This window comes from Abramis brama, assembly GCF_963993115.1.
Source record: "Abramis brama genome assembly, chromosome: 3".
Lineage (NCBI taxonomy): Eukaryota > Metazoa > Chordata > Actinopteri > Cypriniformes > Leuciscidae > Abramis > Abramis brama.
The window spans coordinates 13,441,520-13,670,621 of record NC_139965.1 but is presented as its reverse complement, the minus strand read 5'-3'; the positions used below and the strand labels follow the sequence as shown (position 1 = coordinate 13,670,621).

Here is a 229,102-nt window from a genome sequence, read left to right as displayed (position 1 = left end):
CAGAATGCCCTTTGTGAAATGCTGGTTCGAGAATATGTGAAACAAGCAGGTTATGGAGGATTGCTTTAATGAAGTTGCGAACCTTGTACATAAATACGTAGAAAAGATCAAATTTAAGAACGAAGAAGAAATTTAAAGGGAGTGTGGAGAAACTGAGTTAGCAAAGATTAATTTTGTGATATATACCCACAGCTAAGTTCATTCTTCGCTTAGGGGTAAAAAGAAGTTTGAAATGCCTTTGCAATGGTATACTTTTAACGAATATCCAGACGCCGTCCACTTTAATGAGAGCGCCGTTTAGATGAATATGCAATAGGCAAAAACATATTGCTTTAAAGCCACAAATATCATGTTATCTGTAGGTCTACTGTAATTGAGACAAACAAAATTGTCCTAATTAATTAGTTACATCATATGGCATTTACAACTCAAAACATGTTGTGTCCCATTAACTGTATGTTAATTAGCTAGTGTAGCTTTCTCCGGGTATCACAAACCTCCTTGCTCAACACAGCCCAAAAGCATTATTGGTAGAACTAATCAACTAGTCAACTGGCACAAGTCCTATTGCATTTTAGTACATCATTAAAATGATTTCAGATCTCATAAAGGCTTTAACCGGAAAACAATTTCATCTGATCCATCTGTGGTTTGATTAATGAAAGAGTGTTCATCACCTTCTGCAGATATTTTCTTCACACCCTCACACTCCAAAGCGTATGTCTTTTTTTTTTCCCCTGTGAAACAACTCTTTACCACAAAACAACATGGTGATCATTGGCTTTTTTTGACGTCTGTTTATCTATCTATCTCATCTATTTATTTTCAGGTCTTTTCTTTTCTATAGCCAGTTGTTTTTTTGTTGTTGTTTTTTTTCAGTACAAAAACGGTAACTTTATTCCTTGCATTTTGAGCTGTTACTTCAACGCCTGATGAACCTAAAGATGTATGATGGCTTTTGTGCTTTCGCTCTCAAGTTAATTATGTTGTTTGTGGGTCTCATATGGTCTTGTATTAATCCAGATGGTTTCTAAAACAAGACTGTTATGCTGTAGAAATGCTAAATGAATGTTGTCTTCGCACATTTCCTTTGATTAATAGTGTTGTTGCGATTTGAGTCTGGGGCTCAGAGACTCAGGTGGACGGGGTCGTGATCCTGTCTCCTACCTTCATCACCTGTCCGTCAAACACAAAGTAGGCTGGGACTGGCTGCGTGGGGCTGTCCATCAACCTTAGTGGGAGGGTCACGAATAATGATAGCGCCCCATCTGGCCACGAGGGCGACATCACGGTGAGCTGATTGGGGTGAAAGACCAAGTACGCCCACTTTTTCCTCCTCAGTCCAAGACATACGAGCGAAACTCCGGCACGTGCATGTGTATGTGTGGTATGACATGCCATTTGAGGGAGACAGATGGGATCCACTCACTTATACTCACGCTGACGCTCGCTCACGCCAGCCTCTGCCTCATTTCACCCTCGGCTCCCCGTGATGCTGGCAAGGTCGTGACCTCTCTAACCCTTGACTTTAACAGTCTGGACAAGCATATGGAGGTAACTTGGGGGGGGGGATAAAGTTTTATGCGCAAACTTCATTTTCCATTAAAGCCTCACTCCTGTCATGATTCGGTGTTGTCCGCTCTCATAAACGTCCCATCAGTTGGCAGAGATCAACAGCAGTTAAGTCCATCCTGATTTGCGGATCCGTAGCGGATCCGAGGCGAACCAATGCTACCCTCACCTGTGCGCATTAACATTCGAATGCCACCCGCATTGATGTCTGCATTCATTAAGACGAGAGCGCTCAGGGCTGCCATGTGCGCGCGATACAAGAACTCCAATCTGTCATACAGAGTAATATCTGTTGCTACTCTTGGCGAACACGCACAAATCCCAGACACACGTGTGGTGACTCCTGCGGTGTTCACTTCCATCTCGATCAAAGCGATAACGCTGCTTCTTAATGTCTCACCTCATTGAGATTCTATCAGTCTATCAGTCTCTGGCCTCTCACACACACACTCTTTCAACCTGAGGAATGGCATTCTCATTAAGATACATCAGATACGATGACTCCTGAACTGAGCGCGCAAACTCATTTCCACCGGCTCTCATAAACGTCTTATTAAAACAAATCTCTCCTTATTTTCCACGCGTGCGTACGAATGTCGAAATGATTTGTATTTGTACTGGTGTATGTATCGGTAAATATGCATAATGGAATCAGTGTGTGTGTGTGTGTGTGTGTGTGTGTAGCCGTGGCCCAAAGCCTCACCCGCCGTCAGTAATGACAGGCACAGCGTAATTAGCCTGGGGTAAACAATTAACACAGGAGATCCATTCTGATGCAAATGACCAAACCCCAGCAGAACCAGACACAATGCCGCCTCAATGCATTTAGAGTCATTATGATCACCTTCCAGGTTGGCGAAGCACACCGTTCGGTTTGTGTGTGCGTGCCGGTGCATTGTCTTTGTTATTTATTATTGTGTTTCTGCAGCTCTGTCCTCTGTTTGCCGTTCTCATTAAGGTTTAGGGTAAATGTTTTTTAATAATGGAGCATCAGGTAAGCCTTATGGAAATTTCCGTCAAATTGGGAGGCCAAAAAAAACATTAACTGGCGAAGACGGTGGCGCGCGGGTACAAAACTCAGCTTTCAATCACACGTATTGTATGTTTCTCTGTAATCACACCATCATTGTTCTTGCTCCTTCCTCTATCCTCCACCGTTGTCTCTCGTTCTCCATTCTGTCGCACCTCTAAATTAGCGCCACTACCCCTGCCGCCATTTACTGTCCGTTCTGCTTTTCAATTACCTCTGCATGTTTAATTTACTCCATGGATTTAATTTTGAAAATCACAGATTGATTGTCATAAATGGAGCTATTTATTTTTTTGTGATGAGATGTGGAAGTGCATTATGGGATTGATTTTAAGGCACACATTAATGTCTTCATTCACTGTGTCACTTAAACACTTATTTCTCTATTACGCTTTGCATTTGTGTTTCACACATAGAGCGTGCTGGATGTAAGTATAGATATATATTTCTATGCACTGTTGAGTCATTTGTAATGTTTTTTTGTGTTCATCCATTTTGAAAAGCTTTTAAGGTCATCTGTGCAAATGCACACGGGAATAGAGTTTCGCGTAATGGCAGCACTTATTCACTTAATCGAGATCATACGATATAGTTTTTTCCCTCCCGGAACAAAACTCTCCGTCTCTTCGAGAGGGGAAAAAAAGACTGTTCCCTTTCCTCTAAGAATAATTGAGGCGATAGTGAACACAGTTGCTAATTAATCATGCAGTAGATGAAAATTGAGGTGAAAGAGAAAAAGATGAGAGGAGAGGCAGAGAGATGAGAGGACCTGGATGAGAGATGAGAGACATTTAGAAATGAGAGGAGAGGGCAAGAGTGGATGAGTGCAGGTCACATGGGGAGGGAGAACGGGAAAAAAACAGGGTCATAAAGGAAACAATGGAACAAGATCGAGACATGGTTTGAGACAAAGATTGGCACATTATAGATTTATGATTGTAATAACAGACAAGATGTATGCATTTAAAACTCTGTTTTAAAACAGTGATGGGGGGGGGGGGGGTGAGATAGGAGGGGAAATAATATGTCAATGCTTTTACGTTCTCTTGCAAATGTTTTGCGTTCCCCAGAGAAACTTTGCATTCGCTTGCAAGATGTTTCTCAAGGGAACTCGAAAGTTTTTGCAAGACGCAAAGGTTTTGCGAGCAAACGCAAATAGGAACGTTTTATTAAAGGGTTCTTTAAAACTGAGACAAGAACCATTCTACTGTATATAGAAGCTCATTAAAAAATATATTTCTAAGAGTGATAGCATCACAATTTTTTTTAAATCATAGCTTTTTAGTAGCGAAGCTATTTTATTAAGTAGCGGGATATTAAAATGGCCATGCAAAAAAAAATCTTCACAACATTTACATATTAAAGACGTATGTACAGTATTCTCTGTCAGGACAAGGAATGTCCATTCCGGGAATGAATGACTCTTTTGAATCAGTTATTTTCTCTTCTGATTTATATGTACACACTGTTCAAATGTTTGGGTTTATTTAAAGGTTGAATTATCTAAGGCTGCATTTATTGATAAAAAATACGGTAATATTGTGAAATATTATTAAAAAAATTTTTTTAAAAAGTTGATTTTTTTTTACTCCACATGATCCTTCAGAAATCATTCGAATGCTGATTTGGTGTTCAAGAAACATTTCTTATTATTATCAATGTTGAAAACTGTTGTGCTGCTTAATATTTGTGTGAAAACTGATTTTTTTTTTCAGGAATCGTTGATGAATAGAAAGCAAGAACAGCTTTTATTTGAGATATAAATCTTTTGTAACATTATAAATGTCTTTATTGTAATAAATGATGCATCCTTGCTGAATAAAAGTATTCATTTCTTTAAAAAAAAAAAAAGTTTGAAAGGTTACTGTATGTCTAACACGGTTTGCTTATTTGTGCAGTCGGACATGTCAAGTTGAGGCACAAAGAAATCGGTGAGGTTTGGCTTGCACTACCTGTGTGTCCAACCATGGCAAATGGGGCGGGACAAAATGAGCTGTAAGAGGATTTGAGACCCTTTCAGACCTTTATTGACACATTGAGGTTTTCTGGGTGAAGGTGATGGCTTGTCATGTTCGGTCTCTCTCTCTTTCTTGCTCTCTCTCTCAGGAGAACATGTTTTATTTTATATTTGTGGGACAAAGGTCCATTCTCTTGGAGTTTTGCTAAAATTACCCTCTTAGCGTCCAACAGCCCCTCATTGCCTCTCCATCTATCATCCATCCCCCTTTCCATTTTCCCCATTCTATTCATCTATGCTGTCCTCAAATCCATCTAATTCTCTCCATTTATCCTTCTCTAGTTCTACCCTTCTCTCCATTATTCCTCCATCCTCTTCTGTTTCTGCTCAGTTCATCATCCCAGTACCTGTAATGCCCTTTTCCCTCTCATACGCCATCATTCCCAATCTCTGTGACCTCCTCTTTCCCTTTCTCCTCTCATCCTCATCCACTCTTCATCCCTGCCTGTTCAGCCCACTCCAAATTGGAGAGGGCTGGTTTCCTCTAATTAAAATCTTTAATCAGACTCCTAATTAGCCTAACCAGAGCCTTTAAATCATTTCCGCCTCTTGCCTCTCCTACAGACCCGGACCAAGATCCTTTTAGAAAGCGTTCGGCCCACTGTAATGCTGCTAAATGAAAGCGAGCTGCTGGATGTGACGGAGAAAGAGGAGCGTGCCCTCGCTCATTGCTCTGGGAGGGTTTCCTGCGACTGGCACACTGGTGTGATCTGGACGGTCTCTAATGTGGTTTAAAGCTTTAGCGAGTCATTCTGTATCGATGGCAAAGGCTGGAGATTTTTCATTGCTGTGGATTTGGGACGCTTATCTTAAATCTAGGACATCATATATATGAATGGTCACTGCATGTTTGCTGCACGTTCGAACCAGAAATGGAGAGTGCTCCTTGCAAAAAATATTCATTTTGGTGTGTACAGTATCTCCAGACCCACAGCACTATATCACAGGCTAATCACAGGTGCAGATTTGTGTTCTCTTCAATTAAAAAAGAAAGTGTCTATCTGTGTCTATATCTGCCTATCTGTCTGTCTGTGTCTATCTGTCTGTCTCTCTTTGTCGGTCTATCACTTTCTGTCTGTCTTTTGATCTCTGTTTGTTTGTTTGTCTGTCTATATCTCTGCCTGTCTGTCTGTCTGTCTCCCTTTGTCTGTCTGTGTCTATCTCTGTCTGTCTGTCTGTCTGTCTGTCTATTGTATGTCTATCTGTCTCTCTTTGTCTGCCCGCCTGTTTATCTATCGTGTCTATATATCCATCTGTCTGTGTCTATCTCTCGGCCTGTCTCTCTCTGTCTATCTGTCAATCAATTTCAATTCATATTGCTTTATTGGCATGACATACTTAGGTAATGGTAATGCCAAAGCATTGCACAAAGCAAAACAAAAACAAACATACAACATATGTATGTATACATATTTATATAACATACAAATGACTGAATAAATACATAAATTAAATGTATCATATAATATAAATATACCTTATATAATATAATTAGACTAGCACTAACAGTCATTAGTACCACATAAAAATGTATGGTGGACCAAGCAAAGATGGATGGATGAATGAATGTCCTTTACTGATCCCTAAGGGGAAATTAGGGAAGATGAGCTGTTGAATGCACTACATTCTTATATTACCTCTCCGCACTCAGTCCTGTCAGCTCCCTTTACTAATTAGGCTACACAGACCGAGTCTCCATAGCTAGCCTGCCTCGAGGCCAAAACTTTATATGACTAACCTCTGCTTCCACGCCATCTCGAGTCCGAGCCACGGGTCGTCCCTTAAATCCGCCCGTATCCAGTGAAAAATCGAACTCCCGTGTGACTGGGGCTAATGTACACAGTGGATGACCTTTGCCACCGTTAATGGTTTAATGTCGGGGTTTAGTTGTGGTGGATGTGGAACAAGAAACGTAATGAACTCCACAGCATTAGCCGAGGCTGATTACTCAGCACAGCTGGATGAGGACATGATGGAAAAGCAGCCTTGTTTTCCTCGCTCTCTCTTTTCGCTCTTGTTTTATGAGTTTCTGCCTAATGCCCCCAAAACGCACTTACAGTCTCATCTCCACGGTAGCTGAAGTCATTATTTGGATAAATGACATCACCTGTTGATTTTCTCCAGACCCTCGAAGGCTAATATCTTTTCTTCTGCTCCTTTCTTTTGTCTCTCGCACTCTTCTCCTTTCCCAAGCCGCAGGCCTGGTATTTTTAGGGCCGTGTGAAGGGGTGAAAGCATCGAGCACTTTTTCTCTCATCTCTCCATTTTAATCCTTGAGTGATGGCTGAAATGTGCGAGGCCCAGAAATGACTGTCTCTCCACGCCTGCGGGCATGAGCCATCAGTCACCTCGCTACAGACTAAAACAGCACAATTCCTCGCCAACCCGGCCCCCGGAGGTGTGTACGTGTGTGAGTGTTGTGTAGTTGTGTGTGTATGCGGGCTGCATTATGCTGAAAATTCAGAACACTTCCTTTGTGCCGCGCGCAAAACACCGCTGGGCTAAATGGCACATTATGCATCTTTCACTTTTTCACCTTCACTGTTCACGACGACAGTGTTGGTTGTACTTATTGAACTCCTTGAGCCAAAAAACAAACATGCTCCTATCACATCACACACACACACACACACACACAAAATGGGTTTTCATGTTTAATGGGGACTTAAAACATGCACGTCCATAGACATAATGATTTTTATACTGTAAACTGTATATTTTATCCCCTAACCCTAAACCTGCACATCACAGAAAACGTTCTGCATGTTTACTTTTTCAAAAACATAATTTATTATGATTTACAGTATAAATCCTCATGGGGATCAAAACATTTTCCCACAAGGACAAGGATTTCAGATATTGCTATCTTTGTGGAGACATTTTGTTCCCATAATTGTATGGTTTACTAGGACCACACACGCGCACACACACACGCAAACACGCACACACACTCACTCCTGTAATGTATAAGGTAAAAACAGCAATAATGTGAAATATTAGTACAATTTAAAATAACTGTTTTCTATTTGAATATATTTTAATCAATTATTATTGGTGCCCAATTGTTAATAATGATTCCTCAAAGTTGACAACAGTTTTTGCTGCTTAATTTTTTAGTGGAAACTGATGCATTATTTTCAGGATTCTTTGATGAACAGAAAGTTCAATGAACAGCTATTTGAAATAGAAATCTTTCGTAACATTATACAAGTCTTTACGGTCACTTACAATCAATTGAATGCATCCTTCCAGAATAAAAGTATTAGTTTCTTAATAAAAAGATCTTACTGACCCCAAAACTTTTGAATAGTGTTTCACGATTTCCACAAATATATGAACTAGCACAATTGTTTTCAACATTGATAATAATAAGAAATGTTTCCTGAGCACCAAATCACCATTCGCTTTTCACAACGACCATGTTGGTTGTACTTATTCACCTCTTTGAGCCAAAAACTAACGTGCTCCTATCGCATCACGGAAACACGACTGCACACACACTCCTGTAATGCATAATGCATTGTGCTGTAGCCGTTTCAGCATCGTCAAATCCCCCCCCCCCCACCCCACCCCACACGCCCAGTCTGTTCCAGGCTATCAGACATGACAGTGCCAGCTGGGCTCCTGGCAGCAGCCGAGCAGGGAGGAGGAGAAAGAGAGAGACTCCGAGAGAGAGAGAGAGAGATGGAAACACAGCAGGACAATGTGAAGAAAGGATGCAGGGGGGAAGGAGAGAAAGAGCGAGGGGGAGGCGCTCCGGCGTCTGTTCCGTTCCCCGCTGATCTAAGACACGTTGCAGAACCGTGCCGGTCGGGTTTTTTGGGATGGAAAGCCGCTCTGGGTTGAGCAGTGTTCAGTTTATATAAAGACAGCTGTCAGCACAGGAGTGTGTGCCACTTCCAAACACTCCACTCATCGCTGACTCACTCTGAGCAATTAACTGCTCCAGTTAACCTCGCTTCTGTTGATAGAGTGAGAGAGAGAGAGAGAGAGGAAAACAGTATCTGAGTGTATCTGTTTGAGCAAATCACCATGTGTGTTCAAGAAAGTGTGAGAGCTGAAGAAAGTCTGTGTGCGTGTCTGTCCATCTGTCTGGGAAGGTGTGCCTGTTTAAACCAGCATGTGTATGTGATCATGTCTGAGTTAGCTCAGACTGTTCAGAGACTTCGCAGCTTGTTTCTGTGCGCCCATGTTGGCTGAGGTCTTTAGCGTCCTTGTTAGCGTGTGCAGCTCACGCGCAAACCTTCAGAGACCCGGGTTTGAATCCCGCTGGGAGCAGGTCAAATAGGACCGGTTACATTTGGTGCCGTGACCCGGGTGGGAGTGAGGTGTAGGGGTGGGAATCACAGGGTACCTCACGATATGACACGATACATGGTTCACGATACCGATAATATCACGATACAGCAATTCTGCGATAATCAATATACTGCTAGACAATCCTATAATGATACGTCACGATATCTGTCTAACTATGAAAACAAAATGCCAGTGAAAAGGTTAAAGTGCAGGTTTTCTCTCTTTATTCAAGTCCAAACAGTTAGAAAACTGCACAGCAAGTTTTTCAGTCCGTAAATGAAATTAAACATTTTCAATGAGATCAGGGTGATGGCGTTGCATGTTTGTGGTATTATCCGTGCACTTCACCCGTGCACCCATCGATGGTATAAAAGCCGAAGTGGGTCCAGACTTTGGACTTAAACGTGGTTTGTGCATCTATTATTTTACTCACACTGCTGTCTGCCATCCCGTTAAAAACCTCTTTTTCAGTTAACTTATGTTCATGTTTCCATCATTCATGTGTTGAGCGCCACCTTGAGGAGCCATGAAGTAGCAATGCTGGGAGCAGGGAAATCTATTTAGAGCGCTTTATTTGATTAATTAATATATCGATATTTGGTGCCAGAATATCGATTCTCGTATCGCACGGAGAAGGACAACTACATATCATCCTATCGATATTTTGTCCCACCACTAGGGGTGAGTGTAACGCAGGTAGGCCAGTAAGAGTTGTGTGTGTAAACCTCACTCCCCTGGCCTCAAGAGGTGCAAGCGACTGACGCTAGAGGCTGCGGTCTTTAGCATCCTTATTAGCACACCCGCCTCCCACGCCGGAGACCCCTGTTCGCATCCCGCATGGAGCAGGTCGAGTAGGACCTTTTTTTAATTTATTTTACCTTTATTTTACCAGGAAGTCTCATTGAGATCTGGCCAAGGTAGCAGCCATACATAAACAACATATTAAAGTGCTACATACAAGGTAGCAACCATACATAAACACAACATAGTAAAAAAATACTACATACATACATACAATCATGCAAAAATCATTCAAATACAAGGACCTCTCAAGAAAAACAACTACATGTCTCCTTAACCACATTTTTTATGATGGTTTTTATGATGGCACGTTTCTAGTTTAAGATCTTTTTGCAAATTATTCCATGCCCATGGTGCATAGTATGAAAATGCAGTTCAAACCATCCAAACCCTGGGTACATTAAAAAGCAACCACTTGGAGGAGCATAGCTGATAACTAGCAGAATTGAGACAGAGGAGGGTACAGAGGTAAGCTGGAAGTTTACCTAGCATGGCTTTATATATAAAAATATACCAATGCTGTTTTCTTCGGGTGGTCAGTGCTGTCCAACCCACCAGATCATAAAGAATGCAATGGTGAGTGAGGGACTTTGCATTTGTAATAAAGCGTAGAGACGCATGATACACTGAATCAAGGTTACATATGCTAATAGCTGTGTGTCCCCATACACATCCTCCTCTATGAAAAAGCAGTATGTGAAGGTTGTGTGTAGTATTAATGAAACGCTTGATGGTTGACGAAGTGCATCTGCCAAGATTCATAAGTGTGCACCTAGTGGATGCTTTACTATCTCATTATGCGCTGGTCAGAGTAAAGGTCAAAGGTCAGTGCTAATAGGCCTGATGTAATTTGTCCAGGAATTTATTCAGCACACAGTTGCACACTTATGTTTCATTTTACTGTATTAACTTTTTTTTAAACTTTTTTCTAGAATTTGTCATTTTTTAAGATAATGTGAACATATGGAACATGAACCTCATTTGTAGGACTACTGGATCTTCAAAATGAGTCAATTACTTGTTTGATATTAAAGAAACCCTACCAAAAATGAAAATTCTGTCATTTTGTCTGACTCATCCTCAGTTCAATCAAACCCTGTATGCATTTTATTCCTCTGCTGAACACAAAAGATATTTTGAAGAATGCTGAGAACTAAAGAATTTTTGAATTCCCATGCACTGACTTCCACTGTATAAACAAATTGAAACTGTATAGTTAGCAACATTCTTCAAAATATATATATTTGTTATGTTCAGCAGAAGAGAGCAAGTCATACAGGTTTGGAACGATGTGGAAATGTGCAAAATTAGTAAACTTGTCCATAGTCAAGTCACCTTTATTTATTAGCGCTTTTTACAATACAGATTGTTTCAAAGCAGCTTTACAGTGATTACAGGAAAATAATGCAACAAAGTTTGTTTCTAGAAGAAAATGGCGTCACAGTCCAGCTTAAGTAAGTTCAGTGATTTTTTTGTTTTTGTTTTAAAAAAGTTATTAATTTAGTTCATTTATGTATATATATATAGCCGCTCTGGAGAAAACCGTGATGCCATCGTCCAGCTCAGTTCAGTTCTCATATAATAGTGTCAATGCAGGCAGATCAATAATATTGTTGAATATTAAATTAAATGTCCCCAACTAAGCAAGCAAACGCCAATGGCGGAAAAAAGGCGACAGTGGCGAGGAACCAAATTTCCATCAGGTAACCAGAATGGAGGAAAAACCTTGGGAGAAACCAGGCTCAGAGTCAGTTCTCCTCTGGCCAACCAAAGAACAGTGTATGATTATGATTCAGGCAGCATTACAGGTCAGAAGTCAGACTGGATCAGAACATTCAGAATACTAACCAGTTCCATCTGGTTAAAGATCGGAGTCATCAGGCAGGTATGGATAGATAATATATATAAGCTATGGTTTTGTTGTTTATTTGTTTGTATACCATTTTGTTTATGGTTACTGTATCAGGTGATGGATCACTATCTGCACTCCCGTTGGCTGCATCACATCACTGGTCAATAGCATAAAGTTGAATTGTGTTCAGCTTTGCCTTCACCAACCTTTCCCATCTCTTATTAAAAATGAATGATTTCAGGTCAGGTTAGTTGCTCTAAATCGCTGCACAATGGCCCTTAACCCTGTCAACCCACATGCATGTTTGATAGGTGCATGGGTTTCTGAGGCCTCTACATCATATAAAGTCAGAATTTGGAGGTATAAACTCGCTATTGTAAGAAAAAAATATTGCGAGTTATAAAGTCAGAATTGTGAGATATAAATCACAATTATGAGAAAAAAGTCAGAATTGTGAGATAAAAAAAATCGTAATTATCTTTTTAAAAAATTTATTCTGTGGCAGAAACAAACTTTTACTGTAGTATAGCGTTGTGCATCTTTGTGCAGGGAAATCTTTGCGGTTTTTGATTTTTGACTTATGCTTGCATAACATTATGGAAAAACCTTGTTGAAAATGTGTGCATTAAATATGATGAATATATGAAAATATATGCACCTTTTTATACATATTTTGTTTAAATGTTGAACCGTTTCAGTTGAATTAAAAAAAAAAAATATATATATATATATATATATATATATATATATATGTCAGGCATGGGTTATGTATATTTCTCTGCCTATGTGTGCTTTAACCAGACAGCGTTACAGAAAAACACCACCTCAGTCGTCTGCTCCCTTCACCCGACACCCTTGTTCTTGACTCGGGATCGCCCTGAGGGTCGGCCGCCCGGTTTGCTTCGTCTCGCAGGAAATCCTCGAGCCTCTGCCTGGAAACATCTGAGACAGAGAACAGATGGCGCTGTGATTTCTGACAATTGTGAACATGTTTTCCCCCCAACTGCGTCTGTGTGTGTTTGTGCTCTTTTAGCTATCCAGACCTCTGCTCCTGTATACACCCTTGGGTGAGTATTTGTATGAATGAGAGAGTGAGAAAGAAAGGGAGAGACGGAGGAAATACATGTGTTTATGTTCTTTTCAGGCCTACTTGCTGCTTCGGGTCAGACCCATAGAGTCATCATGGATTAAAAGCACTGGGAAACGCGCCATAGGTCCGTCACTCAACGCACTCGGATCCAAATTAGCACAACGGGGTGATGACAGATCTTCTCTTTTAACGCTGATCTCAGAGCGGTATTCCAGAAGCTCTCATTATGATGGGAATTTGAATGCATGTGAGAGCGACTGCTCTGAAACCAGCATATATGGGAGACTAAGCGTGAAACGGGACCGGCGGGGCCCACGGGTCAGGGATGATGATGATGATGAACTGGTGGAGCCCAACCCCACTGTTTGTCCTGAAATGGCTCCAACATATAAAAAGACCCTGCAGTAAAGGTGTGTATGTGTGTGTGTGGGAGAGAGCTTTACTGTCTACAGGCTCGTACGGAAAGTAAATCAGGGGCCTATTGTACCGTAAATGTCATTCGCCCTGCCTCTCGTCTCCTGTCGCTGGCAAAGCGTTTTGTGGGTTATGAGACTGGACGGACACCAATACTCTGGCTTAAAGGTGTCCAGAAGAGGCTGGAAGATGAACTGTGAATTTGGGTCTCTGTATGTTTTACAAGACAGCATCCATGAGGAAAATCAATTAAGCTGAATGGTAAACGTCAGATATTTCTGTATATTGTCTCTGGCACTATAAAGACGTCCAACATATTTGAAGCAGATTTGTGCCCTTTAGGGAGGCATATAATAAGGTAAATAGGTACATTTTTACACATTCTGAAGAAAGTGTTAGTGGTGCTTGCCTGTGGAAAACTCACTGCCACAATGCTAGGGTGATATAGATATAGGCACGATATGGGTACCGTATCAGTTATCTGCCAAAATTGAGTATTTTTTTATAATCTATAATATTAAAGAATATTAGCCAGTATTTGATATTTGTGTATGCTCATTTCCTCTAGTTTTACATTTAGAATACATTTGCCATCAAAAGTAAATCTTGAAAAACCTACTAATTAAATAACTGTTAAATGTAATGCAAATCTCAAAATGAATATTCTTTTCTCTTACTGGAAGTTCTGATCCCTAAATTTAATTGTGGCTTTGATTTTAGTTTGTAATGATTTATTTTTAAATGTACAAATCTGTTATCTATTGGTTATTGGCCATAACATGAAAATAATGATTGGCTTATTTGCCAAAATCTCCTTATTGGTGCATCCCTTAAGTCGAAGCTTTCTGTGATGTTTAGGTCACTCCTTGAGTGAACGTTTTCATTTCTGTATCATGCCTCAGAATATGAGATCTTCATAAACAAATCATCGTAAACAAGCTACACATTCCCTTTTAATTTTCTAATCCAGCGTAGTCATGCCCCGAGGCCAAACATTTAACCCACAAACCTACTTCGATGCTAATGTAGAAAATCTGTGTACGTGGATGACCTGCTAGTGGAAATAAGATCCTGCGATGCATTTGAAACATCAACGGAAAGCCACTCCTTGCTACAACTATAGGGGTGAAATGAACATTAAGTGTGTGAAGGAGCGTCTAGGAGGTCAAAGGCTGGATGTAAGAGTAGCAAAGGTGTCGCACCGGTGAAAGGTGACACCCCGGGAAGATGCAAATCTCCCACAAGGTGTACAGGGATTTGGGAAGTTTCCCCGGGGACTCGTTTATGTGCGAAGCATCCGCGGTAGATGGATCACCTGGGCCACTGTATCTGTGAAACCTGCTCATTATAGTCTCGCCTGACTGTGAGAACCTGATCTGTTTGACTGCGGCTCTTATAACCGCTAAGGTTTTGAAAATTTGAAAACAGGGAGGGGGTGATTGTAGACCAGTATGAGAGAGCAACTAATTACAGGCTCCAATGACCGTGATGTTCTGCCAGTGTCCTTAAGGCAGCAGCTCCCACAGAGATGCTTAAGACGTATCCAGTTACACCTATCCTCCACATAAAGCAAGCAGCCATGACCAGTCACACATTAGTCATCATTACCGCTAGTGCACGTGTGTGTGAAGGAGGGGCGTATTTCCATCAGCATGCGCACGTCGGGGGTGAATGCACTATGAGGCCTCTGACAGCTTTAGATTCAAATAGCATATGTATGTCTAATTAGCCATCACAACATATGAGTGCAAGCTACGGTGTGTGTGTGACAGCCACACAGAAGCACTGAGAGTGCACTTGTGTATTTGCTAGCGTGTGCTTTGTAGACAACTATCTGAGAGTGTGATGTGGATTAGAGGAGTAATTGGCAAAGTCTATGTACTGTCATGTCCCAGCAGGCTGTTTAGTGTTGCGGCGTGTTTGCCGTGATCTGAGAGTCTGTCCCCAGGCCTGATCCTCCTTTTCCACCGCCTCTGAGTATCTAAACATCAATTGATTCTGCCTGCTTGTGCTATCTATCTGCTCATTGATCAATTTGCAGTTCAACTTGACTAATCTTGAACTTTACCTCAGCTGTTTTTTTGTTTTGTTTTTAAATGAAGCTTCCTCTGAGGATGTTGGAAAATGTCACAGCTGAAATCCAAAAACTGGGAGCTCGAAATGTAAATCAGAAGGAAGAGGAGTGTGTTTAATGCTTTCGCGGGTGGATACATGACACACTATTATAGGACAAGTCGACCTTATGTTGGGCCGGGGCAGAGTAGTCCGCGCGCGCCTCCTTTCGGTCACTTTTGTAACTGCGTGCTTTCCTCGAGGTACAGTTGAGGGAACCAACCAGTTGCGTAAAAAAAACAGCTTTTGTCAATTTTGAAGGTCAAAACACACACAAAAAATAATGCGCTCTGACGCTTTTTATGGTGTGGTAAACAAGAATGCGGTAAAATGTCTCGGTAAACAAGAATGCCTTATTTAGGTATAGATCTGCTAGAAAAGGAGGCTTATGGAATGTACGATTTCTGGAAAGCTGAAAAATACCCGGATTGAGTCGAGAGAGCATAGTAGAAAAGTGAGCAAACTGTGAAAAGACCCTCCTCTGTCACGTCTGAACCTGCCCTGTCAGTTCCTTTCAGTTCAAAACCCACAGAAGAAGCCGGAGGAAAGAAGGAAGCTTTAATTAATTAACGGTACAAGCAAACAAGTAACTTTTTCACTTTGTGTTTTTGCCCCTCAGTTCTCCGAGCAGAAGGAACAGCTGCTCTCGCACAGCAAGCGCAAAAACCAACATCTACTGTTCCGCCTGTATAATATCCTCCGACGTCTGCTGTTATTTAACTGGTTTGTTTACTCGGTCTTTTCTGCGATCTCTCGGATATAAAGCGAAATTTCCGGAGGACTCTGTTCGGTGCATGGTTTTAAGAGGATTTTAACGTTGATTTTAGAGATGTATGGGTCGCAAGGATGCCTGGTTAATGCCCTGTCAGCAATGCAACTGTCTGGAAAACGAATTGGACGTCGGGATTAGAGGGACAGTCGTATAAAATCACCACAGAAACCACGTTTAGCAGTTGCTACTACTGCAAAACTATAATACATTTAAACGGAATCTCATTCAGAAGGTTTCAGAACGTATATGTCATATTAATTAATTTTTTTATTGTACTGTGGTCACTCACTATGGTATTTTGTAGTAAACTGTTAACCACATAATTTTTTAAGGCAACTGAGAATTATTCTATTTTTCCTTTAGAATATTGTTGTGCTATGGGGTGGGCCCCGGGCCCTTGAGCTGAGGTTTCTGAATCATCCAGAAGCAAGGCATTGCAAATGTAAATTGATATAGATAGTCAAACACTGTTTGAATGTTTGCCAATAATATAATTAAAATCAATGAATTTTGGGGGGTCTCCAAAAAACTGGTGCCGTGGGGCCTCACAGGACCACAATCCATCCTTGGGATTCAGGACTTTAATATAATCTTGCATTTGTGAAATGAGAGAGAGAGAGAGATTATTATTTTTTTGGACGGGGCTTGATATTGTCTATAGAAAATGTATTAGACTGAAAAGTGGGCGTTATACCAGAAAAAGGGTAAAGTGTTTTTAACAAAATCATTATAATCAAAAGAAATCTCAGAGGCGAAGCAAGGAGACAGACACTTTTATTCTTTTGAATTAAATGCACCAATTAATTATGCACAATGCAACATGTTTTAATGATGTAAATGAGATCAGTTTGAATTTCATGTTGAGCCATTCATACAGCATGCATTTTTGTTTTCGCAGAACTTGGGCATTGGATAGGGGGGAAAAAACTCTTTTTTTTTAAAAGTTGAATTTCTTATAACTTGAGCGCAGTGTTATGCACGAGACGCTGCTAAAGATGCAAGCGCAACGGTCAAATACGTCTGTATAGTGTATTACATTGAAAAACAATGGAAAAGTAGCGCTGTGGAATGGAAAATGCAATCTGTGTGAATGGCCCCTAAGATACTTAACATTTGTAGAATAATAATTTCATATTTTCTTCTCTTTCTCTTTCTCTCCAGACCTGCAATGCTGCCCATGTCTCCTGTTCCTCTCCTGTCTCTACTACTGTTGGCTCTACAGAGCGTCTGGTCATCTACTCCACAGGAACCCAAAGTTCAAGGCTCGCCTCAGCCAGAAATCTCCAGCTTACATCACCCCACCTGGAGCCTGGGACTGCAGCTGTACAGGTCGATCCGCATCGGCGCTTCCAAGACCAACACCATCATCTCCCCGCTTCTGTTGGCCAACTCTCTGCTGGCTCTAGGAGGTGGAGCTAATGGATCCACAGTAGCCCAGTTTCATGATCTCCTGAGGATCACCAAAAATGAGAAAGCGGTTGGAGAAGCTTTGACCAGGGCGCTGAAATCTGTCCGTGAAGCTAATGGAACCAGCTACACATTGCACAGTTCCTCCACACTGTTTTCCAAACAAGCCCCTGAACTGGAGAAGAGCTTTCTGGAGAAGCTCCAGACCCACTTTGGGTTGCAGCATATGGCCCTGGAGGATGTACAGAAAGAGACTGACATGGAGATGCTCCAGTCCTGGGCTAAAAGTGGGATGGATGGGGAAGAGGCAGCAGCTCTGGAACAAGCGCTCGAAACCAAACCTGGAGCCGTGATCCTAGCCAATGCACTGCGCTTTAAAGGTGAGAAGAAACAATAGCCTAAGTTGGAAACTAGTTTAGCTGGGTTAATATAATGGTAGAGCACAATTCTATTCTAATATAACATTGAGTCAAAGAGTTATTTTCATCACTGACTGCAAATGACATATCACAGGACATGGCATATGATGAAGAAGGACTAAAGCTTCTGTGAATAGCATGCTTTAGGAACAGGCATTACACAGAGTTTTACTGAAGGTGCGGCTTGTCTACTGTACTTAGAGGATCAGGATAGTTGTGTCTAATCTTCAAGCTTTATGATCCATTATGTGTTTGGACAGTGGCCAGACTGCACTGCAAAATTCATGGCCTCATCTTGCCTGATGCACTGGAAAACCTGGCTCTACTTAAATGGCCTGTGGGAAGTGAATACTGTTATTTTTTATCATTTGAGTTCTTAGCGATGCTTTGTTTGGGAACTAATCAGTGTTTTTGAATTAATTGTAGACATGAAAAATTTGTATGTATGCATATTTTAAATATAAATGAATAATAGTTTGTTAATAGTACGGCTCTGTGATCTGATTGGCAGAGCGGCTTTCCAGGAGCGCTGATGTACATTCTAACAGCACTGGGACTTGAACAATTAATTCATGTGGGATTTAAATCATTGATTAAACCAATTTGTTCAAAAACACTGATTCATTCAGCAACAAAAAAAAAGAAAGGGACTGGCTGCATCCGAAATCACATACTTCCCTACTATATAGTAGACAAAAAACAGTATGTGACAAAAGTAGTATGTCAGAATTCACAAAGGCAAAATGTACTAGAATGACCTACTACTTTCAGTGAGATTCTGAAGTGTGCATATGATGGACGATTTCGGTTGCAGCCACTGTTTTTAAAGGGTAACTAAACCCTAAACCAACTTTTTTTAGTTAATGATCTGTATGAATGGGGCTTTATTAGTTCTTGTTCATTGATTCGAGTAACTTTTTTGACATTTGGGTATAAAGTGTTTTAATTCTACAATATATGGTGTAAAAACGTCTTGAGTGCTGCCCTCTTCAGGTTGAACGGTGGCTACTGCAGTTGAATTTTCCTATTGGATGTTTGCGGTACTACGTGACGTAAGCGGTACTGCTTGACGTAAGCGGGTTCCAGCTCACCACGCCCTTGGTACGAGCTCACCACGCATAGTATTGACGCAATAGAGGTGGAAATGGGCTTCTCCACACAGCTCGTGCTGAAAAGCGATGCAATGCCAAACGCTGCTCCTCCTGCATGGACTCCACCACCGCAGCGGCGTCTTGATGTGAGTGGGTATATATTTTTAGTCACAATTTATGGTTAGGCTAAAATTAATCCTCTGGGGTCGACAAACACGCCGGCGCATTTTGCTGGATTTTTTCACATAGCGGCAAAATATGAATATGCCTACAGCAGTGGTCTCAAACTCAATTCCTGGAGGGCCACAGCTCTGCACAGTTTAGCTCCAACCAGCTCCAACTCACACCTGCAAGGAAGTTTCTAGTAATCCTGAAGACTTGATTAGCTGGATCAGGTGTGTTTGATTAGGGTTGGAGCAAAACTGTGCAGAGCTGTGGCCCTCCAGGAATTGAGTTTGAGATCACTGGCCTACAGAGAGCGCGCGCTATTGACATCAACTCGATAAAACTCATCAGATGCATGTACTTAACGTCATCTTGCGACCCTGTGAGTCACTCTCCATTTTAGAGTCTGACAGCAGCTGTCAAATTATCCGTCACTGCGGGTCTCAGGTGCACGCCCCCCCGCTCAGCCCCGCCCTCGGTTCGTCCCCTCTATCTCCACTTTTCCAGCATTTTTCAAATATTGCCAGTGGGTGGAGTCAGGCTCTGACCAGGGGTTTAGTTACTCCTTTTATAAGTGATTTATTGAATCATTTAAAGGGACAGTTCACCCAAAAATGTAAATTCTGTCATTAGTTACTTTCGGTCATCTTCGGAACACAAATTAAGATATTTTTAATGAAATCTGCGAGCTTTCTGTCCCTCCATTGACAGCTACACAACTACCACTTTGACGCTTCAAAAAGTTCATAAAGAGATCGTAAAACTAATCCATATGAATTGAGTGGTTTATTCCAAATTATCTGAAGACTTGCGATCGCTTTATGAACAGATTGAATTTAGGCTTTTATTCGCATATAAACATTCATCAACTCACACATCAGTCGTGGTAAACAGAAGCTCAAGCATGTTCACTTGACGTGCGAGAACCAATGAGGTTCATTCTCGTGTTACGCATCACGTTTGAGCTTCAGCAAGAACCAATGAGGTTCATTCTCGTGTTACGCATCACGTTTGAGCTTCAGCAAAAAAGTGAAAGAAATGAAGACTGCAGAAAGAAAGTCAATGGAGAGTATAGAACTGGCTCAGATTTTATTAAAAAGACCTTCATTTGTGTTCCGAAGATGAACGAAAGTCTTGCGGGTTTGGAACGACATGAGGGTGAGTAATTAATGACAGAATTAAACATTTTGAGTGAACTATTCCTTTAACACTGATTTATTCAGGAACGCCTCTGTTATGCTCTACATTTTTTTAACTGTTGTATAAAGATTACAAAGACATCCCCCCCAAAAAAAATACAAATCAGTGTACGAATCTTTTTGGTGTACTGATTCAAAAGAGTCATTGGGATTAATCGAAATCCTCACTAGTATGAGTTGCAACTCATAGTGCAACTCAAATAATTTCAGGCTACCATTAACTGTTTTAAGAATGTGAACGGTACAATTCCAGTTCTCTACCAATTCCAGGGTCATTGGGGAGTTAAAACACTTTTACACTCGCAGTTATCGGAAAAAAAAAGGGCAAGAACTGATATTTGAGCCAAACAGGATCAGACGGAGTAGTCGTAGCACCGCTGGGCTTCTGCTCACTTGCGTGCTGGAGAATAAGCTAGTACAGATTGTGTTGCTGCTTGATAAATGGAGTATAAGCAGTTGCATGACTGATGCTGAAGGTGAAAATTAGCTTGGAGGATAAGGAATCACACTTTAGGGGGTGTGCAAAACATACGTGTGTGTGATTATAGTGATTTATGTTGGTGTAGCAGATGCACCTGTGAGGCGCATGTGTTTACAACGTATGTGTTTGTATTTATTTTTGTACTGTATACACACCTGTTTGTGTTCACGCTGGGAAGTCTTGATTCATTTTGTTGAACGTTTGTTTTACAGTGAGTTGGTTGGAATAAATGATTCATATTTTTTACGACAGTTTATTACAGTTCCCAAACTACAATCAAACGCTTTGTGAATCGTTCTGAACAAATCGTCAAAGCATCGGTTCAAAAGAATGATTCTTTCACAAATGGGACAGTAGTTCACATGTTCAGGGTTGATGACACACCATCTCCAGTATATCAGGAAGAGCCTATTAATCTTCCCAGGAGAGGTGGTGTCATCTTAAATAATGTAGTAATGATCGTCTGCATCTCCTGGCCTCCAGTGATTGGCTATTGCCAGGGATAGTTCACCCAAAAAGTTGCTGTTAATTTAATTCACCCTCAGGCAATCCAAGATGTAGGTGACTTTTTTTCTTCAGTAGAACAGTAAAGATTTTTAGCTGAAACTGTGGGCCTTGGTGATTCATATAATGCAAGTCAATGGTTACCGTCACTTTGGGAGTCAAAAAAACATATACAGGCAAAACAAAACTAATACCCAGCTCTTGAAGATACATTGAGGTCTTATGAAGCGAAATGATTGACATGCCATTGACATGCAATACATTTTAATTTTTGGGTGAACTATCCCTTTAATACAATACTAGCCTTCTGTTAACTGCATACAGTGCAGTACTGTATACTGACTACTGTAGAAAAATATATTTGGACCTGTATTATGCAACAACGAACAGTTGTATACTGCATTACTGTCACATGACCTGTGAATGGCATTGTCTTTGTCATATCCGAAATAAATTGGTTATTCAAATCCATGCAATTGGGAACATTTGCATAATATGCACAGAGCATGTCTTCTGTATTTGTTGGTCCTTTTAGACAGTATTGCATCTAATATACATTATATCTTATATTCACATGCATTTAGCATGTACTTTATCCAAAGCAACTGATCAGTTCATGCATTATCCATGGGAATTGAACCCATGACATTGGTGTTGCTAGCACCATACTCTACTGTTTGAGCTAGGTTAAAATCCGCATGAACACTGTGGTTCAATGTGTAAGAGCGTGCATGTTAACCACTAAGCCAAGGCTCTGATTTAGTATCTTTAACCTTGAACCCAACAGAAAGGAACATTTTTTGACATATTCTAGAGATGGTGGTTTTCTTGTCTTGTTATTATTGAGCAGTAATAGTAGTAATATTGTATTCACACAAAAGCTGTGGAGTACATGTAGTGCCATGTTTAGTCAAATCAGAGACAGTTCAACAATACTTAAGTTTCTTGTCAGTTCCAAGAAGAGACGTTAAATATGCTTGAAGGTCTTAAAATGAGTTTTTAACATGCCGCTGTTCTACTTCACTGGAGATCTCTCTCTCTCTCTCTCTCTCTCTCTCTCTCTCTCTCTCTCTCTCTCTCTCTCTCTCTCTCTCTCTCTCTCTCTCTCTCTCTCTCTCTCTCTCTCTCTTTTTTGTGCATTGTCTCACCCACATGCTGGAGTCTTGTTCTACTCATCGATTTCTTTGTCTGAGTAATACTGGCAGGTGCTTTGATCCTATTTTAAACACAGAGCGATGGGAACGGAGCGGTGGGAGGAGAGCTTCTCTCTACTACCAAACGCAACAGGAAATAAAGTTTGGATTGATTTTAGGTTGATAAGCAATCTAATTAATTTCTTTTGTTTTATGTTTTGACTTAATTACGTATTTTTTTCCCATTCTCAAGCAAGAAGCGGGAGTCGGTGGAAGTTCATTAATTCAGCCGATGAAATATACAAATTAGATCAGACAATAGATTGGGCCCTGTGAATGAGATTATGAAAATTGAATTCATAGTTTGGATTTATAATTTAAAAGCAGTCAGTAGTCGCACCGCTTCAGGGTTCTATAGTAATTCATTTAGTCGCCTGTGCAATATTAACTTTGTCCGAAGCTTTTTCATTGCCTCTCTGATGGGGCGTTTGTGGACTTTTACTCTCGTTGTTAATCTGAGAGCAGTTTTCTCTGTTCTCCTGGACCGTTCAATCATGCGTGGGCCGCTTCAAGTGGATTTGAATTAATAGTTCGTTTTTTTAGGGAGTAAGTTACAAATGTTTTATTGGCCACATAAACAATGCAGTTAAATTTTCCCCTTTTAGTGCTTATTCCCATCCCATACACACACAGTAATTTACGGGAGTGACAACCGCATTCTACAACTGAATTCAATTCTATGCAGTGTGTACAGAACCGAACAACTTGTTAATGACATATTTTAACGTGCGTCAGAGATGTGTCCCTCTTCTGTTTGCATGCGGTGCAAGTCTTGACTCATTTGTGTTGCCAGATCTTCCTAGAAAAAAACAGCAAACAAGCCCATTATAAACCGAGATAAATCCAAATGCTTAATAATGAAAACAAGACCAAAAAATCATGACCCACAGCTACCTACTTTATTAACTCCATAAAGTATATCGCTTTATGACTCAAGCTCAAACAACAAGCCCAAAAACGCTTTTAATTAGTGGACATGGCAACACTTCAAGTGTGCGCTCTGTGAAGCAGCCTTCCACACATAAACAAAACTCTGTAGACAATGGTTCTGTTAAAATTGCAGAACATAATGAGTCTTTTGTTGCTGTAATATTAATAGTAGGGGTGTAACAATATGTCGTGTCACAATATATAGCAATACAAAAATGCAACAATATGTATCGTGGATCGTGACAATATGTATTGTGTATAGTTCACCCAAAATGAAAATTACTGTGCATGAAAAAAATCAAGTTTACTGAGTTTTAGTGTCAGCACTACATTAAACTACTATATATAATGTTGAATATAATGTATAATAATGCAATGAGGGAGTATTTGTGTGTCCTGAATCTGATAATGCCAAATGTCTGATGTTACCAGTAAAACGTGTCCTAGATTATTTTAAATATGTCTAGTCAGTGAAAGTGCAAGCAAATTCGTCTAAAATAATTCTGTATTTTCAGCTTCAGAATCATGAATATTTGTATTCTGGTGTCTCTATTGTCCTGTGCATTGGGTTTCCAGCACCAAGTCCAAGCCTATACATTTACACCTACAATGTAATATCAAATTTAGCATTTTAATCAACAGTTAATTTTTTTGATTACCTTTTACCATATGTCTTAGAGTATCGCAATAATATCGTATCGTGAGTTCAGTATCGTGATATATATTGAATCGTGACATCCCTAATTAATAGCTGATACCAAACCTGCGAGACGCCAGAACTTTGCTATGCCGTCAATCATCCCAATTTCAGGAGTGAATTGTGTTCCGTACACACATGGAACGAGAATTTAGGGGACTTACTCCCGTACAGGCTACATGTTTCCCGTGCATGTACAATTCATAATTCCAGGTACACTAAAACAAATAGGCAGACACCATGGAGAGCAGGATTGGAGATCATAGCAGGGGGCAAATGGAGAGCCACAGGTGTGAAGGGAAAAGAAAGACAGGGGTGAAAGATAAGACATTTTTTGGTTTAACGAGAAAGACAGAGGGAACTGTAGGCCCATTTGGGGTGTGTTGTGGTGGCAGACACAACACTCGCTCAGCTCATTACCTCAGTCTTTGTGCTCTGTACAGCAAACCCCAAAACAAGCACATACACTTCAGCAGAGCACCAAAGGATCTGGCGAGAGACGATGAACGTGCTTTAAATCAGAGCGCTTTAGCTTTATTGTTTGTGGCACGGTTATTAGTGAACATGGGCATGAGAGAGGTTTCAAGATGCAAAACCACACAATAGCCGCATTGTCTTTACGCTCTGTAATTAATGAAGAAGGTATGAGCGTCCCTCTCTTGTGAATGCTCGTCGGGTCACTGTTTCTCTCTTTCAGTCACAGAATCTCCCAGGATGTTTTTCTTTCTTTTGATTGCCAGCCAAGACCGCAGTGACAAGAATCCTTGTGTGGCATTTCAGAAACTCGCATGGCAGAATTCCCCTTTTAATGCTTGCAGTTCCAAGAGCTTTGCCACCCCATAATAACTGACAGATACCATGCCATGTGTTTTGAACTTTAGACTGATCAAATTTCATCCCCCTGTATAATTATTGAAATCCAACTGCTCTGGCTCTTGGCTTGTGTTCACAAGCTCAAAGGGAACTGCTAACATACCATTGAGGCGCATGCAAAGCTTGGCACGGGGCCGACCGGAGAGGTTTGCTTTCCTTACACTGGATCAGGTGTTTCTCATAATAAATGACAGTTGAACGTCTCGTCTCGGGTTTATAAAACTAGGCACTTTTCTTTAAAGAGGAATTCTAACCAAGTTTCTGTCTCTTTGTTTTGTTTATTTTCTGATTTTGTTAATGGTATTCCTAATTATCTGTAAGGGATATGTTTTGAATTCCTCCGGTTGAGGATGTTTAATGCTGAAAGCAGTGGTTTTGGGACCGGGAGTGTTTAAAGGTGATTATGGAAATTTCATCTTGGGTGGCACAACAAAACAGAGGCCTGGATAAACTGAAGCTATACATACAGACGTGCGATCAGGTGACTTTGTAATTTGGTGCTAGTTTCAAGAAACATTTCTTATTATTATCAATGTTGAAAACAGTTGTGTTGCTTAATATTTTTTTAGAAACTGTGATACATTTTGCCGGAATTTTTTAACAGTTCATAAGAACAGACATCATTTAAAGGAAATCTAAATATTTCGTAACATTATGAATGTCACTTTTGATCTATATTATGCATGCATGCTGAATAAAAGCGTTAATTTCTTTTCCTCCCGATGTTAGAGCACTTCATCATAGATCAGAAAGGTTTTTCCGTCTATCCAAGTACATAATCTGAAAGTATCTTTAGTGTCTATGTTCAAAGTTAAAGGGGTCATGAAATGAGACATCAAATGTCACACGGGCAAATATATTTGCATATGCCTGCCTCCAGAGCATGACATCGATGAATAGTTCTACATCATCACACCATAGGCTCCGCCCACTGGCGTTCAGTCGCTTAACGGCTGACATTTGACTACACTGGATGTGAGCGTCACGTCAAAAACATAAAACCCATTATAATCTGACGCTGTCTACACTGATACAGTTTACAGATGTGTGTTCAGTTTCTGACACTTGAGTCTGTCGACAACAGGACTAATGAAAGAGTGAAAGAACCTTCGCTGGAGATCTGTCTCTCTCTCTCTCTTTTTTGTGCATTGTCTCACCCACATGCTGGAGTCTTGTTCTAATCAGTGCTCAGTGTAATGGAGAGTTCACAAAGAAACTTTTGTTGAAAGATGAAGCAGCGACTGTATTGAATCTGACAGCAGCTGCAGCACAAACTGAAGTAAATGATTTTATAATGCTTTATCTGTAAATGACGGTTTTATATGGATAAAGTTTTCAAAACACTTACTCATGTTCAGTAGCGAGTGGGTGTTGATACGGTGCAGTGACGTTAGCCAATCATAACAGAGGCCGTTTACTGACAAGCCTTAAAGGAGCCGTGCCTTAAAAACTGATAGAGGCTCAGAATGAGGGTTGAAATTTATAGTTTTTCCAAATATGTATTTGTTTTATTAACATTATAATCAATGTCATGACAACTTTAATCTGATCAACTGGTGGTGTTTGCAAAAACAATTGCAAAAATGGCACAAAAAGTAAAGTTATTTCTGGAAAAATAAGCTTTAGCACACTTTTTTTTTATCTGACACAATGATATTTAGACATTTTAAGTGTCCAAATAGTTTCTGGGGCGACTGTAGGTCTAAATAACAAGTGTCAAGGTTCAAATTGAGTTGCAGAGGCCACTGACTGTCTTATCTTTTTGTCTCTTCTCTCTTCTTGAAGAGCAATATAGGGCTTCTGGTGCAGAGAAATACAATAACACGGCCTGGCTTAACCCCATAGTGTCTTGCAATCATCCTTAGTGTTTGATTTGACTCGATACTGCTTTTTTCGCTCTTTCTTTTTCTCTCATTCTTTATCTTTCCCTTGACTAATCCAATAAGGTGGAAATACTGTGAAAAAGAACATGTGACTGTAATACTGCTAATAGTCTCTTTATCGAATCTCATCTTTGTCAGTGAATTTAATGGGTGTAATGGGCTGTAATAATACGTCCTATGCCTCTGCCTCCCCTGCACCCCTCCTCTTGCCTTTTCTTTCTTTTATCTTTCGCTCTTTTTCTGGCATGGTGTCTGTGATTTGTTCTTTTGTATGATATGACTCATCAAGGTCTCAATGTATGTCAGATCCAAAGATGAGTTTGTCTGTAAGATTAGTAATGTAAGATGATGGTACTCAATGTTCTCTAATAGTTTGTGTCAGGATGTTAGAATGATTGCCCGGGTCATGACGTCCCAAGTCATGTTCATTTATTGATTCATTTATGTAGATTTTTCTGTTTGTAGGATTTTGGGATCGAGGCTTCTACCATGAAAGCCAAGAATTGCGCAACTTCCTGGGTACCAAATACACTAAAGTTCCCATGATGCACAGATCAGGTAAGTCCCAACAGTCATTTATCATCGCCATACACACACATCTAAGCGATCCAAACCACCAATTGTCTGTTTTCCCAGGCGTATACCGTCACTACGAGGACATGGAGAACATGGTACAGGTGTTGGAACTGGGCCTGTGGGAAGGGAAGGCCAGCATGGTGCTGCTTTTGCCCTTCCATGTGGAGGGTTTGGCTCGGCTGGACCGTCTGCTGACCCTGGATCAGGTGGAGAAGTGGTTGGGGAAACTAAACTCCACAAGTATGGCACTATCCCTCCCGAGAGCCAAGATGAGCAGCGCGATTAATCTACAGGTAATAGTCTAAATATTGTACGTATCACTTCCTACACGGTCGTTATGAGTGTGTGAAATGCAATTTCAAAACATTACGTTATAGATAAATATTCTTAACATACAATGTAGATAAGACTCATTTAGAAAGCTAATGGAAGATATCCAGAGATGACATTAGCATAATGAGAACAAACCATAGGTCATAGATTATTCTCATTCAGAGGGAAAGCTATTTTCCTTTTAATGGAAATCGTGTTTGCACTGAAATTGCAGTCATGGTTTGGAAGGCAGTTTTATGTGTCTTAGGACACTGAGCTATGGTTTTTATTCTTTAAAACATTCCTCAGTTGTGCATTTAAGCTCTTCCATTGCCTTCATTTTTGAACACCAGCAGGTTGAGCATGTTGCCCTGTGATCAGAGTGCAGATTACACAGGGGTTTGGGCAGTGTTCATTTTTAAAGGGTTTTTATTGTTAATAAAAAGGACAAATTTTGTCTTTTGATTAAAGTATCTAGTTCTTTCTTTCTTTCTTACTTACTGGTGCTTGCTAGGTGGAGGAACGTTTTCATAGTTCCTATAACTATTGGCGAAAGTACCCACTTTTTGGCATGTTTGCACCGCAGTAACTGGGAACTATTTTTATCATAGGAATGCAGTGTTTTCCACTGGATTTTGTGAGACTATGGTGGGTGGACCTTGGTCCATCTAGGGGGGTCAAATAAATGCTGTCTTGGTGAGCATAAGAGCCTTCTTTCAAAAACATCACACTGACCACAATCTAACTTTTGAATGGTGGTGTATATATTACAAAATACTTCGTGTTTTTTTTTAAGGTCTTAAATTCCCCTTGTGGTGAAAATCAAGCTTTTAATGTTGTTTATATGTCCATGTAGTGTTTTTAATATTTTTTAAGACAAACCATGTGCAATTTCATAAGTCAAAACCATTGCTGAGTATTTTCTCCTTAAAACTGCAGTAAAACAAAGACAGTCTCAAAAACACGGTTTGAAATCGCTGGTGTTTCTGACGGCACAAACTACCTTGTAACCAATCAGGTCAACGTGCTTTAGCATATCGGACGGGCTTTAGCATATCATTAACAGCGAACTAGCAGGGGAGTCTTGAGATATTTTTCTGTTGATATGAAAAATCTGTTAGATTTGTCATTAATGTTAATCAAAGAACCAAGGGAACAGAGAAAATTACTCGCTGCTCTTGACTAAAGAACTTTTGTAGCTTTAATAAGGATTAGTCTATATTTAATCTATAATTTATGCCATGCAGACTGTTTGATAACTTTATTCAATTTCTGTATATTTTTCTTGAAATGTTAGACAGGAAGGGCACAGGTAAATATGACATTATTATGGGTTTATGTGATGATTTATTTGAAGTTCACTTAAATTTAATTTGAAGCCTAATAAATTTTAAAAAAAATTATAGCTTTCAATTACACTGTAATGTTGAATGGCTATAATTAATACTTAAAATGGGGGGGGGGTCATTTTTATTCAGACATTAATAGCTGTGTTAGGGACTGTTCGTTATTTATTTAAGGGGCCACCGGAGGAGTTTTGAGATCTGTTGTCAAAAAAGACATGACCCTCCCTTCGCCAGCAATAAATTTTTCTATGACCCTCCAAAATGATTGTGAAAAAAGGCATGACCCTCCCCGATAATTTATTGATTAGCCTAATTCTACTGGTTTGCCGTGGCAACGATGTTCAGATAGCCATTGTTTGTTTGTTTTTTAAACCATAAACTCTTGCTTTCTCATCTTACTAGGGCTGTAACGATAGACCAAACCTACGATTCGGTTCGTATCACGATTTTTGATTTTAGATTTGAAAAAAAAATCATGTTTTCGGTGCTGATGCGGTGTGACTCGATCAACATGTGGCGCGCTGCCAACAAAGCATCTAAAAGCTGTCACAAAGAACCGGCAAAAGTAATGATTATTAATATGTCAAATATAGCTAGGAGACATTTTAATTGTTTATTAATAAACAAGTGTTTTCTGTGTCTACTGCAAAGATGAAGTTGACCATGCCTCGCGATCTTCTCAGAACGCGCCAGAGAGAAATGCACATTTCATAAGCAGAAAGCAGTCTGTTTTCTTTAGTTTTTGAATTGTTCTGTGTAAAAGTAGACATTTCAAGCTTTCTATATATTTCTCAGGTCTGTGAGGCAAGTAGCATAGCCTACCTTACGCTGAATTTCGGTTCATTTATGAGACAAGAGTCCAGTTCACTCGCCCACGCCTCCGTGTCATGATTATCTATTTTCTACTATATTTAGACTACTTCTTATTTATTAAATCCAGATGAAACATTGATTAAAATTAAGATAAAATTAATAAAAAAACGAAATTCACTTTAAAGAAAGGCTTTGTGCTTTCTGTTTAAGGTCTCTGTGGAAATTTTAAAGTCGCTTCAGAGCAGTCATGTCCGTAATGGACAACTGTCACATTCGTAACATTTTTTTTTTTTTTCACATAAATGCGAACACGAAAAATAAAATAAAAATAATATAATATTTTATGTTCTGTGGAGGCCGATCTTTATTCATCCAGTGGGTATATCTTTGGTTTGCACAGTGTAATTTATAGAATTACTAAAAAATATTTTGCCACATGTGTATTTCACTCATATTAAATATAAAACGCATGTGTAGTAGACTGATATTTTTCTAATGTCTTGACTCCTTTCAGACGTTTCAAAATATTGGTATTAAATGCATTTTCTGAGAATTTTTATTTTAAGTTTTGACTGCAAATGTCACGTCCATAACACTGGAATCGCCCAATTTTAACGAATTTATCCTCAACTAGTTTTTGTGGTGTAGGTCTATGTATTTTATGTTAACTTAAATAATACTAATAGTAATTTAAAGATGTAGTAGCCCTACATCTTACACATTGTGGAAACAAAATAAGAATGGAGACTAAAATATGGTAGTATCGCGCTACAGCGCACATTCTATCAGCTGCAGTTCTGGCGCCTCAGTCTCAATACTGTTAAATTCGACGTACGTTCACATCACATGTTAATGCAGCGGTAGAGTTACACTCACAGGACCCTGTGCACTTATTCGCAATCACAAAAGTTCATTATTTGCTCGTGCTTTAAAGCTTTGCCGGGTAAACATTTCTTTGGCATTCTGTTCTGACATGATGCACTTTTTCTAAGCACGAAATGAAGTGCACGCGCACTGTCAAACAGCGCCAAACTGGATTTTTGTTGGGTCAGACCCATCTGATATCGAAGGGGGGCTGATAACGCGAGATCAACATGGAATAAATGGAAAAAAAATAGCACCAAACAAGCCACTTTGAAATGTTGCTGTTTTCATGAATATAAAAGTTGGGTGACCCTCCCCCCTAGACTAAAAAAAGTTGGATGACCCTCCCCTCAACAAAGAATAAAAAGACATGACCCTCCCCTATTTTCCTCCGGTGGCCCCTTCCATAAATACCGAACGGTCCCTTAGTATCAGTGAGACTGACCTTCATTAATAAAAAAGATGCCATCAAACAAGTTTTTGAAATATACTGTCTTTATGTTGTTTCTACATTAATTTGGAGATTAACTGTGAAATTATTACATTATAAAATATATAAACTAGATATAAATCTACAAAAATGTAAGTATTTTTAATTGCAATTAATTACAATTAATCACAGATTTTTAAATCGATTGACAGCACATATATATAGATGGATGGATGGATAGAGGGATAGGTATGTATGAATATGTGTGTGTGTGTGTGTGTGTGGTTAGTCATAGATCATGTATGGCATTAAAAATTAAAAAATGGCATTAAAAAAGGCATTAAAAAGCAATTTAAATTACCTGCAGAAACCCTGGATATGAAAAATCTGTTAGATTTAGCAATATAGCGTGTATGATGTATATGTGTATGAACTACCTTTCTCCACTGACGTCCTGAGATGTTCAAAGCGTTTCTGATGATTGTTTGTATAACATTAGCAACACATTATTAGCTGTTTGATAACGTAGTCAAGCCAAAGGCTAATCATATTTAATTACCATTATGTGTCCGATTTTCTGCTTTGTGATACCACTGTGCAACATTTACCTCAGTAATTTGACAGTGTGAATCTCTGAGCTGGCGTGAGTGAGTGGAGGCGGAGCTAATTAGCATATTCATGGGTACGCGTATATGAATTTTATTTGACAGGAAAAAACTTTTAAATATTTAATTTTGGTGATCAAAGATGAGTTTTAAGGGATACAATTATTGACTACAGGGTGACTTTAAACATTGTTGACGGTCATGTTGTGCAATTCAGACATCAACAGAACCCCCCACCAGCACCACCGAAAGTCATCTTATAATTGTGTGTCTGTGATCCCTCTAAGTGTTTTTTCATACAGACTAAAGACTCTTTTGGCATCCCAAAAATTCACGCTCCATCAAGGCCTGGGCAAAGGCATAGTGTAGCGGCCCAGAGCCCCTCAGAGAGATGCCATGCTGGGTTAGAAGCTCAGCAAGAGTCTCTCCAGCAGCTCGGCCACAAGAAGCAGCCTGGACTCAGACATCAGAAAGTGACAGAGTTTTAGAATAGCACAGATGGTTCTGCCTGCACTGCTGAACAGATCTGGATTTGGACGACAGAGAGTGACAGTGACTGTGGCGAGCTTGTTTGGGCTGTTGAGTTCAGTAGATGAATCCGTGTCTGGTACGATTGGCTCGTGTGGTAAGCACATTGGATTCTTTGGTTTCTTGTGGTGGGTGGATATGTCAAGTACGCCTTCATAGTTCTCTTCTTGTGAATTGTGGAGGTGAAGTGTTTTGGAGCTTGATGAATGATTTTGTGACATCTGCTGGCTCTCCTCCTCTCTCCTCCCTCGCCTCTTTCCTGTCTCCCTGCCCGTTCTTCTTCTTCTTTTTTTTTTCTTTTTCCAGCTACCTCTCCGTCCTCCCTCTCTCAGTGTCTGACCTCAGCACATCTATCTCTTGCCCGGAGTCCACTGGTTCCTCCCACTCATCCTTCGTCTCTCTTTCTTTATTCATCACTTCATGCACCACCTCAATCTTTGTGTCTGCCCTCTCATTCTTTCTCATTTCTAGCTGGTCAGAGCCCCTGCAGCTCATCTTCTGTCTCGGCCCTTTTCTTCTCTCACACGCTTTCTTTTCTCTTTTTACCTTCTTCATATTCACTTGCACCTCTTTCTGCAGTCTTCATTTCTTTCACTTTTTTCTGTCCTCGAACATAAACAGAAGCTCAATCGAACATACTTGACACACGAGAATGAACCTCATTGGTTCTTGCTGAAGCTCAAACGTGATGCGTAACACGAGAATGAACCTCATTGGTTCTTGTTGAAGCTCAAACGTGATGCGTAACACGAGAATGAACCTCATTGGTTCTTGCTGAAGCTCAAACGTGATGCGTAACACGAGAATGAACCTCATTGGTTCTTGTTGAAGCTCAAACGTGATGCGTAACACGAGAATGAACCTCATTGGTTCTTGTTGAAGCTCAAACGTGATGCGTAACACGAGAATGAACCTCATTGGTTCTTGTTGAAGCTCAAACGTGATGCGTAACACGAGAATGAACCTCATTGGTTCTTGTTGAAACTCAAACGTGATGCGTAACACGAGAATGAACCAATTGGTTCTCTCCCAATCAATTGGTTCCCATTGGTTCTCTCACGTCAAGTGAACATTACGAGCTTCCGTTTTCCATGACTGATGTGTGAGTTGATTAATGTTTATATGTGAATAAAAGCCTAAATTCAATCTGTTCATCATATAAAGCGATCTAGTCTCTTCAGAAAATTTGGACTAAACCGCTCAATCCACATTGATTAGTTTTACGATCTCTTTATGAACTTTTTTAAGCGTCAAAGTGTCAGTTGCGTAGCTGTCAATGGAGGGACAGAAAGCTCGCAGATTTCATCAAAAATATCTTTATTTTTTCTGAAGATGAACGAAAGTCTTTTGGGTTTTGGAACGACATGAGGGTAATTAATGACAGAATTTCCCTTATTCTGAATTTCCCTGAATAAATCCCTTTAAGTTAAACATATTTCATTGATATCTCATAGTTAACTTTGACAGCCCAAAAATTACATTTTATAAAAAATATTAAAAAAAATCTCTTTGCTAACCCCCTTGCACATCCTTGTGGTCCCCAAAGGTCCCCAGAGTCCATTTTGAAAACCCCTGCTGTATAGGGTCACTGTCCCAGGGTAATGCTGCAGGCAGATTACCTACTCTCTAAACCACAAGGTTGGCTCTATCCTCATAGTAGACAGCAGATGCCAGGACAAATGTGTCAAGAGGAGTCCAGTGGCAGAAAAGGGTAGGAATTTAGAAAAGTAGAGGTTAAAAGAGACAGAGAGAGAGTAGAAAAAAGGTACAACAAAATTGACAGTTGTTAAACTAGACAGGTCAAACGGGGCACAACTCTTCCCAGGGAGCACAGAGAAGAGAACGGTCGCTGTAGTGAGGAACAGCGTTTTGTTAAAGTTTTGTAATGCTGGGTGAGAAATATAAGCGGCCACATGCCATGTCCGTGCACTCAGCCCTGCTCGGAAGAACAAGATTTTGACATTAAAATGAGCGGTAAGGATGCCCAAGAGAGACCTAGAAGCTTGCTTTAAAAGAAACCCACCGACAGCCCAGACATGACTCCATTTTTTTAAACTTGCTGTGTTCACATACAGTAAGTGATGCCCCAGCGTGCGGAAAGAGGCCGAAAAGTCATGACATGAATGGAGCTGTATTACTTCTCTGACAAGCTCTCCTGCTGCTCCCTCACTCGCCACATCATTCAGCTCTCTGTCTTTCTCTGCACTTTCATGCTCTTGTCTGGCTTTTTCTTTATTCTGCCACACACACGCTCTCTCTCTTGTAGTATCTGAGGAAATATCACACTAGGTCAGAGACACTTGATTCCTCTACTTTTATATGGGCAGTGACAGAAGATGCGTGCTGAGTGTTGCTTCCCTCTCCCTCTCCGATCGGGTCGAAAGTGAGCAAACACAGCCTCCATCTCGAGCGTAAAAAGCGTTTTCCACTTTTTATCTATCATCTCGCCTCAGAGCTTCAGCCTCCAACATGGCCGCCAAACGCTCTGTCGCTCTGAAGTCGCTCTAGGGTTCGGCGTGGACGTCTACGGTCTCAGGAGGAGCTGCTATTATCCTGATTTCCAATCCGTGCGCTTGCGTATGCACTAATGTAGCCGTGCTGCGTGGCTACGGAGCGCCCGGCTCGGGGCAGGATGACCCAAATTGGACTGACGTGCAGCTGGAGAGGTGAGTGGTTGTGAGGGAGGTGGAATAGGGTTGAGTGCTGGAGAGAGAAAGAGACGGGGAAAGGGCAGAGTGGATGAGCCGGATAAAAATATCCGCTCTGGTGCTGAGGCAGCGAGGCCAGAGCTCAGGAGCGGTTAGTGCCAGGCGATAGCGGCTAACAAGAGATTGAGTCTGGACTCCATAACGAGCACGAGGGGTCGAGGGGTCACCGTCTGCCTGATGCCTGGCAAACACACACAGCCAGACACACTGACCTTAAGAGTCTGACGCAGGGATACACAGAAAACACTCACACACACACTTACCGTGCCAAGGCCTGTGGATGCCAGTGTGGCCGTAATTGGATTGCACAGTTCTGTGTGTGTGCCAGAGAGACAGAGGGAGTCAAGCTAACATACACACACTCATTGATGAGGTCATGAAGTGGATGTGGTGTGTATGCCAGGACTTGGGAAAAGCCTGTTGTGTTTAGACAAGTGTTTTAGAGAGCAGTGTAAAATGCTAATTTATAATCTCATACAAATATTGACATATCCTTTTTATTATGTGTAAGACTCTATAGTATATTGAGGTCGAATGGCCTTGTTGTAAAGTTCTTTTGTGACGCTTGCCAATAGCAAATGAATTTCTATCATTATTTGTCATGAATAATTCTTGGCAGCAATGAAAATGTATTCTATTAATTCCATAAATGAATGTTTTAGTACTTCTTAGGAAGGGATATTTGGAAATAAAGAGAGACAGTTCTTTTTATACGATTATCATGAGCCTGTTATCAATTGATGAGATTATTTCAGATGTCACAAACAAAAAATTGGTTTTATTTTAAAAGACTTTGTAATGAGGCACAAAAGTGGCATAAATGAAGTCTAATAATTGGCCCTAACTATTGGCTTATATTAAATAAAAAATATTCATGTTCATTCATTCATTTAATTTAATTTAATTCATTATTTGTATAAAATGATATGGCGTTATCGAATCAATCTATAATTCACCTCAAAATGAAATTGTCAATTACTCATCCTCATGTCATTCCAAACCCATTTAAACATTCCGGGCCCTATCTTTCACCCAGCGCAATTGACTTTGTACACCGATGTATCATTCCTATTTTGCACCCGACGCACAGCGGACTTTTCCCTCCACAGACGCACATCGGTGAATTAGGGAATGAACTTGCGCTCAGCGAAAAGAGGAGGTGTGTTCCGGCGCAAATGTTCCCTGGTGCTATTTTGCAGTTTCAGAAAACAATTCCGCCATAGACCAGGAAAAACCTAGTCTAAAGTCAGTGGCGTGTTATTCAGATTATATTTTAAGGGCACATACTTGGCCATAATGTAGCGTTTGCACAACGCGCATACACTTTGCTTCTCTCATTTACACAGACACAGCAGTTGACATTTTTGCAAACCATACATAATTACAAGGAAAAATATTACCACACAAGGGAAATCATTGTGGTGTCCATGAAGATGTGAAAAAATAGGCATAAATCTAGCTTATACATTTACCCAAATTATTCAGGCTAATTGTAGTAATGAAGGATCAAACCTGTTTGACCTATAGTGGCAAGACATTTCGCCATTATAATAGCAAGCCGCCATGGAACAAGCGTGCCTGCTTTTAAAGGGAATGTGAGGTGTCGCTCTGATTGGTTTATTGCACGTTACGCCCAAACCACACCTATGAGTAATGAAGCTACTTACTTCAGACCAACCCATTTTAGATTTGCGTCGGGCGCAAGAGTCATTTATCACGCCAGTATAATAGCAACAGCGCCCGAGATCCGCCCACAAAGTTGCTTGCGTTTCACGTTTGATACTTGCGTTTCAGATCGTTAAAATAGGGCCCTTCATCTTTGAAACACAAATTTATATATTTTTAATGAAACCTCCATTGAAAGTCTATTGCACCAAAAAAAAAAGTTCATAAAGATATCCATATGAATCTAGTGGTTTGCCAAGACTTCTGAAGAGACATGATCGCTTTTTCAGATGGCAAATAGATTTACATCTGCACATACATCATACATCAAGCACATCAAAATAAACATCTCTCAGATTTCATTTAAATAACTTAATTTGTGTTTTGAAGATAAACGCAAAGCCTTATGGGTTTGAAACGACATGTGGGTGAATACAGTAATTCAGAATTTTAATTTTTTATGGTGAACTATCTGTTTGCAGAATACCACAGAAATCAATATTTTAGTCCTGCAAAATTGTGGGTTTTCTCTTATTACAGCAATATCTGTTAGCAGACTCACCTTGGCATTATGCCTCTTTTATCTAAAGTGGGAGGCTCCCCCTAGGGGAGGGGTTTTTGCAACTGCTTTGACTGATTCATAAGTGTTTTTTGATTCACTATACAACCTGCTCATAAGAGTCATTCATTTGGAAATTGGCTTGCACCACACTGTTGATTTTAGTTGAGGCTCAGTGGTTCCCCTGAGTAGTAGCGCAGAAAATATTGATGTATTGAGGGTTTAGTATTTTATACGGAAAATGTTTTGAAAATCAGTTGCTCCAAATTATAATTTTTTTAACCAATTTGGAACAAGAATCTGTTCTTGTTTTCCCAACCATTTGTAATTTAATATATGCATTTCATGTGTGAACACAGCTGTTTTGCACCAGCAGGTTTGTATTTCACTCTAATTTCTTGTGATTTTCCAGGAAGCTGATAAACGACGTGACGTTCTTTGTGGCAGAATGTGATGTAAAGGATAAACAAAAAGAAGAGTATTGAGCATGTAGGGGCAGAAAGTGAAGAGGAGAGAGATGGAGAATGTAAATTAGACCTAAGATAGTGATAAAGAACTCTGCCATTGAATAATGCCCAAGACGTATTCTGAAACTGACTGCCTTGATGCTGCGAGGCTGAATAAAACTGAAGGCTCAGTGTGCCACTGGTGAAGCCATCTCCACCCCTCAAGTTCCCATACATCATCATGTTGTATAGAAAATACAATATGGAGCCGACTCCAGGGCTGATTCTTGTGCGTTATTCATAAGCTGTATGTTTTTATAGTTGTGTTTATTGATGTAGGCGCTTGAATTATGCTACGGCATAATGCTGCAGTTTGCTAAAAAAAAAAAAAAAGGATGGAGAATAAGGATGGGCTGCAACAGACAGGAAGAGAGAGTGAGAAGAGAAGAAAATAGAGACGCTCCATTTCCACCCAATGAGCAGCATTAGAGCTGAACCATGTTTACACAGCCCTCCTCCTCGCTCCATCTCTCTCTCTCTCTTTTTCCTCCATCTGCCCATCACATTTACTGCATTAGTTGGGAGTCTGTGTGCCACATTACTACATGTTATTTATTAGCCTCCTTTCATCTGTTTCCAGGGCAAAAACTACTGTACTCATCTGCAGAGCCATCACTCAATCCCACTGCCTGCTGGGCACGTCTCCTCTCCGTAAACGTGTCATTAATTCATTTGGGGGCTCAGTGCACTCAGGGAGGGTTTACCTGTTCCTCCTCCAGGGCATCCTTTCAGCTGCGTTGGATTTTGTAGGAGTGAGGCCAAGCTTCACTAGCTTCAAATGACTCAAAGCTAAGCTGTGTGTCATCTTGGAGATCTGGACTCAGTTAATATGCGAAATTAGCATTTTTTTCGACCGCCGACCCCGGGAGGGTTTCTTGAATGAACCCTTGCACAACGACGGCCCGTACTGAATATTTAAACACTGATTGTTTTTAAAAATGAAGTGACCTCAGCATATCCGCACATCCCGAGAGGTGCCGCCATCCCAAGGAGAACGAGAGACAAGGAAACAGGCATGCTATTTATAGAGGCTGTCACAATGCAGGCTGGGAGATGCCTGCTAATGTTGCATGTGACTGTAATTGCCGGAGACAGGACTGTCGTAGTAACACGCGGTGCCATGTCACCGCAGAAGCAACAAGCTGCTTCAGGTCAAGGCTATGCGGCCCAGGAACGGATGTGCATCTATAGTGCCGGAAAACATCAAAGTTACATCGGGAAAGCTGGGGAGATGCAAGGAAAAACCCTTTGAGCCACACAGAGAATTAATTAAAGGGAAGTAAATGCACCCGATGCAGTGTCAGCCTGTATAGCAAGGACATACAGCCGTGAGAGAGGGCGAGAAAGCCTCAGGAGACAGAGAGGAAAGACTGTCACTCTCGGGAACATAAATACATGCTTAGATACAAGCCTGGACATTCGGATCAGAGCGGGAAAAAGACAGGGAGCGCGTGAGAGCAGGCGAGAGAGGAATTAAACAAGCGGCGGATGGTCAGATGAGGAATGAGGATGCCACAGAGGTGGCTGAGCCGTCGACAGGATCAGGCAGTGATGAAGTGATGGAGGAAAGAGGTAGGAGAAGGAGAATAATGGATGAGGACAATAGAAGTGCATTAGTGGAGGTGTGTGCCGAGACTGTTGAGAGAGAGAGAGAGAGAGAGAGAGAGAGAGAAAACCGCAGAGGGTCGAACTGTGTTAGTGAGGTGACAGCCTCCCCCACCTCTCTCCCTCATTATCAACCTCTCCGTCCATCTTTCTCTCGTTTTCCATCTCCCCTTTAACTACCTCTGTGCCAGCACCAGGGCTGTGTGCCCATTCAGAATTGAATTGAGAATACATTTTAATTGCAGAATTGGAATTGAAGTAGCGAACGGGATGCAAAGATACTTCAAAGTCCCCTTCGGAGAAAAGTCAGTTCATTCGGTGGCCATATTTGGAACGCCTCCGGGCAGCTATTTCAGGCATGTAAAACCAACTCCTGTCTACAGTGCTTGAATGGGGAAATAGCAAAATCTCAAAAACTTGTGCCAAACTCACATTTAAATAACATGTTTCACATAAGCAATAAAACCTTGACACAAACGGTCCCATAAATGTAGCTTATTATGCTCAAATAGCATAAAAAAGCACATATTTCAAGTTGGTCCATTGGAATGGGGAAAAAGAACAGATGGTTTCAAGACGTTGTTTTTTTAAAAGACACAATACGTGAGCACGTCTAATGCCTGCTACAGACTGTGCGATTTCTGCAATCCTGTAAGATCATTATAGATCATAGTGTACGACATGGATCTAATAAACTTGGTTACGACATGTATGTAGACTGTATGATGATGATGATGATGACACCTATTGAATCGTAGGCTACGACGCAAGTTAGTATAGAAGAATAAAACGTCATCATCAGCATGCGCTAGTGGTGAACAAATAGAGCAAGATGAATTGCACTTTGGCAATTGTGGTTTTTATGTGCGCTGAAAAAAGAGGAGGAAGCAAAAGAGGAGAATATGGACGTGGTCATGTCTAGGGAAAAGAGGCCAACTTAGCATGAAAATTTTGCAAATGGAGCTTGAGGTAAATAGTTTTAGTGCATGTCGCGTTGATCAATACGACATTTCATGTTGCATTTTTATTGGCTAGTCAGTAGACGTAAGTCGTAGCAAGCAAACACACGGTGAGACGATCATGCTAAATTACTGACAGAAAATTATCGTAGGCTATCTTTGGTCGCAAGACCGTGACAGCGGCCGTCTTTGAACCTCTCTCACTGTTCGACATAGAAGCACCGTTAAGGAGCCACGATTGGGTCAGCCCAAAATCGTACATTGTGTACCAGGCATAAGACATCTGTCTAGTGCATGTTTACATAGAAAAACAATGGAAAAGCAACAATGTAATACAAAAACGCGTTGTGTGTGAATGTCCCCTTTTCCCACCATATTGCACGTTGCACTTTCTTCCATTTGTTGTAATATGAGTGAACCATTTTGTATACACTCTTTGATTGCAATTCGAGGTTGACTGTAAAATCTAAGGAAGTAAAATCTAAGAAATTGTAATTTTTGACTAGGAAAGCAAAGTTGTCAAAGCCTTGTTTGAATAGTTTTATGGCTTTATAGGCCTATAAATAGATCTACTGAAGTATTTATATTTCATCATATTTAAGAAATTACCTTTTGCAGACCAGGGTAGAAGGACACTTCTTTTCCCAGAATGTACAAATGTGTTGACTTTATTAGAATTGCCATTCTGTCATTCCGATTCAAAATCCAATTCCGCTTTCTGTCAGGTGGGGACAGTTAAAATACAATTACAATTGATTCATGGAACCTTTTCTTTAATTCTGAATGTAGTGCAAACCTAACTAGCACACCAACCCAGCCATTGCCATGCCTTGAGCTCACATCATTTTTGCAACAAGATAGAGTATGCATGCGCTCTGCTTTAATTACAATAGTAATTTAGGCGAGAGTGCTTAATCATTCAGTTAAAGCACTTGCCATTCGCTCTCAGCTTTCACAAACAAGTTGGGTGTCTCTCAATCTTCCCACAGCAGTTCACTTATTATCTCCTCTTCCTCATTCCACCATCTCTCTCACAGCCTCTCTCTCTCTCTCCCAATGCGGGTAACTGTCGTTTATCCAGGATCTCATCCAGGGGGAATATAAACTACCTGTCAGCGAGCATCTTTCTGCCAAATTCATATCTGAAAGGAAAACAAAAGCAGGCCGAGGTCAGAGAGATCTTTTTTAAATTATTCATAAGCAGCTCTCCCTCGGCCACCGTCTTCAGCTCCTGTCGCATGCTTTGTACCGCCCGCACTGCCAACAAGGGCATCTGTCATGCCTTTAAAATAAAGGGGAGGCAATGAAGAGGGGAAACAACCAGATTTTTGAAACATTATTGATTTACAGTGACACTCTTTATGTTTTGCTTTCATTTATCCTTTCTACCTGTCTGAAGAAGACCGCTGTGTTTTTTTCTTTTTATTTCTACCATTGGGAGGCATAAAGGGCCATGAATGTTTAATTTTTCAAGGTCTCTATTGGCCCATATTTGTGCTTTTATTTATAGTCTGCATAATTGATTCACATCATCTTAATCATTTGGAGCGTGGCTTTTGGGGTCTAGTGTTCACCTGCCTTCTGAATCTGATCATTTAGAATCATAGACTGTAAAAAATATGGACGTAGTGTCCGTGACGTCACCCGTAGGTTTCTGAAGAGCATTTTTGAAGCCCCAAGTGGGCGGAGCCGGCCGTCGCCATCTTGGTAGCGCGTCACTCCCGGATAAACGAAAATGGGCAAAGAGGCGGGATTAGCTGAGGTGACATGACGCTAACAGACAGCAGACAAACAGCTAGTAGTGACAGCAGCCACGATCCACCTGTCACTCAAGTGGCCACGCCTTTAATTATGCAGAACTTTAAGGCTTAATATAATTTAAATGGATGAGTTATAAAAAAAAATTAACCCCCTTGTCATGAAGGACAAAATTAGCTATATAGACCAAAACCACTTTTTGCACCAGGCTGTAAACATATTTTTTTCTGCTGTAAAGTTGGGCATTTTAACATGGGGTTCTATGGGATTGACTCTCTTTTGGAGCCTGTCTCTAGCGGCCAGTCGATGAATTGCAGTATAAGTCACTTATGTGTTGGTTTCAAGAGAGAGACAGGAAGGTTGCTGCTTGTTTAGAATACAATTACATTAAATTCTCTCTGTTTCTTGCACTTTTTTCCCCCAAACTTCTCTCTTTTTCCTGTTACTCTCACTCAGAAGCAGCTGGCCACATTGGGTTTGGTAGACGCGTGGAACGAGACGTCAGCTGATTTCTCCACCGCATCAAGCATGGGACGGGGGAAGCTGCACTTGGGAGCCGTGCTGCACTGGACATCCCTTGAACTGGCCCCTGAATCTGGCAGCATCGACGGTATGCATGAGGATGAGGACGTGGAGAAGCCAAAAACCTTCTATGCGGATCATTCCTTCATTATACTAGTCAGGGACAACAGCACTGGTGCATTGCTCATGATAGGTGCTCTGGACCACACTGACAGCCCTGCAATTCACGACGAGCTGTAGAGCCAAAATACTTCACCTTCTGCCACTGCTGAAGAGCCAAAATGGCTGACCTACAGGTATTGACAATAAACTGACCCACTTATCCACTGCAAATCCGCTGTCTTTCATCTGTTGTTCTTGTGTTATGTGCTGACGTGTTACATTTGACTTGTTTTACAGATATGAAAGAGCTTAGAATAGGTTGTAATTAAACTGATGTGTATGAGAGCACAGAATCTGCGCCCACAGAATTATACCTTGGGTTTCTAAAGAATTTGAAAGTCTTTTATACAAGTTCTATGCATCTCTTCAACTTGTAGTTTTGCTTATTAAATATTTGGGCTTATTTGAGAAAGCTTTCAGCTGCCATTATGTGTCAAGGAGTCACAGATCTGTTAAAAGAGGGGCAAGAGATTTTAAATTGATCAAAATCTGGATTTTAATTGTGCATATGGATTTGTGTATATTTTTTTTAACCCTTGCTTTCATCTAGCATTCACTTATACTTTAATTTTATAATACTGTTGAATATATTTATATTTTTAATCAGAACGAAACTATACTTTTAATTATTAGTAATTGCCTAAAATATATATATTTTTTTGTATGTTTAATTAAAAATTTTTGCATACATTTGTTTTGATCTGAAATATCTTTTGTTTATCAGTTATCAGCTATAGTATTAAAATAATTATCAGCATCGGTCAAAATACCACGCATCCCTAGTTTGCAGCTTGGTATATAAAAACAAACAGTGCAATTGCACAAACTGAATGTTTGAAAAATGCATTTATTATTATGCAGTTTTTTTCTATATGTAGTCAAGGAATTATTCAAGCTCTCAAACAACAAAAAGACAGACTTGATTGTGAAAAATCAACTATAAACAAAGTATCTTCTAGCCTATTTTGTGTGTGTCTCTCAACAATGATGTTTGATTTCGGTTTTGGTCAAATTGAATGGAATTAAATTAAATTTAAAGTGCCCCTATTATGCTATTTTAAAGTTTCCTAATGTTGTTGTGTAGTCTCCTACAACAGGTTTACATGCATCAAAGGTAAAAAAAAAAAAACAGTTTAATTTCCTTGTAATATACATTTGCACATCACCACATTTTCATTGATTCTCAAACGACTCGTCAGATGAATCAATCTCTCTAAATCCCAGAGATACTCTGCTCTGATTGGCCAGACACCTCGTGTCGGGGAAAAAAACACCCATTGCCAAAACAACGTCAGCTCTGCTTGTCCTGAGGCTTCCTACACCGCAAACTAAACACAGTAACAAACAATGACGTTGATTTTACCATATCAATCCGAGCGCAAGTCCGATGATGGAAGAACTAGTTATTCAACCCGAACCTCCATCGCAAGGACGACTCGAGCAGGACGTTTCTCAGTGAAACGCTTATTAGTTTGAGGTACATTATGAGATGTTGCAACTGTAATTCCTCACCATCATCATTAACAAGTGAATGTCCATCAACAAACCGATTATTTTACTTGTACTAATTTATTTACAGAGTACTTTTCTAATTTATTGCGGTGAACACGTGGAAACTGTATCAATAACAGTGCATACATTAGCCGAGCTCTAGCGTGAATGACTGATGTAACATAAACATTGGTAAAACAAATCTTGCTCCATGCTTAATCTTTCCTCAAAGTAGTGAGAACGACAGACAATCTGCATTAATAGACACAGTTTTAGGTAATAGCGGCCCACAACTAATTAGCAGAAGTATTTCAGTAAGACAGTAATAACCTGAGTTAACCAGTTAGCAGGAGACCTACACAATATAAAACTCAAAACTAAATATTTTGAACACCATCTTTCAAGAGCAAGCGGTGTGTGAATCCTGCATTGAACTCTGAGATTTGAGAAGCAGTCGTCGTTAAAATAAAGGGAACACAGCAAAAGTTTAGGATTATACTGCTGTGATATCGTGGTAAAGATGAACTTTAACCACTGATTCTTCACATGTTCGTCCTTGGGCAGTGAAAAAAAACTGGCTTTACCTTCACATTGTAGAGCACAGCGTCTTCTCGACTAGCCTGGTAATACCAAACTCTGCTACTTCGCTTTGCTTCGTAGACAGAGTCTGGCATATCATAATTGAAAAGCGTTTTCTTTCTCGCGGGGGGGCGCTTGTCGGAAGTTTAAAATCATTGGTTACCCGTAAGCCAATCACATAACGTTTGGTTATGGTGTGTGTTATGCGCATGCTCAGCCGCATCTAACTTCCACTGTAAACACATGTATGATGCGAAAACAAAACCATCGAGCGAAATACCGGAGTGAACATGGCTGTGAACGACTTTTGCAGATTATGTGAAGTAAATCTACGCATCCACGGTACAATCAGCATCTACGTCACGGCTCTCAGCCCGCCCTCTGTTCGTTGATTGGCCGGCTGTTTTCAGGCCGGAGGAAAACGGAAAGCTATTATGCTTTCTCAGACTGAATACAGAAGCGAAATGAAATTGAGCGGAAGTAGGAAGTCTGACGTAGTCAGGCTACTTCTCGACATGATGCTGTCCAGTATCCAGGTGTCTGCGCGGGCAGTGGGCGGGCAATATGCTAATGTTTCGTCTTGACGTCACAACGAAACGGCTTATGACCCATTTGAAAAACGTTAAATTTCATTGACTCAGAGTCGACTCTTACTTTTGCAAGACAATAACTTTATATACGGTGCACTTTCAGATTTAAAACTTTGCAGGGTGTTTTCATTCACTTAGAGCTATGTTACACACTACATGAAAGGTCATTTTCAAAAATCCATAATAGGGGCCCTATTAAAAGCGACGCTGCGTATGTGCGTCGCTTCACTGCCATTCACAAATCCTCTCCTGTGGCCTCATGGGATAGTAAAGTGTCCATCGAATGCACACTTCAGAATCTCGCCAGAAGTAGTAGGCCATCCGGGTACTTTCTGAGTATTGTGAATGCGAACATAGCGAACATAGAGCAGTCTCTGTTTTTTTCTGCACTGTCACACTATTAGCCCTACCTAGTAAAATCTCACTGGTCCAAAATCCTGTTTGCAGATTCTGTGTGGGCATAATGATGTAGTTAGATTTAAAATACCCTGTTTGAAGTGTCAGTTTGTGCCCTTGTAGAGTGCATGCGTTCCTGTGTCTGCGAGCCATTCACTGCAGAGACACTGACTGACAGCAACACTCACAGTGATAGACGTGCACTGCGATGAGATCGTCAGTGGGAAGCTCTGGAGCCAGTGTGGTGGGTGTCAACTACACTCATATCGACACACTGACACAACTCATTCCCCACTGTAACTGTAAGGAAACCCACCATGGTGACAGCCGAGTGAACACATGCTGATGCTGAGATACTGGAAAAGACACACCACAGACTCTTACACTGCAACGCAAAATGACATGCAAACTCTTCTATGTCTAACAGAGTGTTTTTAAGTAAAAAACATATAAAACGATTTTAGGGCTGGGCAATAAGACCAACTGCTTATTTCAAGATACAAATATACATCACTAGATACTGAGTCTCTGAAACAAGAAGGTTGCTGTTTTCTCTGTCTCATCTCTTTCTTAATTTCTCCCAGTGTAGCTGACTCATCTTCCCGGACGAACTTACCCGAGCAGATCAGGGACTCCAGAAGAGCACAGGCTAAGCTGGCAGCGCCACCCCCCGCCCCGGGATCACTCTCTCAGGGAGCCAGATCACTCACCCGGGCTATTATTGATGGGATAGGCTTAATGCTAATGGCGCTAATGACTCGAGACTGCCGTCAACAACGCAAGACAGATGATAAACCTTTTAATCTTTTAATGCCTGCCCCAATCAATGGAGGCCACGGCCGTACCACTTCATGCCAGTTAAACGCTGTGACAAATCATGCCATAAATTAAGAATTTACATGTTGATTTTACAACACAGGACTTAGTATTTGTTGACTTTTTATTGCAACTACTATGGTAGAAAGCTGTGCATGACTGGGGAAAAATGTCTGTATTGTAAAGTAGTGCTTGTAATATGGCTTCGGGTTATAGTGCTGCATTCAATATACTGAGTGCACCCAAAAATTAAATAAATACATAAATAACCCAAGCAAGATAAAATGTAATATCTTAAGCCAATAAAGCTGTTTGCAAGGCGGGTTTACAAGGCTATAAGGCTTTTAATGTCTCAATGAGCGTATTAATCAGCTTCCATTTTACGCAGTGCTTTATTCATTTAAATTCTCCTGAGTGGAAACCGCTAAAAGAAACATAAAACGAAAACAGAATAACTATGTTATAAAAATGGCCAAAGTACTGTATCCTTATCCAACCCCTGTCCAATAATTACATGAGCGACTGGTCCACGAATATTAAAACTAGCTGTTATATTGGAACCGTCAGGCCTTTTAAGCGTGGACGCTAATTAAGGGCCACTGGAAAAAGTGGGATGTTCGGTGGCACGACGGATTTTTCATCCTCTCAGCCAATACCGCACATAAACACAAACCGTTCGTTTCGTCCCTCCGCAAATGAATTATTGAGGAATAAAAGAAACGAGTGGGAGAAAAAAGAATCCCTTTTGCCATTAATCTTAAAAAAAGAGTGTCCCTACACGACCATGTTTTATTAAAAGCTTTGAGGGCAGTTTTATTTGATTACCTCAGAATGCTTCGCTTCCCCGCACTGGAAACACATTTTTAGAGGGCTATTATTTTTACAGACCGACTGTGTTTGCGGATAAAAGGGGGTTATGGAAGGGCATAGATGGATTCTTTTAGATGGAAAAAAGTGTAAATGCATTGTACATTTGTCCACATAAGGAACATCAGATGTTTGTCCCTGTTGGTGATGAATGCATAATGTCGAAACGCGAGCTGCTACCGCTTCTACAAGGACCTCGGCGTGCCCTGTGAACACTGAACGCAATATGTGACGATGCTAAAAAATGAGTTGCGTTAATAATCCTTCTGAAAACCACCAGAAGAATGTCATTATTCAATTGAAACTTCCAAAACTTTTAGAGGGACCCAGATGTTGTGTTCTGGCGATGACATAAGGCTCTCGTAGCCCTCTTGACTTGTATAGGGCTAAGCGTGTGTGAGTGAAACAGAACACTGTGAGCACGTCCATTGGTCTTCATATATCATGTGCATTATGAACATAAAGCATGATGTGCTGCTGTCAGGGACTCTGAGGCCCGAAGCTGTGCAACAAGAGCACATTATTTTTGCTCAAGCTCGCATTAGCTTGGCTGATTCGTGCTCGCATCCTGTCAAATTCATTAAATGGCGTTTCTCCCTGCTGAGAACTACTCACCCATACATAGCCTATATGGTGCGTTCAAGTCCTGGGAAGTTTGTATTGACGAGCTGGGAAGTCGGGGTTTACATTTTTGTCGGAGCAAGATGGTGGTGTACCTTCTAAATGACACAAAAATATAGCAAGATTTTTAAAGTCTACTTATAGAAAATGACAAACAAAATATTTGCACACGGTGTGTTTTGCTTTTTTATGTTAAAGTCCCCCTGCAGTCAATAATTCTATCCTTTAAAACTCATCTTTGATCAACAAAATGACACATTTACACTTAAAATATTAATTTTATATATTTAAACCTTAAAATAGCTTGAATGTAACTCTACATCCTTGCCTCATTTAGTATACGCGGTTCTATGAATATGCAAATGAGCCCCGCCTCCACTCACTCACAGCAGCTCAGAGATACACTCGTTGACGATCACACGTTGACCTGATTGGTTAAAAGGTAGTTTGTGACGTCAGAAACACCAGCGATTTCAAACCGTGTTTTTGAGACTGTCTTTGGTTCACTGCAGTTTTAAGGAGAAAATACTCAGCAATGGTGTCGACTTATGAAATTACGCCTGATGACACGCCTAGAAGTCGTAATCTCGGGTCTTAAAGAAATTCTCGAGCTTCCCACTCATATTTAGGATTTGTGGTGGTGTCCATGTGCGTTCAACTCGTAAATACGATCTACCGACATGACTTAAATGCACGATAGATTTTGAGGCCTGAATATCACCAGAAGTAAAAACTACACCACAGTCTCATGACTTCAAACGTCACCACCATTACGCGTCCGACAATTCTTCAGTCTTCATTTAAAAACATTTTCCCTGAAAGTTTGAGTTAATTTGCCTTATAAACACAATGAGTCTGTGCAAGTGGACTAGTGAGTAGATGAGTTTACCTGTTCGGCTGATGACGTTTAATGTCCCCGACAAACTCTGTAGTCCCATTTAGCCACTTGTTAGCAACCGTTTTTTTTTTTTAAGACAAGTAAAATCTTTAAAAAACACACACACACACAAGGGGTATTCCTAATGTATTTAATGTCACAGAACCCATTCAAAAGCCCATTGACTTCAGAACAGTGGAACCCGAAGTGCTAAAACGCTGAATATATTCTTGGTTGTCCTTAATAGCGACCACTAAGAACTGTTGCTTTCAAAGTCATATTCAAAACCTTCTTTATCTCCCATTTATTATTTCAGGCATATTTTTCTCTCAAGAGGATTTTTTTGTTTATTTATTTTGTGTGTGTGTGTGTGTGTGCAAAAGGTGCATTAGCTCAATTTAATATACTGCAGAAGACAATCTGGAGAGCAATGCAAAGCATTACGGGAAGCATTTTAGGTCCCGGTAGGGACATTTAGTTTAACTTGCACTTAGATTTTCAGAGGGGCTCTGTCAAGCCACATATCTCAGTAGAGGTGTGAAAGAGAAACGCAGGGAGTGTGTGTCTATGTGTGTGTCTGTGTCTATAATCAAAATGTGAAATGCATTATGGGTGGAGGTGGACTGAGTGTGAGTGACGTTATCAGAGACTGAAAGTGCACCCTCTTCATCCAACGGGTTTAGAGGGTTTAATGTTTAATCTCCCATTTTTAAATAAAAGATTATAGACCTGAGCCATGCCTTTTGTCAAAGTCCTACTCCACACCATTTTGATGCAGAAAAAAGAGAATGTAAATGGCACCGGGGGATTTGTGTGCCATCTGAGTTGCTGTACTTAAAGAGAGTGAATGGAGGCTCACGGATCCCCAGGGTCAGATGCCTTGGGGGTCATTCCTGGGATTCGGTTATATTTCAGTCACTTGACTTTTTAAAGTGGTGGTTCACCAAAATGAAATGTTTAAAGCTTTTTGCAATACGTTGGTATGTCCATTATAATGAATATAAATGACTATTGAATTTGTGCTTGGAAAATATTTAACAAAATGTGCACAGGGTCTATTTTTGTAATATTGTAAGTATTAATTTGTGTTACTTTGTTGTGAAAAAATATTTTTCTAAAAAATGAAAGATATATATATATACTTTTTAATAAAAAAAAAAAACAGACTATAAAGTTATGAACTCAACCCCGTCACGCCAACCATTCTTTGCCTATAATAATTTAGACTCCACCCATATGTGACATAATTTACCAGAAATGACATCATTCAGGTCTCTTTAACAGCGGTGCAGAAGAAGGTAAGTAGTTTCATACTTTTTATTCATATTTTTGAGGCGTATTATGAGGATACTGTCAAGATTAACTCAACTCCATCACATAAAATTACTTATTATTTTTATTTTAACCCATAAGTATATGCAATGTACTTATTTCATCATTGCTGCCAGATTTGGTCTAGTCTTGTACACTACACGAGGCCATTTTGAGCAAAAAACCTCAACCCTGTCACACATGTGTGTATTTCTCATTGATGGTTACAAACTTGTGACAGGGTTGAGTTGTTCACTTCATTTAAGAATCATTTTAATTAAAACAAAATATAAAATAGTCATATACTTACCAAAATCATGACAACTCATTATTTTGTTTTAAATAGAATATTTGATGTTAATGTGTCCACTTAAACACTGACGAGCAAGAAATGGCAGCCACATCCGCAGCAGAAAGACTGTGTTGTGTTGCTCCAGAGGGCACAATATGACAGAGACAAAATTAAAAAGATAAAATTGTCTCCCTACAAACCTGTCTTCAACACCGTCACACTATTCTCAACCATGTCGCATTGATATTTTTGGGAAAGAATAGGGAAGACGATTAAAAATGAAGGCATTTCATGCTGATTATCACCTGACATAAGGACTTATTTAGTTAAACATCTAAAAAAATAAAATAAAGAGACCACAGACACAATTTGTCTATTTTTACCTTCCCATGAAAATGATCTCAAATGTTAGATTTGTAGTTATTATATTGTTATGAGGCAAATAAAGAAGTGTGAAGTCCGCACACTAAAAATTGAAAACTGCTCCAAAAGAATTTATTCAAGAATGTATTTTTGATTTTTATATTGTTATGAGGGCCACATGAGCAGTAGATGTTTGTTTTACAACAAGGTTTGCTTAAAATCCTTTTTAAACCAATTCCATTTAGTCCGTTACGGGGTTGAGAATAAAAGGTGTTTAAATCTGAAGAAAAAAACCCCCTGAAAACAATAAAATTTCTTTAATGCCAGAGGTGGGAAAATATGATTTGTTGGAGGTTTGATATGTGCCTAATGATGTGGGGTCTTCAGTAATTTAATCATCATTTATTTGAATTTGTTTTTAAAATCCAAGTTGAAATATTATCGAATCCCAGGAGTGAAATAATAATAATTCATTACATTTATATAGCGCTTTTCTCGGCACTCAAAGCGCTTTTACATATGGAAGGGGGAATCTCCTCAACCACCACCAATGTGCAGCATCCACTTGGATGATATATATATATATATATATATATATATATATGGGGATTATTAGGAGGCCATGATGAACAGAGGCAACTGGGATTTTTTTGTGACCACAGAGAGTCAGGACCTCAGTTTAATGTCTCATCCGAAGGACGGTGCTCTTTGACAGTATAGTGTCCCCATCACTATACTGGGGCGTTAGGACCCACACAGACCACAGGGTGAGCGCCCCCTACTGGCCTCACTAACACCTCTTCCAGCAGCAACCTGGTTTTCCCAGGAGGTCTGACCAGGCTCAGCCCTGCCTAGCTTCAGTGGGACACCAGTCTTGGGCTACAGGGTGATATGGCTGCTGGCCAATGAACCCCACGACAGCCTTGGTGGATTTATCAAAGTTCAAGCACTGCCCCACAAATCTTTCAACAAATCCTACAGCTTATCCATTTGTGCTCAGAGCCATTTTAAGAGTGGTAAGAGAAGTGATACAAACGACAAACAAATGTTAACAAATATGGGTTTTAAAAGATTTGTGGGTCAGTGCTTTGATAAACTTTGATAAATCCACCAAGGCTGTCGTGGGGTTTGTTCATGTCACTGCATTCAACCATTGATGAGTTCAAAGCGAATGCTGAGTTTGATTAAATAGACCTTAAAAAGTCCCTTTTATCTTTCTCTAAGTAAACAGTAGCTTCGATGAGCATGTCTCACCCATATGTTTCAGTGGTTTAATGCATCCTTGAGCTGTTTTGCATTCAGTAAGGCAATAGTGTGTCGGTGCTCCAGAAAGAAGATAATCATTTCTCTCTTGAGACAAGGCCATGTGTGCCATTGGAGTATTACGAGCAAACATAATATATAAGCATAATCCCGTTCCAGTAGTTTTTTATTTAACACATATTGTCTATTAATTTTTTACTATTATTCCAATAGTGATGTCTTTTTAAACATATTCATTAAATACTAGTACTTATTTATTAAATAAATACCATTACTTTTCATAGTAGGCTACCCATTTTTTAGACACTAGTACTTATTTATTAGACACTATCTTTTGTAATTGTTAGTAACAATTCTTCTCTTACTAGTCAGCTGCGTTTTTACTCATCTTATGTTAGGACTATAGTCAGCATGGCTACTGTAGAGATCAATTTAAAATCTTACTAGGAATAAATGCTAGTATCTAATAAATGTGTATAGTAGGCTAGCTAATCAATGGGCCTAGTACCACCAGTATCTAATGAATAAGTACTAGTATCTATTTAATAGGTATGAGTATTTAATGAATAAGAAATTTTAGCCTATCTAATCAATAAGAACTAGTATCTAATGAATAAATACTAATATGTTATTAAATAATTACGAATATCTAATAAATAAGTACTAGTATTTAATAATAACAACAACAAAAAAGTTAGTTCCTAACGAATAACTACTAGAATATAAAAAAATATGTACCAATCACAATTGGAATACATAGTCAAAACTGAATAGAATGACAGATCCCCATAGAAGTCAATGGCAAAAAAAAGTGTTGCTAACAATAGTTACTAGTCACTATTGAAATAAGTACTAAATGCTGGTATCCAATGAATATGTAGGCCTACTAGTATTTAATAAGTAGGCTACTATAGTATCTAAAAAAAGAAGTACTAGTAGCCTATCTATTTAACAGGTAACGTTACAAGGCTAGTAAGTTATCTAATAAACGAGTAACGTTAGCCTACCAGTATCTAACGTTACTAACTTACCTAAAGAATAAGCACTAGTACCTAATGGAATTTAAGGATTAAATGTTAAAACGGCTAGCCATACGTATTTCTTATTCCCCAAAATACAAGCATTACAATGTTTTTTATCATTATTTATGTATTTACAGTTGGTGTTTTGTGCCTTCATTTAAAGCTTCAATGACTTGAGAAAGCCAGCGTCATGCGCCGTTTCCATGGAGACGCGTCCACACTCCACAGAGTCCCCCCACGCGCAGCGGCGTCTGAATGGTGTTTACCGCTTGAAGCAGTTTGAAAACTTTGACTTTACGCTCTTTTAGTCATTTATATAGTTGGAAGACGCTGTCGGAAGCAATACTTCACAGGTAAGAGTGATATTTTGCTTGCTTATTTGAAACTTAACTGAGACTGTAGAAATGAAGACGGTTATTTTCAAAACAAACGGTTGCTATCTGCCTTTAGCACAAACCGTTAACGTAACTTACGTAAAGTTAACGTACTTTGATATTTGGTGACTTCTTTGAAGAACTAGTGCTTTACACAACACAACACATTTAACAGCTGATTTGTTATAAAATAACCCTGTCACTTGACACCAGTCAGTAAATGAACAACGAAGAGTGATATATATAACGTTATATATATATAATCTCACAGGTCTTTCTTCAGGCTTTTTAGATTACAGTTAACGTTAGATCTTTAAAATCATATGGTTTAGTTCCACAGAGAGCTGGATTCCCGAAGTCCTCTATAATCAGTCACAAACTTGGCCTTGTCATTTCATCTGATGCAGTGTCTCACAGACTTATTTTAACTGATCAAACCTGCTGCCTTCCAAATTTCATCTGATCTGACGCGATCTGCAGTTTTAAATGATTTCCATTACTCACAGACTCCCTGTCTTACCTTTTCCTTTTCATCCTTTTTGTATTGCCTCCAAAACTGTCTGCATTATTACATACAGCACTCAACAAAACTGACAAGTTGGGAGCTGAATCAAAGCTTCAATAAAGAAGGAGGGCCTGCTGGTGTTGACAACTAAATGTGGAAATGGAGGGAGAGACATCAGCTTGGAAAAGATAAATAGTTTATGAGCTAGATATTTTTTGCTCTCGCTTCCTGACTGAGGCAGATTTATCCATATCGTCTGTCTAAGAAGAGACTATGAGAGAAGGCAATACTGTGATACTGGGAAACTCATAGCAAGTCTGTGCTAAAAGGTTCTTCTCTGTTGTTCAAAATGTTTTTGTTTTTTTTCCCTGCCTCTTTCATGCTTTTATTTACTTGGACTAAGAATGTCTTGGAGAAATCACAGAGCTCTAGACAGCATCATTAGGATGTTGAGCAGCACATTTTGTAATTGACGCTTCCCTGCTGTTAAGTCTGTGTGTGCACATTTATATTGGTAAGGTTTTGTAATGTGATAAGCATATTACATTTTGTGAAGGATCATGTGACACTGAAGACTGGAGTAATGATGCTGAAATTTCAGCTTTGCCATCACAGGAATAAATTACACTTTAAAATGTTTGATTATGAATTTGGTTATGTTGATTTTGTAATAATATCTTTACTGTATTCTTTTATCAAATAAATTCGGCCCTGTTGAGCATTAGAGATTATATCAAAAACATACTAAAATCATATAGAACCCCCCAATATATAATTAGTGATGTTTTTGATTATTGTTTTTACTTTCCCGTCCTTAACAAGCCGTATTATTTGAGGTATAATTCACGTTCATAGCACAAAAATAGTATATGGCTCGAGTGATGTTTAATATTTCAAGGCACAACATGTAAGATTTTGGGGTTAAAATATATTTAAAAAAAAACACTATAAAAATGCTAGGCCTATATATTTTGTTGACTTGTGTACTTACGTTATCCCAAATGTTTCCAACAATGTTTAAATCCAGAGAAATCAGCTATTTTAATCAGGGTAACGTTTAACCCTCGATTATGGCTTTACTTCCATAGAATATATTATGCATTTTATTAGACAGGTGAGCAACTGTTTGGCTACCTTTATCGACAGAAAACTAATCGTTATATAGCCTAGCTCAAAACCGTTAGTCTTACTGATTGAATCTTTTGTTTTCTTGATTTACCGCGAGTAACATGTTTGTACCATGCCGTAGAAACACTATTTTGTCAAGTGGCAAACATAGCATAATCAGAAAAGGCTTTATTTGTAGTAACAGTAATACAGCATTTTCTCTCCCAGACAATGTATTTTACGTGTAGGCTAAAATTAATTGCATGCCGTTCAGCAACACACATCATCCAGCTTTTTTTAATATTATATTCAAATATCGATCTCAAATGTCTCATAGCAGCCACAGAACGAACGCACAGAGTAACGTTATAACATAACTTTCAACACACTCAAATCAAATGTAGGCTATTTTTAGTATGATCTGGCATTGTTCCACTCCCACGGCTCTCGGCCCCGCCCTGCTTCATACCACAGTAATGTTAAGAAAACTTTAATACATTAGCTCAACCATGAACATGTTTTCTAAGTCCCGACGGATTGCTTTCCATCGGTTGTGTGGAGGTGAAGACGACAACTCCCATGATTCCACGCTCATTCACCGCGTCATCAAGCTACGCATTTGTTATTGTTTTGAAGAAGTGACCTCTATTAGCGAAATTTACTGTGCCTTTAAAGTTAGGGACTTGATCAAATTGTGATGCTTATTTTAGAAAACACCACTGAAAATAGAGTTTGTGGTTATTGTATGACTCTATCTCTGCCTTACTCTTACTGAAAGGTAAACGAGCACACAGAGGTATCAGTCTCTCAGGATGGCTGACCCAGAGAGCCCCGATCCTGCCCGTTCATCTTCCAGCATGTCCAAGCAGTCTCTCTCATGGAAAGGTCACTCCAAGAGCAAACGCATATCCTCCACACCGGTCCCCGGTGATGTCTCTTTAGATGTGCCAGAGGTTGCAGGTATGAAAAAGAAACAATCTCCTTTATACAAGCAGCTCTCTGATCTGTCTGTTATTTACAATGTGCTGAAAACTGCATTGAATTTAACGTCATTATGTTTTTGCAATAGTGCCAAAAAATGTCAGCATAATGGTATAGTGATGCCAAAAACTGTGACAGAAACTCCTTTAATGCACTCATACTTATTTTAGTTCTTTTATGAATTAGAACCCCATTTTCACAAACACACCGACACTACTTTTATTTTTTTGTAAAGCCATAAAGTAGTGCAAGGGGGTTTCAGTAGTAAAGAAGCTGCAAATGGATTAGTTCTACCACAAGCTAAATCTAGGACCTCTGCATCTAAGACCATTGTGTTTATTTTCACACTTCTTATTGTATTCACATTAGAGCTGCATGATTAATCGTTAAAAGATCACAATCACGATTCAAACATCCACGTGATCTTATTCCTAAGAGACAACGATTCGGCTATGTCTAATAAACCTTTGACGAGTACGATCACAGCGAACACTCAAATCTGTATCATTATGTCGGTGTTACAATAATAATTATCACAGAAGTACTGGGATAAAAGTTTATAGTTCAGAAATAAACACTGATGTCTACAGTAGTGATCAAAATACAGTAACTTACCTTTTAAAAAGTAAACTGACGCTTCAAATAAAGATTGTATCTATTACACCAGTAGGTGGCGACATGTGACTGTTAAAAAATGTGTTTGTCATTAGGTGTGTTCGACTTGAAGTGGCGTTGCGCAGACTGATCGATGTATGACCACGAGAAAGAATCAAAAGCATACGGAGCCATCTGCTTTCTAATCAGTCTGTGCAGCACCACAGTATTGAATCATTCATTCAAGAGATTTGTTCAAAAACACTGATTCATTCAGTAATGAAACAAGTGAGGTCAAGTGAGTCATACAACCTGAAAAAATAAATACATTTAATTAATTTTTTTTTTATAGATTTTTAAATAGAATGCAGCAATTTACATTTTGTCCGAGACTCTGAACCTCTAGTAGATAAAATGTTTTTTGTTTTTTTTCTATTCAGAATCGTGGGAGGAATTGTGTTTCAAAAAATCGTGATTCTCAATTTATCTAGAATCGTGCAGCTCTGATTCACATTTTTGCAGATGAAAACAAAGTTATTGCAGATGAACCATCTTTTTATTACTCTGCTCTTTCCACAAAACTGTAAAGGTCATCTAGTTGTTTGAATTATTTTTCGCATGATGTGTTTATGTGTATGGGTTTTTTTTTTCCAGTTGAGAAAGAGAAGCCTGTCTCAGAGGAGGATGTTTCAGCAGAAGAAGTAGATTCCTACACGAAACGGCTGGTAATTCACTCATACATGCTAAATTACAAGCCTTTAGGCACAGACACTGATAAATCACCTCACAATGATTGGGATTCTTATCTGATTATAATCTGCAATTTATAATTTTCCCCTCGCGCCTGCGGTCCTGGTTTACTAATCAGTGCTTTCATATCTGCGTTATTGAGTTCTTCTAATGATGTGAGTGAATATTTCATCCGCTCTCCAAATGCTCCGTGGGCTTAAAGGTCTTGTTTGGGCCGCGCTCACGTATAAGACCTCTTCATCGATCACACAAATCTGGAGGATGGCAGCAAGCTAGTGCAAGAAACACTGTTAAATTCCACCCAGTGGTCTTTAAAACAGAAGAAGAAGAGAAGCATATTGTTGAACTGTAATTTCCGTTACAGGCTCATGCATACACATGACGAGGTCTTTGGCTTAAACGAGATAGATAACCCCTGGTCACAAATGATGGCTGATGCAAATAGCATGGGAGGAGGAGGGAAAGTGAGGGGCGAGTGGGCAGAGCCGGCCAGCGAACTTATAGCATCTCTGTCCTTTCATCAATGAGGTTAATAGAATTAATTACAGCCCTCTGGCTGGAAAAAGGCAATGGCATTTACATGCAGTGGCTGAGTGTGTCCGCCCCTGCTGGGAGACCCTGTAGAAAAAGCAGCTGGTGAGCCGGTTGTAATGACATTTGCTATAGTAATGCACATTCACTGACATTAGCCCTTTCGACAAATATCAATATGTTTATGGTAGTTATGTGATGCTTTTAGCATAGGGATATGCCTTATTATTAGTGTGTTGCGTCGTGTCACGCGACTTCTGAGAGGATGAGAGGAGTTTTTCACACAATTTGACATGCAAAATACTTCAATTCACATTTATTTGTATAGCGCTTTTCACAATACATATCGTTTCAAAGCAGCTTTACAGAAAATGCATGTCTCTACATTACAATTTAGAGTGATCTGTTATAAGAGGGGACTGTGTCCAGAAGTTTCAGAAATGTACATATACAAATCACACAGTTAGCTAACAATGTATTCATTTAAAGCCAGATAAGGCAGAAACAATGAGCTAAAACAATGAGTAATGAATGCATGTTGTTAACAAATGATTAGGATATATAGAAAATTTAGCATGTTGATTCAATTTAATGTAAGCCATATCATGTTTCATCCAGTTTGGCCAGTCTGTGGTCTAACTGAAATCAGCTCATATCCTCATCTCATATTTTGTGTATTTATAATATTACAGAAAGTGTTGGGGAAAGGTACTTTTAAAAGTAATGCATATAAGTAACTCATTTTGTTGCTGTTTATGGAAAATAATGCGCTTTTGTATGACTTTTTCTAACCTGGGCTGTGTCACATCCACCGTCTGTCTTCCTCATCTGTCTCTGCACTGCACTCCCCAGAATCCTCCTTGGCGCACACCTGCACTCACTCTCCTCTCTCTCCTCTAAGTAGTAATCACCGTCACCTGGATCCCATCACCAGCTCACCTTTATATTCAGCACTCAGTCACTCACTCTTGGTCTGGTCTCGTCAATACATGTCTATTCATGACACACATGCTGAGTCCCAATTCGCATACTATCCGTCCTAAATAGTATGCGAAACTAGAATTAGTACGTCCCAAATCGTAGTATGTTGAAATGAGTATTCCCAAGATACCCGGATGGTCTACTATTTCCGGTTAGAATTCGAAGTGCAGATCAATGCACACTCTAACGGCTAATATTGCCCACAACCCATTGCGTGCGGGAGGGAGGAGCTTTGTGGTGATGGTGGTGATGATGTAAACATGACAGGACGCAGCAGCGGAGATGCGCCCTCAGTTTTTAAGTGTAAGAATTCAAATGTTTAACCCTAATTAAAGCTATATTTAACCACACTGACTTATTTGTTGTAATACTGTGGCTGTACAAATGTTAACTTTATCAGTCCAACTAAAAGACACATGGTTACTACACTTTTACTATAGTAAAAGCATGGTTCATTTTCATCGGGGTATTTTTGAGTATTATACATAATGATGAAATTAAGTTTAAAATATGTTAAACAATAGTTATACTATAAACTTTAAATATTTTAACTCAGAAAATAAGTAGCTTTTGTTACACACATTGCACACGATTGCACATGAACGTCAGAACCAGCCGCCTCACAAACGACCTGCGTTTGGTTAATCTACGACGACGCCCTGCTTCACTCCTCAGTTTGGTAGAACACATTGTAAATGTATTGTGGAAAAAAACGATGAGGAAAAAAAGATAAAAAGATGGGAATAGTAAATAAAATTATATTGGATATGAATGAATGAAATGTAAAATGTTTTGTTAACAGTCGCGGTGTGCGTAACTAGGCAACCACGTTCAAGTTCACGTTGCATGACGTCATCGAAGTATGTCCCAGAACGTGCATACTCTTTTGCTACACACTCAAAAGTATGTACTTTTTCCTCACAAAAAAAGTACATACTTTTAGGTCGTAGTATAAGTAGGCGAATTGGGACTCAGCAACAGACCCTCTACTTCACCTGCCTGCATACTTACCGTCGATCCCGATCTTCTTCAGCCTGTCTTCAGTCCATCTTCAGAGAATCTTCATCATCTGCTTCTGCAAGAGAAAGAGAGACTTTATCATTCAGTTAAGCTTCATCCAATTATCTACTTCCTGTTTACTCACCTTTCACGCTGTGTCCGATCCATTCTGCTATTAAAATATCAAACTTACCATCTTGCCTGCTTCGTTTGTACGAAACCTGACAGAAGACCAGACCAAGATGCAGAATCCTTCGGATTCCATAACAAGTCAGCTTTCATTATTCTACGCAGCCCCGTTCATCATCCGGTTGTGTCCAGCCGAGCCGGCATTTCAGTTCGGGTCCGAAACGCAACTCAAGGAGGATGACTTCAGCGATCTTCCTCCTCTCATCGGCCCAGTTGAAACACAGCCACCAGTCATCTTCACTTCCTCACCCATCCTCATCCAGAACCATATCGAGCCTTCAAGTTTCTGCCAAGCTGAACCAGAGCCTGCAAGCGTCTGCCCAGTCGAACCAGAGCCTGCAAGCGTCTGCCTAGTCGAGCCAGAGCCAGCAAGGGTCTGCCCAGTCGATACTGCTCACAGCGACTGCCCAGCCGAGACTGCTCACAGCGACTGCCCAGCCGAGACTGCTCACAGCGACAGCACAAAGCCCTCTTCACCGCTGGTCCCATCCAGCCCAGAGCCTTCACCGCTGGTCCCGTCCAGCTCAGAGCCCTCTTCGCCGCTGGTCCTGTCCAGCTCAGAGCCCTCTTCGCCGCTGGTCCCGTCCAGCTCAGAGCCCTCTTCGCCGCTGGTCCCGTCCAGCTCAGAGCCGCCTTCGTTGCTCGTCCCGTCCAGCTCAGAGCCGCCTTCATCGCTGGTCCCGTCCAGCTCAGAGCCGCCTTCGCCGCTGGTCCCGTCCAGCCCAGAGCCGCCTTCGTCGCTGGTCCTGTCCAGCCCAGAGCTGCTTTCGCCCCCTGCCTCATTCAGCCCAGTGTCAAAGCCTGATAATTTCCCCAAGAAAATTTGGGGGGGGGGGGCTATAAGTCTCCGCCATGGCCACCCGAAGGGTCCTCTCCGCCATGGCCACTTCCTCAGCCTGCTTCACCATGGCCACCTCCTCAGCCTGCTCCGCCATGGCCGCCCGAAGGGAAGTCTCCGCCATGGCCACCCGAGGGGTCGTCTCCACCATGGCCGCCCGAGGGGTCATCTCCGCCAGGACCGCCCGAGGGGTGGTCTCCTACTCCGCCATGGCCCCCTGACCAGTCTGCTCCGCCATAGCCGTCTGGACCATCCTGGAGTCCGTCCATCTACACCCGGTCCAATTATCTACTTCCTGTTTACTCACCTTTCACGCTGTGTCCGATCCATTCTGCTATTAAAATATCAAACTTACCATCTTGCCTGCTTCGTTTGTACGAAACCTGACAGGCTGGGCTTGCTTGCTTGTTTTTTAAACAAAGGTCAGCAGCAAAGACATTGTTTAATAAAGTGAGATTAAATACATAAAGTATATTATTTAACATATTTAAAGGTGCATTGTGTAATATTTAGGAGGATCTGTTGACAGAAATGCAATATCATATACATAACTATGTTTTCAGTAGTGTATAAAGACCTTACTTAATGAACCGTTATGTTTTTATTACCTTAGAATGAGCCATTTCTATCTAAATACACCACGGGTCCCCTTACATTGACTACGTTTACATGCAGCCAATAACCCGTTCAAAACCGGGATATTAGCAATAACCCGGTCGCGCACGGCCATATAAACACCGGCAAAAACCCGAATATGCTCATATCCCGGTTTTTAAAAACCCGGATATGATCCCTGGGTTACCCCTTTTCTAACCCGAATATTTGGTCATGTAAACGCGTATCGGCATATCCCCATCAAAAGGAACATTGATTTGTGTTCTGCGCATGTTCTATTCACAAGGAATCTTGGTCTTTTGAGTAGAGACGGCGCATACAAAAACCCGCGTGTAGTATACCGGAAGTAAACAAGAAGTAGAGGTAAACATGGCGATACGCAGCACAGCACCACACTTTTGGAGCGAGGAGGAAAGCGCAAACAAAGGCGATCGCTATCTGCCCCGAACTATTCATTATCTGCGTGCTGCTGCTGTTGTTGTTGTCTTTGGATACAGGAAGAAGAATCGGAAATGACGCATATTGCGTCTTAAGGTTGTCCGTACGTCCAGACGCTAAACGTGCGTCGCCGTTTACATCGGGATATTGCCAATTGATTACAAATTCCATGTATACAGGAGTAACTCTCTCTGCTCACGCATGTAAACGGGTTATTCTGAATGTTTCAGAAACCCAAATAGTGACCTTAACCCGACCATAACCCGATATTTGACAGCTTGTAAACGTAGTCATTGATATGCGCCGTCATGTTTCTACACTATGTTGTTCTTCGTGCAAAGAAGCTAGCTTAAGTCAATGAATAAAACACTAACACAATCATATTCGCAATAACATCTCGTTTTACTGAATAAGTAAGTAAACCTAATTTCTTAATTTATCTTTGTAAAGAAACCTCATTGCAGAACTGGCTACTCTCTGTTGTCTGAGACTAAGACATATTTTCCTGTCGGCCACCATAAATTCTAATGGTTGCAATTCGCAACCTCACCAGTAGATGCCGCTAAAAATCACACACTGCACCTTTAAAATAGAAAACAGTTATTTTAAATTGTAATAATATTGCACAAGATTACTGTTTTTACTGTATTTTTTGATCAAATAAATGCATCCTTGGTGAGCATAAGAGAATTATTTCAAAAACATAAATCATACTGACCCTAAACTTTTGAATGGTTGTGTATTGTGTACGTTTTTCAAATCATTTTTATTTAAAAAATTCAGATTGCTATAATTCTCTAATTTTTCTTTCAGAGAGAAGCATTTAAACAGCATTTAGCATTGAGTGGAATATCAAAGGAGTCATGGACAGAGGAAAGTGAGCGAGCCTTGGATAAATTCATCTCAGACACTTCTGTCAGGCTTCTCGTTGTCTACCATGACCCTTTCACCGGCCTACGCGTGGACTACGCCATGCCAGCTCAGGTATGCGGCAGCTCTATTTCAAGAAGTGACATTTAACGTCCCAATCAGAGCCTTTTGTGTCACAATCTCATAAAGACTGAAGATTATTCAGGGCTTGAATGTGCTTGTTTTTTATAATAATATTTTGAGTTTAAATTTAATGAAGGGACATGCAGAGCTTTCATAATAAATGTGTTGTTCATGCGTTGTGTTCATTTCCAATGCATCTGGTGACTTGCCAGAATACCAAAGATCTCATTGTTTAACAGTGTGTGATGACCTCTGGTGATCCATTAGCACTCAACAACATGAATTACAAACAGTTTTCCACTTATCCATCTAACATCACTCTTTCTCTCTCTCTTTCTCTCACTGCCCTCAGGTGGTGGAGCAGATGTCCTTCTTAATCCGCGCGGAGGACAGTATAATCACAGAGGAAAGTTTTAGGAGCTCGGTGCAGTTTGGTTCTGTGAGGGGAGGGGCCATAGAGGGTCTCCTCAGGCTGATGAATGGCATTCACACACCTCAGGTCACCCTTAGCACTGCCTGGCCAGAGACCGCCAAGAACAACTACTCTGTAGAATTGCACCGCTTCATTACTAAACTTACAGGTAATGACAGATAGTCACAGCGCCATCTAGTGTGGGCGCTCCAAAGACGGTAGCATACCAGTAACCTCCTGTATACGATTGCATGTTATTTGCCATCACTTTACAGTTTGCACAGCATTAAATAATTGTATTGAAATGCATGAATAACACTTGAAAAGGGGGCCAGGAGGGTGCCAAGGCTGTTTTAAAATCGTCTACGCTGAATAAAACATTGCTGTAGGATTTACTTTGAAACAATTTTCACTCAGAAATTGCTTATCAGTTTCACACATACTTTCAGAGAAATGACACATTGAATTAAATGTGAAATGTTTAAGTAGAAAGACTGAAATTTGCAGTTTCCTATAAAACATATTCCGATAAGCTTTATTTACAACTATTCACATACAGTCTTTGATTAACATCTCAAACTCTTTCAAAAACACATTTTGCACAGAACTTTTCTTTTGCATTGAAAACCTGTTTGTTATTTTCATACCTGTTCATACCATTTTCTATTCACATATTACATATCACAGGTTATTGATCCTTCCTCTCATCCATATTGCAGCCGTCGGCTTGTTTCATATATGTTTCATTCACATTAGGTTGAGCCTAAGCACTACTGACCTGAGATCAGATTCCTATTTTGTATTTTGATTTACTCTCCATCAGCTTAACAGGCATATCTGATTCAGAATCAGTGCTTTTCTGGGGTTTTTTTGCACAATGACTGAGCTCCCCCCACCGTCAGCCATTCAGAGGTAATCACCTGGCACTGTGGAGCACCGTGATGGTTCAATTATTATGCTCATCAGTCCAATCAGCACACCCACATCACCCAGAGCAGCACAAGTCTGACTAAACAGAAATAACACAGCGACCAATCACAGGCTCTTTTTATACGGGGAAAGGCACTGCCGCAGTGCTCCTGGGTAATCAGAAAGACGTTCGGCAATTTTAACAATTGCCTTTTGGTTCTCTTCTTTTAGCACATCGTTCAGTAGATCTTGTTTAGGCCTAAGGCATTTGGCCTGGAGGCCAAGAAATACATTTCAAAGTCAATGGAGATGTATATATACAGATGACTCAAATACCATAATGCAAAGTTGCCTTGGATCCATTTTAATTAAGCTAACAAATAACAGTGAGGTCACAAAGTGCTCTTCAGCGATGTATTCAGCTGGTTAAGTGGTATATTTGAGAGAGAATTCAGGTTTGAAATGAAAGGATTGAGTAAAAGCCACAGGTATATTGATGTTAGCCATGCTTTTTCCAAACATAACGGCCTATGCTTGGTTCATTCTTACTCTGTGAGGTAAAGCCTTGGCAATTCATCTCTCTCACTTACCAAAGCGGAAGAATTTGGGCTAAAATTTGTGCTAAATAAATATAGACACTGTATTCCCACTGCTACACTTACAAAAAGACGCCATACACGCTGTAGGATTAGACACACAAATACACCCTCACACACAGTTTTCGCCTCCCAGTTAGCTGACTCATTCACTTGCCGCTTTTTTTTTTGATGTCTCATTATTTTCCTTCTGGTGTATTCCGTTTGCTTGTCTTTGTTCTCCCTGTAAAGTCCAATCGAATGCTGTCATTGTGTTCCTACACTCTCTTTATTTCTATGTCTCATTTCTGCCGTCACAGAACGAAGCAGCTCTTCTAACTTGCACACACTGGCCTTGTTCCTTTTATTCTTTTCATTTCTCAATAAGCTTTGCACTTTTTGTATCTCACTCTCTTCCTTCTGTCTCCCTCCATCATACTTTTTCTTCTTCCAGCAATTTCTTGTGACAGACCTCTATTATCTTTTTATCTGCCGTTTAAAGTGGTTGCAGCGAGCACCGTTTCAATGTCAAGTCAAGTCATCTTCATTTATATAGTGCTTTTAACAATATAGATTGTTTCAAAGCAGCTTTACAGTGATATCAGGAAATTACAGTAACAGAGATTGTTTTGGCTTTATAGCAGCTCTAGAATAAAGTTATTGTCCAGCTAAAGTTTAGTTTTGTTTGATTCACTTCCGTCACAACGATCATTAGTTATTAACTTAGGGGCCGCTAACACGACACCCTTCTAACAGAAAACCCTTAAGTTCTTTCTGCGCAAACTTTAAAAACGCGAACCTGTGAGAATGCTGATGCCGTGCACATGCGTATTACGCTAATATTAGCATAGACGGCATTTTTCTTATGATGTAACGAGTACATCAGGATTTATGGGGAGTGTTCCCGGTTCCGGCTGACCTAATCTATGCAGCCTAACATTGACTAATAGAAGTCTACAATGTGTTATGTGTATGCTAGGTCAAAGAGATGTGTTTTTAGTCTAGATTTGGACTGACAGAGTGTGTCTGCTTCCCGGACAATGTTAGGAAGACTGTTCCAAAGTTTTGGTGCTAAATAGGAAAAAGATCTACCGCCAGCAGTCCGGCATGGAAGGAGCAGCAGATACTGTAGAATGCCACAAAGAAAATGAACAGCAGTTGTGACCGCTGACATGTGCCACACAGGCATAAAAGCAGCAGTAAACATTTATCGTGTTTCCATTATATGCTCTTGTGTTGATTCATTTCACCAGCTTGCAGAGCACTGTAACGTGGGCCGGATTTGCTGTCTACAACAGTAAGAAATGAGGAATGACATGATGGATGTGATGATGTGCTGTGCTGTACGTGGTGTTGCTAGTATGGAGGACTTTCACTGATCAGATTACTGATGTCCAACTATTGTTCTTCTCCACAGACAGCAGATGTAGACATCTAGGCATCACAGTGCTCTACGTCCCTCTGGAGGCTCTGCAGCACCGCCCAGAGGAGGCCGTCGTGAACAAGAGTCTGGTGCGAAGGCTGGAGAGTAAGACCGCGGCCGTGTGTGTATGCATTGGTGCTTGTGTGTGTGTAAATGGGGGTGTGAGGGCTTGAATAATTTCTGACAGAGTGGACTGTGAGGAATGAACAGTGTGAATAGTACATAAGATGCAGGAAATTACATCTACCGTGACAGTCCGTGGCTAGAGCCTGTGAGTGTGATTTACACAGTAACCACGGCTGAAGGGCAAAAATAAAGGGCTAATTCAATTCAACACTGCCATGCTGCTCTAAGAGAGTTAAAGGAGTCTTTATTAAATTTGGTGGTCCTGAAGGGGTCCAGGGTTAAAAGGACATTCTGGGGGCACTTGGAGGTGTTGGAGGAAAAGGTATTTTAGAAGTTAACTTTAGAAAAAAATCGCAGGACACGGTATGACGGATACCGTCTTTTACAGCAGGCAGCAGAGCAGAGACTGTTTGTCCTCCAAGTGCTTTTATTTTACATTTCTCTACTATGTTAAAGTCCCTTTCTTAATACACGTTCAGTTTTACACCAGTTCCGTTCACACAAATGCACATTCTTGCATGATTCATCGGTGCTTGTTATTAAAATATGCCGTTGGTGGTCGGTACGATTTTTTGTGTGTATGTTTTTGAAAGTCTATTATGTTCACCAAGGTAAACGGTAAAACAGTGATATTATAAAAATGTATTACAATTTACAGTGGACTGTGAGTAAACTGACTGCAATTTCTCCTCTTAGTCTTTCATTCAAAATATTCACAAAAATCTAACCATTCATTGAAGTGAATATAAATATAATAAATTTACATTCAAAATATAAATTGGGAATAAATTAAATAAATATGGTTTTCTACAAGATATGTGTGCCAAAATGATTGGTGTTCTAAATTCTAATGAGTAAAAATTAGTATTAGTATAGTCTTATTCATATGGTATGTTTTTATGTTCACCTTAGTTATCAGGAACACTTAAGTGATAAGTCATGACTTCCTTTTTTACTGGGCTCTAAATATGAAGTGACACACAGGCCAAATTCATATAGTCATCCATCGCTATGGGAAAAATCTGAGAATACAGTAATGATTGTTGAGCAACACAAGTCATGAAATGGCTATAATATAATAATGGTTTAATTGCTGAAATACTTATTTCCATGATCTGAGCAATAATTAAGAAGTTTAAATAAACTTGGTAACAATCTATAAAAAGCATGTCTTAAACCAGACAGTAGTTTGTGCTGCTCTTAGTAATTTGCGTTTCATCAGTAGATCACGCGCAGAACTTTACACTATAATCAGCGATTTTATGGAATTGCGTTTGCATGTTAATTTGCCCTGTTTAGTAAATCTGGCCCTTAGACGTCATACATGCAGCATATTTTTCATATTACATATATTTTGCATCACATAAAACACAGAAATATTGATGACTTTGGCTTTTTTATATCATAATTGGCAACATATCCTGGGAGATACAACTCATAAATTTTTGCTGATCGTTTTCCACTCTTGCCTTTTAAGGGTTAATGAGTTGCTGAATAAAAGTATTAACTTCTTTCAAAAAACAACAAAGAATCTTACTGATCCCAAACTATATTATATTATTTCTGTTTTTGTTGTTTTGTTTGTTTTTGTATTTGTATTTTTTATTTTTTATTTTTTTATCCTTTGTCAAAATTGAATGACTTTTTAAAAATGTAATTCAGCATTACTAAATCTTGCCAGTAGTTAACAGTCTTTTAATGCTGGTTAATGTAAATCTTGCCAGTAGTTAACAGTCTTTTAATGCTGGTTAATGTAAATCTTACCAGTAGTTAACAGTCTTTTAATGCTGGTTAATGTAAATCTTGCCAGTAGTTAACAGTCTTTTAATGCTGGTTAATGTAAGTTAGTCACAACCAAAATGGCAAATAGCTGTAGATTTACCATAGAGACATGCTGCGATTCTCTCAAGGGTGAACTTGACCTAAAGTCAAATTCAGTGTAGTATTCAGTTGCATTCAGAACATAACTGAGGACAATACACACTTACTGGAAGCTAAAAGCATTCAAATTAGCCAAAATATGTAATGACAGATCACACAAGGGGTGCGCAGAATTTAAAATGATAGGCATTTAAATTCAACAGAATTCTTTTGCCAGAGATTCCATGCAAACCTAATTGCCTCATTTGATTAAATATAATGCAGCACCTTATAAACCAAAACTCTCTCTCTCTCTCTCTCTTTTCTCTCTCTCTCTCTCTCTCTCTCTCTCTCTCTCTCTCTCTTTTTCCCTTTCCCCAGTGGTGATGATCCACTGGACACGTCAGATAAAAGCAGTGCTCAGCGCTCAATCCGAGAGTGACATGGGAGACACCTCAGGCCTGCTGGAGGAGATCTCTTTCTGGAAGAGCCGCTGTGCTGATCTGGACAGCATTAGTAAGCAGCTGCAGAAACCTGGAGTCTGTCATATACAGGCCATTCTTCAGCTCTGCACATCAACCTACATCCCACCCTTCTGTGAGCTAGCCAAGCAGATCCAGGTACAGCCCAGTACCTACCTACTTGTGTGTGTGTCCATGAGTGTGTGAAAAACTGTGCCGGGCTACACGGCAGGAATTGAGCCGAGGGGTAATGGGCTGAACAAGAACATTCTCTGGCTGTTGATGATTTATATGCGCCTTCTGAGCGGCTTCTCCTCACCCCTCGGAAATGAGGCCGTCTCACATTCACTCTTCGCTATTAAGAGTTGGCCCGGCTTCTCATTTCAGCGAGAGACGGAGCCTGTCTGTCAGCTCTACTGCAGCGCTTAGTGTTGCGCCCTCATTGCCCTTTAACACTGATTTTAGATCAGTTTATGGTTGTTCTTATAATGACTCGGGATTGGGGTTTAGATAGAGGAAGCTGGTCCTGCATCAGTGTGGAGGACACGTGTCCCTTTTTCTGATTGTCATGCCTCCAGCTTCATTCTGCACAAAACTGCAAGGCTGCAGCAACTGCCATCCTTCATTTTAAACAATCTCCAAAGCCTCTGAAAAAAATCAATGTGACCAGTGTGAAATAATTAAACATCAGATCTATTTGACCTTCAGGGGCACCCATGGCTGCTTGTAATAGTGACGTTGTAGAGTCAGCTGTGTGCCTGATCACTGTCCCGTAACAGCCAATGTTGTGTGTCAATGGTGGCGCTCGCTTTACTTGGGTAAAACCCTTTAAACTTATTCAGATGTCGCTGAAGTTGACCTTAACTGTCCAAATTGACTTCAGGGGCCAGTTGCATAAACATAACCACTAAGTTAAGACTGTAGCTGTGTCCCAACTGACGCACTGTACACTTATACACAATATACTTATGCACTATGTACTCAACCGTGTAGTGTAAGAACTTTATAAGGTTATTTTGTCATTCAACAGCTCCCTCCCTATGAAGTGTCCAACATTCTACGCTTCGTTTTATCAGTTAATTAAGTGCATCATATGGGTATTTAAAGTGTACTTTTTCTTTTTTGAATTTTCAGTGTGAACACACTAATTGTACTAGAATAGTGCATTAGTACTCGAATTGTATCTTAAGAACTAGTTTAGGTAAAGTCCCGATTTTCTTGATAGATAAGTTTCCTGTGGTGTGATGTGTTTTAAGAGTGTTTGAATCTGCTCGGAATAATGTCGGGGCCGCACCGATCTCAAATCATAAATATCCAACATGTTAAATTTTTACGATCTGAAATCCTGTTGTGTGGGAGGAATCCCAAGGACAAACGTGCACACACTCTGTAGATTGTCACATGGAACAATACCAAATCAGAAAGTGAGCTGCCGGAAGACGAAAGCAAAACACGAGTTCATCCAAACCGTTTTTCTTTTTCCCCCCGCAAATTTCTGTAAAAAGCAGTCCAAATTCTATTATCGGCATTTCTTCTTGCCCATCGTCCGCCATGATTGTTTACTCTAAAGTCACGTTTGACCGCAAGAGATTTCTCTAGATTTCCCGTGTTTACAGTCGGGACTCTGGTTGTTTGTGAATGGAATCTGTTAGTGTATGTTTTGCTGTTGTGGTCACATCGCGGCACTCCACACACTATAGGAACAAAACTTTTAAAAAATCTTTTAGTGTTGGCCAGCCTTGAGCAGTTATTGCAACTGACCCAGACGAGTAAAATCGGTGCAATGTAAAAACTCAATTATTTGATTTGGTTTAGGCGGTGTTAAGCGGTGTCTGTCTGTTCATCTATTGTCTTTTGTCTATCTCTCTCACTCTCACTCTATCGTCTGTCTGTCTGTCCTCTCTCCTTATCTAACATCTGTTTGTCAGTGTGTCTAATGTAGTTTTGTATTTTTACTTGATGGGACCCCAGGAAGAGTAGGTAGTGGCTAATGGGGATCCGAATAACAAATCTATCCATCTAGCCAGCCATCCATCCATCCAGCCATCCATCCATCCATCCATCCATCCATCCATCCATCCATCCATTCCTGTTTGTCTGTCTGTCGGTCTGTCTGCCGGTCTATCTGTCTGTCTGTTGAAATAACATTGTTTTTTTGGTTTTGTTCTCCAGGACAGCACTTTGCAGGCTCAGTCGAACGTCTCCTTCCTGTCCTTACTGAAAGAGCCTTGTGAGGAGCTTGCTCAGCTTAAACCTTGTGAGATTGTACCCAAACTCGCTCACATCATCAACCTCATTCGTGTGATATGGGTCAACTCCAGCTACTACAACACCCGTGACAGGATCACAGCTCTATTATCCAAGGTACATCATTTTACCAAGAACCTGATTCATTCAGGAACACTACTACTGTGTGTTTGCTCAGAGATACACCGTGGTTAATTCTGCCGTGGCTTCGTTTTGAATCATTTTCAAAAACGTATGTTACTCTGACATTATCCTCTTGCCAATTGAACTGTTGTTTAAAAGCTCACAATTTCTCATGTGATATTGCTAAAATATCCTATTATATTATGGAATATGTAATCCTTTTATTTAGTATCATAACATCATATGCACATTCTACAAATGCAAGTCGCCTGTGCGAAATGATTGAGTACAGCAATACATTATATCAGTGTTTGGAGGCACACCAACACTAAACATATTTGAACTCTTCTTAATCAAACACACCTGATTCAACTCATCAGCTTGTTAGTAGAGACTCCAAAACAAGAAATAAATGGGTCAGATAAGGAAGACATCCAAAATGTGCTCTGCTGATGTGCCTCCAGGAACAGGGTTGGGAAACACTGCATTATATGTTAGGTTATCTCTTTATAATATCACATGAGTGAATTGATTTTTCAATGCTCTGACAATGAAGATTGATCCACTACACCTTTTTATTGTTATGCACAACCCTTTGTCTAGGAAATCAATCACTTCATGCATAATTTTGTATGAATCAGCTAATCTCTCATGCTCAGAGGTTTTCCCTCTATCCACTCACACAGACCTATACAGTCATATTAGTACCTGCTGTCTGGATCCCACACCCCCCTCCTCTGCTTCCTGCACATCAAAGTTCGGATTGCTTTGGGCTCCGCCACATAGATAAGCCATCAGCCGCAGTAGCGTAGCACATGTAACACGTGTTCTTCAGATCAGAGGAGCGGGGCCTTGCGTCTCTACGCCACCCGCTCGCATCGGTTCACTTGCTTTTCATTTCCATCCCGGGCTCCTTGAGAGCATCAGGGAAACCGTTTAACCTTCTGTAATTACGCTCTGACCCTTCCTCTGCAGGAATCACATGGTACTACTGCCACTTTGTTTTTCTCTTCTTTTTTTTTTTGTCCGTTTCATTTTTCTTTTTTTTCTCTTTTTCATTCTTTTCTTTGAAAACACATCAAGGCAAATCGGACTGCTACAAAAACATTTGGTCTAATTGTTTCCTGAGGGGTGAGACCATGCGCACATGCTGAAATGCCCGCATTAAATCAGCAGTAGTTTTCCAAAGGGCCACTTTTATTCTCTGAGGTCATATTTGCACCTTTGACCTGCATATGTTTAATGAGTTCAAGTCTGGACAATCTTTTTTTCCCCTTTTGTTTCCCTTTTGTTCAAACTTAAAGGGATAGTTCACCCAACAATGACATTTTGTCTTACCCTGATTTACTATGGTAAGCCTATTATTAGTGTTTATGTTTTAGACATGTCGGGATGGTTTTCGTGGGAAATTGCGTACATGCGTCACTCGCCCATACGTGTCTCGTCATATCCATAATGGTGTGGGAGTGGCAGAGGTTAGTTGTCACAATTAGCGAGAAAGGTTGACATGGAGCAGTTAAATCTCCAACCTCCGGGGAACCACCCGGTAAAAAAAAAGAAGAAAGTTGAACAGAGGAGAGTCTGCTGGCGAAAAGAGACCGCGACAGAGCTTGTAATAAAACAAGAATCAACATTGGCTTGGTTTTTCGGAGATGGAGAGAACTGAGGGATTTGAAATGTTGTAAAATCTGTTTTTTTAAACAGATAAATAGCCATATTTTTCGAACTGCAGCTTCTAGGTTTGGGCTCACTGCCAGTCTAAAGAAGACAGAAGTCATGCTTCAAGCGGTGAACAAGTTAAACTCCAATCCACCGGTAATTACTGCAGGTGAGACAGAGCTGACGGCCGTTGACAAATTCTGCTACCTCGGTAGCATTTTCGCAGCTGATACGACAGCGGACTCCGACATTAGTGCCCACATCGCAAAAGCTAGTTTTGCCTTCGGTCGACTGTCCAAGAGAATATGGGATGATCACGGCATTCGGCTGGACACATAAGTGGCAGTATATAAGGCAGTCATCCTCACGGTGCTGTTGTATGGATCTGAGTCCTGGACCATTTATCGCCGGCAGATTACCAAACTTGATTAGTTCCATATGCGCTGTCTCCTTCGTATTGCACATGTCAAATGGCAGGATAAAGCCCTAAATACTTGGGTACTTCAGACCTGTGGCATCACTGGTATTGAGGCCTTCCTTGCTGCGCAGTTTCGCTGGTCTGGACATGTTGTACGCATGGCAGATTCACGCCTGCCGAAGCAGGTTTTTAATGGCCAGCTCCAGAGCGGCATGCGCTCTCAAGGAGGCCAACTAAAACGCTACAAGGACGGCCTCAAAGCCAATTTGAAGGAGCTGTCAATCAAGAAGTAGTGGACTAATGGTGGTGCTTAAGCCTGCCCTAATTTACATGAAACTCAAACTGCAACATTTGGAAAAGAAGAGCGACGAGAAAAACAGCACAAGCGTTCAAAAGAATAAAATATGAGCAGAAAATGTAAGAGAGCACAAAGTACAGAGTAATAAAACCAAGGAAAACTTTTAAGAACACATAAACATGAGTCTAAGATTTGTGCGATATAATTTTTAATGTGTTTAAAGTTTTGATTAATTCTTTTTATTTATTTGAAATGCGCTTTTAATTTTTTGATTCACGCTTATTATATTTTGGTCCGTGACCACGTCGTTTGCTATTCTGATCATTTTGCATTATTTTTTTTCAGTTTGCGCAATATATTTTTTACATGTGTTCTTATTTTTTCATCTGTGACCGCAATACTTTTGGTGGGAATTTAATCCCATAGCCACCCAGAAATATCCAGAGCCTTTCTTTTAATCTGTCAGAAATGTACTTCAGTTCAGCCACAACGCTGTAATTTTTTATGCAGTCTTACCCAGGCTAAATGCCTGCGGTTCAGTCAAGTGAGCTCTCTGCACTTTGTTCTTACCTTGTCAAATACACAGAATATCTGATGTGAAAGTTCTATTGTGTTAGGTCAGTGCTTGTGCTATGAAAACGGCTTAGGTTATGCCATAATGATTTTTGAAGTGAAAGAAAGTTCTCTTCTCCCGCAATGGGGAAAAAAAGCCTTCATGAGTTTACATGCATTTTTTTCTACTGGAAAATTGAATTTCTATTTGCCTGAGTGAAAGATTCCAGCGACTGATATAGACCCACTCTGTGGAGATTTTTATGTTTTTATTGTTATTCTATGAAATAATGTTGCCATTTTTCTCATGGCTGTTCCACCATGCCATGAATTTACTGTGAGTTTAAATCACCCGCTAAGCTCCATTAATACTCAGTGACTTGGATCTTGTACCTGGTTCACAGATTTGGCCCACACTCCTATAGGACTGATGGGGGATCAACAGCCCCTGACCAAATTTTGACATGAAACATTTCAGAAGAAATTGAGGAAACTGTTCTAAAATCAGAGTGTAACGATGATTTCTATCAACGACCATATACAAATACATCTAAATGGACTGTGAAGTCCACCCAGTGCTCTGTTGTCATTGGCTGCGTGCAATGGCGTGTTAGCTGTGCTGTGTTTACTGAAGGTGAAATGGACCCTGGTATTTGCACTCTTTTTTAGACTTTAGAGGGTTTCTCCCCCTCCAAGATGTAAAATAACATGGGAAACCTGATTATTTCAGCAGGGAAACATTTTATTGCACTTGCAGTGAGGAAGGAAAGAAAGAAGGTGGTAGAGAGAAAAGACGTGGAGCAGAACTTGCTTTCTTGATTCAGTTTCCAGTCAGAGGTTTCCAGCTAATAATTTCCAATCAGAGGGCATTTGAGTCACGTTGTGTGTGTTTGTGTGTGTATTTGTATGTGTGCGTCACGACCGCCTTCCTTTGTCTCTCCCTCAGGGCTTCAGCATTTCTTTTATTTGTTTTTGGTTTGTTTTCCCCCCCGTCCTATTTCTCCGAGCTGGTAGAGCCTACATCGGATTTAATATCATTTTCCAATCAGCCAGCGCTAGGGGCCATAGACTTTGGACTCGCGTGTGCTGTTACATTTAATACCAAGAGAAAAATACAGAGGTAAAGAAAGAGTTCAAATACGTAAGGCCTTCAAAAGAATAATTTGTAATAATTATGCTGGCAGTCTGAGACTGATGTGCTCATTGTTATTTCGTACATGAGACTCACAGCTCTATGTGCCGTCTGCTTCCCACCGTCTATTTTCTGATATGAAACGCCATCTGCCAGGGTTTCTTAAAGCTCAACGCTTGTCATCTATTCTTACCTCTTACGTCCACCTAACCCTACTTTCAGCTCCGTCTAGTTTTTTTTTTTTCACCAAAGTTGAGATGCGCTTCTCTGCTGATTTTCAAGAGCCGCTGTGACAGAAATGGAAGAAACGTCTCTGATTGAACAAGGCCTTAGAAATCTCTTGAGACGCAGGCGTTGGGACATGTGTTGTCTTCATTTACAGAAGGTTCTTTTTTTCTTTCAGTAAAGAGAGGAATGAAAAAAAATATATGAACTCATAAGCTGTTTAATTCTGTGGCTCTCTTAACCTTTTGCTTAAATGAGAATTTTGAGTCATTTACATATCAATTTAATTTCCTCTTGTTTTGTGCCTCCTTCATTAAAACAGGAATTTGCCTGGCACTGTAATCAGTGTGTAGTACACATTACTGCAGCATGGTGTGTGTGTGTGTGTGTGTAACTATTTGTTTCCCACATGGCACATACACATATACACATTCTTTTTCCCCTTTTCCAATGATGCACTGTACACATGTAGAGCTTCTCTCTCTCTCTCTCTCTCTCTCTCTCTCTCTCTCGCTCTCTCACACATGTTCGTTTCAGTGCTCTATGGGGTTCCTCTGTCAAAAGAAACTAAAAATGAATGGAAATCTGTCGTTTCACATCCTCCATTATATACATCATCAGCCATAATTACACTTTCTTCTCCTCTCTTCCTCTCTCCTCTTTGTTGCCTTCTCTTCATTCTTTTTTTCTTTGCTCGCTTCTGTACAACGGTCTCTGTTTTTGTAAGGCGCATACGTCTGAGTGACACCAGGCACAAAAGCCAAGGTTTTAACAGGAGTAAATCCTGTCTGATTTGTATAAAAGTCTGTAGTCAAGGTTAATCTACACCTGAATGCAGAGCACATTACGGCACACACCTGTCTGTGCTTGCTTTGGTGCAGTCAATGTGGATCTCTCATCAAACATTCATGTGCAAATCCTCACTTATGAGGCATGCAGTAGATACAGACACAAAGACAGATTCATACTTGGATCACTGGGTGTTTAATTTGAATACAGTATCTGTACTATGAGCGTGTGTGTTTTTGTTGTTGCAGATGAGTAATGAGATCATCCGTCTGTGCTGTCGGCAGATCTCTCTGGACAGGATCTTTCAGGGTTACGTGATCTCCAGCAAGCAGATTCTGAATGACTGTATCCAGTGCTGCCTGACATGGAAAGAGCTCTACTTGCACACCTCCCAGCTCCACCACAAGTACAGTAGCCCTAAATCATCCTTTCTGTCTCTCTCTCTCTCTCTATCTGAGTTCTGCTCTGTTCTCTACAGCACAGGAACACGACACTTAGAACTGCACTGCGATTGCACTGTATTACAGCAGCACCCATTCGCTTTACACTCCATAACTGAGATTTTCTACGGTCAGCGGTGCCATGTGGAGTGCCGTATCTTTTTGGCTGCATGCGTACTATCACAGGATGTGTATACTTGAGTATTACTGTGAGTGAGCGTGTGTAACCATTTATAATATATTTGTTGCTCTAAACTCGCTATATTGTTATTTTGTTACGCTCATAAAGCTGCTTCGCCAATCGGCTCTTGCAGTGTTGCCATGTCCACTTATTAAAGGTATCTTTGGGCTTGTTATTTTTTACAATTTTGAAGTGACAACTTAGTTTGTATTATTATTTTAATATGTATGTGGCCACAGTTCTCTGAATGGAGAAAAGTCAGCTATGGCCACTATGTAGCTATGCCCATTCGAAACTTATTGACACCAAGTTTTTTTTTAATATTGTTCAAAGAGTGCATTTATTTGATCAAAATGCAGTACAAATATTAGCTCAGAATAAATCACTAAGAAAAGTAGTAACAATGACAAGCAAACTGTTGGGAATTAAGTTAACAAGTATTGAGAGTATATAAAGAGAGAGTGCTGAACATCGTGAATAGTAAGAGGAATCCCTTATCTTATGCTTTTGAATTAATGCCATCTGGCCGACGGTACTGTGTTCCCTAATGAATGAAAAACGGGTCCAAACTATCTTTCATCCACCAAGCAATTAGATTTTTGATTGATGGTCAACTGGTCTGGTTGTCCTAAATTAGATTTGTTTGATTTAAATTATTGTTTGTATATGCCAACTGTGATTTTTTTTAAATGTCTGTGTGAGCATGCTGCAAACTCCTTTTACTACTATATTTTTTTTTTGTGACAGCGTAAAAGTCTGTCACTTTTTGATCATTTTAATGCATCCTTGCAGAATACAAGTATTAATTTCTTTCTTTTTTACAATACTTGTTGACCTCAAACTTTTGAACAGTAGTGTGAAATCTTTTTATTTGTGATTGTGAATTAGCTTATGCATTTGTAGATCACATTTTATAAAAATGTGACTGATAGGGATTAATGCTAGTAATACTGCTATTAGCACTTTTTCTAATTTAACAATTACAGTTACTGCTAATGCTGCTGCGCTCATAATGTGGTTCTTTATATTAGGTTACTTATAACTAATAAGGCTAGCACTACTAACACAACCAATATGCTAAAACTGCTGCCACTGTTTGCACTGCTACTGCAATTCTCCTGTATTACTAGTGCTTCTAATACAACAAATTCTTTAACTGCTAATGTGTTGCTACATTAGCACTGTTAATATAGTTCTCTTCATTATTATCCCTGATAATACATTGCTGCCACGGTTTCTGCTGTTAAGCACAAACACGGTTAAGCAATTACCACCAATTTCATTGCTGTACTCATGCTACTATTGACATCTCGGCTCTCACCACAACCTTGGTTCTTACAGTATTTTGGTTGGCCACTCTAAATTCTGTTTCATGTTCAGCTAAGTGTCCTTCTGTCTGAGTCAACTGTACACAGATAGTGTTCGGTTTTCTTCCTTTCTATACAGCAGCTAATACAGAGCACACTCTCAGCCTATATTATTCACTGCACACCCTGCTCTCTATCTTTCAGCTTTATAGCCCTTCCTCTCCCTGTCATTTCCTCCATCAATGACTCTAACTAACCCACCCAGACATCTCAGCTCTCTCTCTCTCTCTCGTTTTCTCAGTGGAAATGATACTGCTGCTAAATGAGAGTGCCAAAGCCATGCAGTGATTGCAACCCTCCTGCCAAAAAGAACAGCATTTTACGGTGCGATGACAGAGTTTCTTCTTCAAAGTGATGGCAACTTACCGCCAAATGATGGAGGCTGAACACGACAGCATCCATTTGAAAGGAGCTCTCTCAGAGTCATCTCCTGTAGTTTTTTTTATTTTTATTATTGCACATAGGTTTTGGCTGGCATTTCTACTTTAGGTGTGGTGAAACTTTGCAATACGGTTTCATCATCTCGCAGCAGAATGCAGCGACTGCTTTGTAAACTATGGCACAATGCTGTGATTTTGAAAGATGTTAACAGTGTAGCAAGTGCTGTATTGTTTAGGATGAATGTAGCAGATTCAGTGGGAGGGATGCTCTGTTGTGTAGAGGAAACATTTATTTCATAAGAAAGTCTTCTCTACAGGATACAGCCATTCAGTTGTGGCTTTTTAAAACAGCAAGGGGCTCCAGAGGTTTTTCACGGAAAGTAATGTGTGGTCAACCAAAGACGGCACAATGTTCTTAGTGGGTTACACCCTAAGGTCTCTCACTTTCACTCAAACCCTGCAGTTTTTTGGATTGTATCAGATTTTTTGGTGTTGTGGGCCTGCTGGTTGTTTATGACTGTTGGCTTCATTTGTTGTGTTGGAAGAAAAGGGTTTGCTTTGCTCTGAATCCTCCAAATTACAGCACAACTGACACACAGTTCCACCTCTCTTACCAACACCGTACAATGGACCTCATTCATGAAACACGAGCAGAACTAATTTTTGTGTATACCGTTCGTAAAGCCGTTCTGATGTATATTTTCGGATTCATGAAAATGTTCGTATTTTCAAAATGATAGTTGGCATGAAAGAAATTTACGACTGCTCCCTACCACGTGTAAATGGTGCAGAAAACTTTTGGACATTCTGTATTCTTTTAGGTGAACTGATGACACTGCACTATGTAGCATAATAATATAATTAAACGAGTTCGCCCTCGTTTTTTTTTTTTTGTCTGAGAGTTGAAAGCTGTTAAACTTTGGGTAAAACACAGCCAAGTCACTGTCACTTTTTACCCAGCCATCCAATTAAAGTGGAGTAGGGGCGGGACAAATACCACACCGACCAACCATCGTCCTTGTACAATGACTGAGAACAACAATGGAGAAGTTGATATTGCTGGTGACTGTATTTTTATATTCAGATATATTCTTTAAAGTGAGATTCTAGTAACCAAAGCTAGATCTTAGCTGGTAAAACGAAGAGCAGAGCTCCTGGCACTTTTTCAGCTGGCTAAATTCGCTTTGGTGAACACACGTTAATTGACTATTTATTGTTAGACATGTGGCCTATTAGTCTCTTTTGCATTTATGCAATATACTGGAGCCAAACCTGAAAAGGGAGTCCGGAAGATTCCACATCGTTCCTGGACACACAACTTGTGTAGTTGTAATTCATAGGCAGGGATTATGCTAGATGTGAGCTATTTACGAATGATTGACAATTCATTAACGTACACGTTTACCTATCAAATCTGATGTTTACGAAGCGTTTGTGAATCTGGAGGAGAGTTTTCGGGAAGCTCTATTTTACGCGCAAATTACTCCGAATTGAAGTTTCATTAATGATGCCCAATGAAACTTAACCTACGTTCAGTAAATACTTTTAACAAATAACCTGATTTACTGGTTAATTATAGAATTATTATTGAATAGTTTTGTTTACTCACTATTTAAGTTTTAGCAACTTTAATAAAGTAATGTAATGCATCTCAGACAGTGCAGTTCCTCTTTTACAATGTACTATTAAGAATTCAAAAATTGGCACTAGTTCAATCCCACTTTTCTTTATTGGTAATTATGATTGCTTTGTTACATATTTTTTTGTGATGTCAAAGTATAATTTTTTTTTCTGATCATGTGACAGGATAACAAGCACCTCGCTTACCATGACATGTACATTACTCATATAAAACATGAGCTGCCATACTGAGCAATTTAAAACTACATTGAACAATTGTAAACCATGTAAATAAAAGGAACAAATTACACAGAACTTTAAAGTTGATACAAAGTTAAATTTGAAATTTACTTTAAATCTAAATATCTATTCTAATAATATTAAAAATAAGATGGGAAATTAAGTCATGGCAACTTGATATTTAAATTTGAATGATACATTTACTTAAAATAATTGAGTTAAAAAGCCATGCACATTCTTGTCTATGTGAAAATGAATAGATATCATAAAAGTCAATGGGATCCAAAACAACACTGGTCCCAACTGTCTTTCATTTTATGGACAAATGATGACAGATTTTTTATTTTTGCGTACAATTTTCCTTAAATGGTGTTGTTTTAATTACTTTATCATGCCTTTGACAATTGTTGATTGACTGAAAACAAGATGTCATTGTCATGACAACATTGGCAAAATTTCAAGAAGATCTGATCTTGGCGGCACGGAGGGTGTTTGTCAAAATGGAGGTATTTGTCAAAATAGGATACTCAGGTTTGCGCTTCTGTGCTATAGAGTCTGTTATTTAGCATACTGATACTTGGAAGAAAAAGACCCACTTCAGAGATAACGTCTGTAGTTTTTCTCCAGCAGAGGAACTATGTTTACTGATTTGACCAGAGCATCAGGAATCCTATACATTCGAGAGCTTGCGAATAGAATCGTCACAGAAGAGCATGCAAGCTTTGTTATTACGAGGTGTTTGTTGTTGCAGTACCATTAATGGCCTTCCAGCTGCAGCAATAATAGCCTCACTCCTGCGGCCTGGGCTGATGGCAGCACTTGAAGTGTATCGATTGCTGCACTAGTGAATTCAATACAGCGCTGCAACTAAAAACGTACGGCACGGCAGGCCTCAGAGGTAGGTTTTGATTGTCCCTGCTTTACGATGTATTGAGTGCGAGAGCGAATACCCTGTGTTAAAGCAGACAGCGTTATAAATGAGCAATGTTAAAGCTCGATCCAGATGCTTGAGGTTTTGTGTTAAGCAAACCAAGACCTGTTTCTGTTTTCAGTTTGAAGAGGGAGACCGTTACGCACACACTCGCAAATGTCTTAGTCCTTCAGAGTTCATTTTCTCGGGTGACGTCTTCGAGATGGGTGCTTTTAGATACCGTTTTATACTATTTGTAATAAACACATGTCAGTTTTGGATACTCGTGTTGTTCTTTGCACGGACAGGAGGAGAAGAAAAGCAGCAAGTGTCATTGGCACTTTTGCTGCTCACATCACGTCAGATACTTTCAGAGAAATGATTGATCAAAGCCAGCCGTCAGCTCTATCAGTCTGGACAGCCACGAGTCAAAGGTCACCTGTGTTTTTCTCCAGAGCTATTTTACTTGCATCGTATGTATAAGTAAGGATCACTTAAGTTGGTTTGCTCAACCTCATGGTGTATATGTTTATATATGTGTCTGTTGTGACACATGATTAATGTAGGGTTTGCTGTAGAATGCCCTTCATCCTCTGTCCTCCTGGTCCTCCTCTGTCCCCCTTTTTTTATTTTTCTCTTTTGCTTTTCACTCTCACTTTATCATTCAGTCTCTTTTTTTTCAATCTTTAATAATAAAAAATTCTTCACCTCTTTTTTTCCTTTTCACCCCATTTGAAAGACAAATCACAAATGAGATCTCTGTAATATATCTGTTGTTCTTGACAGTAATGGGATTTAATGGAGTCTTTACTCAAGTATTAATCTAACGTCTTTCCAATTTTCAGATGAGATCTCAACAATATCACAAACTGTGCTCAGATTTTCCAAGATACTAAAATCTGCAATCTAAAGTGAAAGGCTATGTTTTTTTGACCTCATAATTTTTAATCAAAATGTCATAACTCATCTTTTCCCGTGTGGTATGTCATTTTATCTGCTTAAGCAACCCAACACTTTCTTACAATTGACTGCAAGCTTGCATTCAGATCTGCCTCGATCCAATCAAAAACTGATGGCCCTTCATTTTTCTTTCTTTTCCGATAATCCTTTTCACTCGGATGTACGTCACAATACGGCAGAAAAGATCTGTCAGTACTTCCATTTTATAACCATTTTAACATTTGGCAATTCGATCGAATGAGTCAAGAGACGGAAGTCAAGTGCATTGCAGGATGTAGTACTCTATATCTTTCTCTCTTATTATACGGTTCATTTTTGGTAAATGTAGCAGGTCACTTTATTCTGTGAATAAAGAAAAGAAAACATTGAGACAACCTGAGGCAACGTTGATACTGAAATGAAACATAATTGAGAACTTCAGTTAAGTTTTGTCAAGTCAAGTCACCTTAATTTATATAGCGCTTTTAACAATATGGACTGTTTCAAAGAAGCTTTACAGTGAAAATAGGAAATTAAAGTATTCAAGCAGTTGATTATCGACTGGCCGGAATTTTGAGATCGCAATAGACGTGAAGGACTATAATGCGTTAAGAGCTCGCTCAAGTACTGCGGAGCTAAACCATTTAGTGCTCTGTAAGTAATCAGCAATATTTAAAAATGTATACGATGTTTAACAGCTGCGTTTTGGACCAGCTTAAGTTAATTTATTAAGCGTGCAGGGCAACCACCCATAAGAGCATTACAATAATCTAGCCTTGATGTCATGAACGCATGAACTAATTGTTCCGCATTTGTCAATGAGAGCATATGTCGTAATATAGATATATTTTTAAGATGGAAGAATGCGGTTTTACAGATTCTAGAAATGTGGCTTTCAAAAGAAAGATTATTATCAAAGAGCACACCCAGGTTCCTAACCGACGACGAGGACTTGACTGAGCAGCCATCAAGTGTTAGACAGTATTCTTGATTATTACGTGTCCAATAATTAGAATCTCTGTTTTTTCAGAGTTAAGTAGTAGGAAATTACTAGTCAGCTTACTAGTTTTGTGAGCTATGAAAGCATTAATATCTTCGCCTTGACTTTAAGTTTTCTTTTTCTCCACTTTTCCCTTCACTCCTATTCCCTCTTTTCTTTACCATTAGTTTTATTGAATTTTGAGTCAATCATGTCAGATTTTCCAGACAATGCCTTTAAAGGTTGCTCAGTAAGGAGCAGTGCACCCTGTCCCCATATGAATCGTAACCTTTGTGGTCAGCCTGGTTATTCTTCTGTATAATGACTGAGCTTGAATCCTTTCAGGCTTTCTGAAACACAGATGACCTCATAAAATATCTGTCATGGTTGGAATCATTGCCATGGCACCGCTAACTGTTCCAGGAGTCGTGCTTTGAACGAAAGTTTTGCAGATTTTGTTTGTGTGTTTGTGTTTAAGCGCGCACACGTTTATGTGTGTGTGTGTGTGTGTGCGGTCCTGGTATTCCCTACGTTATGGGGACCCAATGTCCCCACAAGGATAGTAATACCAGTAATCTTTGACCTTGTGGGACATTTTTTTAGTCCCCATCAGGAAAACAGCTTATAAATCATATGAAATGAAGATTTTTTGTAAAAATGTAAAAATGCAGAAAGTTTTCTGTGATGAGCAGATTTATAGTTAGGGGATAGAATACATACGTAGTTTGTACAGAATAAAAAATCATTATGTCTATGGAAAGTCCCCTTAAAACATGGAAACTGTATGTGTGTGTGTTTGTGTCATGACTAACACCAAATGTTCATTACACATTTCATTTTAACGATTGAATTCTTAATTCTGTCATTTAGTTTTGATGCTATAGTGTTTTATAGTGTTACATTTGCCACTGACATCTCAGCTATGATGAAATCATGTATGATAGCTACCAGTGAGAGTGTTTTCATCCATGTTCACTTAACCTAGAGATACTGTAGAACATACTGTAGATATTACTTTGAATTCATATTTGGCATAAAAAATTCAGACAGCAGTAGAAAAATACTGGACATCTAAAAATTATTTTATGCAACTCTAAAGTCAGTTTTCTTGAAAATTCACAGTGAATTTTTTTTTCTCAGGCTGAGAGCGAGCTTTACTAAGCATGGTCTGAATAACTGACATTTTATTGGTTAGCCTATTTAAATTAAATTGCCCCCTCTTACGGCTGCCGCCGATCCCCTACTGTTTTGTCTAGTTAGGACCAATAATGGCAAACACTTTTATGAAACACTGGTCTCATTTTAATTAATATTTTGTTTGTTTTGGTGAAAATGCTAGTTGTTTGCATTTCACTGATTACTTCATTTATTTTTCCGTAAGCACTTAGCTTCTTGATAAACTCACTCACATTTTCTGTTTAAGTCAACATCTCTAACCTTGCTAGATGTTTTAATAACATTTTATCATGGTTCATGGTATGCAGTTACTCGTTCAAAGGGATGTGACCCTGGAGCCAGAGAGCGTGTAAGAGAATAAACATAATGATATCTTATCGTCTATAATCTGTGTTACTGCCTATGTCTGACATTCACCTCTGTGTCCTCTTGTGTGTTTAGACAGTGCATTCATCACTATGGGCCCAATGACGACCTTCTCTGAGACCTATACCACTGGATCATGTCTATCTCATAATCACTTACTCTGTCTGTCTCTCTCTCTTTCTCTCTCTCTCTCTCTTTCCCAGAACAACCATGTTCATCGCTTTTTGTCTGTTATTCTTCCTCCCAATCCCTTTTAGTTGTACAAAAGTTGTCCTCCCTCACCCCTCTTCCTTTCTTTCTTTTGCATGACAGCCGTTTACTGGAGCATTATTACTCCCTGTATAAGCCCTTCTTTAATTAGACACCAATTTGAACGGATTTACGCTTTTTCACATACCAAAACATTCATATTGGCTGTTTATCCCTGTGGTTAAAGGGCATAGCTGTCAAACTGACCATAATTCATGGCGATATTAAGTGTTTTGCAGTGAACTGAGCAGCCCGGCGTAGCTCCGTTCCCTCCGAAATAACATGGGCTAACTGGTGATTAAGGATTTAGAAGACGAAGTGGAGATGCCTGTGTCGGGTGGTCCTGTAAATGATTCAGGAGAACTGATTGCTGGTGTGCGGCTCACCGTCATTTCAATGTGTTTTTGAATCTCAGTCATTAAAGCTCGGCCTGCATTTCAATTTAAGCTCTCATCCTCCGCTCTGATGACTATGATCTCCGTGCAAGGCGAAAATCGTAATTTAGCCGTTGCGCCAGACGGCAGTTATTTTTCTCTTTAATAATACATATTACACTTTTTTTTCTGGGATTTCTTTACATAAATCAAAGTAGTATGAAAGATGAAAAGGAAATTTGCGTTTCACGCGTGGAGACCTTCCTAGAACTTATGCGGCGGCTTGTTATTACCCCACTCACACTGTTATGGGGGCTGTAAATTAATGAAATCGCAAAACGCTGGCAAACGGATCGCTCCAAATGATCAACGTCCCAGTGTATCTTGACATCAGCTTTGAACTGAGGAAGAGTTGTAGTCAAGACCACCTTAACCGAGACCAAGTCAAGACCAAGACCCATTGTGTGCTGAGCCAAAACTTTGAGGGTTTGACAAAGACAAGACCAAAGAAGGGCGAGACCGAGTCAAGACTAAGACCAGACCAGCATTCCTTAAATTCATCTAAAAGATCCACGTTTACTGATTGAGAAATGTCTTATATTTAATCAATCAGTACTTTTAGAATAATAAGACACTATATAGAGCTGTTACCAATCAAATGAAATCACTAACAACAAAGTTCATCTTTGCACTGCAGAGGTGGGAATTTATTTATTTTTTAAATAAAATGTTTTTTTTTATTGAACATTTGTATAAAATCAGTATGTTTTCAATTGTGCTCATATTTGTGAAAACGGCTCTCTAGCTCTTGTGATATTGTTTAATTCTATCTTATGTAATATAAAAATCAAGTACTTTTTTGCAATATATCATATTTTGTAGCCATTTGTATTAATTTTGGTGACATTTTTTATTTTGATTTCTGACCCAGCACAACAGTAGCAAAAGAAATAAAATTAAAAATGAGTTATTGATTGCTTTGAAGCAGGAAGTTTTACATCCAATCCCATTAATGATGTTAACAAATAAAACTGACAATGAACCAGCAATTTAGTGATATTCCCGCAGTTGTGCCCTTGAAATGAAATCCCGAGTCCTCACAGTCTTAGGCCGAGATGAGACCGAGTACAAATGCGGCCAAGATTAAGACCTCAACACAACACTCCAGTCAAGTAAACTCAGTCATGTTTATTTATAGCACTTAAACAATAGAATGCTTTAAACCAAACAGATTTACAGTATTAAACATAAAAATTACAGCGAATTACAGTTCAATGTCTACTATAAAGCAGCTCTCCAGTGTTTGTTTTCACTCGCGGACTTCTGACCTCGACGGACTCAACAGAGGAAATGAACCGGATAAGATGAACCATGTCAAAGAAGGCGGAGCCTCAGAGCCATGGACCAATGGTAGTTCGAAGGTGTTGACCTGCCGGAGCAAACCTTTTGCTTTAAAAAGCTGTTTAGAACTCACAAAACAAACTCCAAACGATCTTCGTTTTGGCCTAAATTTTGTTCGAAATGACGTCACACCAGTTCGTTCTTTGATTTCGCTGGAAGTATATTGGGTGCTTCAGAACGAGGCCATGGGTCTGGTTTCTCCCTTTGACTAAATCTCTCACTTAACATGCACTATCACGCCTATCCGCTAACAAGAGTCATCCTGCTGAGGTCTCACTCTCTTTTCCTGTATATCTCTCACACGCTCCCTCTCTTTTCCCCTCCTCGTGACCCTGGCTTCCTCTCTGCCCCGCTAAAGGTGTTTGTCTGTGAGCGGCAGTGAGGATTACCTTTCCATCAGTAGAAGAATGAGGTGTGAAAAGCAATCTGAGGAACGCCAGGCCGGCTGATATGGAACTATGGCGGATGCAATTATGCCTATGACAGATCATTTCTGACCTGATCCCTCACTGCTCTGGATGGCAGCCAGCCACCGCCAGTGTTTTGTTTTGCTTGTGCGCCGTGTGAAATTTAAAAACCTTTAGCAAGGGAGTAGTGACATAGCCGACTTCTCCATTTTTCTCTGCTCTCCCTTACAGTCCTGCTCTTGAGGAACAAAAATGATGGTGAAGATGATGTATGAACTTTTCCTAAACACTCTCTCTTTTTCCTTTCTCTTTTCAGATGCTCTTCCCAAGGGTGGTCGCTCGACCAGATTAGCATATTTGCTCTGGTGAATGCCTTTGTGCAAAGATGCAAAGACCTAATAGAGGTGAGAATACAAAATGGTGCAAACAAACACACTCACAAACTACATTTTTTAAATGCATGCAGAATTTTTACACCCCTACTTTTTTCAAACACACATCCGATGAATAGGCTCTCAGATTTCTCAATAATTCACATCTCTGTGTTTTTTTTTGCTTTCGCTTCTCGTATTTTCCAGGACTACTGTCCTTGCTGAGATCTGTATTTTATATCACTTGTCATTTTTATATTTATTCATGCACTTTTTTTGCGGTGTGCTCCTATTAGTTCCACATGCTATTGGCACTTTCCACAAATAGGGCAGAAAATAGTGCATCCTATTCTCTTTCAAAAAGTGATTAGTGAAAATAAAAATTGTCGTCTATCAACCATTGGAGGTCAAACTGAATTTTGAGCTATTTACCGTTTCATTCATTTAAAAAAAAACAAAAAAACATCAAAATTAAATATGGACTCATTATGGGAAAAAACTATATTTTGAACATCTATTAAATTTGTAATGTTAGATTTTTTCATTTTTAATAAAAGACATTTAATTAATATGTTTCTTTCTCTTTCTTTCAGGTGTGTGAGTGTCAGCAGCATTTTGCTCGCTGCGAAGAGGGTGAGCGGGTGCCGTTGCCGTGCTTTGCAGGGCGTCAGGGGTCAGAGGTCACTCAGAGATTGCTGTTCATAGAGGCAACCTTTGACAACAGCCTGCAGGTCCTGAAGTCTGTTAAGGACATCCTGGATGTCGGAAGCCCCTCTTGGCACGAGAACTACTCCAGGTGCAGTGTGTTTGTAAATTGATCAGGGCACAGAGAGAAAGTGAGGTTCTGTGAAATAGCTGGCTTTGTTTGTTAAGAGCTACAGTTTGTCCATATGGCCAATATGATATCTACACTGGAAGCGACCGATGTTGCGTCTGCTGGAAGCTGCACATCACCTCTGAATGTTTCCTAATCGTGGACCAATCAGCTGTGAGCTTTGGGCTTCATCAAGATTAAATTGAAAATGCATTCCATTAATAATAAAATCTTACTTAAATTTTCAACAAATCAAACATTGATAACAAAATAATTTAATAACATAAATTGTATATGAATTATTTATTTATTAAAGTAAATTAATTAAATACAGTACCATTCAAAAGTTTTGAGTTGTAAGTTTCTTTTTTACTGTAGTAAAAAAAACTTTTTTGTACTTTTGAAAGTAGTCTCTTATGCTTTATTTATTTGAAAACTCTTGAAACTCTTCCAAGAAGCTGATTGGTTCTCTTAAAACCAAATGACAATCAATATGTTTGTTCTATCTACGTAACCTATTTATTTCCATCTCGAACCGGCTCATCTCAGTACATTGCGTGATGTACTGAGATAAGCCGATTCGGGGTGGAATAAATTTCCTAGCGCTGCACCTTCCCCACCACCACCCTCTTAGATTTGCTAGGGGGTTCTCCCTACTTTCCTTGCAGCAGCTTGCATTCTATTCACCATATTGATCTGCATGTTTCGGCAGTAGCCTTCACTCATGCATCGGCAGCAGTGTAGCAGATCTAGTCCGCCAAGACTATGTACATTCCATTCTTAAAGGGATAGTTCACCCAAAAATGAAAATTCTGTCATTAATTACTCACCCTCATATAGTTCCAAACCCGTAAGACTTTCATTCATCTTGGAACACAAATGATGATCTTTTTAATGAAATCTGAGAGGTTTCTGTCCCTCCATTGACAGCTACGCAACTGACACTTTGACTCTTTACTAAGTTCATAAAGAGATTGTAAAACTAATCCATATGAATTGAGCGGTTTAGTCCAAATTTTCTGAAGAGACTCGATCGCTTTATATGATGAACAGATTGAATTTAGGCTTTTATTCACATATAAACGTTGATCAGCGAACATAAACAAAAGGTCAACCGAACCTGCTTGATGCACGAGAATGTGCTGAAATGTGCTGCTTAACATGGGAATGAATCTCATTGGTTGATAAATGTTTATACAATAAATAAAAGTCTAAATTCAATCTGTTCATCATATTAAGCGATCGAGTCTCTTCAGAACATTTGGACTAAACCGCTCAATTCATATGGATTAGTTTTATGATCTCTTGATGAACTTTTTGAAGTGTCAAAGCAGTGTTAATTTCGTGTTAACGACATTTTTTCACAGACGAAAACGAGACGATAACTAAATAAAAACTAGTTTTGAATGACAAAAACTATGATGAAAATCTATTGACATTTTCGTCAACGAATAAAATCTAGACGAAAATGTTAGATAGTGACGATTTGGAAAGCGATCCAGTCTAATGTCCTGCATTTGTGGTAGATGCGCACATTTGTACTGTGACATGCTGATCTACCCAGCGGCACACGAGTTGGCATGCGCTGCATGTCTCATAAAACGTTAAAACATGTAAACGTCTGGGAGAATGAGTAGAGCAGACATGTAGATCTGAATAAGAGTGACGATGCAAAAAAGAGCTCTATTCGGTACGGTTTTCTGTGCGCACACACCCGACCCGAAGCGTGCAGCCATTCACATAGACACCTATACAGCGCGCGAGTACGGAATTGAGCTCTCTTTCGTGTCTGAATGGACAAATACACACAACATTATGTCTAAATGTCAGTTTTGGAGAGTATTCACCTAAATTATGTCGGTTATGTCCTAAACAGTTGTGAGTGTATTGCATGTGCATCAGTGCAATTGGATCCGCATGTCATTGGACATGATTCGATGTCTTAAAATGACAGTGAGTAATAAACCTGATGTGTCCCGTGTCCTTAATATTGATCAAGCAACAAAAGAAAAAGAGAAAAGCATTCATTGCTCATTAATAGCTTTAATAAGGATTAATTATATTTAATTCATACAAATAAATATGTCTGCTTGAAAGAATAGAGAATGATGTATGCAAGTAGTTATAAAGAATGCATATATCATTCATTGAAAAGAAGACTGTGTTCTACTTTAGGAAAAGTGGTTTTATTTAATTTTAAGATATTTTTTTAAGTTACAGTAGTTAAATCTGTATCTGTATTGCATGTTCAAACTTTAAAATCATTCATATTAGCAGGTTAATATATGTTTTCTCCGGGAGTATATGGGTTTGGGAATTTTAGAGAAATTCTAAATTAATGCATTTCAATTTAAACCCATTATATTTTAGTCGACTAAAATCTTATTTTATTTCGTCGACTAAAACTAGACTAAAACTAAAACAATTCAGATGACTAAAATATGACTAAAACTAAATGGCATTTTAGTCAAAAGACTATGACTAAAACTAAATCAAAATTTGCTGTCAAAATTAACACTGTGTCAAAGTGTCAGTTGTGTAGCTGTCAATGGAGGGACAGAAATCTCTCAGATTTCATCAAAAAGATTTTATTTGTGTTCTGAAGATGAACAAAAGTCTTACGGGTTTGGAACGACATGAGGGTGAGTAATTAATGCAAGAATTTAAGTTTTTGGTTGAACTATCGCTTTAACAATAAATGCTGTTTAAATCTATTCCAAGAGTCTCTTGATTGAATTATATTTAAACAATATACCCTATATAAAATGAAACTCATATTGGGCAGGAAAAATAAAGCAGCTTGAGTTACTGACAGGGCAACAATTTTAGAAAAAGGGGTTTTGTAAAATGAATGTGCCGCATTCTTGGTCCTTACAGTGTAGACAGCTTCATTGACTAGAATGGGAGTGATCTAGTTTTGTTGTGTAGTGACACGCTAAATATGTAAGATTGTGTGTCAGTCTTTCTGCCAGGCTGTCTATGAAGCAGTCAGTCCTTCTGGTTCTCATGTATATTTATGAATGTTTGTCATTCTCTCTTGTTTATTGGCCTGCTGGCCTGTTGGGGATTTCCATACATCCTGTATTAGCATATCTCCATAAATATGCATATAATGACCTGCATATTTGGATCATATAGATACTTTTTCATGAATAGTCTGCCTAAATGTATGTGCAGTGGGGAGAGGATCACTGTGCCTGCTGCGTATGAGCCCATCGTGCCCCTATTGTCATTCACAACTGTTTGTGGCAGCAGGCAGTTTGACTGCTTGTCTGAATACCGTCATGAGTGTGTGTGACGGAAGCTGGTCTACCCATCAGCCTCTAGAGAACACATCCCCCCCGTACCCCCGCCCCAGGCACTGCCGGACCTTGGGAAAGGGAGCTGTTTGTGAGCTAGTGTGTGCATCTGATGGCCATGATGGATTGGGGCCGAGACGGGTCATAGGGTTAGGATGTTGTTGCCAAGACAAACAGCTGTGCTTGTGTCTGGGGCAGGTGTTTCATAGTGTCTCAGCATATTGAGAGCACCCAAATCAATACCAGCCTCCATTTATGGCCGAGAGTGTGTGTGCGCTGGACTCTGCCTTTGAATAGAGGGCACCGATTTGTGTTTGGAGCATGCTGTACAGTTCTGCCCATTTCTTTGTTGTTTTGTGCCTCTTGTTTATCCGTGTGTGTGTTTGTGCATGTGTGTTTTAGCTTCTGTGCTAAAGTGAAAGATCTGGAGGTGATGATGCAGAATTTGATCACTTCGACCTTCGAGACGGTGAACTGTGTGGAGGAAGGAGTACAGCTGCTTGACATGTTTCAGCACCTGTCTGGAAGAGAGGTCTTTCTCACACACACTTAGCCTTCAATTTCCACACACTTTATCACCTCCTTTAAAACCTTGCGCACTGTCAGAGCACAGCTCTTCTTAGCAAATACAGTGAATACAAATGACTCCAGCAGAACAGACCACACACAGACTTTCCATGTCACTTCCTTTTCACTCTCATTTACTCAAAAGTTCACACACACACACACACACACACACACACACACACACACACACACACACACACACACACACCCTCTGCTCTCTCACCTGTCACCTGTCTCTTTACTTAATGTCATTGAGATGTTTACCTCATTAATCACCTTCATCTCTTCTGACTTTTGTCTTCCCCTTCAGTCTTTTCTCTTCTCCTTCGCCCGTTCGTTTTGTCATTCTCATTCAGCTTTTGAGTCTTACATTTCAAAGTGCTGCATTATTGCTAAAGCATTAGAACAAATAATAAAAAAGTCTAAGACAAAAATATGCTACTGAAAGTAAAGTAAAATGAAATAATAATAAACAGATTTTATGAAGTAATAACAAGGCATTGGCAAATGATCATAGCAGTGAATTGTTCTGTAAGTACAGTAACAAGAGGCTGTGTATTACAGTAATTTTACCACCGTTTACCATCTTTCCTGAGTGTTTCTCTTTTATATCTCTCTCAGGCCATCAAGCGGACCATTGACAGGAAGACGGTGGATCTATACGCTCTGCTCAGTGCTGAGTTGGATAATGTCAGTATTGTGATGTTCAGGGCGTCATCTCTCATTCCTGCTCATATTCCTCAACACGCAGGACAGGTCCACCTGATCCGAGCTCTCCGCTCACAGATAGAAACACCTATGGAGGTGAGATTCTGTGTGTGAGACCTGTGTGTGCCTCACTTAACTAACTGTAAAAATACATTTCCATCAAATACGATACTTAATCATGATAACATAATAAGTGTTTTTATATGTAAATAACATTCAGAAACTGTATTTAAAATGAAATTAATAAGGATAAATAAGTACTGATACAAAAAAAACATAAGAAATAACATTTATTGATTATGACTGATTTTATTTGACATGCACAACACAGACCGATGGGATAGATGCCCACAGCGGCGCACTGTAGGAAAGGTTCGTGTTGATGAGCCGCAAATAAAGTAATCTATTCACATAATGTTCTCTCACTTAAAATGTAAGCGAGTGTAAATGTCAGCATTATCATATACAGTATGTGACCCTGGACCACAAAACCAGCCACAAGGGTCCATTTTTTTTTATTGTTTTTTGAAATTTGAATTTATACATCATGAATATTTATTTATGAATAAATAAGCTTTCCATTGATGTATGGTTTGTTTGGAAAGGACAATATTTGGCCGAGATACAACTATTTGAAAATCTGGAAAACATTGAGAAAATCGGCTTTAAAGTTGTCCATTTATGTTTGTGATATTGCTGCATTCACTCACAAAAATATATATTTTTTATATTTACGGTAGTAAATTTACTAAATATCTTCATGGAACATGATCTTTACTTAATATCCTAATGATTTTTGACATAAAAGTAAAATCAATTATTTTGACCCATACAATGTATTGTTGGCTATTACCACAAATATACATGTAGCAGTGCGACTTGTGACTGGTTTTGTGATCCAGGGTCACATATGTCTAAAGAATTGAAGTCTGTCTGGTAAAAGAAGAGCTTATTGATCCAGTTCAATCTGTCTGCTATTTTATTCCAACCGTTACTCCTGATCGGTGGCTTCCGTAAATATTTAGTTTATACATAGAGTTACGCTTCAGCTAAGTTTAATGGTGCAACGCAAAAATATTTAGTAGTGCGTAAGTTGTATCTTAGTACCCATTTACGTCAAAACTAGGCTAAGTTGTAAGTTGTTGTAACCGGCCCCTGGTGTTTAAAAAACACATTTTGGAACTTATCGATTTTCATGAAATTCTGACAGTGCAGTGCCATGGCAAAAGAAATGAAAAATGAGTTGTGAACTTGTAATAAGTGAGAAACACTGGTCCCCCTGAAACAGTGTAATTTTATTATCATTTATATACTGTTATACTATTTATTAATATTTTGAATTACATTTTCATATTTTCAGTTTTCATTTTAGTAATTTTTATTTGCTTTTGTGATTTGTATTACTTTATACTTATAAACTTGTTTTTTGTATATTTCTATTCAACTTGAATTTTCATTTCAGTTTTATTTTAATTTGTAATTTTAGTACTTCAACATAAATTCTTTTATTTCAGTCAGTTGCCATGACCGATTAGTCTGATTCACTAATGAGTGAGTCTTATGAGCTGGTTCTTTTTAATGAACCAATCAAAACAACTCCCAATGAGCCTCATCAGTCTAAAACCACTCCCTCATTTACTTTTGTTCACATTTAGCTTAAAATAAACCAAGCACGCAAGGTTTTGTGGGATCAGTGTAATAGGTTATATATAATGTACAGTGGTTAGGATTAATTATTTTGTGTTTCCTCAAAGATACTAAAAAAAATCATTTAATAGGATTTCATTTCCCAAGATATCAAACATACTGACATCAAACTGACTCGAGTCCCCACCAAAAGCTCTCATATAAAAATCCCACTGTCAAATAAAAGTATCACAGTTTCCTGAAAAATGCTTCAACTAGATGTGTGTTAGGAGACCACAAGGTGACTAATCAGTTCAATCCCAGCATGCATCAGGCCATACCCTTTTTCCCTCACCCTTTATAGGTGAACTCTATTGGGTTTTACAGACAAATGAATCAGATTCCAACCCAAAACCTCCACCGGTCTGAATCCGGGAGGTGTCAGAAACAGCTTAACTCCATTGATGAGCTCTTCTCTGTGTTGACGAGTGTGTCAGAGGCCAGTGAGGGGCCCCAGCAGAGGCCCTGGAGTCCAGCCAGGGTCCAGCCACAGAGGCCCTAATGCTATTAAAGCCAGCTGTGCCGCCACATACTTACTTTCTCGTTCTTTTTGTCACTTTCCATTTCACAAACCCTTCCTCTCTGTTTCTGTCTCCTGTTTTCTCTTTCTTTCACTTCTCATCTCTCTTTTTCTTTAGTTTGCATAAAGAACACATCACCTCTCCATTGTGTTTAAATTCGTTTTCCACTTTCTTTAAGAAGGCAATTAAGAGCTGGCATTCGCTTTAATTGGATACAGATATGATTATATTGCATTTCCCCACAACTGATCCCAAAAAGCCCCATAGAGAAACAAAAGGGAGGCTAAAACCAAAGCTTAATGAAGGTCTGATTGGGCATGGTAAAATATGTTTACATATTTACTGCATAGCCTATGAGAAATTCCTAACATGAGCGATGTTTACCCTTGGTTTGTTTAGCTTAGTTGTGCACTGACGGTTGTTTTGATTGTTTGTGACCTTGCATGTGTGACTCGGTAAGATCTCAAGACGTTGTTTGCTTGTAAGTGATGATATGTGCGCTCACAGAAGGCTCTTCGTTCTGTCTGAGCTCTTCCCGTCTGTTTGTCAACGTGTGTTTTTTGCACATGTGTTGTCTAGGTTCTCCGGCGCACTCATTTCCTGCCTCGCATCAGCAGTGGAGAGGAAGTGCATGTGAATTGTGCTAGGCTGTGTCAGATTCTGGATGAGACTGTGAGGAGGAACTTCACAGACTGGAGTCAGAGTCTGAACAAAAAGTGTCTCCGCAGTCTTGACCAGCCGCTCATGATCCGCTGTAAAGGGAAGGCGGGCTTGTTGGACATCAACTTTAACAAGTACGTGATCACACAAACACACATATACAGCCCCTCCAGTACCAGTAGTAGTGTGTGTGTGTGTGTATATATATATCAGAAAAGCAATTTTTTAAATATATATTTCTTGACATTTTGCCTTTAATGGACAGGACAGTATAGAAAATAGAAATATCATAGTACATACACTTCACCTTTTTTCTGATGAGGGAAAATTATTGTCAATCCAATTGATCCCAACGGATCATATCCTATGCTACACTGAATATTCTGTTAGACTTTAAGTTGAATATGTTGTGAATACTGTTTATTATTGTCCTTAAGCAACCCATTTAAACACTTAAAAGAAATCAAGTGCTAATGTTAAATCTTTCATGATCTATAGTCATAATGCACATTATGGAGTTGTTTTATACATGCTGAATGTTCTAGTGTGAATACAAACACACAGACTGTGAATGTACAACTGTTTTTGTGTGTTAAGGAACCTATTAAAGATGTTTAATGAGATTCATTACTGGGACCGACTGCTTTTTGAGATCCCTCACTACGTCTCAGAGGTGTATCAGCGCAGAGAGGAACTGCACAACCTGAGAGAGAATGTCCTCCTCGTTGTTAGAGACTATAACAGGTCTGTATGGCTGACAGATACTGACTTTCTCTCCCACATACTTGCAGACAAACTCGTGAGGACCATCTATAGATCTCTTCTTATATCATCATCATCATCATCATCATATTTTTGCACTTTCTACAAATCCAATGCACTTTTTATTTTATTTTATTTTATTATCTTTTATATGATCTATTAAAATGCAATATATTTAGTGCTTATTGCTAGAAAATAACACGGTAACACTTTATTTAAAGCCTTTATATATAATGTTATAAAGGTATTCTTAATGTTTTTATTATGCCATGCAATACACATTACAATGCATTGTATGGTTTAATGAATAACTGTAATCACGGTTATAATACATCATAATACATATGTTACGCCTTTAGAAAGTATAATACATTAAAACACATGACAAACAATCAACCTCAGATGTAACAAGGAATCTGCAAATATTATAATGCATTTTAACTTTGGTAACAGTTGTTTATGAAAAGATATAATGCATTATAACTTACATTATGAGAACCTTCATAATGCATTATACATAAAGGTTAAGTGTTACCAATAACACAGTCAGAGAAATTAGGCTGTTAAATTATACTTGCAAATCTCATCTAAAATCAGTAAACAGCTCATAATATTTAGTTTCACCTTCTAAGTTTGATACGTAATATTCTCCTAACAAGTTGGATGTAATATATTTGTGAGGAAATTATCTGTAATTTACTTCTTATTAGTATAGAAAAACAAGTGGACTTTCACACACAGATGCATCTTTGCCGTTTTCATACATATTTAAACGGTGTACTTGTCAGGTAACTTCACATCTTTAATACACATTCTGCACAAACTGAGTATTTACATTCCATCAGCCTCAACATACACACCTCCATTCAAGACTTTAGCGCATCTGGAGAAAAGCACTTGAATTAAATGCGTGCGCACACACACACACACATACACGCACGCACACACACATACACAATACCAATGAACAAAACAATTCACACTTATATCCCTCGTTGTGTAGAGAATAATAACCTCCTCCTCTCTCACATAAGCCTCTCAGCGTGCACACACACACACACACACGCACGCACGCACGCACGCACGCACACACACACACTCTTCAGACTGGAGGACTCATTGTAACTCTCAGAGGGACAGAGTGAGTCATCTCTGTCAGTATTGTTACCACATTTAATGCATTCTACACATGCCAGCTGGAAACAAACACTTAAACCCAGCACAAGCTAAACAGGCCACTTGCCCCAAATGGCAAAGCACATCCACTTGTTAAGACTTGTTAATCCATTTTTACCACCCTCTTGTTCTGTTATGCTTTTAAAATGGCCTTGCTTGTTTTTGAAAATGCTGTAAAAGAAATGTGTCAATGGCGGTAAGACCTAAAAGGAAAATGGAGAACCGCAGTGAACTTCCACTTGTATGTTTGTGTTCACTCTCAATCAGAATCATTAAGGCTCTGAATGCAGATGAACTGTCTCTCTTTTCTGAGAGAATTCGGTTCTTGGATAAGAAAATCCAACCAGGCCTGTCAAAACTGCACTGGTCCACAAAAGGAACAGCCAGTGCCTTTATCAATGACTGCAGAGTGCACTCCAACAAGGTAAGTCGTTTCTGAAACACACACACACACACACACACACACACACGCACATAGATAGACATCCAAATAGATAGTATTCCTCTAGAAGACAGAACTCTTCTGGACTTTCCCTGAGCAGAGTAATATGAATTTCAATGCTGGTCCAGTGCATACCCATCAGATACACACAGGTGATGAAGCTGGTCAGCCAGCATGAGCTCTCTGGTAAAGCTGATGGACAGAGCTGGGCCGTAAGCCTGGTCCGGACAGCAGCCTGGTCATTTCAGGAGAGAAACCTCCTGATCTCCATTTGGAGTCCTAAAATTGCAGAGAATTATAGAAAAGTGGTTCTCAACCTTTTTTACTGTAAGGTAGATCTCTTCACGGGTCCAATTCGATCCGAAAACCCGAAGACCTCTTCTCTAAGGCCTCATGTCTTTTCCAGACTAAATATTTTAGAGCAATATTTTGCATGAATAGTCATATGTATATTCTTTAAAATCTATACAATTGCCCATGAATATTATTATTAATATCAGTGGTTAAATCAGTTGTGCTGCTTAATATTTTTGTTTAAAAAAAATAAACATGATACATGGATTGATGATGAATAGAAAGTTCGAAAGCGTTTATTTGAAATATATAGAAGTCTTTACTGTCCCTTTTGATCAATTTAATGCTGAAAAAACTATTCATTACTTTAACAAACTTTCTCAAGTAACCCTCTATCAGCAGGTGTGGCAAAAAACAGAAGTTAATTTTGGACCCTGTCTACAGTTATTCAAGAACAGAAGGCTTTGCTCTTGTTTTGTTCGGATACAGCTGTGTCCATTTCGCTGCCCGATATTGCTTTTGTAATGCAAGAGTAAGGCAGCAGGCTTTACTGAGAATGGAAGTGCGACTCAGTGGAGTGCAATTGTGAAATCTATTCACTTCCTCTGCTGGCTGTCCATCACTCTTACATTGTACAAGGCAATATGATATTAAAGCACTGGCAGTGCCCTTTAGCCATGTGGTAAAGACGCACACACACACACACGCACACACACACACACAAAGGCATGCAAGCAGAAACATGAATGCGCTATCTACTTTAATGAAGGCCGCACAGGCATCTCAGTATAAAAAGCCCCAGCGTTCGCAATAAAAGGCACCCAGCCTCGATTCAGTGCCCGGATCTCTCTAACTCAGAGTCAATGTCAGACGTCCTTCGAGCCCAAAACAGAGCTGGCAAGAACTTCACTGGTAATGGAGAAGTGTGGAGAACACGACACATCTGAGCTTACACACACCCACACACACTTAGAAATGTAAGTATACATTCTACACACTCGTGCACGTAGAGTAATCTTCCCCTTTGAGGCTTATTTCACGTGACACGTTTCATCCCATGAAAAAGGCATGAGACGAGCTGGCATGTAAGATGCTTTAGAGAACCCCCGCGCAAACTCTCAGAACCGGCTCAACTCCGCTGCCGTCCGCAGATTGAGCAGGAAAAGCTCGATGCTTTGTGGATAAGAACTGCCTCCTTTGATTTTAAGCACAGGGATGGGTTGAAATCAGATGCTCTATTTCTGTGGAAGAGAGAGAGAGAAGGAAACATGAGCTGGAAAATCCTGCTGGAAAACCCCTGCTGCTCCGTTTGAATGTGTTTTCCATCCTTCTCCCACCACATTCCTCTCCCACCCGTTCTCTCATCTATTCTATTCTATTCTATTCTATTCTATTTTATTCTATTTTTGTCTTTCATTTCTTGTTTTGTTTGTTTTGGTTTGCTTTGGTTTCATTTTTGCGTTTATTTTTTAACTTGTTTTTGTCCGTTTTTGCTGTGTTTCTTTAGCCGTGTTTACACCTGGTATTAAGATGCGTTTTGTTCGATTGGATCACAAGTGGATGACGCTAAATACAGGTGTAAACGGGGTCTAAAAAGTTTTGAGTTTGTCCACTTTCGACCACTTCCAGTGGTAGTTGAAACGAACCGGATTTCTTTCGTGGTGTAAACGCTCATGTGGTCGAATGTGTTCAAACTGCCACAAAAGACCGTCTACTCTCCGTCTACTGACCTCATGCGTAACATTATGGGAAGCGGCTAGACAGACGGGATTTAAACCTTATTCCACCTTATTCCATCCATTAGATCGAAAGATCTGAAAAAGCCCAAACATTTCCCCGCCCATAGACCCTCCTCTCGAAGAAATCAGGACAGAAGTGGTTGAAAGTGGACAAAAGAGTCGGATTAAAACACCAGGTGTGAACGGGAATGTGTCTCCCTCGTCTACTTGTGATCCGATCGACCAAAACGCATCTTAATACCAGTGGCCAGTTGCATAAACTTTGTTTAGTTTAAGTTTTATGTGAAGACTGTGTCTTAAGAACTAGTTTGACCAACTAGCAGTTTGCTAATGAATGATCAGTCTTATTTTTTCAGTTTAAATAAGATCAATCTACGGTTTTAAGTGACTGACTTAAAAAAGTTTTGACCAGTCTTAAAGAAAAGAATTTGATGACTTACTTGTAAGACTAGAGTAAGCGTTTTATGCAACTCAGGTGTAAATAGGGCCTTTGTTTTGTTTTTGCTATTTTGTTTGTGCTTTTGCTTAGTTTTGTTTTACTAAAAACATTTTGAATACCTTAGCAGTCACATACTCTCGCATTGTGGTGGTGAGTTTTGCATTGGCAAGCACCACTCAAATTCTCTGGTCGTTTTTCAACCACACTCTCTCTCTCTCACTCCGTTCCTTTTTTTCTCATTAATTTGATCATTAGTTGGGACAGCCTAATGGAGGAGCACCTGGGCTTTTAATGATTGCTTTGTGCCATAACTCCTCTCAGAGCAGTTAGTCAAAACTACCTGTGTGTTGCTCGCCACTACAGGTGAAAAACTATTTATTCCCATATGTTTTTCCAAATAAGGGTCCCTGTGAATGCTAAAGTACTGTTTCACAATAGCTCAGATTTTGGAACTTTTAGATGTGTGATGCTATCTACTGGAGTCTGTGTTTTTCAATACGGCAGGCATCCACAGAATCAGTAATAGACCTGCATGTGATAAAGTAGTAACTCATTTCAAACAATTGTGCAACAATCTCAGTAAAAGTTTATAGGAATAACAAGATGTGTGCAGCCTGTAATTTTTTTTGTCTACAAAAATGTATTAGAACAGTTGTTAATCTGAACAAGCCAGGTGACGTACTGTTGATTTTCAGATTCAAATCTTACAGTTTACTAGATGATCAAATCTTACAATTTATTGAGCTGTCAGCTGTGTGTTTTTGGATTTAACATTTGTGCTATCTCTTTGTTTTTCGCTGTCTGTGTAATGATCCTCTCTCCTCTCCCACAGGTTCAGTTAGTGGTGGACGAGTATAAGGCAGCTATCCTGGCCACCTCTAAGCTCTGTGAGCAGATCAGTGAGCTGATTCTGGTGCGTGTGGATGGCAAGATGTTTCATGGAGACCTGGAGTTCCAGGAGGATCAGCAGAATCATCAGCATAGCCAGCTGCTCCGACTGCAGAACGCACACCAGGACATCGTCAAGATCATGACCAGAGTCTACGGGACCTTCCACCTAGATGGCCCTGAGGTTGGGCTGCTGTCTGTGTGTTGTAGCTTAGGATCTTTTCCACTAAAGCGATAAGCGTCTTGAGGTTGCAGTACAGTAATTTTAACGCACTGAAGGATTGTTGTTGGTGTAAACTTTTCATAATGCACAGCCTTAAAGCAGGGCTCAGTAATTTCGGGATTTCTTCGCTGTATTCTCGCTTTTTGCTCGCAGGTTTCTCTCTAGAGCTCCCCCTACAGCTTCGGAATAGATATTTGACAACACTGTTGTAAAAACTCGTTGGCGATTCTCAGACACCAGAGGCTAGTAGATCAACGACATCAAAGCAGATGGGACATTCTTTAAAACGTCTTCTTCATTCGGGTTCGAACAGCGTGAGGGAGCGCAATAATGACAGCATTTTAGCAGATTTCTTTTGGCCGTAAAGCAATTCGTTACATCGCGAGACCTGATATCACGCGATACTTCCTGACGCGGCGGCCGGCGGCCCACCGGCTCAAAGTTGCAAGTGCGGATTTTCCGCTCACGGGCACCAGGGGGGTGCGAAACGACCACCATTCAACCCGAAATAAGTAATATAACCATTCCAGTGACTCCGAAGCTGTTCAGTTAAGGTAAAAAAGTTACTTAGTTCACCTTTAAGTGGCTTATTGCTTTTATAAAATGGCAGCAACTGCAATAAGAACCAGCTAGTTTAATTGCACAGACATACAGTATGAAGGTAAATTTATCACCCCATTGTGAACTAAGGTTTTTCACTGCAACCCAGGAATGTGTTTTAATAAGTAGGGATGCTCAGATGAGGATTTTTGCAGCTGATATCATATGACTACCGATTTCTTGTCATCACGTTCGACCGATTCCGATCCTGATCATTCAAGCTTTATAGAAGTCATTTCAGTTTTTTCATTTACTTTATTTATAAAGCACAATTAAAACAACGTGATGTTGACCAATGTGCTGTACAGTCACACAATAAAATTACATAATAAAATGTTTTTTTCAGACAAAACAATGACTGACAAACATCTGTAAAGAGCCTCTTACCAATTAACCTACTGAACCAAACGCTTATTCTAGCAAATGCAATTTCAGATTTCATTTAAAATAACCTAAAGAGGGATATGTATATATATATATGTAATATAAAGTGATATGTAAGCTCTTTGTTGACTGTTGAATAAGTAACAAGTATAAAGAACCTGGTTGATGAGTGATGATCTTCCAGCGCTGTTTTAGCTGTGCACTCCTTTTCTATGGCGCACGGTAAATCAAGACCTGTCAAATGTAGCGATCAATCCAATCCATGTGCGCTCCAGTTGTAAAACTGTACCTGAACATCGTCCCTCGTACCCACCATACCCGAGATCCTAATAGTAATGTTTCTAAATCAATGAGATCAAAAGTTAACTTAAAAGTTAACCCCATTGACAAAATCAGTTGCTTCAGTTTTCTTATATTTGGGTGATCTATACCTATGTACAACGTCACAATAATATTTATCTCTGCATACTTGCATAAACTGTAACATACTTGGGTTAATAAAAGCATCATAAAGAGGACTTCCCATTGACTTCCATGTTTGTGTTTTCAGGTGCAACAGCACTGGGTGTCATACATGGAGAAGTTGGATCGAATGGTTGAGGAGGCGTTTCGTGTGAATATAAAGCGCTCTCTGCAGGAGCTCTCTAAAGCCATCAATGGAGACGGCAAGACTTCCCCAAACCCCTTATTCAGAGTAGAGGTGGTACTGAAACAACAAACTCCTCGATATCCTGCTCAGGTGCACACAAACAGACACAGACACTTTCTCTTTGTCAAATCTAGTAATGCAGTAGTCATTGAAAACAATTTACGTGACGAGGTGACCCTTACCTCACATCTAGACAACGTTTTCTCAAACATACTGTCCCCTCTGTGATTTCAGGGTATAAAAGTGTACATAAAAGCTCTGTGTCAGTGCAAATCATTGTGTTGGTCACAGAGAGCTGCTGGCCATGTGTTTTACATACAGCGTAAAGACACTATCATGCATCAAGCAGAGGGCATTCAGAACACCGCAACCTCTATAAATCACAGCTGCGGCTGCACTGCTGCGTTTTTCAGCACTCCACTCTACTGCTATGGGTAATGTCCCATGATGCTTAGTCAGCTAAACACAGTGAGAAAGGAAAAGCAGAAACGTTAGTTTGGCTTAATTGAGTATATTTTAGGGACATTGGTTGCTTTGGTCTGTGGAGACAGACTGCCTGAGGCAAAGCGCTCTAAGTGCCAGAGGGAAGGGAAACGCATTAATGCTAGTTCAGGACACACTATTAAAGGCCCTCTCACACACAGATGCGAAATGACTAAGCAAAACAAATCATTGATGAATGGTCTGTTCACACCAAGAGCGAAAACGAACATCCGTCAGGCTGATCGGCGACCAAATTCACGGTGGTACAATATTTGCCGCTACACATCTTTTCCAGCTCGCACAGAGGAGATGATTAGAAACGGTCACAGAAAACCACAGGACGTTGGAGAAGCTTGCAAGTGCAAGATTCTGTCATATTTCAGCAATAAAAAATAATGGATTCTGAGACTCATGATTCCATATTTGAAAACTTTTCTACACTTACACAGTCAGAGCAATAACAAGTACATACTTCTGTGATGAAACTCCATTAAGAAAATAAGAAATTGTGGACGGTTTAATGTGTAAGATTAATTACAAAAGTGATGCAGTGCTCATTAACAGATCATTTATTAATGTGCATTATTTGTGTGGTGGAATTAAAGTGTAACTTAGCAAATGTTCAACACGCTTTGTACTGTTACAGTGTCGGTAGTATATGTAAATGAACAATGTTTACTCGTTCTCTGTGTTACCTGGACCGAGAAATTCACGTTTATTTGTCTATCGTCAAAACTACAGATTATACTTCTGCATTTTTGCATTTTTGTATTTTTGACAGAGGGTTATTAACAGAACGATTATTGTAAGAGTAGGTTTATCACTGAAAATTGTATCGTACTTTGTCTACTCTTTAAACAGCTTTATGGTAAAACTGGAGCACCATGCAACAGCTTTCTGACCTGTACCTGATGCCGTTTTACTTTGAGTGGAACTGACAGAATTGCAGTTTCTCTCAATTCCCCAACTGGCATAAAACACTGTGTTCATTGTCATCCAGTATGAAATATTGACTACAAACACAGGTTTTTCAGATTTTCCGTAGCGGTGTTCTCTTCATATTAAGTTTCTTTACAACGCGCTGGATCCTTCACTGGAAACCGAAAGGAGCTCACTGCCGCCAAACGTTTACTCTTTGAATTCTTGCACATCACAAGTTGACACCATTATTGCTAAAAGTTTGCTAAGTACTAATTTCCTACTAAAGCAAAGCAAAAGGGAAGACAACAGCACCGATGTAAAAAAAGAAAAGAAAAGTCCTTTCTGCTGCATAGGCAGCCACATTTTATTGAAAGCCCCTTTTGCCAGCAGTGAAGTACCCCTTTAAATAATTGAGAGCATCAACACCTGTGATTGGTTTTCCTGGTGCATTTATGATTTTTTTTTTTATATTAATTTACATATATTTTATGTTAACTACAATTTAAAAGAAATTTAAAAAAAAGTTTTTTTTTTTTTTTTACAGTTTTTATTGTCACATGATCCTTCAGAAATCATTCTAACATGATGATTTGCTGCTCAAGGAACATTTCTTATTATTATCAATGTTGAAAACAGTTGTGCTAAATATTTTTCGTGGAAACTGTGATGCATTATTTTCAGGATTCTTTGATGAATAGAAGGTTTACTAGAGCAGCATTTATTTGAAAGATATTTTATGTAGTTTTATGTAAAACTGATGTTAGTGCATAAAATATGCAAATATCTACATATTTACAGTCACATGATACTTGAATAAACATGTTCTATAACTTGCAGGTTGAATATAATGATTCTGTTCAAAATCTTGTTTGACCTCCCCTTTTTTTATCAACATTTTATTATAGGTTTCAGCTGTGTCAGAAACATATATCACAGAAATAAACCAGAACAATAATTGTGTAAAACAAACAGCAGATGTCTTGACATTGCAGACCAAAATTAAATAATTATATAAAACAAGTACACATAATTCAAGGAAGTCAAGGTTTTAGTTTTTCTAACAATATCTCTGACCAGCTTTGAATAGTTCTGTCCTTTGCCCCATTGAGTTTAGCAATGTCTCTGAAGTAAGGAAGCAGAAGAGGTGGATGGTTCTTGTTTGCCCTTTTAATTAAGTATTTTTCCTCTCTTTGTGTGTTTTTCCAGGTGGATTTCTCTCCTTCTCTCCAGAAACTGGCCCACATAGTGAACAGCATTAGCTCTCAGCTCATCAAGACCATCTCAGTGTTCAAACGTCTGCCGGATCTACTGACCCGCCAGCACTCGCAGAGAAACCCCATCCACAGCATCATCGGTACACCCTCTCGCCATCTCATTCACCACATCCCTCCATTTATCCTTTATGCCCTTTTTATATTCCTGTTGTGTGTACTCACCCTCATGTCGTTCCAAACCCACATGACTTTCTTCTGTGGAACACAAAAGGAGAAATTATGAAGAATTGTATAGGGTCCACTCTTTTTGTACAATTCTTCAAATTCCTCCTTTTATGTTTCTCTGAAAAATGAAGTAAAATAAACACAAAGCCACAATGATGACTAAATAATGACAGAATTTCCATTTTTAGGTGAAAAAAAACATTCTCATCATCATTTGTGTATTGCTCATCAGTGGTTGTTCGGCATCAGCAATGCTTTCTGTGTTGTTCTCACTTCCTCCCTTTCTTTTGATTTCAGAGCAGGATGAAGAGATCTGTAAGATTCAGGGAGCCATAGCTGCAGGGATGGTGACTAATGCATCTTTACTGCAGACTTATCTGAAGACCTGGGACAAACACAGAGAGATCTGGGAAATCGAAAAAGACGGCTTTATACAGCGCTACCAGCGGCTCGACCCCACAGTAGCCTCCTTTGACGCTGACATCGCCAGGTCTCTATCTTTCCTTCAAAATGACTGTGTAATGTTGCAAAAGCAGCTTTAAATCAGGGGTATTCAATTAAATCCATGAAATATATTTCCTTCCCAGTGGAGGTCCAGGCAATACTTTTTTGGAATAGATTTATAGATTTCCATCTGGGCAGCAGTAGTACTTATAAAAGGGGGGAAAAAATCCTAAACAGTCAAAATAGTCATCAAAGATGAGCATATTGGGCCCTTTAGAGGCAAAGTATGGTGTCTGAGAACAACAACAACAAAAAACATTATTAGTTGAGCCCAACTGGATATGATTATATGAAGTAAGATCAGATGTTTTATCAGGCTATTATTATTTTTACATTTAGATACCCATGTATAGCAGAAGGCCATGTGACTGATAAAAGATACTGTGGTTCAGGGTTTTCCTCTGGACCATTTTTATATTTTTCTTAAAATAAGTAAACTAAAAACAAACAAACAATGGACATAATAATCAAAACGCCTTCATCATGAGCAGAAAAAAGTTAACTACGTTCTTTCCTTGCCATAAATGATTTTTTCCCATTATAACATTTATTATGAAATTCTCTTAAAATGCTGATTAATAATGCTAAATATAGACGAAAAAATTTCTTGTCATACAAGTCATGTGTGTATGACAGACAAAATACTTTGTAGTGGTACCAATAAAATAAAAGTTTCTTTAGTGAACAAATCCACTGATTGATTCAAAATCATCCTTTCATACATGCATTTCTTTTCATTTAAAATACTCAAGTCATGATAGTACACCAGAATGGTGTTTTTGAGTTCACATGAAAACTATGGATTCTGGGGATCCCCATATGACATATTCCGCAAGACAATATATATAATTTCATATACATTATATAAATTCACTCACCTAGCCTCAATATCAATATCTCTGCTCTCCATAATTAAGGTCTGTGCATTATCGGCGGGATCAGTTCAAACTAATATCACGCAAATTACGTGAAATTATTTTGTGTTGTGCTGTCTGTCCTGAGCTGGAAGGGCATTATGTGTTGCCTGCTGTCCCAATTAAAGGGATAGTTGACCCAAAAATGTAAATTCGTCATCATTTACTCACCCTCAAGTTGTTCCAAACCTGTGTAAATTTCTTTCTTCTGTTGAATACAAAGGAAGATATTTCGACGAATGTTGGAAACTGAGCGGTTTTGGGGCACTATTGACTTCCATAGTATTTTTTTTTCCTACTATGGAAGTCAGGGGTGCCCCAAAGTGGCTTATTTAAAACTTTCTTCAAAATATCTTCTTTTGTGTTCAGCAGAACAAAGAAATGTATACAGGTTTGGAATAATTTGAATGTGAGTAAATGATGACAGAATTTTAATTTTTGGGTCAACTATCCCTTTAATGTCTCAAGTTTTTTCCACATCAAATAATGTATGCAGACACTTTTTTAATGACTATTGTTAATCCAAGTCATGCTTTATTTCTTTACACTCGCTCACAGAAATAATTCATGTTGCACACTTCAGTTATTTTCTTGAAATTTAGCTACGTTGTGCTGCTGAAATGACAAATTAAATGGCTATTAATAGGGCAGCCATCATGACTGAGCAAAAAAAAATACATCACCAAATTACATTATCTAACAGATCCATTTAAACAAAAAGTAATTTAGTGGCAATTATTAATAATTTAAATCATTGTCTGTTAAAATGTACCATTAGTAGTGGTAATGAGAAAACAGTTTGGAGAAAATGTAGTCCTGATACAATCACAACATTCTTAGGAAAGAACAATCAAGAGACAGACAAGCATCCAAGTGTCCGTCCTTGAGCTTCTCCACTTACTGATGTATCATGGGAGAATACATTTTTATTTGCAAAATTGTTTTCATAAGGCAGCAAAAAGTTTTGTTTTTGAGAACTTAGTTGATGGACACAAGGTGGATTTCATTATATTATTCAGGGATATATAATGAATGTATAATAAAATCAAATTTACTTATTTTATAGATTTATCTAGTATCTGATGTCTTATTTTCCAAAACACAACTACAAACAATCTTCATTTTGAATCAGGACTGCGGTAATAGAAAATTATGTAAAAACCTAAAATAAAACATTAAATGTTAATGTAATCTTTGTTTAGAAAGGAGAACGTCTCTTGTGTTTAGAATTTGCATAATAGGATTTTTTTAAATATATAATTTTTAAATATATAATTCAAGATTAGTTTCAAGAGAATCATCCACTTTATTAACCCCCCCTCCCCTCCCCCCCCCCCCCCCCCCCCCCCTCTGTCTGTCTGTCTCTCTTTCTCTTTCTCTTTGTACAGATACACAGAGGTGGCGAACAACGTCCAGAAGGAGGAGACAGTGTTAAGTTTGCAGTTTGTGTTGCTGGATTGTTCTCTACTCAAATTCTCTCTGTTGCAACATTGTAATGAGTGGCAGAGCAAGTTCACGCAGCTGCTCAGCCTTATGGCCAGTGCCAAACTCAAAGAACTGCACAGCTTCCTGCAGGAAAACGCTCTCAGGTGTGTGTGTGTGTGTGTGTGTGTGTGTGTGTGTGTGAGACCCACTCAAAGCACTGTTCCAAAACCCTGCCTCGCTGTCTGCTGTCTATATAAGCAGCTGGGATCCTAACTGAAATGAAACCTCATAAGTGACCGATTTGAAACGCTCTTCATGGGCAGCGACTGTGATTAATGGTCACTCATGCATGCCACGCCAATTAACACCCCTCACGTGAAGAGCATAAGAGACTCGACAAACCTCTCTGTTGATTTCAATAGAGTCTGACGTTAGCATGTTTCTAAGCCTGACGCTAATAAATACTTCTGTCGACTCGAAAGAGAATATGGAGATTTGGAAGCGGCCTCTTTTGTAGGGTTGTAACAATATATTGTGTCACAATATATAGCAATACAAAAATGCAACAATATGCATCGTGGATAGTGACAATATGTATTGTGTATAGTTCACCCAAAATGAAAATTACTGTGTGAGAAAAAATTCTAGTTTTAATGTCAGAGTTTTAGTGTCAGCACTACAATAAACTACTGTATATAATGTTGAATATAATGTATAATAATGCAATGGGGGAATATTTGTGTGTCCTGATAATGCCAAATGTCTGATGTTACCAGTAAAAAGTGGCCTACGTTATTTTAAATATATCTAGTCAGTGAAAGAGTGAAAGCATATTCGTCTAAAATAATTCTGTATTTTCGGCTTCAGAATCATGAATATTTGTATTCTGGTGTCTCTATTGTCCTGTGCATTGGGTTTCCAGGACCAAGTCCAAGCCTATTCATTTTACGCCCACAATGTAATATTAAATTTAGCATTTAATCAACAGTTCATTTTTTTGTTAACCTTTTACCATATGTCTTGGAGTATCGCAATAATATCGTATCGTGAGTTCAGTATCATCAGGGGCGTGGCACAAGATCCCGGGCCCTATGTATAGGCAGTCCTGATGGGCCCCCATGTTCCAAATAAAATATATTCCAGACTTTTCAAGGGCCCTCTCTCCCCTTGGGGCCCTGATAATCAGTACTGGTTTTACCCCCAGTCCGACGCCCCTGAGTATCATGATATGTATTGAATCGTAAAATGAGGGTATCGTTACACCCCTGCTCTGTTGACTTGAGCCAATGTTAATTTAGGATCATTGAGATACTATTATAGTTTTTATTAATATTTTGAATAACTGCTCATTTTTTATTTTAATTTTAGTTCAAGTTTTAGTAATTTTGTTGTGTTCTTGTCATTTGTACATGTTTTTTTTAGTATGTCTATATAGTTTTTATAAATTTGTATTTCATTTTCAATTTTATTTCACCCTATAGCAACACCCTTGCCAAAGCATTGTGCTAAAACCACTCAGAATACCTTAGCAACTCCAAAACATATACCCAAATGTTATCTTAGTAGACAGCTCAATAAGAAACAGGGCATCAATACTGTATGTGGCTAGTTCTGTTATTGTGCTTAATTGACTTAGAATAGGCATTAAATATTTAGCATGCGCATGTAGTCATTGACTGTGTGTGTTTTCAGGCTGTCTCAGCCTCCTCAGACTCTGGCGGAGTTGGAAGAGAGTCTAAAACTTCTGCAAACTCTGCAGGCAGATCTGAGTAAAATCGAAAGTCAGATTCCACCCCTCCATGATCAGTTTGCCATCCTTGAGAAATACGAGGTTCCCGTCGACCCCGCTGTGAGTGTCACGCGCACACACACACACACACACACACACACACACACACACACACACACACACACACACACTCCCTCAGGTGTTCCAGTCAAATTGTCTCCTAAATACACTTTCATCTCCCGCCTCTATTCCATATTTGACTACGCTTTTATTTGAGTCAGCGCTCTTATATTCTCTCTCTCTCTCTCGCTCTGTCTCTGTAGGTGTTGGAGATGCTGGAGGCTTTGAATGCAGAGTGGGTGTGGTTCCAGCAGGTTGTGATTGACAGTGACATCATGTTGAAGAAACACAAAGACATGATGAAGAGTGGGCTGATCCTCTCCTCTGAGGAGTTTAAGAAGAAGACACAGTCGGCCCTACAGAGCTTCGTTAGCAATGGTGAACACACACATACACATCTTCGACTGTTATAGGATGGGAAAAGACACACACGGTCAAGTACTGTCTCAGAGCCTACTGTGAGCTTCACATCCCAGCATGCCTCTTATTCTGTAGGTCAGTTCGCTACATGTGCGGCACCGCAGGCCTTTGCTTTCTGGGACCGTGGGTGTTCTGCATGGTGGGGAGTGCTGGGTAGAGCCATCAACCTCCCACATGCCCCACGGCACATCACAACCAATTAGCCTTGAGATAATGTTTTAGAACGCCACGGAGCCTCACCTACCGCAGAAGTGACCGTCACACTGACATCATGCCCTTGACTGCACTCTCAGCCTGTCTCTCTCTCTCTCTCTCTCTCTCTCTCTCTCTCTGTCCCGTACTGCTGCTCTACCTCCTGCTGGTGTCTCTGCGCTGTTTATTCTCTGCTCTATTAAAAACGGGATTGAAAAGTTCTTTTTTCTATCTCGCACTGCCACCTCTCTTCACGAACAGCCACGTTGTGCCGAACTGTATCAAAGAGGACAGAGTTTTCGTCCTACTTTTCCTTCCCTCTTCTTTCATTCCTTCCTTTTTTCTTGCACTTCTTTGCTCACTCGTTCTCCATCTCGTTTCCATTGTGTTTGCGTTTCCTTGTGATCGTTGTTAGCTCTGTGAAGTCTGTTGTTTTTCAGTTTGATCTCCTGCCATTCCTTCCCCACGTCTTTCCTCCTATGTTCTTCTCCTCCCACTGTGAATCCAAAAGCCTTTCCGTCTTGATTCAGACAAAGTTGGAGTTTTGGCACAGTCTTAGCTTTTGCGCTAAGTCAACACGTGGCAAACACGCTTGTCGCTCACCGTTATTATTTCCCACAATCCCACAATTTCCGAACGTGGGCGGCAGCTGCAACTTGTTGAGAACGACTGGATTGTTTGGATTGTTCCAGCAAACAATGGCGGTCTCCTTCAGGTTAATGAGGCCAGGAAGCAGCTTTGTGCGGAGAGAAATTTGTATTCAAGAGAGAGAGATGGTTTCAATAATATCACACTCATTCAGTCCAAACACATACTACTGGCCCCTGCCAAGGTGCCCCTTCAAAATCTCATCTTCTGCTCTCCACGGACCCAGTGTGACTTTCCCTCTCAGAACCGGCGCTGAGGAAAAACACAGGCCCAATTAAACATGATTGGTTGAAATCTCCAAGGCAGATTTATCAAATATGTATCCCATTTTAACATTCGCTAATTAGATTTTCTTTACGTTTTAGTCAGGCACAACTGAGAGAGAGGATGGGCGTCATCAAACCTCTCAACACCCGTGCTCCTGAAATCGTTCTGCTCCAGCAACGCACTTCAGTATGTGCTAAATGCTTCAGTAAATCAGACTTTGCACAAATATTAACTGGAGATCCCTGATGGATTTTGACGCGATGCTTGATGGCTCGCCTTCATGCAGAATTGTGTAAACGTGTGTTTTTTTGTAATTGCTGTAGATGTGCAGTAGGTGTGTGATTTAGCCAGTTTGATGGAATGCATTATAAACGCTGACCGACGTTAACACTCGCGCATGTAAACGTATCACAAAGGCCTTTAGGGCAGATAATGGCCTCTATACTGATGTCTGTGCGAGCGCGTTCGTGTGTGTTACTGTACGTGTTGTGTATTGCCATCCTGAGATGAATGAGGTGCTTTTTGAAATATCAAATATCTCGTAAATCAAAGCTGTCGCAAGTGCGTGTGGATTGTGGGAGTGCGGGCCTGTTTGCGGAGCTGGGTCCGAGCCAGGAAAGAGACCTACTGACCTGCTGAGCTCCCAACTGTGAAACCACATTAATAGAAACATGCTCACTTTGCTAACTTTCTTGCCAGTAGGAATCCATTGAGCTTTTTTTTTTTTTTGAGCGACAAGCTGCTCCCTGGGGAAATGACAGCTGAATGTGCATCTTTTTAATCATTAACCATATGCATGGGCATTTGTGTGTGTTTTTTGTATATCTTATTTGTGCATGTATCTATGTGCAGGTCCGTTTGGCAGTAGTGTAGCCCCAGATTCTGCATTAGAGCTGGTGTCAGAGCTGCGTGCCCAGTTGGAGGCTCTTAAAGAAGAGGAGCAGAGCATTCGTTACGGCCTCAGCATCTTTGATATTGAAGAACCAGCCTCTAAAGACATCCTCAGTCTAGAGAAGGTACCTATTCAAGTTACAGTAAAAATGTTCTCCATACAATACAACACTGACACCTTCAACGCTAAGCACAACAGAGCACAAACAGCTCTTTGGCTGAGGGAAATTCACTGTGTAACAGTGAATTGAACACTATTGATGCTGTTGGTGAAGATCATTTCTGGTTCAGTGTATGGTGATGTTTAGATGGTGTTCATGTGCGTGTGTTTGCAGGGCATGGATTACCTGCAGCAGGTATGGGAGATCGCCCAGCAGTGGGAGGCTCTGTGGGACGAGTGGAAGCGAGGTCAGTTGGCCTCTCTACAGGCCGAGGTCATGGACAACACCGGCCAGAACATGTTCAAGAGACTCCAGAAACTCAGCCGAGAGATCAAGGCAAGCCAACGCAACTTACTCTGTACTCCTGGTGCTCAACCTTAGTCAGTTCAGGGACCAAGCTTGCATTTATGGCAGTTTCATATAAACAATGTTAGTTCTCAGAATAGAACAGCACAGACTTTGTTTAAGCTGTTGTTAAAAATGTAATTAAAAAATATATAAAAAAAACTAAAATTATGCATAAATATATTAATATAAAAATAAAATATTAACAATATTAGCATTATTACAAAAAAATAAACACAGGCGGATGTATTCTGCTGTTTTAACGAAACATTCATTCAAAATCTCACAAATGCACATCTGATTTTCTTTGTGGGAAAGTGATCAATAAGGTCGTCATAAGCAGGTACACTACCGTTCAAAATGTTGGGATCAGTACGATTTTTTTTTTGTTGAAAGAAATGAATACCTTTATTCAGCAAGGATACACTGAATTTGATCAAAAGTGATGAAGTACATTAGTAGTGTTGTAAAATATTTCTATTTCAACTAAATAAATAAATGCTGTTATTTTGAACTTTCTATTCATCAAATAATCCTGGGAAACAATAATCAATCACAGTGTCCAAAACATTAAGCAGCTCAACGGTATTCAACATTGATCATATTAATTAGCAAATGTTTCTTGAGCAGCAGATCTGCATAGTTGAATGATTTATGAAGGAGAATGTCACACTGAAGACTGGAGAAATGCAGCTTTGAGCTGTAATAAAATTGTAATAATATTTCACAATATTACTGTTCTAAGACTTCTTTCAAAAATTGTACCAACCTCAAACATTAAAATGGTAGTGTGTATTGTAATGTAAATTATATATAAAATAATGTTTCACACTTTTTGATTTGCTAAGGCTTCATTTTCATACTTCATATCCTTTCAGTATTGCCGTAGACTCCTGTTGCTTCTGTCCAGGTGTGGTAATACGAGCACCATAATATATGTGAATAACATAAATAATATTTGTATTTTTTAAATGATTAATTTAATTGAGCGTCACAATTAGCGGATTGAGTACTAAGATCTTGCATAGACCCTTCACATAAAAAAACTAGCAGCCATCGGGCCGACACTTAACGGCTATCACGGCGTCAGTGATGTCTCCATCTCTCACTCATCTTCTGCTGTTCTCACACACATACTGATGCTACTTCATTAGGGTCCAGCAGAGACTCTCATTCCTTCGTTTCCCTTTGTAACTGTGATAAAAGCTCTTTTGTGTAGCTAATTACCCTTTAAAGCTAATTTAGCTTCTCTTCTCACCAGCTTCTCATTATCCTGACATTTAGCTTTAAGCAGATTAGAAACACCTGCTTGCTTCAGACCCTTTGGGTGCTCTTCCACTGACAGGGGATCAGCCCATCACAACACAGCACTCAGCATTTTACACTTCAGCCTGCAGTGGGATCCTGACTATTATAAAGTAATGATGGTGAAGTGTGTGTGTGTGTTCTTTCAGGACAAGCACTGGGAGGTTGTGGACTTCACTAAGAGCAGGATTGAACAGTTTAAGAAAATCATCCCACTGATCACAGACTTCAGGAATCCAGCCATGAGAGAGAGGTGGGGGCGCGTACACACACACACACACACACACACACACACACACACACAAAGAATCTCCACAAAAGGACAAGGATTTCGGATATTGCCATCTTTGTGAGGACATTTTGTCCCCAAAATCTTTCAGAGGGTTACATCAGTGTGATTAGCCGGCTGTCTTGAGGACATTTTGTCCCCAAAATGTAGGGTTTACCAGGACTACACACACACACACAGTGGTCCACGGGTAATTTGTTTTTTCCTTGGGTTGATTTCCACCCAATTTTGGGCTACTTTTGACTTGCCATTGGACTACTTTTGTTGCACAGACCTGGCAACCCTGCACACAAACACACACACACACAAATCATGTCCTCAGCATAATGAAATGTCATTCTCGCACTAATCCTCCTTATCAAGAGTGGTTCCTGACAAAAATGACACCGTCGTCTTTCATGTTGCCTCTTCTCTGGACAATCGCTCTTTATAACTGCTCTCTGTTGGAGAGATTGCCTTCTTTAGCTTGTGACCTGAAGTCTGTTGTGAAGTCCAGCTGATAATCATCAGCGGCAGCGGTTTGGTGCCGATTACTGTTCTAGGATCAGCTGTAATCCCACACCCTGACAGCGAGCCCTCAGTTGCAGCTCGTCACCTCTCTGTATTCTATCACGCAGAGCATTTGTGCACTCCGGCGCCTTCCCTGCCGAGAGAACACAACATTTTCCGCTCTTCGTTTTTCTTCTGCCCTGTCATTCGCTTCCTAAGCCATTTGATTGGATCTGGCATTCCCAAAACAACAGCCCATCGGCCCCAATCAGGCGTGCTACAACAGCCCTGGTGGAGACGCCAGAGACAGGCCTCATGTTCCCCTGATGACAGCCGGCTAATCACACTGATGTAACCCTATGAAAGATCCCTGTTAGCGTCTCCCGCTGGCCGGCGCAGCACATCAGGGAAGCAGATGAAAATAAACAGAGCTCCAGCCTCAGAAGTCTATGACCGACAGAACGGGAAAGGAGAAGAGCGAAAGAAAAACAGGCACTCGTAGGAGAGATCGCGTCCAGGAATGCCGGGGCCCGGTCTCAGAGGGTCTAGTCATTGGCAGGATGGGTTTTTTGAAATAGTGGTGTTGTGTTTTGTTGTGGATCAGATGTACTGTCGGTCTCTGTGGATTTCTTTGAGAGAAGACAACAAGCTGTGCGTCATGACTACGGGATCTCTCACGGGAGAATTCAATCAGTCGTCCGCCGTCACACCTGTTTATTATGACAAAATCTGACCGTCAACATGACTAGTGACCAGTCTTTTGTGACTAACCAGCGCAGTCTTTCTTCAGCTTTCAAAATACTTTGAATAGCACACACTCTCATAATTTTAGCGTAAGAATTCCATTAGATATTTTTATTAATGAATCACCAACCTCATCTCTCCTAAAGGCCTACACAATAGCTCTGATCCAAAACCTCTTAAGATGCCTACATAGACAGCGGTCTTCTAAGGCATCATCCTAACCACACTACATAGACGGCAACTCACATCTTACTCAATGTTTTTTCCTATAGGGTTTGGCATTAATGTTGCTAAGATAACAGGGTGATACCCTAATAAGCACACAAACATTGGATAAGATGCTTTATTTTTAGTTACACTGAACTGTGTTTGTATAGTTCATATATATATTATATCTTATAAATATTGATGCTGCTTTAGAATCTGTCCAAAATGAGCTTTCTTAGCTGGCAGCATAATTAAGTTGCCTATCTTTTGGAAAAGCCTTTGAGTTGGACACTGTGTCTATGATGTCTTAAAATGCCGGCCCATAGGTTTTGGTTTTGGAATAGATCAAATGGCTTTGATAAAAGGTTTTTTCACCCTATTTGAACTCAGATTCATATGTCAGTGTCAAAGGGTTTTGGCCAATCGGATTTTATCATCAAAAGATGGTGTGGATCTGTTTATTTTAGACACTGGGATCAAATAAGGCAAGAGGCGCAGCAGACGTTTGACCCGACCAGTGAAGACTTCACTCTGGAGAAGATTGTGGCTTTGGGTCTGGACCACCATGCCGAGCGAATCAGTGACATATCAGGAGCGGCCAGCAAAGAGCTCTCAATAGAACAGGTATGATATTCCCCTCTCTCTCAATCCCTCTTCAGAATTCTCTCTTTCTCATTTGGCTTCATTTATTTCATTTTGAGTATAATTTCACTCTTTAAAAAAATAATGATTCTTCAGTGAAAGATCCTACAGAGAACAATTTATATAAAAAAAGAGTGCTAAAGTGCAACAGAGAACCCTTTTCTTATCAGCTTTCCTCTGTTTTGGAGTTTGCTAATGTATATGGTTAATTGCAAATTAACAGCGCCCTTCAACTTGGCAGGTTCTTCCGATCAGTGTATTGGATTCTGCGTTTTTAAAGCACTTGTACTAGAAGTGTCAAAGAAAGAGAAATCAAATTGTCCTTGATCCTTTGAGAGAGTATTTGAAAACACATTGAAACTTTCATTCAAAACTACTTTACTGCATCACTCTCGAGTAACATTATATGTGGACCTCATATGAAAAAATAAAATGGTTAAAAAGCATATGCTATGATTCAAATAGTATCAGGCTATAAAACTCATTTTCAGCTGTAACTGGAAACTTCATTTCTTCCTTAATTCTTTTGTCGAAGGACTGTGGGTTCATCAAGGTTCAATTCTCTCTGCTCCTCTCACAGTGCATAAGATCCTCAGAGGTTCGGTATGTTAAAGAGAAAAGGAAAGTCACTGTCAAGAGGATTATGGTCAGAGGTCGGGTTTGGAAGGTCAAAGATGATATCCTCAGGGTGACGTCCTGTAGTCAGACCGCCCCAGTAGAGAGTCTGGCCTCAGTGCAGATGTGGGTTTCATTAGCCAAACAGTTTGAATGGAAAGGAGATGGTGGTCTTGAGCACAAAGCTATCAGACTGTTGTGGGGTTATACTTGGAGTCAGATTTTGATTTATTTGAACCCTTGGGCCTGCATTCACACATTGCAGCAAGTGGCAGAAGCATCCTATAGAAGCAGCAATAAAAGTAGGGCTTCGGTGCTAAGTTTAGTTTTGCATGTCACTCTATTGAAGCCTGTTTCTGCCTCAGAGTAAAAGATCAGGTCAAAATCACAATGCGAGTCACACTTATGAAAAATAAATGTGTAAATGTGAGTTAATAAAGTCACAATGCATGAATTAAAGTCACAATCACAAGAAATAAAGTTAAACACAAATTTGAGAGTTCTTGACTCAATTTTAGAGAACCCTTTATACCAAAAAGGATCTATACAGTATAAGGAGAAATTTCTTAAATGATTGCATAATACTTTCACGCCTAGTGGTTCTTTCATTTTTTTTTCTGAAGTGTTTGCGAGCTGTTTATTTCATAAAATGTATTCAAACTAAATCTAGTTTATTAAATCAAAATTAAGGTTTTATATAGAACCTTTACAGAGTACAGTTACCAGTTACATTTCTAATTCATTAAAGAATAAAATCACAGAAAATCAATTTCCACAAAAATATTAAACAGCACAACTGTTTTGAGCATTGATTGTTATAATAAATGTTATTTGAGCTGCACATAAGCTTTGATTTTTTTATTTCTAAATATTTAATCAATCTATTTTGATTATTTAGATTTTTTATTATTTTGATGCCATCCCATGAATAAATTACACTTTAAAATATATTAAAATAGAATAGTTATTTTAAAATGTAATAATATTTCACATTGTTTTACTGTATTTTTGATTAAAGTAAATGCAGCTTGGGAGAGTATGAGACTTCTTTCAGAAGCATTTTAAAAATTGTAACATGCCACATTTTATAACTGCTTGTTTTTCCTCTGGTGCGGAAACTGGCTTTTACAGATCTCATCAGAAATGCACTGTAAAACCTTTTTATTAACACAATATTTGCTTTTATGAAGAAACATAATACTTGATCGAATAACTGCCCTATTACTCCGCCTCTGAAAGACCTCAGCATCAGGCCTGATGCAAATTCACAAACAGTACTTTTTAATTCAATAAGACTGACTGAATCCAGACGCTTTAAACAGTTTATAGCTATGTTTTGAGTTCTGTGTAAATTAATTAGCAATTGGATGTAAATGTCATTCCACCTCCTCATGTAAATTAGATTTCATGGCGATCAAGTTTGTAATAATCCTCAACGGCCCACTTCCGATATCCATGATATAATTTGTGTTATAATTTATAGCTGTTATTGGAAGAAATGTACAATGTGGTAAACCAGAAGTCACTTTATTTTCTGCACAGAGCTGTTACGCAGCAGAAATGCCTTTAGTGTAAAAGCACAAGCTACATTATATGCCGCTGACGCAGGATGTGTGAAACAGGCCTAGAAAGGTCTGGTTTATAGTCCTATTTTAGACTTGAAAAGGAACATTTCCTGGACTGTGTTCAGTAATAGTGCAGTACAGTATGAGCTCAGTGCTGCTGTCCCCAGGTCATGTGTGGCGGCCACAGGGGAAATGAGCCTTGCGCTTAATTTCCTTCAGAGCAGCCTTTACTGCCCCTGCAGAGGAGATCTGCCCTGTCCAACTGTCAGACTGTGGGAGGCTGTACTCCTCCCTCTCTCCCTCTTCCTCTCTTTCTTCTCACTCTCGGCCCAGGGAGATTCCCAGACGTTCGGCTCTGTGCTCGCAGAGGTTACAACAACACAGCTTTGGTTCAAGAGTGGCAATGGGAGAGCAAAGCCTCATAACCCCCAAAGCACAGAGCGGTTCACCCAGAAGTCACCCGCAGAGAGAGAGAAAAGTAGAAAGACAGATAGAGTGTAAATGAGAAGCTTTACTGGCATGGCGCATGGCTGGTGTTTCTGGAAAGACTTTGCAGGGGCCCAGATTAATGATATTTCCCTGTCACAAGTCACCTAGTCTCGCGTAGCCGGACCTTCAGACTGACGGCAGAAGGTCTGGACTCCATCACAGCTTTCATTGGCCAAGGACCGGCCAAGGGGACGTCTGACCAACACGTAAAACAACCAATCACAGTTCATTTTGTTTTATGTCATGTTTAGAGGCGTGAAAATGTAACGTTGATGTCCCTACGATAACAGACCGATGTGCATCTAATAAATGATTCATACAAGAATATTGTGCAAGTTTACTGCAACAATGGCGCCGCAAACTTCACAAACTTTTGAAAATCCAGCGTTTAGTTGATCCTGATAAGCGCTCATTGTCACAGTTGCTAACACGAAAGCTTTCTTCTTCTTCCGTGAGGGGGTTTGGCTTCACACCGGACGCAATACACACGTCTCTCGGAAATCCTGTAGAATTCAATCAATCAGATGGCGTCTTTGAAACTCCTAAAGTGTTTCCTATTTTGTGTGCCTTATGCATCAGATGTTCAGAGGCTGAGACTATAAGTCACCTAACCTCCTCACAAAATAGATAGCTGTCTTTTCAGTTCTAAAGCTGCAGTCACATTTCAGCAAAAATGTGGAAAAATGCTCTCAAGTGAAAGTTATGATCGCATGGATTCCTTGAAATTCGCTGAATAACAGTAAATATGACCCTACCTTAATACAACAAAATGCCACCTGGATAGGCAGCTCACTATGTTTTGAAATGCACTTATGATGCCCAAAAATACTGTCTTGTTAGGCAGCTCACTAGATTCAATCACAGCCAATGTTCGGACGTGCCTATGATGTCTTAAAATGTTGTCTATGCAAGCAGCTCACTGGGATTTAAAAGACTTCAAGTGTTTAAATGTTTGAAAGATGTCCAAAACTGCTGCTAGGTAGGTTGCTTGCTAGGTTTTGAAACATATCGTAAATAAGAAGTGTCATTGGCGGATTTCTATTCATGTCTGGTGTTTCTATGACGTTTATTGTGGGGGAAACTTTGCGGGGGCCTCGATCAATGTTCTTTGACTGTCACTGGTCGCCTGACGTCCCCATGAGACCGATGGCTGCCCTTCCAGCTCTAATACAATCTGGCTTTCAGAGCTGAGGTGGAATGTGTCTGGAAAGATTAGTGCTAACATTAAAAAGCCTAATGTTGACCTCTCATTCACAGACACTGGAAGGCATCACGAAGACTTGGGAGGAAATGTCTCTGGACATCACACCCTACAAAGACAAAGGTCACCACAGACTGAGGTGAGATGCCAGAGGTTTCAAAAGGTCAAACGTCAAGAGGTCATAGACACTCCCAGGTGCTCAGTAAGCAGAATGTTAAAAAGATGATAATGATGATTCAGCGTACTGACGTGGCAGTGCATTTTACTTTATTTTATTAAAAAATATTTAATTTGCTATGTAATTCTCCTCAGAAAAAGAAAACACAAGAACATAAAAATAGTGAAGATTACGCACACACACACATAAAAATGTGTGTCTTTCCTAGCTGCAGCTTGCTACAGCCTCCAGCCTCCACCAGTAGATTTTCCATCTTAATTGGGGAGTTGTCCTAATTGTCTTTGCCTAATTGACGTATTGGATTATTTTTTCCTGAGGCGTAATTTTACCAAAACTTTCATGCATTTTCAGTCGCGAGGTAATTGTTTTTTGTGGAAGACTCACTGTCCACCGAGGGACTGGTACTGGCTTCATCCATGCTGTTAAGGCACCGTAATGCGAATATGTTAGTGCCAAAAACAAGCCATAGCCTAAAAAACACCATTCCTCAACATGATGGAGCTCCCTGCTGCAGGGAAGAACCGCCACGCGTGATGAGCCAGTGACTCCACATTATCATAATACTCTGTGTGACACAACCACCACTGAGAAAGAGTGAGCAAATGATACAAAACACTGGCTGTGTTTTAAAACCTAGTGAGCCGCCTCCTGCATACTGGACAGAATTATAGGCATATTCAAATGTTCTTAACGGATTGAATGCGCTTATGATGTACAAAAATTCTGTCGAGATAAGCAGCTCTCTAGGTTTTGAAACACAGCCAGTATTTGAATGGACCTTTGATACCCGGAAATGTTCTCTAGATGTGTAGCTCAGCAGGCTTTGAAACACATCTAGTGCTTAAATGCACCTTTGATGGCCAAAAATGCTGTTTAGATGGGGTTGGGAAACACAGCCACCGGCCGGACAGCATTGCTCTCTGAGTCCGGTTCAAATCTGTGTTTGACAGCAAGCCATGTTTCATACACAGATTAAATGGCTTATCAATGCCAGGGCACCTTGAGCTCTCACACAAACATAATTACTATCAATCTCCCTAGAGAGCAGGACTCAGAATGGCTGCTTAAAGCCTTCTGGGCAAACAAGTCAAGGGTCCAACGAAGAACACAAACTGACTGTCTGTGAATGAATAAACACTAGCAGGAAAAGACATTTCTGTATTTAGATGAGCTCAAATGATGCTGTTGCTCTTTTTGGTTTGATTGAGACCATTCGGGAGTTTCACAAAGGGTTCATTGCTTACAATTATAGAAACGAGCTGTGAGCAGATAAGAACTGGAGAGGATGCTTTGTGCATATGGCAGCCGCACAAAAGCTCTAATCTAACAGAATCATTTGTATAAGCAGTCTCCTTCCCAAGGGCTGAAAGTTTTCTGAAAATGCCTTCAGGCCTCTTCGTATTTAGCTGGAAGCAATGTGTGTGTGCGAATGAGCATGTTTATGTGCAAGTTACGTGGATGAATCGGAAACGGGTCAGTCTTTGCCTGTTTGTCCGTTTTGATGTAACAGTAATTCCATATTATTGTTTTTTATACCTTAATGGAGGCTTCTTATTAGATTCTTTCTTAATTTTCCATTTAATTTGTCTCTTTATAAGTGACAGTGTGCCTCTGGAGACAAATTGGCCTATGATTATGATATTGCTTTTGTGATATTGCACTTGCATATATATAAGTAAGTGCTATGTCCCCATTTTGATATAGCTAAGTAAACGAGTTTGTACTTTGCTATAGTTTTGGAACAACATTTTTCTTAGAAGTGAGCTTAATCTGACAAAGACGTGCATAAATAAAACAAATACCAAAATAAACGTAAAAGTTAGAAAAGTGTGTGTATATATATTCTAAAATAAATATTAAAAAAATTCTGTACTTCTATCCTTCACAGCTACATTTTAATTTGCATCGAAATAAATATCCCCATCATCCTTGTGTTTGTGTACTGCATGTTTAGTGAAGTCAAGCTTACGATAATAAAACGATTCAAAGATGCTAACAGATTACAGTTCTGCTCTAAAAAGACAATAGTGTCATTACTCAGCTGGAGTCAGTTCAGTAGTGTGTAGTTATCCAATAGTGTCAGTGACGTCAGGTCAGTAATATAACTGAAACTGAGTATTAAGTGTTGCGTAATGCACTAATACGCAGAGTCATAAGGACTGCAGCTCTCTGTGCTATAACCTGTCATATGCGTCAGTGTCTCACACCCACCTGTGAGAGAGAGAGAGAATCACAGGGGGTGTCGTCTCACTGACAGGTATGCATGTGAAGAAAAAAAGCGAGCGAACAGAGATATATAGAGGAAAAGGGGGAAGATTTTTATTGCTTATTTCTAGAAGCTTAGATCCTGCAGAACAGAGAAAGGACGTGGTCTCTCTCTCTCTCTCTCTCTGTTTAGCACACATACCTGCTGGTATTGTTCGTCCCCGTCAGTGCTGCAACAAAAGGTGGACATATGCTTTATCTTTAGTTCTCCCTCTCCCTCTCTCCTCTTTGATCACTCTATTTCTTCCTCTTTTTTGTCAGTGGTGTATATGCCATATCAACAAACAGTGTGTTTAGTATTCAGCGGTGGGGTTGTATACCGGGGACAGAATCAATTCCAAATTACTCAGGCTCTCAATAACGGACAGCCTTGTCCGCAAGGAGAAAAGATGATTAATGATGATAGTATTCATGATAGAAGCTGAAGTGTGCGCACGCACAGATGGAGCTGTGTGTGCGTTAATGGTCCTGCAGTGAAGAGGCTTTCTGTTTGCTGCCGTGTACTTATAATTGAGCGTTTCCACACATTTAGCAGGACGGAGTGCAAATCACCTGTAATTACCACCTACAGCCCTGCATTGTACGCACAGCACACACACACACATTGTATAAATACGGTGCACAGAAACATCTCTTTGCCTGCTCTGCAGTTGCAAGAGTGACAATTCTGCAGAACATGCATTAAAAGCGTCCTGCACCGAAGGTTCGACTGACCGAAAGACTCTCCTGGCAGTCATAACGTAACACTGAGCGGAGCCAGTGGGCGAAACGGTCTATAATGACGCGGGACAAAACGTGCATGCAAACACTTTTAGCATATGCTACTTCTTGTAATTAAATTAAGACACATACGCTTCCCTTACCAACACTGTATTTTATTTAAAATTTGCTACAGCGCACATTTTTGTCCTGACGCACATATGCTGCTGTTTGGACGCACACACACAGATGCGGATGAACGTCCCAGCCCTGCTTTGCTGATGACTCGGTGTTTCGAGAGGTCATGTCCTCCTCTATGTGCTTTTCTGTTAGTTTACTAAAAAAGTGTGTCTGTGTGTGTGTTAGTGTGATTTTCTAGTAACAATAAGCTGTTCAAAATGAAGTGAGATGCCTATGTAGACAGCATTTTTAGACATCACCGGCTTCAATTTGAACGCCGGTACACGGTCTAGGTAGGCTGTGTACTTAGGTAAGCAAGACTAAGTTGACTGTATAAGCAGAGAGCATAGCTACACATTCTAACTCACACATGGGGTGCGTCTCGATCAGCTCTCTACAAGTCAAGGCTCTGATGTTAGAGACGGCCGTTTTAAAGGCAAAATCCTTCCAGTGCACTAAAACATTTGCTCCCTAAAAAGTCCCACAATGCACTGTGAGAACCAGGGAGCATTTATGCTCACTATGTTCCCTTAACAGAAGTTCTGAAGTGCGAAACAATCACGTGAGCCAACTATTCAACTATATTGCAGCCTAAACATACATTGCTTGACAGGTACTAAACATAATCTAGCTAACATTTATAATTAATTTATGACTGAAAAGTTGCAGGTATATGTAAGAAAAATAAATGTGAGAAAACGTTCTGCTGTTGTTCATAAATACCAGTCGAGTGACGTTGTACAACAAGGGCTGATTGAGACGCACCCATGGTCACTTCTCTAGATGATCAGCAGTCATTGCTTCATAATGGCTTTAGGGCTTTAAGCGTGACTCATTGGGCCCGGGTAGTACAACACTGCCACCTAGTGTGTGTGCATATGTGTGTTTACATGTGCGTATACACGTGTATGTGTGTGTGAGATAAAGGAAGCAGGAATGTCCTGACCATCTGCTGCACATTAGAAAGAGACCCCCAGCCCAATTCAATTAACATCCACAAGCCCCCTGATTGGGCTCAGGGAGAGAGAGAGATGGGAAGAGAGATAAAGGGCATTGCAGGACTCTCTACCCTGCAGTAAATATGAGTTTCAGCATTCTCTGATGAACTCCTGCCTGACAGCGGGGCGAATGGAAAAGTCATTGATCAAAAGCGCGCGCACACACACACACACACACACACACACACACACAGTAGACTCATTCAAAGAGGTTATGGAATTGTGTTTGCTATGAAACAGAGGGAGAGATAAATAAGTACTCTTGATCTATGAGCATGTTTGAAGTTTTGTTAAAAAAACTTCAAAAATGGAGATACAGAGGGAACATTTAGTTGGTGATTCTCTTTATTTATCCTTAATGCTGTTTATCTTTTTTTATAATTAATTTAAATCTGACAAAACTTTACTGGATGTCCCCTATTTTATTTGTAACATGTTAACATGCATTTAAGTGCCTGATATTGTGTTTTATTTATTTATCTATTTATTTATCATTGGATTAGTGTGTACTCTGTAGTGATTATAATTAAAATGACTGTATGTCCTAAATTAAATTGACACTTGACATGACAAAAAGTCCTAGATATGTTCATGTGAATAGCATAGTACAGTAAATGAATCTTTTCTTGTCTGCAATATGACATTGTGGTAACTGTGGTAGTAGTGACTGCAGTCAGACACTGTAGTGCAGGGGCGTAGAATTTAGTAGGGACGCTAGGGACGTGTCCCTACCAATATCCAGTGACACTGATATATCCTTAGCAATAATTTCGATCAAAACTTAAAATATATTTATATTGATGTCCCCATCCCCACCAATTTCAAAATCAAACCTACGCCACTGCTGTAGTGACTGTCAAATATCTGCATTTACTGTCTCAGAGGCAACTACTGGTGAAGGTGGAACTAATAAAAGTGGGTTTTGATCAAAGTATAATTAAATTAGCTTTGAAAACACTTGATATGAAGAAATCCTACACTCTAAAACAGTGATTATATAAGATCCACTGTGACAGACAGCATAGAGCCACAGAATCCTAAATAAGGACCAGTCTAAATTATGTCAAAGCATTCCAGCCGTGCTTATTTTATTGATAACTTGCTCATTATTTGCAGCTCGTTTAGATTATATGGTGATGTTGATTTGATAGGTAACAGCCATAATTGTGCGTAGAATTTCCTTTAGTTTATTTAGTACAAGTAATTGTCATAAATGGGCAACATGCCTATTTTATACGGTTAAAAAAATGGCTACATTGTAAATATACTGAATGCAAATACATTAAATGCAAATATTGCTGTCTTTTTAAGGACATTGACCCTTATTTTGATAGCTAGTTGTATGTGCTTGTGTATATGTGATAATTCTGTGGCAGTAGTAATGTAGTCCGCTCTCTCACCTGCTGCTCCTCTGAGAACAGCCTGCAGTGAAGACACACAGTTAGATGATGTGATGAGACAGATGCAGTGTGTGTGTGTGTGTGTGTGTGTGAGTGTGTGAGAGATACCGAGAGAATGAATCCTGTCATCACTGCACCTCTCCCACAGCTAATGTTCATGTGTGTGAGTCCGAGTCAGAGAGAAAGAAAGAGTTGAGAGTACGGCTCCTGTGATTGGTCTGAATCAGAGTTCCTGCGGCACACGGGCTGAGTGTGTGATCACTTAAAGCAGAGGTGATCATTTACAACCTTTCTGAGTGTGTGTGAGAGCAGCCGCGCTGTACTGCTTTCATCCATATTTAACTATATTAAATTGATAGCAACAGTAGACTATAATAAACAAAATTACCAATATATAAAAGGGAAAAAAATTAAGTAGATACATCAAATAATATACATACAGTATATTGGGTATGCTAAAGTTTGGTAAGTTGGTAAGATTCTTTATAATGTTTTTGAAAGAAGTCTCTTATGCTCACCAATGCTGCATTTATGTAATCAAACACACAGTAACGACAGTAATATTGTGAAATATTATTAGAAAAAATAATTATTTTTTAATATGTTTCAGAATGTAATTTATTCCTGTAATTTAAAGCTGAATTTTCAGCATCATTACTCCAGTCTTCAGTGTCACATGATCCTTCAGAAATCACTCTAACATGATGATTTGGTGCTTAAGAAACATTTATTATTATTATTATTATCAATGTTGAAATAATATACATATATGGAAACCATGAAATTTTTTTCAGGATTCTACAATAAATAGAAAGTTCAAAAGAAGGGCATTTCGAAACCTTTTAGAAACAATATAAATGTCATGTATCCTTAATGAAGGGTGAATTAAAGAGTGTTGAACCACTTCCACAGATAAAAGATTTGCATTTTTCTTTAAGCTCTTCCACAGCCAAACAACTGGCAAATTTATACATTGATCAGTAATGTTGGGATTAAAGTTATGAAATATTTCTGGAGTTATAGACTTTGTAATCCACTTATACTGTAATGGCTTGAAGCTCATATTAACTGCCTGTATGTGGGGGTTTAAACAGGTTTTCTGCCATTCATCTTTGGATATATCCTGTTATATTCTGATATATGATTTTAATGATGATCATATTCCAAAAGTTTGTGAGCAGGAGCTCATTATGTGTCATTTATTCATATACTGTTGCATGCAGAAAGGCAGAGCGTACTTGCATGAGTTCTTCTTTCTCAACCATCATAACTTGAGTTTATTGTGCTGTATTTTTATGGTGGCTTCAGGCCAAAACACCAAGTCCTCATAAGTGCACTTAAACTTGATTAAAGCTGCATTATGATTCACAGAGTTCTTATGTCGTGTTCCAATTATATTAAGAAACATACTTAAATGGAGCATAATAGAATATAATTTGGGGTCAGTAAGATTTTTTTAATACTTTTATTCAGCAAGGATGCAATAAATTGTTTAAAAGTGACAGAATACTGAAAGTTTCCTAAAAAAGAATAATTAGTGCAACTGTTTTCAGCATCGACAATAAGCGCTTTGAGTACCCAGAAAAGCGCTATATAAATGTAACAAATTATTATTATTATTATTATTAATCAGAAATGTTTCTTGAACAGAAAATCATCATATTAGAATGATTTCTGAAGGATCATGTGACACTGAAGACTGGAGTAATGATGCTGAAAATTCAGCTTTGATCACTGGAATAAATTACATTTTAAAACATAAAACAGTTCTTTTAAATTGTAATAATATTTAACAATATTACTGTTTTTTACTCTATTTTTGATCAAATAAATGCAACATTGGTGAGCATAACAGACTTTTTGCGAAAACCGACCTTCCAACCCCAAACTAGCAAACTAGTGTAATTTATATATTACAAATTAGGGCTTCCCTCCAACAAAAGATTTTTCTAGTTGACTCGTAGTCGTTTATTTAAGCAATTAAGTCGACTAATGGCACGTTTATATGAATTGAATTACTTAAATATATACTGGGGGGCTTAATATATAGCCTATTCCCTGCTCAAGCGCACACATAAAGCTTTCCGTAAAAGCAATAAAATTGGACAAAATAGCAAGGAGCCATTTTAATTGTTTATTAATAAACTAGTGTTTTCTGAGTCAGTGTCAGTTGACGATGCTGACTTCCATCTCCGCAGTAGTGAACGCGTCTTTAATGAGAAATGCACCTTTCATACGGATTGCATAATCAGAGAGTATTTGTTTTCGATTCAAATTAATTAATTTAAAAGTAGACATTTCAAGCTTTCTATAGATATATTTGTCATGTCTGTGAGGCAAGTAGCCTATACTCTGGAATTTTGGTTCATTTTTGTGACGCGTTCCTGTTCACGGAGACTGAGACGGCAGAAAGCGCAATCTGTTTGTTTTCTTAATTTTACAAAAGCACAACGTTTTGTTTTTATTGTGAGTTTACACAAATAAAAGTAGACCCTTTATGCTGCTTTCACACAGAACGCGAATTGAGTGTCAAATTCGCTTCTATCACGTCTAGTTGGACGCTTGAACTCGCGTGTCCAAAGCGAATTGGATACGCGTGTATAATGCGAGCATTTGAAGCAAAATAGATGCACATTCAAGGTGAAATTCGCTTCTTGTGGGAGGGGCAAGTGCTAGGTGCGTCTATTGCGCCGCAGGACCTCCAGATACGCGTCTTTACATTGACTTAACATGGAAATCACTCGCTCCAGACGCTCAATTCGCGTTTGGTGTGAACGCAGCATTACAGTTTCGAATGATGCATTACATGACCAATAATGACTATTTATATGAGTAATAATAATTAATAATAATGAGCATTTTAAGTGGTTTCCGCTGTTACCAGGAAAAAATGCAAGTGATAGCGCCGGCGCCTCCATGTCATGCAGGAAGCGCGTTAATATTTTAGCTTCCACATTCCACACAAACACTTGGATATGCTCCTAATAGCGCACATTTATCTAGGTTAACATTACAGTTATGTACAGTTGCTGCTACTTACATGTTTCAAATGATAAGCCATATTTGAAGTCGATGGATGATAGGTGAATGTTTGGATTTCCTGCTCGACATACTTTAATTACCACACGAACCCACCGTTAATGATCTGTCCCTCACGGACTGCGTGACTTCGCCACTTCCTGTGGAGTTTTTTTTCCTGCAACTCTCCTGCTTCTCATCGACTTATGGTCAGTCAACTATTAGGGGGCAACCCTATTAAAAATATTTAATCTAATTTAAATGATACCAAATGCACATGAGAGAATGTGTCTTTGTCTTTGTGCTCTAACCTGTTGATCTCCTTCCTAAAATATTCATGAAATGCAACTGCAAGTTCCGCTAATATCAGTCATTACAGACAAAGGCGTTCACCTCCACCATAAATGCTCTTGGACTTCACTTGTGTTTTTCCCTCCGGCGCTGCTTCAGTGATGTGTGTCGAATGCTATATGTGTCTGTCATGTTGCCTGGACTGGAAAACAGACAGATTATTCCTCTGAGTGTGTGTCTGTAGGTGCCGCAGGCCAGAGATTGTGCCTGGTTTCATGCTGTCGCTCGGGAGGTCAGGTGGCCCACGCCTGTCACTCACCTCCTCTTATTCTCTCCTCCTTTCTTCTTTCTCTCTTTCCCGTCAGCTCTGTGCTCCCTCTCAGAGAGAGAGTGTGAAGAGGTTGTTTTAAGGCATTTACACTTATCTTTTTCACTTTTTTTGTGCCCTTCACCAACTGACATTGATGTGCAAAGTGCAAAGTGTGTGTGCAGTGCTCCTCCGTTGCTCATATGCACACACTCTGCATGCAGCGGCATTGGTTAGAGCTTGGGGAGATGGAGAGACAAACAGAGATGAATGACACACACACACACACACCTGCGGCTTCAATCTGAGAAATCAAGAGATGTGTGACATGTTTTGTGCCTGTGTGTGTGTCTTTCCTCCGGGTTCGTGTGCTCGCGTGAATGTATGTGAGTGTGTTTCTGCGTGTGCATGCGGACATCAGGTGCCGTTGGCATGGAGACGGCTGCGGCAGCGCGTGAGGCTGCTGCCATGGCAACGCAGTACGCCGAGGAGGGGGGTCGAGAGCCACTGCTGTTCACTTTGTCCTCTCTTTTGTTTGCTTCATACATCGAGCTGTGTGCGCGCCAGAGAAAGGGATGTGTGGTAGTTTGTCGAAATGAATAACAGACAGAACCTTGAGCGCTCTATATTACCTTATTATATTTCAGTTGTATTGTGAATGTGCCTTATTGTGAATGTGCCTTTTATAAATATGCTTTGTGTACGTGTACATGTTTGGCCATAGTTATGATCATCAAAAACTGGCGTTTGAAGCAGTCCTGGCTATTTAAAATGCTCATAAATCATGTTTTGATAGATTGTCTAATGTCAACAGGTTGCGTGAGGGTTCGATTGTGAGGGTAAGGTTTAGTAAATACTATAATCTTAGTATGAAAACCATTGCAGCCAATATCCTAGTAAAATGCATGCTGATATGCAACTAGTTAATAGTGAGAATTGGACCCTAAACTAAAGTGTTACCATAAAAAATATACAAACTTTCGTGTGTGCACTCGTAACTGTTGCATGCTCATGAGAAACTTTTTATACGTGCTCACTTGAATTTTTTGCATGCTAGCGTGTTACAATTTCCGGTTTATGGATGATTTAGCATATGCGTGAATTCTCAGGGATCTTTTGCTAAAAATTTGGCATTTCTTTAGGGCAGTACCTCTAATATCAAGACCTGATGTCCGGTTTAACACATCCTCTGTGGCGACTGAGAAACCACGTCACAAAACGGAACAGTTAAAAGTGCTCAAAATGTGGATTTCGTTAGGGCAGTATATTTATATTGTCCCATATAAACCTTGAACGGGCAATTAAAAAACATTGGTACAGTAAAATGCAACTTACAAGTGGCGAATAAATGCTGAATTCCTTCCATTCTAACTATTGCTAGCAGCGCCTAGAGACATAGAGGGCTGAAGGGAGCTTTGCGTTATAAAGGGGAGGCTCACACATCAATAAGTGACAAACGTAGATTCATCCTCATACTAGAGCAACTGCTCTAACGAAATTAAAATTTTGAGCACTTTTTACGGTACCAATCTTTTTTTATGGACCCTTGAACTTGGCAAATTGGACAATGTACACATCCGTATTGTGCCATCAGCCTATTTCACGGCGTGTTTTCTCAGCCGAGACATAGGATGTGTTAAAGACATAAGCCCTTGATATTAGCCTACAAGCACTGCCCTAATGAAAGCCACATTTTGAGCAAACAGATTGCTGTTAATTCATGTGCCTTCACAGTGTTGGGGGTAACACTTTACAAGTAACGCAAGTTGCGTAATCAGATTACTTTTTTCAAGCAAAATTACAAGCTAGTAAATAACGCATTATTTTTAAATTTACAAAAAGAGATCTAAGTTACTTTTTTAAATAAGAAATGCAAGTTACTTTGTTTTCCTGTTTATTGCCTGACAGCTCTTCTGTCCACATGTTGAGAGAAATTGTGAGTAAGTGCAGAGGCATTGTGTGTGAACATGATGGTTATTGTAGAGTAGTTCTAGACTAAGGGCCCTATCTTTCACCCAGCGCAATTTATTTTGTACACCAACGCATGTATCATTCCTATTTTGCACCCGCGCACAGCGGACTTTTCCCTCCACAGACACACATCGGTAAATTAGGGAATGAACTTGCACTACCGGGGGAGGTTCAGCTTAAAGAGGAGGCGTGTTTCGGCGCAAACGTTCCCTGATGCTATTTTGCAGGTTTAGAAAACAATTCCGCCACTGACCAGGAAAAACCTAGTCTAAAGTCAGTGGCGCATGTTATTCATATGCTATTTTAAGGGCGCATGCTTGGCCATAATGTAGCGTGTGCACAACACGCATACACTTTGCTTTTCTCATCTACACACAGACGCAGCAGTTCCCATTTTTGCAAACCATACATCATTACAAGGAAAAATATTACCACTCAAGGGAAATCATTGTTGTGTCCATGAAGATGTGAAAAAATAGGCATAAATCTAGCTTACACATTTACCCAAATTATTATACGCCTGTTTAACCGAAGCTAATTTGGGTGGGTTTCTCCAATCCCCATACAATGTCACTTCTCTGTGTTTTACGGCCCTGATGAGAACGTCAGTCTCCTCGGCTGTGAACCGCTCCTGGCGTGTGCCTGGCAAATCTGCCGTTATAATAGCAATCCGCCATGGAACAAGCGTGCCTGCTCTTAAAGGGAATGTGAGATGATGCTCTGATTGGTTTATTGCACGTTACGCCCAAACCACAACTATGAATAATGTACAGTAGCTACTTCAGACCAACCCATTTTAGATTTGTGCCCACAAAGTTACTTGTGTTTCGCGTTTGATACTTGCGTTTCACATCGTTAAAATACGGCCCTAAATGTATGAATTTATTAATATCAGATTCGGTGTTCCTCTAAAATGAATAAAAACAGTGAAATGCAGTCTCTGAATATTACACAAACCTGCAATAACTAAATGTTAAATGACACAAATATGCTTTATGTATTTAATCTCACTTTATTAAACGATGTATTTGCTACTGACCTTTGATGATCCAATTTAACTATGCTAAGTAAAAATGACTTTAGATAAACATCACATTTGTTTAATTTTTTCGGCTTTATTGCTGAAGTGTTGAAGTTATGAACTTTCTTTTCCTGTGTCCTATTCTTCTGCAATCCAGAACAGAACAGCAGCACAGCTGAAAGGTTTGTTTGAGCTGCGCCCTCTACTGTACAGATGTGAATTTGCATTTACTTGCATTTGCACTTTTGGTGAGAAAGGGCCTTTACATTTGCCAAAAATATAACTTTTTTTTGTTAAAAAACAAACAAGCAAGTCCAGCCCGGGTGAGAAAAAGTAACTCAAAAGCAACATAATGCATTACTTTCCATACAAACAAACTAAGTTGTGCAATTAACTAGTTTTTAGGAATTAACACAATATTGTAATGCATTACTTTGAAAAGTAACTTTCCCCAGCACTGTGCCTCCATGCACTCTTTTTCTTTCTAGTGAGATGGCTAAGGCACAAAGGAAATAGGTTATAGTATACTTAAACTGGAAATTGTAAACTGGAAATTCCAAATACAAATTCCCTTGCACACGCAATAGTTTCTCATGAGCACCTTTAGGGGCTCCGTAACCATGACCTGAAGGGGGACATATTTAGAATTATACTAAAATACTTTTGTACTTGCTAAAAAGGTTTGAATTAACAATCAGATGACAGAAGTTTTAAATAAGAGGCCTTAGAAATTTGCTTATCAATTATGATAAAGTAGGTTTTAAATGACAGTTGTTGAAAGAACAAATGCAAATAAAATATGTTTTAGCTTATTTTAGGACTTATTATTTTAAACCCTTTTGCGGTCCCCTTGGAAGTGTTCCAAGGCCCCTAGTGGGACCCGGTCACCTGGTTGAGATCCCCTGGTCTCTGACGTGTTCTCACAAATATGACTTCTAAAATGTGTGTGCGTGTTTGTGTGTGTACTCAGGGGAACAGAGGAAGTGTTCCAGGCTCTGGAGGATAACCAGGTGACACTCTCTGTCATGAAAGCATCTCGTTTCGCCAAAGCATTTGAAAAGGAAGTTGACCACTGGGAACGCTGTTTGTCTCTGGTGCTGGAAGTCATTGAAATGATCCTCACTGTACAAAGGCAGTGGATGTATCTAGAGGTACGCACACACACAGAGCACTTCCTACAGTTTTATACAGCATGTTAATCATTCAAATGCTTCTCTTATGCTTTAAAAGACTATAGTTACATTATCCAGCTATACACAACACACTCCTGACCTTCCTCACACCCGGCTCTTTCTCAATAAACACCAGTCACATTAGATCACAGAGGGGTCCTCTCTCTACATGTGAGGCACAAACTCACTTCACTGTAAATGATAATCATCTCACACACACACATAGCGGAGTTCAGAGTCACACATCTGTTCTGTTGCAGCTGATGAGGAGAGTAAACCGTGGCTGTCAGCCTGGATCCCTGTGTGTACTAGTGTTTGTAAACACACCTGTGATGGCTCCAACCGAGCACCACACTCTTTTATCTTCCCTTCTGTGCTTTTCTTCGTTTCGGTTGTCTGCTACCACATTCTTCCGTTTTTCTTTCTTTAGAACATCTTTCTGGCAGATGACATACGTAAGCAGTTGGTTCGTGAGACGGCTGAGTTTGATGACATCAACTCCAGTTGGAAGATCATCATGGGCCGACTCAATGAGGACAAAAATGCTCTCAGAGGAACACACCACTCAGGTAATAAAGGGATGGTGCTGGATGATAAAAAATGCCTGACTGGAGAAAGTCAGTTCAGTTGACCGCTAGCTTGGCAACACTCCTGGGCAGATGGATGAAACGTGTCCAGGTCACATTTCACCTGGGAAAATATTTTATTTTGCATAAAGAACATAAAACAGGTTAATCATTAAGAATTTTGCAATGCAGAATTATTTTAATGACACTGAAGTACAAGCATAATTCATTCAGGCATCTTACTTTTTTTTTTTTTGCAACTTCCATCATTCTCATTACTGAAATTTCCAGACTTTTTTGTCAGTCTAAACTTTCTTTTATATATTTACTTAAAGTACCCGATGAAATTAATATTATAGTTAATATTTCAATAATTTAACAGGAAATGTGCATGTTCACAGTTCTCTGATGTTGGTTGATTTTTTTTAATGATTTAATGATTAGCTTTTTTTTCTCACTGACCCCCTACAGTTCCCTCCTGATTTTCTTTTTATTAGAGTGGAAAAAAACATGTACAGTAAATGCAGAACAACTGCAAAGTAGAAATACTGCCATCACACACACACACACACACACACACACACACACACACACACACACACACACACACACACACATACAGTATATGGGCAAATGGGTTCCCTTGTATTTTAGGATTATTCTAGTATTATTTTATTGAGAGTACAGATCCTACTGTTTAACAACGTATTTTAGATCGTCAATAAAATGTGACAACTATAAACAACTATTTTGCATCTTTTAGCATATCACATCAGTTTTTAAACATTTTGTTTTGTATAGGTTGTTCTTGCTAATGGAAACCAATGCTAAACATCTATAACACTATTTAGATTGAAAGGAGGGACTTCCTTTTCTACAGTCAACATATTGAGCGTTGTTCCAGTTTCTCATATTGACATATTGACAGTTTCTCCCAATAATTTTTCTACTGGAAAAATGTGTTACAGTTCTGAATACTAAGATGTGAAAATGTAAAAACTGGTAATAAAGAACACATGTATGTTCCTTTTTTCTGTGGTCTCAGGTCTTCTAGAGAAGCTCTTAGAAATGAACACTAGGTTAGAGGAAATTCAGAAGTCGCTGGACATGTACCTGGAGACCAAACGGCAGGTCTTTCCTCGATTTTACTTTCTGTCTAACGATGACCTCCTGGAGATCCTGGGTCAGTCACGCAACCCTGACGCTGTACAGCCGCACCTCAAGAAGTGCTTTGACAACATCAAAAGTCTTCGCATCAACAAGGTACGTACACTAGAGCTGAGTGACATAACCAAAATCTTATACTGTATGAGCAGTTGAGCAATTTTATATCACATTATTTGTATATATTTGACATTTCAGAAATGTATGGGATTCAGCATGAATATTAGTTTAATAATCTGTTTCTTTGTTTGTATGTGTGTGTGTGTGTGTAGTTTGGGATCAGTAACAGCAAGTCGGAGGCCAGTGGGATGTTCTCAGCTGATGGGGAGTTTGTTGACTTCACTAATCCTGTTCTTCTGGAGGGGCCAGTGGAGGTGTGTTTCCAACACACAGTCCAACACAGACTTTCTTGACAAATGCATTCTCCATTGAGCTTCTCGTCTTGTATGTGTAGGCGTGGTTGTGTGACGTCGAGCGAACCATGCGCTGGAATCTGAAGGACTGTCTGAAGAACTGTTCCGGGGCTCTCAAGAAGATGCCAGGAAAGAGGAGCAAATGGGTGCGAGACTGGCCAGGACAGGTGTGTGTGTGTGTGTGTGTGTGTGTGTGTGTGTGTGTGTGTGTCTGTGTACATGCAGCAATTACACAGCAAAATGTGCTTTGCTTGTCTACAGATGTTGATCACAGCCAGTCAAATCCAGTGGACCACAGATGTCACCAGAGCCCTCATGACCAGCAAAGAGAGAGGAGATAAATCTGCCCTTAAATCACTAAAGAAGAAACAGGTGAGAGGAGCTGAGCGGTCACAGATTTGAGCTAGTGATTCACAGGTCACCGGTTCAAACACCTGAAAGGCCAATTTATTAATTATATAGAATTATGCTGCCATTGTCCTATTGGGAAAGAAAGATGGTTGCAATAGGTGGATTTTCCCTGTATTAAATGTACAATAAAGGTCTGTAGATACCAAATCCAACAATTACGTTTTTTCCCCACCAGCGACAGGTGAAAGAGTGTTTGAATCCAAAAAGGAATATCTAGACAGAATCTGCAGACTTTGCCCCCTTTTTCTATGCCAGTTTAGAAGGAAATCTGTAGGATTCTCTGGAATGGCTTACAACATGGTGTTAAATAAAGCTGAGGATACTACACACTTGTTAGTAGCTGTGAAAGCAAAATAAAATTATCCCTAATATTTAATTAACAAACACAAACAGTAGGGGATTTGTAGAATTTTGGGAATGACAGGTGTTTGATTCTGCAGAAATCTGCGGAGTTCTCTGTGGAGTCATGCGGGCACAGATTCAATGCGAGTCTGCTAATAACTGGTGGATGAACTCCATAAACACTACTGACTTCACTCAAATGAGTTATTCATTTAATGTGTGTTTGTACTTGGAGCACAGGATACACTACATACACAAGTTAATTAAGGACGGCAGCTCAAATGAATTTAATCCAATCACATCTTATAAGCCAAAGCCAGTGAGACACAGAGAATGGCTTAGGCCTGTCTCTGTGTCTTTGAGATTGAGATTTAGTCTCAGAGCATGGCTTTTTGGGCTTAAGGAAGGTGGGGATTTTTTTGATGTTAATTTACATTTACATTACATGTCTCAGCTGATGTTTACCGAGTATGTTTGGAGTAACAGCGGCTAGGTTTGATCTGGAACCCCTGATCCATAAAATTAGTTTGCGTTGCATCTGAGTGTGCCTGTCTTCTAATAATGAGTGTTTGCATTGTGTTACCCAGGTGTCCATGCTCAGTCAGTACTCTGAAGCCATACGAGGGAACTTAACGAAGATTCTGCGCTTGAAGATCGTCGCACTGGTCACCGTGGAGGTCCACGCCCGTGATGTCATCAGCAAACTGGCCAAAGCGGGCTGTTGTGATGTCAACGCCTTTGACTGGCTGTGCCAACTACGCCTGTACTGGGAAAAGGTTAGGGGGAAGACAGGATGAAGGCATGGAGAAAACGTATAGAATAGGCAGAAGGTCATCAACACAACAGTCTAAATGTCTCTGTCTGTGTGTGTAGGATGTAGACGACTGTGTCATCAAACAGACCAACACACACTTTCGCTATGGCTACGAGTACCTGGGCAACTCTGGTCGTCTTGTCATCACCCCCCTCACAGACAGGTAACACACATGATCAATTGGAAACGATATGTACAGTCAAAACCCTTTCAGGCAAGTCAGTTCACTCGGCGGCCATCTTTGAAACGCCTCTTGGGCAGCTGTTTTAGTCATGCAAGTACAGCTCCTATCTCTTTGAATTGGGAAACATCAAATTCTCCAAAGCTGTTCAGCAAGCTTTCATATTTGCAGTCACCAATGAAATCTGACAACAACTGTATCATAAATGTGGTTTCTTATGCTCAGATAGCATTAAAAAAGTATATTTTTTCAGGCTGGAGTAGCCAATGCGCATGCGATTAGCTCTTTTATTTAGAAGGCGGGACTTGTTCAGCCATATAGGGCATTACATTTCTTCCATTCATAGTAATACGAGTGCACTGTCTTTCTATATATGAAGTCTTTGGTATAGTGCAGATCTTAAAACAAAAACCCTTATTTTAACATATAAAAAACCTTTGAATAAAATTCATGAAAAGATTGCAATCATTTTCAATCTTCTTTTTTTTTCGTCCCCTCCAAAAATGGATTTTGCCAGTTACTTATCTGTCCACTGCAAAAAGATATACCGGTAGTAATAGATATTTCAGAAGTACATGGTGCGTGAATTCTGAATGTTTTAAATGTCACAAGTAATGAAAAATAAAAAAAATGTCATAAACATTTAAATGTCATGAATATAAAAATACACTTTATTTTACAAAGTCCCCCATGGTGGGAAGTTTGGACACTTTGTTTTCATTATTTTATTTTATTTTTCTCCATTTTTTTGGAATAAAAGTCAAGTCATTATGTGGTGATTGAACAAATCAAAAACTCTTATATTTTAGGGTTTTGAGAAATGAGCCACTCTTTGTTATAAATGCACACACCAAACATTCTCTCAATCCTCTTTATGAAGAGATGCTTTTTTTAGTTCCCATATACTCTATGCTAGGCACTTTACTGCCTGCTTTAATTCACTTTCTTGTCCAACTCATCCATTTCAGAAATTTAATTGAGTTTATTATTATGGTTTTTATTTTAGTTTTGTAATGAAATTCATACATTATATGTTTGTCATAAGCATTTTATGAATGAAGCTTTAAATCAAAAGGTCTGTGCCCGGTTGCATGAAACCCCTCCAGTGATTTGACTAAAGAGTATCCCTGAGGTCAGGGATCTCTTTAGGAGCGGTGCAACAAACGTCGGTTGTTTAGTTACGAAATCTCCTACACAGTTAACAGAACATAACGGACTGTTGACCTTTACTACAACTATACAGCTGTACAACGATATCTGATTTATGGAGATAATTTAAAGGGGTCTGGCAGACATCACAGAGCATCCTAAAATATGAACACTTGCACGCACACCGATGCCACCAAGCCTAAAATGCCCCGCCGAACAGAACTTAAAGAAACACTTAAGCAATTAAGGGGAAACACTTAATGACGACCTTTTTTCTTCCAACCGATGTTTCACCTAGTGTATCCTTAACCTTATAACTTGGATTTTCTAAATTGAGGGCTTTGTCGCAACCAGGCCCTGATAACCAGTTCCCTCAGACAGAACACAGTAACATCCGAGTGAAGCATGTAGTATTATACTCTCACTCTTGATATGTTTATTTGAGTTCATGTACATTTATAACAGTGAATTTTACCAGGGTGTCACTGTTGATGCATTAACACCACCAAGACCTCTGGCTGAGATATAATCACCCACACTCTCATATTATACTATGACTCTCATATTACTAGAGATAACAATATATTGTGTGACAACCAACTCCTGCATTTGACTGATGTGATCAGCTGCTTTGTAATGATCATCATGGGGACTCTGATGCTGTTATCTGACTTCAGCCATTATCCAAGTCATTATGAGTGAGAGACAGGGATCATGTCATTAACCTTATCAGTCAAGATCTTACCTCCCCATCAGTAGAGCACACCTGCACATAGAGGAGGAGAGAGAGAGAGGAGCTCCAGATGTCTCTGTGTGATAATAGAACAGAAATGTGAATAATTTTGTCTACATGAAATTATGCAGAGATTCCAGCCAGGAAGTGGAGTCAGGAGTCAATGGCGGATTTCCTGTAGTGTGCCTTCAGAGACTGCAAAAAATCAGCACAGAACGTGCCTCCAGTGGAATGAAAGGAAGAATCTAATCCGGGTTTATTATGTTGAGAGGGTGACATCTTAAGCCCACTCAAGGACATGGACAATGTGCTTAAGCCTGTCTGTCTCTTTTCCATCTGTGTATGCGCTTACGGATTCATGTGATTTGAGTGAATTTCAGTGTGTCAGTGTGTCTATCCCTGTTTCTATTCTAGCCCTAAGAATTGCCAAGACATATTCCCAGAAGTTATTTGTTACAAATCTTCCTTTTAGTGGTGTACTTTAAGGATAAAATGGTCAATAAAACATGATAAACAAAGAAAGTAACCAACTCCATGCATATCTACAGCATGTTTTTGCCTTAACAAGCCATGATTTGTCAGAACACATTATAAATGTGTAAATATCATATATGTCAGTGTATGTATGTATGTATTACAGAATGTGTTTGTTCTCTGTGTAGGTGTTACATGACTTTAACCACAGCGCTGCATCTGCACCGGGGCGGCTCTCCCAAAGGCCCTGCTGGAACTGGGAAGACAGAGACGGTTAAAGATCTGGGTAAATCTTTGGGCATGTACGTGATAGTGGTTAACTGCTCAGAGGGCTTGGACTTCAAATCTATGGGCCGCATGTACTCCGGGCTGGCTCAGGTATCCATTATACCACATCATTCAAGCACTTAAACTCAATAACAGTTGATGTAGTGTTGCTGAATATGTGCTTATGTCTCCCTCCAGACAGGTGCGTGGGGCTGTTTTGATGAGTTTAACCGGATAAACATTGAGGTCCTGTCCGTGGTGGCTCAGCAGATCCTGTCGATCCTGTCTGCTCTGTCTGCGGGACTCAACAAATTCACCTTTGAGGGAAGACAGATCAACTTGGTCTGGTCTTGTGGAATCTTCATCACCATGAACCCAGGTGCTCAAACTCACCATTATGTTTCTCCATCAAGCCAACTTACTTTCTTCTGTGGAACACAAAACAAATATTTTTTTCTCCATATAGTGAAAGTAAATGAGGACTGAGGCTGTCAAGCACCTTAATGACAAAAATGCACCAAAAAGCTTTGTCTGAAACAAACAGACATTTAAGTCATTATGTACAAATAATCTTCAGTCTTCAATGCTATGACATTGATTCTGATTCTTAAACAAATAATTCAGATTGGTTTTGAAACTGGATCAATTGATTGTTTGTTTGATTAATTCATGAAATCTCGCACCAAGGAGAACTGGGGAGGGTCAAGATTTTCAGTGAATAAACTGTATTTTGGTCTGTTTTTTTAGACAATCTCATATTATATGGCTTCAGAAAAAAATTATATGGATTAATTTTCTAATACTTTTAGGGGTTTTATTCATTTTTTTTAAGAGATTGACAGCCCAAGTCCTCATTTACTTGCAATGAGTAAAATAAATCTTTTATATTCCTCTTTTAGGGTGTGTTCACACTTGTCATGTTTGGTTGGATTAAAACGAACCCTGGTGTGATTTCTCTGTTAGTGCGGTTCATTTTAATAAGTGTGAACGCTGATATCTGAACCCTGGTGACACCAAACAAGCGGACCGAGACACTGAAAAGATACTCTGGTGCAGTTCAACTGAAATATGAACGCAACACGGACCAAAGACATGTAAAGGAACCAAAAATAGGACATGTCACAAGATGGGACACTCAAATAGACAGAATGCTCAAGCGTATCTATTTTTCTCATCACAGTCGCGATGTTGCCCATCACAGTTCGGTACAGGCATCAGAACCGTGTCTCTTCGCGGCAGATCTGTGTGTGTGTGACGGAGGTGTCTCACTGTTTTGACTCCTTCACATATTATATAAACTCTTCACAAGTTCTCAGCTGGTCAAAATACCATCCTATTTAGGCTACGCACACACAACGAGCGCATTTATCCACAGCACTCGCCATTGTTTTGGATGTTTGGTAAGTCATGAAATATGTGTAATAAAAGCCGACCAATCAGGTTGTGAAAATATCCCCATGCCTTTAGTGTTAAAATGCCAATGTGAACGCTAGGCAGACCAGGACTAAATGCGATCCAAGCGAACCGAACTACAAGTGTGAACACACCCTCATATTCCACTCAATACAGTCATACAGGTGAAACAATATAAGGGTGAGTAAATGTTGACAGAATTATTATTATTATTATTTTTTAATCTATCCCTTTTAATATCTTTATAGAGTTGGCAATATATGTTTTAGTCTGTGCTTTTGTGATTCTCATTGCCTACCTTCCTCTCTTGTCTGTGTATGTATATTTCTTCTGTAGGGTACGCTGGTCGCACAGAGTTGCCTGATAATTTGAAGTCCATGTTTCGGCCGATCTCTATGGTAGTGCCAGATTCCACCCTTATAGCTGAGATCACGCTTTTTGCAGAGGGTTTCAATAACTGCAAGGTACATTCACACACACACACACACACACACACACACACAGCTTCAGTCTGATATATTTATTCTGAAAGTTGTATGGCTGTCTACACAGCATGATTAACACCAATTCAACCATAAAAAAAAAATGCATCATTCATGTCTGTACCACTAATTCCACTCATTAATATTGTATAATTGAGTCATTTCTGTAAGTTCAGAGTGTATGAAGAAAACAGTTGTTGAAGGAATTGAGAGAGCTGCTTATTATGGGATATTATATTCTATTGAAGATGGCGGAGATCAACTCAGTTATGCAAACACAGATGAACTGGCTCACACACACACTTACACACTCCAGGGGGCTGATCCTGCCATCGGATTACCTCCAACACGCAGCAGGCATGCCAATTGTGAGTTTACGCACGCATGTGCGCGAGAGACATCCGACCGATGCATAATGCCAACCCCTTCAAACACACACTCCACAAACACACACCCCTGTGGTTGACCAAATCCCACAAGTTTCCACTGGCTGCGTCCCCTCTCTTCCCCCTGCCTGCGCGCTCCAAACGGGAAGCCTCATTTGTTGATGCCGTACACAAGCCCGGCGGGCTGGCAGCGGCACAGGCATGGGGAATTGGACTCAGAATTACAAATAATGGATTTGAGATTAAGAGAGCTGGGAAGGGAACCAGCACCGGCCCTAGCCAAGCACAGAATGTCAATGGCAGATTTGATTGTCCCGGCATACTCGGCCCTCTTCCAGACACCCATCTGCATAGTCAATACGGCAGAATCATCGCGTGCTGTCGAGAGAGAACTATTACCTTTGCAAATGAAAGGAAATGGACATATCAATGCCGGCCGTGTTAGAGAGAGAGAGCGGGAGAGTATTGCCCCGACGCACCGGAGTGTGCAGGTCTTGGTGTTATGAGCCATAACTGACAGCGAGATGACCGTCCCCTGCGAGCCCATAGTCTGCTCAGCCTAGCGTGACTTTGGCGCGTGTTTCTGTGTGTGTGCTCGCGTGAGCGTTTGTGCCGGTGTAAGTAAGACTGTTAGCAGGCGGTGTGGAAACGGAGCTGACATGGTAACCCTCACACACACACACTGACTTCTGCCTTCTGTTACATATTCACGGTATTCATGGACACACACATACGCTCACTTGTATGCTTCAGCCTTTTTTGCATTCTGTCGCTCTCTCAATCACACACATAAATAGCACCCATTGTGTTCATTTTAAAACAATTGTGCTTTTAATTGTTGTCTTTCCAATAATATTTCATAAATTACATCTTACCTTCAGACTGCTTATAGTTTATTCATGTTAAATTTACATGGTGAATCATTGCTAACATGCAATTACATTCTGGGCATTAAGCATGTGTATTTAAGCTCCTTTGTCTAATTTAAAAGCCTAAATTAAATCTGTTGATCATATAAAGCGATCGTGTCTCTTTAGAAATTTTGGACTAAACCGCTCATTTCATACAGATTTGTTACGATCTCTTTATGAACTTTTTGAAGCATTAAAGTGTCAGTTGTGTAGCTGTTAATGGAGGGACAGAAAGATGTTTGATTTCATCAAAAAGAGCTTCATTTGTGTTTCGAAGATGAACGAAAGTCTTACGGGTTTGGAACGACATGAGAGAGTAATTAATGAGAGAATTTTTACTTTTGCTGAACAATCGCTTTAATTAATTATTAGATTTTCATCAACTCAGGAACCCACTGCAGTTCCCTCACAAGCCCCCAGGGGTTTGGGAAATCCTGCTGTAAAACTGTGGCATTCAACGCAAAACATTAATGATTGGTTTGTAACACACTTTTTACTTAAGCTCTCCAAACACAATACATTTTTGCAAATTCGACAAAACCTTTTTGAATGCAAACCTCTTTTGAATCATTGTGTTTTCTTGAGGTTGTTCGTCTTACTGACTTTGATTTTGATTTCTTGATCTCCATTCCTTCATAGATGAAAAAATGATGCAATAAAGGTTATTGAATTTGTTCATTTACACCCCTCTCACTCCCTCTCATGCTCTTTCCTTATCTGCCCGTCTGATATATTACTGTATTACTGTCAGATACATTACTATTCCTCTCCCCATGGTTTCTGTTAGCTGTGGGTGTTCAAGGTCACATGATCCATTTTCTTAAGAGATTTCTTTAATGTTAATGTCAATTCGAACTGTAGACACTCTTTTTTTCTTACCAGATGCTCCTGGACTTATTTTAGAAAATTCGTATGTGAACTTTTCACGATCCAAACAATTCCCAACAGACAAAATCAGCTCTTGGCCTAAATTTTTCTCCCCCATTTTTCCAGTTTCACTCAAGAATATTAATGGGTTGTGAATGCAGTCTCATGCTAATTGTGTTCTCATCATATTATCATTGTATTTTGTAAAATAAAGTCTGTGTCTCTTGTTGTCTCTCTCTCAGGTTTTGGCTAAGAAGGTCTTCACTCTGTATTCTCTGGCAGTGCAGCAGTTGTCCAAACAGGATCACTATGACTTCGGCCTGCGAGCTCTCACCTCTCTGCTTCGCTATGCTGGAAAGAAGCGCAGAGCTTGTCCTGACATTGTCGATGAAGAGGTGAGGCACACAAATATGCAGCATCCAATAAATCCAGAAACATTCCTCTCAGAGTCCTGCTCCACCTGAATACGCCTCAGTGCACGTTCAGTGAAACAGACAGTTTCTGTGTGTATGTGCACTGAACTATCAGTGAGTTTGTGTGTGTGAAGTGCTAATGCTGAGAGAGACATGTCACAAAAACGTGCTCCTCTCTGGATGTGATAAAAAATTTATCAAAGGGGACAAAACCTTAAAAGAGAAGTCGAAAAGGACTCCACATGAGTGCTCATCTTGCCACTCTCTGTCTTTTTCTCTTTACTTCAGTATCATCACCCATGGAAAAGGTGCCCCATGTTTATTTAAAGGTTCACATATGTGTAAGGTATGCTTGTTAAAATAAATGTCATTCGGAAGCAGTATGGCTACTGCTTTTGATTACAGAAGAGCAGGAAGGGCAGTTTTCAGATGTATCTGAGACCAGAGCGGTCTCCTGCTCATAAATTAAGGTTGACATTTGGTTAAGTGAAGCTGGCCTACCTTAGCTTTGAAGATGTATTAAGCTAATTTAACATCTTTTTTTTTTCCTCATACTCTTTGACCTCAGATCCTGCTGATGTCTATGAAGGACATGAACATTGCTAAACTAACCTCCGTCGATCTGCCACTGTTTAACGGGATCATCCAGGATCTTTTCCCTGCCGTGGAAACGCCCACTATCGACTACGGAAAGGTAGCATGTCCCGTAGCGTTCATCTGGCCTCATAATGGACTCACAAAGCAACCGAAAGTCTGTGTCTATTTGTGTATGAATGTGTGCTCTGACTCTCACAGCTCTTAAAAGCATATATTTTTTGTGTGTTTCTGATTACACCCATCCTATTTTTCAGTGAACCGCTCTCACACAGGCTCTCTCTCACTGAAACACCTTTCAAAAGATCCATTAAAGCCTGCAGATATTTTCCTGCCCTGTTTGCACACAATTCACACAGTCCACTTCTTTAACACAGATAAAGGCCAATGCAAAGGTGTTAGTGGGAGCTTAGTGGATAATATTCCGAGAAGCACCCAAAAGGTTGCTGTTTTAAAGCCAAGACAGTCTAATCTGTGGGCTGGAGAGTTACAGATATCCCAGTTTAACTTTGTGCCCTTGAAGTGTGTAGTGTAGTGTAATGTCTGCGCCAATAACTCTAACTCAGGACATCCATAGAAATGACTTGCTTATAGTTGTCTCTGCACTTCCCTGCTGAGAAAATATCTTAACCAGCCTAGGCTGGTTTATTGGTCTTAGCTGGTCTCCCATCCTGGTCAGCCTGGTCTCTTGGCTGGTTTTAGAGCAATGTTTCTCAACCTTTTTGACTCCATGGCTCCATGTACATCTTTATTTTTTAGTCTGTTTAATTTTTTCCCCCAAAAAAATGAAAATTCTGTCATCATTTACTCACTCTCAAGTTGTTACAAACCTGTATGAATTTATTTCTTCTGTTGAACACAAAAGATTATTTTTGGAAGAATACAGTTGACTGTAGCCATTGATTGCCCTAGTAGCCTTAAGGGTGAGTAAATGATGACATCATTTTCATTTTTGGGTTAACTATCCCTTTAATATAACTAAATTTAAATAATTTAATGACTTCTTGGGTGCCCCTTGTTTGAGAACCACTGTTTTAGAGAGGTTTTAGAAGGATTTTGTCATTTTTCAGCTGGTCAGGCTGGGAAACCAGCGCTGGACACTAGCTTGGCTAGACTGCGAGTCCAGCTAGACCAGCTAAAGATCAGTTCTGGCTGTTGTAAGAGGGTTTTTTTTCCCCAGCGGAGTTTAGACTGGGAAAGAGAAAACATTTTAATATCTTTAAAATGTCAAATCTCTTTAAGCAAGACACTTTATCTCTGGTCAACTCAGGGATCTCTATTTTAGTACAAACTGTATACAGTAGGTATAAAATAATTATTTAAATAGAGAATGCATAGCTAAAACTTTTATGTATTTGATATATTTGATTCTCAAAATGTTTGAGAACCATCTTCAAGCACTTCAAAACCTGGCTTAATAAACCGCCTTCTGTTGTTTTGATTAATGCTTTGTCTAAATACACATTTAGCTATGTAAAACATGCCAAATGAGTGTTTAAACCTGTTCTGCTGAATACAGACAAATGCTCTTTCTGAGAAAGAGTTTATGGAGTTTGCGACTCAGGTTTGGAGATATAAGGCAGATTCCTCAGAACGTCTGCACAGCTGCTTCCTGCTCCTTCCACAATCAAATGCGACACAGACACACACACACACACACACACACACACATAGACAAAAAGTAGTATATTTCTCCTTCTCTGCTTCCACTCATGCACATCATAGTGTTTTTATTGCTGTTATATTACCCATCCTGCATCCTTATCTCCACCTTACTCCAGCACAAGCGCCTCAGAGCCAATCCCTTTATTCCTCCTCTCCATCTGTTTAACGAGTCGAGAGAGAACTTCGAGAGGGAGATTAAATTAACCCGAGAGTTTAGCATGGCTGCTTTAGTGCCTCTGGAGCAGTTCTGGTTGGTGCGACTTCACTCAGGGGTGCAGTATCAGCGGGTGTTTTTATTAAGATGGCCGCCCACCTCTTGCCAGTTCATTTGTCTTTAGTGCTTCAGTGAGATTCACCTCCACCGAAGGGATGTTTTTCCATCATGGAAAGAGTTTATGCAATGTTATGAAGCAATTAGCACATATTTGGTTATCAGAATTTCGACGTCTTACACACGTTTTCTTTCCCTTTATCACTAGCTGAAAGAGGCTATAGAGGCAGAGATTCGTCTGAGCGGTCTCCAGGTGACCCCCTTCACCGTGACCAAGGTAATTCAACTGTACGAGACCAAAAACTCCCGACACTCAACGATGATAGTGGGGAAGACTGGCAGCGGCAAGACGGTCACGTGGAGGATCCTTCAGAACGCCCTCAGCACCATGCACCGCAACGGAGTACCCGAGTTCAACCTCATACGTGTGAGGCTTCTTTCTAAACCTTATCTCTCAACTTTCTCTGGATCAATAGCTAGCTGTGTTGCTTTTTATGTTGTCTAAAGTGCAACAGGTCAACGCAAGGTTCCTCAATAACAAAGCGGCCCCGTTAGCTTTATCGCAATGAGTTGTCTCCATACATGACTAGTTTTAAGGGCAAAGATCATGCCTCTAAAACAAATGTCTTCGCAGCAGCTGTGTTAGAGCCTAAGAGGCTACGCCAACCTTCCATCCCTCATTACCATGAAAATGAACCGCCGTCAGCGGCCGCGCGATGCATTTACCACCAAGACAACAGAGTTTCCCTTAAACACTCTTCGCTGTTTAGAGAACATGTGGCGACAAGGGCTTAACACTCATTAAAAGCCCCCCTGACAGACTCGCGGCTCACTCGTGGGTGTTTTGACAATGATGGCGTAGTCAAGACGGCAGCTAGCGCTAATTGTCGCCGCTTATGATCTCTTTCTTTGCACAGTTGGTTTGGCTCACTCCACCAAACCAACCAGCCACTCCACGCTGTGCTTTTAACGCAGTCATTGGCTGAGCCTCCTCATGTCTAAAACCGTGTGTTTAGCGTTCATGTTTGTTCTGATCCTTTGTTTTCGCTTCTGTTGTTTTTCCCCGTCTTCTTGATTCTTGTAACCCCTTTCACGTGTCTCATCCTGGTGTGGATAAAAATAGAAGAGTGGGTTTGGGGTGGGGGTGGGGGCAATATGTTTCTCAGGTTTTTCTTCTTTAATGATGTTCCTGGAGTGTGTGTGTGTGTACAAGCGAGAGATGCAGGTGAGGTCTGAAAGATTGTTTTTATGCTTTGTTGATATTCTCAAAATTCTCAAAAATTGTTTTTCTGTATAGACGCCATCCAAATTTGCCCTCTTTTGTACTGCACCCTATAACATGTTATGAATAGTATACTACTCTTACCGAGTTTAGTTCCAACCATGCTCCAACACACCTGGCTGCAATTTTCAAGTAAAGCTAAAGAACCTGATTAGTTTATTCAGGTGGGTTTAATTAGCATTGGAACTGCTGGGACGAGAAATGAGGGACCCTGTACTTGCTAAATTAAACATTTAACATAATGAGGTCAAGTGACAACATGTAGCATGCTGTTAGTTTTGGAATATTTGGTTGCTTTGAGAATAGCACATTACCAATTACAAAATTAGATTAAACACATACAAATAAATAGAAATACAAAAAAAAAGATATATATATTAAAAATACACACTAAGAGAATACATTGTTTAACATTTCGTCTTATCACAGTTGTGCTGCCTAATATTTTTGTGGAAACATTTAACATTATAAATTAGGGGTGTCACAATATATCGTATTACAATATGTAATAATATATATATAACAATATGTATCGTGGATAGTGACAATATGTATTGTGTATAGTTCACCCAAAATGAAAATTACTGTGCGTGAAAAAAATCAAGTTTACAGAGTTTTAGTGTCAGTACTACATTAAAATACTATATAATGTTGAATATAATGTGTAATAATGCAATGGGGGAATATTTGTGTGTCAAATGTCAATGCCAAATGTTTTATGTTACCAGTAAAACGTGGCCTACATTATTTTAAATATATCTAGTCAGTGAAAGAGTGTAAGCAAATTCGTCTAAAATAATTCAGTATTTTCAGCTTCAGAATCATGAATATTTTTATTCTGGTGTCTCTATTGTCCTGTACATTGGGTTACAAGTCCAAGCCTATTCATTTACACACAATGTAATATCAAATTTAGCATTTTAATCGACAGTACATTTTTTGATAACCTTTTACCATATGTCTTGGAGTATCGCAATAATATCGTATCGTGAGTTCAGTATCGTGATATGTATCGAATCGTGACATGAGGGTATCGTTACACCCCTATTATATATATATATATATATATATATTAAAGATATACAGTGAGGAAAATAAGTATTTGAACACCCTGCTATTTTGCAAGTTCTCCCACTTAGAAATCATGGAGGGGTCTGAAATTGTCATCGTAGGTGCATGTCCACTGTGAGAGACATAATCTAAAAAAAAAAATCCAGAAATCACAATGTATGATTTTTTAACTATTTATTTGTATGATACAGCTGCAAATAAGTATTTGAACACCTGAGAAAATCAATGTTAATATTTGGTACAGTAGCCTTTGTTTGCAATTACAGAGGTCAAACGTTTCCTGTAGTTTTTCACCAGGTTTGCACACACTGCAGGAGGGATTTTGGCCCACTCCTCCACACAGATCTTCTCTAGATCAGTCAGGTTTCTGGGCTGTCGCTGAGAAACACGGAGTTTGAGCTCCCTCCAAAGATTCTCTATTGGGTTTAGGTCTGGAGACTGGCTAGGCCACGCCAGAACCTTGATATGCTTCTTACAGAGCCACTCCTTGGTTATCCTGGCTGTGTGCTTCGGGTCATTGTCATGTTGGAAGACCCAGCCTCGACCCATCTTCAATGCTCTAACTGAGGGAAGGAGGTTGTTCCCCAAAATCTCGCAATACATGGCCCCGGTCATCCTCTCCTTAATACAGTGCAGTCGCCCTGTCCCATGTGCAGAAAAACACTCCCAAAGCATGATGCTACCACCCCCATGCTTCACAGTAAGGATGGTGTTCTTGGGATGGTACTCATCATTCTTCCTCCAAACACGTTTAGTGGAATTATGACCAAAAAGTTCTATTTTGGTCTCATCTGACCACATGACTTTCTCCCATGACTCCTCTGGATCATCCAAATGGTCATTGGCAAACTTAAGACGGGCCTTGACATGTGCTGGTTTAAGCAGGGGAACCTTCCGTGCCATGCATGATTTCAAACCATGACGTCTTAGTGTATTACCAACAGTAACCTTGGAAACGGTGGTCCCAGCTCTTTTCAGGTCATTGACCAGCTCCTCCCGTGTACTTCTGGGCTGATTTCTCACCTTTCTTAGGATCATTGAGACCCCACGAGGTGAGATCTTGCATGGAGCCCCAGTCCAAGGGAGATTGACAGTCATGTTTAGCTTCTTCCATTTTCTAATGATTGCTCCAACAGTGGACCTTTTTTCACCAAGCTGCTTGGCAATTTCCCCGTAGCCCTTTCCAGCCTTGTGGAGGTGTACAATTTTGTCTCTAGTGTCTTTGGACAGCTCTTTGGTCTTGGCCATGTTAGTAGTTGGATTCTTACTGATTGTATGGGGTGGACAGGTGTCTTTATGCAGCTAACGACCTCAAACAGGTGCATCTAATTTAGGATAATAAATGGAGTGGAGGTGGACATTTTAAAGGCAGACTAACAGGTCTTTGAGGGTCAGAATTCTAGCTGATAGACAGGTGTTCAAATACTTATTTGCAGCTGTATCATACAAATAAATAGTTAAAAAATCATACATTGTGATTTCTGGATTTTTTTTTTTAGATTATGTCTCTCACAGTGGACATGCACCTACGATGACAATTTCAGACCCCTCCATGATTTCCAAGTGGGAGAACTTGCAAAATAGCAGGGTGTTCAAATACTTATTTTCCTCACTGTAAGTATATTTATTCAAGTATATATATATATATATATATATATATATATATATATATATATATATATTAATCTTCTTAAAATATATATTTATATAATATTAATACTCCTTACTGTTTTTCATTTTTTTGTAAGTATGCTGTGCAGTATGCAGTAAGAACTATAGAATTCCAATTATTCTATAAACTAAAAAATAGAAGTCAGTGTACACTGTATACAGCACAGTATTCAGTAAGTGTAAGGTAGTGTTCCATTCTGAACACAGCCTAATTCTCTCCCGCTCTTTTCTTCCAGTGCTTTTGCCCCTGTCCTTGTCACTGTCTAATTCTCTGTGGGATTGGGCACCTGTGGTGACTGTGTGTCTGTGTGGGTTTGCATATGATTCTAAATCTCTGTTGGTTTACATCTCTAGGTACTCTCTGCCTAGTGTGCGTAATTCTTTACAGTTTGGGGGTCCATCTTGTTCCCCGCTCTCTCTGTGACTCAAGCTGCCATTTCTATTGGCATCCTCCCTTTCTCTCTCCCTCCTTCTTTCTGTCTCTCCATCTCTCGATGCCTGTCTCCTCTTTCATATCTGACTCAACACCCCTCCCTCTTTGCATATCTATTTCTGGTGCCTATCTCTATCTCTCCATGCAAACATCACCTCACCCTGTTTCCTCATTACCACCACTCCGTATAATACACACACCCACCCTTGAGTCTCCTGTGTGTCAGTCTCTCACCGCTGTATGATTTCACCTCTGTTTGCTTCCTATCCTGTAGTTGAATAATTCCCTTCTACTTTAAACTCTGACCTTTTACCTTTGCTGACGCCCCTTTAGGAGTGTCCCCTGAACCCCAAGGCAGTGAGCCTAGGAGAGTTGTACGGAGAATACAACCTCTCCAGCAATGAGTGGACGGATGGTGTCCTTTCCTCACTCATGAGGGCGGCCTGTGCAGGTACATTTTGTCTTGTCTTTGTTTTCTTTAAAGGTGCAGTATGTAAGAATGACAGCTAGTGGTCGAAATAGGTACTGCAGTCGAATTAAACATTTCGGAGATCGTCGTTTCTCCCGCCTCCTGCTCCTCAGACTGGATGGCGCTCACACGGGTTGCCAGTTTGAGCACACGCAATAGGAACCAGCGCAATGGACAATGAAAATTGGCAACGTGCAGTAACACAGACCAAAGCAAAAACAAACATTCCAGCCTGGAAACGCACATTTCAAAGTAAAATAACTGGCTGTAGAAGAGTTTTTCAGAGAAACAAGTATGTTTCCTCAATATATGCAAACAGATTATGGTATTTTTATGCTTTAGTAGAGTGAAAAAGTTACATACAGCACCTGTAACAAGCATTTCAGTGCATGGTGTACCCTGTGTAAGCTGTGTAAATGTCAACTTAACTTGAGTTTAAAGATGGAGAACAAAAAAAATGGGTACACTTTGGATTCAGACATTTGTTTGGATCGCACTCATGCAGTGTGTGCATATAAAGACAGCAGTCGGTGGAACAGTTGTGCAGCAGTGCTCTTTAATCGTCGCTCTCGCACTTCTCTCTTCTTCACATCAATACAACGTCAAATACATTTCCCCCTAGAACTGTCAAAACGTGCTAAAGAAAAACAAGCTCAGGTGTCTCATTAAAGGGAGAGGAAGCTTCTTGGTGAGTCTGTTTTGCACCCATAGTATCGATTTGGTTTTAGCATGAAAGAGTATCATTTTAATGATGGACGCTTTAATGATATAATGCTGATTGATTTCCAGTATAATTAAAGTTTTAAAAAACACATTTTTGGTGTGGTCCTACTGATGGGGCTGTGGAGGAACATAAGACTCAAAAACACTGTTTCTAATTCTAGTTAGCTAGTTTAATGCTGGTTGACAAAGAACACAGCAATAATTGCTAATAACAATAGATTTAAAAAAGATCACTCATTTAGATTTGTCATTTTGTTGTTGTTTTTTATTGAATGTCCTGTATTTTTGAGTGGCACATTTCGGTAGTAAGAGTAAGAGGTGTTGTGAATGTCGTTTCATGTTGACTTTAAAGCTTGTGCTCATCAAGAAGTTTGGCATGTTGCTGATAGCAGGCGCTCTGCGACGTCAGCTGAAGCACTGACAGGGGAAATGAATCCTGATGTAACAAGAACAAACAGAAGAGAGAAAGAAAGAAGGAAGCAAAGAACGACTGAAAGTGGTTGTAGAAAAGTTTGCTGATTAGTTTTCTTTCTTTTTTTTCCTTCACCGTCCCGTCCAGCCTGGTCTCTGCCCATAAACTCTCTCTGTCTCTGTGCCAGTCTCTAGAGTATCACAGGAAATCACAACGCTTGTTTTTTTCCAGTATTTCTCTTTGATCGCTATACAGCCTGCTAAAGCAGCAGGGATTGGAGGCGTGCTTTCGTTCTGTGTACAATTTCAATATGAAGTTATATTTCTTAATGATTGGTCATGCAATGTACACATGCAAGGTTATGTCTGGCTATTGTGTCTCAAAAACATCTTTTTATTTTATTTTATTATTTTAATGAATTATACGAAATTCATGTTTCTTTATTGCAGTGATCTCAGTGTTTTATGAATTGTAGCTGCTGTCACACTGATCTGATCTCGCTCTTTTTGATGTTGATTATTCTGAACTTGACCAGCATACAGCTCAAATCCCCTCTCTTTCCATCTTTCTCTCTCTTTCTGAGTTTTTCACTTGCAGTTTAGTTTGATTTATTGGAATGACAAATAGCTGCATTTGTATTGACAAAGCATTTGCAGCTTATTGTTGTAGAGCAATGACAATAGTGGAAAACAAAGAATGGCTGACAAAGAATCTGCTCAGAATGCCTGCTGGGATTTTCTCAGTTTCTCTCATAAGTCTGTGTATGTGTATTATTACAGAGCAGATCTGCAAGAGTTTAACTCTTAGAAACCCAAGCGCTGAGACAGATAATGATTTTTTTATTTCCCTTTAAGCAGTTTTTAAGAATCTCACACCTCATTGAAGCACTTGAAAATACTTGAAAAGGCAAATTTAGAGGCCTGCCGCTTAAGATCCGAGAAGTCTTCTCTGGAAAATAGATTGTTTAAACTTCAATATGTTCTTCTCAGAGTTTTATTAGGCTATGTTTATATAAATCATTTTGCAGAATTGAAATGAGCATGTGTGTGTGTGTGTGTGTGTGTACTGCTCTGCTCCTTTGAAACGGTCTGACAGAGCCAAAACTGTGCCTTTCCCCGGTTGCTTGTGTTTCTCTCTGGACTCTTCCTCCCTCTGTTTCTCTTTCAATGGGCTTCATTGGCATGACAAGTCATGGTGCATTTGCCAAAGAGAATGAGTCAGTGAGTATTAAAAAGAGAAAAATGTTAAATAAAAGGGGAAAAATATTAATTAAGCACTAAGGTGCATCAGACCATGCTGTATTGTGAATATAATACAGCACAGCCTTGAGTTCATTATTGCTTATGTAAAGCAATTAGAAAACAGAGTTTTTACAGAAATTTTTTTCATTAAAATATTATTCTGTCATCATTTATTCGCCCTCATTTTGCACCTAACCTGAATGGCTTTCGTTCTTCTGTTATCAAAAGATACCTTTTTTCTCATACAGTGGAAGCCAATGGTAACCAAAACAGTTTCAGTACTAGCCTTCAGGACTGACTTGAGGGTGAGGAAAGGATGACAAATATTGTTAAGTGTCCCTTTAAGGAAAGATTTAAAAAAATTAGGTTTTAAAGTGAAAAGTGTTTTGTGGTAAGTTTGCAGTTTTCATTCATCTTTGTATTGAGTCATAGTACAACTCAATTTTGTTTGGTCTGCTTCATAAGAACAACAATTTATTTAGCTCTTTGTTTATTTTGCCATGTTTTCCACCTACTACGTCCTGTTGCCGGATTGTTTGCTGAGTATAGACCTAGTCAAGATGATTCCCATTTTCTTGGCCAGATAACATTGCATTTTACTTTTCCTAATGCGTTTAACTTTCATCTGCATTTCAGTGTTGTTTAGTCTAATTAATGATTCTGTAGTTGAACCTCAGTCTGTATTTAGTGAGAGGCTTGTTTTGTTTTCTCTGCTCAACTCTTGAATTCACAGGATTTTTTTAATGGTATGTTCAGAAACCAGTAAGTTGTAAATGGTTCCAGAATTTAATTGCCTGTTTTGTGTCCTCATAGTTAATGGATATTGGCCTAATTATACCCTGCATGCATTATTTCTGGAGTTCCATGTACTTTTTTTTTTTACAGAATACAACAGGCAAGGTCTCAGTTGGGTGTTTTTCCCATTTGGCGAGTTCTTGGTTTGTTAGTGGACCACACACCTCGCTGCCATAAAAAGCAATGGCCTCAATTACTGCTTCCAATATTTTCAGCCTAATTTTAATTGAAATCTCAGGACATTGCATTTTTATGACACAGTGGGCCCTGTGAGCCCTTCCTCTCAATTCATTCAGGGTTGATGTTGCTTGTGGACCTGAGTTTCAGGCCTAATTGTACTTTGATGAATGTGTGATATAATTGGATATGAATATGTTTGTCATGCATGTACTTATGAAACCTGGAGGTCAATATTCTAGTTTTTAATTTTAGATTTACTGCCAGGGTAAATGGTCCAGGTCTGTCAGTACTGTTCTAGTAGGTCCAACTTTTGCTGTAATTCAGAACCAGAACCAGATCATGTGTGTAGATAAAGCATTTCTGAGTCATACTGAGTGAGATCAGAAACTACAGATGTGGTTTGAACTGGTTGGAAAATGCTGGGCTTATCCAATAACTCTGTGCTACTAGGAGACTGGGAGAGATTTTTTTATAGCTATATTTTTATTACTATAATTTTATTTAGCTCATGCTTTCTGTGTACAATAATTGAATGTGATTTCAACACTTAAAATCATATTTTTAAGATTCATTATCATTGTACATTCAGCTGGACAGGACATTTATTGGGAAATAAACCCGTGTCTGTCCAGGTGGTCGGATCTTGTATTACCCCAAAGGAGTCTATTTTCTATTAATGACCTTCTGACTGTTCATTAAAATTCTTATTAAACGGCTACTTACTTAATAATTGAATAAATGGACATGCAATATAGGTTTGAGTTCAATCATTGATTCTGAAAGAGGCCGGAGAGTGATTTGAGAGATGTTGGTCAATGCAGTTTAGGAGCAATTACACAAAAAATATTTGACTGCTGCAATCGATCATATTCCAGAGAGTCGTCTTATGATGTCAAATAGTTTTTGATGTCAACTAGCAGATAGAATGAAAGGCTTTTATAAAGTTTCAGGCAAAAATCTTGCAATTTTTTTTTTTGTGTGATATTTATTTCAATAAATGTAAGTACAGAGGTATAATCAGATGTGCTGTAATCTTGTTATTAAAAAGTCCATTTTACTTCTACCCGAGAGATTGTGTGCTTTGGGTAAATCTATGAGTCTGGTATTGATTACTGCAAAACAGCTTCCCATACAAATGCTTTAGTCATTATTACGGTTAAACTTATTCCCCCTTCAAGAGCCATATTGAATAGCTTCTGGAGAGCAGACAGGAATTAGTATATTTAGCTCTAGTGCATTTGCTTTTTAATGTGGTCGTTTTGTCTTGGAGCTCTTGTGCAGTAATGCAGAGATCTAATGGATTCTGATCTGAATTGCTGATTCGAACACCTCAGGCTGTTTGTTTATTTAATTTTGCTTAGAACTTTCTTTTTCTCCCGCTTCCCCTGCAATTAAATTTTCCTTTCGTTTGTGCCTCGCTTTTAACCTAATTTGCAGAGCCGTTTTGTCTATAGCCCTCATGCTGTATATCCTAAACTCTTTCCATCTCACAAACAGGAGTGTCCTGTCAGTTCTTAAACTCTGTGGCCATTTTGACCAAAAAGACGACTCTCAGTGGAGCACCACCATTCTCCTGCCAAATGTCAACCAATGATTATCTCACTTTACGCAGCCCATGGTGTTTTCTCTGTTTCAGTGGCTCCTTCAGTTTCTTTCGTCTAATCCAGGGGCCGGTGTCAGGGGTCTTGAACTGGTCTTAAAGGGATAGCTCACCCAAAAATGAAATCATCCCCACAAAGATGGCAATACCCAACATGTTGAACTCCAGCTTTCTAATCACGGTTTGCAGTGGCTCAATACGGCTTGTGTCTGTTGTGTGCGTCCCCCTCCTCCCTGTTCAGAGAGGAAGATGGCCCAGAGGAAATGTGACACTTCCTGTAGCTGTGTGTGACAGTTCTGGTGTTATACGCTTACCCAGGCAGCCAGCAGGCCTGCTGCTTCCAGACAGGGCGCGTTTGCATGTGTGTGTAAGACAGATGAGCCGTGCTCTGTGCTTGTGTTTTATTGTTTTGAGTTCAGTAAATGAGACACACATGGACAGATAACGGGACAGGAAAAGATAAATGATCAATTAGAGGCTTCACCACAATTGCCTGCAAGTCTCTCTGGTGTCTGCGAAACCAAAGTAGGGAAATGAGGCTGACAGAGAAAAGAGGAGTACTGGAAAATGAAAAATAGAGAGACAAAGAGATCCAGGGTGTATTAGGAAATTCACATTCATTCTGTGTGTGTGTGAAGCACTAACACTTCCTCTCTGTGTGGCCGAGCTCAGATGAGAAGCCTGATGAGAAGTGGATTGTGTTTGACGGGCCAGTGGACACGCTGTGGATCGAGAGCATGAACTCTGTAATGGACGACAACAAAATCCTCACACTCATCAACGGAGAGAGAATCTCCATGCCTGAACAGGTACCGGTGGACGGCAGACGATAGCCGTAACACACTAAAACCTCGAATGGCACCCACCCAGGGTTATTTCACTTCTGATTCCAGACCTGATACTGTGTGTTTCACCCCACTAACCCATCAGGGTATTACCATACATAGAACTATTTATTTCCTTCACTTGTGCTCTTTTTCAGTTACTGGGCAAATCTAATGAAGAAATGCCAAAGCACATTTTATTCCAAAATCAAAAAGAAAACATACTGTGTACACTACCATTCAAACGTTTGGATAAAAAAAAAAGAAGAAATTAACTTTTATTCAGCAAAGACACATTCAATTAATTTTAAAAAGTGACAGTAAAGACGTTTATAATGTTACAAAAGATTTCTATTAAAAAAATGATCTTCTTTTCAACTTTGTTTTCATCAAAGAATCCCAACGAAAATGTTTCAGTTTCCACAAAAATATTAGGCAGCACAACCTTTTTCAACATTGATAATAATAAGTAAATGATGCTGAAAATTCAGCTTTGTCATCGCAATATTACTGCTTTTACTATATTTTTATCAAATAAATGCAGCCTTGCTGAGCATAAGAGATTTCTTTCAAAAACATTTAATAAATCTTACCGACCTCAAACATTTGAACAGTAGTGAATTTTGCATCAAGAAAAGGAATTATTTTTATGTCAAGCATATTTTCTTCCCAAATTCACATTACTGTAATGCCAAAAAGTCTTTCTTTTACTACAATGCAAAAAAATAAAATAATAATAATAATAAATCCCTGTAATGCATTTATGAATATTTTTCATTAAAATCAGCAACAAATGTTATGGTTTTTTTCCCGCAATTTAAGTAAAAAAAAGTTTCAATATAGAAATACTTAATGGCCCTTCAGTTAAGTGACAGTTCTGAGCTTATTTGGTTGGGTTTTAAGCTTTAATGAGAGTGTGTGTTGCAGGTCTCATTACTGTTTGAAGTGGAGGATCTAGCCGTGGCGTCCCCTGCCACCGTGTCTCGCTGCGGGATGGTTTACAATGACTATTCTGATTTGAGCTGGAAGCCTTATGTTCAGTCCTGGATGGAAAAACGGAAGAAGGTTTGGGACACAATGCTTAGCTCAAGTATCCATGATATTAAACGTTTGGGAAAGTGCTTCATCTCTCTCTCTCTCTCTTTCGCTCTCAGGTTGAAACGGATCATCTCAGGCAGCTGTTTGATCGCTACATAGACAAGACCCTCACTTTTAAGAAGACTCACTGTAAGGAGCTGGTGACCATCACTGAACTGAACGGAGTGGCGTCGCTGTGTAAACTCTACGACACACTGGCCACTCCAGTGAACGGGGTCAGAACACTTTCACCTCATTGATGTGTACAGCCAATATTGCAACTGTACATGGACCACGTGACTTTCTTACATTGTGAAACATAAAATGTTTTTTTATATAATGAAACTAGGCTGTCAAGCTGAAAAGCACCATGAAAGTGGTCTATACAATCATACATACATATGCTATATTCCAAGTCTTCTGAAGCCATATGTGAGGAACAGACTTATGATATTTTTATTTGTGGGGCGTTTGTGTCCTTTTTGAAGCTTGAAAACTCCAACTGTAATTGCATGGAGCCAGTATATTATTCGAAGGGGTCGTATGATGTTTTTTAATGTTTTCGTTTTCCTTTAGAGTGTGATGTATCTGTTTGTGCATGTATATGTTCTGCAAAGTTACAAAGCTCATAGTCTCCCACAAAGAGAGCTGTTCTATCTACAGTAACAGAGAGCACTGATCCAGACCTGCCTAAAACACCTCAGTCGAAGTCCAGAAATGACTTCCTCAAACGTCTATATCACAGTGTGAAATATCAGCATATTCCCAGCCCAAAGGCATACGCAAAGAGAGAAGACGTCGCTCCTGTGAACTGTAGTGTTGTCATGTCGCGGAGACGCTGTTTGGATACGAAAGCAAAACCATTTTGTTTGGCCTTCTGAAAACAGATGAAATAAGCAATCAGATGTTAAGATTTATTTATAAAGCTGTTCCTGAGCAGTATCAGTATCGGTATCGGGCTCGAAACGACCACATTATTTACGGTGTGTTTACAATTGCTTAAAGGGATAGTTCACCCAAAGTGAGACAGCTCTCAGATTTCATCAAAAATATCTTAATTTGTGTTCTGAAGATGAACGAAAGGTGTATGGGGTTGGAACAACATGAGGGTGAATTTTCATTTTTGGGTGAACTATCACTTTAAAGCCTTGGAAGCTGAAGCTCATGATTATGGTAAGGGGCGTTACATTTCAGACACGCGCTTGTGGCGTTTGGCCAATCACAACACACTGGGTCTGCTGGCCAATCAGAGCACTCTAAGCTTTTTAGAAGGAGGGCTTTGTAGAAATCAGCGCGTTTCAGACAGACTGGGAATAGAGGTACTGATATAATCTACAGTATGTGAAAAATAATGTGTTTTTTGAACAAAAATGTGTTGTTTTTTTTAAGCATGTTAACCTATTCTATTCAAAATAATGACATTTTTAAATAGCATCATATGACCCCTTTAAAATTTCTCCTTTGTGTTCCATGGAAGAAAGTAAGTCATAGAGGTTTGGAACAACATGAGGGTGATTAAATAATAATTCTCATAATTATTATTATTTTTTTTAAAGTCATGCTTTTTATAGCGTACAAACGTTTACAAAATAGTCATGATTACCTTTAAACATATTAATCTCGGTATTTGTTCAGTTGAGCTGATCAAGGCTGTCGTTCTCTCTGGCTGCTCAGGTGAACCCAGCAGACTCTGAAAACTTTGGTCGTATGGTGGAGCTCTGGTTCATCTTCAGTCTCATATGGTCTGTGTGCGCGGCAGTAGATGAGGATGGACGCAAGAAGATTGACAACTTCCTACGGGAAATAGAGGGAACTTTTCCTAACAAGGTATACAGTGGGCTCTGTCCCAAATGGCACCCTAAACACTCACGGTGGTCCTACGAGTCCACACATTCATGTGTAACGCCGCTTTGGCTCTCGGGTAGGGGAGGGAGGGGATGTACATACAGTATGAAATAGATACATGTAAATTTATGCATGCACATGCTAATGGCACATGAAAGTGCTGATGCTGTGTGTCTACAACAAACTTTTAAGCCTTTCTGCCTACAGAAACAAATATATTACTGGAAAAATAATTGTTGTATTAAACCTCAGGACACCATCTACGAGTACTACGTGGACACCAAGAACAAAACGTGGGCGTCATTTGAGGACAAGCTGCCCAAAGGCTGGCGCTACACCTCCAAGTGAGATGTGTGTGTGTGTGTGTGTGTGTGTGGGGGGGGGTCTCTGCCAGCCGCCTGCGGGCTCAGTCAAAGGCCTCTCGCCTGGCTCCCTCCCAGACTTCTGAATTCCCTGTCTATTCATATTTCTCATCTTTTCATCCTTCTTCGTCTCTCTCTTCTCTCCCCTGCTCTCATTTGTCATGTCAGTCCAACTCTTTCCCCTTCATTGTCCTTTGTCCTCTTGGCTCTCTTTGCTCCCTATTTGTCGGCTGTCCATTTTTCCATCCTGGGGTTCTTTTTTTTCTTACCTGACTCTTTTTTTATCCCTCTATTCATTTGAAATGTCTCGCTACATCTTTCAATTTTCAGTCTTTCAATCAGGACTTTTCACCTCCTCTTCCTTCTTGTTATTCTCATTCATTCTGCTCTCAACTCTATTTTCTCCCACCCCTTTTTGCTGTTTCTCTCTCGCTCTGTATTCTATTCTCTTCATTTTTTGTCCTTTTTTAAAAGCATGTCTCATACTTAGCTGCCCCACTTTTCTACTTTCTTGTTGGCGTCTTTTTAATTATGATCTGTCTCTCTGCAGCGCTCCATTCTATAAGATCATGGTCCCCACAGTGGACACGGTACGGTATCATTACCTGGTCAAGGCTCTGGTGTCCGCTCAGCACCCTGTGCTCCTGACGGGTCCTGTGGGGACGGGGAAGACTTCAGTGGCCCAGAGTGTCCTGCAGAGCCTGGACTCAGTCACATGGGCAATGCTCACTGTCAACATGTCCTCACAGGTGATGAGAATCACTTTTAGTATTAGTAATATGGTAAACTTTGATCTCAACAGAAGCATTAACATATTTTTTTGTCTCTTTGTAAACCACAACCTTCTAAACATCTTCTTAAAGTGCCCCTATTATGGATTTTTGAAAATGACCCGTGTTAGTTTTTGTGATTCATGTAGTGTGTAACATAGCTCTAAGTGAATGAAAACACCCTGCAAAGTTTTAAATCTGAAAGTGCACCGTATATAAAGTTATTGTCTTTCAAAAGTAAGAGTCGACTCTGAGTCAATGAAATTAATCATTTTTCAAACGAGTCATAAGCCGTTTCGTTGTGACGTCAAGACGAAACATTAGCATATTGCCCGCCCACTGCCCGCGCAGACACCTGGATACTGGACAGCATCATGTCGAGAAGACGCTGTGCTCTACAATGTGAAGGTAAAGCCAGTTTATTTTCACTGCCCAAGGACGAACATGTGAAGAATCAGTGGTTAAAGTTCATCTTTACCACGATATCACAGCAGTATAATCCTAAACTTTTGCTGTGTTCCCTTTATTTTAATGACGACTGCTTCTCAAATCTCAGAGTTCAATGCGATTCACACACCGCTTGCTCTTGAAAGATGGTGTTCAAAATACTTAGTTTTGAGTGTTATATTGTGTAGGTCTCCTGCTAACTGGTTAACTCAGGTTATTACTGTCTTACTGAAATACTTCTGCTAATTAGTTGTGGGCCGCTATTACCTATAACTGTGTCTATTAATGCAGATTGTCTGTCGTTCTCACTACTTTGAGGAAAGATTAAGCATGGAGCAAGATTTGTTTTACCAACGTTTATGTTACATCAGTCATTCACGTTAGAGCTCGGCTAATGTATGCACTGTTATTGATAGTTTCCACGTGTTCACCGAAATAAATTAGAAAAATACTCTGTAAATAAATTAGTACAAGTAAAACAATCGGTTTGTTCATGCAATCATGCACTTTTTAATGCTGATGGTGAGGAATTACAGTTGCAACATCTCATAATGTACCTCAAACTGAGTGACTTCTGAGTCGTCCTTGTGATGGAGGTTCGGGTTGAATGACTGACTAGTTCTTCCAATGTTTCATAATTGGACTTGCGCTCTGATTGATATGGTAAAATCGTGTATGGTAAAATACTGTTTACTGTTTAGTTTGCGGTGTAGGAAGCCTCTGTACAAGCAGAGCTGACGTTGTTATGGCAATGGGTGTTTTTGTTTTCAACGTGCACGCTGTACGCGGTAGACCAATCACAACAGACTGAGCTGTCTGGCCAATCAGAGCAGAGTAGCTTGCGGAAAGGAGGGATTTAGAGAGATTGATTCATCTGACGAGTCGTTTGAGAATCATTGAAAATGTGGTGATGTGCAAATCTATATTATGAGAAAATGAATCAGTTTTTTTTTACCTTTGATGCATGAACCCGTTGTAGGAGACATAGCATAATAGGGGCACTTTAACATCTTCAAGAAAATATTAGATTTTACTTGAAATGGAAATTTGCAAAAGACTTGCTTTCAGAGAATATATCTTGATGTAGTTTTTTAACATAGGTGTAATTTTTGCCTGGGCCGATATTGTCCCCCCACTTTTTTGCCTGGGTGGATATTGTCCCCCCACTTTTTGCCTGGGCCGATATTGTCCCCCCGCCAATATTGTCCCCCCACTTTTTGCCTGGGCCGATATTGTCCCCGCACTTTTTGCTTGGGCTGATATTGTCCCTATCACTTTTTGAAACATCTTGCGGCACGGATGTATCTATTACAAAGGAAGCAGTTGACTAGCAGAGTATTCATTCGTTTGTGTTAAATAAGAGGCGATTTGGTGCTGTGATGTGAATGCAATGTTTTTGAAATTAGTGAGTTTTTGTTGCTGCTGTTATCAGTGGCGGAAGGCAATGTTCTCTTGTTCTTCACACAGACGAGCACTTCAGTTGACTGCTTTAACGCTGTTCTGGAGAATCACTATTTGTTCCGGGTAAAATCACAAAACAAAAAGCAAACAAACGTGTCTCCACTCTTAATATACAATTAAGACGTGCCCCCCCCCCCGACACACACACACCTGTCCCACCCACTTTTTACAACAAAGTTACAGCAGTGTTAACAAGCATACATTTTCTCACAATTTTTGTTAGGTTTATTATTTATTTAAAGAATACATGCAAGCATTACAGCATTGGGAAGTCAAATACAAGCGAAAAACTCTTGCACATATTGAGATATTGAAAAGGGCTATCATTACCATGTTTCTCCAGGGGGACTATTCCTGTAATAAGAGAACTGTAATTCGCAATAATAAAATAATGAGCTAAATGAGTAGTAGGTAATTTTAGTTTTGTTAAGAATATTTCCTAGCATATAAGGCTGACACATTAAAATAGTTTTGAGTTCTGCTGCTTAGAACAAATATTTCAGTGCTGGTGATCAGAATGTTCAGAAGACGTCTCTTATGCCCATCAAGGCTGCATTTATTTGATGAAAAATATAGTAAAACAGTGATATTGTGAAACATTATTACAATTTAAAATTATTAGTTTCTATTAAAATATTTTTTATTTCTGTGATGGCAAAGCTGAATTTTCAGCATCATTACTAAATGTATTTACTGTTCCTTTTGATAAATTAATGCATCCTTGCTGAATAAAAGCATTAATTAAAAGAGCAAATCTTGCCGACCCCAAACTTCTGAACGGTGGTGTACATCTGCACACTGATCCTTTAAAGCCGTCACCTCCAGGATGCTCAGATCGCTCAGTGAGTGTGTGGTTAATCAGTGTGTATAGTGATATTTTTGTAGTCCACTCTCACGTCAGTAATGAGCCGAGTCATTGTTCAAAGGGCCCAACCTGACGAGCAAATATCAGAACACATAGCGAGAGCGGCGCTATCATCAATCTCCAATTATCACCATCATTTGTTATTATTCTATGCTGAATATTTGACATCTTCAGGTTAACTTGGTCATGTCTTCATAACAGTGTTTTTGTATCTTTCTCTCAGACTAGCTCTAATAACGTGCAGGAGATCATCGAGTCTCGGATAGAGAAGAGGATTAAAGGTGTGTACGTTCCAACGGGAGGGAAGAAGATGTTGGTTTTCCTGGATGATCTCAATATGCCCGCCATGGACGACTTTGGCTCCCAGCCCCCTCTGGAGCTGCTCCGCCTCTGGATCGACTATGGCTTCTGGTACGACCGCCAGAAACAGACCCTCAAGTATATCAAGGTAAGGTGGTGTGTGTGCTTTTTTTTACCAGTTAAGTCATTGGATGTGCATGTAAATACATGTCTCTCGCTTTGCCGTGTTTTTAAAGGACATTTTCCTGCTGGGTTCTATGGGGCCCCCTGGTGGAGGGAGGACTCACATATCAGGACGCCTGCAGAGCCGATTTAATCTCATCAACATGACATTCCCTACAGTGAGTAGAGGTTGACTACATAGAAATCGCTGAAAATATGACTGCAATGCTTTCCTTATTAGCGCTCAGCATGTAACATGAAATCATCTGTGTAGTGTAATGGCAGAGCAATGTTAATATTTATATAACTAAAAAATAAAGACCAATCAAATTTATGCAAATAATTTCAAGATAAGACTAATCACAATTCAGTATTAAAATATAACGATGACCTTGTCGCTGTTGGTTAGATATTGAAAACACTCTAACAATGTAAGTCAATGTGATATATGCAAACTTTATTTGTACAAGTATAGTGGAGATAGCACATGTAAGGCTGAAATAATCTGCAAAGGTTTTTGAATTAAGTGGTTTAAGATGAACTTTATTGCCATTGTGGGGAAAAATATGCATAAGAAAAAAGTAATAGGAATTTCAATACAATGCTCGCCTAGCAAGCACTGCAATAAACTGCACTAAACGCATATCTACAAATGGTGTTTTTGGATTAAACCAGCGGTTATTGTTTTTGTCACCCACCGGTTTAAAGATAGCTTGAAGACACTCAGAAATGAGGAAAAACACATGCAATTTATCATAAAAGAGCCAACAATATTAGGAGTGAAGTTGTTTAAAGTTTCTGTTGAAAAACGGAAATATTTTTATTTCAGTTTAATGCCAATCTTTTTGAATTATGCAAACATTTTTATTGAAAAAAAAGAAAGAAAGGGGCATACATTCTTTCAGTTGTGTTATATTATGAAAATATACTTTTTTGCTGCAAAAAGCCATTAAACATTTAAGAAAGTGGCTTATAATATATAAAAAACATTAATTAATACATAAAAGGGATCTTTTTTTGAACCAAATATTGAAGGAATAGTTCACCCAAAAAGGAAAATATATCATCATTTATTTACCCGCATGTAGTTCATTCTTTGTTCTGTGGAACACAAAAGGAGATGCATGAGGGATGGAGATCATGACTGTCAAGCTCCAAAAAGCACATCAAAGCACTGCAAAAGTATCATCAAAGCAGCATAAAATTAGTCCAAATATCTTTTGTGCTATATTCCTAATCTTATGAAGTCATATAAGAGCTGTGTATGAAGAACATACTGAAATTTTGCCCACCACCATGAACCAGTGCAGTGATATATGCAATAACGTCTAAACCTTAAAAGTGAAACGCTCTCTTTTCTCTTTAATATACATGTATTTTCTGTTGCTCTATTTCGATATATCAATATATCACCTTTCCTCTCGTCTTATTTCCTGTTCTTCCCACCCCTGTAATTCCCTCTCCTCTTCTGTTCTCCCCAGGAGTCTCAGATAAAGCGCATCTATGGCACGATGATCAGCCAGAAGCTGCAGGAGTTTGAGGAGGAGGTGAAGCCCATCGGGGGGATTCTGACTCAGGCCACCCTGGAGCTCTACCACTCCATCACCGCCCGCTTCTTACCCACACCCGCAAAAATACATTATCTCTTCAACCTCAGAGACATCTCAAAGGTACTGAGCATCATGCGTCACGTGTCGTTGTCTCTCACCTGGAAAAGGAGCACATTTTGCTTTAGGATCACCCAGTCTGAGTATAATATCACTTTGATTCAGAACAATTGATTCCAGAACGATAAAAAAAAAAACATGTCAGTCCATTTTGCCAATTCAGATGTGCTTGAGGAAAAGAGTGACTGACTTTTAATCGGAGATAGGCCGCTGTCGGTAGCCTAAAAGAGGCCTAGAAATAGGGTTTCGTTCCGACAAACGGGGCACTACTTTTTCTTTTGCTCAATATGTTCAGCGTTAATAAAAGGTATCCAAGCAAAAAGTTCTCCACGCATTATCCTGCAGTTAATGAGAAAAGTGTAATTTATTGGCGCACTATATTGACTGCGTATTGAGACATATAAAACTGTTGAGCTAGATTTTCAACCAATCAGCATCGAAAATGTAAGTAGGTCAGAGCCGATTCAGCCGAAATCAAGCCAATATCACTACGCACATGTAAACATGGAGGAGGACGTAAGCAGCGCATCTTCATCTGATAGCGGCGATCAAGCTCAATTAACACCCTTAAAGTGTATTCTTCATGTCGGAAAAGATGGTGGGAATGGTCCGCAGCCCTTTACTGAAGTCCGATGGGAAAAATCAAGCAATGTGCGTAGGAATGGCTCAAAACGTCGGACACTACGGAGCTAACGTTAGCTATTGCTAATAAACATGTTGCCCTCCTGGACAAACCGGTCTCTGATGTCCCAACAACTACGGGTTTCACCCGGCCTGCTATCGGCGTTTTATAGACGCTTGACTTGTGTGCATGTGCGTGATGGGTAGGTTTAGGGGTCGGGTTAGTGTGTGTGTGTGTGTGTGTGTGTGTGTGTGTGTGTGAGAGAGAGCTGGGTAGGTTTAGGGGTCGGGTTAGTGTGTGTGTGTGTGTGTGTGTGTGTGTGTGTGAGAGAGAGATGGGTAGGTTTAGGGGTCGGGTTAGTGTGTGTGTGTGTGTGTGAGAGAGAGAGAGGGGTAGGTTTAGGGGTCGGGTTAGTGTGTGTGAGAGAGAGAGATGGGTAGGTTTAGGGGTCGGGTTAGTGTGTGTGTGTGTGTGTGTGTGTGTGTGTGTGTGTGTGAGAGAGAGGGGTAGGTTTAGGGGTCGGGTTAGTGTGTGTGTGTGTGTGTGTGTGTGTGCGTGTGTGTGTGTGAGTGAGAGAGAGAGATGGGTAGGTTTAGGGGTCGGGTTAGTGTGTGTGTGTGTGTGTGTGTGAGAGAGATGGGTAGGTAAATAAATAAATCAAAATCTTGTTTACAATAATCATTCCTGTGAATATGTACATGTAGTGCAGTTACTGCTCGTGTATGAAAATTAACAATTCACCATTAAATGTGTTATTTTTAAAAGTGTTTTTTTTGTATACTTTTGAGTTTAACTTGGAGTGAGATTTGGGGAGATTGGGGGGGGGGGTTTGCAAAAAAAAACTTGCATCACAATAAGTGTATTGTGATTGTCAAAACATTTTAGTAACTTAAACTGAATTTTATTAGGCTTAGTGACAACATGTTACAATGTTTATATGGTACAATTTCTGGTAAGCTATGTTTTTTTGTTTTGTTTTTACAAATTTCTTGAAACAAATTTCACGATTTCAATTCAATTCTTGTGATTTGATTTAATATGGACTCATTTGGATAAATATTAGGTACACAAGATAGGCGTTAATTTTTCTCAAGAAAAAATAATACATAGGCTACATACAGACAGCCCTATCAGCTGGTAGTATTATTTAAGGTTAAAAATAACTCAAATTAAATATAATGCGTTTTTTATTATAATAACAACTTTATTTAATGATATAAGTACAAATATAATATGTAATATAGTACACATATTTAGCAAAATACTCTCTATAGCTCTTTTTCTAGCCAACTAACCTGCCTATATTATGGTCATTAAATGGCTTTCCTGAGGTAATGGTCATCATGTTTACTGTCCCTATATAGCAACTTCAGGTATATCACACATTTCAAACTGGTTTATTTTGTACTTCAAGTGGTAATTCGGCATTTTTGAGTTTATATGATAAACAGGTTTGAAAGTGCAAAATTCCCTATGTTTTCCCTTTTTTTCAAAATGGGCACCTTTAGCATAATTTTTCTCAAAAACTGCAAGGTTGTGTGTGGAGAACTTTTTCCTAAGGAATCTCTATACATTTCTGATGTTAAATATAAAAAAAGTAGGTAGTGCCTCACTTGGTGGAACGAAACCCTATTTCTAGGCCTCTTTTAGGCTACCAACAGCGGCCTAACACTAACCCGACCCCTAAACCTACCCATCTCTCTCTCTCACACACACACACACACACACACACACACACACACACACACACTAACCCGACCCCTAAACCTACCCATCTCTCTCTCTCACACACACACACACACACACACTAACCCGACCCCTAAACCTACCCATCTCTCTCTCTCTCACACACACACACACACACACTAACCCGACCCCTAAACCTACCCATCTCTCTCTCTCTCACACACACACACACACACACTAACCCGACCCCTAAACCTACCCATCTCTCTCTCTCTCACACACACACACACACACTAACCCGACCCCTAAACCTACCCATCTCTCTCTCTCTCACACACACACACACACTAACCCGACCCCTAAACCTACCCATCTCTCTCTCTCACACACACACACACACACTAACCCGACCCCTAAACCTACCCATCTCTCTCTCTCACACACACACACACACACACACACACACACACACACACACACACTAACCCGACCCCTAAACCTACCCAGCTCTCTCTCTCTCACACACACACACACACACACACACACACACACACACTAACCCGACCCCTAAACCTACCCATCACACACATACACACAAGTCAAGCGTTTTTTGTCTATAAAACGCCGATAGCAGGCCGGGTGAAACCCGTAATTGTTGGGACATCAGAGACCGGTTTGTCCAGGAGGGCAACATGTTTATTAGCAATAGCTAACGTTAGCTCCGTAGTGTCCGACGTTTTGAGCCATTCCTACGCACATTGCTTGATTTTTTCCCATCGGACTTCAGTAAAGGGCTGCGGACCTTTCCCACCATCTTTTCCGACATGAAGAATACACTTTACGGGTGTTAATCGAGCTTGATCGCCGCTATCAGATGAAGATGCGCTGCTAACGTCCTCCTCCATGTTTACATGTGCGTAGTGATATTGGCTTGATTTCGGCTGAATCGGCTCTGACCTACTTACATTTTCGATGCTGATTGGTTGAAAATCTAGCTCAACAGTTTTATATGTCTCAATACGCAGTCAATATAGTGCGCCAATAAATTACACTTTTCTCATTAACTGCAGGATAATGCGTGGAGAACTTTTTGCTTGGATACCTTTTATTAACGCTGAACATATTGAGCAAAAGAAAAAGTAGTGCCCCGTTTGTCGGAACGAAACTGAACGATACAGCTCACGTACAGCGGCCTAAGACACGTATACTGTATGCTCATACAAACTCATACAAACAACTTTAGAAAGCATCTATTTCTTTTAAGCTTGACCAGACAAAAGAAAATCGATCATTTTATACCTTAAAAGAAATTAGACTGAAGGCTTTGTGTCTTCCAATTCAGGTGTTCCAGGGTTTATTGCGAGCGCACAAAGACTTCCATGACACCAAACAGAGCATCACTCGCCTCTGGATTCATGAGTGCTTCAGGTACAGACAGGCACAGGCTTGCACATACACACACACAGCTTTTAGAAGGAGAAAAGAATGTTGAGAAAAGTGTTTGTGTTTCAGGGTCTTCTCTGATCGATTAGTGGATCATGCAGACATGGAGACATTTGTGGGACTTTTGTCAGAAAAACTGGCTTCTCATTTCAATGTCCCCTACCACACCATCTGCCCAAACAAACAGCCCCCTCTGTTTGGTACACACACACACACACACACACACACACTGCTTATTGGAAGATTTTTTAAATAAACTAACATTTAATAGTTTGGGGCCAGTAAGATTTTTTTGATGGTTTTGAAAAGTATTTTGCTCACCAAGGCTGCATTTATTTGAATATATATTATTTGAATATGCTGATTTGCTGCTCATGAAACATTTATTATTATTATCAATGTTTTTGTGGAAACAAATATCATTTTTTTTATGAATAGAAAGTTTAAAAGAGCAGCTCTTATTTAAAATAGAAATCTTTTGTAACATTACTGACACTTTTGATTAATGCAGTCTTGATAAATATAAAAAAGCCTACTCAAACTTTTGAATAGTAGTGTAAATCAATGAGAAAATATATGTGTATATAAATCAATAGACATAATATGAAAATATATATTTCATCTGAAAATTCATTTGTTGTTTTCCACATGATGAATTGTCAATTTAGCTGATCAGTGACTAACTTAATTGGCTAATAAATTTCCACAAGCACCTACTTTTTAATAAAGTAAGTCAATCGGTAACTGCTCTTTTAAAATTTAAAACTAAAGTTCACCAATAGTCATATTTATCTTAAATTTATAAATGTATTTATTTACAGTTTTTTTATTTATTAATCTATAATGTTTCTTATTATTATTTTTTTTTTTTTTATCTACATCTATATCAACTTTGTTTGTGTGTTTTTATTGTAGGTGACTTCCTGAGGGAGCCACACGTGTATGAGGACCTGTTGGACTTTAAAGCTCTAAAGGTTCATATGGAGAACCAGCTGGAGGACTATAACCTGACGCCTGGTGTGGTGCCCATGAGCCTGGTGCTCTTCAGAGACGCTATAGAGCACGGTGAGAGCATGGTCGGAGTGAATGGAGTAGCTTTGCTTAAGCCAGGGACACACTTAACGACTGTTAGGCCGATTATGAATGTAATTTGATACTTACGACTGATCATGCCCAAAGTCCCGTTCAGTCGGTGTTTAAAATCTGTCGTTGGAAACATTCTGTAAGCGTGTTCAGTTCAGTCTTAGAATGTTTCAGCTAGTTGTTAAGTGTGTCCCCGGCATTAGTGGTTAAATCTCTGGGCCAAAAATTGCAAGTTTGAGCCTACAACGGGAACTCCACGATCACCATTGTGCATTTGAGCAAATTTGCTTCTGTCTCAGTAACTTATCATGGTGCCATTGAATGATGTGAAAAACAAATTCCACTAGTTCTGTTCTACTGGAGTCAACAATATTCATGGAACAGTTATTATACAGCTCTCATCATATGGTTCCGTCCACGTCACAATACCCTTGATTTAATGTGCGCTTTCGAGCCCCGTAAATCAGTGATCTCCCCAGTTCTCATTCAGTACTCACACATATATAACTTTCTTCAAAATCACATGCACTTCAGCCCTCAGACCCCCCACGAGCATGAATAATTACCCTTCTCATTCCCACAAAGAAGAACGCCATCGCATCAGCAGGGAGAATAATTAGGCAGCCGGTTCCCCAGCCTATATGTCACTCAGGCATTTACTGTCAAAGACGCATATAAGAATGCTTTATATGCATCCTGCCGCCGTGACATTAAAGCGGTCTCGCATTCAGCTCGGTGAATGCACCTCACACATCACAAACACTCAGTTCAATGACACGCCGCTGTGCGTAGCTGATTGATTACGAAATTAGCAAGTATAACGTGTATGTTTATATGCGTACGTTCATAACTAATTATAGTTTTGTGCCAATTAGTTTCCTTTGTGATCGGTTGTTTGTTTGGCCTCCTGCGGGAGTGGTGTGGGTGTGAGTGTGTGTATTTGTGTTTGTTAATGTTTCATTGACCAAATGACACATGATTCATGCACCGTTGTGATTGTAATGATGGAAAGAGCGCCCTCTCTCTGCCCTCAGTAACGCGTTTGGTGCGTGTGATCAGTCAGCTGCGGGGGAACATGTTGCTGGTTGGTATCGGTGGCTCGGGCAGGCAGAGTTTAGCCAGACTGACCGCTTACATCTGTAAGTTTACGGTCTTCCAGGTGGAGGTCACCAAACAGTACCGCAAGCAAGAGTTCAGAGAGGGTGAGTTCTACACACAATTTACATTTATTCACCTAGCAGATGATTGCATCCAAAGAAACTTCCAGTGCATTAAAGGTGTACGTATGGTTATTGTTGGGGATAACGCATTACAAGTAACACGAGTTACGTAATTAGATTACTGTTTTCAAGTAACTAGTAAAGTAACACATATTAAAATACAGTTTTGTGAGAATCGGCCTTCAATCTGATGGTTTACTTTGCTGAATATAGCAAATGATGACGAAATGAACGTGTTAAACAAGATAAACAGTGTAAGCTTAATTCCATTAATCGCACAAAAAGTCTCACTTTATTAACCGATGTCTTGACTGCAGACTTTCGATGATCCAATCCAGCCATACTAATAAGCAAAAATGACTTAATAAACATCACATTTGTGTTTTTATTGCTGAAGTTGGAGTGTTAAACTTCTCCGGCGTCCTATTCTTCTACAATCCAGAACAGCAGCACAGCTGAAACGTTTGTTTGAGCCGCGTCCTCTACTATATAGGCATAAATTTGCATTTCGTTCAGCCTGAGGCTTATTCATTTCACCTTCTGGTGTGAAGGGGTCTTTACATTTGCCAAATATAAAACTTTAAAAAAAAAAATAATATTAAAAACAAACAAGCAAGCCCTGCCCAGGTGAGAAAAAGTAACTTATTACTTACATAACATAGTGTTTACTTTCCATAAAAAGTATCTAAGTAACAAAATTCGTTATTTGTTTAGGGAGTAACACAATATTGTTATTTGAAAGGAATTCAAACCATGATATTGGTGTTTTACCACCAACAACTCTTCAAGTTGACCTACAGGAATAAACAATAAAACCAGAAGCCTCTTTAAACATTATGAGCTAGTTCATATAGTTCATGTCTTCTTTCAGTCCAGCTACTTGACCAAGGAAATGTTCTTGGTTAAGTTAGTTAAGTAGCCTGATGGGTCCTTTAAAGGGTTATCTGAACATTCAGGCCTGTTCAATTGTATTTCAAGACCAACTAATGTAAGGCATTTGGCTGAGTTATTCTTTCAATTTCAGATCTCGGATATAAAGCTCTTTTAAAATATATTAAAGGCGTTGATATTTTGTCCCGTGGCATGTTGTGGTAAATCAAATGCTGAAGAATAATGCCTCTTGCCCCAGTGCTCAGGACCTAAGGATCTATTATGTTATGCACATTGTAGCCTTCACAGCACAGTTTAATGTGGCCCTAATGGAATATTTGACATATTTCTTCTCCCCATACAGATATTAAAAAGCTCTATCGGCTGACAGGAGTGGAAAACAAGCCCACTGTGTTCCTGTTTAATGACACACAGATCGTGGACGAGTCCTTCCTTGAAGACATTAACAACATCCTGAGCTCAGGGGAGGTGCCCAATCTCTATAAAGCAGACGAGCTCGATGAGGTGTGTGTTCATATACGTTTTAATGCTTGTGACTGTAGGCTTGGGTTTAATAATGTCTGTGACAGTGAGAGCAGATTTTCAACTTGTTTTGTTTGTGTAGATCCAGAACGCTCTGTCAGACTCAGCCAGGAAGGACAATATCCTGGAGACACCAGACGCCATGTTTAACTACCTGATAGAGCGCGTCAGAAACAACCTGCACATTGTGCTGTGCATGAGCCCTGTAGGAGATCCATTCAGGTGCGCTCTATCAGTTTCGTTTTAGTGTGTTTTATTTGCATGACAAAAAACAGCAAAGCTGCATACAATGAGGAATGGGGCAAAACAAAGAAAATTAGGTGAAATAACAACATTGCAAATAGAGTAAAATGCTAATGTCACCTATAAAATGAAAACATTTATGTGATTTTTCATTATGATCCATGTGAATTGCTTAAATCCAAGGAAAAATTTGCTGCATAAATATTAACAAATATTATTATTAATTTCTTGTTTTTTATTTTATTTTACAGCACAATAGTATTATTTCAATAGTAATATATTCTTGTTGTTCTCTTAATTTGTTTAATTTTTAGAATTTAAATTATAATAAATACAAATATATTGAATAATAAAAGTTATTGAATGAATTTAACAATTTAATTTAATTAAACGTGATCAGCTTCTGTTTTTTAACAGTTAAATATAATAATAATAATAATAATAGTAATAATTATTACTTTTATTGACATTAAGAGCAACACTAGCTAATCATTTGCCTAGTTAAATTAAATTATTAAATTTAATTAAATGTGCAGTGTAGAACAAAGCATAAATACATTTTGAAAAAAGAATACATTTAATTATGCAGTAAGATTAATTTATGAAACTGTATTAAGCAATGTGGCGACGATATTAATAATGAAAATAAATGTAGATGGAGGCATAAAGGAAAGGCAATCTCTATCCCTCATACTGTGGCAAGCTAATGCATACTATGCTAGTTACGTACTATTGACATCACATGCAAAAGCACGACTGTAACCCGCCACCACTTCAGCATTCAGCGTCTCCACAAAATCCCATGTGCGTGGATTTAATATAGCTGACTGTAATACAGCACACATGCACGCCTACTGCTTATAATCTAACTTGCTCAAATAGTGAGTCAGCCTTGATTACCATGCTAACATTGAGATCCATCCTGTGGCTTCTTATGGCTTAAGATCTCTCTCTGAATGCTTGATTCACAGTGAACGCCGATATACGGTTTAACCGAACAGACCCGCACACAGTATAGCTGCTTATGAGTCAACCGATGACTCATTGAGCGAGTTCAAAGTGGATGAGAGGTACAACTGGGTGAAATTAGAGGAAACGACTGGAGTAAACCTCTCTGCCACTGTCATGTCACACACATCAGGAAGACAAAGCTCTGCCCTCCATCTACAATCGCTTTACCGTGTGCTGTCGTAAACTCGCAAGTGTCTTCATAAATGATACAGTAAATCTGGCTTCCCCTCTCTCTCTTTCTGTTTGCTTTTCCGTCTTTAGCTTGCTGTGTCTCAGTCAATTTCAGCTTCAGGGGCTTTATTGGCATGACCAACAACAGTGCGTTTGTATTGCCAGAGCAGAAGCATGTTACCTGCAGATCATAGTTATAGTGTGCTCGATCAATAATGATAAATAATGACAACACAAATAACAAGGAAGAGCCATAATACAGGTAAATATTAGGTTCGATGAAAGACGGAGATAAGTAGACGCGGTCCATTGTTCACTGGCCCCCAGATGGCGGCTGGCAAGTACATTCCTGCTTTGTAATTATGCCTGTCGCACTTGCAGCACTATAGAACCATGCATGGGAAATGTTCTCGTTAATCACTCATTTGCATCTGCCGTCACATGAAGGAGGCGGTTGTGCGTAATGTGACCCGTAGGGCCCTGACTCGTTAAATATGACAGCCCGAATCATCTAAGCACTCACTCTGATTGGTCTGGCACTGGTCTGACTTTAACTAGCATGACTGAGCCGGTGGGTGATATTAGTGTTTGTGACAAATCAATGCAAACCATCTTGAACTGTCTACATAATGGAGGGATTATGGGTATGTAAGGCCTGTTTGTTTCTGTGTTTATTTGATTAGGAACCGTCTTCGTCAGTACCCGGCACTGGTGAACTGCACCACGATAGACTGGTTCTCTGAATGGCCACGTGACGCTCTGTTGGAAGTGGCAGAAAGATGTTTGGATGGACTCTCTCTAGGGAGCGAGGACGGGGTGAGACACATCAGCAAACGATGGATTTACAAATGTTGCAGAGGACAAAATTGCATATAGAAATATTTGTGTTAAATAAGTTAACATCTACCCTGTTAAATGATTTCGACTCAATTTATAAAAACAAACAAAAACAGATGTACTTACAATCGACAGTTGCCCCCTAGACATCCAATGAAAGTGTAGAACTAGTAATGGAATATTTTATTTTTATTTTTTAGAAAGTGCACTCAGTAGTTTTGTATTTGTTGTGCTTTTACTTATACTGACCCCTAGTGGTGTGGATGTAGCTTCATGCTAATTTTTTAGTTGATGATGCCATTGTTGAAATGTGTAATTAGTAGTTAGAGTAGATTTTCTTATCCCCCCAAAAAATTAAATAATTTTAAATTCACTTAAAGTGAATTACAGAGTGAGTATTATTTGACTAGTCGTGTAATGCCCCCATGACCTGGATGCCCCCCTCAATTAAATAAATAAATACATTAGCTACATTAGCTACAAATACATTAAATGCATTGAAAATTCAGCTTTGATCACAGGAATAAATTACATTTTAAAATACATTAAAATAGAAAACAGATATATTAAACTGTAATAAAATTACATAAAATTACTGTATTTTTGATCAAATAAATGCAGCTTTGAAGGGCATAAGAGACTTCTTTCAAAAACATTAAACTTTTTAAAGAGGGATAGATTACTGAGTGTACCTTTAAAGTTGTTGTATAACTTTTCACTCAGAATATTCCTTTTATACACTACAAGTCCAATCAAGTCACAAATTAAAGGCTCATCCCTGGCCTTTAATTTGTGTTCTTTTTGAGGTACTTCATCTCTTAGCGGCTGCTATTGAATCATAGGTTAATTGAATTTCCAGTGTTAAGATTCATCAGGAGTCTTTTACTCTCTCTTCCTTCATCTCTGTGAGATTCTTCTGTTTCCGTTGAGAGGGATATCATACAGACCGTGTTTCTTTTTGCTCACATTTTTTGAACTACAAATCACTTTGACTTGAGGTTCTCCATTGAGTGGAGAGAGTTGTTTGGAGAGAGTTCAAGCCTAGTTTTCTTTTTGTCTGTTTTAGGATTAGTTTGGGTTTAGCATACTTCTGTTGTGACCTTGTGTGAGGTTTGTTTAAAAGCGAGGCTGCCACAACTTGTCATTTCTCTGGTGGCTTCACAGATCCAGACTAAAGTTGCCAGTATCTTTGTGACCGTGCATCAGTCTGTGGCCCAGTTCTCTAACAGGATGAAAATAGAACTGAAGAGACACAATTACGTCACACCCACCAACTACCTGGAGCTGGTTTCTGGATATAAGAAGTAGGAATCAAACACACTTTTCTCAATTTCTCTTTTTGTTATTGTTTTTTTTTTTTTTTTAGCTGCCATGAGGATTTAAAAGACATGATAGTAGTTTCCTGTTTCCATTTCACTGTTGCCTGTTAACTGTAAATCTCTTACTCGAACTAAAACAAAGTGTTTATTCTGAAAACTCTCTCTCTTTTCTCAGGTTGTTGTCTGAGAAGCGTGGTGAGCTCGGAGAGCAGGTGTCTAAGTTGAGGAATGGCTTGTTTAAGATCGATGACACGCGCAGTAAGGTGGAGGCCATGTCTGTAGAGTTGGAAGAGGCCAAGAAGAAAGTAGCTGAGTTCCAGAAACAGTGTGAGGAATATCTGGTTGTCATTGTACAGCAGAAGAGAGAGGCAGATGAACAGCAGAAGGTGTGTGTGTTTGTCAGTCTGTCTTATGTTGAGGCTCTTCATTAGGGGTGGATTTTTGTTATAAGAGACCATCAAAACCACTCTTTGCCTGGTTAAAAAAAAAAATTGATTTTCAAAAGTCAATGAATTTGCGACAGCTGGATGTAATATTTTGACAAGCCAAACATGTCAGTCTCTGAGTAACATTTACATTTATTGAAGCCATAAAATAAGTACCACGAACTGCACAAAATGCATTTTGAACGTCTCCAGCACATTTTATAATTACTCAAAACAAACATATTTCAAATCAAACATAGTTCACCTCTTAAGCATGTAACCACGTCCGTCAAAACCTAGGCTGGCTGACATAACACACTCATGGCCATCAATCACTCAGTACTTACTGGCTAAGAAATACATAATTATTACCCTACGATCCATCTCTTTTCAAATTTGAATATCACGAAATTGATGTCTGTCAAAAAATAAATAGTATTTACGAGAAGCAGAGGTTCAGCGAATCACGCATTTCCTGGAAAACACACACTACCTGATGTTCTGAATGAGTAAAAATGGTGGCCTGAGCGGCTTCAGCGTGCGGTCTGTCAGAGACGATAACGTGCATAAAACAGAACGCGCGCGAGTATAAATTTGTTCTTCATTTGCTGAAATTGAATCGGAATGATCAGGGAACTGAGTGATTCTCACATTTTTGATTACTATATTCTCAATTGTTTAAAAGATTAAGGCAATTATCAAAGTTTGATGAAATGTTGTTTCGAATGAGATGATATATGATATATATAATTTCAGTATGAAATTACGGCAACGGTACATATTGTGATAAAGCTATTTTTGCTGGAAATTCAACCTTTGAAATGTTTTATACATTGCATAACCATATAGCATGTGTATTTTTCAAAAATATGATCTTTGTAGTACATTGTATTTATTGTATTTATTCTGTTGTATAAATCATACAGCAGATTCTCTACCGGTTGACACGTTTCTGTTGTCTGATGATATATATCGCCATAGTGTTCAGCATTACTCTTTATTGTTGTTGCATATTGATGTTTGTGTTTGTAACATGCGTCTGTGTATGCGCACGCTTGTGTGTTTTTTCTTTGTGTGTGTTAGCTAGCATGCGTTCTTTGGATATTTATAACCTCGTTGGTTTGTCTGTGGTGTTTCTTAATGTGTGTGTCTCTGTCTCTGTGTGTGTGTGTAGGCGGTGGGTGCTCACAGTGAGAAAATAGAAACAGAAGAAATCAAGTGTAAGGCCATGGCTGAGAACGCCCAGCGAGACCTAGATGAAGCACTTCCTGCTCTAGAGGAAGCAATGAAGGTCATTCTGCATTCATGCAACTATTACTTTCAACATGACATGATACAGCTACAGCGCAAGTGAATATGTGATGCATAATGTTTTCATCAGCACATGAAAAAACTCTGGTAATCTTGTTGGACTGTCTTCAGGCTCTGGAGTCGCTGAATAAGAAAGACATGACGGAGATCAAGACTTATGGCAGACCTCCAGCTCTTGTGGAAACCGTCATGCAGGCAGTTATGATCCTCAGAGGATGTGAACCAACTTGGGCAGAGGCCAAGAGACAACTGGGTACGAGAAAAAGAGAGTTCCAGATCATTATTAAATCACTCAATCACACTGGTGTCACACATGGATTCAGGCGCTGGCTCAGGCATGAAATCCATACCAGACTACTGTATAACTGAACTCTCATGAGCCAAACAGAGAGAGAAAGACTCGGGTGAGGGGAGGGTTGGGTGATTCATTAGCATGCCAGGATATATTTAAAAAGGTCAGCACAATGCAGTAGAAAGCACATAACCACAGAACAGATTGCGGGGGAAAAAATGAAATATGTGCTTGCCTGAAGCTGAATACAAGCCATTTGTTTTAGGAGAGTCCAACTTCATTAAGCAACTGGTGAATTTTGATAAGGACAACATCTCCGAACGCGTGCTGAAGACCATCGGACATTACTGCACACAGCCCGACTTCCAGCCCGAGATCATCGGACGGGTCTCGTCTGCTGCCAAGTCCCTCTGCATGTGGGTCAGGGCCATGGAGGTACAACACTGATGACATCTGTGACGCCTGAATGGTGTTCTTGTAACATTTATTCGAATGGCCCGTTCACACCAAGAACGAAAACTTATTGCCGTCAACACAAGCAATTATTCTATGTGCTTTAAAGTCACCATGAAATCTAATTTGATGATTCTCATTTTTTATGGAATATTACAGTGTTTACTATGAATGATTTGTCACGGCACATAATTTTTCTTATTGATGTTTCCTCATAATAGTTCTCACCATGACATCTCTTCATTAATCCCTCCACTTCACCAACCTGTCACTCACATGAGATTGCAGCAATTAGCAAATGACAATGATTCAATCAATTCCAGATGGACATATTAACTCCCGCCCTACATTTTTTCTCATTTGAGAAGCTGCTTCACTCAGATATTCGTCACAATAGGGAAGAAAAGATAATCGCAATTTTTGTTTAATGCAGACTTTTTTTTATTGGGATTTGTTTTATTTTTATTGGGTTTTAATGGGGTTTTTTTATGTTTTTGTTCATCAGCTGGAAAAAAAATCACTTTGAAAGTGTCAGAACAAGTCAGCTTTATTTAGAGGACGGCTCTCTGTCCCGCCCTGCTTGCCATCGTCTTAAGCAAGCCAAAGGTAGCGACAATAGCAAGGAATCCAAATATTATTTAAAAAAATTCATTCAGCTTGAAGATCGGGATACCTTTGAGCAATATTGTATTGGTAAAGTTATCATTTTTGGTGTGAAGGGGCCTTAAGAGTGTGACACTGAAATATGAGCTTTTTATATGCTCTCATATCTGTGTGTGTGTTTGTATATATATATCAGGTTTACGGCCGTATCTTCAGGGTGGTCGAGCCGAAGAGAGCCAGGCTGCATGGAGCAATGACTCAGCTGGCTGAGAAACAGGCCTCACTGGCTGAAGCCCAGGGCAAACTCAGAGAGGTCAGTGTGTGTCAGTCTGTCCTGCACTGTGTTTGTGCAAGCTTGTGGACGTGACTCTGTGTCAATGCTGTTCGAGTGATATAGCGTGATATAACATATTTGTGTGTATGTCTATAGGTAGGAGAGAAGCTGGATCAGTTGAAGAGACAGTATGATGAAAAGCTGGCCCAGAAAGAAGAGCTGCGGCGGAAATCCGAGAACATGGAGCTCAAACTGGACCGGGCCGGCAAGCTGGTGTCTGGACTGGCAGGAGAGAGAGTTCGCTGGGAGGAGACAGTTGTTGTACGCACACACACACACACACACACACACACACAGTCACCCTGATGTTTTATATATGGATGAGAAATGCAGCCAGAGGTCTCTGATGTGATTTTGTGTGTGTGTGTGTGTGTGTGTGTGATTGCTCAGGGTCTGGAGAAGAACATGTCCTGTCTGGTGGGAGACTGCCTGCTGGGTGCTGCCTTCCTTTCCTACATGGGCCCTTTCCTGTCCAACTACAGAGATGAGCTGGTCACAGATATCTGGATGAAACAGGTATCTATCTATCTATCTATCTATCTATCTATCTATCTATCTATCTATCTATCTGTCTATCTATCTATCTATCTGTCTATCTATCTATCTATCTATCTGTCTGTCTGTCTGTCTGTCTGTCATCTGTCATTCTATATATCTGTCTTTCAATCTTAATGTCTGTCTGTGTGTATTGTTCTATCTATCTATCTATCTATCTATCTATCTATGTGTCTGTCTGTCTGTCTTGTCTATCTATCTGTCATCTGTCATTCTATATATCTATCTTTCAATCTAAATGTCTGTCTGTCTGTGTGTCTATTGTTCTGTCTATCTATCTATCTATCTATCTATCTATCTGTCTGTCTGTCTGTCTGTCTGTCTATCTATCATTCTATCTATATCTATCTATCTGTCTGTCTGTCTATCTATATCTATCTGTCTGTCTGTCTGTCTGTTTATCTATCTATCTATCTGTCATCTGTCATTCTATATATCTGTATTTCAATCTAATGTCTGTCTGTCTGTGTGTCTATTGTTCTGTCTGTGTGTCTTGCCTTAGCTCGCCTTTATCCCCCAGTATAAACATGGTGCTAATAGCTGTTATTGATGCTCGTGTCAAGCAACTTCACATGCATCTAGAGCATTGGTTCAGTATTGGTTCAGTATTGCGTAGTATTGCACACTTTATGGATAATATTATGACATTATGCATGTGACAGCTCTAACAATTTCTCTCTCCTCTCATTCAAATGCCCTTGCCTGAATCCTTCGCTACCCTTTTCATCTCTAGGTGAGAGAATTGGAGGTGCCGTGTTCTCCGGGGTTCAGTTTTGCAGTGTTTCTGTCTAAACCCACGGCAGTGCGCGAATGGAATATCCAAGGCCTCCCATCTGATGCCTTCTCCACCGAGAACGGAGTCATCGTCACCCGTGGCAACCGGTCAGGCCCAGAGAGCCAATCCCTTAACGCTAATTAGAAAAATGATGATATCTCATGAATAATGGGCAGTAATGAATAGTGATTGGAGAATAATTAGATAAAGATGATAGTAGGCTCAGTTTTCTGTGATTGTTCATTTATAGCTAATGCTAATTTCTTCTCTCACACATACACGCACACACATACACACACTAAACAGATTAATGGCATTTTGAGATTATGGATTGTTATGAAATAGCCTATTTATGGATAATGTGACATGCATTTATAGTGAGCACTAATATTTCTCTCTCTCTCTCTCTCTCTCTCTCTCTCTCTCTCTCTCTCTCTCTCTCTGTCCTTCCCTACAGATGGCCACTAATGGTGGACCCTCAAGGACAAGCACTAAAGTGGATTAAGAACATGGAGTCCAAACGAGTAAATATTTCTTTCTCTCTCTCTCTCTCTCTCTCTCTCTCTCTCTCTCTCTCTCTCTCTCTCTCTCTCTCTCACTCACACTCACACACACACACACACACACACACACACACACACATTCCTATATATATGAGTTCATAGAGCCCTTATTACAGACTTATTATATGTTATTTTGCAGTAAATGTCTTGGTAACAAATACAGACATCAGGGCAGGGCAGAAACAATGGAAACAAGACTGCCATGATTATTAGACAGCCTTAGATCTCATTCTCCATGGAGAAAAACGTAACCCACATTCAGCGCCAACATAGCCTTTCCAGAGTCACTGTTCTCATCACATGACTCAGACGAGCCATTTTCAGAGCGCTTAATTAGAATACAAGAACTCCAAACTCAATCCTCCTGTGAGTTGGAGACTGCCTTCCCTGTGAGGCCGCGTCTCCTCACCTGCTCTCCTTCAGCACAATACACCTTCCATTTATCACTCCCTCTGAACACAGATGCACATTAATACACTCGCTCTCTGTGACTCTCTGCCGGGACAGAGATGCTTTTGTTTGCTGTGCATGGATGGGTTGGAGGATGGATGGATGGATGGATGGATGGATGGACGGATGGATGGATGGATGGACAGACAGATAGGTAGATAGAGAGATGGACAGATAGTCTGTCAGGTGTGTTCAGAAGAAGATATAGGAGGACATGCATTTTCATACAGTCTCTCATCTCTCAGGATAATTTGCTGTTCAGCTTCAGTCTCTGTTTTTCCTCTGTCTCTTTGTCTGTGACCTTTTCCTCCTCTTCGCTGGTCTTTTCTCATCTGTAGTGGTGAGTGTCAGGAGCGGCGAGTGCAGTTCACACGCTACAGTTAAACGCTGACATTTACGAACAATGACAAAATGACAGAGCTGAAGCTTTTCTGCCTCCTTCAGCTCTCCTCCGTCGCTTTCACGTCCCATTTTCTTTCTTCGATGTCCATTTATCACTTTTGAATCATATTTATCCTCTCTGCTACCTTTACTTTTTTCTCCTTAGTTGATGTCATTATCTTGTCCTCTGTGTGTCCTTCATGTTCTCGTCTAGTCCTCATGTTGTCTCTCTCTTTGTCAGGGGTTGAAGGTGATAGACCTGCAGATGCCGGATTTTTTGCGGATCCTGGAGAATGCGGTGCAGTTTGGTTCCCCGGTTCTCTTGCAGAACGTCCAGGAGGAACTAGATCCTTCACTGGCCCCCATCCTCAACAAATCCCTCACACGAGTTGGTTAGTCCACACAAACACACAGACACACACACACACGCACACACACACACACACACACAGCTCACATTGACTGATAAAAGTGCTTGATAATAAAGATGGGAGAAGGTGCATGATGTCATGGGTTCATGTTGTGTGTTTATGAATATGTCTGTCAAGAGCCCTAAATGCGTTTTTAGATTATTATATCGGTTTACATTACAGTTAAACAGTTAAATATGTAAAGGTTATTTAACTTTGAAAATATATTTATGTGTTGTAAATAATCATAATGAAATAATGATAAAGTAAAATAAAATAAAATCACAAAAAAAAATCTATGGCCCGGTTTCACAGACAGGGCTCAGATTAAGCCAGAATTAGGCTTTAGTTCAATTAGGACATTTAAGTAGCTTTTATAAACATGCCTTAGAAAAATCATTACTGGTGTGCATAAATATTGTGACATATTTTAAGATATTAAGACAGAGCAAGTTTCTTTCAGTTAAAATATATAGCTAAAATAGCAAACAGAAAAAAAAATGTCTTAAGGCCAGTGAAATTATCACCCGGGCTAGTAAAATTTGGCACTGTGATTAAATTTCCAGCCTTGCAGGTTCACATCGGACAAGGAAATGTTCCACATCTCTTGTGTGTGTTCTGCAGGTGGGCGTTTCTTGTTAAAACTGGGAGACAAAGAGGTGGAATACAGTCCAGAATTCCGTTTCTACATGACCACCAAACTGTCCAATCCACATTACACCCCTGAGATCTCTTCCAAAACCACCATCGTCAACTTTGCTGTTAAAGAACAGGTCTGTGTTTGTGTTATTGAACTTGTTCCCATGACAGAGGTCTTTGAGGATGAAGTATAACTCTGTGTGCGTCAGGGTCTGGAGGCCCAGCTGCTGGGGATCGTCGTGAGGAAGGAGCGTCCTGAGCTGGAGGAACAGAAGGACTCTCTGGTGATCAACATCGCCTCTGGCAAGAGGAAACTGCAGGAGCTGGAGGACGAGATCCTGCGGTGGGCGGCACACGCTCTTACATGTGTCACGGCACACCATTAACACCTTTATATGAGTGCCACTAACACATCAGTAACTCTAATAATCAGTGTGTTTATGTTAGCAAATCTCACTCCGTTTCCTTTGTGTGTGTACAGGTTGCTGAACGAGGCGACCGGCTCCCTGCTGGATGACGTTCAGCTGGTGAACACCCTTCAGACCTCCAAAGTCACGGCCACTGAGGTCGCAGAACAACTTGAGATCAGCGAACTGACCGAGAGCCAAATCGATACTGCCAGAGAGGTGAGAGAGATAGAGAGAGAGAGAGAGAGAGAGCGAGAGAGGGATGAGGGGGAGGTCAAGGAGAGAGAGATGGTGTGAGGGATGGTGCTGAAAGGGTTGCCAGATTGGATTAAAGATTGCAGCTCTGAATAAGGCAGACAGATAAAAAGACTGCTGAGATGAGGATGTTGATAGCAGGAGAGGCAGACAATGCTATAGACACCCATCTGTGTGTGTTTGTGTGTGTTCAGGCCTACCGCCCCTGTGCCCAGAGGGCGTCCATTCTGTTCTTTGTACTGAATGATCTGGGCTGTATAGATCCCATGTATCAGTTCTCTTTGGACGCCTACATCAACCTGTTCACCCTGAGTATAGAGAGCAGCCCCCGCAGCCACAAACTGGAGGAGAGGATAAACAACCTCAACAGACACCACACTTATGCCGTCTACAGGTCTGAGACACACTCACACACATGCATATCTGTACAGAGGCATAAAGGAGAAATACTTTGATACTGTTTTTGAGTTTTCTTCCACTTTACTTGCACTTTCATGCCCCAGAGGTTCATTTTTACTACATTTTAATATATTTTAAAATACAATTTATTAATTTAATGGCAAAGCTGAATTTTCAGCATCATTACTCCAGTCTTCAGTGTCACATGATCCTTCAGAAATCATTCTAAGATGCTGATTTGCTGCTCAAGAAACATTTCTTATTATTATCAAAACTGAAAACTGCTTAATATTTTTGAGGAAACCATGATAGTTTTTTTAGGATTCTTTTATGAGTAGAAAGTTCAAAAGAACTGCATTTTTAAATGTAACTTTTTGTAACATTGTTTATACATTCATTTTTGATCAATGATTTCTTAAAACCCCAAACTTTTTAACAGTAGTGCATGTATAGGTCATTTATGTTACAATTATGCATTCTAATTACTCACAATTAAATGTTGACAAAATTACAGCTTGATTTGAAAAGACATAAAAACAATATTTTTTCTTTGATTTTTGATGTCTCATGTAAACAAGTACACATGAAACTTTATTGATGAAACTTTCTTAGGGACAAATCCGTTGGAAAAACATAAATGTATATGCATAAATTGTAGCTATGAAATTAGTTTCAATAAACAAAGTGACCTTGTCATTTTGGGATTGATGTTTAATTCTCAAACCATTGTCATTCTTTTAATATGCAGTCTGAACGATTTGTTCATAAATTGTTTAGAACGATTAGACTGAATTGAAATCACCAGTTATGGGTCTGTCTGACAGCTCACACACTCTCTGAACGGTTCTTGTGAAGAGCAATTTGAAGTGAGTCATCTATATTCTAACAGACTCCAGCGCTCCACTCCTGCCATTCAACTACAATGTGATCAGCTTGTGCCATCGTTTTCATACTTTTCATTACTCTGCATGCAATATCAGTTACTTTAAAACACCTACTCAAGTATTTTTTTCAAAAGTTATCTTTTTATCGTGGGTTATCTTTTTATTTGTAACTCAAGTATAACTACTGGGTACTGGGTACACACACATATGCAGTCACGCACAAAATCTTTGTGTAGTGCCTGTTTGTTGTCATCTTACGTGTGTGTCATAGATGTGATGTGTTTTAATCATATTAAGCTGACTTTCAGAGTGATGTCAGAGTGTTTGATCCGTTTGCAGATACACCTGTCGAGGACTGTTTGAGTGTCACAAGCTCCTGTTCAGTTTCCACATGTGTGCCAAGATCCTGGAGGCGTCTGGGAAGCTCAGCATGGATGAATATAGCTTCTTCCTCCGTGGGGGACTGGTGAGGGCTGCCGTGTGTGTGTGTGTGTGTGTGTGTGTGTGTGTGTGTGTGCACGTGTTCTGGGCCTGAAAGTGGATTATATGAAAGGATTGTCTTGACTAGTTTAAAAATGAAAAAAGTCATCATGTTACAGAAAGCACTCTGTGCGGTGTGTGTGTGTGTATTAGGTTCTGGATAAGAAGAAACAGATGGATAACCCCTGCTCTAACTGGCTGTTGGACTCTAACTGGGACAACATAACTGAACTGGATAAACTGACTAATTTCCATGGACTCATGGCCTCGTTTGAGCAGTACCCTCGAGACTGGCACCTCTGGTACACCAATCCGGACCCAGAGAAAGCCCTGCTTCCTGGTAGTGTGTGTGTGTGTGTGTGTGTGTGTGTGTGTGTGTGTGTGTGTGTGTGTGTGTGTGTGTGTGTGTGTGTGTGTGTGTGTGTGTGTGTGTCGAGTTTTGTGTACATTATGGGGACCTAATTTTAGGATGAGGTTAGGTATAAGGGTCGGGATAGATATTGTAAGGACTTTAACAATTCTGATTCTGATATCTCTTAACAATTCTTGCTCCTTAATGTTTTAATAATGATTCCTTTAATGCTTTTGAGGAAGAAATACACTATCGGAAGTACACTATTGGATGCGAAATGAACGGAGAAGGATGATGACATCACTGTTTTCTCTATAGCTGCTTTATAGCTGAATTGAACTCATTTCATAATTGTTAAACTTCACACAGTTATTGAACTGAACTGAATCAACACTGAACTGACTCCAGAACTGACACTATTGTCTTTCTAGAGCTGCTTTACTGCAGAATTGAAATCTGTTAGCATCTTTGAATCGTTATTTTCTTATTTATCACTGTTAAGCAGCTTTGAAACAACCTGTATTGTCTAAAGCGCTATATGAACAAAGGTGACTTGACTTGAAGAAATATTTGGGAAAATACATTTAATTTTATTGCCTAGAACTTTAACTGGATGTGATATGAACAACCAGTCAGTAACTACACTGATTTAAGTGTCATGTGCCTTAGTAAATCATGTTTGATTCTCTGTCATCATTTTGGGAATCAGGTTGGATTACACTGGTTGTGGCGTATGGTTTTGATTCATTAAAAATAATCTGTTTTAAGAATCCTTTTTTGGGAATGAGGTTGGATTACACTGATTGTGATATATGATTTTGATTCACTACTCATAGGGGTCATTTCGGGGGGAATTGGTGTTGAGTTACACTGGTCGGTGGTCGGCTCATAAGAGTTGGGATCGATTACACTGTAAACTGTGTATGGTTTTAAAAACAGCTCGTGAAATAATTTGTTTGGGAATCAGGTTAAATTACATTGGTTGTTGGGGTATCGTTTTGATTCACTAAAAAGAATTGACTCGTAAGAATCATTTGTTTTGGGAATCAGGTTGGAGTACGCTGGTCACTGTGGTTTCGATTCGCAATAAAGAACAGATCACTTAAAGTCATTCGTTTAGAAATCAGAGCCAATGTCAGAGTTGTATGGTCTATATCAGCGGAAGAATGCACGTGTGGGAATCATTAACAGAAGCAAACATCATTCAGTTCAGGTACTTTAAAAAAAAAATCATTCTCCTGCAGCTCCTAGTAAGGGAAGAGAAAATATCATTAGTGCAGTATGAAAACAATAGAAGTCAATGAAAAATCCCCTTTTAAAGTTAGTGGAGTGAAACACATTATCAGCTTGTTTCTTAATTTCCCTCTTCATTTCTCTTCCCTCTCTCTCTTCCTGACTTTGAATGCCACAATCTGCCTCCTTGCTTTGTTTTTCCTCTCTCTCTCTCTCTCTCTCTCTCTCTCTCTCTCTCTCTCTCTGCACAGGAGAATGGGAGAACAGCTGCAATGAGCTGCAGAGGATGCTGATTGTACGATCTCTCCGACAGGATCGCATCTCTATCTGCGTCACGGCTTTCATCATCAACAACCTGGGCTCTCAGTTTGTAGAGCCGCCCATCCTCGATATGAAGGCTGTGAGTGACACACACACAAACACACACACACACTCATTGGGTTTTCATGTTTTATGGGGAAATTTCATAATCATTATAGACATAATGATTTTTATACTGTACAAAGTGTATATTTTATCCCCTAACCCTAAACCTACCCATCACAGAAAACTTTCTGCATTTTTACATTTTCAAAAAACACCACTTATTATGAAGCTGTTTTCCTCATGGGGACCAAAAATGTCACCACTAGGATTTCGGATATTGCCATCTTTGTGAGGACATTTTGGCTGCGTTTACACTGGCACAAAAAAAATCTGATTTTTTACTTACATCTGACACAGATCGGAATTTGTTTCATACATGTAAACTCACCAATGTTTTCACATCCAATCTGAGCCACTTCAAAATGTGGTTTTAAATCAGATACATATCCGATATCTGGACGTCCGACCAACGTCTAAACATGTGTATCCTATTCCCCTTGGAATTCCAAGCCACCACAAGGAGAGGGCGACACGTTCTCCCACAAAGATCGCTTTTTAATATTGTGTTATGAAGCAGATGTGCCTGTATGCGCTCACTCGCAGCTGTTTTATTGAGGTGGAAACTTTATAAAGGAAAGAAATTGCGCACACTGAAACATTCAGGAGCTGGTTTTCAACCTCTTCCCCGTGAGTTTTATAAATAAAACAGCTTCAAAACTGAAAGCTACTTTATATTTCTCAGCAATGAGGTGATAACTTCGCTGTAATTAAACCAACAAGCTTTACTATTAAGCTACTCACACTCTCTCTCTATCTCTCTCTCTCTCTCATTAACTCATTAAGATCAGATCTGTGCATTAAGACTTGCTGTGTAAATGCAACCTCCATAACATAGGGTTAACCTGAACCACATACACACACACACACACATACACACAGAGTGAAAGAGAGCTTAGTATTGAAATAAATCAATAAGCAAAGAAATTAACTTTTTTTGTTCTTTATATCACTGTGGCTCCTGGGTCTGAGCGCAGGATTATATGAAAGGTTTTGCGTTACGTTAAGGTGAAATGTAGCCAGCTTGTCCATGACACCATTCTTTAAGAAGCTGACATTTTCGGCTTTTGAACTCAGAAAATTGAATGTGAGACTGCTTTATAACTTTACTCTCTGGAACTCTGGAGCACACTATAGCAACCAACGCCAGGGCTTTTATTTTTATTTATTTTATTTATTTATTTTCCTGTCCTATGTTTCCCTCTAGACAGAGAGAGACTGCATGAAATAAATCAAATATGTTTCAGGGTTACATAAACGCAATTGATTCTTTCCCCCTTTTTCATTTTTCTTTCATTTTTTCAGTATGCATTTTGACTTTTGCATTTACTTAGAAAATAGAACCGGTCAAACCTATCTGCAGTTATACCGAAACCCATTTATCCTATGTGTGTGTGTGTGTGTGTGTGTCAGGTTGTAGCGGACAGCAGCACGAGGACTCCTCTGATCTTTGTGCTGTCCCCTGGTGTGGACCCAACGGCAGCACTGGTTCAGCTGGCAGAGACGTCAGGCATGGGTCAGCGCTTCTTTGCCCTCTCGCTGGGTCAAGGCCAGGCACCCATCGCAACGCGGCTGATCAAAGAGGGGGTCGCAAATGGTGAAGTGATCTCTCTCTCTATCTCTCTGCTTCTGTTTTTAACACTATATTTATCTTCCTGTTTGTAGCTTCCTCTGCCCTTAAAATTCTTCAGTTAGATGAGAAGATCAAAATGCATCACAGTTTCCACAAAAATCCACTACAGTTTTCTACACTGATAATAATAACAAATGTTTCTTGAGCTGCAAATCATCATATTAGAATGATTTCTGAAGGATCATGTGACACTGAAGACTGGAGTAATGATGCTGAAAATTCAGCTTTGATCACAGGAAACACATATTACAATAGAAAATAGCTATTTAAAACGGTAATGTTATTTCACAATTTTTTTTTATTTTTTAGCAATTAATACAGCCTTGGGGAGCATAAGAGACTAGGGGTGTAACAATATAAAGTCTCACAATGTATCGCAATACAGAAATCCAACATTATGTATTGTGTATAGTTCACCCAAAATAAAATTACTGTGTGAGAAAAAATGCACGTTTTCAGAGTTTTAGTGTCAGTACTAAAATAAACTACTATATATAATGTTGAATATAATGTAGAATAATGCAATGGGGGAATATTTGTGTAAAAAGTGTCCTAGATTATTTTAAATATATCTAGTCAGTGAAAGAGTGTAAGCATATTCGTCTAAAATAATTCAGTATTTTCAGTTTCTCTATTGTTCTGTACACTGGGTTACAAGTCCAAGCCTATTCATTTACACACACAATGTAATATCAAATTTAGCATTTTAATCAACAGTACATTTTTTTGTTAACCTTTTACCATATGTCTTGGAGTATCACAATAATATCGTATCGTGAGTTCAGTATCGTGATATATATCGAATCGTGACATGAGGGTATCGTTACACCCCTATAAGAGACTTCTGTCAAAAACATTTTAAAAGTCTTACTGACCCCAAAAAATGTAACGGTACTGACCCCAAACATTTTAACGGTAATGTAGCGTACATAAGTCCACTTTTTTGCAGCAAAAGTAGTTGTATTGTACATTTACAGGAGTATTTTCTACAATCTCTCTGACCCTGAGAATGAATCTCTTTGCTGCTTACGGTTACATTTATCATTTAACAGACACTTTTATCCAAACTGACTTGCATTGCATTCAAGTCATAGTTTGAGTTCAGGAAAGTTTTACTGTAGCTTTAGGGTGCTTTCACACTTTCAGAGTTCGATTACTCCCCCTGAATCAATATTGATGTGTGTGGCGGTCATATGTTAATGTGCTCATGGTTGTGATGTCACAAAATCCTAGGGGTGATCTACATTTAGGAACCATCATAGAGTGAATGATAGAGACTTAGAAAGGGCTATTTTGACTTTAGTCAATAAACAACAACCTAGCAATGAAAAAAATGAACTTAGCAATCACATAAGAACACCTGGGTAGTCACACACACACACCTTAGCACTGGAAAACACCACTCACATTTTATTCAGAAAATAAATATACTGATTCTAATAATAAAACTCTCTTTCTCTCTGGTAGGTCACTGGGTGTTCCTGGCTAATTGTCACCTGTCTCTCTCTTGGATGTGTGAGCTGGATAAGTTAGTAGATGAGTTTCAAGTCCAAGAGTGTCATCCAGATTTCCGACTGTGGCTGAGCTCCTCCCCTCACCCAGAATTCCCCATCGCCATCCTGCAGACGGGCATCAAAATCACTACTGAGCCTCCCAGGGTACACACATATACGTGCACTTCATCCACTGTAGGCAGATGTTTGAAATGATGTGAGCTGCAATTAAAGTGGTTTTTGTGTGTGTGTGTGTGATGGTGTTTCTCTGCAGGGGGTGAAGTGGAATATGAAGCGTCTCTATCAGCGGGTGTCTGAGTCTCAGTTCTCACGCTGCTCACGGCCACTGCTGTACCGCAAGCTGCTCTTCACTCTCTGCTTCTTCCACAGCATCATTCTGGAGAGGAGGAAGTTCCTGCAGCTCGGCTGGAACATCATCTACAGCTTCAACGACTCTGACTTTGAGGTAGAGAGAGATTCAAGGACAAGGATTTCTGTATTTTCCTACCTGAGAAGTATGACCCATGTAATATATATATACAGACCCTTTCCAAAAAATTTTAATATCATGGAAAAGTTTATTTATTTCCATAATTCCATTCAAAACGTTAAACTTCCATAGATTATAGATTCAGGGCCCACAATTTAAACGATTTCAAGTATTTAGTTGTAGCCTGGGAAAACCCAGACAACTTTAGATTTGTTCTGCAAGTAAGTCTGGCAAAGAGCTCATTCAAGCCTATTTCCCCATGCCGAGAAATCGCAGCACCAATCAGAAACGTTGAGGCGGGCTTTACACATGACGATCGCTCTGATTGGTTTTAGGTCTAGCCTATTCAATTGCGCCCAGAGGCATTTGAGCGACATCCACTCCGACGTCCGTTGGTGAAGCGCACCAACTTATAAATGCATTATTATATTCAAATTGCAAACACATGAGGACAGTCTCCATGAAAGACCCACTGGCAGATGAACGTGCTACTACATTTCTCTCCGAAACGGTAGGAAATTAAATTAGATTTAATAGAGGATTTTAACTGTGACAAGATGATTGACAGGGCAGTTTACATGACGGGATGCACGCGACAGATAAAGTCCGATAAAGATGACGAAGTAGTATGTCCCAAAGTTGCCTACTTTTTTGCTACACATTCAAAAATAAATACATTTTCTTCACAAAAAGAGTAAATACTTTTATGGCGTAGTGTAACATAGGCGAATTGGGAGGCAGCATATGGCTTTACACATGACGATCGCTCTGATTGGTTTTAGGAGTTTTAGGTCTATCCAATTGCGCCCAGAGGCATTTGAGCGACTTCCGTTGGTGACGCCCCTTTGGAAATGAGTTATTAAAGGAGCTTTGCCAGACCCTAACTCAGTTACTACTGAGAATGGTCTGGTTTTAACCAGGCTAATTTAGTTGTTTATTTGTACATAATTTGGGCTTCCAGCTCATAAAACCCACGAAAACAGGATTTCAAAAAATTAGAATATTACATGAAATCACACAGTAATTACACAGTGATACCATGGTCATTGAACCAGGTTTTGGTTATTTTGGCAGTGTGGGCAGGTGCAAATCCTGCTGGAAAATGAAGTCAGCATCTCCATAAAGCTTGTCTGCTGAAGGAAGCATGAAGTGCTCTGGAAATATCCTGGTAGACGGCTGCGTTGAGTGGACAGCACAGTGGACCAACACCAGGCGATGACATATGGCTCCCCAAACCAACACAGACTGTGGAAACTTCACACTGGACTTCAAGCATCTTGGATTGTGTGCCTCTCCATTCTTCCTCCAGACTCTGGGACCTTGGTTTCCAAATGAGATGCAAAATTTGCTCTCATCAGAAAAGAGGACTTTGGTCCACTGTGCTTTATTAAATCCAGAGTCAACGCAGCCGTCTACCAGGACATTTTCAGAGTACTTCATGCTGACTTCATTTTCCAGCAGGATTTGCACCTGCCCACACTGCCAAAAGAACCAAAACCTGGTTCAATGACCATGGTATCACTGTGTAATTACTGTGTGATTTCATGTAATATTCAAATTTTTTGAAATCCTGTTTTCGTGGGTTTTATGAGCTGGAAGCCCAAATTATGTACAAATAAACAACTAAATACTTGAAATCATTTAAGTTGTGGGCCCTGAATCTATAATCTATGGAAGTTTAACGTTTTGAATGGAATTATGGAAATAAATAAACTTTTCCATGATATTCAAATTTTTTGGAAAGGGTCTGTATATATATATATATATATATATTAGGCTGCAAAATGATTAGAACTTTGGCAGCTTGTCAATAGGGCTGGGAATCACTGGGTACTTTACGATACGATACGCGATACATTGTTCACGATACCGATAATATCACGATATGGCGATACTGCGATAATCGATATATTATCAGTAATAACTCACAATATATCATGTTTTAAGAAATAAAAAGATTTTTTTTTTAAATTAGGAAAATGAATCTCCGTTTATTTTTTTGGATGAAACAATAACAAAAACAACTTGTGTCTTATCAGTTGCAACAAAACAGTCACAGACACTATTTTTGTTTTGCTTGCAGATGATTTTTTTCACTCGGGAGAAATCGAGTGGAATCGGTGATGCTCGCATGGTCGCGGCTCGCAGCGTGTGAGAGGAATTATGAGCCGAGCCGAGCACGTTACGAGCACCTCCCGACCTCCCGATAATTTTTAAACATGTTTAAAAAATTCGGGGAGTCGGCCCGATTTTCACCAGCTGTCCCCTATTGCCAAATCATACACAACCACGTCGATGGGGCTATACCTCAGTGGCAGCAACCATACAGCGTGCGCATACACTGTCACTGTCACACACACACACACACACACACACACTTTTCTCTCTCTCTCTCTCTCTCTCTCTCTCTCTCTCACAAGTTTTTATGTTGAAAGGAATGGCTACTGTTCTCTGCTTTTCAACAAATCATTTGCACACACATTTATGTCATTTTTCTATCTGAAGCTTTGCCTGCTGCTTGCAACATGGCGGTCTCTGTGTTTAGCGCGAAAGCCCACGTGATTGCTGCCGGCTCGGGATAAAATTCGTGCAGGACAGTCGTGCCGTGTACCAGCTGCTTTGACGCGATTATCAGTTAAACTGACTCGCAACGTGTGCAATATCTCACGACCTCCCGAGTGTCCGAACTCGCACCGTGTACGCCCGCCCTAACGGCTTTTAAGATCGATACTTGGCAAGAGCGCATCGAGAATCGATCGTGGGAGTAAATATCGCGAGATATCGCCATATTGATATTTTGGCGCACCCCTACTTGTCAGAGTTATTATAGTTGAAAGCATGCTTCTCACCCTCGCTTATATCCTCATTGACACTGTGCTTCCTTTGCATCCTGGTCACATTTTAGCTTAAATTTCACATAATATTTTAAGCTCAAGATAAGCTGCATATTTAATATGTATTGTCTGTGGCTATAAAATTCGTATTGAATTTTTTAAATATTATTTTTAAATTCCATGGATATGATTCATTCATTGAAATCTTCACTGACCTCATCTGCATGTCTTGACAACCGTATGGTTGTGTTTACAGTAATTACTCCTCTCTCTCTCTCTCTCTCTCTCTCTCTCTCTCTCTCTCTCTCTGTCTTTCAGGTGAGTGAGAATCTTCTGAGTCTTTATCTGGATGAGTATGAGGAAATCCCCTGGGACGCTCTGAAGTTCCTCATCGCTGGGATCAACTATGGAGGACATGTGACCGACGACTGGGACCGGCGTCTGCTCACCACTTACATCAACCAGTATTTCTGTCCTGCTGTTATTGATACACCCTTCTTTAAGTGAGTTCACACACATATGCTTTTATCAAGCTAAATGAGGACATCTGTTGTTTTATAAATGCTATTATCTAAATCTAATTTATTTATGAATATCCCAAAAGTTTTGCCGGATTTAACTAATTTTACTACAGTAGTAAACCACACACACAGAATTTCAAATGTACTCTCAATTCGGTCCACTGTACAATGACTTTAGTGTTTGTATAATCATCACTCTCAGTCACAGGTTTTGAATATAATGAAGAGATATAGCGTCCCCATATGGCCGGACTGTTTGCCTGGTTCCAAAAGCACAAAAAAATCACACACACTCTCACGGACAGATCTTCTCATTACTCGATCACATACAAACTGTGCATTGAATATATGTCAAGCTATCACACACACGCACCCTTTGATCCCTGACACCCCTCTCTGCCCTGCTGTGAGGATTCCCGTGTGTCCTCTTCAGCCGCCACACTTCTGATCTAATAAAGACCAACAGCTCCCCCATGGGGCCGAAAGTTGAATCTCGTAGCGCCTGGTGTTAAATGTGTTTCACTTCCTATGACTCAGTCGGCTGGTCTTTCAGGAACCAGGACCCAGCAACACCACATGGAACATCTGTTACTATAGCAACCACATCCTATAATTACCTTCAATCAGTACCTCCATGGTGACTTGAGTGCACAGCAGAGGCAGCTCTAAAGTTTCAGGCAGTAGTAGAAAGGAAATAGCATGGACTTGGTGGGAGCGAAATAGAAATTGCCATTAATTACAGTATCTGTGAAGTTTTAGTGCCGAAACATGTTGCTACTCTGTTATTTCATATGAACTCTAGATGAAAACTGAAGAATGTGTTATTTTGGGAATGTGATGAAATGACCGTACATCATTTTTATGAGCCAATTAAACCATTAGCGTATTAAACCTTTCACACAAATCCTTTGCTAAATGACACAAAGTTGAAACATATTCAACAATTATTCATTGCAGTGCATCTTGATGACAGACAAGCAGAACATATGACAGAACAAATCAGTGTTATTTTAGTAGTACTAATATACAATTATAATAGTTATTAATATTTTGAATTGGCTTAGTTATATTTATATATTTTCAGTTTTTATTTTAATTGTACTTTACGTGTTAGTAATTATATATATATATGCACACAGTGCTGGGTAGACTCCTTACAAATTGTAGGAAGTTATTAATTCCAAATTTCAAGACTAAAATTGTGGTTAGTAACATAATACATTACACATTTTTAATCTGATTAAAAGTACTTAATTTCTGGATTCTGATTATGTAATCCAGATTACATGTAATCAGTTACTACTCAGCACTGTGTGTGTATATAAATGAACAAACACACACACACACATATATATATATATATAACAAAGTTTTTATAAAAAAGTATATATATAAACAAAGTATTGTTTAAATATTGTTGTGCACATTTTCTGTGCCAAATATACAAGCTTTGTGCCTATAGGCCTCTAGCGCAAACCCTCTTCTGGCGTTAAAAAACTACAGTCAGGATTTTCTAAAGACACACGGTGAAAAGAGCACTGGAAAGGCGTGGACAGGGTTATTTTTGCGCCTGACCTTATTGCATATGCATCTGTAGGAGTTTCCCTTTCAGACGCAAAAATTAAGGGATGAGAGTATTTAAATGAATAATTCCTAGTACTTAAATACTAAGGTTTGCAGTAGTAAATTTACTGGTATTTGCAGCATTATTTACCTCCCAAAAAAAGCATGTTTAACCCATTTTGCGCCTGTGTTGTTAGTAGATCACCCGCACCTGATTATCTGCTTGTTTGCGACCCTATGCTAATTTGCGCTGCTCTTGGTAGATTGCGTTGGTCATTATTGAAATGATTTGCTGCGTCTGTGTTTTATAATATGTGCGTCGTCAGTAGATCATCTGCAGAACTTTCCACTCCCATCGGCGCTTCTATGTAATTGCGCTCTCACGCTAATTTGCCCTGTTTAGTAAATCTGGCCCATAGTCTTTAAAAGCTGTTTGTTTGTTGTGTGTGTAGGGTCTCCTCCTTGGTCCATTACTATGTTCCTCGTGATGGACCTCAGGCCTCATATCTGGACTTCATTGGTCAGTTGCCAGCACTGGAGCATCCAGAACTATTCGGGCAACACCCGAATGCAGACATCGCCAGCCAGATCACTGAGGCTCGAACCCTCTTCCACACACTGCTGTCTCTGCAGCCACAGGTCACCAGCACTGACGCCAACACCACTGGAGCCAGCAGGGAAGACAAGGTGTGTATAACCTGTGCATACGCTTATTACTGCATTTTTGAAAGGACTTTCGGTGTATGTGACACTTAGAATTGAATGTGTAACTGGTGTTTTTAGGTGTTGGCACTTTCTGCTGATGTTCTGCAAAGGATTCCCGCTGAGATAGACTATGAGGGTACTAGGAAGTTGCTGAAGGATGACCTTTCACCTCTGAATGTAGTACTACTGCAGGAGATTCAGAGATACAACACACTGCTGCACACCATCAGGTCTGTGTGTGTGTGCATGCGTGCGTGCGTGTAAAAGTCATATATCAATATTGGCATGCTAACCCTGGAGTGTTGATGTGTGTAGATTGTCTCTGTTAGAGCTGGAGAAAGGCATTAAAGGTCTGGTTGTGATGTCCAGCAGTCTAGAGGAGATATTTCACTGTATCCACGATGCCCGTGTGCCTTCTCTCTGGGAAAAGGTAAAGGACGACACTATAGACAGCATCGTAGTAGTTTTTAATTAATTTGAAATTAATTTGCTGTCTGTCAATCTATATGTGTCTGTCTGTCTGACTGCCTTCCTCCCATGTCTTGTCTATTTTCGTCAGCGATATTGCTTGTTGATGTAGTCACAGTTATCGTTTGATCACATTGGTGTCATCTCATCATCTTCTCGTGCATGCATCCATGATGAATAAAAGTTTGTTTGTTTTCACACACAAAAATCTTACCCTAAACTTTTGAATGGAAGTGTATATACTGTCTATCTGGGCTTGCCTTCTCTGCACAGAATACATGCTCTGCTTACAATTTGACCAAAACAAGTTATCTTCGAGAGTAACATATGCTCCCTTTGAAATTCTATCTATGTAAGCATCTCACTGGGTTTTGGAACAGTGCTTATAACTATGAATCACACACACCGGGTCATGTTGTAGTTGTAATACAGCCCTGCATGAGTGTGTGAAAGTGGGCTGTAAGGTCAGAGGTGTGAGTTTAGCAGAGAGCATCAGGAGTGTGTGAATGAATGGTTGAGAGGAATGCTCTGTGAAGGATGAGGTGAACAGAGCAACATTTAGAGGATTAAACACACACACACACTCACCTTGAGTTTAAACACTCTGCTCGTTTGTTATTGAATGAGAGCTGCTTATCATGGCAAGACTACACAGGCCTCGGCCCGCATAACATGGTACTAATGCTTTTGTGTGTGTGTTAAGGTCAACAAGGGCAGTCTGTGTGCATTAGACCTTGTGTGATGCAGTACAGCCTTATTATACTATTTGTGTGTGTGTTGTGTGTGTGTGTCTGTCTAAAATAGCAGAAAGTTTTCTGTGATAGGTAGGTTTAGTGGTAAGGTTAGTGTAGGGCAGGGTTCACCAATCTCGGTCCTGGAGGGCCGCTGTCCCTGCAGAGTTTAGCTCCAACCAGCTCCAACACACCTGTTTGAAAGTTTCTAGTATGCCTAGTGAGACCTTGATTAGCTGGTTCAGGTGTGTTTAATTGGGGTTGGAGCTAAACTCTGCAGGACAGCGGCCCTCCAGGACCGAGATTGGTGAACCCTGGTGTAGGGGGATAGAAAATTCAATTTGTACCATATAAAAAACAATACGTCTATGGAATGTCCTGATAACTTATGTGTGTGTGTGTGTGTGTGTGTGTGTGTGTGTGTGTGTGTGTGTGTGTGTGTGCATGCACGCACGCACGCAAGCTTCTTGGTTCATTGCTAAGGGTAATTGCACTCAAATAAGCTAAATAAACAAAACCATGTTTACTTGAAGATCCTCAATAAGCGTATGGCCTATATACTGATCCAAACGCCAATCTAGCCATCCCTCTATTCTGTCTCTTCCTCTGTCTTTCTGCCCCTCTTTTACAAAATAAGTGGAGAGCATCCATTAAGACTTCCTCTCCAGCTGGGACTATCCTTCTGCCATCTGCGGTGCCTCATTACTGTCTTTCTCTTTCTCTCTTTTTTTCCCTCTCCATCCATCAGCCTATCTTTATCACTGAACGCACAGTTCCTCTGTCTCTGTCCACTGTTATATTTTGGCAGTGACTCGTTGTATCTCTGCTGAGATATGACTTTCATTTGCTGCTGACTCTCTGCTCTTCCTCTCATCTTCCCTTCTTTTCGTGCTCTTTATAACTGCTGTCCTGTGAGTGGTGGAGGTGTCGGGCCTCATGTGTCACTTTGACACTGTTGACATAACCTGTTGTGACCTCAAGGCTATTGAAAGATAACACTCACATCGTTTATTGGATCTGGTGTCCCTTTTTACTGACCTGGGATCAACTGTGAAAGCCCATTTCTGATAGATAGATAGATAGAAAGATAGATAGATAGATAGATAGATAGATAGATAGATAGATAGATACACTGTAGATAGATAGATAGATAGATAGATAGATAGATAGATAGATAGATAGATAGACTTAGTTGGCAAGCTTTATTTCAGTCGTATTTCAATTAACGAAAGCTCAGGAGTTCAAGCAATCATGTGGAAAGCACAGCATTATGTTAATAAAAGCAAATTAATTTATGCGCCATTCATCACTTTGCCAACTCGCCAATGTCAATAAGATTTTTTTTTTCTAATATGTCTATATTCTTTTTTTCCCTCCCAGTCGTTGTTCAGTGGTGCTGAAATGTGGGCACTTCAGCAGATTTGTCTTTAAACGCCTAGTTATGAAGATCAACAGTGGGCATCATACACTTGTTCCCACGATTGTGATTCATTTTTAAACACATTTATACCGCCTCTGTGCTGCATTGTGGCACCAAGGGTTTGGTTGATTATTTAGGGCACCTAATTTTCATGCACATCTTCCATTTGGTGTGTGGGTGGCAGGAAAGTATGGGTCTGAGTCTGCTCTTGAGTGCTAGATCAGATTCAAACATCAGCGGATACTCGCAACCTTTTATCCTCGCTTACTTTTTGTCTCCGTTTCAAAGGGTAAAAGCGGCAGCATTTATTCCGCCTAGAAATATCTCAAAACGCTCTCATTTTCATGCCAGCGAGAACCTAAATGCATGAAGGTTTTTTTTATGGCACAGTGTGAAATGAAACTAATCGTGAGTATTTTTCCTAGTGCTGTGTGGCAGCCATTGCGTTTGAAATGCTAATTCCTTTGGCACAAGCCACGCTCACGTTTGATTTTTCTTTTCCTATCAAATCCAAATATCTTTGTTCTTTGAACACCAAAAATAACACTGAAGGTTGAGTCATTTCCTGTGTCCCTAGAATTCCAGAAAACATTGGACCATACTGTTCTGCACCGTCAGATTCATGTTAGTTTAATTGCTCGATTTGTAAGATTTGTTTAAGTGTCTTTTAAGCGTTCTGTGGTCCAATCACTCAAGACATTCATGACAGACAGTAATGCATCTCATCCAAACCAACAGAAACTCTTCCTTTGTGTCCTCCTCAATGGCCTTGAGTGGCAGTTCTCATAAACTGAACTCTGAATTACACAATGCGCAATGAAAGGCCGTACTGTAAGCGGAGATAGATGTCACTAAGCTATTTTGTGCCGTTTGAAGTTGATGTTTTGGCCTTTACTAGATTTCATTCATCTGATGTCAAATTCCTGCTCTGAGCAAATACTGTTACAGAACAGCACGATCATTAATTACACCACTCAACAAGACTGGCTTCAGTAACGCTCTCTCTCCTCAGGCGTACCCGTCTCTGAAGCCCTTGGCGTCGTGGACACGGGACCTGTGCCAGCGCGTGGAGCAGTTCGCTCGCTGGGCAGAAACCGCTCACCCCCCTGTCCGCTTCTGGCTGTCTGGATTTACCTTCCCAACGGGCTTCCTCACCGCCGTACTACAGAGCTCAGCACGACAGAACAACGTGAGACGCGCACACACACAAGCTCGACAACACATCATGAGGCTCATACATATTCACACGTGCAGGACGTCAAACACACGTGGTGAAGACTCTTTAGTGTCCTTTTAAACAGTCACACACACTACAGAGTGCTCAATCAAAGATACACTACCGTTCAAACGTTTGATGTTGTTGTTAAAGAAATGAATACTTTTATTCAGCAAGGACACATTCAATTGATCAAACGTTGGTACAATTTGCTGTTCAACTTTCTTTTATCCTGAATCCTTGAATCCTGAATAAGAGAAGAGACTTCTTTCAAAAACATTTAAAAGAATCCCAAATCTTTGAATGGCAGTGTAACCATCAGTTGACTAAAATATATATTCATCAGTAAGAAACAATGGGTTTTCTTGAAGCCCTGTCTGTCCAATCATTCCAAGTTAATGGAATAATTCTACCAAAAATGAAAATGCTGTCATATACTTTCCCTCATGTTGTTCCAAACCTGTACGACTGACTTTCTTTTGTGGAACACAAAAGACAATATTTTTTGAAGAATGTTTGAACTGTTTTTGTCCATGTAATGAAATTCAGTGGGGTTTAACATAATGTTTATTTCGTTGATGGATAATTTTCATCATAATTTTGGTCAACGACATTTTTTCACCGACAAACGAGATAACTAAATATAAAAAATATAAAAAACTGTTTTGAATGACAAAAACGATGACGAAAATCTATTGACTTTTTTTGTCAATGAATAAAAACGAGACGAAAATGTTAGGGAGGAACGATTTGGAATGAGATCCAATCAGAACTGGATAAATGTGAGAAAGCGTGACGATACGAAAGAGCTCGATTCAATTCAGCTCAATCCCGCCTCTCAGCGCACCAGTACTGAATTAAGCTCTCTTTCACACTTGGACAAATACATAAAATTATGTCAAAATATTGGTTATGACTTATGTGAACGTAAACAGTTGGGAGAATATCGGATATGGATATGAGAGATTATCGGATCAGTGTATTGGATTCGTGCATTCAGCCTTAAAGTGACAGTAGCCTAATAAACCTGCTGCTGTCCACCATCAATGTTAATCAAATAACAAAAGAAAAAGAGAAAAACACTCAATGTTCTTTACTGAATAACATTAATGGTTTTAATAAGGATTAATCTATATTTAATTTATACAAATAAATATGTCTGCTTGAAAGAATGAAGAGGTTTTATTTCATTTTAAGATAAATACAGACATACTATATGTTCCAGCAGTTAAATCTGTGTCTGTATTGCATGTTCAGACCTTAATCTCATTCATATTAACAGGTTAATAGATGTTTTCTCCAGGCTCAGGATTGGTCACTTGTCTGTTTCCTGATACCAGTTTCTCTGTAGCTGGCCAAGTGTGCAATTTAAGCAACGTAAACACAAGTTCATAATACAGTTAAAAGAAATATCGATCATGCTCCATGACGTGGTCGCTATTTACATCTTATGCCGTCTGTAAACTCTTGTGTTATCAAGGCAACGACTGACGCATTTGTATTAGATTCCAAAGAGCTCCGTTATCAACTCCACAGTGGAAAATGAAACCTTATCCATAGCGGCTGGGCCGGATCGGCACGGAATGGAGCGGTTAAGCAATGAGACAGGTTTGGCCTGGCAGTGGAAAAGCAACTTAAGTGTGTGACTAAGCTCCAGTTCCCATCATTCTCCGTGGAAACACAAGAATGATAAAATACACAGATAAAGCAACAATTACACACATAATGTCTGTCCTTTGCACTTCATTTTCGTGCACTAGCTTCTTGGGAATTCAAAAGGAGTGAAAGAGAATTGCCTCACCTGCTCATTTTATTCTGAACAAAATCAGTGTCACTTCCTAATTACGATTTCAAACCTCGAAAGTGGGAACATCACAAAAATATATATTTTTTAAACATACGGTTTTCAATCACACCACATGAACGGTCTATAATTAATTTGAGAAACATGCACGGTAACACATCTTTACCGCATTACATTCACTGACATTCTGCATGGGCCACAGCGCAATCCTGCTCCATTACCCCTGTAATGCCCCAGTGATGATGTTTATTCTCGATTCCTTTTGGGATCTGCAGACAGGAGTTTCACACACTCTGCTCAGCCGCTCAGTTCCTTAAGGAGCGCGCCAGCAAAATGAGCTGCATCTGATGATCAAGAGACACCTGCGACGCTTCAGGGCAGCCAATTCTGCAGCAAATGGACTGAAAAACAAATGTCCTAATGTGTAATGTCCCCACACACCGACAGGTGGCCAGGAAGAACTGAGGATACGGGCATATCTTGGCAGTTGTGTATCTTTATGTGTGTGTGGAGAGGTGATGCTGATCAGTGTTGTGTGTTCTATGCAGGTGTCTGTAGACACTCTATCCTGGGAGTTCACGGTCACCACTGTGGATGACAACAATCTGCTGTTCCCTCCCAAGGTGAGCAACTGCTGCCATCATCTGTCCATTAGGAGCTGATGCACCTGACATTTGCATCTCTCTCTCTCTCTCTCTCGCTCTCTCTGCCTCTCTGTCTTCAGTGTCACTTCAGAAATCACTCTAATATGCTGATTTGCTGCTCAAGAAACATTTCTGATTATTGGTGTTGAAAGTGGTTGCACTGATTAATATTTTTGTAAAAACCATGATATATTTTTTCAGGATTCTTTGATAGAAGTTAAAAAGAACAGCATTTATTTGTAATAGAAATATCTTGTAACATTATAAATGTATTTACATCCTTGCTTAATTACAGTATTAATGTTATTTAAAAGACTGACCCCAAACTTTTCAGTGGTAGTGCATGTCGAACTGTAATTAAATTAATAACTATTTAAATGCATTTAACTAATAGGTTTACATTACATAATGATTCTTAATGTTATAAGTTGAAGTTATTAGTAAGTGTTACTGTATGTACAGTGCCCTCCACTAATATTGCCACCCTTGGTAAATATGAGCAACGGCAGCAGTGTAAATAAAGCTACATTGTTTATCCTTTTGATCTTTCATTAAACAAAAAATCACAAAATGTTAACCTTTAATTAAAAGTAAAACAATTGAAAGTGTTGGGAAAATCACATTATTAAATAAATGTTTTTCTCCAATGCATGTTGGCCACAATTATTGGCACCCTTAGAAATTCTTATGAGTAAAATATCTCTGAAGTACATTCCCATTCATCTATGCGTATTTTTAGCACACCGGGGTGACTAAGAACATGAAATTGTCTAGCCATGACTTCTTGTTTCACAGGAGTGTAAATATGAGGAAACACAAAGGCCAAATTCCCTTAATCATTCATCACAAGTAAAACCAAAGAATATAGTTCTGATGTGCAGCAAAAGACTGTTGAGCTCCACGTTATATATAACCTGTTATAAAAGCTCTGGCATTGCTCATCCTTGTATTGGCGACTGTACTGTCGAGTTTATACTGAATGGACATTTCGGACCATAAAGGAAAAGGAAATGAAACGGTCTCTTCTTCACTCAAATTGTCGCGGTTTCTGTCAGCATTTGACGTTTTTTCTCTCAAACGCAGAATTTCTTTCTACCTTCACACTGTACAAGTTTGGCACTGTAATGTGGAGCAGGGCTTCATAACGCAGGGTAAAAGCAAAGCGGTGTTTAGAACAACGATAACCCGGGGTTAAGCGCAGTGTGAAAGCCCTTATGTCTCGTTTCCAAGTTAAATTCTTGCACTGTAGACTCCCTCATGCTCTCTCTCTCTCTCAATGACTTTGTTTTGCTCTCGACCTCTTGTCCCCCTCTCCTCCAGGATGGGGTGCTCATCCAGGGGCTGTATCTGGAGGGGGCAGGCTGGGATAAGAAAGCTGCCAGTCTGGTGGAGGCAGAGCCCATGCAGCTGGTCTGTCCCATGCCCACAATCCACTTCAAACCCGTGGAGAGCCGCAAGAGGGTCGCCAAGAGTGAGTACACTGTCTTAAAGCGATAGTTCACCCAAAAATTTAAATTCTGTCATTAATTACTCACCCTAATGTCGTTCTAATCCCGTAAGACTTTCGTTCATCTTCAGAACACGAAGATTTTTTTGGATGAAATCTGAGAGGTTTCTGTCCCTCCATTGACAGCTGCACAACTGACACTTTGACACTTCAAAAAGTTTATCAAGAGATCGTTCATTCTCGTGTTACGCATCACGTTTGAGCTTTAGCAAGAACCAATGAAGTTTGTTCTCGCGCATCAAGCTGGTTCGGTTGAGCTTCTGTTTATGTTCGCTGATCAATGTTTAGATGTGAATAAAAGCCTACATTAAATCTGTTCATCATATAAAGCGATCGAGACTCTTCAGAAAATTTGGACTAAACAGCTCAATTCATATGGATTAGCTTTATGATCATTTTATGAACTTTTTGAAGCTTCAAAGTCAAGTCACCTTTATTTATATAGTGCTTTTTACAACACAGATTGTTTCAAAGCAGCTTTACAGTGATTACAGGAAAATAATGCAAAAAAGTTTGTTTCCAGAAAAAAATAGCGTCACAGTCCAGCTTAAGTAATGTTTCATTTTTGTTATTAAAAAAGTTATTAATTTAGTTAATTTATATATATATATATAGCCGCTCTGGAGTAAACCGTGATGTCATTGTCCAGCTCAGCTCAGTTCTAAATTAATAGTGTCAATGCAGGCAGAACAGTTGCAAGGAACCCAAAACTCCATCAGTGGCAGAATGGAGGACAAACCTTGGGAGAACCCAGGCTCAGTCGGGGGGGCAGTTCTCCTCTGGCCAATGAGCGAACAGTGTATGATTATGATCCAGGCAGCATTACAGGTCAGAAGTCAGATTGGTTCGGAATCAGAATATTATCCAGTTTCATCTGGTTGAAGATGGGAGTCACGCCGGTGTGGAGACGGGTTTGTTGAGGATCAGTGCCGATGGCTGTCGTGTCGATGAGGCCTTCACAGGGGAGAGTCTAGTTGACACAATCTCTGCTGACACTTCAGGGATGCGTTGTGGACGTGTCTAGGTGCAGGTCCTCCATCTGGTCTGGATACGGCCCCGGAGGGACAGAGGGACAGAAATTTCTTAGATATCATAAAAAAGATCTTCATTTGTGTTCTGAAGATGAACGAAAGTTCGGAACGACAATTAATTAACAACAGAATTTAAAATTTTCGGTGAACTAACCCTTTATGGCCCATTCACACCAAGAACGATAACTATAACGATGACTGTATTAGCGTCCACACCAGCTGACGATTTCGTTCGGTTTATTCTAAAATCTGCGCCACTTTAAATGCTCAAGCTCTGAAAGCAGGATGGATTCTGATTGGCTGTCGATGTTCTTATCGTCCATCAGCTGGAAAACCAATCGTTCTGAAAGTGATTGCACCGATTTTGTTTCTCTGTGCCCTTGTTGTTATAGATGTGTTGTGACCTCTGAATTCATTTTTTTTTTTTTTACTATATCTTTACCGTGTGTGTGTGTGTGTGTGCAGATATGTACTCCTGTCCCTGCTACTACTACCCCGTACGGTCTGGTGGTGCGGGTCGCCCGTCATTCGTGGTGGCCATTGATCTGAAGTCTGGAGCTGTGCCTTATGATCACTGGATCAAGAGAGGAACCGCTCTGCTCATGAGCCTTGATAGCTAAACACTCACACTTTCACTGACACTTCATTATCACTCTTATTTTATACAGTGTGTTCAACAGATGACAAGCACTTGTCACTATCTCTTACACAGTGAGTAAATGTAGAAAAGAGAATGTAATATGTGCTAAATCATATACTGAAAAACCCATCGCGATTTGTTATGTTTTATGAACTTGCAGAGTTGTAAATTTATTCAAATGTGTTTAATAAAGCAGACAAAACATCTCAGTATTTTTATATTCAGGGATGTCTCAGATTTTCGAGACATAAAATATTGGCCAATCATCATGAAATTTAGGACATGCCTGCAGGATGGCAGCAAGAGGCTGTCAAGCGAATTTTGTGAGAATCGACCCGAAGGTGGCGCTACAGTTGATGAATTTACTTTTTAGATCTCAGGAATGTTCTTCTTTCTTCAGTGCCATTTTATTTATTAATCAATTATTTTTTCATGAAAATGTTCAATTATTTGAGTTTTTAGGGAAACCTTACCTTTTTTTTCTTTTCTATAATTTATTCTAGACCGTTTGTATGATTCAAATAGACTTTGGTATGTAGCGTCAAGATGCTCCTGACGTCCTTTAACTAGTCATATAGATATGCATTAATGCATTTAAAGGAAAGGGCACATATATCAATATTCAAAACCATGATCAACAATACAGTGTGAGAGTTTGGCATCATATACTGTATAATATTTACACTACCGTTGTTTTTGAAAGAAGATTATGCTCAAAAATGTAATAAGTGTCAAGTACACTTTTCTAGTAGTACAGCTGTGTGTGTGTGTGTGTGTGTGTGTGTGTGTGTGGTACCAATTTTTGGTCAAGATCTTGTATTGACAATGCAAGAGTCCCAGCACTCTGTAAAGTCTCCTCCAGCACATCCCAAAGACTTTCAATGAGTTTAAGGTCTGGACTCGATTCATGTGTGAAACTGATTCTTCATGATCCTCCCAACCATTCTTTCACAGTTTGAGCCTGATGAATCCTGACATTGTCATCCTGGAATATGGCCATGATGTGTCTTCCTGCATGCTTGTTTAAGAAATGAAAGCTACACACTCCATCAATTAGGGTTAGAAGAACTGATGCCAAATATATAACATGCTAGAAACATCATAATCGCAGCAATAATGATCCAGTCATAGACTCTTAAGCATTTGCCTATTTAAATCCAAACAGTGACTTGTTTTTGACCATGCAGTGTATATAATGTATGGATGTGTGTTTAAGGCTGCAAAGAGCTATTCTTCAACAACTTGTTAGATTTTAATACATAAAGTAATAGTAATAAGTAAAAAGTTGGACAGAATTGTTATTGCACTTGGCATAGAATCCTAATTTCTTGTAGGTTTGTGCTTACAGACCTGTTGCAAATTATTGCAATGACAACAATTAAAAAATGTACTGAACAATCCAGGACTGTGTCACATCCAGCTAACTCGGTTGTGCGCAGAGCCTAGGACAATCTGAGTTCACATGCCACATTTCCAGTCATCGAGGGCTCTGTCATTTCAGAAAATTGTCAAAATTGTGCAACTATGATCCAGTTAGTTGAAACGCGCCACCCAATCATCTGTATTCACAGGAATTATTCCCTTAAGTTTGACAGTTGTGGTCATTCCCCACATTTTCCCCCGCAGTCGGCTTGTACCTTGATGATGATTGACGCATGTGGCTGTGTTTGTTCTTTAGAGCTGGAGGGGGAGAGAAGCGGTGACCTTCTCAGGACACTCATAAGATTGAGGGAAATTCTTGGAAGAAGAGAACAAGAGAGCAGAGAAACTGGAACAGAAGAATAGTTGGGAGTGAGGGTGGCCTCCGTGTAAAGCTGCATTCACTCTGCCATCCTCTTCTGAAAGAGCCAGACTTGCTGGGACTGTAAGGAGCTCTTTATTCAGCCTCAGGTCTGTGTGTCTCTGTACCTCTAACTGGTTGTTGGGGTGCTCATAGCAACATGTCTGATTCACATTCAAATTGGCCTCCAAGGCGCCATTGTAATCTTTTAGAGTACTTCAGATTTTTTTTTTTTTTTTCCTTAAAAAAATGGAAGTTAAAAAGAAGAAGGGAGAGAAAGACATCTTTTGATTCGCGAAATGGAGGATGAAGTCCCCAGGGTTTATTCATCACCCCAATGTTCCCACCTCAGACCCATTGAGACTGTGAGAGGGAGAAACAACTCGCATGAATCTGACACTTGTTGCTGCGAGTAGCTCAGGAGAGACGCAAAAGCGCCAATGTAAGACTCGGACAGGCCAAGTTTATCCAGATTTCTGTCCGTACCCTCCTCTCAGACACCAGATGAGAACTTAATACTGGTCCTGGAGTGCCAGCTGAGGACAAGTGGACAATCGGATTTGCGTTTTGAGTGATCTGGTCCCTCGGGGACATCGGTCCCGAGTCTCGCTACATTTGATGCAACATAATCGAGTTAGCTCTTCTCTGTATAGTATTGCATCAAACGTCCTCCATCTGTGTATTCAATTATGGCAGTAAAACACCGAACAGGGACATTCCATGAGGAATACACTGAAAACACACACACACACACACTCTCATCATGCCATATAAAACTAGTACATTCATTACAGAAACAAACTACACCCACTTTTGATCTTTTCATTACATTTTACCACATTAATTTAAAATAAAATAAAATATTTGACTGCAGTGCAGCAGGTTTGCAGACACGGTAATAAAAAAGAGACAAAATCTGGTCGCAAACTGTATTGTACGAAAACTTGTTTATAAATAATATGGTAGCACTTTATTTTACAGTCCTGTTGCCTATGTACATACTATGTACTTATTACAGTAATTACAGTAACTGGGTAATGACTAGGTACTAACCATGAACATACCCCTAAACCCATGTAGTTACCTTATATTAACCAGTAATTTTGTGGGTAAGTACATTTAAGTGCACATACTGTAAAATAAAGTGCAACCAATACTATTACTTATACAGACAGAAATCTGGATAAACTTCGCCCGTCCAAGTTTTACATTGACGCCTTTGCCTTTTATTATTATTAATTTTGAAAGAAGATTCAGGGACATAAGTCCCGATTTTCGCTACATTTGAACCGTATTTTTGATCAAATAAATGCAGCCTTGGTGAACAGAAGAATTGGTTACACTTTATTTTGATGGTCCACTTTAGAAAACTAACTGTCATTAGAGTAGGGCCTATTAGTAGACTGTTAGTAGACTGTTAAGTTATGGTATGTAGAATAAGTTGACGTAGTTGCAAAGTTACTTATAGCCAGTATAATGTCTGTTGGTGGAGCATCACAATAAATCATTTAGCAGATATTAAGCAGACAGTCTACTAATACCCTAACGAGAGTTAGTTGACATGAAGTTGCAAAGTTACTTTAGTTAGACTTAGTAGAATGTCTAAATTGGACCATCAAAATAAAGTGTTACCGATTCTTGTTCACCAAGGCTGCATTTATTTGATCAAAAACACAGTTCGATCAAAAATATATATTTGATAAACTTGGCCATCCAGGAATTACAGGTTAAAAAAAATATATAATTTTTTTTTTTATATATATATATATATATATATATATATATATATATATATATATATATATATATATATATATGGTAAATGGTAATTATATGGTATGGTATGGTAAATATATATATATATGGTAAATACTATATATATATAGTATTTTTTATATAAATTAAATATTCTTTGAGTAACACTAGGCTATTTAAATACACAGGGGTGTCTCTTCACCATTTCATTACCTAATGTATTTTATAACAGGTTCGACGCAAGTTCATATTTCACAAACAAATCTCCATTTTGACAGACACAGTCAATATTGGCTTTTCCATTTTTGCACACAGGCCCCAGGTTCAACTCTTACACACATCATTAGGGGCTAGAAATGGTCAAATATTTGGTGACAATTTATTTTACAGTGTCCCTGTTACACGTGCCATATGGAACACTGTTTAAAATATTTTTTATTTTAAACAAAATTCTTTATATAAATTATATTTTTCGAAATGTTTTGTTTGTTTAGATAGGCTACTCTTGTCAAAACCCCTGATTCCAGTGCTAAGAAGACCTGAAGACAGTACAAGGGTTAATTCACTAGAGATGACAGAAAATCAATACGTCCCCATCAACACCACCAGCCCCACATTATCCCTCAAACGGACAGCCTGTGCCCTGCTCAGATGGAGAGAGAGAGGGAGTGAGTGGACTGGATGATGGTGGAGGAATCTGGGAGTCTCGTGCGTCCCGGAGAAACGGAGGCGGGGCGGTGCGGGTCCAAGAGAGACTCGTCCACCGAAAATAAACCTGCATGAGGGGGGAAAACGAGAGCTTGGGAGGAGGAGAAAGAAGGAGAGAAGGGAAAGCAGCTCGAAAGAGTGCAGAGGGAAACAGAGAGAGAGAGAGAGGGGAGTGTCTGCGTTTGCAGTGGATTAAAAACTGCGCAATTTCCAGACGCGCATCATCATCATCATCCCCTTCAGACGAAACTCGTGTGTGGACATGAGGGTCTCGCGCCGCGCCACCACCATCATATGACGCGAGCAGAGAGGAGTCGTGATGCGCGCGCGCGTGTGCGTTTTTGGGGGAGAAGAGTCTGGAACAATTTTGCGCGCTGATGTTTGTGTCACATCATCTCCTCTTACAGTGGTTTCATAACGCAGCTGCGCCGACATTTTACAGTGTGCGATTCAAAACCCCTCGTGCATGACATGATGAAGGTGCTGCGGCGTTCATTCACAGCGCGAGGCGAAACAACTGCGCAGTTGCCTTTTTTACCATGCATTTTTACAATGAAGATATGCGAGAAGAAGAAGAAGAAGCCACATCCCAGTTTGACTCTCCGTGCATTAGCAGGTAACGTTAAAGACACACACTTTCTGGACTTTATGTACCACGTAAACACAGCATATGGATTGAGCATCTGTTGTATTCTAATAGCGATGATGTTGTTGCCGTGTGTGAAATGCAAAGAAACGTGTCAGAAGCGTGATTAATTTCCGCCTTTAATTTCCTTGCAGGTTGATGAAATTCAGTCATTATGTGTTGGTTGCAAACAGAAAGTGAGTGAAGGTTTCCATATGAGTGGTGGATAAAGTTGCCCACCCTTTCCCAGTAACACGGGTGAGATCACAGTTAATGTGAACCGGGAAGACTGTGGGAGTTTAATATTACGTAATCGTCTGTTTTAGAAATACTATTAGGGATATATCACAGTACATTTCTATCATGTTTTTTTTTTCTCTCGCAATAATAATAACGTTAATGAATGCAAAGCTCACATTTGCTATACACGCTTGTGAATCAAACCGTGCTGTGTTTTCACATAGTTTCAATCATTGAAAGTCAGATCGTCGCTGAATGAGATTCGGGCCTGGCGATGGGCGCTCAAGGGTGTCGCATTTTTTTTTTCTTTCGGAAATGTCATGTGGTGAAGTTGTGGCGGGATGAGAGATTTTCCAGGAAGAACATTTTTGAATTTTTTTTTCTTCTGTTTTCTCTTCCTCTCTTCTGCTGACTACACGTCGCCGCCCCCTTTTTCCCCTCGTGTGTTTTCTCCGTGTGACCGCATGGTGGCGCTGCTGCACCGCTAAAGCTTATCCTCTCAGACTCGGAGCTTTCATGGCGGCGGTTAGTCCTCAATTAATCCCCCACAATTAAGTTTTGCACATAATGAAATGAATAGAGCTATCTGAGAAATATATTTAAAACCATTTACACTATTATTACTGTCCAAATCCTCTGCTCTCAGCCAAAAACAAACTCAGGCATATTCAGTTGCCAGACACTACTACATCTTGGCTTCAATGGACAGATATCACAATAAAAAATGAGCTTTTTGGCTACCAACACAACAGATAGGTTTAATGCACACAGAGATTTAAAAAAAGTACCCCATATTAGGGGTGTGAATCGTTACTGGTCTCACTATTCAATTCAATTATGCTTATCATGTCAACGATTTGATTCGGCATTCTCACTTTTCAATATTACTGCACATGCCTACATTTTTGTCAATGAATAGAAGCAGTCAGATGTATATGAACTCCCTTTTCATTTTATCTGCTTCAAGAAAGTACTTCCTGAATGTAGCAAACATCAAACACAACTTAAGTCTGAACACAGCAGACGACAGGACCGTTTAGAACAAACACTAGTAAATACTAAAAGCGCATGAAACTGTCAGGTGAACTTGTAACAATAACGCTCACACACACTCGCATGCTGTAAATGTTAAAATATTGGGTGCATTTTTTATTACTCGCTTTTGTGTTTCGCCTCCCTCCGCCATTTTACGCTCGCGAGAGAAGCGCGTATGTGACGAATGACATACAGAGTAATGTCAGTAGGCTATAATCGATTATGGTCTATCACTGCATCTATGCAGAATTGTTCACGTCCGCATTGTGATGCATCGATGCAACGATTAATTTCAACACCCCTACCCCAAATGTATGTATTAAATATACTGCTGGATCTTTGATGTTGTGGGCCTATTTTTCTGCTGGAGGTCCTGGACATCTTGTTCAGATATGTGACATCATGGAATCAAATAGCAACAGATAATCAAAATCAAAATCTGCCTGCATCTGCTAGAAATCTTATTATGGGACTTTTTTGGATCTTCCATCAGGACAACGATCCAAAACAAACATCAAAATCAACACAAAAATGGGTGTCTGAGCACAAAATTAAGGTTCTGCCATGACCATCCCAGTCCCCTGACCTGAACCCAATTAAAAAACTTAGAAAAGCGTTTCAACATGGATTTGGGAAATTGGAGGATCATAACAGATTCAGTATGGAGGAATGATCTCTGATCTCTTGTCAGGTGTTCTCCAGACTCATCAGGCATTATAGGAGAAGATTCAGAGCAAAAGTATTGAATTAAAGGCTGCCATTAATTGACCGTTCGCAAAGACCCGCCCCCTTTAGTTACTGTTTCTATGTCCGACAAGCCACGCCGCTCTCGCGCCACTCATCATGTTTTCACAGTGAAAAATACATCGTGGAGCAGAGAGGACACTGACAAGGCGCTGACAGACAGGACAGACCAGGTTTCTTTTGATATGAAACTAAGTCTCAACTTTCAAATTTGGTCATTTTTTTAATAAATTTAATTTGATTGGTCAGATCGCCTGTCAGTCAAACTCCCTGCGAGGGGTCAATTGTGGCCAATTACAGAAAAACATTACATAAAGAGATTTTTCCCCCATTTTCATTTGTTTTACTTCAATGAAAGGTTATGTTTTTGTGTTTTTTTTAGTTTTTTTTTAGTGTGTTAAATTTTCATATTTGCCAGGGGTGCCAATAATTTTGACCACTAGTGTCTTTAAAATAACGGTGGCTTTAAAAAACTCATGCTGGGGGCTCAGCTTGAATATAGATTCAGTGTGACCTGTGCCGACCCTGAACTTCACATAGCACTTTCAGTGCTTAGCACGCACACACAGAGGTCACAGCCACCACACTAAAAGAAATGTGCGACAATTTGCTAGCACTGACTGAATACAAACAACAGCCATTATTATGTGTAGAAAGAAGCAGAAAATGGAAACAAACTGCTTTGCTGTGGAGGGGCAGTGGTTACTAAACAAACGTCATGCATCCAGGCCTGTAGGTGTCAGTATAAAGTCTAAACCACTGGTACTTACAGGACAAATAAGATAAAGCTAAAAGAAAAACCTTGTGATGTAAAATTAAAATAACTTGCAAAATAATTAATTATAATTCACTGCAGACTTGGTTTCCACTCACTGAACTCTATATATAGATTATATATGTATTATGTGATACTAACTATATTATAGTTGCAAGACTAGAGCTGCATGACTAATCATTAAAAGATCTCAATTCGAAGACCAGGGCAAATCCTTTTGAAATGTGGCTCTTCAAATAAAGATTGTATCAGTTATATAGTTACACCAGTAGGAGGCGACACGTGACTGTCAAAAAAAAAAAGATTTGTCATTGAATCATTCATTCAAGTGATTCGTTCCAGTAATCAAACAAGCAAGTCTTAATGAGTGAGTCACTGAATCATTCATTCAAAACGATCAAAAAAATAATTCAAATTAGTTAAATATGTTAAATAGACTGCAGCGATTAGCATTTTGTCAGAGCCTCTAGTAAATGACATGTTATTGTCTCGTTGGGAGAATTGTGATCTCTATTTTATCTGGAGTCGTGCAGCTCTAATTTCACTGTTGAATTTCACAATGAACGTTTTGAAGGGGAAAAAATGTAAATGAGGATTCTGCCATCTAGGTGACTTTTTAAATATTGGCAAATTTGCATAAAAAACTAAACCTATCTCTTGCATCTACAAGGCACAGTCCCTGTGCGATTTATATCAGAAAATCTGAACAGCATTGATTTGTCTTACATTTCTGATACTTGCTACCTGAACTCCATCCAACAACCATCCCAAAACCAGCCACCTGACATGTTAGTCTAATGCATGTGATGTGTCTCTTATTAGACACTTGTTCACTTTATATGTATCTTACATTGCACATGTATGTTGTCTGAAGTCATTATAGTGAGCTGTAAAGGGTTAGAGAGAAACAACAGACATTTCTTGCTCAGATATGAGGTTTAAGCTGACCTCTGCTCCTTGTCCCGTGTCAAAACCTTGCTTTACCTAGTTCAGCATCACTATTTCTTTTTGAAGGTATATGTCACTTCACTTGACCATTTAAGGAGCAGATCTGTGGTGTTCGTTCCACTAGATGGCAGCACATGCTCAGAAAATGTTGTTGTTCAGATTCCTTTGTGTTCGCAGTTCAAAACTCTGGAAGACAAACAAAACATGCCAGTGCTGATGATCATGTGAGCACAGCATTTGGATTTACACGAAGAATGCTGCGTCTGTTTTGCACACTTGTGCAGTGGTTCTCAACCAGTGGGTCATGTGACACGATCTGATGTGGTTGTGGACAGCAGGGGAAAACAGTGTTTACTGCAAATACACTATGATAGCAAAATAAATAGGCTTATTAAAGGGAGGACATTTGTTGGTCATGTCAAAGTCTATGCGTCCAATAAATCGCTTCGGTTATGTTGCAAATACAGTTGTCATTTAGGCCTAGTAGATTGACCTATGCCAGTGTGTACATCCTCAAATTATGATCAAGAGGCAAGATAAAAGTATTAAATACCTGCAATAGCTGAACACTACACATTTTATGCAGTGAGTTATTTAAAAGCATGAATTAAATTATATACAAGACACAATTTGGTGCCGTATTGTCGCCTCTTGAGAGGCAGACTATAATGTTAATTTATGCTTTTCTGTGGTTGTATTGTGACTCATGAAGTCCTCGGGTTTTTATAATTAACAATAACATTATGTTGTTCTTCTCCAGAGTTTACGGTTTCACCATGGCTGAGATCTGGCTGGCCAACGTGAGCGTCAGTCTGGATGAGTCTGTGAATCACAGATCCAATGAAACTCAGTGCCGTTTATCTGCCAATGGGAGAGGACGATCCAGACGCACTTCATGTGGACCAATGGGGTGGCTGGATTCATCTGTGGGCGGAGTGGCTGAGAGGTCAGAGGTCAGTTGGCATGGACTTGTTGAAGATTAAGTTGTCTGCTTTAATGCACAAAGTAGATCACTGTGTTAATCACTGTTGTGTTTCCGGAAAGTGTTTTGCCGGGATGTTATTAACTATTTGTTGGTCGGCCTGATGCTATATTTAGATGCGGAGAATAATTTGTACTTTTATTTTGAAAAAATATATTTAATGATAAAAGTATTTTAAGTTCTGTCATCTTAATAATTGTAATCTCATGCTGTCTGTGCTTTTGTAAAAATAGAACAAAAACACACTATCAAAAATTTGTGTCAGTACGATATCTTATGTTCACTAAGGCTATAAATACAGTAAAACAGTAATATTGTGAAATATTATTATTGAAAGTATTATTTTTCTATTTGAATATATTATTGTAAAATGGAATTTATTGCTGTGATCAAAGCTGAATTTTCAGCATTATTACTCCAGTCTTTAGTGTCACATGATCCTTTAGAAATCATATGCGGATTTGCTGCTCAAATAACGTTTATTATTATTATTATTATTATTATTATTAATTGTTAAAAACAGTTGTGCTGCTTCTTGATGCATTTTTTTCAGGATTCTTTGACAAATAGAAAGTTTAAAAGAAGATCATTTATTTTAAACAGGAATCTTTTGTAACATTATAAATGCATTTCCTGTCATATTTTATTAATTTGATGAATAAAATCATTTATTTCTTAAAAAAATTAAAAAAAATTCTGACTGACCCCAAACTTTAGTGCATGCACATAGCAAAAGAGTCAAATGTTAAAAATATTCAGCTGTCACACTGTTTAAAAAAGCCTAAAGAATATATTTAACATCACAGTATGAGACTGAATAAATTGCGTGCCTAATCTCAATCTGTGCAAACTATATCCAGTTTTTCAACTTGTGTCATGAACAGGTAAAGTAAACAGGTACTTTTACTTTTACATAAGATCTAAACGTTAAGCAGTGATTACTGGAGCAAACCACAGGAATCCACAACCAGTTCATCCGCCTATAGATAATGAGTCCCACCTTAAAGGGAGAGTCACCCTAAAATGTCAATTATTTCATCATTTACTCTCCCCTCAAGTTGTTCCAAACCTGTATATACCCGAGTTTCCTCCTCCTGTTGACATAAAAGATGATAGTTTAAAGAATGTTTGTACCCAGACAGTTGACATTAGCCATTGACTTCCATTGTAGGCGTTATATATAAAGTCAACATTATTTGTAGTAATTGACAGACGGATCTAGATGCTGTTCAACCTGTAATATTCCATTCAGTGTCATTTTTAGTGGTTTAAAAAGAGGAATTAATGATTCTGGTGCTTAAAAATTAATCACAAAAAAAAAGTAATCACATGAACAACAGTAGTGATATGGGACAACCGAAATGTAACTGATTGTGAAGTGAAGTCATAGTGTGTGTGTGTGTGTGTGTGTGTGTGTGTGGAGGCTCAGTATTGTATGATGGTGTTGTTGTGCAGCACTGGAGATGTTGAGGATAGACTCTACTGTTGTGCCATGATCAGAGGAGAGCTGAGACCGTTTGTGAACCTCTCGGCTGCTTCTCATTGGCTGGTGTTCTGAGAGATCTCTAAGTGCAGTCTGGGATTCGAATTACAGTGATTGATTTATTTAATGATGTAAACCATGCAAAGAGCTCCCATGGATTCTTCTTCTGTGTGTCTGTCTGTCCCACTCGAATGTGATGGACTTACACATACACACACACACACATGCAAACAGTGCTTTGTTTTAAATGAAAAAGCTGCAGATGTGATGTAAAGAACAGGATTGATTGAGAAAGTAATAGATGAGAGGAACATAGAGACTTTGCTTTGAAAGGGCACACACACTCTGCATTGGTTTGAGAAGGAGGACACATTTAAAGAGAGCCTATTGTGCTTTATTTTACATGCTCAGCTTTCTTTAGTGTGAAATGTTGCTTTTTGAGAATGAAAAAAGGCCTGCAAAGTTACAAAGCAAAGGGAGTTATTCTCTATATCAGTGTCACTGTTTCTGAACTCCCTGAAACGCCTCAATTGTAAGTTTTCTTCCGGGAACAAACACGTCACAATGTTTCTTGTTTAGATAATTCCCGCCCGAGGCAGAATAAAGGCATGAGGCCTGGTTGAGTTGGTTAGTAGTGTGTTGAAACTTGTGGTTATTGCATAGTTTCTTGTTTGCGTGACATTTGGACTTCATAAATCCTTATCTTGAGCAGAATAAGCTAGCTGACATTTAAGCAAAATAGCTGAGAAAAAATGAGAATTAGTCCTCAGATGACATGTCTGTAATTTATAGAAAAACATCTAGCATTAATTTGATCTCAAACAGATTCATTAAAAGTAGTTATAACTCCACCACCTGCGTGACATCATTAACCAACATGGTTAAAGTTGAACTATCAATTTGCGACAGTACGGTTTCGGGAAACAGTCGTGACTCAGAGCGTTACTGACAGACTGGGAAGAGAGGAGCTGCAACAGTGGAGAATGTGTGAAAAACAATGTGGTTTTGAACATTCAAGCATGAAAACCTGTTCCAGTAGACTTCAGAAAATAAAAATCATGACTTTGTAAAAGTGCATAATAGGTCCTCTTTAAAGGGATAGTTCAACACAAAATGAAAGTGCTGCAATCATTTACTCACCCTCGAGGTGTTTCAAACCTGCATGCCTTTTCTTCTTCTGTGAAACACAAACAAAGGTATTTTGAAGAATGTTTCAACAGTTTGTCCAAGTCAGTGACATCCCAAAAAAAAAAAAAAAAAAATGTATATACACTACCGGTCAAAAGTTTTAGATCGGTAAGATTTTTAAAAGTCTCTTCTGCTCATCAAGGCTGCATTTATTTGATTAAAAATACAAAAAATATTTTCAAATATTATTGCAATTTAAAACAGTTATTTTCTATGTGAATATATAGTAAAATGTAATTTATTCCTGTGATCAAAGCTGAATTTTCAGCATCATCACTCCAGTCTTCAGTGTCACATGATCCTTCAGAAATCATTCTGATATGATGATTTGATGCTCAAATAACATTTCTCATTATTATCAGTGTTGAAAACAGTTTTTTACATTTTTATTTCAGGATTCTTTGATGAATAGAAAGTTCAAAAGAACAGCATTTATCTGAAATGGAAAGCTTTTGTAACATTAAACACTACCGTTCAAAAGTTTGGGGTCAGTAAGAATTTTTATTTTATTTTTTGGGGGGAATAAATAAAAGAAATCAATACTTTTATTCATCAAGGGTGAGTTAAACTGATCAAAAGTTACAGTAAAGACATTTTTAATGTTAAAAAAAATATTCTATTTTAAATAATTGCTGTTCTTTTGAACTTTCTATTCATCAAATAATTCAGAGAGAAAAAATGTACACAACTGTTTTCAACATTGAAAATAATAATGAATGTTTTTTGAGGATAAAATCATCATATTAGAGTGATTTCTGAAGGATCATGTGACACTGAAGACTGGAGTAATGATGCTGAAAATTCAGCTTTGATCACAGGAATAAATGACACTTTAAAATATATTAAAATTGAAAACAGTCATTTTACATTGTCATAGTGTTTCACAATGTTTTTTATTTATTTTTTTATCAAATTAATGCAGCCTTGGTGAGCAGAAGAGACTTCTTTTAAAAACATTAAAAATCATACCGATCTAAAACTTTTGACCGGTAGTGTACATTTTTCAAAAATATCTTCTTTTGTATTTAATGGAAGAAACAACTCGTACAGGTTTGGAATGACGACAGAATATTCATTTTTGAGTGAACTGTCCCTTTTAAATCTGCACGTGATTAGCCTAAATGAACAGCTTATATTGTGTATTCCAAAACTTGCAAATGAGTTTGCTTAACATTAAACAGTGAGCTCAAATATCTTGTTTGGTTTAAAGAAACCAGTGTTTGAAGTGGCAAGACCAGTAATTATTCGCTTTTCTGTTAAAAGTGCCAGGAAGTATATAGTGTGCAAATCAGCAGCTTTCACAAACTGCTCTGATCTGAGCGTCCCATCACTCATCACTCTCACCAGGCAATGACTGTCAGCCACACAAGCCAATGTTTTGACTATCAGTAGTAAATTTGGAGCATGTTGTAGCTTAATTTGGCCAAGAACCATCCATTATGAGACTGTCTGACTGACATCAAATCAAATTGATACATGAAATATTAAACTACGTTTTTTTTTGGAGCAAACCACAACCATCCAATCAACACAAAATCAAGTCCCGTCCTACATGTGTTCTTGATCGAGAAGCTGTTTCACTCTAATATACGTCACAATTGGGAAGAAAAGACTGTCGCAACTTCATTTCATGCCGACTTTATCGCAACAAAAAAGTTATATGATACTAAAATTAAAAATAAAAGCCAACTTAAGTAAATCCGTTGCTTTAAATAAGTGCTTTAAACTAAATTTGAATAGAAAATAACCGAAATTAGCTAAAGTCAGTGTGTCATTGGCCAGAGAAGTCTTCATAGTGTTTGTGCCGGTGTATTATCTAAGAGAGGATCGTGGAGTTTCAATGATCCAGTATGTGGGGATGTGTAAGTGAAAAGGAAGGAGCTGAGAAAGTGTGTCCTTCAGGAATGGAGAGATGAATGTGTCGTCTGTGGGTCATAGACAGGAATCTCGAATCTGGACTGGGCCGTTCAGCCGTGTGAAGTGAATTAGATTGTGTGAGAGAGTGACTGCAGGGTTTCTGGTTAATGTATGGTGTCATGGTGACAAGACTCAATCAATCACCTGCCATCTCTGCTCTGGGTCACCTTTGCACACACACACACACGCTCATGACTCTCTGCTTGAAGGTCTTGAACGACACATAACTCTTCCCAAAGCTGGATATCAGTCGGACACAGTCTCTCCATAAAGAACTGCTCTTCACCTTCTCCTTCATTCATGACTTTACTGCGCTTTCATTTCCAGCACTGTTTTTGAAAATACTGTTGTGTTTTCAGATGGGTGGATGGATGGGTAAATAGGTAGATGGATGGATGGATGGATGGATGGATGGATGGATGGATGGATGGATGGATGGATTGATTGATTGATTGATTGATTGATTGATAGATAGATATCAACAACTAACTTAATTATATGGTCTTGACAGAAGGAGAGAGAGAGAGGAAGGAAAGGAAAGAAACACAAAGAGTTGAGTAAGCTGTAGGAACGAGTGTGGGTAGATATCCTGTACAGCCTCCTCTCAGCGTGGAGAAAAGAACATGATGTCACTCTGAGAGGAATCCCACGTGTGTGTGTGTGTGTGTGTGTCTGACAGGTACACAGTGAATGTGTCCTGTGTGGGTCAGTGTTCTGTGTCCTGAGGGGTTTGTGTGTGAATGTTTCTGTACAGAGGAAGTGATGTATGCCTGAGGCCCAGCTAACCATGAGGAGGAGGAAGAGAGGAGAGGAACACAGGAGCCTGTGGGGAAGAAGGGACTCGGAGGAGGAGTTTCTGTAACCACAGCCAGTGTGGAAAGTAATTGTCCCCAAGTTCAAGATTTAGTTTTGATACTTTATTTTTTTTTTTTGGTCTTTTTGATGCTCAACAGATGCTCACTCTCTCCTCTCACTTAAAGGGATAGTTCACCCAAAAATATAAATTCTTCATCATTTACTCGCCCTCGAGTTGTTCCAAACCTCTATGAGTTTCTTTCTTCTGCTGAACACAAAAGATGACATTTTGAAGAATGTCAGTTGATGAGCCGCATTGATTTGAATTATTTTATTTAATTATTATATAATTAAAAACTAATATAAATATTTTAATATTTAATTAAATGCATTTAAATTGCCACTCCTACTTTCTGTAAAATAAAAAAGTTTGTTTTTCTTTACATCAGAAGAACCAGAAATATATTGAGAGGTCTTCAAATATTGACTCTATCAATAGGGCGTCCTCGGAGCAGCCGGGACATTCTGCCAAACATCTCATTTGTCTCACACTAAAGACAGAAAGTCATTCAAGTAAACATTCATTTTTGGCTGAACTCTTCCTTTAATAACTCCCCTCATCATCATGTCGGTTCACTCTCCTCCCCATGTTCACTGAGGGAAGGTGAGGAACGGGGATGTAAAAATCAAAACCTCCTCTTCGCCCTCCACCTCTTTTGAATGAAAGGAGCTAATCAAAGCCCCACACACACACACACACACACGCGTAGCCACTGCTTTCGGCTCTTTGTGCTCCAGGCCTTTGTGTTGAAGAGGCCCTGACGGGGAGAGAGACAGACTCTCAGAGACAGAGAGAACACTTAGAAGACGAGTGATCACGTTAAAACACGCCACTGTAATTTACTCCGATGCTGCTGTGCACTTTATCAGGAGCACTGGCAGAATGTGAACGCTGCACACATACACACGTCCCCTGCTTAACCCCGACACAGACAGACATTACCCAGATGCTGCTGCAGCCAGAGACATCAATCATGGCCTGTCCACTTCTCTTTCTTTGCTTCCCCCTCTCTTCTTCTTTCAGTGTGTTTTCTGGCATGACAGATAACAGCACATTTGTATTGCAAAAGCAGCAGCTGAAGAGCTGCAAACACAATATATTTACTAGATTTTTGCATTTTCTTTAGAAAATGTGAGTTGTGTTTAATGTACACTAACACTACCGTTCAAAAGTTTGAGATAAGATTACTTATTTTTTGGCTCACCAAGGCAACAAAAATATAGTAAAAGTGGTAATATTGTGAGATATTATTGCAATATAACTTTTCTATTTGAAAATCTTTTAAAATGTAATTTATTCCTGTGATCAGAGCTGAATTTTCAGCATCATTACTCCAGGGTTCAGTGTCACATGATCCTTCAGAAATCACTCTAACATGCCGATTTGCTGGATATATTATTTTTGTGGAAACCGTGATAAATTCTTTCAGGATTGTTTGATTCATAGAAAGTTGAAAAGAACAGCATTTATTTAAAATAGAAATCTTTTGTAACATTATAAACGTCGTTCCTTTCGGTTATGATCAATTTAATTTATCCTTGAAGTATAAAAGTGTTCATTTCTTTCAAAAAAAATAAAATAATAATTTTACTGACCCAAAACTTTTGAACGTCAAAGTAAAATGAAAAAATGGCCAGTTAAAGCTTGTTGAGTAATTTCTACTTAGTAGAAGTTTATTTTGCAATACTCTGTTTGAAGTACATCTTACTCAAATACATCAGTGAATTAAGTCGTGCTTTTAAAGTGTGTGCTTTACTAGAACATACAAGTAAATAAGATATTGTGTTGATAACATATCTACATAATAGAATGATAGGAAGACATTTTGAGTAGAAAATGATCTCCAAATGACACAAAACGGCAAGTTACGAAAGCTAACAACAAAAGCAATGATAAAAGTGTGTAAACAGCTGAAAAACCTTATTAATTATTCATGCCCCAGTGCATGATGGGAACAACAGTATCAGAAAGCTGAGTCGTTTTTACTTAATTTTTTTATGTTGATAAAAAAAAAAAAAAACGCTTTAATTTCTACAAGCTTAAATTGAGTACTAATATAAAATGTACTTTGTTTTTTAAATTCTTGCCTGAACTTACTTATTCAGGTAGAAACCACATAATCTATTGGAGTTCCCTGTATAATTATAATAACGGGGTCATTTCCATTGTTTTCCTGATTAAGTTGATTTATATGTGTTAAAAATATGTAGTAAATATTTTAAATGATTTTAAAATATGATTTTTTTTTTTTTTTTTTACTATAATTGTAAAAATAGAATTATACATTTAAATGAATCACATTTTTTCATATGAATGTCACATGAATATCACAGGGGCAAGTAGAAATCAAGCCCTGCTGTTATTCCCAAGAAAAAAAATGTGAAGGATGAATATGTAATTTTATGTCAGAGAAAAAGGCCCATTGTCCCTCACACAATATCAGGCAGACACACTGTACATCTAGTACACAGCGCTACTTGTGTGCACCTAATAGCTAGGAAAGTTTTACATAGTGCAACTCAATGACGAATTGAAGCGAATTTTTTTAATTCTTTGTGTGGGTTGTGTGAATTGTAAGCAGTCTCTCAGGAAATGCAGCTCTGAGTTTGTTTTGCTTGCACTCGAGGCACTAAACTAGTCTCAGTCTCTCTCCAAGATCTCATTAACCTCTCTTCAGACTGTGAGCTGAAGAACAGAACAGCAGGGAGCTTGTGTCAGGTCTACGTCACTGTGATAATAAGCCATCCAGTGTGTGTGTGTGTGTGTGTGTGTGTGTGTGTGTGTGTGTGTGTGTGTGTGTGTGTGTGTGTGTGTGTGTGTGTGGGACATATACTCAGGGCTCGTGACTTGGACTCAAGGCAGTGCCAATTTGTAAGACCTGTGACTCAATATAGCCAATATTAGAATACTTGTGACTCGACTTTGACATTATGGTAGTTACTTGTGACTTGACTCATTCTGGACAAGTCACGTATTGATAGCGTGAGCTTAGATTCACGCTGATGTTCAGTTCCGGATCAGCGTGTCCGTCTGTCACTGTATGATGTCCTGGAACAGAATGAGCTAGTAGCTAGTAACAACAAAATACAGGAAGCCAATATCATGATATAACAGCTATTTGTTGAGCAGTCAAAAAATAGTCTCTAGAATCAAGAGTGATTTTAAAGGTTCCTAATTTTGTTTCAGAGTCTCCTACAATAGCTTCCAAGGTAAAATAAAAATAAAAAGTTAATGTTCTCATAATATATATTGCACATCGCTTCATTTCTCGAAGAGTCTGAAAACCGTTAGTTTGAAGATTCAGTCTCTCTAAACCCCTCCTTTTCTAAAGCCTACTCTGCTCTGATTGGTCAGATGGCCCAGGCTGTTGTGATTGGTCGACCGCTTACATTGTGTGTCAGAAACAAAATGTTGCTCCTCAGCTCTTGATACACTGTGATTACAACGATGGCGTCGGTTTCACCTTCCAGTCTCAGCTACAATTACAGTGTTTGAGGGTCAAAGTAGACGTTGTTCACGGGCAGCTAATGAACACCATAGACTGGCATTATGCAAATGAGTTACATTGTTATGTAGGTTTGTAACAGGAAGTGAGACTGGAATTACTGACGACTCGTTTCAGCAGATCAGAATCACTTATTTTAGGAGACAATAACTTTATTTGTACACTTTGCTCTTTAAAACTTTACAATTTAAAACCACCTCATTTATAATATGTCAGATGAAATGTATGTATATGAAATCACAGTAACATTCATTATATCTATATACATCAGATTTAATATCTCATAAAATTTGACTGAAATGGCCAGAAAAAAATGTGTGTGTGCATGATGTAACTGTAAATTGAGAACGTAATTAAGGTTGGGTTTAATTAGACAGTTGTTATGGGAGTCCAAAGCTCACAGGACAGTTATGGCATAACTTTAATTACCTGTTGTTAATTCTGAAGGCCGAAGCCCATTGAAACCCAGACGCACACGCCTCTCCACATTGTGTGAACAGCGTGTTGGATAGCGACAGATGGATCACTTCAGCGAGCGTGCGCTCTCACACTGCGTCGTTCTGTGAATGCCTCTTCTACAGTAGCTTTGTTCTCACTGTAGAAGACTGGAGAAATATTGAGACAGACTCTTCAGGATGAGAACAAAGAGCACACACACACAATTCAACGATGTTTCTGTGTGACTGCATGCTCTCCTCTCTCTTTCTCTCTGTCTGTTCCTCTGCGTGTTTCTTCTGATAAGAGTCTGTAACAGGCTTACGGTCCTTAAAACCTTTTAAAAGAGATTGTCACACTGTCTTTGTTCTCCAGTGAAGATCCTCCCTGCTCTGTCTTGGACATTTGATGTGTGTTTGTTTTGTCTGTGTATTCCAGAGCGCTAATGCGCACCGTGATTGGCTGTGATGAGATCAGCGAGCAGTCTGGATTGGTGGAGGTAGTTTTGGAGTTT

General features: G+C 39.5%; 2 protein-coding genes across 5 annotated transcripts; both read left to right on the top strand.

Moving 5' to 3' along the window:
- The first annotated feature begins 15,546 nt into the window (after positions 1-15,546).
- serpinh2 (serine (or cysteine) peptidase inhibitor, clade H, member 2) lies at positions 15,547-46,934 on the top strand. Of its 4 annotated transcripts, XR_014605473.1 has the most exons (7): positions 15,547-15,759; positions 17,121-17,746; positions 27,267-27,359; positions 27,438-27,670; positions 42,492-42,853; positions 45,899-46,019; positions 46,365-46,934. XR_014605473.1 is itself a non-coding variant. In XM_084109682.1 (5 exons), exons 2-5 carry the CDS (start codon positions 17,128-17,130, stop codon positions 42,795-42,797), a joined length of 1,251 nt encoding a protein of 416 aa, XP_083965808.1. In that variant the 5' UTR covers positions 15,644-15,759; positions 17,121-17,127; the 3' UTR covers positions 42,798-42,890. The 4 variants fall into 4 exon arrangements, 3 of the variants coding, with proteins under 3 accessions (XP_083965808.1, XP_083965810.1, XP_083965809.1); XM_084109682.1 differs by lacking the exons at positions 45,899-46,019; positions 46,365-46,934 and having other exon boundaries at positions 15,644-15,759; positions 42,492-42,890; XM_084109684.1 differs by lacking the exons at positions 45,899-46,019; positions 46,365-46,934 and having other exon boundaries at positions 15,662-15,759; positions 42,495-42,890.
- A 40,225-nt stretch (positions 46,935-87,159) lies between these two features.
- Positions 87,160-209,817, top strand: dnah2 (dynein, axonemal, heavy chain 2; the record flags this gene model as incomplete). Its single annotated transcript, XM_084109614.1, has 80 exons — positions 87,160-87,311; positions 87,657-87,744; positions 88,305-88,507; positions 92,227-92,356; positions 93,013-93,195; positions 95,886-96,100; positions 96,564-96,710; positions 98,172-98,328; positions 101,651-101,890; positions 103,464-103,652; positions 106,173-106,320; positions 106,703-106,895; positions 109,212-109,412; positions 110,941-111,097; positions 111,301-111,475; positions 113,477-113,640; positions 113,851-114,012; positions 115,476-115,579; positions 117,523-117,679; positions 121,624-121,706; positions 134,866-135,046; positions 135,498-135,636; positions 136,679-136,896; positions 137,070-137,171; positions 137,252-137,377; positions 137,472-137,582; positions 138,551-138,739; positions 138,837-138,940; positions 141,503-141,692; positions 141,780-141,960; positions 143,331-143,458; positions 145,883-146,035; positions 146,622-146,747; positions 148,792-149,010; positions 153,374-153,491; positions 159,133-159,269; positions 160,212-160,349; positions 160,439-160,597; positions 162,036-162,188; positions 162,459-162,550; positions 163,119-163,317; positions 166,335-166,559; positions 166,648-166,752; positions 168,055-168,243; positions 171,891-171,976; positions 172,061-172,191; positions 172,907-173,056; positions 174,109-174,276; positions 175,529-175,689; positions 175,790-175,929; positions 177,816-177,948; positions 179,134-179,273; positions 179,464-179,674; positions 180,888-181,004; positions 181,136-181,277; positions 181,582-181,751; positions 182,569-182,685; positions 182,803-182,967; positions 183,097-183,222; positions 183,995-184,143; positions 184,494-184,560; positions 185,672-185,822; positions 186,465-186,613; positions 186,689-186,822; positions 186,961-187,105; positions 187,336-187,535; positions 188,764-188,890; positions 189,058-189,244; positions 190,741-190,889; positions 192,326-192,509; positions 194,013-194,203; positions 194,313-194,504; positions 197,681-197,865; positions 199,899-200,133; positions 200,230-200,381; positions 200,467-200,581; positions 203,783-203,959; positions 206,339-206,413; positions 207,755-207,905; positions 209,438-209,817. The coding sequence occupies 80 exons, from the start codon at positions 87,160-87,162 to the stop codon at positions 209,590-209,592; spliced, it is 12,357 nt and encodes a 4,118-aa protein (XP_083965740.1). The 3' UTR covers positions 209,593-209,817.
- Positions 209,818-229,102: the final 19,285 nt, after the last annotated feature.

Bases quoted from the DNA above. Each gene is read 5' to 3' on its own strand.
- serpinh2 (XM_084109682.1), top strand. From the start codon at position 17,128: ATGCTGCCCATGTCTCCTGTTCCTCTCCTGTCTCTACTACTGTTGGCT. The intron at 17,747-27,266 runs GTGAGAAGAAAC...TTCTGTTTGTAG, and splicing joins CAATGCACTGCGCTTTAAAG to GATTTTGGGATCGAGGCTTC. The intron at 27,360-27,437 runs GTAAGTCCCAAC...CTGTTTTCCCAG, and splicing joins TCCCATGATGCACAGATCAG to GCGTATACCGTCACTACGAG.